Genomic DNA, 239,530 nt, shown 5'->3' with positions numbered 1-239,530 from the left:
GACCTCTGACTCCTCCTGTGACCCCCTTGTGACCCCCGGTGACCCCAGGAGCCCCCTTGACCCCTCCATGACCCATGACCCTTCATGACCCCTCTTACTCTCTGTGACCCCCATGACTCATCCAGGATCCCTTAGTGACCCCGATGACCCCTCCATGACCCTCCTTTTCCCCCTGTGACCCCATGACCCCTCCATGACCCCATGACCTTTCTGTGACCCCTCATGACCCCCCCACGCCTCCTGTGACCCCACACATCCCCTATGACCCCCCCTTGCCCCTGTGACCCCTCTTTGCCCTATGACCCTATGTGACCCCATGACCTCTCCCTGACCCTGTGACCCCCTCCGTGACCCCACCGTGACCCCATGACCCTTCAATCACCGCACATGATCCCTCTGTGACCCCTCCTTATTGTGTGACGCCCTCATAACCCCCCATTGCCCCATGACCCTACATGACCCCACGACCTCCCCTTGATCCCGTGACCCTGCCATGACCCCGTAACCTCCCAGGGACCCCTCCATGACCTCTCTGTGAGCCCTCATGACCTCCTTTTGCCCCTTTCACTCCTCCTTGCCCCATGGCCTTACGTGACCCCACGACCTCCCCCTGACCCTGTGACCTCCCTGTGACCCCGCCGTGACCCCGTGACCCCCCGTTTACCCCGTGACCCCGTGGTGACCCCCTGACCCCTCTAGCTGCCCCGTGCTTTTGGTGGTCGGTGAGAACTCCCCCGACGAGGACGCCGTGGTGAGTTTTGGGTGGGGTTGGGGGGTGGGGGGCGTGGCCACACGCTGTGACCCCTCCATTACCCCGTTAAGCCCCGCTGTCTCCCCTTTGCCCCTCCCCCCCCAGGTGGAGTGTATTGTCAGGCTCGACCCGACCCAAACCTCCTTCCTCAAGGTGACCTTTGACCTCTGACCCCAGGCACTCCCAGTGCCTCCCAGTGAACCCCAAACCTGTCCCAGTGACTCCCAGTAACCCCCAAACCCCCTCCCAGTAACTCCCAGTTACCCAAAATCCATTCCAAGTGACTCCCAGTAACTCCCAGTGACCCCCAAACCCCCTCCCAGTATCTCTCAGTGAGTCCCAGTGACTCCCAGTTACCCCCAACCCCCTCCAGTGTCTCCCAGTGACTCCCAGTAACTCCCAGTAGCTCCCAGTCACCCCCAGCTCCCCTCCCAGCTCCTCCCAGTGACCCACAAAACCTCTCCCACCTCCTCCCAGTCCCTCCCAGTGAGCCCGAACCCTCTCCCAGTCCCTCCCAGCCCGTCCCAGTATATCCCAAACCCCCTCCCAGCTCCTCCCAGTCCTTCCCAGTAACCCCAAACCCCCTCCCAGCTCCTCCCAGTCCTTCCCAGTAACCCCCAAACCTCCTCCCAGCTCCTCCCAGTCACCCCCAACCCCCCCTTCCCAGTCCCTCCCAGTAACTCCCAGTGCCCCCTTTGCCCCCCCCAGATGGCAGACGGGGGCGGCCAACCCCAACTCACCCAGGTAAAGGGGGGGGAATGTGGGGGGGTGGCTTACGGCGTGGGCGTGGCCTGACAGAAGGGGGAGTGGCCACGCCCAAGCCGCGCCCCTCTGTGACGTTACGTGGCCACCACCCCACCCCACCCCCCCCCCCCCCCCGCAGCCAGCCAAGCTGACCGAGGCCTTCAAGTACTTTGTGCAGGGGATGGGCTACAGTGACTGGCTAATGAGCTAATTAGCGGCCTTAATTAGCGTGATTAACGAAGGGCTCGTTAAGGAGGGGGTGTGGGCAATTAGAGAGGAGCTTAATTAGTTGGTTTGAGGTTAATTGCAGGGTTAACGTATGATTAGATGGCCTTAGAACCACTTTGGGGGGGGTAACTAACCTCATTAAGGCACTGTAGGGTGCTAATTAACATCGTTAATGATGGGGATGGGGGTCTAATTAATGAAGAGGCAGGCTCAGCTAATCAATAAGGGTCTAATTAATTAGGTAGGAGCTTAATTAATTGCTCCTAAGTGGTTCATTAGGTGTTAAATGGATTTAGGGCTGCTTTGGATTGCTAATTAACATCGTTAATGATGGGGGTGGGGGTCTAATTAATTAAGAGACAGGCTCAGCTAATTAATAAGGGTCTAATTAATCGGGTAGGAGCTTAACTAATTGCTCCTGGTGCTAACTAAATGGTTCATTATGTGTTAAGTGGACTTAGGGCTGCTTTGGGTTGCTAATTAACATCGTTAATGACATTGGTTGGGGAGTAATTAATTAATAGAAACACTTCGCTAATTAATAAGGGTCTGGTTAATTAGGGAAGGAGCTTAATTAGTAGCTTCAGGGGTTAATTAAAGCCTTAGTTAATGAGTAAGGCCGCTGTGGTGTGCTAATTAACGCCACTAATAATGTGGGGGGGGTCTAATTAACTGAGGGGCTTGGCTAATTAATAAGGGTCTAATTAATTAGGAGAGGAGCTTAATTAGTTGTTTCAGGGGCTAATTAATACGTTAATTAGTGATTAAAGGGGAATTAACACGCCAGCGGTGTGTTAATGGGGAGGACTTGTGGTTAATTGTGTTGGGGGTGGTTCTAATTAATTAGGAGGGCGCTTAATTAACCACCTCGCGGCTTAATAAAGCTCTTAATTAACCCATTAACCCTCGGAGCCTTACTGGGACTAATTAAGGGGGGGGCACTTCATTCACCAGAATCACCGCGGAGCTAATTAACGGTGGGGGGGAGTTTTCGGAGCCTAACGACCTTCCCCCGCGCCTTAATTAACCCTTTAATTAGCGATTAATTAAGTCGCACCCCCCCCCCCCGGGTTGAATGGAACGGTGCAGCGGCTGGGCGGGGCCAAGCTCCGCGGCGCCTCGCCATCTGATTGGCTGAGGCGCGGACAGACGCGCGCCGATTGGCCGAGGCGGGGCGGTGGGCGGGGTTAAAGCGCGGTGTCTCCCCTCCCGGCAGTGGCCGCGTCCACCATGACTCGCTTGTCCCGGTCCCGAACCGCTTCGGTCGCCAGTTCCGGCTCGGCCGAAGGCGAACGGGGCCGGAGCCGAACCCTGTCCCGCGGCAGCGTCGGGGGAGGACCCGGGAGCCCTTGATCCGCCCCTGCCCCGGTAACGGAGGGACCGCCCGAACCGCACCCGGCGGCGCTTCGGCTCCTTCCGTCCCCCCCCTCGGGTGTTTCCGTCCCCCCCTCGGGTGTTTCCGTCACCTCTCGGGTGTTTCCGTCACCTCTCGGATCCTTCCGCCGCCGCTTAGGCAATCGGATCCTTCCGCCTAACGTCCGGATCTAGACGGGAGGGGCGCTGGGAGTTACTGGGAGGGGGGTTGAGGGTTAGTGGGAGGGACTGGGAGCGACTGGGAGGGGGTTTGGGGTTACTGGGAGCGACTGGGAGGGAGTTGGGGGTTACTGGGAGTCATTGATAGGGGGTTTGGGGGTTACTGGGAGGGACTGGGAGCGACTGGGAGGGTGTTTGGGGGTTACTGGGAGCGACTCGGAGGGTGTTTGAGGGTTACTGGGAGCGACTGGGAGGGGGTTTGAGGTTACTGGGAGGGACTGGGAGCGACTGGGAGGGGGTTTGGGGTTACTGGGAGCGACTGGGAGGGGGTTTGAGGTTACTGGGAGCTACTGGGAGCGACTGGGAGGGGGTTTGGGGGTTACTGGGAGTCACTGGAGGGTATTTAGGGGTTACTGGGAGAGACTGAGAGGGGGTTGGGGGATACTGGGAGTTACTGGGAGTCACTGGAGGGTGTTTGGGGGTTACTGGGAGTTACTGGAAGTCACTGGGAGGGACTTGGAGGGATTTGGGGGTTACTGGGAGTCACTGGAGGGTGTTTGGGGGTTACTAGGAGGGGGTTTGGGGGTAACTGAGAGTTACTGGGAGGTACTGGGAATTAGTGGGAAGGGGTCTGGAGCTTACTGGGAGCTACTGGGAAGAGGTTTGAGGTTACTGGGATTTACTGGGAGGGGTTTGGGGTCACTGGGAGTTACTGGGAGGGGGTTTGGGGTAACTGGGAGCTACTGGGAGGGGCTTTGGGGGCTACTGGGAGTTACTTGGAGGGGGTTTGGGGTAACAGGGGGCTACTGGGAGGGAGTTTGGGGTAACTGGGAGTTACTGGGAGGGGGTTTGGGGGTTACTGGTAGTTACTGGGAGGGGGTTTGGGGGTTACTGAGAGCTACTGGGAGGGGCTTTGGAGGATCCTTCTCCCCCAGAGCCGGATCTAGATGTGCCCCAATGGGATCCCTCCGCCAATGAGGTTTGGCCCCTTTCCCCGCGGATCCTTCCGCCGCTCAATAAAAGCCGCCGCTCCAGTGTGTCAACTGGGTTGAACTGGGGAGACTCTTGCATCCAAACCCCACCAAACTGGAACTCTTACACACCAAGTTGCACCAAAACCTCACTTTTTCCTCTCGGAAATGCCTCAAAACCCCACTTTTCATCTCAAAACTCCACCAAACCCTACTTTTCCCCTCAGAATTGCCCCAAATCCTCATTTTATCCCCCAAAATTGCCCCAAAACCTCACTTTTTCCCGCAAAACCCCACATTTCCTCTCAGAATTGCCCCAAAACCTCATTTTATCCCTCAGAAATAGCCCAAAACCTCACTTTAACTCCCAAAACTTCACCCAAATCACACTTTTCCCCTCAGAATTGTCCCAAACCCTCATTTTATCCCCTCAAATTGCCCCAAAACCTCATTTTATCCCTCAGAAATAGCCCAAAACCTCACTTTTCCACTCAAAACTTCACTCAAATCACACTTTTCCCCTCAGAAATACCCCAAAACCCCACTTTTCCCCTCAGAAATACCCCAAATCCTCACTTTTCACCTCAAAACTCCACCAAAACCCCACTTTTCCCCTCAGAATTGCCACAAACCCTCATTGTATCCCTCAGAAATACCCCAAAACCTCATTTTATCCCCCCAAATTGCCCCAAAACCTCACATTTCCCCTCAAAACCCCACTTCCTCTCAGAAACACCCCAAACCCCCACTTTTCCCCTCAAAACTCCTCCAAAACCCCACTTTTCCCCTCAGAATTGCCACAAAAGCTCATTTTATCCCCCCAAATTGCCCCAAACCCCCACTTTTCCCCTCAGAATGGATGTGCGGCCTACCCAGACTCTGACCTTTGGCACTGGGAGGCAACTGGGAGGCAACTGGGAGCGGCTCCTGCTCCTGAGCGCGGCTGCGGGCGCTGATTGAGCGAGGAGGCGCCGAGCGCTGATTGGTTGCTACGTGGGTGGAGTCAGCCCGGCAACGGGACTAAAGAGAGATGATTGGCTGAGAGGCGGAGCGGCGTCTGGGGGGCGGGGGGGGGGGAATGGGAGGGAACTGGGATGAACTGGGAGCAACTGGGATGAACTGGGGAGGGAACTGGGGAGGGACGGGGATGAGCTGGGAGGGACTGGGAGGGAACTGGGACGAACTGGGAGGGCACTGAGAGGGAACTGGGAGCAACTGGGATGAGCTGAGAGGGCACTGGGAGCAACTGGCAGGGAACTGGGAGCAACTGGGATGAGCTGGGAGGGCACTGAGAGGGCACTGGGAGCAACTGGGAGGGAACAGGGAGCAACTGGGATGAGCTGGGGGGGACTGAGGGGGCTGGGAGCAACTGGGAAGGAACTGGGATGAACTGGGGAGGAACTGGGAGGGAACTGGGAGCAACTGGAATGAGCTGAGAGGGCACTGGGAGGGAACTGGGAGCAACTGGGAGGGGACTGGGATGAACTGGGAGGGAACTGGAGGGAACTGGGAGCAACTGGGATGAACTGGGAGGGAACTGAGGGGAACTGGAGGGAACTGGGAGCAACTGGGATGAACTGGGAGGGAACTGGGAGGGGACTGGGATCAACTGGGAGGGGACTGGGACAAATTGAAGGGAACTGGGAGGGACTGGGAAGGGGTTTTGGTTTTTTATCCCACTTTCAGCCAGTTTTGACCCATTTTTGACCCCATTTATTCCATTATCCCCTAATTTTATCCCACTTTCAGCCATTTTTAACCCATTTTGACCCATTTTGACCCCATTTATTCCATTATCCCCCAATTTTATCCCACTTTCAGCCATTTTTGACCCATTTTGACCCATTTTTGACCCATTTGGACCCATTTTTGACCCATTTATTGCATTATCCTCCAATTTTATCCCACTTTCAACCATTTTTGACCCATTTTGACCCATTCCCCCCATTTTTGACCTATTTTTGACCCCATTTATTCCATTTTCCCCCATTTTGACCCATTTTTGACCCATTTATTCCATTATCCTCCAATTTTATCCCACTTTCAGCCATTTTTGACCCATTTCCCCCCATTTTCAGCCATTTTTGAGCCATTTCCCCCCATTTTGCCCCATTTCTGCCCCATTTCCACCCCATTTTGCCCCATTTCTGCCCCATTTCCCCCCATTTCCCTCCATTTTGACCCATTTGTGCCCCATTCCCGCCCCATTTTTGCCCCTCAGCCTGCCCCCTCCAGCGCCAGGTAGATCCCCACGGGACAGTGGTCGCTGCCCTGGGCCCGCTGCTCGATCCTGCTGTCGCACAGATCCTTCCTGCCCCTCTGGGACCACAGGCAGTAATCCAGCCTCCAGCCCACGTTCCTGGCCCTGGCCCCGCTCAGGTAGGTCCAGAAGGTGAAGGCGTTGGGCAGCGAGGGGTTAAACACCCGGAAGCTGTCGAGGAAGCCGGCCCCCAGCAGCTCCCCGAACGCCTCCCTCTCCTCCCGCGTGAACCAGGGGCTCCTCTTGTTCCCCGACGGGTTCCTCAGGTCCAAGGGCTGGTGGGCGACGTTGAGGTCGCTGCAGATGGCGACCGGTTTGGACCGGTCCAGCTGGGACACGAAGGAGCGGAAGCGCTCGTCCCAGGCCTGCCGGAAGCTCAGGCGACCCAGGCCTCGCCCGGAGTTGGGCACGTAGACGCAGACGACGCGCAGGGCGGGGAACTCGGCCGTCAGCACGCGGCCCTCGGCATCCAGCTCGGGGTCACCTGGCAAGGGGACACACAGACGGGGATAAAAAGGGGCTTTAGGGGCCCAAAAAGGGGCTCTAGAGGCCCAAAAAGTCACTTTAGTCCTCAAAAATCAACTTTAATGGCCTAAAAAGGCACTTTAGTGGCTCAAAAAGTCACTTTAGAGGCCTAAAAAGGGTCTTTAGAGGCCAAAAAAGTCACTTTAGAGGTCAAGAAGGGGATTTATTGGCTCAAAAAGGGGCTTGAGTGGCCCAAAAAGGGACTTTAGAGGCCTAAAAAGTCACTTTTGTACCTAAAAAGGGACTCTAGTAGCTCAAAAAGGGGCTTTAGTGGCCCAAAAAGTCACTTTAGTGGCCAAAAAGGGGCTTTAGAGGCCTAAAAAGTCACTTTAGAGGCTCAAAAAGTCACTTTAGAGGTCAAAAATGGGGTCCAGTGGCCTAAAAATACACTTTAGTGGCTCAAAAAGTCACTTTAGTAGCCAAAAAGGTCCTTTAGTGGCCAAAAAAGTCACTTTAGGGGCCCAAAAAGGGGCTTTAGAGGTCAAAAAGGGGGTTTAGAGGTCTAAAAAGTCACTTTCGTAGCCAAAAGGGACTTTAATGGCCTAAAAAGACATTTAGAGGCCTAAAAAGGGGCTTTAGAGACCCAAAAAGTCACTTTAGAGGTCAAAAAGGGGCTTGAGAGGCCCAAAAAGTCACTTTAGTGGCCAAAAAGTCACTTTAGAGGCCCAAAAAGTCCCTTTAGAGGCCCAAAAAGTCACTTTAGAGGCCTAAAAAGTCACTTTAGAGGTCAAAAAGGGGCTTTAGAGGCCTAAAAAGTCACTTTACTGGCCAAAAAGTCAATTTAGAGGCCCAAAAAGTCACTTTTTGGCCCAAAAAGTAATTTTACTGGCCTAAAGAGTCACTTTAGAGGCCTAAAAATAGGCTTTAGAGGCCTAAAACGTCACTTTCGTGGCTTTAATGGCTCCTGAGGGCCCCAAATGGCCACTTAAGGCCTCAAAATGGCCACTTAAGGCCTAAAAATGGCTCCTAAAGGGCCCCAAATGGCCACTGAAGGGCCCCAAATGGCCACTTAAGGCCTCAAAATGGCTCCTGAGAGCTTCTGGTGGCCATTAAGAGCCCCAAATGGCCACTTAAGGCCTCAAAATGGCTCCTGAGAGCCCCAAATGGCCACTTAAGGCCTGAAAATGGCCACTGAAGGCCCCAAATGGCCACTTAAGGCCTCAAAATGGCTCCTGAGACCCCCAAATGGCCACTTAAGGCCTCAAAATGGCTCCTGAGACCCCCAAATGGCCACTTAAGGCCCCAAATGGCCACTTAAGGCCTCAAAATGGCTCCTGAAGGCCCCAAATGGCCACCGAAGGCCTCAAAATGTCTCCCGCGAGCCTGTGGCAGCCACCCAGGGCCTGGAAATGGCCAGCAGCGCCCCAGCTTTGGCTACTCACCCATGCCATAGGTGACAGCCAGGGGTTTGGTCCTGCTGAGCAGCCCCACGCCGCTGTAGCTGGGCCGGTCGCTGGGGCTGTGCTGGTGAGGGAAGGCCCCGAGGCTCCGCAGCTCCTCTGGCACCGACTCGGCCCCACATTTGGTCTCCTGGAGGCAAAGGACGTCGGGGGCATCGGCCTGGACCCGCTGGGGGGGGGGGAAAGGGAAGTTTTGGGGCAGTTTGAGGTGGTTTCGGGGCCGTTTTGAGCCCGTTTCAGGCGTCATGTTGAGTCTCTTGGCGGGCGCCATTTCGTGGGGGGGTTTTGAGGCATTTTTGGGTCGTTCTGAGGCACTTTTGGGTCATTTTCTGAGTCATTTTGCTGCCCGTTCCCGAAGGAAAACACAAAACAACCGAGGTCGTTTTATGCGGTGCTTTATTGAGGGCCCTAGGGACCTGAGGACTAGTGTCCAAAGTCAGAGCCCCCCCTTCCAGGAAATTTTACAGGGTTTATATACTTTTCAGAAGATGATTACTTCATTGTACCTACGTGCTGTTTGCTAGTTTTCATAAGGTTTATTATTACATTGTACTCTTTCATGTAATTTCTTTTAAGTACAAATCTTTCATTTTGTCTAGACACATGGTCACAAATTAACAAATATTCATCCAGCATAACAGTCCTAGGAACAGCAGATTATGTTCTACATGCTTCAACTGTCTAAAACACAGTAGATAACAACTGATAATCAGTAACAATTTAATAATTGATCAGTAACAATTTCCTAAGACATTCTTTGCTTGATTACACAGAATGTTCAACATGCTTCACTAATCCTTTTGATTCTCTAAACACAAATGTACATGGTCTATATTTCCAACTAGGCCTTTATTTAGACCTTAACTTATTTTATGCTGCCAACAATTTCTTTGGATCTGTGTTTAAGAGGTTTTTTGGGGGTCATTTTGGGTCTTTTTGAGTGATTTTGAGTCACTTTATGTGGTTTTTTAGGGCCTTTTTGCATTCATTTCTGGCGCTATTTTGTGTCTCTTTGTGGGGAGGTTCTGAGACATTTTTGGGTCATTCTGAGGCACTTTTGGGTCATTTTTTGAGTCATTTCTTTGGATCTGTGTTTAAGAGGTTTTTTCTGGGTCATTTTGAGTGATTTTGAGTCACTTTTAAGTGGTTTTTTAACGCCTTTTTGCATCCATTTCAGGCGCCATTTTGTGTCTCTTTGTGGGGGGTCATTCTGAGGCATTTTTGGGTCGTTCTGAGGCACTTTTGGGTCATTTTTTGAGTCATTTATTTGGACCTATGTTTAAGAGGTTTTTTGGTGTCATTTTGAGTGATTTTGAGTGATTTTGAGTCACTTTTAAGTGGTTTTTTTAAGGCGCCATTTTGTGTCTCTTTGTGGGGGGTCATTCTGAGGCATTTTTGGGTCATTCTGAGGCACTTTTGGGTAATTTTATGAGTCATTTCTTTGGATCTGTGTTTAAGAGGGTTTTTTTGGGTCATTTTGAGTGATTTTGAGTCACTTTTAAGTGGTTTTTTAAGGCCTTTTTGCATCCATTTCTGGCGCCATTTTCTGTCGGGTTTTTGAGGCATTTTTGGGTCATTCTGAGGCACTTTTGGGTCATTTTTTAGGTCATTTCTTTGGATCTGTGTTTAAGAGGATTTTTTGGGTCATTTTGGGTCATTTTGAGTGATTTTGAGTCACTTTTAAGTGGTTTTTAAAGCCTTTTTTGCATCCATTTCTGGCACCATTTTTTGTCTCTTTGTGGGTCATTCTGAGGCATTTTTGGGTCGTTCTGAGGCACTTTTGGGTCATTTTTTGAGTAATTTCTTTGAATCTGTGTTTAAGAGATTTTTTTGGGTCATTTTGGGTCATTTTGAGTGATTTTGAGTCACTTTTAAGTGTTTTTTTAAGGCTTTTTGCATCCATTTCAGGCACCATTTTTAGGCCTTTGTTGGAGCCATTTTGAGGCATTTTGGGGTTATTTTGGGCCATTTTTGGCTCATTTTAAGTTCCATTCTTTAACCAATTTTTTAATCATTTTCAGTTTCATTTTCAGCTCCGTTTTGGGCTCATTTTGACCCATTTTAGCCTCATTTTGCCCAATTTTACCTCATTTCAGGCCGATTTTGGGCCCATTTTGAGCCTTTTTCACCCCATTTTTGGGTCAAAATCCCTCATTTTTGGCCCATTTTCATTCCCTTCCTTTGAACCAACTTCTCAACCACTTCAAGACCCATTTTCAGCTCCATTTTGGGCTCATTTTGACCCATTTTGGCCTCATTTTGCCCAATTTTACCTCATTTCAGGCCCATTTCAGCCGCCATTTTGAGCCTTTTTCACCCCATTTTTGGGTCAAAATCCCTCATTTTTGGCCCATTTTCATTCCCTTCCTTTGAACCAACTTCTCAACCACTTCAAGACCCATTTTCAGCTCCATTTTGGGCTCATTTTGACCCATTTTGGCCTCATTTTGCCCAATTTTACCTCATTTCAGGCCCATTTCAGCCGCCATTTTGAGCCTTTTTCACCCCATTTTTGGGTCAAAATCCCTCATTTTTGGCCCATTTTCATTCCCTTCCTTTGAACCAACTTCTCAACCACTTCAAGACCCATTTTTAGCTTCATTTTGAGCTCATTTTTACCCATTTTGGGCTCATTTTGGCCCATTTTGGCCTCATTTTGGCTCCATTTTGCCCCATTTTCCCTCATTTCAGCCGCCATTTTGAACCTTTTTCACCCCATTTTTGGGTCAAAATCCCCCCTTTTTGGGTCCTTTCCAGCCCCATTTCTCTGGGGCGCCCCAGTCTGGCCCAGTTTCAGCCCAGTTTAACCCACCTCCAGGCCTCCTTTCTTCACCCACGCCCTGAGACCGTCCACGTTCCACGACGTCACCTTGAAGTTGAACCTTCGCCCGTCTTCCGTCGTGTCCCGGGGCCGGGGGGGAGGGACGTACAGGTCACTGGGAGAAACTGGGAGGCCACTGGAACTTACTGGGAGGGACTGGGAAGGGGGGTTGGGGTGGGTTTGGGGTGGTTTGGGGAGGTTTGGGGTGGTTTTGGGGTGGTTTAAGGGGGATTTGGGGTGGTTTTGGGGCACTTGATGGTATGGTTTATACTGGGAGGGCACTGGGAGTTACTGGGAGGGACTGGGAAGAGGGTTGGGGTGGTTTTGGGGGGTTTGGGGTCACTGGGAGTTACTGGGAGCTACTGGGAGTTACTGGGAGGGGGATTGGGGTCACTGAGAGTCACTGGGAGGGGGTTTGTGGGTCACTGGGAGTTACTGGGAGCAACTGGGAGGGACTGGGAGTGGGTTTGTGGGTCACTGGGAGTTACTGGGAGCAACTGGGAGGGGGTTTGTGGGTCACTGGGAGCTACTGGGAGGGACTGGGAGGGGGTTTGGCGTCACTGGGAGAAACTGGAAGCTACTGGGAGGGACTGAGAGGGGGTTTGGGGGTCACTGGGAGTCACTGGGAGCAACTGGGAGTCACTGGGAGGAGGTTTGGGGTTACTGGGGGTCACTGGGAGCTACTGGGAGTCACTGAGAGGGGGTTTGAGGTCACTGGGAGTTACTGGGAGCTACTGGGAGGGGGTTTGTGGGTCACTGGGTGTTATTGGGAGTCACTGGGAGCTACTGGGAAAAACTGGGAGTTACTGGGAGAGGGGTTGTGGGTCACTAGGTGTTACTGGGAGCTACTGGGAGTCACTGGGAGTTACTGGGAGGGGGTTTTGGGTTGACTGGGAGCTACTGGGATGGGCTTTGGGGTTACTGGAAGCTACTGAGAGGGGGTTCTGGGTTACTGGGAGTGACTGGGAGCTACTGGAAGGGACTGGGAGGTGGTTTGGGGGTAACTGGGAGTTACTGGGAGCTCCACCAGGCCCGTACTGGTCCGTACTGGTTTATACTGGCGCCTCTCACCCTCTATAAGTCTATAACTTAACCGACAACATGTGTCTTTTCAATGGGAGATGAGGAGAAAAAGAGTGTGGGATTGAAGATAGCTCCCACAGGAAAGCAGCTGCAAATGTGACAACGTGCTGGCTGATAGACTGCATGGGGACCTACTGACTACTGTAGCTGGGGTCTGCCTTCCTGCTTTCTTGTAGCTCCCATACTCAGTGGTATAACATAAAAGACACATGTATTTTTTCAATGGGAGCTAAGGGAAAAAAGAGTTTGGTATTGAAGATAGCTCCCACACGGAAGCAGCTGCAAATGTGACACCGTGCTGGCTGATAGACTGCATGGCGACCTACTTACTACTGTAGCTGGGGTCTGCCGTCTTGCTTTCTTGTAGCTCCCATACTCAGTGGTATAACTTCTACCGACAGCATATATTTTTTAATATGAGCTGAGCAGTCAAGGGGAGTTAGATTGGAGATACCTGCCACAGGAAAGCAGCTGCAAATGTGACACAGTGCTGGCTGATAGACTACATATGGACCTACTTACCACTGTAGTGTGGGTCTGTGTACCTGCTTTCTTGTAGTGCCTAGACGCAGTGGCGTAACTTCTTCTCAAATCATATATTTTCAAAGGGAGCTGACGAGGCCAAGAGTGTGGGATATTTGATAACTCCCACAGGAAAACATCTGCAAATGGGACATAGTGTTGGCTGATAGTGTACAATGGGACCTACATATGACTGTAAGTGGGGTCTGCCTTCCTGCTTTCTTTTAGCTCCAATACACAGTGGTTTCACTTCTACTGACAGCCTGTATTTTTTCAATGGGAGTTGAGCAATCCAAGTGCGTGGGATTGGAGATAGCTCTCACAGGAAAGCACCTGCAAAGGTGACACAGTGCTGGCTTATAGACTACGTAGGGACCTACTTACTACTTTAGTTTTTGTCTGTGTACCTGCTTTCTTGTAGTTCCCAGACACAGTGGCGTAACTTCTACCGGCAGCCTGTATTTTTTCAATGGGAGTCGATCAGGCCAAGTGCATGCTGTTGGAGATAACTCCCCTAGGAAAGCGATGTCAAAGGTGGTAAAGTGCTGACTGATTAGCTACAGGGGTGTTGATGGATCCGCAGCTTATCTACACAGGAATACAGATTAGCAGGCACTTCTTTTTTATGCAGTGCTGGGAAAACAGGTGGGATAGCTCCTCCATAAGTGCTTCCTTGTTTGTTATCATTTTCAGGGTTTTAAGACAGCTCAAACAAAAAAATTACATTTGCTAACACAAGCATGCATAAAATTTTCATTTTTCTAATTTAGCCCTTCACAGTGATTGGTTCCCAAGAAACACAGTTTCCCAAATCACAGTGATTGGTCAAAAAAATATCATTCCCTTTGTTTTAGTTACAACTAAGGTAACAGCCAAAGTAACCTAACAAATACATTTACCAGGGTCTTGTAGTTAAGGTAACAGCTAAGGTAACTGTTGGGACCTGGGCTGTAATGAATGGTATGCAGTCTATCAGAAACAGAGAAAGTTAGCAGTTTGTCTTTGTATTGCCTTCTACAGCAAAAAAGCACAGAAAGGAATGTCTATGTGATAGCAAGCTTGAGCAAGGGGAAAACCGAAACAGCAGATTGTAACAGAAACAAGGTCAAAGCAAGAAGATAGGACAGATGGGAATTACTGCATCAGTATTGGAAAATACTAGTGTGGTGTCGGTGCAAGGAGTTATTAAGTAAACCCGACCAGCTCTATGATCTGGGAATTTGGGATCAAATTGGTCACACATTTTGGAACTCTGTAACAAATTGGAACAAAGACAGTGTTAAACTTTCATCTACATGGAAAGTTGTGAGACGCATGATAGAAGAAATGCAGGGGGAAGCTCAGTTAAGTGCAGTTGTAGTACGTGCTATCCAATCAGCAGGGGAAGAAAAGGAGGGAGTGACTGAAAAACTGATCCCCGTCTTGCCAGAGCCCCCCTCTTCCTACCCAATCAGTAAAAGTGAAAGAGAATCCTGGGGAGGAGAGAAAATAGAGCCTGGTCCCTGGGTGCCCACTGATTTAAAGGATGCTCCTGTAACAACTCCTGAGCAGAATGCAACAAAGGTGCCAGGAGTGAGGGTGTCGCCCACCGCTCCGTTGCCACCTTATTCTACCCCAGTGGGTCCTGCACCACTAGATCATGCCCAAGTACCACTCCCCATGGATGTGGACGAGGAGGTGCAACCCGGCCCATCACAACTTTATCCATCCATAAATAACCTTGACTTACAAAAACAACTTCAAGATCAAGAAAAAACTATGAGAGAGGTATTGATACAAATGCAGCGTCTCGGTAAAGGATCCAGTAAAAAATCGGTCAGAGATGAGTATGCAAAGGCACATCAAGCTATAATAGAAGGGCTTCATACAGTGGAAAAGCATTTTTCTGATGAAAGCTCCACCTGCAGCCCAAAACTAACAACAAATACTAAAGAATCAACATCTGTAGTGCCTGCAACTAAAAGAAAAATGAGTGGGTGTTGCAATGTCTGGAAGATCAAGAATGGACTACAGAGGAGGCAGATAATTATTTACAATCTAAATTTGGTAAGGAGGGATGACTTACTCGACAAGAGCTTGATAGAGTTAAAAAACTGTGGGATCAATTAACAGAGGGTCATGTTTCCTCGTCTGCTCCACAACAGACAAATGATGAGGAGGCAACAGGTTGGACTGATTGGTTAAAAAAGAAGTTAGATACTGTGACAACGACATCATCCCAGAAAGGTAAAAACTCTATTAGCAATTCATCAGCGCCAGATGATTCCCCATCTCCACCGAGGGATCCTAATGATGATCAAGGACAGAGATGGAAAGGAGTAATGGAAAATGCTGTAATTGAAGGGATAATGCTGCCATCTAGCGTCACAGCACTGCCAGTGACGGTTATGATGGAAATCGGCAATGGCATCCCTTGGATTGGAAAACAGTTAGTCAATTACAAAGAACGATCCTGGACTATGGGTATGATAATAAACACGTCCATATGCTAGTACAGGCATTCTTCAAAAGTCAAACATTAGTGCTGGCAGATATCAAAAGTCTGATGGAGATTTTGTTAACACCTACGGCATACATGATGTTCAAAGACAAATGGAGAGAGAAATGTGACTATGTTGTTCATCAGAATTTACAGGACTGTGATTCTACAAATCCTCTGTGATATGCAACCTTGGCAATGATGATGGGTGAAGGACAATATACTGATGGTGCCACGCAAGCGGCTATGAATCACAGAATAATACAACAAAGCCAGGCACTTGCTTTAGCTGCTTTTCAAGAATTACCACCAATCGGGAAACCATCTTTACCATATACAAAAATTGTGCAAGTTCCTGAATATGCAGTTTATTGATAGGCTCAAGACAGCTTTGGAGGCAGCAACAAATTTGGAACCAGATGCAAAATCAGCAATAGGAAAAGATTTAGCATTTATAAATGCTAATATAAAATGTCAACAGAACATTGCCACATGACCTGCTGGATCTTCACTCAGTCAGATGGCAGAGGCCTGCTCCTGAATCCCGAAAATTATGGAAGAAGAAGAAAAGGCAAAGATGTATGCACAAACACAAGCACAGGCAATGGCAACAGCATTAAAATCAATAGGTATTCAAGGAAAGGGAGATTTTAAACCGATGAGATCTGGGTATTTCAACTGTGGGGATAAGGGGCACTGCAAAAAACAATGCTCGAAATGTAAAAGGGGAAGTTCTGAAGGTACATGTCGCAAATGTGATAAATATGGTCATAAAGCATCAGAATGTCTCTCGTTTTCAGAAGGATGGTACTCCGATACAGGGAAACTCGAAAGCCAGCGCCTGGACGGGGAGCGCCAAGACAGTGAAATACCCCAGAGCGAGGCTGCCTCGACGAGCTTTCCGCAGCCACTCGAGGAAGCGCAGGCGTCGATCTGGCCGTGGGTGAGTCAGTAACTCTCCTTGATACTAAAGTACACACAATTCCATCTACCTGCACTGGGCAGTCCTCTCGGCCATGGACTGTCAGTGCTCCTCCTGGGGCGCTCATCCATGTCTAAACAAGGACTATTTGTTGTTCCAGGAGTCATTGATGCAGACTATCAGGGTACCATTGGTATCATAGTGTATACTTTAACTCCTCCAGCAACCATCACTCAAGGAAGCTGTATAGCTCAATTGGTTCCATTTAAGGCTCAAGTACCTCGAGCGATTAACAAAGAGCGAGGTACTCAGGGATTCAGATCCACAGGCTTTCCTATGGTAGCCTTTGCACAATCTATGACTAAAGAAAAACCTCTTTGAGAGGTTAGCATTCACAGACCTGGTGCTCATGTTTTGCGACACTAAAAGATGTTACTTGATTCTGGATCTGATGTCACTATTGTCCCTCGTAAAGAATGGCCATCACACTGGTTTGTGAAACCCAGTTTAAAATTAACTTGGCTCACTACTCAACCAGTGTGGGTGGATCAATGGCCGTTACCTCCAGAGAAGCTTGCCCATCTGGAAACTCTTGTCGCAGAACAAGTTGCAGCAGGACATTTAGGACCATCTAACAGTCCATGGAATAGCCCTGTATTTACCATTCAGAAAAAATATGGAAAATGGCATTTGCTACAGGATTTGTGAGCAGTAAATGCAGTTATGCAGGACATGGGAAGTCTTCAACCAGGAATCCCAACTCCAACAATGCTACCCACAGAATGGGATGTTTTGATCACTGATTTGAAAGATTGTTTTTTTACTATTCAGTTACATCCTGCAGATTACGAGAGATTTGCTTTCACTGTACCATCTATTAATCAACAAACTCCTGCAAAAAGGTATCAATGGGTTGTTTTGCCACAGGGCATGAAAAATTCACCTACTATCTGTCAATGGTATGTAGACCTGGCCCTTGAACCATGGCAAAAGAGCCACCCTAATGTGATTTTGTATCACTATATGGATGATTTATTGATGTGCCAGAAAGAATCTATAACAGAGAACTTAAATAACTCTTTGATTAAACAACTGTAACTATGGGGCCTGGTGATTGCACCTGAAAAAGTTCAGCGACAAGCCCCCTGGAAATATTTGGGCATGACTATTACTAGTTCCTGCATCTATCCTCAAAAGCTTGCTCTCACAGAGACTGTAAATACCCTCAGAGACGTACAAAAATTAGTGGGAGACATTCAATGGATAAGAAACACCTGTGGAATTACCAACGAGGATATGAAACCACTTTTTGAACTGCTTCACGGAGGAATGGGACCAAATGATTCTCGATCTTTAACACCCCAGGCAAAAGTAGCACTTTCTCACATTGCTGATCAAATTGCTTGTAACGTATGTTACCGAATAGACCCGCAACTTCCAGCTAATATTTATGTCTATAACACTGACAAAGAAGTCAGTGGTATTATTACTCAGTGGGATTCTCATGCAAGGGACTCATTACGCTTTTTAGAATGGGTCTTTCTTTCACGTAACCCAAAAGTCACAGTTTTGCCCAGACATGAAGCTATAGCCTCATTACTAATGAAGGCACAAGAGTGATTGTATCTGGACAAGGGGCTGACACAATTATTTTGCCAATTAATCTTGATATCATTCAACATTGGTGTCAAATCAGTATTTCTTTTGCATTAGCCACACACGGAATGATATTAGTTAATCATTATCCGAAACATCCGTTATTTAAAGCTCGTTTGCAATTGGAACCACAACCTGTATTAACAAATACGCCAGTAGATGGCGGGACAGTCTTTACTGATGCAAGCAGCAAAACTAGGAAAGCAGGCTATGCCTGGCGAGACAATGGGGAATGGCATCACGAAACCTTTAAATTAGAAGGTTCAGTGCAAGTTCTCGAATTAAAAGGAGTTGTTATGGGCTTACAGTATTGGAATAATGAACCAATTACTTTGGTCTGTGATTCATTACATGTAGTTGGTGTCGTGCAGCGTATTCATAGATCTTTGCTGGGTCATGTTAATAACATCTTGTTGTTTCAGGTCATGCTAACATTATGGAATACCTTACAAAACCGTCTGATGCCATTGTTTGTTACTCATATACACAGTCATACTACCCTTCCAGGACCATTGGTAGAAGGAAATGCTTATATTGATCAGGTTGTATCTGCTGTAACCACGGTTTCTCCACTCACCCCCTTACAGCAAGCGCACAGGTCTCATGCATTTTTTCATCAGTCATCATCAGGCTTGCGAAAACAGTTTTCTATTACAAAATCAGAAGCTCGAGCCATAATTGCTGCGTGTCCACACTGTGCACGCATTTCTGCTCTACAAGACCAGGGAGCAAATCCCCGAGGTCTCCAACCACGACAAGGGTGGCAATCTGATGTTACTGAATTTTCACCTTTTGGAAAATTAAAATACGTTCATGTGTCTGTTGATGCCTGTTCACAAGCTGTATGGGCTACACCTTTAGCCTCTGTAACAGCAAAAGCAGTGAAACCACACTGGACTCAGGCCATTGTGGCTATGGGATCTCCTGAGTAAAACAGACAATGGATTGGCATATACCAGTAAAGCTCTAGCTCAATTTTGTGAAATGTGGAGAATTAATCACTCTACTGGTATTCTCTAGAATAGCATTGGTCAAGCTATTGTTGAGCGTACTCATCAGCTGCTCAAACGTTATTTTGCTATTTTGAAAAAAGAGGGGGAAATGTCCCCCCATGTCATTGTTCATAAAACACTTTCTATACTTAATTGGCTAAACCCGAGAACTGAGAATTCGATTCAACCCGTATTCCATCATTTTGCAACTAATTCAAAGGATTGAACAGAGAGTAGAGTAGAGGTATCTGTCTTTTCTCCCATTACGAATAATTGGGAAGGACCGATGATGTTGTTCACTTGGGGAAGGGGATATGCTTGTGTCGTTACAGGTGATGAACGACCCAAGTGGGTCCCAGCTAAATGGGTAAAACCATGAATCAATCCACTACAACCAGATCCTGAAGCACTTCAACATCTTCACTTCGGAGCCCTACAAAGACAGACATTCCGAATTGTAAACACAGTGGTTCCGTGGTTGAAGTTAATCAGCCCAGAAGCAGAGAAGGCGATCCCCCTTCTCCCTGATGTGAATGCCTTTGTAGCAACAGTTAGCAACATTGGACATTTTACAGCAGAAAAACAGCATCAATTACAGACTATTTGTCCTCATCACAACGGACTATTCCAACTGTAGATAAAAGTCTGGTGTAATAAATGTAAGAATAGTTGGTGGAGAGCAGTCAGTCACACTGATCGAGAAAAACATTGGTTGTGTGAACGTTGTGAACAAGCTTCTATGTGTTTTGATCCCAAAGCACTTTTGGAACAGTTCATTAATCTTGGCCAAAGATCAAATACCGTGCAAGGCCAAGTATCAAGAATTTTGAGATGACAACGGCTTTGGGAAAATGATTTGTGAGTAGAAGATTTAGGATCTAGATGAGCAGGCTTGTTAGTGGTTTATATTATACCAGTTGTATCACAAGCATTTAACATTAATAGTAACAGAATAATTGGAGGTGAGTGTGGTTTGGTAGTTGCAATACTTTGTAGATGGTGGGTATCAGAAGACAATTGGGAACGACAACAGAAGAGATGGCGCAAAAGGGTGAGATGCAGAAAACTGTGATAACAATCATGTTAATCAATCTGATGTTTAGCTTTGTTGTAGGCTTACTAATGGTTGTGGCTATCGTAGCTGGACAGAAGTCAAATGATCCTGCTTTTGTTTCTCTCCCTAAACAAATTGTCTGGGTCACGCTTGCAAATGTAACTGGGCAAGATACCATATGCCTGGCTACTACTGACCTAAGAAATCCGTGTTGTACTTGTTTATAGGAGTGCCAGTGGATAATTGACCTGTTCCTAAGAGATACAGAGGGATGTTTGTTCAGACAGAAATCGTTAACACTTGGGATGGTTGGACCCCTTATTTACCTACAACAGGTTTGGAAGCACAGGAGCTTGAGCTTTTAGGATCTGTAAAGATGGATTGGTGTGTCAGATTTAATTATGCCGGGAGAAATCAGTCTAAGGCCTGGGATGTTACTTCAAGGCACCCTATATGTAGAAATGCAAGCGTGTGGTGTAACTTTACTTCACAAAAGATATCAAAATCTTGCCATGTTCCTTTAAAATTACCATCAGGCATATTTTTATCTGTGGAGACAGAGCTTGGCCTGCTATTCCATCACATATTACTGGGGGCCCTTGTAGTTTAGGACAACTTACACTGTTAGCTCCAAACATGTCTGTGATTTTCCAGCACAGGCTGTTACGCCAAATTTGAGTTAAGCGTAACATACATGCATTTTCTCCTCAGTGTGACCATAAGCTTGCGTTTTGGTCTGCAGAAAAAAGATTTACTGCTGCTTTATTGGCACAAGGCGTCGCAGCAAGGAAAGCACTGGGACTTTTGGACAAACTTGGCTGCTCGCTAGCAAAACAATCTAGCTACTAGTTTACTAGCTACTAGTAAAGCTTTGTCAGAGTTGCTAATGTGATGGTGATAGTATTAGACATGCAACTTTACAAAACAGAGCACCTATAGATTCTTTCCTTTTAGCTCATGATCGTGGTTGTGAAGGTTTTCAAGGCATGTGTTGTATGAATGTGTCAGATAATTTGGAGTCAATATATCCTAGTTTCCAGTAGTTGAAAGACAGTGTTTTCAAACGTCAAAAAGACGATGGAGATTTTTTCAGAAATGGTTGAGAGATTTATTTCAAACAATCCCTAGATGGCACCAAAGACTGCTAAAGAAGGCCTAAGCATCTTAATTGTGATTGTGGTAGTTTTACTTGTTAGCTGTGTTTCACTTCAGTATATTAAGGGAAGAATAACAGCAATGATTGAAAAAGAAGGAGAGATGTCGGGGCCTTCCTTCCTGCTTTCTTGTAGCTCCCATACACAATGGTATAACTTAACCGACAACATGTATTTTTTCAAAGGGGGCTGAGCAGTTCAAATGAGTGGGATTAAAGATAGCTCCCACAGGAAAGCAGCTGCAAATGTGAAAAAGGGCTGGCTGATAGAATACATGGGAATCTACTTATCGCTGTAGTTGGTGTCTGCTTTCCTGCTTTCTTCTAGATCCCATACGCAGTGGTATAACTTAACCGCCAATATATATTTTTTCAATGGGAACTGAGCAGTCCAAATGAGTGGGATTGGACTGAGCTACCACAGGAAGCCAGGTGCATCTGTGAGACAGTGCTGGTTGATAGACTGCATGGGGACCTACTTACTACTGTAGCTGGGGTCTGCCTTCCTGCTTTCTTGTAGCTCCCATACACATTGGTATAACTTCTACCGACAGTCTATATTTTTTCAGTGGGAGTTGAGGAGTCAAAGTGATTGTGATTGGTGATAGCTCCCACAGGAAAGCAGCTGCAAATGTGAGACAGTGCTGGCTGATAGACTGCATGGTGACCTACTTACTACTGTAGCTGGGGTCTGCCTTCCTGCTTTCTTGTAGCTCCCATACTCAGTGGTATGCCTTAACTGACATCATGTATTTTTTCAATGGGAGATGAGGAGACAAAGACTGCGTGATTGCAGATAGCTCCCACAGGAAAGCAGCTACAACTGTGAAACAGTGCTGGTTGATAGACTACATGGGGATCTACTTACTACTGTAGCTGAGAAATGCCTTCCTGCTTTCTTGTAGCTCCCATACGCAGAGGTATAACTTAACAGACAACATGTATATTTTCAATGGGAGTTGAGCAGTCCAAATGGGTGGTATTGAAGATAGCTCCCACAGGAAAGCAGCTGCAAATGTGACACCGTGCTGGCTGATAGACTGCATGGGGATCTACTTACTACTTTAGCTGGGGTCTGCCTTCCTCCTTTCTTGTAGCTCCCATACTCAGTGGTATAACTTAACCCACAACATGTATTTTTTCAATGGGAGATGAGGAGAAAAAGAGTGTGGGATTGAAGATAGCTCCCACAGGAAAGCAGCTACAACTGTGAAACAGTGCTGGTTGTTAGAATGAATGGGGACCTACTTATCACTGTAGTTGTGATCTGCATTGCTTCTTTCTTGTAGCTCCCATACTCAGTGGTATAAATTAAGGGAGGGCATGTGTTATTTCAATGGGAGCTGAGCAGTCTAAATGAGTGGGATTGAAGATAGCTCCCACAGGAAAGCAGATGCAAATGTGAGAGAGTGCTGGCTGATAGACTGCATGGTGAAATACTTACTACTTTAGCTAAAGTAGGCCTTCCTGCTTTCTTGTAGCTCCCATACACAGTGGTATAACTTAACAGACACATGTATTTTTTCAATGGGAGCTGAGCACTCCAAATGGGTGGGATTGAAAGTAGCTCACACAGGAAAGCAGCTGCAAATGTAACACCGTGCTGGCTGATAGACTGCATGGGGACCTACTTACTACTGCAGCTGAAGTCTGCCTTCCTGCTTTCTTTTAGCTCCCTTACGCAGTGGTATAAGTTAAGGGAGGGCATGTGTTATTTTAAAGGGAGCTGAGCCGTCTAAATGAGTGGGATTAAAGATAGCTCCCACAGGAAAGCAGCTGCAAATGTGACACCGTGCTGGCTGATAGACTGCATGGGGACCTACTTACTACTGTAGGTGAAGTAGGCCTTCCTGCTTTTTTGTAGCTCCCATATTGTGGTAGTTTGAGCCTGGCTGGATGCCAGGTGCCCACCACACCGCTCTATCCCCCACCTCCTCAGCAAGCCAGGGAAGGGGAGAAAATAAGATGGGAGTCTCGTGGGTTGAGATAAAAGCAGTTTAATAAAGAAGCAGCAAAGCCGCGCGCGGGAAGCAAAGCAGAAGCAGATAAAGCTGTTCCTCTCCACTTCCCATCAGCAGCGATGTCCGGCCACCTCCCGAGAAGCAGGGCTGCGGTACGCGTAGCGGTTGCTTTGGGAAGGCCAGAAATGAATCTCGCCTCCCCTTCCTGCTCCTCTCCCCCAGTTTATATTCCTGAGCTGATGTCATATGGTATGGAATATCTCCTTGGTCAGCCTGGGTCAGCTGTCCTGGCCATGGCCCGTGCCAAGATCATGCCCACCCACAGCTATTGGTGAAGGTGGGGGAAGGAATGCTGGAGGGACAGCCCTGATGCTGTGCGAGCGGTAGTCATAATATTGATATCAACAGTAAGCACAGCACTGCAGGAGCTGCTGTGGAAAATCACTACCGTCCCAGACCTACTACAGCTAGTGACTTGGGGTTGCGGCTAGTGACTTAAGGGGCGAGGCTAGTGGTGTAGGGTGTGTGGCTAGTGGGTTTGGGAGCTCCACAGGGGGTTTGGGGGCGAGTAAAGGGAGGCTGGGGGCTAAAGGGGGCGGGGCTACGCGTTGGGGCGGGGCTATGCAAATGAGCGGCGCGGGCAGCCAATCAGGAGGCGCGGGCAGCGATTTGGGTCGTTTTTGGAGGCATTTTGGCACCATTTCAGACCCTTTTTAGAGCCCTTTGGGGGCTTTTTGGGTCATTTTGGTGCCATTTTGGAGTCATTTATGGGTCCATATCTGGGGGCAATCTTGGGACTCATCTTTAGAACCATTTTGGGGGCTTTTTGGGGCATTTTGGAGTCATTTGGGGGCATTTTGGGGGATTTTGAGGCCATTTTGGCACAATTTGGGGGATTTTTGGAAACCTTTTTCAGTCATTTTGTGCCATTTTGGGGGATATTTTGTGTCCATTTTGGGGCAGTTTTCAGGTTTCTTTTTAGGACCTTTTTTGGGCCTTTTTTGGCTCATTTTGTGCCATTTTTTGGCCTTTTTTCAATCCATTTTTGGGCAGTTTTGGGGGTAATTTTTAAAACAGTTTTGTGGGTTTTTTTGGGTCATTTTTGGGGCCATTTGGGTTCATTTTTGGGTTCATTTCGGTTCATTTTTGGGTTCATTTTTCGGGCCATATTGAAGCATTTCGAGAGGCATTTTGGCACATTTTTTGGCTTTTTGGGGTGTATTTTGGGGTCATTTTGTGTCATTTCAACGTCCATTTTTGTGGCAGTTTTGGGGTTCATTTTTAGGACCATTTTTGGGTCATTTTTGGGCATTTTTGGGGCTGTTTTGGGGACTCTGGGGGATCATTTGTTGCCTTTTTTGGCTCCATTTTTATGGCACTTGAGGTTCATTTTTGGGACCATTTTGGGTCATTTTGGGGCTTTTTTGAGTCATTTTTGGGGACTTTTTGGGTTCATTTGTTGCCATTTTTGGGTCCATTTTTGTGGCAGTTTTGGGGTTCATTTTTAGGACCATTTTGGGGTTTTTTTGGGGTTATTTTGGTGCCATTTTGGCACCATTTTAGACCCTTTTAAGGAAAATTTGGGGGCTTTTTCGTGTTCTTTTGTGCCATTTTGGAGTCCAATTTTTAGGGCCATTTTGAGATTAATTTTTGGTCCATTTGGGGGCATTTTGGCTTTTTTATGGTAATTTTCTGTGAAGTTTAGGTCATTTGGAGGCCATTTTGGGGCCTTTTTGTGCCATTTTATGTCAGTGTTTGGGTCTATTTTTGATCCCTTTTTTGGTCCGTTTTAGGTGCTTTTTTGGGGTCATTTGGAGACCTTTTGGGGGCTTTTTATTCCTATTTTAGGTTTTCTTTTTGACCTTTTTAAGGCTCCTTTTCTGGGACCTTTTTGGGTCCCTCATTGTGTTCTTTTTTTGTCCTTTTGGGGTCCTTTTTGCACATTTTATCCATTTTTCGTCCATTTTTGGGTCCGTTTTGCACCTTTTTGTCCCTTTTCGCACCTTTTGGGGTCCATTTGGTCCATTTTTGGTCTTTTTTGTACCTTTTTCCCACCTTTTTCAGTTTTTTTGGCCCGTTTGTGGCCTTTTGGTCCGTTTTGGGCTCTTTTAGCGTCATTTTCCGTCTTTCAAGGTGCTTTTTGCCGCTTATCGCGAACGTTTTTGCACCTTTTGACACCTTTCAGGGCTCCTTTTGCATCTTTCGGAACCTGATTTTGGTCCTTTCCGGCCCATTTTTGGGCCCTTTTTTGCCGCTTTTGGGGCTCTTCCGCGCCCCCCCCCCCCACCAGAGGCGGCACACCAACCAATCACAACGCGCTTTCCCCAGCGGGGGCGGGCTCAAGGGAGGGCGCAGCCAATGGGAGGCGCTGTCGCAGCGAAGGGGATGAGCGCGCAAGGGCGGGAAAGCGTCAGTCGGCGGCGGGACGGCGCGGGGGCTGGGTCGGTAAGGGCCGTGGCAGCGGTGGTGGGGGGAGGCTTTTGGCGCTCGATCCGCGCTTCCCAACCCCTTCTCCCGACCCGCTGTTCCCCCCGTCGCCTTCAGCCGCGGCCGAACGGGGTTTTAGCGGCGTCGCAAAGCAGCGCCCGAGCGGCTCCTTCTTCACCCTCCCGAGAGACGAACCAAACTCGGGCGGATTTTGGGGGGTCGCACACGTTTCCTGGCGGTTTTGGGGCGTTTTCGGGGTGTTTTTAAAGCGGGAGTGCGGGTGTGGAGGCACTGAAGTCCCAAAATGGCGGCGGGCGGGAAGGAGGGGGGGGGGGGGGGGGGGGCGGATTTATCCCGTTTTAACGCCCGTTTTATCGTTTCTTTCTCCTCATCGCCCGACTCATAATTAAGACAACCATTAATTAGCTGACTGTAATGAAGATATGGGTGATTTTCCCAGCGATCCGCGGCGTTTTAAGCGCCTGTTGGGGGTGTTGTGGGGCGAGTTCAGGGCGGCTTTTGCCTCCGCGCCGCGTGGCCGCGCTCCGTCCCTGTGTTAAAAACCTCCAAAATCGCCTTTTTTTACCCCAAATTGAACCGTTTTCACCCCTTTTTTAAAAAAAAAATCCCAATTTTTAATCTTTTAGGGGCTTTTTAAACCCATATTTAGTCACTTTTTCGCTCAGTTTTGCCCTTTTCCCCTCACGTTTCCGCTTTTTTCCCCTGCTACTTAAAAACATACAAAACCCCGTTTTTTGGCCACAAATTGAGCATTTTCACCCTCTTAAACCCCATTTCCCCTGGTTTTGCCCCAGACACCCCTCATCTTGTCTCAGTTCCCCTCATTTTCACCATTTTGCGGCTTTTCTAACCCTTTACTTAGTCACTTTTTACCTTGATTTTGCCCTTTCCCTCCCCCTCACGTTTCCACTTCTACTTAAAAGCCTCCAAACCCTCTTATTTTGCCCCAAATTCACCATTTCCACCCTTTGAAAAACCATTTCCCCTGATTTTGCCCAAGTTCACTTCATTTTTATCATTTTGGGGCTTTTTAAATCGTCATTTAGTCAAGTTTTTTGCTCACTTTTACCCCCCCCCCCCCTTCCCATGTCCATTTTCTGCTACTTAAAAACACCCAAAACCCCCTTTTTGGCCCCAAATTAACCATTTTTACCCTTCAAAAAAACCCCATTTCCCCTCATTTTCCCCCATTCCCACTCATTTTCCATAGTTTTGAGGCTTTTTAAACCGTTATTGAGTCACTTTTTACCTTAATTTTCCCCTTCCCCTACTAAAAACCTCCAAAATGTTTTGTTTTGGTCAATTTAACCCAAATTTGGTCATTTTTGAGCTACTTCAGGTCATTTTTAACCCTTTTCCTGCCACTTTTAACCTCAGTTTGTGCCCTTTGCACCCAATGTCCCCTCACAACCCATTTTCCCGCCATTTCCAAAAAAAACCTTCCAAAACCCATTTTTGCCCCTTTTTTTTCTTCCATATTCACCATTTTTAATGAAATTTGATCATTTTTCACCTCTTTTTTCTCTTTTAACCATTTCTGATCATTTTTAACCCCTTTCTGCCCTTTTTTCACCTCACTTTGTGCCTGTTTTACTCCAGTTTTCCCTTCACAACCCATTTTCCGCCATTTCCCAAAAACCCCCTTTTTCTCCAAAAACCCCACATTTCCCCCCCAAATTCCTTATTTTTAACCCTTTCCCCCATTTTTAACCATTTTTTACTGTCTCCATTCACTTTCAACCCTCAAAACCCCAATTTGATGAGTTTTTTTACCTCAGAGTTGTTCTTCAACCCCTTTTCAACCTCAAAACCGCTTCAAAACGACCCAAAACCGAGGGTTTTTTTACCTCTACATCCCAAAAATGTTCAAATTTAATCAATTTGTTAATAATTACTTAATTGACATAAGATTTACCCATTTTTGGGTCGTTTTTAACCCTTTTCCTCTCTCTTTTTCCCTTCAGGAGGTCGAATCCCAACGTGGAATTTCAGCCGCTTTCAGACGGTCCCAAAATTGGTTGATTTTGGGGTTTTCAGCCCCGAAAATAAAGGATTTTTTGGCAAGGTTTTGGTAGTTCTGAAAGTTTGGGGGGGGGTTATGCAAATGATATGGTAATGAGGGGGTGGGGAAGGGAAAATTGAGTCATAAAGGGGCAAAAAAAGGGGAAATTGGTTAAAAAAGGGGAAATGGGGCAAAAATGGAGCAGAGAAAAGGGGGAAATTGGTGCAAGAAAGGGGGAAAGTGGCCAAAGAAATGGATAAGAATGAGTCCAAAAGGGGGAAAAGTTACTGGGAGGCACTGGGGTATCACTGGGATGAACTGGGATGGGGTTTGGGGGCACTGGGATGGACTGGGATGAGGTTTTGGGGCACTGGGATGGGGTTTGGGGTACTGGGATGAACTGGAATGGGGTTTTGGGGCACTGGGATGAGATTTTGGGGCACTGGGATGGGGTTTTGGGGCACTGGGATGAACTGGGATGGGGTTTTGGGGCACTGGGATGAACTGGGATGGGGTTTTGAGGCACTGGGCTGTACTGGGAGGCGCTAGGGTGTTACTGGGATGAACTGGGATGGGGTTTTGAAGCACTAGAGTGTTGCTGGGATGGGGTTTGGGGGGGTTTAGGGGTGCTGGGCTGTACTAGGGTGTTACTGGGATGGGGTTTGGAGTTACTGGGAAGCGCTGGGGCGTTACTGGACTGCACTGGGAGACACTGGGAGGGCGTTTGGGGACATGGGCATTTGGTGGCAAAACCTCCCATTTCATCAGCCAAGAAAAGTCCCATTTTCTGGCAAAAATGTCCCGTTCTGCAGCCAAAAAAAGGGTCCAAAATGGTACAAAAATGACCCAAAGGGCCCCAAGGGAGGAACGTTGATGGTCAATGAGTGGGCGGGGCCTCGGCGGCTGATTTGCATATCCACGCCCCCTCAAGGGAAACAGCCAATGGGAGCGTGGGGGCCGGACCAGGGGTCCGTCGGGCTGTTTGGGACTTTTTGGGTCAATTTTTGGGTTTGTTTTGGGACCATTTTTAGGCGTTTTCTGAGCCATTTTGGCCTTGCTGTAGAACAGTTTTAGGACTCTGGGGCCATCTGGGGGCTTTTTTGGGGCCATTTGTGCCATTTTTGGGTCATTTTGGGAGTTCATTTTTAGGACCGTTTTTGGGTCATTTTTGGGACTGTTTTGGGGACTTTTGGGGGTCGTTTGTTGCCATTTTTGGGTCTTTTATGGGCCCGTTTTTGGGTTCATTTTTAGGACCATTTTTGGGGCTGTTTTGGGGACTTTTGGGGGTCATTTGTTGCCTTTTCTGGCTCCATTTTTATGGCACTTTTGGGGTTCATTTTTTTGCACCAGTTTGGGGCCATTTTTGGGGTCCTTTTTTGTCAATTTTGAAATCAGTTGTGAACTGAACAGGTTTTGGGGTGCAATGAGCAGGTTTTGGGGCACCCAGAGAGACTTTGGGGTGCAAGGAGCTGATTTTGAGGCAAAAGAACCAGGTTTTGGGGCACCCACCATCGCTTTGGGTCTGAACTTGACATATTTTGGGGTGAAATGAGCAGGATTTGGGGTGAAATGAGCAGATTTAGGGGTGCAATGAGCAGATTTGGGGCCACTCAGCATCATTTTGAGGTGAATTTGACCTATTTGGGGGTGAAATGAGCAGGATTTGGGGTGAAAGCAGGTTTTGGTGCACCCACCATCGTTTTGCGTCTGACTTATTTTGGGCTGAACTGAGCAGGTTTTGGGGTGCAATGAGCAGGTTTTGAGGCACTCAGACTTTGGGGTGCAAAGAGCTGATTTTGAGGTGAAAAGAGCAGGTTTTGGGGCACCCATCATTGTTTTGGGTCTGAATTTGACCTATTTTGGGGTGAATTGAGCAGGATTTGGGGTGAAATGAGCAGATTTGGGGGTGCAACGAGCAGGTTTTGGGGCCATTCAGCATCATTTTGGGTCTGAATTTTACCTGTTTTGGGGTGCAATGAGCAGATTTGGGGCTCTCAGCATCATTTTGGGGTGAATTTGACCTATTTGGGGGTGAACTGAGCAGGATTTGGGGGTGCAATGAGCAGGTTTTGGGGCCACTCAGCATCATTTTGGGGTGAATTTGACCTATTTGGGGGTGAACTGAGCAGGATTTGGGGTGCAATGAGCAGGTTTTGGGGCCACTCAGCATTTTGGGGTGAAATGAGCAGGTTTTGGGGCACCCACCATCATTTTGGGTCTGAATTTGACCTATTTTGGAGTAAATTGAGCAGGTTTTGGGGTGAAATGAGCAGATTTGGGGGTGCAATGAGCAGATTTGGGGCACTCAGCATCATTTTTGGGGTGAATTTGACCTATTTTGGGGTAAATTGAGCAGGATTTGGGGTGAAATGAGCAGATTTTGGGGTGCAACGAGCAGGTTTTGGGGCCACTCAGCATCATTTTGGGGTGAAATGAGCCAGTTTTGGGTTGAAATGAGCAGGTTTTTGGGCACCCGCCATCGCTTTGGGTCTGAATTTGACCTATTTTGGGCTGAGATGAGCAGGATTTGGGGTTGCAATGAGCACTTTGGTCTTTTTTTACCCCCCATTTATGACCTTTTGCCCCGTTTCAGCTGCTTCCAGCCTCATTTTTGCTCCTTCTGCCACTTTTAGACCTGTTGCCCCTTGTCAGGGTCCTCCCTCCGTCCCTCTTGCTCCCCCCTCACACCCCCCTCACCCTCCCCCCCCTTTCCCCACGTCCTCCCCGTGCCCTTGTCCCCTCCCCAGCACCTGTCCCAGTCCCAGCCTGGCCATGGGGTGCTGTGGGGGCTTGGTGCGGGCGCTGAGCCGGGGGGCAGCCGCCGTCTTGGGGTCCCCGTCCTTCCCCCGCGCCCACGCGCTGCTCCTGGCGCTCCTCGTGGCGCTGGGCCCCGTCCTCAAGGCCCGAGCGGACCCCCACAGCCTCTTGGCCTCCCCCCACAACCTGCTGGAGACGTGAGTGGGGCTGCTGGGGGGTGAGGGGTGGGGTGGGGGGCTGAGGGGGGAGGGGGACTATGGGGGTGGGGGGTCTCTGGGGTGGGGCTGGGGAGGGATGGGGGTCTCCCTGTAGGGTTTGGGTCTGGGAGGGTCTCTGAGGGGTGTCTATAGGGCTCTGGGGGTCTCTCTGTGGGGTTTGGGGCTGGGGGATCACTATGGGGCTGGGGAGGGGAATCTATGGGTCTAGGGGGTGTGGGGCTGGGAGGGTCTCTGTGGGGCTGGGGGGTGTCTATAGGGGTCTGGGGGTCTCTCTGTGGGGTTTGGGGCTGGGAGAGTCTCTGGGGGGTGTCTATATGGGTCTGGGGGTCTCTGTGGGGTTTGGGGCTGGGAGGGTCTCTGTGGGGCTGGGGGTGTCTATAGGGGTCTGGGGGTCTCTCTAGGGGGTTTGGGGCTGGGAGGGTCTGTTGGGCTGGGGGGGTGTCTGTATGGGTCTGGGGGTCTCTGTGGGGTTTGGGGCTCGGGGGGTCACTGTGGGGCTGGAGAGGGGGATCTGTATGGGTCTGGGGTCTCTCTGTGGGGTTTGGGGCTGGGAGGGTCTCTGTGGGGCTGGGGGTGTCTATAGGGGTCTGGGGGTCTCTCTGTGGGGTTTGGGGCTCGGGGGGTCACTGTGGGGCTGGGGAGGGGGATCTGTATGGGTGTGGGGTCTCTCTGTGGGGTTTGGGGCTGGGAGGGTCTCTGTGGGGCTGGGGGGGTCTCTGGCGGGGGGGATCTGTATGGGTCTGGGGGTCTCCCTGCAGCATCTGTGACTGGAGGGGTGTCACTATGGGTCTGGAGGGGGTCTCTACGGGTCTGGGGGAGAGGGTCTCTGTGGGGCTGGGGAGGGGGATCTGTGTGGGTCTGGGGGTCTCTCTGTGGGGCTGGGGAGGGGGATCTGTGTGGGTCTGGGGGTCTCTCTGTGGGGCTGGGGAGGGGGATCTGTGTGGGTCTGGGGCTGTTGGAGACACCCCTGGACCTCCGAACCCACACTGACAGCCCCAGACCCACAGAGACACCCCCAGTCTCTTGGGGTCTGGGGCTGTCTGTGGGTTCAGAGGTCCAGGGGTGTCTCTGTGGGTCCGGTTCTGTCTCTGTGGGTCTGGGGCTGTCGATGTGGGTTCAGGGGTCCAGGGCTGTCTCTGTGGGTCTGGGGCTGTCTCTGTGGGTCTGGTTCTGTCTCTGTGGGTCTGGGGTTGTCTCTAGGGGTCCAGGACTGTCCATGTGGGTCTGGACTCTCTCTCTGGGTCTGGGGTGTCTCTGTGGGTCTGGGCTGTCACTCTGGGTCCAGTTCTGTGTCTGTGGGTGTCTCTGGGGGTCTGGGGCTCTCAGTGTGGGTCCAGGGGTGTCTCTGTGGGTCTGGGGCTGTTGATGTGGGTCTGGGATGTCGCTATGGGTCTGGGGCTGTTGATGTGGGTTTGGGGTGTCTTTGTGTGTCCGGGGCTCTCACTGTGGGTCCGGGGCTGTCGCTATGGGTCTGGGCTGTCCCTATGGATCCGGGGCTGTCCCTATGGGTCTGGGCTGTCCCTATGGATCCGGGGCTGTCCCTATGGATCCAGGGCTGTCCCTATGGATCCAGGGCTGTCCCTATGGGTCTGGACTATCCCTATGGATCCAGGGCTGTCCCTATGGGTCTGGGGCTGTCCCTATGGGTCGGGGCTATCACTATGGGTCTGGGGCTGTCCCTATGGGTCTGGGGCTGTCCCTATGGGTCGGGGCTATCACTATGGGTCTGGGGCTGTCGCTATGGGTCTGGGCTGTCCCTATGGATCCGGGGCTGTCTCTATGGGTCTGACCTGTCCCTATGGATCCAGGGCTGTCCCTATGGGTCTGGGCTGTCCCTATGGGTCTGGACTATCCCTATGGGTCTGGGGCTGTCCCTATGGGTCTGGGGCTGTCCCTATGGGTCGGGGCTATCACTATGGGTCTGGGGCTGTCGCTATGGGTCTGGGCTGTCCCTATGGGTCCGGGACTGTCCCTATGGATCCGGGGCTGTCCCTATGGGTCTGACCTGTCCCTATGGGTCTGGGGATGGTGCTATGGGTCTGGGCTGTCCCTATGGGTCTGGGGCTGTCCCTATGGATCCGGGGCTGTACCTATGGGTCTGACCTGTCCCTATGGGTCTGGGCTGTCCCTATGGGTCCGGGGCTGTCCCTATGGATCCGGGGCTGTCCCTGTGGATCCGGGGCTGTCCCTATGGGTCTGGGGCTGTCCCTGTGGGTCTGACCTGTCTGTATGGGTCTGGGGATGTTGCTATGGGTCTGGGCTGTCCCTATGGGTCTGGGGCTGTCCCTATGGGTCTGAGCTCTCCCTATGGGTCTGGGCTGTCCCTATGGGTCTGGGGCTGTCCCTATGGGTCTGAGCTCTCCCTATGGGTCTGGGGCTGTCCCTATGGGTCTGGGCTCTCCCTATGGGTCTGGGGCTGTCCCTATGGGTCAGACCCGTCCCCACACATCCCCTCCTTCCCCATCTCCCCTCCGCAGGCGCCTGGTGGCCTCGGCCGGCGGCTGGAGCACGCTGCTGCTGGCGGCGCTGGCGGTGGCCACGCTGCCCCTGTCGCGGCCGCGCTGGCGGGTGCTGCTGCGCGCTCTGTGCCGCTGGCTGGTGGCCGCCGCCTTGGCCCGCGCCGCTCCCCGGCTCTGGGCCGCCCTGGAGGCCGCCAGCGGCCGCTGCCTCAGCCCCGCGCCCGGCGGCGTCCTGCTGCTGCCCCTGGACGAGCCGCGGAGCTGCCGGGCGCAGGGGCATCGCTGGGAGGGTTTCGGGGGCTCCCCGCAGGCCTTCGCTCTGGTGCACTGCGGGTTGGGCTTGGCCGAAGAGGTTGGTGCTTTGGGTCGGGGGCTTTATCCTGCTTGGAGGAGGAGGAGGAGGAGGAAGGAGCGTGAGGAAGGTGAGAAGATGGGGTGGGAAGGGGATGAGTGGAGGAGCCAGGGAGGAGCGCAGGGGAGAGAGGAGGGAGCGGTGAGGATGGGCTGGAGGCATGGGGAACGTCAGTGGGTGGGTGGGGGGAGACAGGAAGGACCTCAGAGGGTGAGATGGGGCCATGAAGAACCTCAAAAGATGAGATGGGGCCATGAAGAACCTCAAAAGATGAGATGGGGCCATGAAGAACCTCCAAGAGTGAGATGGGGCCATGAAGAACCTCCAAGAGTGAGATGGGGCCATGAAGAACCTCCAAGAGTTAGATGGAGCCATGAAGAACCTCAGAGGGTGAGATGGAGCCCTGAAGAACCTCAAAAGGTGAGATGGGGCCATGAAGAACCTCCAAGAGTTAGATGGGGCCCTGAAGGACCTCAGGAGATGAGGTGGGGCCATGAAGGACCTCAACAGATGAGATGGGGCCATGAAGAACCACAAAGGACAAGATGGGGCCATGAGGAACCTCAACATCCAGGTTGGGCCACCCCTGAAGGCCCCTGGTCTCCTGGCTGGGCCACATCTGAAGCAGGGTGGGAGGTGCCACCCTCCTCTTCCTCCAAGCCCAAGAGGACCCAGATGTTCTGGAGCTGGTTGTTCCGAGTCTTCCCATTGGCTGGCTTGGTTTTTGGGGGCACACCGGCAAGAAGGTGGTCACCTTCACCCATGGGACCACCATCACCCATGAGGCCACCATCACCCATGGGACCACCTTCACCCATGAGGCCACCATCACCCATGAGGCCACCATCACCCATGGGGCCACCATCACCTGGTGGCATTGAACCCCCACACTGGTCCCGAGGTTCTGGGTGGCAGGAGGATGATGATGACCTGGAGGAAGGCCCCAGGCATCCAGGAACCGCCCTGTGCCTCATCTTCCTCCTCAACGTGGCTTTGGTGGTGGTCTGGCTGCTCCTGTTGGCCGTCACCTTGGCCTACCGGCACGACTGGCCGCGCAACGCTGCCGGCGCCGCCTTGGGTTGGGCGGCTTGGGCTGTCACCTACCGCTTCTGGTACCGCTACCCATGTTCTCCTGGGCCACCTGGGCTGGGACTTCCATGGCCTGGGGGGACTTGGGATGGTCCCAGGTGGTCAGGAGACCCCAAGTGACCAGGACAAGCCAAGAATGAACCCAGGAGGAGCCAACTGTCCTGGAGAACCTCAAGTGTCCAAGATGGTCCCAACTGGTCAGGAGACCCCAACTGACCAGGAGGATCCAACTGTCCCTGAGAACCTCAAGTGTCCAAGATGGTCCCAACTGGTCAGGAGACCCCAAGGACCCAGGAGGATCCAACTGCCATGGAGAACCTCAAGTGTCCAAGATGGTCCCAGCTGGCCAGGAGACCCCAACTGACCAGGAGACCCCAAGGACTCAGGAGGATCCAACTGTCCTGGAGAACCACAAAACATTTTGGCCACAAAATGTTGGGGTTTGGGCCATAAAATGTGTCTTTTATTTACCATGAAATATGAGACTTTTTGCCACAAAATGTTGCCCTTTTTGGCCATGAAATATGAGTCTTTTTGCCATAAAATGTGAGCTTCTTTGGCCATAAAATGTGGATTTTTTTCCCCTAAAATGTGAGGTTTTGGCAAACAAAAAGGGGTTTTTTGGCCATAAAATCTGGGGGTTTTGGTCACATAATGTGGGTTTTCTGCCGCGAAAAATGGGTCTTTTAGGCATTAAATGTGAGTGTTTTTGCCATCAGATGTGTGGGTTTGCTGTAAAATGGGTGTTTTTGCTGTAAAAGGGATGATTTTGCTGTAAAAAAGGGTGTTTTTACTGTAAAAGGGGTGTTTTTGCTGCAAAAGGGATCTTTTTACTGTAAAAGGATTTTTTGCTGCAAAGGGGATGTTTTTGCTGTAAAAGGGGTGTTTTTACTCTAAAAAAGGTCTGATTTTGCTGCAAAAGGGATGTTTTTGCTGCAAAAGGGATGTTTTTGCTGCAAAAGGGGTGTTTTTGCTGTAAAAGGGGTGTTTTTACTGTAAAAAAGGTCTGGTTTTGCTGCAAAAGGGATTTTTTTTGCTGTAAAAGGGATGTTTTTACTGTAAAAAAGGGATGTTTTTGCTGTAAAAGGGATGTTTTTGCTGTAAAAGAGGTGTTTTTACTCTAAAAAAGGGATGTTTTTGCTGCAAAAGGGCTGTTTTTGCTGTAAAAGGGATGTTTTTACTGTAAAAAAAGGGATTTATTTGCTGCAAAAGGGATGGTTTTGCTGTAAAAGGGGTATTTTTGCTGTAAAAGGGATGTTTTTTGTTGTAAAAGGGGTGTTTTTTGCTGTAAAAGGGATGTTTTTTGCTGCAAAGGGGATGTTTTTGCTGCAAAGGGGTATTTTTACTGTAAAAAAAGTCTGGTTTTGCTGCAGAAAGTGTGTTTTTGCTGCAAAAGGGGTGTTTTTGCTCTAAAAAAGGGGTATTTTTGCTGTAAACGGGATGTCTTTGCTGTAAAATGGGTGTTTTTACTGTAAAAAAGGGGATGTTTTTGCTGCAAAAGGGATCTTTTTACTGTAAAAAAGGGCCATTTCTGCTGCAAAAGGGATGGTTTTTGCTGTAAAGGGGATGTTTGCTGTAAAAGGGGTGTTTTTGCTGTAAAAGGGGTGTTTTTGCTGTAAAAGGGGTGTTTTTGCTCTAAAATGTGTTTTTTCTGTGGTGATGAAACATGTGGCCATAAAATGCTCCATTTTTTTGGTGCCATAAACCAATTTGGGTTTATTTCTTTCTTCTCCAACATACTTCTGGGTGTCAGCAAAGGGGGTTTCTTGGCCAGAAGCTGGATGTTGGATGGGAAGGCTGTTGCCATATCTAGGTGAGGCTGGAACCTCTTTCTGTGCCAGCTTGTGCCCGTTGCCCCTCTGGGTTTCAGAGGGGAAATTTGGGGTCATGAGAGGAAAATCAGTGTTGTGAGGGGAAATTCGTGGTCATGGGGAGATGAAATTCATCATGAGAAGGGGAAATTTGGGGTCATGAGGGGAAATTTGGGGTCAAGAGGGGAAATTCATGGTCATAGATGAAATTCATCATGAGAAGGGGAAATTCATGGCCATGAGGGGAAATTTGGGGTCATGAGGTGAAAATCAGTGTTGTGAAGGGAAATTCATCATGAGAAGGGAAAATTCATGGTCATGAGGGGAAATTTGTGGTTGTGAGGGGAAATTTGGAGTCATGACGGGAAAATCGGGGTCCTGGGGTAAAATGTGTGTTCATGAGGGAAAGTATGTGGTTGTGAGGTGAAATCTGGGTTTCAGAGGGGAAATTTGGGGTCATGAAGTGAAAATCAGAGTCATGAGGGGAAATTCGTGGTCATGGGGAGATGAAATTCATCATGAGAAGGGGAAATTCATGGTCATGAGGGGAAAAACAAGGCCCTGGAGTAAAATGTGTGTTCATGAGGGGAAGTGTGTGGTTGTGAGGTAACATCAGGGCCTCAGAGGGGAAATTTGGGGTCATGAGAGGAAAATCAGGGCCATGAGGTGAAATTTGTGGTCATGGGGAGATGAAATTAATCATTAGAAGGGGAAATTCATGGTCATGAGGAGAAATTTGGGGTCATGAGGGGAAATTTGGGGTCAAGAGGGGAAATTCATGGTCATAGAAAGATGAAATTCATCCTGAGATGGGGAAATTCATGGCCATGAGGGGAAATTTGGGGTCATGAGGGGAGAATCAGTGTTGTGAGGGGAAATTCGTGGTCATGGGGAGATGAAATTCATCATGAGAAGGGGAAAATCATGGTCATGAGGAGAAATTAGTTGTTGTGACGGGAAATTTGGAGTCATGAGGGGAAATTTGGGGTCAAGAGGGGAATTTCATGGTCATAGATGAAATTCATCATGAGATGGGGAAATTCATGGCCATGAGGGGAAATTTGGGGTCATGAGGTGAACATCAGGGCCATGAGGTGAAATCTGTGGTCCTGGGGAGATGAAATTAATCATTAGAAGGGGAAATTCATGATCATGAGGTGAAATTTGTGGTTGTGAGGGGAAATTTGGGGTCATGAGGTGAAATTTGGGGTAATTAGAAATTTGGGGTTATGAGGTGAAGTTCGTCATGGGGAGATGAAATTCATAATGAGAAGGGGAAATTCATGGTCATGAGAGGAAAATCAGTGTTGTGAGGGGAAATTCGTGGTCATGGGGAGATGAAATTCATCATGAGAAGGGGAAATTCATGGTCATGGGGGGAAAAACAAGGTCCTGGGGTAAAATGTGTGTTCATGAGGGGAAGTGTGTGGTTGTGAGGTAAAATCAAGGCCTCAGAGGGGAAATTTGGAGTCATGAGAGGAAAATCAGGGCCATGAGGTGAAATTTGTGGTCATGGGGAGATGAAATTAATCATTAGAAGGGGAAATTTGGGGTCAAGAGGGGAAATTCATGGTCATAGAGAGATGAAATTCATCCTGAGATGGAGAAATTCATGGCCATGAGGGGAAATTTGGGGTCATGAGGTGAAAATCAGTGTTGTGAGAGGAAATTCATAGTCATGGGGAGATGAAATTCATCATGAGAAGGGAAAATTCATGGTCATGAGGGGAAATTTGTGGTTGTGAGGGGAAATTTGGAGTCATGAGGGGAAAATCGGGGTCCTGGGGTAAAATGTGTGTTCATGAGGGGAAGTATGTGGTTGTGAGGTGAAACCTGGGTTTCAGAGGGGAAATTTGGGCTCATGAAGTGAAAATCAGGGTCATGAGGTGAAATTTGTGGTCCTAGGGAGATGAATTTCATCATGAGAAGGGGAAAATCATGGTCATGAGGGGAAATTTGTGGTTGTGAGGGGAAATTTGGAGTCATGAGGGGAAATTTGGGGTCAAGAGGGGAATTTCATGGTCATAGAGAGATGAAATTCATCATGAGAAGGGGAAATTTGCGCCCATGATGGGAAAATCGGGGTCCTGGGGTAAAATGTGTGTTCATGAGGGGAAGTGTGTGGTTGTGAGGTGAAATCTGGGTTTCAGAGGGGAAATCTGGGGTCATGAAGTGAAAATCAGGGCCATGAGGTGAAATTTGTGTTCCTGGAAAGATGAAATTCATCATGAGAAGGGAAAAATCATGGTCATGAGGGGAAATTTGTGGTTGTGGGGGGAAATTCGGGGTCATGAGGTGAAATTCGGGGTCATGAGGAGAAATTTGGGGTCATGAGGTGAAATTCGTGGTCATGGGGAGATGAAATTCATCTGCTTCAGTTTGCAGCACTGTTATGTCAGCAGCTGAAAGCTGCTTTGACATCAGCATATGGAGAAGAAAAAACCCAAAGCTAATTACAGGGGAAGAGGGAGGAGTGGGGTGAAGTGTTTTAAGAGTCAGTTTTGTTTCTCATCTCCCTGTTCTTACAGTTTATTAACAGATCAAACCTTTTCCCCCCAAGTTGAGTCTGTTTTGCCCATGACATTAATTGCTGGGTCATCTCCCCATCCTTCTCTCGACACACAAACCCATTTGTTATGTTTCTCTCTCCCATGTCCAGTTTAGGAGGGGGAGTGATATTGGTGGGCACCTGGCACCCAGCCAGGGCTAAACCAGCACAGCCCCACGCAGAATTTACCATCCACAGTAGAGGTAAAGAGGAAAATGGGAAACTCTCAATGGGATGGTCATGTAGGGGAAATGTGACACTTGTGAGAGACACAAGAGGAAAGAGAAAGAGAAAGATGAACCCAGCTGTCACTACCTGGAGTGATGGGGTTATAAATAACCGAATCAGTTATTTATTGAGTCAGTTATTTACTGTCAGCAGTGTTCAGTTTTGTTACAATGCCAAAGAATTCAAGCATGACAAATGAAAGACCATCTGTTGCACTTCAGGTATCACTGCTGGGTTCTCTCCTTTTGACACAAGAGCTTTATGAAAGAGAACATTTGATACAGAATTGTGAATAGGGATCCATAACAGGAAAGGTTTTGCTGAGGCACGTTTGCAGCTGGAGTGGAGTGGACTTCACTCTGTAAAGTTGACTTCACAGCTCATATTTCTTCACTTTCCTGGCAGAAGCAGCTGGTGTCAGTTATCAGATACCCACAGACCTTGTGGAATCCCTCACAGTGCAGCTTTGTGAGGGCAATAAGGAGTTTCCAGTCAACGCTCCAACGTGATGAGATTGGCAGTGGCGGCTGGACATGAGCAAAGCAAAGACAAGGAGAGGAAAGAAGCTGCCAGGAAAAGCTTGCTGGGAGCTGACATGTCTGAAAAAAGACCCTGTTGAGGGGCTAAAACCTTTGCTGCTCTGCAGGAGGCTGTCAGCGAGGCTGAGGCTGTGTGGCTGAGCTGGGACCTGCACTGGAGGATGGCAAAATGGAACACACACCTAGGGGAAGAGCCAGAAGGAGGATCCTGGCAATTACAGGCTTGTCAGCCTGACCTAGGTGCAGGGAAAGCTAATGGGACAGATTATCCTGAGCACCATCCTGAGGCATGTACAGGATAACCAAGGGTTCAGGCCAACCTGATCTCCTGCTTAGTGCAAGAGGGAAGGGCTGTGGATGTGTCTTCCTGGACAAGCCTTTGAAACAGTGCCCCCAGCCTGGAGAAACCCATGACTTGGGTGGGAAACCAGGTCCTGAGAGTGGTAGGGGATGGAGTTAATTGCTGGTCAACCAGTGTGTTCCCCAGAGCTCAGGGCTGGGGTCTGTTCTGTTTAATACCTTCATCCATGACCCAGATGAGGGGATGGAGGGCACTGTCAGGGAGCACAATGATCACACCAAGCTGGGTGGGTGTATAGATCTGCCTGGGGACAAGAAGGCTCCTCAGAGGACCCTGGCCAGGCTGGAGCCATGGGTCAAGGGCAATTGCAGTATGTCACTGCAGATAAGTTCCCTATTTGAGTGGGGATGCCCCTCAGGGTTACCCTCTGGAGCTGAGTGAAGGAGAACCATCCTTGGGGGTGAGTTACATCAATCTCTATGAAACAAGTCAGCTTTGACCTGTGAATCCAATGAAGCAGTGGCTGTGTAGTAAATGTTCCTCTAACCCCTTGCCTCCTGAAACAGAATGTGTGATATGGAAACAGATATTTTTATCCTGATGGGGACTGTATCTACAAGATGTTTCCAATTCAGTCATATTGGTACTGTGCAAGAATCAGAGGATCTGTGATGTTTTGAGCCTGGCTGGATGCCAGGTGCCCACCACACCGCTCCTCAGCAAGCCAGGGGAGGGGAGAAAATAAGATGGGAGCCTCTTGGGTTGAGATAAAAGCAGTTTAACAAAGAAACAGCAAAGCCAGGTGTGTGAGAAGCAAAGCAAAGCAAGATGTGCCCCTCTCCTTCCCATCAGCAGTGATGTCTGGTCACTCCCCAAGGAGCTGGGCTGTGGGACGTGGAACAGTTGCTTTGGAAGGCAAAAGGGGCTCACAAATGCCTCCCCCTTCCTGCTCCTCTCCATAAGTTTCTGTTGGTGTCATATGATGTAGAATATCTCCTTAGTCAGCTTGGGTCAGCTGTCCTGGCCTTGGCCCCTGCCAGGACACAGCTACTGGTGAAGGAATGCTGGAGGGACAGCCTTGATGCTGTGTGAGCAGCAGCCAAAACATTGATGTGCTATAAATACATGTTCTTAGCTACCAGCAGAAGGCACAGCTCTACAAGGGCTGCTGTGCAAAATCAGCACCACCTCAGAGGCAATACAATGCCATACAAAGTTACAGGGCATCTCTGCAGCATGAAGGCAAGAGGTACCCTAGTTACCACTTCAGGAGATAAAGGTGATTGACTGCAGGAGTGTAGCAGGGCACTGTGCCCAGCAAAAGGAGATAAAAGTCAGGCTGGTTTTTAGTGCCAAAAGGCATTATCAAGGAGCTTGACTTGATCAAAGCCCAGTCTCATTTCTGTGGGACGTGGGATTCCTGCTCACTCTTCTTTGGAGTGTGTCTGGAAATGCCCCCAAGAGTGGGGACTCCCCTCAAGGGTAACCTCAGGAGCTGAGTGAATGTGTCACCTGCTGTCACTTGTATGGGTAAATAACACCATTCTCTGTGGAATAAGTCATCCCTATGAGAAGTGATGATCCATAAGTAATGATTAAGCTTGCTTTGAACTGTTGATTCCACTAATAAGCAGCAGCTACAGTACAAATCCCGTGTGGGAAGTGTTCCTCTGACACATTGCCTACTTAAACACACTCTCATGGTCCTTTTGGGATCTTACAGTGCCAGGGTGGGTGGTGGCACCAAGGAGAGATTCCCATCCCCATCCCTGGTGCCCAACGTTGGGTCACTGGGGCCACAGGTAGCACCCACGGTGTGCAAGTAGTGGGAGCTCAGGACAGAGAGTGGCACTGAAGGGGACACCCCAGAGTATCCCCAGCTGCAGCAGCCATGAGATGATGGAGGTCAGGATCCTGCAGGGGAGAAGCAGGACACCAAGAAGGACAGCAGCCTGAGACTTCAGGGGAGGTATCTTTGCCCTCTTGAAAGACCTGCTGGGTGGAATCTCATGGGTTAGGACCCTAGAAGGTCGAGGTGCCCACAGAAGCTGCTTCATTTCAAGTGCCACATCCTCCATGCCCAAGAACAGTGTCTCCCCAAGAGTAGAAGATCAGGTGAAGGAGGTAAGATGCCTGCATGGATGGCCTTTGCTTCTTGTTCCTTCTCTTTTTAAGCTGCCAAGGTGTTGGTGGGTGGCTGCTGAATGGGGCCATATCACAGGCAGCCCCCCTCTCTCCATGGGTGTTTACACCTCTTCCCTTGTCCCTGACTTTCACTTTCACTTTCTGCCTCATCCTATTCCCGGAATAGGAGGGGAACGAGCTGCCAGGGTGCAGCATAAAAGGCAGAGCAGGAGTCAGGCTGCAGCCCAGTTGGTGCAGCCCAAGGCAGGTGCCAACAAGGACAATGGTGAGTCCATTCCCCTCATCCTTCCTGATACTTTCTGGCCTCACAGAGGAACAGGGACCCCAGTGGGTGGAGGGGAAGAAGAGGCCCAGAGGTCTGCTGGGGGTCTCTGGGGTGAGGAGAATGTGGTGGCTGGGAGCCTGTGCTCATCCCCCTGGCTTCTGCTGTGTCAGGACTCACCTATGGAATCCATGGCCTGACCTATGATATGAGGAGAAACCTCTTGTCTCTCACTCTCAACCTCTTTGGTGTTCCTGGATAAGGGCAAAGCTTGGGAGGTCTTCAGAGAGGATTCAGAGCCCAGACATGGGCAGTGTCTGTGAAGGCTTTGCCAGAAGGAGTCCTGGGGTGTGTGGGAGGCTGCAGTGGGGCAGCTTCTGTGTCTGGGACTGGGATGAGCTGCTGTGGTGCCTCCACATCCACAGGCTGTTCTAGGAGTTGGCTGCTGGCTTGTTGTGGTTAAACCTCAGCAGCAGCTCAGCTTGCAATCCAACTGAAACCTCGCCAATGTCAACTATTGATCTGATTGTCTCCCATCCAATGGGTTGTCTCACTTTTGCCTGGGGTGAGCTGCAGCTGCCAGAAGGGGTTAAACCACAACAAACCACAACCCTATGGAAGGAGGAAAGCAGAAGTGGGCCATGTCCTTGGGAGAGGCACAGAGCAGGGTGGGAGGGGGTTCAAGGGGGTCAGTGATTAGTGGAGACATGCACAAGGCTCCCCTGAGCTGCTGTTTCCACTCCAAACCTCTCTTCTCCTGCATGCTGGTGACTCTCCAGTCGTTCCCTGGGCTTTGGCAAACAGAGCTGTTTCTGTTGGGAGGCAAAGGGGAAGCTCCTGTGCCTTTCTCCCATCACTGTTGTCCTCACAGCATGGTGTGAGGCAAAAGAGGAGGCGTGGGGGAAGGAATTTGGTGCCAAGTGTGATTTGTTTGGCAAAGTGATGTAGGCTGAAGACTGTCCCAGATTGGAGCTTGGAGGTCTCCTTGTTCACCAGCCCATCTCCCCCTCTCCTCACAGGCCACGTTTGCCCTGAGCCATGGCAGCTGAAACCCCTGTGTCAGAGCCCATGTGCCTCATTGAGAACAGCCAGGAGAAGGGGCTGGTGATCCATCAGGAAGCCCTGAGGGTGCTGTCAGAGATCACCCAGCCCGTGGTGGTGGTGGCCATCGCAGGGCTGTACCGCACCGGCAAGTCCTACCTGATGAACAGACTGGCTCGTGAGAGGAGAGGTGAGGAGGGTCCCAGCCCAGGTGGCCAAAGGGCCTGGGGTTTTCCTACCTTGCATTCACAGACCCTCATGTGCTCCCCACAGGTTTCTCCCTGGGCTCCAGCGTGCAGTCCCAGACCAAAGGCATCTGGATGTGGTGCCTACCTCACCCCTGCCAGCCTGGACACACGCTGGTGCTGCTGGACACTGAAGGGCTGGGAGATGTGGAGAAGGTGTGGAAGAAGGAGAAATTCCCTTGGGGGGCCTTTTCACATCTTTGCTGGAGATCTTTTGGGCCCATCACCTACTGTGGCCCTCACTCTGTGTGCTGGGAAGAGCCAGAGGTCACGGGGAAGGAGGTCAGGGTACAGGAGCTGCCAAATTCTGAGGAGCTCAGGGAGCACTTAGGTAGAGGTCTGTGGGACCCTGAGAGTGAAAAGGAGAAGCTCAGCTACAGAAAGACATGGTGATGGCTTGGGAGTGGGGATCTGCAAAAGCTGCTGGTGCTATGGCCTGTTGGCCAGGGGCATTCAAGGGCTGGGGATTTGGGGCTACACTCACCTGGTTGGTAAGAGCTATGGGCTGTTGTTCCAGGGAGACACCCAGAATGACATGTGGATCTTTGTGCTGGCTGTGCTGCTCTCCAGCACCCTGATCTACAACAGCAAAGGCACCATTGACCAGCAAGCCATGGAGCAGCTGCAGTATCCTTGGTGGGACAGCAGCTCTGGGGATGCCCAGCGTGGTGGGTGAGGGGTTGACAAATGCTGATTCATCAAACAGCTGCAGAATGCTCCAGGATTATGTTTTGAGTCCTTACAAGTCCCATGTCGTTGACTTCTGGGTCCTCAATGTCTTTCCCTCACCTTCTCTTGGTGGGTCCAGGCTGTTCCCCATCCCTGTGGGTCTCCTCGCTTCCCCATGCTGTGCTGAGTGGTTGGAGGGTGGCGATGCCCCTGCATTCAGAGCCGAGGTCCCTCTTTCCTTAGCCAGCTCCCTAGCTATGTCCTGAAGCTGACTGAGCTTGTCAAGCTGAAAGCAGCACCCCAGAGCAGTGAAGATGAACTGAAGGACTCAGATAAATTCATCCTCTTCTTCCCAACATTTGTCTGGGCTGTGAGGGATTTCACTCTGCAGCTGAGGAGGAACGGGCAGCCCATCTCTGAGGACCAATACTTGGAGAACGCCCTGAAGCTGAAGGCTGGTAAGGGAATGGTCCAGCCTCAGGCACAGCAGCACTTCAGCCTCAGTCAACAACAGCCCCAGGCCCCTGGACTTATTCAGTGTCCTCTTACCCCACAGGTACCAGCCCAGAGATCCAAAGGTACAACCAGCTCAGGGAATGCATCCGGCAGTTCTTTCCAGGTCGCAAGTGCTTTGTGTTTTGCCCCCCAGCCAACTGGAGGGAGATGGATCGCTTGCAAGAGCTTCAGGATGATGAAATTGATGCTGAATTCCAGAAGCAGGTGGAGAAATTCTGCTGCCACATCTGGGAAACGTCTCCAGTGAAGACCGTGCCTGGTGGGCACATCATAACCGGGATCCGTGAGTACTGCTGTCCAGAGGGACAGTGGCCAGCAGCTCTGGGGACTGTGTGGGGAAGCATCAGATGCAGAGGGAGATGATGCAGGTGGGGAAAGGGAGAGATTTTCTGCTGGCTGCTGTCCCTGCCTCTGCATTTGGAGCTCCCAAATGGTGCAGGTGGGGTGAGAAAGCGATAGGAAGGGAAGTCCAGGAAGAGTCCATCAGGGAGGCAGCAGGGACACAGCAGGACCCAGGGCCTGCAGGGAGCCTGTGTTTTGTTCAGGCCACAGCTCTCTCATCCTTGTTCCTCCTTGGCAGTGCTGGGGAAGCTGGCAGAGACCTACGTGGAGGCCATCCGGAGCGGGGCCGTGCCGTGCGTGGAGAGCGCGGTGCTGGCCCTGGCAGAGGCGCAGAACACGGCAGCGGTGACAGAGGCTGTGGCCTTGTACCAGGCTCTGATGGCACAGAGGGTGAAGCTGCCCACAGAGACTCTTGAGGAGCTGCTGGAGCTGCACAGCCAGTATGAGAAGGAGATGCTGGAGCTGTTCATGGCACGGGCTTTTGAGGATGACATCGGCACTTTCCAGCTACAGCTCTTAGTAGGTGGCTCTATCCCATCCCATCCCATCCCATCCCCCTCTTCCCATCCCATCCCATCCCATCCCATCCCACTCCATCCATCCCATCCCATCCCATCCCATCCCATCCCATCCCATTCCATCCCATCCCATCCCACTCCATCCATCCCATCCCCCTCACCCCATCCCATCCCATCCCATCCCATCCCCCTCATCCCATCCCATCCCATCCCACCCCATCCATCCCATCCCATCCCATCCCTGCTTATCCCAGAGATGTGTCTCTGTCCTGAACCCTGCAGCCTTCCAGCCTCCCCCTGTCCTGCTGACTAATCCTTGTCCCTGAGGTTTATGAAGTCTGTGGCCCCTGGTGTGCTCTCTGCTCCCATGTACCTTGGTCCAGAGAGGTCTGTGGGTGCAGAATGGCCTCCCCATCTACCACCCAGATGATTACCCCACACACTGGGGATCTCAAACCCCATGTTTCCCAGGCTTGATCTTTGCCCATGGTGAGAGCAGCAGCCACAGTTCTCCTGTGGCTGATGCCTTCCCTCTGCATCTTTCCCACAGCACCAGGTAGAGGGAAAGAAAGAGAAGTTCTTAAAGGACAACGAGCAAGCGTCCCGTGAAAAGTGTGAGGCTGCTCTCAGGCACCTCTCCCAAGGCATGGAGAGACAGATCAGAGCTGGTGTCTACAGAGCTCCAGGAGGTTACCAGCTCTTCAGGAAAGATCATAAGGAGTTGTTGAAGAGATACAGGGAACTGCCTGGCAAGGGGGTGAAGGTAGGAACAGGAGAGGGGGAGGCTCCTTGTCCCATCTGCTTCCCCCAGCTGCTGTTTCTCCCCTCCACTCTCCTTTTCCTTGTGGTCCCACAGGCTGATGCTGTCCTGCTGGAGTTCCTCCAGGGAAGAAAGAAGCTGGTTGAAAACATCCTCACCACAGACCTCTCCTTGACACAGGAGGAGAAGAAGATGAAAAGTAACTCCGGGGTGGGAGCAATGCCACTGCGTGTGGAGAGCCCAGTGTGATGGAGGGGGACAACAGTCCTCCCCAGGGGCTCATGGGCTCACCTCCTGTCCTTGCCACATGCTGCTTCTCTCCCACCAGGTGCTCAAGAGCAGAATGAGATAGATGAGCTGAAAAAGAAGGTCCAGAGGAAGGAGGAGGCTGCAAAGAATCAGAAGCTGCAGAACCTCTCACGCAGTTGGGACGAGTACACTAAATGTCTGAGGAAGAAGCTGCATCTTAGCAGTGAGATCCAGCTGGAGGAGAACCAGAAGATGATCAGGCTTAAAACAGAGGTAACAAGTTGGAGAGCACGGGGGCCAGCAGACAGCAATGGCAAAGGGGTCCCTCCCCTTGCTTCTGTGCCCCTGCAAGTCCAGCTTTGTCTTCACAGGAGGAGGAGGCGTTGCGCAGAGAAGGCTTTGATGAGAAGGCCAAGGACATGCAGATGGTGAAAGAGAAACTGGAGGAGGAAAGAAAGAGCAAAAGGGACAAGATCCTGAGGGTGGCTGAACTGATATTATCAGTACTTGGTACTGCATTCGGTGTCATACGGTTCCTTAGGATATGATGAAGACCTTCTTTCTAACCCCTGTGTTCACAGTGTGTCGTGGAGGGACTTGCACTCCAACAGGGCAGGTGAAAAGGAGATTTACCCCCATCCAAACGATGAAATATTCTAACAAAGCCCCCACTGCTCTGAGGAGCTCAAAAGGTGGGGCTCCACTTTACCCTGCTCAAAGCTGAATCAAACACGGTCACGTTAGTCCCCATGGGTTAAGGACCCTGAGTTCCCATGTGATCATCGTGTCCAACTTTACACCCAAGTGTGTGTGTGTGTGTTTTCCCCAAGAATGAAGTGCCACAGTGTGCTGTGTCCCCAAGTCCCACCCCTTTCAACTGGGAGAGTCCTTGCTGCAAGATGCAGAGCAGGGCAGCGACCTCCACGCTCACTTGTCTCGTGCTTCCATGCCAGAGCTCAAGCCAAAGCATTTGTGGTGCCAGGTAGTTTGAAAAGACACTATAACCTTCTGGGCTGCCTTATTTTAGCTAAACTGGGAGGATCTTGCTCAAGGAATTGTGCTCTTTTGCTGTTGTTTATAAATGCATTCAGCCTCAACAGGGGTTCTGACAACACTGAGTATTGAGCATGTTCCATAGTTGTTGTGTGCTGCTGCTCAGAAGCATTGGGGTGGGTGAAGTACTGAAATGGGGCAAAAGCTCTAATCTTGATGGCTATTCAATAAACTTTGGGCCTATTTAGAATGCATTCCCTGCTCTTAACACTTGGTACTTGCTGTGAAAGGGGCAAATCTGAAGCTTAGAAGCTAAAACAGGACCACGTTGGTGTAGCTGCAGGTTGTGTGGGTGCAGATCAGGTCCAAGGGAAGGGAAAACAGGTTGGAAAACTCTATCTCTCTCAAGAAAGCTCTTTTTAAGCCAGTCCCTATGCATGTGGATGATTTTTTGGTTCTTCCTGAAAGGTTCTTCCTTACTGGAGGTAAGGTATGAGGCCAAGTCTCCTCTTCACTCCCAAAGGTGGGATTAGAGCCCACCTGTGCTGCAGAGGCCACTATGCTTAACAAAACCCAGCCTGGCTGCACTGTCCCCTTTTCCATGCCAAGGAGAGAGATTGCAGAAAGGCAATGCCATGTTTTTATCAAGCAAAATGCAGCTTTAGCCCAGAGTTTCCTGGAGAATTCTGGCTCCTGCAAGAGAAGATGTCCTCCCAGAGCACCTGGTCTCTCACTTCATCTGAAGACATGAACAAGGTCACACTGTCTTTGGTGGTGAAGGCCTGACTCAACTGTCTCCAGGAACCCAACTTTTCTTTACCTGGAAGGGAAACACTTCTAACCACTTCCCAGGAGGACAGAAACGTTCACCTGCAGTATCATCACAGTGATAAGAGTTGTCAGACTCACACAGTCATTACAGAGTCATCATAGGCTCATAGACTCATCATAGAGTCACAGAGTCATCAGTGTCATAGAGTGCTCTGAGAGGCATCATCGAGTCATCAGAGATTCACAGTCATCAAAGAGGCATCATAGCTAAGCCATAGAGCCATCATAGAGCCATAAAGCCATCATAAAGTCACAGAGCCATCAGAGGCATCATAGCTAAGCCATAGAGCCATCATAGAGCCATAAAGCCATCATAAAGTCACAGAGCCATCAAAGAGTCATCATAGCTAAGCCATAGAGCCATCATAGAGTCATAAAGCCATCATAGAGTCATCATAGAGTCACAGAGCCATCAAAGAGTCATCATAGCTAAGCCATAGAGCCATCATAGAGCCATAAAGCCATCATAGAGTCATCATAGAGTCACAGAGCCATCAGAGTCATCATAGCTAAGCCATAGAGCCATCATAGAGTCATCACAGAGTCACAGAGCCATCAGAGTCATCATAGCTAAGCCATAGAGCCATCATAGAGCCATAAAGTCATCATAGAGTCATCATAGAGTCACAGAGCCATCAGAGGCATCATAGCTAAGCCATAGAGCAATAAAGCCATCATAGATTCACAGTCATCAAAGAGGCATCATAGCTAAGCCATGGAGCCATCATAGAGCCATAAGGTCATCATAAAGTCACAGAGCCATCAAAGAGTCATCATAGCTAAGCCATGGAGCCATCATAGAGCCATAAGGTCATCATAAAGTCAGAGTCATAAAAGAGGCATCATAGCTAAGCCACAGAGCCATAAAGCCATCATAGAGTCATCATAGAGTCACAGAGCCATCAGAGTCATCATAGCTAAGCCATAGAGCCATCATAGAGCCATAAAGCCATCATAGAGTCATCATAGAGTCACAGAGCCATCAGAGGCATCATAGCTAAGCCACAGAGCCATAAAGCCATCATAGAGTCATCATAGAGTCACAGAGCCATCAGAGTCATCATAGCTAAGCCATAGAGCCATCATAGAGCCATAAAGCCATCATAGAGTCATCATAGAGTCACAGAGCCATCAGAGTCATCATAGCTAAGCCATAGAGCCATAAAGCCATCATAGAGTCATCATAGAGTCACAGAGCCATCAGAGGCATCATAGCTAAGCCATAGAGCCATCATAGAGTCACAGAGCCATCAGAGTCATCATAGCTAAGCCATAGAGCCATCATAGAGCCATAAAGCCATCATAGAGCCATCATAGATTCACAGAGTCATCAAAGAGTCATCAATGCCCCTTTGGCACCTGGATGGGGAAGCAAGCTGTGTATTGCATCCCCCCTGGCAGTGCTGTTCAGCTGTATCATCCTCAGCTCCACTCCAACAGCTCTGAGGGTGAATTCAGGATCTGGCAGGGAATGCAGGACACCAGGGAGGGCCAGGACTGCCAGGTGATATCTGCAGCTCAGCACCAGCTAGACCTCCTCTCCTGTTTGGGGAAGACAATTGTTCCCAGCAGACAGAGGAAAGAAACAAGAGATGGGGGGAACACAAGAGTCTCCTGCAACAAGAAGCTCCCAGGAGCTGAGGCCCCCAGGGGAAGATGGGCAGCCTGGGTGAGTAAGAAAGCCCCTGAACTGCCCAGGGTCCCAGCAGTGAGTGTGCAGCAGAGCAGGTTCCTGCAGATGGGGAGGTGAGGGCTGCTCTGGGAGCTGAGCTGGAACAGCCTCTTCCCAGCACTGGCACCCCCAGGGACCCTCCCTGGGGAGATGCTGATGCTGCCTTGGGCTGAGGCAGCCACAGGGCTGGCTGCTGCAGCAGGGACAAGCCCACAGGGAGCCTCCCAGGCACAGCAACAACACAGCCCTTCTCTCCTCCCTTTGCTGCCCCAGCACAGTCGTTTCCTGCAGCTCTGGCAGCTCGGGGCTGGCAGCTGCTTTGCTCACTCTCTATCACACAGCAAACAGGCAGCTTGCTCTCGCCATGCACCTGGGAGCCCTCATCCTCACTGCCCTGCTGGGGACACTCCTGGGTAAGTCCTGCCTTTTTTGAGCTCAGCACCTACTTCTTCTTCCCCTGGGACACCCTCAGCAGCCTCCTCAGACCATGTGGGGAAATGCTCTTGAAGGCCAGGAGAGCGCTGGGCAATGTCAGCTGGCATTTGTGGCTCTGCCCTGCTGCTCTCAAGGTGCTCTTGCTGTTGGGAAGCACAAAGGAGAGATCCCTCAGAGCCCTTCTCCATCTCCTCTCTGCCTTTTCAACCCTGCCTCTCTGTGCCTGTCTCTTCTGACCCAGCTGCTCTCAGCACAGGAGCTCTCAGCTCTCTCTGCTGTCCCTCTGTTCTCCCTTTCCCATGCTCATCAGCACATCTGCTCACAGCTGCCCCGGGGCCCTTCAAGCTCCCATCCCACTGCCATGAGCAGGGCTCCCATTCTGTCTGCTGCCTGCATGTGTCTGCCATGGCCTCCCCTTTTCTCCTGCTTGCAACCCTTGCTGCCACTCAGCTCAGCCCTGCATGTGCTCAGGGAGCTGAGGAGCCCTCTGAGCTGACAGGGATGGGCAAGCAGGAGGAGTGTTGTTGCCCAGAGCCTTTCCCTGCACAGCTACTGACCTTCTCTTCCTTCCAGGCACCTTGGGGCAGGTCAGCATCACCCAGCCTGAAACACAAGTCAAACTCAAGCAGGGACACACCTTCCAAACTACCTGCACTTACCAGAGCTCTGTGTTTCGAGGCTTGCTCTGGTACCAGCAGAGGAAAGGCCAAGCTCCCCAGCTGCTCTCCCTTCAGGCAAGATCTGCCTCCCAGGTCAATGGGCGACTCAGGACCGTGCTGAACACCACGGGGAAATACAGCCTCCTGCAGCTGGAGGCACTCGAGGTCTCTGACAGTGCCTTGTACCTCTGTGCTGTGCAAGACACGGTGCTGCAGGGAGCTGCCTGGGCTGTGCAACAACCCAGCCCAGGGAGGGGCTGCTCTTGCTCAGCTCCAAGAGTCAGTGACTGCAAGGGCCCCACTGCCCCATGTCCCAGCTTCTCTTTGCTCTGGCACTGATCAGAACCCAGCTTGTGTCCCCACCTTGTCCCTGCCACCCAAGGCACTGCCTTTGCTCCTTGGCAACACGAGGCAATGCCCAGCAGCAAAAGGATTACTCAGAGTCCTAAGCTGGGATGCAGAAAACTTGCATGGCTCTGAGGTGGGAAGCTTGTAGAGGAGGCAGCCAGAGCAGGGAGAGCAGCAGCAGCAGCTGCAGAAGGTCTGTGCCCATCACCCACAGGGGAGATGCCACAGGGCATCCATCTCCCTGCCCCACGCAGGGCCAGCGGCCAGCACATGCCCCAGCTTGGCTCAGGGACTCCTACAGCCCAGCACAACAGGAGATGGGAGAGAGAATAAGGCAGGGGAGGGAGATGTTGGCCATGATTGCAGAGCCCCCTGTGCCCTGCTGTGCAAGGGCAGCCCTGGCTGCTCAGCCTCTGCCAAAGCGATGCCGTGAGCTGTGTCCTCAGCACAGAATCTCAGGCTGGACTCCTGGGGTTCCTCCTCTGGGCTGGCCACAGTTACTTTAGCAGGGGGAGAGGGGAAGAGAAGGGGCTCCAGACTCACTTGTTCCTGAGGAGGAGGCAGGAGAGGTGGATGAGAGAGCAGGGACTTGGGTTGCCTTTTCTAGCTGCCCTTCATGGCTGCAGGACCTGAGGCAGCCTCAGCAGAGGTAACAATTGCCTGAGGCATTTCCAACACTGCTGCCTTTGCATTTCCAGCTCTGGGCCATGCCCATTGCCCAGTGAAGGCTGCTTCTGAGCTCTGGGATGAAAGGTCCCAGCGTTTCCAAGGCAGGAATGCAGCAGTGCAGGCAGCAGACTCAGCTCAGGTGCTGGAGGGGATAACACAGGCAACTGGAGTCAGCCTGGGCCACTCTGGTGGGGCTGTTGGAAGTGTCATTGTCAGGGAGAAGATCCAGCCATCCTCAGCTGGATGTCCCAGAGCAGCCAGGCATGAGGATGTGCCATGTGCAGCTCTTTCCCTCCTCCATCAGCTCAGCCTGAGGGTCTCTTGTTGTTGCCTCTCCAGCTGTGTGGGGTTTTCCCCATCTCTCTGGAGCTGCTTCTGCTGGGGAGCCAGTGCAGCCAAAGCCTCTGCTGAGAGCATTGCCAGGGAGCTCTGCTGGGACAGGGCTGAGTCCCCTCTCTCTGGAGCTGCTTCTGCTGGGGACCAAGTGTAAGCCAAAGCCTCTGCTGAGAGCATGGCCAGGGAGCTCTGCTGGGACAGGGCTGAGTCCCCTCTCTCTGGAGCTGATGCTGGGCTCGAGCTACTCCAGAGCTGATGGTGACAGAGTGAAGCTTTTACCTTGTTACTTCAGAGATATAAGTAAAGATGTGACAGTGCAAAGACACTCGTCAGTAAATGGTTTGGGGATTGCAGTGAGTCCATAGCTGAAGTCAGAGTGCTGTGCTGTCACAGGGAAGGGAGGATATGAGAGCTTAGTCCTTCCATGTCTGAGCTCTGGAGAGCTGTCAGATGAACATCTGCATTCATTTCTGGGCACTGAGTGGCAATGAAAACGTGAATCAGCTGGAGAGGGTGCAAAGGATTGGACTAGGAGTGAGTGATGAGAGGTGTGCAGCACATGGGCTCTGAGGCAACCTGGAGAGAGGTGCACCTTCCCACACTCGGCTCTGTGCCAGCAATTAACGGCCACTTCCCTTCCCCTCATCATCTGAGATATCTGGAAGGAACAGCATCACCCTTTGAGATATTTGGGTCTTTCTGTGCTGGCCACTAAGCACAAGCACATTGCACTGGAGCAGATGCTGGGCTTGAGCTTCTCCAGAGCTGATGGTGACAGAGTGAAGCTTTTACCTTGTTACTTCAGAGATATAAGTAAAGATGTGACAGTGCAAAGACACTGGTCAGTAAATGGTTTGGGGATTGCAGTGGGTCCATAGCTGAAGAGAAGTCAGAGTGCTGTGCTGTCACAGGGAAGGGAGGATATGAGAGCTTAGTCCTTCCATGTCTGAGCTCTGGAGAGCCAGATGAACATCTGCATTCATTTCTGGGCACTGAGTGGCAATGAAAACGTGAATCAGCTGGAGAGGGTGCAAAGGATTGGACTAGGAGTGAGTGATGAGAGGTGTGCAGCACATGGCCTCTGAGGCAACCTGGAGAGAGGTGCACCTTCCCACGCTCGGCTCTGTGCCAGCAATTAACGGCCACTTCCCTCTGCACCAGCAATTAACGGGGCGCGTTGCTGCAGGGGGGCAGCAGCAGTCGGGGCTGGGCACGGAGCAGCTTGTGAGCGCTTTTCCCTTCTTTTCCCTCGGCAGTGGCTGCGGGCAGAGCTCAGGTGCAGCAGGAGCCGTGGGCAGAGACCACCGAAGGCATCGCCATCACCATCAACTGCTCCCACCCCAACATCAAGTTAACCGAGTTCATCCACTGGTACCGTCAATTGCCGGGCCGGGCTCCCCAATGGCTCGTGAGCTCTCTCCGAGGGTCCCAGGAGCTGCGGTCGCCGTCGGGGCGGCTGTGGGTGTCTGCAGACCGGCGTTCCAGCGGGCTGTGGCTCTCCAAGCCCCGGCACGGGGATGCTGCCGTGTACTGGTGCGCGTTGTTAGACACGGCGAGACGAGCCGGGGCTGCGGTCGGACACGAACCGGCGCGGGTGGCACGGAGGGGCCGATAGAGGGCGCTGCCGCCCGCCGCTTGGGTGGCATCCTGCTGCCATCGGTCCCGAGCGCTCCTCGGGTCCGGTCGCATCCTGCTGCCAGCGGTCCCGAGCGCTCCTCGGGTCCGGTCACATCCTGCTGCGATCGCTCCTGAGCGCTCCTCAGGTCCAGTCGCATCCTGCTGCCATCAGTCCCGTGCGCTCCTCGGGTCCGGTCGCATCCTGCTGCCATCGGTCCCGAGCGCTCCTCGGGTCCGGTCGCATCCTGCTGCCATCGGTCCTGAGCGCTCCTCGGGTCCGGTCGCATCCTGCTGCCATCGGTCCCCAGCTCTCCTCTGGTCCAGTCGCATCCTGCTGCCATCGGTCCCCAGCTCTCCTCGGGTCCGGTCGCATCCTGCTGCCATCGGTCCCGTGCTCTCCTCGGGTCCGGTCGCATCCTGCTGCCATCGATCCCGAGCGCTCCTCTGGTCCTGTCGCATCCTGCTGCCATCGGTCCCCAGCTCTCCTCGGGTCCAGTCTCCTCGGGTCCGGTCGCATCCTGCTGCCATCGGTCCCCAGCTCTCCTCGGGTCGTTACTGGTGCAAAACGCATCGGCGTCGGGGGGGGAGGGGGGGTGACTCTGCTCATGCTCTGGAGGAGTTCGCTGAATTATATCAGCCTGGGGCACGCTTTTGGGTGTCTGTCTGTGTCCCACTTGGCAATTGGTCTGTCTGTCCTGGCTTGGACCCAATGGCACTGGGAAGGGCTCTGAGAAACAATGTGCTGGCCTCTTTCTGCCTCCTCGTGTTTTAGAGCAGGGAGGGAGGTGTTGGAAGAGAAGTGATGTGGTAGACCACAGAAATGTCTGGGTTTAAGATCTAGATCGTTGAAGTTGCCAATCAGAGCAGGCAGCAACACTGAGCCCTGGGGAATCATGGAATGGTGGGGTTGGGAGGGATCTTTAGAGATCATCCAGTGCAACCCCCTGCAGAAGCAGGGTCACCTAGATCAGGTCACACAGGGATGTGTCCATGGGGGTCTTGAAGAGCTCCAAGGAAGGAGCATCCACACCCTCCCTGGGCAGCCTGTGCCAGGGCTCCCTCACTCAAACACTGACACAGTTCCTCCTTATGTTTAAATGGAACTGTTTGTGTTCCAGCTTTATCTCACCATCCCTTGTCCTGTTGCTAGATACTATAGAAAAGAGGGATGTCCCAACCACCCACCATTCACATAGTTGTAACTATTAATGAGATCCCCCTCAGTCTCCTCTGCTCCGTACTAAACAGCCCCAGGTCCTGCAGCCTTTCCTTGTGTGAAAGATGCTCCAGTCCCCTGATCATCCTGGTGTCCCTGCACTGGCCTCTCTCCAGCACTTCCCTGTCCCTCTGGAGCTGAGGAGCCCAGAACTGGCCACAGGACTCCAGATGAGGCCTCACAGGGGCAGAGCAGAGGGGGAGAAGAACCTCCCTTGATCTGCTGCCCACACTCTTCCTCATGCCCCAAGAATGCCATTGGCTTCTTGCTCACGAGGGCACGTTGCTGGCTCATGGTCAGTTTATTTTCAGCCAGCACTCCCAGGTACTTCTCCTGGAGCTGCTCTCCAGCAGGTCACCCCCAGCCTGGCCTGGTGCAGGGGGTTGTTCTTTCCCAGCTGCAGGACTCTGCCCTTGTCCTTGTTGAACCTCAGCAGGTTCCTCTCTGCCCAACTCTCCAGCTGGACGAGATCCCGCTGAATGGCAGCACAGCCTCTGGGGAATCAGCCAGTGCTCCCAGTTTGGTGCCAGCAGGGAACTTGCTGAGGGTCCCTCTGTCTCCTCACCCAGGTGGTTGATGAAGATGTTGAACAAGAACCCATCCCTGTGCAACTCCACTGGCCACTGGCCTCCAACTCAGTTCTGTGCCATTGATCCCCATCCTCTGGCCTCTGTCATTCATCCAGCTCTCAGGAACACCACAGGTGACCAGCATCCAGCTGAACCTCACTCCATTTCCCACCACTCTCTGGGCCTGGTCATCCAGACAGTTCTCTCTCTATTTCTCCACTTAGAGGCTCCAAACACCACGATTTTGCTTGTCACAGACTCAGTCCCTTTCCTCACCACCGTGCCAGCAGCATGTGGGGGAGCCCCAAGCCCTGTCTTTATGCCTTGCACAGGTGTAGAGCTGCACTGGGGATGGGGCTGCAGGTCCCTCCATTCCTGCTCTGCCCCAGCCAGCACTGAGCCAACCCCTTACACATTAAAATATCTTTCTTTCCCTTTTATTAGCTTCCTCCCCATCTCCAAGTCATTATGAACAGTCAAATACTGAGCAGCTGCTTCCAAAACCAAGGGCTAAAAGACACCTGAAACCTACATCTGTGTTTCCCAGAGCCCTGAACGTTATGAGAAGCTGTTGTGCTTTCAAAAGCCCTCCCAGCAACAAAGAGCACACAGGAGCAGATGCACTCTACAGCAAGGGAGAGATGTTCCCTTACACAGAAGAGCTTACAAAGGGAGAGGAAAGGCATGACAACGTGCAGAAAGCCACAGAGACTGTTGCTCTGCTGTGAAGACAAGCAAAGGCAATGGGTGAATGGCCTTTGTTCTTGCCCTCCTCACCCCAGAGGTGTGACTGACATGCTCTGGAACCCTGTGCTGCTGAGAGTCTGGTTCTACAGTGTGCTGAGGGATTCTCAGGGAACAGGGATATGGGAGGCAGGAAAAATCATCTTCACCATGTGTGTGTCCTGCTAATCCAGTCAGGTGGATGTGTGTGTGCTTTTCCTTTTGTGTCTCACAGGTTCTAGTAGGCTACACAGAGGTCTGTGCTGACAAGATGGAGAAGGGACAAGGGAGAAATGCAGAGGGGTGATGGAAGTAGATACTTTCCTTTGGAAAGACAGCCAGGTTTGGGGCAAACACAAAAGACAGAGCAAGTGAGAGAAGGAAGCAAGCTGCTCTACAGGTGTATTTCTGCCTGTGTTGCAGGTCTGCTTGGAGGTGATCCCCCAGAGCAATTCTTCTCTGAGGTGTCAGCCACAGTTGGGAAACGAGTGCTTCTGCCCTGCCAGTCCCCCAGTGAGGACAGGGACTGGAATCTCTTCTGGTACTGGCAGCTCCTGGGGCAAACACTGACATTCCTCCTGCAGGCATTCAGATCTCCAGGGAATGCCAAGTTCCACAAGGGCCAGTTCTCTGTGGTGGCCTATGAAAATGAAGCAGCTCCCTTAGAAGGGCTGATTCTGTCCTTCCAGGATCACTGTGCTCTGAAACACCACGTTAACATGAGCCCCATGTCCACTCGTGCAAAATCAGCCTTGCCAAGGAACATCACAGGAGGGGTGAGGAACAGGAAAGCAAAGATGATGATGATGATGGAGTTACCCTGTGGTTGCACTTACTGTTTGCCAGCACTGAGAACCCAAAGGTGATTTGGACAACCCAAGGACTCAGCTTGGCCTGTTCTATGAAGAGAACAAGGAGCCTCCTGCAGCTGCATCACGTCTACTACAAGAGGTTTTTACCCAGTAGCACGAAAGATGAAGTACACAGAGCATCATCAGACTGGATCTGAAGGACACCTGCTTGTGTCATGGCAGGAATGACAGGCAAAGACACCCAAAGGGTACCCTGGCAATTGAAACAACTTTCTCTTTACCCACCTAAGCTGGAGGGTGGCACAGGGCAAGGAGCAACAGCGGTGTATGGGATCATTTAAGCCTCGATCCCTGCAGACAGGGGATGGGAGAAGGGTCAGGTTGGGATGGGGGGGCGGGGTACAGGGAGAGACCCGCGAGTTGCCGCTGGCAGCCAGTAGGATGGGAGGAGAGGGAGAGGGAGAGGAGGGAGAGGGAGAGGGAGGGGGAGATGGAGAGGGAGGGGGAGGGGGAGAGGGAGAGGGAGAGGGAGAGGGAGAGGGAGAGGGAGAGGGAGGGGAAGGGGGAGGGGGAGAGGGAGAGGGAGAGGGAGAGGGAGAGGGAGAGGGAGAGGGAGAGGGAGAGGGAGAGGGAGAGGGAGGGGTAGAGAGCGCAGGATGCCACTGGCTGCTTTTGCCTCCGACGCCCGTTGCTGGATCGCGGCCAATTTGTTGTGCACCACAACCCTGCAGTGTTTCCCTGCAGAACGTCCCGCCCCTTGCGGTGCGGCGGCCGTGTGGGTGCTCGGAGGGGCGTTTGGTGCGGGGGGCCGGGCCGGGCCGGGGCGGCCGTGCGGGCTTCGGGCAGAGGCGCGGGCGCTGTGGCGGCGAGGGGCCGAGGCGACGGGGCGGGCAGCGGCGGGCCCGAGCTCGGCTCCGCTCGGCTCGTGTGCGGCCCCGCCGGGCCCTTGTTCCGCCGATGGCGGCCGGGCTGGGGCCGTGGCTGCTGGGCTTGGGCTTGGCCTTGGGGCCGGCAGGTGAGAGGCGGCGGGCGGGGAGGGCGGCGAGCCCGGGGCTGGGGCGGCGGGAGATGGAGAGAGAGGAGGAGGAGAGGGAGAGAGAGAAGGCGGGAGAGGGCGAGGGCGAGTGAGGAGGAGAGAGGGAGGAGGAGAGCGAGGGAAGCGCTGTGTGTCCGGCTTGCCCCAGTGCGGGAGCAGCCGCGGCTGAGCCCCGACGAGGGCCGGCGGGGCATTGTCCCGGGCGCGGGGCTTTGGCGGCCAGAGCGGGGTGGCGGCTGTGTCCGGGCCGGGCGGGGGGCGCTGGGGCGGCGGGTGCCCGTCCTCGGGCCGTGGGCGCGCCGTGCCCGGTGCCCGCGCTCTCCGTCCGTCCGTCCGTCCGTCCACAGGCGTGTGGGCGCAGCTGAGGCTGGTGGAGGCCGGCGGAGGGCAGCGAGCGCCCGGGGACTCCGTGCTCCTCTCCTGCCGCGGACACGGCTTCAACTTCGGGAGTTACGGAATGTTCTGGTACCGTCAGGCACCCGGCGGCAGCCTGGAGTGGGTGTCCCTTATCTACCCTGATTCATCAGTGATTCGATACGGACGGGCAGTGGATGGTCGAGCCACGGTGTCCCGGGACGATTCCCGGTCTGAGACATCTCTGTCTCTAAGTGCCCTGAGCCCACAGGACTCTGCCCGCTACTTCTGTGCAACGCCCACGGAGACAGGAATTGCATCTGAGCTGTAACAGAAACCTCCTGGCAGCGTCCCAGCACAGGCTGCAGGTGGCTTGGAGACAGTGAATGCTGAGGTTTCTCGGTACCTTTCTAAATGAGGCGGGTAGAGAGGAGCCATCGCTGCACAGCATAGATGATTCTGGCGTTTCTCTAAGAGCTCCTTTCCTGGCAGTGCCAATTTCCCGACAGGCACCAACCTGCCACTCATCTGGTGCTGTGCACTGGGGCTGGACACTGCTCATGGGGCACTGCAGCCCATCTTGAAAGAGCAGGATTTAGGAGGGCAGCGTAGGGGACAAGCTGTCCCTTGCCTGTGAGACGTCCTTGTCCCTGCTGTGCTCATTCAGAGCTGTTCAAGGGTCAGCAGAGTGAATTCCTCACCATCCCAATTTGGGAAAGACAAAAGGCCTCTAGATGGAAAAGCTTCTCTTTCTGAATGGGAAAATCAGGACAAGCTCCTTGTCTGACTGAGAAATGAGAGACACATGGTGTCTCCTTTCATGTGAATCGAGATGTCCTGTTGCCATCTCTATTTCTCAGCCCTTCTTTGTGAGCTGGGATTTAAGGGATCAGTGCTGAGCTGTGAGAACAGATGCACCTTGCAGACCCAGTCAGCAAAGCGATGGGATGGAGCAGTGTATTACTGTGCTGCTAGTGTTGCCCTGGAGTAGCCCTGCAGCAGCATACAGCAAAACCTGACTGCCACAGAAGACACAGTGCTCAACGTTCCTTTCCAGCAGCTGCCAAGCAGAGGCTGGTGTCCCACAATGGCAGATGCAGGAAGCAGAGCTTTGGCTTGCTTGTGCTGAGCAGAGATGTGGATGAAGGGCAGGAGGATGTACTCTGGGAAGTTGAGAGGCTGTAGGGTGAGGTGCAGATGAGTGCACTGTGGCTTTGCCCTGACCCATATCTGTTGCCTACAAAACCTGGCAGTTTGTGTACATTGTCTCTTGTTCTGTGCCTGAGCTCCACTTAAAAACCTTCACCCTGTTTCCCTGCACCCTCCCTTGACATGTTTCTAGATATTGATGAAATTCCCCCCTGAGACTTTTCTTGTCCAGGGGAGTGAGTCCCAGCTCCCTCAGCCTTGCTTCATGTCAGAGGTGTTCCAGCCCCGTTATCAGCTCCTTGCCCTTCACTGGCCTCTCTCCTCTGTGCCCGAGATTGTCCTGTGTGGGGAGCTGTGAAGTGCACCAGGGAGTCCAGGGGCGACCTGACCAGGGCTGAGCTCACACAGAATCTCTGAATCCTAGAATGATGGGGGTTGCAAGGGCCCTCTAGAGCTTATAGAACCCAGCCCCCTCTTAAAGCTCTTTCCCCTTGATTGGGACACACAGGAAGAGGTGTAGGAGGGTTTGGAAAGCTTTTGAGAAGGGGCTCCACACCCTCCCTGGGCAGCTTCAGCCTGGGCTGCATCACTTAAACAATAAAGGAGTTTCTTCTCCTGTCCCAGTGTAAGTAGCTGCGTTCCAGCCTGTGCCCGTTACCCCTTGTCCTGGCACTGGCCACGTTGGAGCAGGACTTTGGTGCCGCCCTCGTTGAGCTGCAGCAGGTTCCGTCAGCCCGTTTGTGCAGGCGGTCCCCGCCGTGCCCCTGGCTGCGGCACAAGCTGCTGCGTGCCTCGGTCCCCGCGGGGAGGGGATGGGAGCGAGGCAAGGGCGGGCTGGGGATGCGGGGCACGGGGAAAGACCCGCGCGGGGCCGCTGGCGGCTGCCAGCCCGTCCCTTGCGCGGGGCGGTTCGGGGCGAGCAGGCGGGCAGCGGGCACCGCGCCGGGAGCCGGGACCCCAGCCGGGTCCCTGGGAAAAGCTGTCTCACATCTGGGTTTGCCTTTGCCAGAGGCAAGACTGACCCAGACTGGCTTCCTTAACCTATTCTTCATATGCCCTCCAGGGACTTTATCCCTTTGTGCAGGACGAGGAACTTTAGATTGGGCAGGGCCAGCTTGATCAGCATCTGCCAGTGCTGCCTCACCAGGTGGCTTTTGCTAAAGGTGTATGCCAGTGTTTGAAGATCCCACCCCACGTTGCTCTCAGTGTGGTCTTTTACAGCATTGTTTCGTTTTCCTGGATGCTGGTGCATGACAGGGGATGTGACAGACCCACTCAGCACTGTGCTCTTTGGCCCGAGGATCCCTGAGGTTGTTGCAGGATTTAGCCCCACTGTTTGATTCAGTCTTTCCTGGGTTAGAAGAGCCCCGTGGCAGCCTGGACTGGATTTACAAGGAGGGTGATGCCTATGGAGAAGGTTTCCAGAGTGGCTTTAAGGGATCAGTGTTGAGCTCTGAGAACAGATGCACCCTGCAGATCCAGGCAGCAAAGCAAGGGGATGGAGCAGTGTATTACTGTGCTGCCAGTGTCACCCTGGAGTAGCCCTGCAGCAGCATAGACCAAAAATCGACTGCCAGAGGAGACAGAGTGCTCAGCATTTGTCTGCAGCAGCTGCCAAGCAGAGAGTGGTGTCCCACAATGGCAGGTGCAGGAAGCAGAGCTTTGGCTTGCTTGTAGTACAAAGTTGGTGTGCAGAGATGTGTGTGAAGGGCTGGGAGCATTTATGATGCAGGAGGATGGATTGAGAAGCTGAGAGGCTGTATGGTGAAGTGCAGGTTGGAGTGCACTCTGCCTTTGCCCTGACTCATATCTATTGGCTACAAAACCTGTTGCCAAATAACACTGAGCTATTCCTAAATCCTTGTGGGAATACAGTCCTGCACAACTGAGTGTTTTGTGCTGCAGTCTGGCTGCCCCAGGCAAAGGTGACGATGATCTGATTCTGCTCTTCCAGCAGGAGACAGAGGAAAAGGCACCTTTCTGGTCTAGAACAGTAAAATACACACATTTTTCATGGGTAGAGGAAAACAATGTCTCAGGGTTTGGCATCACGGGCTGGACATAACTGTCAGGGCGTTGATTTCCCTCAGGCCCTGAGCTGGTCGATGTTCTTGAGCATGAGGCTTTCAGAGCAGTGCAGTAGGAGTGTGAAGTTGTGCTTGACATTCCCTCCATGGTCCTTATTAAAAGAAGAAGAGAATGAACAAGTGTTTCCTGATGTTTCCTGGCTTCCAGTTTGACGGGATATTGATTTGATTTCTTACCGTTTGTGCTTTGGGCTTCGAGTCAATTTTATCGGGGAAACCTTTGCACCTCCCGGTTTTCCCGGTGCCCAAAGCAGGGGTGTTACTGCCTTGGAGCCTCCGCAGTGTCTGCATCCCCTTTCCCTTTCTGGAGTAACAGACACATCTGGGCTATCTGGGCATTCTCTGCAGGAACATGGAGCTGCAGCAGGTTATCAGAGAAAGCTGTTGTTTGTGCCTAGCAAAGCTCACCCGGCAGAGGGAAGGGACACTGGCACAGAGAGCAAGGAATGAACAGCATTTGCATGGAGACACTCCATTGCCTGTCAAAATTGTCTGCAAGTTCTTTTCCCAGTGGCACCAGTTCCATTGGTTTTAAGATTACACGAAGGACCTTTTCCAGTCTGTAAGTACTGAACCACTTGCTCCACAAGGGACAAAGAAATCTGTTGTTTCATTGCGCAGCTTTGCTGGAACCAGAGGATGGTGTGGGGAGGCTTAAGGAAATTCCTCTTGTCCCCTTCAGCATGAGCCTCCTCTGCCTGTTTCTGGGGGAGGTTTTCTTCCTTTCCTCATTGATTCAATGAACAGCAGCAATCTTTTTTCCCAGTGCATTTCTCCTCAGCGATGGTTTTCTCCTAGAGGAGAGTTACAATGGCTGCTGCTGACATCTTTGCAACCTCCTTCTCTGCCTCTCAATGCATCTGATGAGCTCAGAACTTCTAGCACACGTTCGTTTCTGTACTTTATAGAGGATCTCACAGAGAATACTTTTAACACAATGCTTTTCTTTCTGTGGTAAAGTAAGAACCAGAGTATTTCTTGTACTGTCATCAGTCAGAGAGCTGAGCAAGGACACAGCAGTCTCGTCCATCTTCCTGGGCTGCTTCCAGGCTGTCCCTCTGCTCAGCTCTCGCCGTGACACAGGAGCAACACTCTGCTCAGGCCACTGAGACAACCATGTAAGAGTTACCCAGACCGTGGAGCTGTACAGAGATAAGAAGATGCAGAGTGCTGAGACCGCAGTTGTGAGGGAAGGATGATGTGGCTTGGCATGCTGGCAGCGCCGTGTCTAACACAGCCCAGGATGCCACGGCCCTTGTCCCGCCCCTTGCGGTGCGGCGGCCGTGTGGGTGCTCGGAGGGGCGTTTGGTGCGGGGGGCCGGGCCGGGCCGGGGCGGCCGTGCGGGCTTCGGGCAGAGGCGCGGGCGCTGTGGCGGCGAGGGGCCGAGGCGACGGGGCGGGCAGCGGCGGGCCCGAGCTCGGCTCCGCTCGGCTCGTGTGCGGCCCCGCCGGGCCCTTGTTCCGCCGATGGCGGCCGGGCTGGGGCCGTGGCTGCTGGGCTTGGGCTTGGCCTTGGGGCCGGCAGGTGAGAGGCGGCGGGCGGGGAGGGCGGCGAGCCCGGGGCTGGGGCGGCGGGAGCTGGAGAGAGAGGAGGAGGAGAGGGAGAGAGAGAAGGCGGGAGAGGGCGAGGGCGAGTGAGGAGGAGAGAGGGAGGAGGAGAGCGAGGGAAGCGCTGTGTGTCCGGCTTGCCCCAGTGCGGGAGCAGCCGCGGCTGAGCCCCGACGAGGGCCGGCGGGGCATTGTCCCGGGCGCGGGGCTTTGGCGGCCAGAGCGGGGTGGCGGCTGTGTCCGGGCCGGGCGGGGGGCGCTGGGGCGGCGGGTGCCCGTCCTCGGGCCGTGGGCGCGCCGTGCCCGGTGCCCGCGCTCTCCGTCCGTCCGTCCGTCCGTCCGCAGGCGTGTGGGCGCAGCTGAGGCTGGTGGAGGCCGGCGGAGGGCAGCGAGCGCCCGGGGACTCCGTGCTCCTCTCCTGCCGCGGACACGGCTTCAACTTCGGGAGTTACGGAATGTTCTGGTACCGTCAGGCACCCGGCGGCAGCCTGGAGTGGGTGTCCCTTATCTACCCTGATTCATCAGTGATTCGATACGGACGGGCAGTGGATGGTCGAGCCACGGTGTCCCGGGACGATTCCCGGTCTGAGACATCTCTGTCTCTAAGTGCCCTGAGCCCACAGGACTCTGCCCGCTACTTCTGTGCAACGCCCACGGAGACAGGAATTGCATCTGAGCTGTAACAGAAACCTCCTGGCAGCGTCCCAGCACAGGCTGCAGGTGGCTTGGAGACAGTGAATGCTGAGGTTTCTCGGTACCTTTCTAAATGAGGCGGGTAGAGAGGAGCCATCGCTGCACAGCATAGATGATTCTGGCGTTTCTCTAAGAGCTCCTTTCCTGGCAGTGCCAATTTCCCGACAGGCACCAACCTGCCACTCATCTGGTGCTGTGCACTGGGGCTGGACACTGCTCATGGGGCACTGCAGCCCATCTTGAAAGAGCAGGATTTAGGAGGGCAGCGTAGGGGACAAGCTGTCCCTTGCCTGTGAGACGTCCTTGTCCCTGCTGTGCTCATTCAGAGCTGTTCAAAGGGACAGGACTGTCAAGGAGTGGTTAAGGGAGAATGGACATGGACCCCGGGGTATAATGTTAGGCCCGATGGGGCAAGGCAATCTGAGTTCCAGTTATATGAATTTAATGCACAATCAAGACCAGAGTCAGAGCCATGGTTAAAGCAGTTGCTGTCACGCAGACAGCAGGCCGCTTTCTCTTCCTTCAAGGTCGGGCTGTTTTCAGCTAACGAGCTAACAGCCCAAGGTGGAAAACAACTACAGGGAAAAAAGAAGATGGGAAAATGTGAGGGAGCTTGCTTATCGCAGAAACCGCAAGTAGGATGAACATGAAAATGTAATCTATTAGCTGCTGTTGCTGAGCTAGCTTTGAAGCTGCTGTGTATATAAGTTAGAGCCTGCTCTCAATAAAGAAGATTTCTGCTATCACTCACATTGAATAGGACTGATTTCTTCCCACCCAGCTGAGAATCGGACCCTGGGTTGATCGCCGCATGAAGTAGGCTTCGTGCCTGGGTTTTTCAGGCTTTTGTGCCTGGGTTTCAGGCTTCGTGCCTGGGTTTTTCAGGCTTTTGTGCCTGGGTTTCAGGCCTTCGTGCCTGGGTTTCAGGCTTCGTGCCTGGGTTTTTCAGGCCTTCGTGCCTGGGTTTCAGGCCTTCGTGCCTGGGTTTTTCAGGCTTCGTGCCTGGGTTTCAGGCCTTCGTGCCTGGGTGTTTCAGGCTTCGTGCCTGGGTTTTTCAGGCTTCGTGCCTGGGTTTCAGGCTTCGTGCCTGGGTTTTTCAGGCTTCGTGCCTGGGTTTCAGGCCTTGTGCCTTTGTTTCAGGCTTCGTGCCTGGGTTTCAGGCTTCGTGCCTGGGTTTCAGGCCTTGTGCCTGGGTTTCAGGCCTTGTGCCTGGGTTTCAGGCTTCGTGCCTGGGTTTCAGGTTTCGTGCCTGGGTTTCAGGCCTTGTGCCTGGGTTTTTCAGGCTTCGAGCCTGGGTTTCAGGCCTTGTGCCTGGGTTTCAGGCCTTGTGCCTTTGTTTCAGGCTTCGTGCCTGGGTTTCAGGCTTCGTGCCTTGGTTTTTCAGGCCTTGTGCCTGGGTTTCAGGCCTTGTGCCTGGGTTTCAGGCCTTGTGCCTGGGTTTCAGGCTTCGTGCCTGGGTTTCAGGTTTCGTGCCTGGGTTTCAGGCCTTGTGCCTGGGTTTTTCAGGCTTCGAGCCTGGGTTTCAGGCTATTGTGCCTGGGTTTCAGGTTTCGTGCCTGGGTTTCAGGCCTTGTGCCTGGGTTTTTCAGGCTTTGAGCCTGGTTTTTTCAGGCCAAGAGCCGAAAACTTCGCGGCACAGGACAGTCAATTCCTCACCATTCCAGCTTTTGAAATACAACGGGGTTTTATCCTCCAGATGGAAACCCTTCCCTCTCTGAATGAGAAAAGCTGGAAAAGCTCCTTGTCTGACTGAGAGATAGGGAGAGGCACATGTCGGCTCCTTCCATGTGAGCCCTGATGTCCTGGTGCTAGTTCCATTTTTCAGCCATTCTTCGTGAGCTGGGCTCAAAGAGAGGATTTGTTCCTGCCCCCGGTCCAGTGCCAGCGCAGTGTCCCCCCAGCATCGCTCTGACCTTTGCTGAACGCTGCAGTGACCATGGTTTGAGTTTCTCTCTGCAGCACAAGGAGACAAGAAATAATCATAACAGTTACAATAACAAAATAATATCTGGAGGAATGCACAATGCAATTTCTCACCACACCAGTCTGCAGTTTTCCCGTTGGGATTTCTAAACACACACACACACATTTCTCATTGCCTTAGTCTATGGACTCTCCCTCTAATGTGTGTATCAAGTTTATTTAACTCATGACTTTTGGGCTCCAAAGCAAGGAACTTCATACAGTTCAGGTTATAGGCTATTCTCACCCACAATCTAATCCCCAGGAGGGACTGAAGTGCCTCATCTTTCCACATCCCCCAGGTGCAGCCGTGTCTTTGGGAAAAGCCGTCTCATATCTGTATTTGCCTTTGCCAGAGGCAAGACTGACCCAGACTGGCTTCCTTAACCTATTCTTCATATGCCCTCCAGGGACTTTATCCCCTTGTACGGGAAGAGGAACTTTAGATTGGGCAGGGCCAGCTTGATCAGCATCTTCCAGTGTTGCCTCACCAGATGACTTTGGCTAAAGGTGTATCCCAGTGTTTGAAGATCCCACCCCATGTTGCTCTCAGTGAGGTCTTTAACAGCGTTGTTTGGTTTTCCTGGATGCTGGTGCATGACAGGGGATGTGACAGACCCACTCAGCACTGTGCTCTTTGGCCCAAGGATCCCTGAGGTTGTTGCAGGATTTGGCCCCACTGTTTGACTCAGTCTTTCCTGGGTGCCATGTGTCCATAAGACTTGTGTTCCAAGGCCCAGGATCGTGTTCAGGGCAGTGGACAAAGCATGGGGAAATCTTTCCAGCCATTGGGGTGTTACCTCAACCGTTATTAGACATAGAATCACAGAATGCTTTTGGTTAGAAAAGACCTTTAGGATCTAAGCCAACCACCAACCTGACAGTCAGGAGTTTAGGAGCACTAAAGCATGTCCCTCAGCACCTCATCCACACATCGTTAAAGACTCGCAGGGATGCTGATTCTACCACATCCTTGTGCAGCCTGTTCAAAAGCTTCACAGTCCCTTCAATGCAGAGATTGGTCCCGCTATTTAATCCAAACCTCCGTTGGTGCAACCTGTGGCCATTTCCCCTCTTCTGTCACTTAGCTGGGAGAAGAGAGCATCTCCCACCCGGGTACAAGTTGCCGTCCAGTTCTAGCAGAGGATGAGGAGGTTCCTTCTGAGCCTTGTTCAGGCTGAAAGGAGCAGCCGTTTGTCACGTCGGGTGAGCTGCGGCAGCAGCGTCCCGTGTGGTTGGGTGCAGCTGCTTGTGTGGGCAGCATCGCTGGGCAGGGGCTTGTGGTGCGCGCAGGAGCGCTGTGGGCGAGCAGGGGCCATCCCGCGCCGGTGCTGCGTGCGGGGCCGTGGCCCTTGTGTGCGGCTCGTGTGCGGCCCCGCCGGGCCCTTGTTCCGCCGATGGCGGCCGGGCTGGGGCCGTGGCTGCTGGGCTTGGGCTTGGCCTTGGGGCCGGCAGGTGAGAGGCGGCGGGCGGGGAGGGCGGCGAGCCCGGGGCTGGGGCGGCGGGAGATGGAGAGAGAGGAGGAGGAGAGGGAGAGAGGGAAGGCGGGAGAGGGCGAGGGCGAGTGAGGAGGAGAGAGGGAGGAGGAGAGCGAGGGAAGCGCTGTGTGTCCGGCTTGCCCCAGTGCGGGAGCAGCCGCGGCTGAGCCCCGACGAGGGCCGGCGGGGCATTGTCCCGGGCGCGGGGCTTTGGCGGCCAGAGCGGGGTGGCGGCTGTGTCCGGGCCGGGCGGGGGGCGCTGGGGCGGCGGGTGCCCGTCCTCGGGCCGTGGGCGCGCCGTGCCCGGTGCCCGCGCTCTCCGTCCGTCCGTCCGTCCGTCCGCAGGCGTGTGGGCGAAGCTGAGGCTGGTGGAGGCCGGCGGAGGGCAGCGAGCGCCCGGGGACTCCGTGCTCCTCTCCTGCCGCGGACACGGCTTCGACTTCGGGACGTACTCTATGTGGTGGTACCGTCAGGCACCCGGCGGCAGGCTGGAGTGGGTGTCCGTCATCTCTCCTGATTCATCAGTGACTCGATACGGACGGGCAGTGGATGGTCGAGCCACGGTGGCCCGGGACAATTCCCGGTCTGAGACATCTCTGTCTCTAAGTGCCCTGAGCCCACAGGACTCTGCCCGCTACTTCTGTGCTGCACCACGGGGATAAAAACTGCATCTGAGCTGTAACAGAAACCTCCTGGCAGCGTCCCAGCACAGGCTGCAGGTGGCTTGGAGACAGTGATTGCTGAGGGGGCTCAGTACCCTTCTGAAGGAAAGGGATAGAGGAGCCATCACTGCACACTACAGGTTTTTCTGACCTTTCTGCAAGAACTCCATTCCTGGCACTGCCTGTTTCCAACCTGCCACTCATCTGGTGCTGTGCACTGGGGCTGGACACTGCTCATGGGGCTCTGCAGCCCATCTTGAAAGAACAGGATTCAGGAGGGCAGCGTAGGGGACAAGCCCCACTTGCCTGTTCAAGGGGCAGCAGAGTGCATTCCTCACTATCCCATCCTGGGAAAGCCAAGGGGTTTATCCTCCAGATGTAAAACCTTGCCTCTCTGAATGGGAAAATCAGGAAAAGCTCATTGACTGAAAAAAGAGGGAGGGGCACATGTCGACTCCTTCCATGTGAGCCCTGATGTCCTGGTGCTAGTTCCATTTTTCAGCCATTCTTTGTGAGCTGGGCTCAAGGAGAGGATTTGTTCCTGCCTCTGGTCCAGTGCCAGCGCAGTGTCCCCCCAGCATCGCTCTGACCTTTGCTGAATGTTGCAGTGACCATGGTTTGAGTTTCTCTCTGCAGCACAAGGAGACAAGAAATAATCATAACAGTTACAATAACAAAATAATATCTGGAGGAATGCACAATGCAATTTCTCACCACACCAGTCTGCAGCTTTCCCGTGGGTGTTTCTATACACACACACACACATTTCTCATTGCCTTAGTCTATGGGCTCTCCCTCTAATGTGTGTGTCAAGTGCATTGAATTCATTAGTTTTGGGCTCCAAAGCAAGGAACTTCATACAGTTCAGGTTATAGGCTATTCTCACCCACAATCTAATCCCGAGGGGGGACTGAAGTGCCTCATCTTTCCACAACCCCCAGGTGCAGGTTGGTCCTTGAGTTCTTGAAAGGACAGGGATCCTGGGGCAGTAGGAGATGGAGAGAGAGTGGTAGAGAGAGATACCAGGAGAGGTGGTATTCTACATATGCCCTCCAGGGACTTTATCCCCTTGTACGGGAAGAGGAACTTTAGATTGGGCAGGACCAGTTTGATCAGCATCTTCCAGTGTTGCCTCACCAGGTGGCTTTTGCTAAAGGTGTATCCCAGTGTTTGAAGATCCCACCCCACGTTGCTCTCAGTGTGGTCTTTAACAGCGTTGTTTGGTTTTCCTGGATGCTGGTGCATGACAGGGGATGTCACAGACCCACTCAGCACTGTGCTCTTTGGCCCGAGGCTCCCTGAGGTTGTTGCAGGATTTAGCCCCATTGTTTGACTCAGTCTTTCCTGGGTGCCATGTGTCCATAAGACTTGTGTTCCAAGGCCCAGGACCGTGCTCAGGGCAGTGGACAGGGCATGGGGAAATCTTTCCAGCCATTGGGGTGTTACCTCAACCGTTATTAGACATAGAATCACAGAATGCTTTTGGTTAGAAAAGACCTTTAGGATCTAAGCCAACCACCAACCTGACAGTCAGGAGTTTAGGAGCACTAAAGCGTGTCCCTCAGCACTTCATCCACACAGCGTTAAATACTCCCAGGGATGCTGATTCTACCACATCCTTGTGCAGCCTGTTCAAAAGCTTCACAGTCCCTTCAATGCAGAGATTGGTCCCGCTATTTAATCTAAACCTCCGTTGGTGCAACCTGTGGCCATTTCCCCTCTGCTGTCACTTAGCTGGGAGAAGAGAGCATCTCCCACCCGGGTACAAGTTGCCGTCCAGTTCTAGCAGAGGATGAGGAGGTTCCTTCTGAGCCTTGTTCAGGCTGAAGGGAGCAGCCGTTTGTCCCGTCGGGTGAGCTGCGGCAGCAGCGTCCCGTGTGGTTGGGTGCAGCTGCTTGTGTGGGCAGCATCGCTGGGCAGGGGCTTGTGGTGCGCGCAGGAGCGCTGTGGGCGAGCAGGGGCCATCCCGCGCCGGTGCTGCGTGCGGGGCCGTGGCCCTTGTCCCGCCCCTTGCGGTGTGGTGTCCGTGAATTCGCTACTCATCTGGTGCTGTGCTCATCTGGTGCTGTGCACTGGGGCTGGACACTGCTCATGGGGCTCTGCAGCCCATCTTGAAAGAACAGGACTCAGGAGGGCAGCGTAGGGGACAAGCACCACTTGCCTGTTCAAGGGACAGCAGAGTGCATTCCTCACTATCCCATCCTGGGAAAGCCAAGGGGTTTATCCTCCAGATGTAAAACCTTGCCTCTCTGAATGGGAAAATCAGGAAAAGCTCCTTGTCTGACTGAGAAATAGGGAGAGACACATGGTGTCTCCTTCCATGTGAGCCCTGATGTGCTGGTGCCAGCTCTATTTCTCAGACCTTCTGTGTGAGCTGGGCTCAAAGAGAGGATTTGTTCCAGCCCCTGGTCCAGTGCCAGCGCAGTGTCTCCCCAGCATCGCTCTGACCTTTGCTGAACGCTGCAGTGACCATGGCTTGTTGTTTCTCACTGCAGCTCTCACTGGCCAGGTGGTCTTGAAGCAACACGTGAGGAACGTGGCTGTGCAAGAGGGAGAAGCTGCCACCTTGAGCTGCAGCATGAGTGGGGACAGCATGAGCAGCTACGTCATGTTCTGGTACCGACAGGGGCCCCGTGGCAGCCTGGACTGGATTTACAAGGAGGCTGATGCCTATGGAGAAGGTTTCCAGAGTGGCTTTAAGGGATCAGTGTTGAGCTCTGAGAACAGATGCACCCTGCAGATCCAGGCAGCAAAGCAAGGGGATGGAGCAGTGTATTACTGTGCTGCCAGTGTCACCCTGGAGTAGCTCTGCAGCAGCATGGACCAAAAACTGACTGCCAGAGGAGACAGAGTGCTCAGCATGTGTCTCCAGCAGCTGCCAAGCAGAGGGTGCTGTCCCACAATGGCAGGTGCAGGAAGCAGAGCTTTGACTTGCTTGTAGCAAAAGTTGGTGTGCAGAGATGTGTGTGAGGGGCTGAGAGCATTTATGATGCAGGGGGTTGTATCATGTGAAGTTGAGAGGCTGTAGGTTAGAAGTTCAGGTTAGAGTGCACTCTGCCTTTGCCTTCACCCATATACATCACCTACAAACCTGTCAGTTTGTGTTCAATGTCTCTTGTCCTCTGCCTGAGCTCCACCTGAAAGACCTTGAACCTGTTTCCCTGCACCCTCTCTTCACATGTTTCTATATATTGATGAAATTCCCCCCTGAGCCTTTTCTTGTCCAGGGGAGTGAGTCCCAGCTCTCTCAGCCTTTGCCTCATGTCAGAGGTGTTCCAGCCTCATTATCAGCTCCTTGGCCTTCACTGGCCTCTCTCCTGTATGCCCCAGTGTCTCCTGTCCTGTGGAGCATGAAGAGGACCAGGGAGCCCAGGGGTGACCTGACCAGTGCTGAGCTCACACAGGATCTCTGAATCCCAGAATGGTGCAGATTGGAAGGACCTTCTAGAGTTCACCCAACTCAATCCCCTGCTAAAGCAGGTTCCCCTTGATCAGGTCACATGGGAACACATCTAGACAGGTTTGGAAACCTGAGAAGGGACTGTACACCCTCCCTGGGCAGCCTGGGCCAGGGCTCCCTCACCTCAGCACCAAAGGAGTTTCTCTCTCATGCCAGTGGAACTTCCCATGTTCCAACCTGTGCCTGTTACCCCTTGTCCTGGCACTGGCCACCACACAACCAACACTGGCCCCATCCTCTCAGCACCCAACCTTTGGGTATGTATAAGTGCTGGTGAGGCTGATGGGAAGCATCATATCCCTGAGCTGCAGGCAATGCTTTGCCTCCTGCAGCCCCAGACACCATCAGCCTTCCTGGCTGCAAGGACACGTTTGTGGTGCCGTTGCTGTGCAGCAGAAGCCTCGGGTCCTCTCCTGAGCATGAGCTTTCCAGGCGAGCAGCCCCAGCCTGAGGTAACTCTGGCTCTCAGTGCCTTGCACATCCAGGACTCTGCCAGGTACTTGTGTGCTGTTTGCACAGAGACCAAAAATCCATCTGAGTTTCAACACAAAGCTGCTGTGGCCCGGCACAGGAGGCAGGGGCTGCTGGGCAGGAGATTGCTGGGGGCCTCAGGGCTGTTCCCAGCCAGTGAGTCACCTTCAGTGTGCACCACAGGTGTTCCTTTAGCTGGGCACATGTAAATCTATAGAGCCCCTGAGATTGGTCCCAGAGCACTGAGAGAGCTGTGAGTGTTAGCACAGGACCTCTCTCTGCTATTTTCCATTGTCTTGGGAGTCTGTAAAGGTACCAGGTGAGTGGAAGCTGGTAAATGTCATCCCAGCTTTCAAGGAAAGGAAAGAGGAAGAGTGTGGTACTTACAGGAGCCTGTTGGTCTCCCTTGTGCCTGGTAAAAAGGAGACAGTTATTCTGGGAGTTACTGAAAGACATTTGAGGGACATTGCAGTTGCTGGTTCTAACCAGCACGGGTTCTGGAGGGGAAAGTCCTGCTTAAGCAGCTTCCTGTCCTTTTGGGACAAGGTTTTCCATCCAGTTGACTAAAGGAAGCCAGTCTATGTGGGCTTCTGCACATTTCAGCAAAGCTTCTGACAGCGTCTCTCAGAGGATCTCACTGGTCAAAATGTCCAGCACACAGCCAGAGAAGTCCACAATGTTTGGGGCGAGCAGCTGGTTGATGGCACAAGTTCAGGGTCACAGTAGCACAGGTACCTCAGACTGGTGACCAGTCACCATTTGGGTTCCCCGGGGCTCAATTTTAGCGCTGCTGCTCTTCAGTGTTTTTCTAAGTGATCTGGGTGCAGGAATGGAATGCACACGAAGCAGGTTTGACAATGATGGAGTGAGGTCCTAAGGTTTGGCTTGATTGGAGTTAGAAGATGGATCCATTTTCCTTCCAGTGTGACCTGCAGTGTATTATTGCAACTAGTTTGGTTTTCAGTCTTTGATGTATTTGGTTAGGCAGCTGAGGCAAGCAAGAGTCACACAGAACTTGGAGATAAGAAGCTGGATGAGGGCTGAAGAGAAGGATGATGTGGCTTGACATGCTGGCAGCGCCGTGTGTAACACAGCCCAGGATGCCACGGCCCTTGTCCCGCCCCTTGCGGGGCGGCGGCCATGTGGGTGCTCGGAGGGGCGTTTGGTGCGGGGGGCCGGGCCGGGCCGGGGCGGCCGTGCGGGCTTCGGGCAGAGGCGCGGGCGCTGTGGCGGCGAGGGGCCGAGGCGACGGGGCGGGCAGCGGCGGGCCCGAGCTCGGCTCCGCTCGGCTCGTGTGCGGCCCCGCCGGGCCCTTGTTCCGCCGATGGCGGCCGGGCTGGGGCCGTGGCTGCTGGGCTTGGGCTTGGCCTTGGGGCCGGCAGGTGAGAGGCGGCGGGCGGGGAGGGCGGCGAGCCCGGGGCTGGGGCGGCGGGAGCTGGAGAGAGAGGAGGAGGAGAGGGAGAGAGAGAAGGCGGGAGAGGGCGAGGGCGAGGGAGGAGGAGAGAGGGAGGAGGAGAGCGAGGGAAGCGCTGTGTGTCCGGCTTGCCCCAGTGCGGGAGCAGCCGCGGCTGAGCCCCGACGAGGGCCGGCGGGGCATTGTCCCGGGCGCGGGGCTTTGGCGGCCAGAGCGGGGTGGCGGCTGTGTCCGGGCCGGGTGGGGGGCGTTGGGGCGGCGGGTGCCCGTCCTCGGGCCGTGGGCGCGCCGTGCCCGGTGCCCGCGCTCTCCGTCCGTCCGTCCGTCCGTCCGTCCGCAGGCGTGTGGGCGCAGCTGAGGCTGGTGGAGGCCGGCGGAGGGCAGCGAGCGCCCGGGGACTCCGTGCTCCTCTCCTGCCGCGGACACGGCTTCGACTTCGGAACGTACATTATGTGGTGGTACCGTCAGGCACTCGGCGGCAGGCTGGAGTGGGTGTCCCTTATCACCTCTGGTTCATCAACTATTCGATACGGACGGGCAGTGGATGGTCGAGCCACGGTGTCCCGGGACAATTCCCGGTCTGAGACATCTCTGTCTCTAAGTACCCTGAGCCCACAGGACTCTGCCCGCTACTTCTGTGCAACACACACGGAGACAGGAATTGTATGTGAGCTGTAACAGAAACCTCCTGGCAGCGTCCCAGCACAGGCTGCAGGTGGCTTGGAGACAGTGAATGCTGAGGGGGCTCAGTACCCTTCTGAAGGAAAGGGATAGAGGAGCCATCTCTGCACACCACAGATTTTTCTGACCTTTCTGCAAGAGCTCTTTCCTGGCACTGCCAGTTTCCAGACAGGCACCAACCTGTCACTCATCTGGTGCTGTGCACTGGGGCTGGACACTGCTCATGGGGCACTGCAGCCCATCTTGAAAGAGCAGGATTTAGGAGGGCAGCGTAGGGGACAAGCTGTCCCTTGTCTGTGAGACGTCCTTGTCCCTGCTGTGCTCATTCAGAGCTGTTCAAAGGGACAGGACTGTTGAGGAGTGGTTAAGGGAGAATGGACATGGACCCCAGGGTATAATGTTAGGCCCGACAGGGCAAGGCAATCTGAGTTCTAGTTATATGAATTTAATGCACAATGAAGACCAGAGTCAGAGCCATGGTTAAAGCAGTTGCTGTCACACAGACAGCAGGCCGCTTTCTCTTCCTTCAAGGTCGGGCTGTTTTCAGCTAACGAGCTAACAGCTCAAGGTGGAAAACAACTACGGGGAAAAAACAAGATGGGAAAATGTGAGGGAGCTTGCTTATCGCAGAAACCGCAAGTAGGATGAGCATAAGAATGTAATCTATTAGCTGCTGTTGCTGAGCTAGCTTTGAAGCTGCTGTGTATATAAGTTAGAGCCTGCTCTCAATGAAGAAGATTTCTGCTATCACTCACATTGAGTAGGACTGATTTCTTCCCACCCAGCTGAGAATCGGACCCTGGGTTGATCGCCGCATGAAGTAGGCGTCGTGCCTGGGTTTTTCAGGCTTCGTGCCTGGGTTTTTCAGGCTTCGTGCCTGGGTTTCAAGCTTTGTGCCTGGGTTTCAGGCTTCGTGCCTGGGTTTTTCAGGCCTTCGTGCCTGGGTTTCAAGCTTTGTGCCTGGGTTTCAGGCTTCGTGCCTGGGTTTTTCAGGCTTTTGTGCCTGGGTTTCAGGCTTCGTGCCTGGGTTTCAGGCTTCGTGCCTTGGATTTTCAGGCTTCGTACATGGGTTTTTCAGGCTTCGTGCCTGGGTTTTTCAGGCTTCGTGCCTGGGTTTCAGGCTTTGTGCCTGGGTTTCAGGCTTTGTGCCTGGGTTTTTTAGGCCTTCGTGCCTGGGTTTCAGGCTTCGTGCCTGGGTTTTTCAGGTCTTTTGCCTGGGTTTCAGGCTTCGTGCCTGGGTTTCAGGCTTCGTGCCTGGGTTTTCAGGCTTTTGTGCCTGGGTTTCAGGCTTCGTGCCTGGGTTTCAGGCTTCGTGCCTGGGTTTCAGGGTTTGTGCCTGGGTTTCAGGCCTTCGTGCCTGGGTTTTTCAGACCTTCATGCCTGGGTTTCAAGGTTTGTGCCTGGGTTTTTCAGGCTTTTGTGCCTGGGTTTCAGGCCTTTGTGCCTGGTTTTTTCAGGCTTCGTGCCTGGGTTTTTCAGGCCTTCGTGCCTGGGTTTCAGGCTTCGTGCCTGGGTTGTCAGGCTTTTGTGCCTGGGTTTCAGGCCTTCGTGCCTGGGTTTTTCAGGCCTTCGTGCCTGGGTTTCAGGCTTTTGTGCCTGGGTTTCAGGCCTTTGTGCCCGGGTTTTTCAACCTTCGTGCCGGAGTTTTTCAGGCCTTCGTGCCTGGGTTTCAGGCCTTGTGCCTGGGTTTCAGGCTTCGTGCCTGGGTTTTTCAGGCCTTCGTGCCTGGGTTTCAGGCCTTCGTGCCTGGGTTTCAGGCTTCGTGCCTGGGTTTCAGGCCTTCGTGCCTGGGATTTTCAGGCTTCGTACATGGGTTTTTCAGGCTTCGTGCCTGGGTTTTTCAGGCTTCGTGCCTGGGTTTCAGGCCTTCGTGCCTGGGTTTCAGGCTTCGTGCCTGGGTTTTCAGGCTTTGTGCCTGTGTTTTTCAGGCTTTTGTGCCTGGGTTTCAGGCCTTTGTGCCTGGGTTTTTCAGGCTTCGTGCCTGGGTTTCAGGCTTTGTGCCTGGGTTTCAGGCTTCGTGCCTGGGTTTTCAGGCCTTCGTGCCTGGGTTTTTCAGGCTTTTGTGCCTGGGTTTCAGGCTTCGTGCCTGGGTTTTTCAGGCTTTTGTGCCTGGGTTTCAGGCCTTCGTGCCTGGGTTTTTCAGGCCTTCGTGCCTGGGTTTCAGGCCTTCGTGCCTGGGTTTTTTAGGCCTTCGTGCCTGGGTTTCAGGCTTCGTGCCTGCGTTTTTCAGGCTTTTGTGCCTGGGTTTCAAGCTTCGTGCCTGGGTTTTCAGGCTTTTGTGCCTGGGTTTCAGGCCTTCGTGCCTGGGTTTCAGGCTTCGTGCCTGCGTTTTCAGGCTTTTGTGCCTGGGTTTCAGGCCTTCGTGCCTGGGTTTTTCAGGCCTTCGTGCCTGGGTTTCAGGCTTCGTGCCTGGGTTTCAGGCCTTCGTGCCTGGGTTTTTTAGGCCTTCGTGCCTGGGTTTCAGGCTTCGTGCCTGCGTTTTTCAGGCTTTTGTGCCTGGGTTTCAGGCTTCGTGCCTGGGTTTTTCAGACCTTCGTGCCTGGGTTTCAGGCCTTCGTGCCTGGGTTTCAGGCTTCGTGCCTGGGTTTCAGGCCTTCGTGCCTGGGATTTTCAGGCTTCGTACATAGGTTTTTCAGGCTTCGTGCCTGGGTTTTTCAGGCTTCGTGCCTGGGTTTCAGGCTTTGTGCCTGGGTTTCAGGCTTCGTGCCTGGTTTTCTCAGGCCTTCGTGCCTGGGTTTTTCAGGCTTCGTGCCTGGGTTTCAGGCTTTGTGCCTGGGTTTTTCAGGCCTTCGTGCCTGGGTTTCTCAGGCCTTCGTGCCTGGGTTTTTCAGGCTTTTGTGCCTGGGTTTCAGGCTTCGTGCCTGGGTTTTTCAGGCTTTTGTGCCTGGGTTTCAGGCCTTCGTGCCTGGGTTTTTCAGGCCTTCGTGCCTGGGTTTCAGGCCTTCGTGCCTGGGTTTTTTAGGCCTTCGTGCCTGGGTTTCAGGCTTCGTGCCTGCGTTTTCAGGCTTTTGTGCCTGGGTTTCAGGCCTTCGTGCCTGGGTTTTTCAGGCCTTCGTGCCTGGGTTTCAGGCTTTGTGCCTGGGTTTCAAGCTTTGTGCCTGGGTTTTTCAGGCTTTTGTGCCTGGGTTTCAGGCCTTTGTGCCTGGTTTTTTCAGGCTTCGTGCCTGGGTTTTTCAGGCCTTCGTGCCTGGGTTTCAGGCTTCGTGCCTGGGTTGTCAGGCTTTTGTGCCTGGGTTTCAGGCCTTCGTGCCTGGGTTTTTCAGGCCTTCGTGCCTGGGTTTCAGGCTTTTGTGCCTGGGTTTCAGGCCTTTGTGCCCGGGTTTTTCAACCTTCGTGCCGGAGTTTTTCAGGCCTTCGTGCCTGGGTTTCAGGCTTCGTGCCTGGGATTTTCAGGCTTCGTACATGGGTTTTTCAGGCTTCGTGCCTGGGTTTTTCAGGCTTCGTGCCTGGGTTTCAGGCTTCGTGCCTGGGTTTCAGGCTTCGTGCCTGGGTTTTCAGGCTTTGTGCCTGTGTTTTTCAGGCTTTTGTGCCTGGGTTTCAGGCCTTTGTGCCTGGGTTTTTCAGGCTTCGTGCCTGGGTTTCAGGCTTTGTGCCTGGGTTTCAGGCTTCGTGCCTGGGTTTCTCAGGCCTTCGTGCCTGGGTTTTTCAGGCTTTTGTGCCTGGGTTTCAGGCTTCGTGCCTGGGTTTTTCAGGCTTTTGTGCCTGGGTTTCAGGCCTTCGTGCCTGGGTTTTTCAGGCCTTCGTGCCTGGGTTTCAGGCCTTCGTGCCTGGGTTTTTTAGGCCTTCGTGCCTGGGTTTCAGGCTTCGTGCCTGCGTTTTTCAGGCTTTTGTGCCTGGGTTTCAAGCTTCGTGCCTGGGTTTTCAGGCTTTTGTGCCTGGGTTTCAGGCCTTCGTGCCTGGGTTTCAGGCTTCGTGCCTGCGTTTTCAGGCTTTTGTGCCTGGGTTTCAGGCCTTCGTGCCTGGGTTTCAGGCCTTCGTGCCTGGGTTTTTTAGGCCTTCGTGCCTGGGTTTTTCAGGCCTTCGTGCCTGGGTTTCAGGCCTTCGTGCCTGGGTTTTTTAGGCCTTCGTGCCTGGGTTTCAGGCTTCGTGCCTGCGTTTTTCAGGCTTTTGTGCCTGGGTTTCAGGCTTCGTGCCTGGGTTTTTCAGGCCTTCGTGCCTGGGTTTCAGGCCTTCGTGCCTGGGTTTCAGGCCTTCGTGCCTGGGTTTCAGGCTTCGTGCCTGGGTTTCAGGCCTTCGTGCCTGGGATTTTCAGGCTTCGTACATGGGTTTTTCAGGCTTCGTGCCTGGGTTTTTCAGGCTTCGTGCCTGGGTTTCAGGCTTTGTGCCTGGGTTTCAGGCTTCGTGCCTGGGTTTCTCAGGCCTTCGTGCCTGGGTTTTTCAGGCTTCGTGCCTGGGTTTCTCAGGCCTTCGTGCCTGGGTTTTTCAGGCTTTTGTGCCTGGGTTTCAGGCTTCGTGCCTGGGTTTTTCAGGCTTTTGTGCCTGGGTTTCAGGCCTTCGTGCCTGGGTTTTTTAGGCCTTCGTGCCTGGGTTTCAGGCTTCGTGCCTGCGTTTTTCAGGCTTTTGTGCCTGCGTTTCAGGCTTCGTGCCTGCGTTTTCAGGCTTTTGTGCCTGGGTTTCAGGCTTCGTGCCTGGGTTTTTCAGGCCTTCGTGCCTGGGTTTTTCAGGCCTTCGTGCCTGGGTTTCAGGCTTTGTGCCTGGGTTTCAAGCTTTGTGCCTGGGTTTTTCAGGCTTTTGTGCCTGGGTTTCAGGCTTCGTGCCTGGGTTTTTCAGGTCTTTTGCCTGGGTTTCAGGCCTTCGTGCCTGGGATTTTCAGGCTTCGTACATGGGTTTTTCAGGCTTCGTGCCTGGGTTTCAGGCTTCGTGCCTGGGTTTTTCAGGCTTCGTGCCTGGGTTTCAGGCTTTGTGCCTGGGTTTCAGGCTTCGTGCCTGGGTTTTTCAGACCTTCGTGCCTGGGTTTCAGGCTTCGTGCCTGGGTTTTTCAGGTCTTTTGCCTGGGTTTCAGGCTTCGTGCCTGGGTTTTCAGGCTTTTGTGCCTGGGTTTCAGGCTTCGTGCCTGGGTTTCAGGCCTTCGTGCCTGGGTTTCAGGCTTCGTGCCTGGGTTTTCAGGCTTTTGTGCCTGGGTTTCAGGACTTCGTGCCTGGGTTTCAGGCCTTCGTGCCTGCGTTTTCAGGCTTTTGTGCCTGGGTTTCAGGCCTTCGTGCCTGGGTTTTTCAGGCTTCGTTCCTGGGTTTTTCAGGCTTTTGTGCCTGGGTTTCACGCCTTTGTGCCTGGGTTTTCAGGCTTCGTGCCTGGGTTTCAGGCTTCGTGCCTGGGTTTTTCAGGCTTCGTGCCTGGGTTTCAGGCTTTGAGCCTGCGTTTTTCAGGCCAAGAGCCGAAAACTTCGCGACATATGACGCCCGAACAGGGACATCACTGGGTGTTACCGGGTAAGGAGCCTGCCTGCGGGGAGGTGAGACTTGAAAATCCGGAGGCAGAGGCAGTGGTCGGAGGAAGCCTGCCGGACCCCAAGCAGAGGTCGCTGTACCCGGGGGAGTGACTACAGGTTGTGGTGAGACGAGGAGCCGGCAACATGGATAAGGAGGCAGCACTCTCACTTTTACATCGCTTTTTAGAAAAGCAGGGGGTGGACTTAAAACTGACCGATTTGTCTGGTCTACTTGTACATGGTAATTGTAAAGGCTTTTTTAAGGACTCTGAGAAATATTTTGATGAGGAGGAGTGGAGAGCATATGGGACTTGTCTTTGGGACTTGGTTATAGACGAAGATAAGACTGCTCGGAAACTGATGAAACCATGGAGAGAAGTAATTAACTGTTTGAAAAAGTATAAGTTGGAAAAGGATTTGACCGCTGCTGTAACTCAGCGGCTTGATGTGCCTGAGACTGTAGCCGAGCCAACAGCTGGACTGTTTGGTATTGGGACTAATTATATCTCACCTCCCTTTTCTGGTGAGTGGCGAGAAATTGGAAACCTTCTCTGGGAAGCCACTATTGGTGGTGATAAGGACAACAGTAAGATCAGTAAAAATTTAGGTCTCGTTTGGAGAGACGTGGTGAATACTTTAAAAGAAATGCAAGCAGAACAGCGTGTGGCCATGGCTGCAGCCCAGGCGTTGACTGTTGCGCCGAGGCTGAAGGAGACAGACAAGGGAACGGACAGGTTCCTGCAGGAAGTATTAAAGAAACTGGAGCGACAAGAGACCATGGAAACACAGCCTGTCGCCGCTAAAAGCCAGCCCGGTGCCGCCCGGCGCTGAGCGGGGCGTGCTGAGAGGAAAAAAAAAAAGGAAAAAAAAAGTTCTTCTTTACACAAGAGTTTTTACAAAGTCAGAGAGGTGAAGGGAGAGAGCCCCCGCGGGAGAGCTGCTTCCCATTCAGAGCCCAACCCGCCGAGTTACCCCTGGGACGACTCGCAGGGCAATGCCGAGCGGGCAGAGTCGGGCGGGGATGCAGCGCAGGATGATCAGAGGAGAGTGGGGGAGCGCGACTCCGTGTTAGGCTGGGCACCATCGGGCATGTGAGGGGAGACCAAGAAAACACGGGAGAGAGTAACAGCGGCTGCGCCGCCGGCGCCGGGGCCGGCACGGAGTGAGCCAGACCCCCCTGCCCCTTCCATCTGCAGCCGCCGCTGCGCAGCCGCTTCCCGCGCCCGGTCGGTGTCTCCGGAGCCCCCCCACACACATCGCGCTGACATCAGCCCTCACGGACCGCTGGGCTCGTCCTTTCCATCCTCAATCCCTTGCCTCAACGAGTGTAAAAACTGCTGGTCGTGATGTTATGCATTTTGCTGTAAATGTGATGATGAATACTGGTTTTCTTACAGTGGAAACTTTCTAAGGTGTTTTAGGTGTCAGGAACAGAACATTTTGACATTGAGAAGTTAAAAGGTGGTTTGTGTTTTAGACTCATTGGTGAAGGATTTTTTTTGTCAGGAGTAAAAAAAAAAAAAAAAAAAAAAAAGGATTTTGTCATACTGTTGATGCTTCAAATGATTGTGGTAAATGGTTTTGGGCAATTTCAACAACCCAAACAAAACATGTGGCTTACACTGGCCAAAGCAATCAATCAGTCTACAATATGTTTATCAATGGCCACTCCAGATTATCCTTTTTCTACCTGTTTGATGGGGGTTCCATCAGATGTGGCACAATGGCCTACACCAAATGCATTAAAACCAAATCCCTTAGTTAAGGGTAATGGCAAAGTTGACAGCTGGGATTTGATCATTTCATGGTTGCCAATAATGACAACAGAGCCACAGGAGTTAGAATTATTGGGATCTATAAAGATGGATTTTTGTGTTATGTTTAATTTTACCAGCAATACCAAAACATTTGGGACAGAATGTGGATCCCATCCTGGGCGTGTATAAGAACACAACATCTCGGTGCAATTATACTTCACCAAAAAGACCCAGGTCTAGTCTTGTGCCTGTACAGTTACCAAAGGGAATTTTTCTGATCTGTGGGGACCAGGCATGGCCTGGAATACCCTCGAGATTACAAAGGGGACCACGCAGTTTGGGACAACTGACGCTCTTGATGCCTAATCACACAATGATTTAGAAACATCATTGTCCAAAACAATTTGTGCATGCATTTACTGGCGAATGTGATGACCATGTTACCTTTGGTCTCCCTCAACAATAATAGCAACTAGTATATTTGCTCCAGGTGTAGGAGTATCTGCTTTATTGACTCAGCTATGCAAATTAGGATGCTGGCTTAGCAAAGAAAGTAACCAAACCTCAATGACATTAGAAGGCTTGATTAGTGATGTAAGTAGTATTAGACATGCACTTGTGTATCATTGTATGCATGATATCCTCATTGCTCAGGAGGAGGCATTTACTGTAGATCAAGAGAGAGATCTAGAAACCATGTTATTTAGGGAAACTAACTTTGTTTGCTCCTCGACAGCAGGACTGGTTAAAAATTACCAAGTTACAGAAAACAAGAAACACCCACAACCTAAAAGGAGATTGTGATGGTAAAGTACAATTGTGGTCCATTACGGCGAATGTATTTGCTTCAGCATTTGTACCTGGGTTGGCTGCAGCCCAGGCCTTAAGGCAGTTAGAAAAATTAGTGTGTTGGTCGGAGCAGCAAGCTAATGTTACTACTGATGTTATTGGAAAATTGCTAGCAGACCAGAAAAGCCTTAGACATGCCTTATTGCAAGATCGTGCTGCTATTGATTTTTTGCTATTGGCACAAGGGCACGGATGCCAAGACTTTGAAGGCATGTGTTGTTTTAATCTTTCTGATCATAGTGAATCTATTCACAAAGCTTTGACATATTTAAAGGTTCATGCTAAGAATATTATGGTGGGTTATAACCCTTTTGATGACTGGCTTCAATCAGCTTTGGGGGGGTTGTCACCTTGGTTGACTATGTTAATCAAAGAAGGGTTAAGATGGATTTTGGTTATTTTGCTTTTGCTTGTAATGTTTAGAATAGTATATAGTTGTATTATGAAGGCAGTGCCTAAATTGACTGACTCAGTCTTGATCGTGCAAAAACAAAACGGGGGATTTGTGGAGGAGTGGTTAAGGGAGAATGGACACAGATCCCAGGGTATAATGTTAGGCCTGATGGGGCAAGGCAATCTGAGTTCTAGTTATATGAATTTAATGCACAATCAAGACCAGAGTCAGAGCCATGGTTAAAGCAGTTGCTGTCACGCAGACAGCAGGCCGCTTTCTCTTCCTTCAAGGTCGGGCTGTTTTCAGCTAACGAGGTAACAGCTCAAGGTGGAAAACAACTACAGGGAAAAAACAAGATGGGAAAATGCGAGGGAGCTTGCTTATCGCAGAAACCGCAAGTAGAATGAGCATAAGAATGTAATCTATTAGCTGCTGTTGCTGAGCTAGCTTTGAAGCTGCTGTGTATATAAGTTAGAGCCTGCTCTCAATAAAGAAGATTTCTGCTATCACTCACATTGAGTAGGACTGATTTCCTCCCACCCAGCTGAGAATCGGACCCTGGGTTGATCGCCGCATGAAGTAGGCTTCGTGCCTGGGTTTTCCAGGCTTTTGTGCCTGGGTTTCAGGCTTCGTGCCTGGGTTTCAGGCTTCTTGCCTGGGTTTTTCAGGCCTTCATGCCTGGGTTTCAGGCTTCGTGCCTGGGTTTTTCAGGCCTTCCTGCCTGGGTTTCAGGCTTCGTGCCTGGGTTTTTCAGGCTTTTGTGCCTGGGTTTCAGGCCTTGTGCCTGCGTTTCAGGCTTCGTGCCTGGGTTTTTCAGGCCTTCGTGCCTGGGTTTCAGGCTTCGTGCCTGGGTTTCAGGCCTTCGTGCCTGGGTGTTTCAGGCCTTCGTGCCTGGGTTTTTCAGGCTTCGTGCCTGGGTTTTTCAGGCTTCGTGCCTGGGTTTCAGGCTTCGTGCCTGGGTTTTTCAGGCTTTTGTGCCTGGGTTTTTCAGGCTTCGTGCCTGGGTGTTTCAGGCTTCGTGCCTGGGTTTCAGGCCTTTGTGCCTGGGTGTTTCAGGCTTCGTGCCTGGGTTTTTCAGGCTTCGTGCCTGGGTTTCAGGCTTTTGTGCCTGGGTTTCAGGCTTTGTGCCTGGGTTTCAGGCTTCGTGCCTGGGTTTTGCAGGCTTTTGTGCCTGGGTTTCAGGCTTTTGTGCCTGGGTTTTTCAGGCCTTCGTCCCTGGGTTTCAGGCCTTCGTGCCTGGGTTTTTCAGACTTCGTGCCTGGGTTTTTCAGGCTTCGTGCCTGGGTGTCAGGCCTTTGTGCCTGGGTGTTTCAGGCTTTGTGCCTGGGTTTCAGGCTTCGTGCCTGGGTTTTCAGGCTTTTCTGCCTGGGTTTCAGGCTTCGTGCCTGGGTTTCAGGCCTTCGTGCCTGGGTTTCAGGCTTCCTGCCTGGGTTTCAGGCTTCGTGCCTGGGTTTCAGGCCTTGTGCCTGGGTGTTTCAGGCTTTGTGCCTGGGTTTCAGGCTTTGTGCCTGGGTTTCAGGCCTTAGAGCCTGGGTTTTTCAGGCCAAGAGCCGAAAACTTCGTGGCACAGGACAGTCAATTCCTCACCTTTCCAGCTTTTGAAATACAAAGGGCTTTATCCTCCAGATGGAAACCCTTCCCTCTCTGAATGAGAAAAGCTGGAAAAGCTCCTTGTCTGACTGAGAGATAGGGAGGGGCACATGTCGGCTCCTTCCATGTGAGCCCTGATGTCCTGGTGCTAGTTCCATTTTTCAGCCATTCTTTGTGAGCTGGGCTCAAAGAGAGGATTTGTTCCTGCCCCTGGTCCAGTCCCAGCGCAGTGTCCCCCCAGCATCGCTCTGACCTTTGCTGAACGTTGCAGTGACCATGGTTTGAGTTTCTCTCTGCAGCACAAGGAGACAAGAAATAATCATAACAGTTACAATAACAAAATAATATCTGGAGGAATGCACAATGCAATTTCTCACCACACCAGTCTGCAGTTTTCCCGTGGGTGTTTCTATACACACACACACATTTCTCATTGACTTAGTCTATGGGCTCTTCCTCTAATGTGTGTGTCAAGTTCATTTAACTCATGACTTTTGGGCTCCAAAGCAAGAAACTTCATACAGTTCAGGTTATAGGCTATTCTCACCCAAAATCTAATCCCCAGGAGGGACTGAAGTGCCTCATCTTTCCACATCCCCCAGGTGCAGCCGGGTCCTTGGGAAAAGCTGTCTCACATCTGGGTTTGCCTTTGCCAGAGGCAAGACTGACTCAGTCTGGCTTCCTTAACCTATTCTTCATATGCCCTCCAGGGACTTTATCCCCTTGTGCAGGACGAGGAACTTTAGATTGGGCAGGGCCAGCTTGATCAGCATCTTCCAGTGTTGCCTCACCAGGTGGCTTTTGCTAAAGGTGTATCCCAGTGTTTGAAGATCCCACCCCACGTTGCTCTCAGTGTGGTCTTTAACAGCGTTGTTTGGTTTTCTCTGGATGCTGGTGCATGACAGGGGATGTGACAGACCCACTCAGCACTGTGCTCTTTGGCCCAAGGCTCCCTGAGGTTGTTGCAGGATTTGGCCCCACTGTTTGACTCAGTCTTTCCTGGGTGCCATGTGTCCATAAGACTTCGTTCCAAGGCCCAGGATCGTGTTCAGGGCAGTGGACAGGGCATGGGGAAATCTTTCCAGCCATTGGGATGTTACCTCAACCGTTATTAGACATAGAATCACAGAATGCTTTTGGTTAGAAAAGACCTTTAGGATCTAAGCCAACCACCAACCTGACAGTCAGGAGTTTAGGAGCACTAAAGCATGTCCCTCAGCACCTCATCCACACATCGTTAAATACTCGCAGGGATGCTGATTCTACCACATCCTTGTGCAGCCTGTTCAAAAGCTTCACAGTCCCTTCAATGCAGAGATTGGTCCCGCTATTTCATCTAAACCTCCGTTGGTGCAACCTGTGGCCATTTCCCCTCTTCTGTCACTTAGTTGGGAGAAGAGAGCATCTCCCACCCGGGTACAAGTTGCCGTCCAGTTCTAGCAGAGGATGAGGAGGCTCCTCCTCAGCCTTGTTGAGGCTGAAGGGAGCAGCCGTTTGTCAGGTCGGCTGAGCTGCGGCAGCAGCGTCCCGTGTGGTTGGGTGCAGCTGCTTGTGTGGGCAGCATCGCTGGGCAGGGGCTTGTGGTGCGCGCAGGAGCGCTGTGGGCGAGCAGGGGCCATCCCGCGCCGGTGCTGCGTGCGGGGCCGTGGCCCTTGTGTGCGGCTCGTGTGCGGCCCCGCCGGGCCCTTGTTCCGCCGATGGCGGCCGGGCTGGGGCCGTGGCTGCTGGGCTTGGGCTTGGCCTTGGGGCCGGCAGGTGAGAGGCGGCGGGCGGGGAGGGCGGCGAGCCCGGGGCTGGGGCGGCGGGAGATGGAGAGAGAGGAGGAGGAGAGGGAGAGAGAGAAGGCGGGAGAGGGCGAGGGCGAGTGAGGAGGAGAGAGGGAGGAGGAGAGCGAGGGAAGCGCTGTGTGTCCGGCTGTGAATTCGCTACTCATCTGGTGCTGTGCGCATCTGGTGCTGTGCACTGGGGCTGGACACTGCTCATGGGGCTCTGCAGCCCATCTTGAGAGAAAAGGATTCAGGAGGGCAGCGTAGGGGACAAGCTGTCCCTTGCCTGTGAGATGTCCTTGTCCCTGCTGTGTCCGTCCGTCCGTCCGTCCGCAGGCGTGTGGGCGCAGCTGAGGCTGGTGGAGGCCGGCGGAGGGCAGCGAGCGCCCGGGGACTCCGTGCTCCTCTCCTGCCGCGGACACGACTTCGACTTCGGGAGATACGGAATGTTCTGGTACCGTCAGGCACCCGGCGGCAGGCTGGAGTGGGTGTCCCGTATCTCCTCTGCTTCATCAGTGATTCGATACGGACGGGCAGTGGATGGTCGAGCCACGGTGTCCCGGGACATTTCCTGGTCTGAGGCATATCTGTCTCTAAGTGCCCTGAGCCCACAGGACTCTGCCCGCTACTTCTGTGCAACCAACACGGAGAGAGGAATTGCAACACAAACACACGGAGAGAGGAAACGACCCTGAGCTGTAACAGAAACCTCCTGGCAGCGTCCCAGCACAGGCTGCAGGTGGCTTGGAGACAGTGAATGCTGAGGTTTCTCGGTACCCTTCTAAAGGAGGCAGGGAGAGAGGAGCCATCACTGCACAGCATAGATGATTCTGGCGTTTCTCTAAGAGCTCCTTTCCTGGCACTGCCAGTTTCCAGACAGGCACCAACCTGCCAGTCATCTGGTGCTGTGCACTGGGGCTGGACACTGCTCATGGGGCTCTGCACACCGTCTTGAAACAAAAGGTTTCAGGAGGGCAGCGTAGGGGACACGCTCCACTTGCCTGTGAGACGTCCTTGTCCCTGCTGTGCTCATTCAGAGCTGTTCAGAGATCCTGGGGTAGTGACAGCGACAGAGAGGGAGGAGATTGAGAGAGAGGGGTAGAGAGAGAAGCCAGGAGAGGTCGAGAGAAAGTGAGAAGGAGAGAGGGAAGAGGAGAACGAGGGAGAGTTTGTGTGCCCGGCTTGCCGCAGTGTCTGAGCAGCCGCGGGTGAGCCACGACGGTTTCAGGAGGGCAGCGTAGGGGACAAGCCCCACTTGCCTGTTCAAGAGACAGGAGAGTGAATTCCTCACCGTCCCAACTTGTGAAAGCCAAGGGGTTTATCCTCCAGATGCAAAAGCTTCCCTTTCAGAATGAGAAAATCTGGAAAAGTTCATTGTCTGACTGAGAGATAGGGAGGGGCACATGGTGTCTCCTTCCATGTGAGCCCTGATGTGCTGGTGCCCTTCTGTGTGAGCTGGGCTCAAAGAGAGGATTTGTTCCTGCCCCTGGTGCAGTGCCAGCGCAGTGTCCCCCCAGCATCGCTCTGACCTTTGCTGAACGCTGCAGTGACCATGGCTTGTTGTTTCTCACTGCAGCTGTCACTGGCCAGGTGGTCTTGAAGCATCACATGAGGAATGTGGCTGTGCAAGAGGGAGAAGCTGCCACCTTGAGCTGCAGCATGAGTGGGGACAGCATGAGCAGCTACGTCATGTTCTGGTACCGACAGGGGCCCCGTGGCAGCCTGGACTGGATTTACAAGGAGGATGATGTCTATGGAGAAGGTTTCCAGGCTGGCTTTAAGGGATCAGTGATGAGCTCTGAGAACAGATGCACCCTGCAGATCCAGGCAGCAAAGCAAGGGGATGGAGCAGTGTATTACTGTGTTGCCAGAGTCACCCTGGAGTAGCTCTGCAGCAGCATAGACCAAAAACTGACTGCCAGAGGAGACAGAGTACTCAGCATTTGTATCCAGCAACTGCCAAGCAGAGAGTGGTGTCCCACAATGGCAGGTGCAGGAAGCAGAGCTTTGGCTTGCTTGTAGTACAAAGTTGGTGAGCAGAGATGTGTGTGAAGGGCTGAGAGCATTTATGATGCAGGAGGATGGATTGAGAAGCTGAGAGGCTGTATGGTGAAGTGCAGGTTGGAGTGCACTCTGCCTTTGCCAAATAACACTGAGCTATTCCTAAATCCTTGTGGGAACACAGTCCTGCACAACTGAGTGTTTTGTGCTGCAGTCTGGCTGCCCCAGGCAAAGGTAACGATGATCTGATTCTGCTCTTCCAGCAGGAGACAGAGGAAAAGGCACCTTTCTAGTCTAGAACAGTAAAATACACACATTTTTCATGGGTAGAGGAAAACAATGTCTGAGGGTTTGGCATCACGGGCTGGACATAACTGTCAGGGCGTTGATTTTCCTCAGGTCCTGAGCTGGTCGATGTTCTTGAGCATGAGGCTTTCAGAGCAGTGCAGTAGGAGTGTGAAGTTGTGCTTGACATTCCCTCCATGGTCCTTATTAAAAGAAGAAGAGAATGAACAAGTGTTTCCTGATGTTTCCTGGCTTCCAGTTTGACGGGATATTGATTTGATTTCTTACCGTTTGTGCTTTGGGCTTCGAGTCAATTTTATCGGGGAAACCTTTGCACCTCCCGGTTTTCCCGGTGCCCAAAGCAGGGGTGTTACTGCCTTGGAGCCTCTGCAGTGTCTGCATCCCCTTTCCCTTTCTGGAGTAACAGACACATCTGGGCTATCTGGGCATTCTCTGCAGGAACATGGAGCTGCAGCAGGTCATCAGAGAAAGCTGTTATGTGTGCCTAGCAAAGCTCACCCGGCAGAGGGAAGGGACACTGGCACACAGAGCAAGGAATGAACAGCATTTGCATGGAGACACTCCATTGCCTGTCAAAATTGTCTGCAAGTTCTTTTCCCAGTGGCACCAGTTCCATTGGTTTTAAGTTTACACGAAGGACCTTTTCCAATCTGTAAGTACTGAACCACTTGCTCCACAAGGGACAAAGAAATCTGCTGTTTCATTGCCCAGCTTTGCTGGAGCCAGAGGATGGTGTGGGGAGGCTTAAGGAAATTCCTCTTGTCCCCTTCAGCATGAGCCTCCTCTGCCTGTTTCTGGGGGAGGTTTTCTTCCTTTCCTCATTGATTCAATGAACAGCAGCAATCTTTTTTCCCAGTGCATTTCTCCTCAGCGATGGTTTTCTCCTAGAGGAGAGTTACAATGGCTGCTGCTGACATCTTTGCAACCTCCTTCTCTGCCTCTCAATCCTTCTGATGAGCTCAGAACTTCTAGCACACGTTCGTTTCAGTACTTTATAGAGGATCTCACAGAGAATACTTTTAACACAATGCTTTACTTTCTGTGGTAAAGTAAGAACCAGAGTATTTCTTGTAGTGTCATCAGTCAGAGAGCTGAGCAAGGACACAGCAGTCTCGTCCATCTTCCTGGGCTGCTTCCAGGCTGTCCCTCTGCTCAGCTCTCGCCGTGACACAGGAGCAACACTCTGCTCAGGCAGCTGAGACAACCATGTAAGAGTTACCCAGACCGTGGAGCTGAACAGAGATAAGAAGATGCAGAGTGCTGAGGCCGCAGTTGTGAGGGAAGGATGATGTGGCTTGACATGCTGGCAGCGCCGTGTCTAACACAGCCCAGGATGCCACGGGCCCTTGTCCCGCCCCTTGCGGTGCGGCGGCCGTGTGGGTGCTCGGAGGGGCGTTTGGTGCGGGGGGCCGGGCCGGGCCGGGGCGGCCGTGCGGGCTTCGGGCAGAGGCGCGGGCGCTGTGGCGGCGAGGGGCCGAGGCGACGGGGCGGGCAGCGGCGGGCCCGAGCTCGGCTCCGCTCGGCTCGTGTGCGGCCCCGCCGGGCCCTTGTTCCGCCGATGGCGGCCGGGCTGGGGCCGTGGCTGCTGGGCTTGGGCTTGGCCTTGGGGCCGGCAGGTGAGAGGCGGCGGGCGGGGAGGGCGGCGAGCCCGGGGCTGGGGCGGCGGGAGATGGAGAGAGAGGAGGAGGAGAGGGAGAGAGAGAAGGCGGGAGAGGGCGAGGGCGAGTGAGGAGGAGAGAGGGAGGAGGAGAGCGAGGGAAGCGCTGTGTGTCCGGCTTGCCCCAGTGCGGGAGCAGCCGCGGCTGAGCCCCGACGAGGGCCGGCGGGGCATTGTCCCGGGCGCGGGGCTTTGGCGGCCAGAGCGGGGTGGCGGCTGTGTCCGGGCCGGGCGGGGGGCGTTGGGGCGGCGGGTGCCCGTCCTCGGGCCGTGGGCGCGCCGTGCCCGGTGCCCGCGCTCTCCGTCCGTCCGTCCGTCCGTCCGCAGGCGTGTGGGCGCAGCTGAGGCTGGTGGAGGCCGGCGGAGGGCAGCGAGCGCCCGGGGACTCCGTGCTCCTCTCCTGCCGCGGATACCGCTCCGACTTCGGGAGATACCGAATCTGGTAGTACCGTCAGGCACCCGGCGGCAGGCTGGAGTGGGTGTCCTTTATCTACTTTGATTCATCAGAGATTCGATACGGACGGGCAGTGGATGGTCGAGCCACGGTGTCCCGGGACAATTCCCGGTCAGAGACATCTCTGTCTCTAAGTGCCCTGAGCCCACCGGACTCTGCCCGCTACTTCTGTGCTGCTCGTGTACACAGAGAGAGGAAACGATGCTGAGCTGTAACAGAAACCTCCTGGCTGAGCTCCAACTCTGGGTCTCGAGTCTGGGCACTATTCCCACACTCTTTCAGTGCTGCTCCCAGAGAGATGTTTAGTTACAGCATCAGCGTTTGAAAAGGACATTTTAATTGGTTTTGTCCCTTTCTGCCCTCCCCCTGCTGATTGCCATCTCCCCTGTGCTCTGCAGGGCTCTGTGGAGCTGTGCTGGCTGCTGCAGCCCAACCAGCCCCTGGCTCCCCTCCTGCCATCCCTGCAGGGCTCAGTGGCATTGGGCATCTGACCAGCTCTGCAGAGGGGGGATGGGGGATGCACCAATCTGCTGCTCACTCATCCTGTGTTGCTGGTGCTGTGCACTGGGGCTGGACACTGCTCATGGGGCACTGCAGCCCATCTTGAAAGAACAGGTTTCAGGAAGGGCAGAGTAGGGGACAAGCCCCATGTGCCTGAGAGAGGTCCTTGTCCCTGCTGTGCTCATTCAGAGCTGTTCCAGGGCCAGGAGAGTGGATTCCTCACCATCCCAGCTTGGGGAAAGACAAAGGGCTTTGTCCTTCAGGTGTACCCACTCTTTTGAGTGGATAAATCAGAAAAAGCTCCTTGTCTGACACAGAAAAGGAGAGAGGGGAAGGTGTTGCCTCCTTCCTTGTGTGGCCTGATTCCTGGTGCCAGCTCTGTTTCTCTGCCAAACTCTTTCAGCTGAGTTCACAGAGAACCATTTATCCTCCCACCAGTCCAGTGTCAAGTGCTGCAGCAGCATCACTCCAATCTTTGCCCCTTAGGGTGATCATGGCTGGTTTCTCCTCATTGAAGCAGACAGACACTGGCCAGGTGGCTTTTGAGCAACACACCAAGGAATTGGTTGTGTGAGAGGCTGATGGAGTCATCAGCAAACAGCACCTTGGAGAAAGAGACACCATGGTTTCTGGTGCCCCATGGAAACAGGGTATCACCTCACCCCCCTATTTCTGCAGCAGCAGAGGGCTGGCAAAGGGCACAGTGCTTGCAACACAGGCAGGGCCAGGGCAGACCTGGAAAGAGGGGGGTTAAATCCATCCCAGGCAGTTGTTGTTGGCCTCAAGGCAAAGCACTTGCTGCACCTCTCTGAGCTGACTTTCCTGGCAAGGGGCACAGAGGTACTGCAGCAGAGTGTGGCTTGTGGGAGGCTGTGATGGCAGCTGTGTTTCTGTGGCCACCCAAAGGGAAAAGGCTGTTCAACTGCATCTGAGATCCCAGTGACAAACTGTGTGTGTTCTCACTGCCCTGGGAAGATTTGGCAGCAGGCAAAGAGTGTGAGAGAGAGAGAGCTGTAAGTACCCAGGTCTGTCACAGGAGGCATTTAGAGCTTAAAGCATGTCCCTCAGCACCTCATCCACACATCGTTAAACACTCCCAAGGATGCTGATTCTACCACATCCTTGTGCAGCCTGTTCAAAAGCTTCACAGTCCCTTCAATGCAGAGATTGGTCCCGCTATTTCATCTAAACCTCCGTTGGTGCAACCTGTGGCCATTTCCCCGCTTCTGTCACTTAGCTGGGAGAAGAGAGCATCTCCCACCCGGGTACAAGTTGCCGTCCAGTTCTAGCAGAGGATGAGGAGGTTCCTTCTCAGCCTTGTTCAGGCTGAAGGGAGCAGCCGTTTGTCAGGTCGGGTGAGCTGCGGCAGCAGCGTCCCGTGTGGTTGGGTGCAGCTGCTTGTGTGGGCAGCATCGCTGGGCAGGGGCTTGTGGTGCGCGCAGGAGCGCTGTGGGCGAGCAGGGGCCATCCCGCGCCGGTGCTGCGTGCGGGGCCGTGGCCCTTGTGTGCGGCTCGTGTGCGGCCCCGCCGGGCCCTTGTTCCGCCGATGGCGGCCGGGCTGGGGCCGTGGCTGCTGGGCTTGGGCTTGGCCTTGGGGCCGGCAGGTGAGAGGCGGCGGGCGGGGAGGGCGGCGAGCCCGGGGCTGGGGCGGCGGGAGATGGAGAGAGAGGAGGAGGAGAGGGAGAGAGAGAAGGCGGGAGAGGGCGAGGGCGAGTGAGGAGGAGAGAGGGAGGAGGAGAGCGAGGGAAGCGCTGTGTGTCCGGCTTGCCCCAGTGCGGGAGCAGCCGCGGCTGAGCCCCGACGAGGGCCGGCGGGGCATTGTCCCGGGCGCGGGGCTTTGGCGGCCAGAGCGGGGTGGCGGCTGTGTCCGGGCCGGGCGGGGGGCGCTGGGGCGGCGGGTGCCCGTCCTCGGGCCGTGGGCGCGCCGTGCCCGGTGCCCACGCTCTCCGTCCGTCCGTCCGTCCGTCCGCAGGCGTGTGGGCGCAGCTGAGGCTGGTGGAGGCCGGCGGAGGGCAGCGAGCGCCCGGGGACTCCGTGCTCCTCTCCTGCCGCGGACACGGCTTCGACTTCGGGAGTTACGGAATGTGGTGGTACCGTCAGGCACCCGACGGCAGGCTGGAGTATGTGTCAAGTATCTCCCCTGATTCATCAGTGATTCGATACGGACGGGCAGTGGATGGTCGAGCCACGATGTCCCGGGACAATTCCCGGTCTGAGACATCTCTGTCTCTAAGTGCCCTGAGCCCACAGGACTCTGCCCGCTACTTCTGTGCAGCACCACGGGGATAAAAACTGCATCTGAGCTGTAACAGAAACCTCCTGGCAGCGTCCCAGCACAGGCTGCAGGTGGCTTGGAGACAGTGAATGCTGAGGGGGCTCAGTACCCTTCTGAAGGAAAGGGATAGAGGAGCCATCACTGCACACTACAGGTGTTTCTGACCTTTCTGCAAGAGCTCTTTCCTGGCAGTGCCAGTTTCCAGACAGGCACCAACCTGCCACTTATCTGGTGCTGTGCACTGGGGCTGGACACTGCTCATGGGGCTCTGCAGCCCATCTTGAAAGAACAGGATTCACGAGGGCAACGTACGGGACATGTTGCACTTGTCTGTGACACGTCCTTGTCCCTGCTGTGCTCATTCAGAGCTGTTCAAGGGACAGCAGAGTGGATTTCTCACCATTCCAGCTTGTGAAATACAAAGGGCTTTATCCTCCAGATGTAAAACCTTCCCTCTCTGAATGAGAAAATCCGGAAAAGCTCCTTGTGTGACTGAGAGATAGGGAGGGGCACATGTCGGCTCCTTCCCTGATGTGCTGGTGCCAGCTCCATTTCTCAGCCCTTCTGTGTGAGCTGGGATCAAAGAGCGGATTTAGTCTTTCCTTGGTCCAGTGCCAGGGCAGTGTCCCCCCAGCATCGCTCTGACCTTTGCTGAACGGTGCAGTGACCATGGTTTGAGTTTCTCTCTGCAGCACAAGGAGACAAGAAATAATCATAACAGTTACAATAACAAACTAATATCTGGAGGAATGCACAATGCAATTTCTCACCACACCAGTCTGCAGCTTTCCCATGGGTGTTTCTAAACACACACACACACATTTCTCATTGCCTTAGTCTATGGGCTCTCCCTCTAATGTGTGTGTCAAGTTCATTTAACTCATGACTTTTGGGCTCCAAAGCAAGGAACTTCATACAGTTCAGGTTATAGGCTATTCTCACCCACAATCTAATCCCCAGGAGGGACTGAAGTGCCTCATCTTTCCACATCCCCCAGGTGCAGCCGGGTCCTTGGGAAAAGCTGTCTCACATCTGGGTTTGCCTTTGTCAGACGCAAGACTGACACAGACTGGCTTCCTTAACGTATTCTTCATATGCCCTCCAGGGACTTTATCCCCTTGTACGGGAAGAGGAACTTTAGATTGGGCAGGGCCAGCTTGATCGGCATCTTCCAGTGTTGCCTCACCAGGTGGCTTTGGCTAAAGGTGTATCCCAGTGTTTGAAGATCCCGCCCCACGTTGCTCTCAGTGTGGTCTTTAACAGCGTTGTTTGTTTTCCCTGGATGCTGGTGCATGACAGGGGATGTGACAGACCCACTCAGCACTGTGCTCTTTGGCCCGAGGCTCCCTGAGGCTGTTGCAGGATTTAGCCCCACTGTTTGACTCAGTCTTTCCTGGGTGCCATGTGTCCATAAGACTTGTGTTCCAAGGCCCAGGACCGTGTTCAGGGCAGTGGACAGGGCATGGGGAAATCTTTCCAGCCATTGGGGTGTTACCTCAACCGTTATTAGACATAGAATCACAGAATGCTTTTGGTTAGAAAAGACGTTTAGGATCGAAGCCAACCACCAACCTGACAGTCAGGAGTTTAGGAGCACTAAAGCCTGTCCCTCAGCACCTCATCCACACATCGTTAAACACTCCCAGGGATGCTGATTCTACCACATCCTTGTGCAGCCTGTTCAAAAGCTTCACAGTCCCTTCAATGCAGAGATTGGTCCCGCTATTTCATCTAAACCTCCGTTGGTGCAACCTGTGGCCATTTCCCCTCTTCTTTCACTTAGTTGGGAGAAGAGAGCATCTCCCACCCGGGTACAAGTTGCCGTCCAGTTCTAGCAGAGGATGAGGAGGTTCCTTCTCAGCCTTGTTGAGGCTGAAGGGAGCAGCCGTTTGTCACGTCGGGTGAGCTGCGGCAGCAGCGTCCCGTGTGGTTGGGTGCAGCTGCTTGTGTGGGCAGCATCGCTGGGCAGGGGCTTGTGGTGCGCGCAGGAGCGCTGTGGGCGAGCAGGGGCCATCCCGCGCCGGTGCTGCGTGCGGGGCCGTGGCCCTTGTGTGCGGCTCGTGTGCGGCCCCGCCGGGCCCTTGTTCCGCCGATGGCGGCCGGGCTGGGGCCGTGGCTGCTGGGCTTGGGCTTGGCCTTGGGGCCGGCAGGTGAGAGGTGGCGGGCGGGGAGGGCGGCGAGCCCGGGGCTGGGGCGGCGGGAGATGGAGAGAGAGGAGGAGGAGAGGGAGAGAGAGAAGGCGGGAGAGGGCGAGGGCGAGTGAGGAGGAGAGAGGGAGGAGGAGAGCGAGGGAAGCGCTGTGTGGCCGGCTTGCCCCAGTGCGGGAGCAGCCGCGGCTGAGCCCCGACGAGGGCCGGCGGGGCATTGTCCCGGGCGCGGGGCTTTGGCGGCCAGAGCGGGGTGGCGGCTGTGTCCGGGCCGGGCGGGGGACGCTGGGGCGGCGGGTGCCCGTCCTCGGGCCGTGGGCGCGCCGTGCCCGGTGCCCGCGCTCTCCGTCCGTCCGTCCGTCCGTCCGCAGGCGTGTGGGCGCAGCTGAGGCTGGTGGAGGCCGGCGGAGGGCAGCGAGCGCCCGGGGACTCCGTGCTCCTCTCCTGCCGCGGAACCGGCTTCAGCTTCGAGAGATCCTATATGTGGTGGTACCGTCAGGCACCCGGCGGCAGGCTGGAGTGGATGTCCTTTATCACCACTGGTTCATCAGTGATTGAATATGGACCAACAATTGATGGTCGAGCCACGATGTCCCGGGACAATTCCCGGTCTGAGACATCTCTGTCTCTAAGTGCCCTGAGCCCACAGGACTCTGCCCGCTACTTCTGTGCAACGCCCACGGAGACAGGAATTGCATCTGAGCTGTAACAGAAACCTCCTGGCAGCGTCCCAGCACAGGCTGCAGGTGGCTTGGAGACAGTGAATGCTGAGGGGGCTCAGTACCCTTCTGAAAAAATAGATAGAGGAGCCATCACTGCACACTACAGGTAGTTCTAGCCCTTCTGCAAGAGCTCCATTCCTGGCACTGCCAGTTTCCAGACATTCACCAACGTACCACTCATCTGGTGCTGTGCACTGGGGCTGGACACTGCTCATGGGGGTCTGCAGCCCATCTTGAAAGAACAGGATTCAGGAGGGCAGTGTAGGGGACAAGCACCACTTGCCTGTTCAAGGGACAGCAGAGTGGATTCCTCACTATCCCATCTTGGGAAAGCCAAGGGGTTTATCCTCCAGATGTAAAACCTTGCCTCTCTGAATGGGAAAATCCAGAAAAGCTCCTTGTCTGACTGAGAGATAGGGAGGGACACATGGTGTCTCCTTCCATGTGAGCCCTGAGGTGCTGGTGCCAGCTCTATTTCTCAGCCCTTCTGTGTGAGCTGGGCTCAAAGACAGGATTTGTTCCAGCCCGTGGCCCAGTGCCAGCGCAGTGTCCCCCCAGCATCGCTCTGACCTTTGCTGAACGCTGCATTGACCGTGGCTTGTTGTTTCTCACTGCAGCTGTCACTGGCCAGGTGGTCTTGAAGCAACACATGAGGAATGTGGCTGTGCCAGAGGGAGAAGCTGCCACCTTGAGCTGCAGCATGAGTGGGGACAGCATGAGCAGCTACTTCATGTTCTGGTACCGACAGGGGCCCCGTGGCAGCCTGGACTGGATTTACAGCGAGGGTGATGTCTATGGAGAAGGTTTCCAGGCTGGCTTTAAGGGATCAGTGTTGAGCTCTGAGAACAGATGCACCCTGCAGATCCAGGCAGCAAAGCAAGGGGATGGAGCAGTGTATTACTGTGCTGCCAGTGTCACCCTGGAGTAGCCCTGCAGCAGCATGGACCAAAAACTGACTGCCAGAGGAGACAGAGTGCTCAACATTTGTCTCCAGCAGCTGCCAAGCAGAGAGTGGTGTCCCACAATGGCAGGTGCAGGAAGCACAGCTTTGGCTTCATTTGCTGGTAGGAAGAGTTGGTGAGCAGAGATGTGTGTGAGGGGCTGAGAGCATTTCTGATGCAGGGGCTTGTATCGTGTGAAGTTGAGAGGCTGTAGGTTAGAAGTTCAGCTTAGAGTGCACTCTGCCTTTGCCTTCACCCATATACATCACCTACAAAACCTGGCAGTTTGTGTTCAGTGTCTCCTGTCCTCTGCCTGAGCTCCACCTGAAAGAGCTTGAACCTGTTTCCCTGCACCCTCTCTTCACATGTTTCTGTATATTGATGTAATTCCCATCTGAACTTTTTCTTGTCCAGGGGAGTGAGTCCCAGCTCTCTCAGCCTTGCTTCATGTCAGAGGTGTTCCAGCCCTGTTATCAGCTCCTTGCCCTTCACTGGCCTCTCTCCTGTATGCCCCAGTGTCTCCTGTCCTGTGGAGCACGAAGAGGACCAGGGAGCCCAGGGGTGACCTGACCAGTGCTGAGCTCACATAGGATCTCTGAATCCCAGAATGGTGCAGATTGGAAGGACCTTCTAGAGTTCACCCAACTCAGCCCCCTGCTAAAGCAGGTTCCCCTTGATCAGGTCACATGGGAACACATCTAGACAGGTTTGGAAACCTGAGAAGGGACTGTACACCCTCCCTGGTCAGCCTGGGCCAGGGCTCCCTCACCTCAGCACCAAAGGAGTTTCTCCCCCATGCCAGTGGAACTTCCCATGTTCCAACCTGTGCCTGTTACCCGTTGTCCTGGCACTGGGCACCACACAACCAACACTGGCCCCATCCTCTCAGCACCCAACCTTTGGGTATGTATAAGTGCTGGTGAGGCTGATGGGAAGCATCATGTCCCTGAGCTGCAGGCAATGCTTTGCCTCCTGCAGCCCCAGACACCATCAGCCTTCCTGGCTGCAAGGCCACGTTTGTGGTGCCGTTGCTGTGCAGCAGAAGCCTCGGGTCCTCTCCTGAGCACGAGCTTTCCAGGCGAGCAGCCCCAGCCTGAGTTAACTCTGGCTCTCAGTGCCTTGCACCTCCAGGACTCTGCCAGGTACTTGTGTGCTGTTTGCACAGAGACCAAAAATCCATCTGAGTTTCAACACAAAGCTGCTGTGGCCCGGCACAGGAGGCAGGGGCTGCTGGGCAGGAGATTTTGGGGGCCTCAGGGCTGTTCCCAGCCAGTGAGTCACCTTCAGTGTGCACCACAGATGTTCCTTTAGCTGGGCACATGTAAATCTATAGAGCCACTGAGATTGGTCCCAGAGCACTGAGAGAGCTGTGAGTGTTAGCACAGGACCTGTCTCTGCTATTTTCCATTGTCTTGGGAGTCTGTAAAGGTACCAGGTGAGTGGAAGCTGGTAAATGTTATCCCAGCTTTTAAGGAAAGGAAAGAGGAAGAGTGTGGTACTTACAGGAGCCTGTTGGTCTCCCTTGTGCCTGGTAAAAAGGAGACAGTTATTCTGGGAGTTACTGAAAGACATTTGAGGGACATTGCAGTTGCTGGTTCTAACCAGCACGGGTTCTGGAGGGGAAAGTCCTGCTTAACCAGCTTCCTGTCCTTTTGGGACAAGGTTGTCCATCCAGTTGACCAAAGGAAGCCAGTCTATGTGGGCTTCTGCACACTTCAGCAAAGCTTCTGACAGCGTCTCTCAGAGGATCTCAGTGGTCAAAATGTCCAGCACACAGCCAGAGAAGTCCACAATGTTTGGGGCGAGCAGCTGGTTGATGGCACAAGTTCAGGGCCACAGTAGCACAGGTACCTCAGACTGGTGACCATTTGGGTTCCCCGGGGCTCAATTTTAGTGCTGCTGCTCTTCAGTGTTTTTCTAAGTGATCTGGGTGCAGGAATGGAATGCACACGAAGCAGGTTTGGCAATGATGGAGTGAGGTCCTAGGGTTTGGCTTGATGGGAGTTAGAAGATGGATCCATTTTCCTTCCAGTGTGACCTGCAGTGTATTATTGCAACTAGTTTGGTTTTCAGTCTTTGATGTATTTGGTTAGGCAGCTGAGGCAACCAAGAGTCACACAGAACTTGGAGATAAGAAGCTGTATGAGGGCTGAAGAGAAGGATGATGTGGCTTGACATGCTGGCAGCGCCGTGTCTAACACAGCCCAGGATGCCGCGGGCCCTTGTCCCGCCCCTTGCGGTGCGGCGGCCGTGTGGGTGCTCGGAGGGGCGTTTGGTGCGGGGGGCCGGGCCGGGCCGGGGCGGCCGTGCGGGCTTCGGGCAGAGGCGCGGGCGCTGTGGCGGCGAGGGGCCGAGGCGACGGGGCGGGCAGCGGCGGGCCCGAGCTCGGCTCCGCTCGGCTCGTGTGCGGCCCCGCCGGGCCCTTGTTCCGCCGATGGCGGCCGGGCTGGGGCCGTGGCTGCTGGGCTTGGGCTTGGCCTTGGGGCCGGCAGGTGAGAGGCGGCGGGCGGGGAGGGCGGCGAGCCCGGGGCTGGGGCGGCGGGAGATGGAGAGAGAGGAGGAGGAGAGGGAGAGAGAGAAGGCGGGAGAGGGCGAGGGCGAGTGAGGAGGAGAGAGGGAGGAGGAGAGCGAGGGAAGCGCTGTGTGTCCGGCTTGCCCCAGTGCGGGAGCAGCCGCGGCTGAGCCCCGACGAGGGCCGGCGGGGCATTGTCCCGGGCGCGGGGCTTTGGCGGCCAGAGCGGGGTGGCGGCTGTGTCCGGGCCGGGCGGGGGGCGCTGGGGCGGCGGGTGCCCGTCCTCGGGCCGTGGGCGCGCCGTGCCCGGTGCCCGCGCTCTCCGTCCGTCCGTCCGTCCGTCCGTCCGTCCGCAGGCGTGTGGGCGCAGCTGAGGCTGGTGGAGGCCGGCGGAGGGCAGCGAGCGCCCGGGGACTCCGTGCTCCTCTCCTGCCGCGGACACGGCTTCGACTTCGGAAAGTACTCAATGTGGTGGTACCGTCAAGCACCCGGAGGTAGACTGGAGTGGGTTTCCCGTATCAACTTTGATTCAGCAGTGATTCGATATGGACGGGCAGTGGATGGTCGAGCCACGGTGTCCTGGGACAATTCCCGATCTGAGACATCTCTGTCTCTAAGTGCCCTGAGCCCACAGGACTCTGCCCGCTACTTCTGTGCAGCACCACGGGGATAAAAACTGCATCTGAGCTGTAATAAAACCTCCTGGCAGCGTCCCAGCACAGGCTGCAGGTGGCTTGGGGACAGTGAATGCTGAGGGGGCTCAGTACCCTTCTGAAGGAAAGGGATAGAGGAGCCATCACTGCACACTACAGATGTTTCTGACCTTTCTGCAAGAGCTCCTTTCCTGGCAGTGCCAGTTTCCAGACAGGCACCAACCTGCCTCTCATCTGGTGCTGTGCACTGGGGCTGGACACTGCTCATGGGGCTCTGCAGCCCATCTTGAAAGAACAGGATTCAGGAGGGCAGCGTAGGGGACAAGCTGTCCTTTGCCTGTGAGACATCCTTGTCCCTGCTGTGCTCATTCAGAGCTGTTCAACGGTCAGCAGAGTGAATTCCTCACCATCCCAATTTGGGAAAGACAAAAGGCCTCTAGATGGAAAACCTTCTCCTTCTGAATGGGAAAATCAGGACAAGCTCCTTGTGTGACTTAGAAATGAGAGACACATGGTGTCTCCTTTCATGTGAATCGAGATGTCCTGTTGCCATCTCTATTTCTCAGCCCTTCTTTGTGAGCTGGGATTGAAGGGATCAGTGCTGAGCTGTGAGAACAGATGCACCTTGCAGACCCAGGCAGCAAAGGGATGGGATGGAGCAGTGTATTACTGTGCTGCTAGTGTTGCCCTGGAGTAGCCCTGCAGCAGCACGGACCAAAACCTGAGTGCCAGAGAGCCCGGGGTGGGGCAGCAGCAGCGGGAGCGGGAGATGGAGAGAGAGGGGGAGGAGAAGTAGGTAAGAGAGGGATAGACAGAAAAGGGGAATGCGGGAAAAGCGGAGGGCGAGTGAGGAGGAGAGAGGGAGGAGGAGAGCGAGGGAAGCGCTGTGTGTCCGGCTTGCCCCAGTGCGGGAGCAGCCGCGGCTGAGCCCCGACGAGGGCCGGCGGGGCATTGTCCCGGGCGCGGGGCTTTGGCGGCCAGAGCGGGGTGGCGGCTTCGACTTCGACACGGCTTCGACTTCGGGGGATACAGAATGTGGTGGTACCGTCAGGCACCCGACGACAGGCTGGAGTGGGTGTTCCTTATCACCTTTGATTCATGGGTGATTCGATACGGACGGGCAGTGGATGGTCGAGCCACGGTGTCCCGGGACAATTCCCGGTCTGAGACATCTCTGTCTCTAAGTGCCCTGAGCCCACAGGACTCTGCCCGCTACTTCTGTGTAACGCCCACGGAGACAGGAATTGCATGTGAGCTGTAACAGAAACCTCCTGGCAGCGTCCCAGCACAGGCTGCAGGTGGCTTTGAGACAGTGAATGCTGAGGGGGCTCAGTACCCTTCTGAAGGAAAGAGAGGAGCCAGCACTCCACACTGCAGGTGTTTCTGACCTTTCTGCAAGAGCTCCATTCCTGGCACTGCCTGTTTCCAACCTGCCACTCATCTGGTGCTGTGCACTGGGGCTGGACACTGCTCATGGGGCTCTGCAGCCCATCTTTAAAGAACAGGATTCAGGAGGGCAGCGTAGGGGACAAGCCCCACTTGCCTGTTCAAGGGACAGCAGAGTGCATTCCTCACTATCCCATCTTGGGAAAGCCAAGGGGTTTATCCTCCAGATGTAAAACCTTGCTTCTCGCAATGGGAAAATCTGGAAAAGCTCATTGTCTGACCGAGAAATAGGGAGAGACACATGGTTTCTCCTTCCATGTGAGCCCTGATGTGCTGGTGCCAGTTCCATTTCTCAGCCATTCTTTGTGAGCTGGGCTCAAAGAGAGGATTTGTTCCTGCCCCTGGTGCAGTGCCAGCGCAGTGTCCCCCCAGCATCGCTCTGACCTTTGCTGAACGCTGCAGTGACCATGGCTTGTTGTTTCTCACTGCAGCTGTCACTGGCCAGGTGGTCTTGAAGCAACACATGAGGAATGTGGCTGTGCAAGAGGGAGAAGCTGCCACCTTGAGCTGCAGCATGAGTGGGGACAGCATGAGCAGCTATGTCATGTTCTGGTAGCGACAGGGGCCCCGTGGCAGCCTGGACTGGATTTACAGCGAGGGTGATGTCTATGGAGAAGGTTTCCAGGCTGACTTTAAGGGATCAGTGTTGAGCTTTGAGAACAGATGCACCCTGCAGATCCAGGCAGCAAAGCAAGGGGATGGAGCAGTGTATTACTGTGCTGCCAGTGTCACCCTGGTGTAGCCCTGCAGCAGCATAGACCAAAAACTGACTGCCAGAGGAGACAGAGTGCTCAGCATTTGTCTCCAGCAGTTGCCAAGCAGAGAGTGGCGTCCCACAATGGCAGGTGCAGGAAGCAGAGCTTTGGCTTGCTTGTAGTACAAAGTTGCTGTGCAGAGATGTGTGTGAAGGACTGGGAGCATTTATGATGCAGGAGGATGGATTGAGAAGCTGAGAGGCTGTATGGTGAAGTGCAGGTTGGAGTGCACTCTGCCTTTGCCCTGACTCATATCTGTTGGCTACAAAACCTGTTGCCAAATAACACGGAGCTATTCCTAAATCCTTGTGGGAATACAGTCCTGCACAACTGAGTGTTTTGTGCTGCAGTCTGGCTGCCCCAGGCAAAGGTAACGATGATCTGACTCTGCTCTTCCAGCAGGAGACAGAGGAAAAGGAACCTTTCTAGTCTAGAACAGTAAAATACACACATTTTTCATGGGTAGAGGAAAACAATGTCTCAGGGTTTGGCATCACGGGCTGGACATAACTGTCAGGGCGTCGATTTTCCTCAGGTCCTGAGCTGGTCGATGTTCTTGAGCATGAGGCTTTCAGAGCAGTGCAGTAGGAGTGTGAAGTTGTGCTTGACATTCCCTCCATGGTCCTTATTAAAAGAAGAAGAGAATGAACAAGTGTTTCCTGATGTTTCCTGGCTTCCAGTTTGATGGGATATTGATTTGATTTCTTACCGTTTGTGCTTTGGGCTTCGAGTCAATTTTATCGGGGAAACCTTTGCACCTCCCGGTTTTCCCGGTGCCCAAAGCAGGGGTGTTACTGCCTTGGAGCCTCTGCAGTGTCTGCATCCCCTTTCCCTTTCTGGAGTAACAGACACATCTGGGCTATCTGGGCATTCTCTGCAGGAACATGGAGCTGCAGCAGGTCATCAGAGAAAGCTGTTGTTTGTGCCTAGCAAAGCTCACCCGGCAGAGGGAAGGGACACTGGCACAGAGAGCAAGGAATGAACAGCATTTGCATGGAGACACTCCATTGCCTGTCAAAATTGTCTGCAAGTTCTTTTCCCAGTGGCACCAGTTCCATTGGTTTTAAGTTTACACAAAGGACCTTTTCCAGTCTGTAAGTACTGAACCACTTGCTCCACAAGGGACAAAGAAATCTGTTGTTTCATTGTCCAGCTTTGCTGGAGCCAGAGGATGGTGTGGGGAGGCTTAAGGAAATTCCTCTTGTCCCCTTCAGCATGAGCCTCCTCTGCCTGTTTCTGGGGGAGGTTTTCTTCCTTTCCTCATTGATTCAATGAACAGGAGCAATCTTTTTTCCCAGTGCATTTCTCCTCAGCGATGGTTTTCTCCTGGAGGAGAGTTACAATGGCTGCTGCTGACATCTTTGCAACCTCCTTCTCTGCCTCTCAATCCATCTAATGAGCTCAGAACTTCTAGCACACGTTCGTTTCAGTACTTTATAGAGGATCTCACAGAGAATACTTTTAACACAATGCTTTACTTTCTGTGGTAAAGTAAGAACCAGAGTATTTCTTGTACTGTCATCAGTCAGAGAGCTGAGCAAGGACACAGCAGTCTCGTCCATCTTCCTGGGCTGCTTCCAGGCTGTCCCTCTGCTCAGCTCTCGCCGTGACACAGGAGCAACACTCTGCTCAGGCAGCTGAGACAACCATGTAAGAGTTACCCAGACCGTGGAGCTGTACAGAGATAAGAAGATGCAGAGTGCTGAGGCCGCAGTTGTGAGGGAAGGATGATGTGGCTTGGCATGCTGGCAGCGCCGTGTCTAACACAGCCCAGGATGCCACGGGCCCTTGTCCCGCCCCTTGCGGTGCGGCGGCCGTGCGGGTGCTCGGAGGGGCGTTTGGTGCGGGGGGCCGGGCCGGGCCGGGGCGGCCGTGCGGGCTTCGGGCAGAGGCGCGGGCGCTGTGGCGGCGAGGGGCCGAGGCGACGGGGCGGGCAGCGGCGGGCCCGAGCTCGGCTCCGCTCGGCTCGTGTGCGGCCCCGCCGGGCCCTTGTTCCGCCGATGGCGGCCGGGCTGGGGCCGTGGCTGCTGGGCTTGGGCTTGGCCTTGGGGCCGGCAGGTGAGAGGCGGCGGGCGGGGAGGGCGGCGAGCCCGGGGCTGGGGCGGCGGGAGATGGAGAGAGAGGAGGAGGAGAGGGAGAGAGAGAAGGCGGGAGAGGGCGAGGGCGAGTGAGGAGGAGAGAGGGAGGAGGAGAGCGAGGGAAGCGCTGTGTGTCCGGCTTGCCCCAGTGCGGGAGCAGCCGCGGCTGAGCCCCGACGAGGGCCGGCGGGGCATTGTCCCGGGCGCGGGGCTTTGGCGGCCAGAGCGGGGTGGCGGCTGTGTCCGGGCCGGGCGGGGGGCGTTGGGGCGGCGGGTGCCCGTCCTCGGGCCGTGGGCGCGCCGTGCCCGGTGCCCGCGCTCTCCGTCCGTCCGTCCGTCCGTCCGCAGGCGTGTGGGCGCAGCTGAGGCTGGTGGAGGCCGGCGGAGGGCAGCGAGCGCCCGGGGACTCCGTGCTCCTCTCCTGCCGCGGACACGGCTCCGACTTCGGGAGATACCGAATCTGGTGGTACCGTCAGGCACCCGGTGGCAGGCTGCAGTGGGTGTCCTTTATCTACTTTGATTCATCAGAGATTCGATACGGACGGGCAGTGGATGGTCGAGCCACGGTGTCCCGGGACAATTCCCGGTCTGAGACATCTCTGTCTCTAAGTGCCCTGAGCCCACAGGACTCTGCCCGTTACTTCTGTGCTGCTCGTGTACACAGAGAGAGGAAACGACGCTGAGCTGTAATAGAAACCTCCTGGCTGAGCTCCAACTCTGATCTCGAGTCTGGGCACTATTCCCACACTCTTTCAGTGCTGCTCCCACAGAGATGTGTAGTTACAGCATCAGTGTTCCAGTGTTTGATTCCAAAAGGGTCATTTTAATTGGTTTTGTCCCTCTCTGCCCTGCCCCTGCTGATTGCCATCTCCCCATGTCTTGGGCTGATCCTTACCCCTGACACACTCCAAAACCTTTTGTGCTTTGGAAACAGTTGTTGCTGTTTGCTTTGGTTCCCAGCAGGACAGGTACCCAGCCACAGCCCAGCTGGTGGGGTCTGTGAATAGCCCTGCTCTGCTTTTGGGCATAGGTCAGGTCCACTCAGTCCAGCTCAGCTGCCTGAGGACTGGGCAGAGGAAATGAGGGAGGTAAAGTGTCATTTCGGAGCTTTTCAGCACAATGAGGAATTCTGTGCTTGTTTTTCCCCCCAGATGTGAGACTGCAACAGGAGCAAGAGACAACCTGCCAGCCCTGGGGGCATCTCCAGTGTCCCAGCAGCACCAGCCTGCAGTGCAGCTCCAGTGGAAGGTTGGAGTGGCCCTACAGCACATCTCCTTTTGCCCAGCAGAGGTTTTGCTGCCAAGTGAGCTGTGATGGTTTAGTCTGATATCCACCCAGTCATAAAGTCACTGCCTCTCCTAAACTGGACAGGAGAGACAGAGAAATACACCAAATGGCTTGTGAGCTGAGATAAGGATGGAGAGGCCACTCAGCAATGAGCATCACAGGCAAAACAGACTCAACTTGGGGAGAAAAAGGTTTGATTTATTAAAGGAACAGTAAGAGCAGGGAGATGAGAAATAAAACTGAATCTTAACAACACTTCTCCCCACCCCTCCTCTGCCCAGGACTCCCCTTCCTTCCCCCCAGCAGCACAGGGGATGGGGGTTGTGGTCAGTTCATCACAGATGGACTTTGCTGCTGCTGCTGCTCAGGGAGAAGCCTCCTCACACTTCCCACTGCTGCACCTTGGGGTCCTTCCCATGGGAGACAGTCCCTCACCAACTGCTCCAGTGTGGCTCCTTCCCATGGGCTGCAGCTCCTCACCAACTGCTCCAGCCTGGAGCCTGTCACAGGGCAGCTCCTCACACCCTGCCCCAGTGTGGGTCACCCATGGGAGAACAGTCCCATAGGGACAGACTGCTGTAGCCTGGGATCCTCACAGGGTCACAAGTCCTGACAGCAAAGCTGCTCTGCATGGACACCTCCCCCAAGGGCTCCCAGGTCCTGCCAGGAGCTCGCTCCAGGATGAGCTTCCATCAGTCACAGCCTCCTTCAGGCATCCACCCGCTGCAGCCTGGGCTCCTCCAGTGGCTCTCTGCTCCCTGTGGCCTCCATGGGCTGCAGGGACACAGCTGCCTCAGCATGGGCTGCACCATAGGGGAGCCTTTTCAGTGCCTAAGCACCCTCCTCTCCCTCCTTCTCCACTGACCTTGGTGTCTGTGCAGATGTTTCCACATTCTCCCTCCCTGATGCTGCTGCAGTTCAGCAACTGCTCAGCAACTTCTCCAATCTGTTATTCACAGAGGTGTGACCTCCATCAGTAACTGGCCAGGTCTGGGGCAGGGGCAGGGTCCAAGCCCTAACCCTGTGAGCTACATGGGATGCCTCTGGCAGCTCTTTGTTTAAAGAAGCCACCCCTGGAGCCCCTCTGCCACCAAAAACCTGGCCCACGCAAAACCACTACAGCCTTCTTCAGGCTCAACAGCCCCATCTGCTCCTCATCAGCCTTGTGCTCCAGCCCCTTCCCCAGCTCCACTGCCCAGCTCTGGCCACACTCAGTGTGTCTCTGGCAGTGAGGGGCCCAGCACTAAACACAATCCTTGAGCTGCAGCCTCCCCAGGGAGGCACAAGGGATAATCCCTGCCCTGGTTCTGCTGGCCAACACTCTTTCTGATACAAGCCTGGATGCTATTGGTGGTTTTGGCTGCCTGGGCACGCTGCTGCCTCATGTTCAGCTGCTGACAATAAACACTCATGTCTTTTCTCTCTGGGCAGCTTTCCAGCCTCTGTGCCCCAGTCTGTAGCATTGCTTGGGGTGAGTGTGGTGATCAAGGGTGAGGGAGGGAAGATGTGGGCAGAGCTGGTCTGCAGGCAGAGAGAAGCTGCAGAGAGGCAGAGTGAGTGGCTCTGGCCATGTGTGCTGCTGTGTGTGTGGTGGTGTTCCCCATCACAAGGGGTGATGCCTCCTGGGAACTGAGCTCTCCCCTGTGCTCTGCAGGGCTCTGTGGAGCTGTGCTGGCTGCTGCAGCCCAACCAGCCCCTGGCTCCCCTCCTGCCATCCCTGCAGGGCTCAGTGGCATTGGGCATCTGACCAGCTCTGCAGAGGGGGGATGGGGGATGCACCAATCTGCTGCTCACTCATCCTGTGTTGCTGGTGCTGTGCACTGGGGCTGGACACTGCTCATGGGGCACTGCAGCCCATCTTGAAAGAACAGGTTTCAGGAAGGGCAGAGCAGGGGACAAGCCCCATGTGCCTGAGAGAGGTCCTTGTCCCTGCTGTGCTCATTCAGAGCTGTTCCAGGGACAGGAGAGTGGATTCCTCACCATCCCAGCTTGGGGAAAGACAAAGGGCTTTGTCCTTCAGGTGTACCCACTCTTTTGAGTGGATAAATCAGAAATAGCTCATTGTCTGACACAGAAAAGGAGAGAGGGGAAGGTGTTGCCTCCTTCCTTGTGTGGCCTGATTCCTGGTGCCAGCTCTGTTTCTCTGCCAAACTCTTTCAGCTGAGTTCACAGAGAACCATTTAGTCCTCCTACCAGTCCAGTGTCAAGTGCTGCAGCAGCATCACTCCAATCTTTGCCCTTTAGGGTGATCATGGTTGGTTGCTCCTCATTGAAGCAGACAGACACTGGCCAGGTGGCTTTTGAGCAACAGACCAAGGAATTGGTTGTGTGAGAGGCTGATGGAGTCATCAGCAAACAGCACCTTGGAGAAAGAGACACCATGGTTTCTGGTGCCCCATGGAAACAGGGTATCACCTCACCCCCCTATTTCTGCAGCAGCAGAGGGCTGGCAAAGGGCACAGTGCTTGCAACACAGGCAGGGCCAGGGCAGACCTGGAAAGAGGGGGGTTAAATCCATCCCAGGCAGTTGTTGTTGGCCTCGAGGCAAAGCACTTGCTGCACCTCTCTGAGCTGACTTTCCTGCCAAGGGGCACAGAGGTACTGCAGCAGAGTGTGGCTTGTGGGAGGCTGTGATGGCAGCTGTGTTTCTGTGGAAGGGCTGTGTGTCCGGCTGTGAATTCGGTACTAATCTGGTGCTGTGCTCATCTGGTGCTGTGCACTGGGGCTGGACACTGCTCATGGGGCTCTGCAGCCCATCTTGAGAGAACAGGATTCAGGAGGGCAGCGTAGGGGACAAGCTGTCCCTTGCCTGTGAGACGTCCTTGTCCCTGCTGTGTCCGTCCGTCCGTCCGTCCGCAGGCGTGTGGGCGCAGCTGAGGCTGGTGGAGGCCGGCGGAGGGCAGCGAGCGCCCGGGGACTCCGTGCTCCTCTCCTGCCGCGGACACGACTTCGACTTCGGGAGATACGGAATGTTCTGGTACCGTCAGGCACCCGGCGGCAGGCTGGAGTGGGTGTCCCTTATCTACCCTGATTCATCAGCTATTCGATACGGACGGGCAGTGGATGGTCGAGCCACGGTGTCCCGGGACGATTCCCGGTCTGAGACATCTCTGTCTCTAAGTGCCCTGAGCCCACAGGACTCTGCCCGCTACTTCTGTGCGACGCCCACGGAGACAGGAATTGCATCTGAGCTGTAACAGAAACCTCCTGGCAGCGTCCCAGCACAGGCTGCAGGTGGCTTGGAGACAGTGAATGCTGAGGTTTCTCGGTACCTTTCTAAATGAGGCGGGTAGAGAGGAGCCATCACTGCACAGCATAGATGATTTTGGCCTTTTTGTAAGAGCTCCTTTCCTGGTACTGCCAGTTTCCAGACAGGCACCAACCTGTCACTCATCTGGTGCTGTGCGTTGGGGCTGGACACTGCTCATGGGACACTGCAGCCCATCTTGAAAGAGCAGGATTTAGGAGGGCAGCGTAGGGGACAAGCTGTCCCTTGTCTGTGAGACGTCCTTGTCCCTGCTGTGCTCATTCAGAGCTGTTCAAAGGGACAGGACTGTCGAGGAGTGGTTAAGGGAGAATGGACATGGATCCCAGGGTATAATGTTAGGCCCGACGGGGCAAGGCAATCTGATTTCTAGTTATATGAATTTAATGCACAATCAAGACCAGAGTCAGAGCCATGGTTAAAGCAGTTGCTGTCACGTAGTCAGTGCAGACAGCAGGCCGCTTTCTGCTCCTTCAAGGTCGGGCTGTTTTCAGCTAACGAGCTAACAGCCCAAGGTGGAAAACAACTTTGGAGAGAAACAAGATGGGAAAATGTGAGGGAGCTTGCTTATCGCAGAAACCGCAAGTAGGATGAACATGAAAATGTAATCTATTAGCTGCTGTTGCTGAGCTAGCTTTGAAGCTGCTGTGTATATAAGTTAGAGCCTGCTCTCAATAAAGAAGAAGATTTCTGCTATCACTCACATTGAGTAGGACTGATTTCTTCCCACCCAGCTGAGAATCGGACCCTGGGTTGATCGCCGCATGAAGTAGGCTTCGTGCCTGGGTTTTTCAGGCTTTTGTGCCTGGGTTTCAGGCTTCGTGCCTGGGTTTCAGGCTTCGTGCCTGGGTTTCAGGCCTTTGTGCCTGGGTTTCAGGCTTCGTGCCTGGGTTTCAGGCTTTGTGCCTGGGTTTCAGGCTTTGAGCCTGGGTTTTTCAGGCCAAGAGCCGAGAACTTCGCGGCATATGGCGCCCGAACAGGACCATCACTGGGTGTTACCGGGTAAGGAGCCTGCCTGCGGGGAGCTGAGACTTGAAAATCCGGAGGCAGAGGCAGTGGTCGGAGGAAGCCTGCCGGACCCCAAGCAGAGGTTGCTGTACCCGGGGGAGTGACTACAGGTTGCGGTGAGACGAGGATCCGACAACATGGATAAGGAGGCAGCACTCTCACTTTTACATCGCTTTTTAGAAAAGCGTGGGGTGGACTTAAAACTGACCGATTTGTCTGGTCTACTTGTACATGGTAATTGTAAAGGCTTTTTTAAGGACTCTGAGAAATATTTTCATGAGAAGGAGTGGAGAGCATATGGGACTTGTCTTTGGGACTTGGTTATAGACGAAGATAAGACTGCTCGGAAACTGATGAAACCATGGAGAGAAGTAATTAACTGTTTGAAAAAGTATAAGTTGGAAAAGGATTTGGCCGCTGCTGTAACTCAGCGGCTTGATATGCCTGAGACTGTAGCTGAGCCAACAGCTGGACTGTTTGGTATCGGGACTAATTATGTCTCACCTCCCTTTTTTGGTGAGTGGCGAGAAATTGGAAACCTTCTCTGGGAAGCCACTATTAGTGGTGATAAGGACAATAGTAAGATCGGTAAAGATTTAGGTCTCGTTTGGAGAGACGTGGTGAATACTTTAAAAGAAATGCAAGCAGAACAGCGTGTGGCCATGGCTGCAGCCCAGGCGTTGACTGTTGCGCCGAGGCTGAAGGAGACAGACAAGGGAACGGACAGGTTCCTGCAGGAAGTATTAAAGAAACTGGAGCGACAAGAGACCATGGAAACACAGCCTGTCGCCGCTAAAAGCCAGCCCGGTGCCGCCCGGCGCTGAGCGGGGCGTGCTGAGAGGAAAAAAAAAGGAAAAAAAAGTTCTTCTTTACACAAGAGTTTTTACAAAGTCAGAGAGGTGAAGGGAGAGAGCGCCCGCGGGAGAGCTGCTTCCCATTCGAGCCGAACCCGCCGAGTTACCCCTGGGACGACTCGCAGGGCAATGCCGAGCGGGCAGAGTCGGGCGGGGATGCAGCGCAGGATGATCAGAGGAGAGTGGGGGAGCGCGACCCCGTGTTAGACTGGGCAGCATCGGGCATGTGAGGGGAGACAAAGAAAACACGGGAGAGAGTAACAGCGGCTGCGCCGCCGGCGCCGGGGACGGCACGGAGTGAGCCAGACCCCCCCCGCCCCTTCCATCCGCAGCCGCCGCCGCGCAGCCGCTTCCCGCGCCCGGTCGGTGTCTCCGGAGCCCCCCCACACACATCGCGCTGACATCAGCCCTCACGGACCGCTGGGCTCGTCCTTTCCATCCTCAGTCCCTTGCCTCAACGAGTGTAAAAACTGTTGGTCGTGATGTTATGCATTTTGCTGTAAATGTGATGATGAATAGTGGTTTTCTTACAGTGGAAACTTTCTAAGGCGTTTTAGATGTCAGGAACAGAACATTTTGACATTGAGAAGCTAAAAGGTGGTTTGTGTTTTAGACTCATTGGTGAAGGATTTTTTTTATCAGGAGTAAAAAAAAAAAAAAGGATTTTGTCATACTGTTGATGCTTCAAATGATTGTGGTAAATGGTTTTAGGCAATTTCAACAACCCAAGCAAAACATGTGGCTTACACTGGCCAAAGCAATCAGTCAGTCTACAATATGTTTATCAATGGCCACTCCAGATAATCCTTTTTCTACCTGTTTGGTGGGAGTTCCATCAGATGTGGCACAATGGCCTATACCAAATGCATTAAAACCAAATCCCTTAGTTAAGGGTAATGGCAAAGTTGACAGCTGGGATTTGATGGTTTCATAGCTACCAATAATGACAACAGAGCCACAGGAGTTAGAATTATTGGGATCTATAAAGATGGATTTTTGTGTTGTGTTTAATTTTACCAGCAATACCAAAACATTTGGGACAGAATGTGGATCCCATCCTGGGCGTGTATAAGAACACAACATCTTGGTGCAATTGTACTTCACCAAAAAGATCCAGGTCTAGTCTTGTGCCTGTACAGTTACCAAAGGGAATTTTTCTGATCTGTGGGGACCAGGCATGGCCTGGAATACCCTTGAGATTACAAAGGGGACCACGCAGTTTGAGACAACTGACGCTCTTGATGCCTAATCACACAATGATTTAGAAACATCATTGTCCAAAACAATTTGTGCATGCATTTACTGGCGAATGTGATGACCATGTTACCTTTGGTCTCCCTCAACAACAATAGCAACTAGTATATTTGCTCCAGGTGTAGGAGTATCTGCTTTATTGACTCAGCTATGCAAATTAGGATGCTGGCTTAGCAAACAAAGTAACCAAACCTCAATGACATTAGAAGGCTTGATTAGTGATGTAAGTAGTATTAGACATGCACTTGTGTATCATTGTATGCATGATATCCTCATTGCTCAGGAGGAGGCATTTACTGTAGATCAAGAGAGAGATCTAGAAACCATGTTATTTAGGGAAACTAACTTTGTTTGCTCTTTGTCAGCAGGAATGGTTAAAAATTACCAAGGTACGGAAAACAAGAAACACCCACAACTTAAAAGGAGATTGTGATGGTAAAGTACAATTGTGGTCCATTACGACGAATGTATTTGCTTCAGCATTTGTACCTGGGTTGGCTGCAGCCCAGGCCTTAAGGCAGTTAGAAAAATTAGTGTGTTTGTCGGAGCAGCAAGCTAATGTTACTACTGATGTTATTGGAAAATTGTTAGCAGACCAGAAAAGCCTTAGACATGCCTTATTGCAAGATCGTGCAGCTATAGATTTTTTGCTATTGGCACAAGGGCACAGATGCCAAGACTTTGCAGGCATGTGTTGTTTCAATCTTTCTGATCATAGTGAATCTATTCACAAAGCTTTGACATATTTAAAGGTTCATGCTAAGAATATTATGGTGGGTTATAACCCTTTTGATGATTGGCTTCAATCAGCTTTTGGGGGGTGGTCACCTTGGTTGACTATGTTAATCAAAGAAGGGTTAAGATGGATTTTGGTTATTTTGCTTTTGCTTGTAATGTTTAGAATAGTATATATTTGTATTATGAAGGCAGTGCCTAAATTGACTGACTCAGTCTTGATTGTGCAAAAACAAAACGGGGGATTTGTGGAGGAATGGTTAAGGGAGAACGGACATGGATCCCAGGGTATAATGTTAGGCCTGATGGGGCAAGGCAATCTGAGTTCTAGTTATATGAATTTAATGCACAATCAAGACCAGAGTCAGAGCCATGGTTAAAGCAGTTGCTGTCACGCAGACAGCAGGCCGCTTTCTGCTCCTTCAAGGTCGGGCTGTTTTCAGCTAACGAGCTAACAGCTCAAGGTGGAAAACAACTACGGGGGAAAAACAAGATGGGAAAATGTGAGGGAGCTTGCTTATCGCAGAAACCGCAAGTAGGATGAACATGAGAATGTAATCTATTAGCTGCTGTTGCTGAGCTAGCTTTGAAGCTGCTGTGTATATAAGTTAGAGCCTGCTCTCAATGAAGAAGAAGATTTCTGCTATCACTCACATTGAGTAGGACTGATTTCTTCCCACCCAGCTGAGAATCGAACCCTGGGATGATCGCCGCATGAAGTAGGCTTCGTGCCTGGGTTTTTCAGGCCTTCGTGCCTGGGTTTCAGGCTTCGTGCCTGGGTTTTTCAGGCTTCGTGCCTGGGTTTTTCAGGCCTTCGTGCCTGGGTTTTTCAGGCTTCGTGCCTGCGTTTTTCAGGCCTTCATGCCTGGGTTTTCAGGCTTTTGTGCCTGGGTTTCAGGCTTTGTGCCTGGGTTTCAGGCTTCGTGCCTGGGTTTCAGGCTTTTGTGCCTGGGTTTCAGGCCTTCGTGCCTGGGTTTTTCAGGCCTTCGTGCCTGGGTTTTTCAGGCTTCGTGCCTGGGTTTCAGGCTTTGTGCCTGGGTTTCAGGCTTCGTGCCTGGGTTTCAGGCTTCGTGCCTGGGTTTTTCAGGCCTTCGTGCCTGGGTTTCAGGCCTTTGTGCCTGGGTGTTTCAGGCTTCGTGCCTGGGTTTCAGGCTTCGTGCCTGGGTTTCAGGGCTTCGTGCCTGGGTTTTCAGGCTTTTGTGCCTGGATTTCAGGCTTCGTGCCTGGATTTCAGGCCTTCGTGCCTGGGTTTCAGGCTTCGTGCCTGGGTTTCAGGCTTCGTGCCTGGGTTTCAGGCCTTTGTGCCTGGGTTTCAGGCTTCGTGCCTGGGTTTCAGGCTTCGTGCCTGGGTTTCAGGCTTTGTGCCTGGGTTTCAGGCTTCGTGCCTGGGTTTCAGGCTTCGTGCCTGGGTTTCAGGCTTTGTGCCTGGGTTTCAGGCTTCGTGCCTGGGTTTCAGGCCTTCGTGCCTGGGTTTCAGGCTTTGTGCCTGGGTTTTTCAGGCCAAGAGCTGAAAACTTCGCGGCAGTGCAGAGCTTTGACTTGCTTGTAATAAAAAGTTGGTGTGCAGAGTTGGTGTGTGAAGGGCTGGGAGCATTTATGATGCAGGAGGATGGATTGAGAAGCTGAGAGGCTGTATGGTGAAGTGCAGGTTGGAGTGCACTCTGCCTTTGCCCTGACTCATATCTGTTGGCTACAAAACCTGTTGCCAAATAACACTGAGCTATTCCTAAATCCTTGTGGGAATACAGTCCTCAGCACAACTGAGTGTTTTGTGCTGCAGTCTGGCTGCCCCAGGCAAAGGTAACGATGATCTGACTCTGCTCTTCCAGCAGGAGACAGAGAAAAAGTCTCCTTTCTAGTCTAGAACAGTAAAATACACACATTTTTCATGGGTAGAGGAAAACAATGTCTCAGGGTTTGGCATCACGGGCTGGACATAACTGTCAGGGCGTTGATTTTCCTCAGGTCCTGAGCTGGTCGATGTTCTTGAGCATGAGGCTTTCAGAGCAGTGCAGTAGGAGTGTGAAGTTGTGCTTGACATTCCCTCCATGGTCCTTATTAACAGAAGAAGAGAATGAACAAGTGTTTCCTGATGTTTCCTGGCTTCCAGTTTGACGGGATATTGATTTGATTTCTTACCGTTTGTGCTTTGGGCTTCGAGTCAATTTTATCGGGGAAACCTTTGCACCTCCCGGTTTTCCCGGTGCCCAAAGCAGGGGTGTTACTGCCTTGGAGCCTCTGCAGTGTCTGCATCCCCTTTCCCTTTCTGGAGTAACAGACACATCTGGGCTATCTGGGCATTCTCTGCAGGAACATGGAGCTGCAGCAGGTCATCAGAGAAAGCTGTTGTTTGTGCCTAGCAAAGCTCACCCGGCAGAGGGAAGGGACACTGGCACAGAGAGCAAGGAATGAACAGCATTTGCATGGAGACACTGCATTGCCTGTCAAAATTGTCTGCAAGTTCTTTTCCCAGTGGCACCAGTTCCATTGGTTTTAAGTTTCAACGAAGGACCTTTTCCAATCTGTAAATACTGAACCACTTGCTCCACAAGGGACAAAGAAATCTGTTGTTTCATTGCCCAGCTTTGCTGGAACCAGGGGATGGTGTGGGGAGGCTTAAGGAAATTCCTCTTGTCCCCTTCAGCATGAGCCTCCTCTGCCTGTTTCTGGGGGAGGTTTTTCTTCCTTTCCTCATTGATTCAATGAACAGGAGCAATCTTTTTTCCCAGTGCATTTCTCCTCAGCGATGGTTTTCTCCTAGAGGAGAGTTACAATGGCTGCTGCTGACATCTTTGCAACCTCCTTCTCTGCCTCTCAATCCATCTAATGAGCTCAGAACTTCTAGCACACGTTCGTTTCTGTACTTTATAGAGGATCTCACAGAGAATACTTTTAACACAATGCTTTACTTTCTGTGGTAAAGTTAGAACCAGAGTATTTCTTGTAGTGTCATCAGACAGAGAGCTGAGCAAGGACACAGCAGTCTCGTCCATCTTCCTGGGCTGCTTCCAGGCTGTCCCTCTGCTCAGCTCTCGCCGTGACACAGGAGCAACACTGTGCTCAGGCAGCTGAGACAACCATGTAAGAGTTACCCAGACCGTGGAGCTGTACAGAGATAAGAAGATGCAGAGTGCTGAGGCCGCAGTTGTGAGGGAAGGATGATGTGGCTTGACATGCTGTCAGCGCCGTGTCTAACACAGCCCAGGATGCCGCGGGCCCTTGTCCCGCCCCTTGCGGTGCGGCGGCCGTGTGGGTGCTCGGAGGGGCGTTTGGTGCGGGGGGCCGGGCCGGGGCGGCCGTGCGGGCTTCGGGCAGAGGCGCGGGCGCTGTGGCGGCGAGGGGCCGAGGCGACGGGGCGGGCAGCGGCGGGCCCGAGCTCGTCTCCGCTCGGCTCGTGTGCGGCCCCGCCGGGCCCTTGTTCCGCCGATGGCGGCCGGGCTGGGGCCGTGGCTGCTGGGCTTGGGCTTGGCCTTGGGGCCGGCAGGTGAGAGGCGGCGGGCGGGGAGGGCGGCGAGCCCGGGGCTGGGGCGGCGGGAGATGGAGAGAGAGGAGGAGGAGAGGGAGAGAGAGAAGGCGGGAGAGGGCGAGGGCGAGTGAGGAGGAGAGAGGGAGGAGGAGAGCGAGGGAAGCGCTGTGTGTCCGGCTTGCCCCAGTGCGGGAGCAGCCGCGGCTGAGCCCCGACGAGGGCCGGCGGGGCATTGTCCCGGGCGCGGGGCTTTGGGGGCCAGAGCGGGGTGGCGGCTGTGTCCGGGCCGGGCGGGGGGCGCTGGGGCGGCGGGTGCCCGTCCTCGGGCCGTGGGCGCGCCGTGCCCGGTGCCCGCGCTCTCCGTCCGTCCGTCCGCAGGCGTGTGGGCGCAGCTGAGGCTGGTGGAGGCCGGCGGAGGGCAGCGAGCGCCCGGGGACTCCGTGCTCCTCTCCTGCCGCGGACACGGCTCCGACTTCGGGAGGTACACTATGTACTGGTACCGTCAGGCACCCGGCGGCAGGCTGGAGTGGGTGTCCCGTATCTACCCTGAGTCATCACTGCCTCGATACGGACGGGCAGTGGATGGTCGAGCCACGGTGTCCCGGGACGATTCCCGGTCTGAGACATCTCTGTCTCTAAGTGCCCTGAGCCCACAGGACTCTGCCCGCTACTTCTGCAGTGCAACCTACACGGAGACAGGAATTGCATCTGAGCTGTAACAGAAACCTCCTGGCAGCGTCCCAGCACAGGCTGCAGGTGGCTTGGAGACAGTGAATACTGAGGGGACTCAGTACCCTTCTGAAGGAAAGGGATAGAGGAGCCATATCTGCAAACTACAGGTGTTTCTGACCTTTCTGCAAGAGCTCTTTCCTGGCAGTGCCAGTTTCCAGACAGACACCAACCTGCCACTCATCTGGTGCTGTGCACTGGGGCTGGACACTGCTCATGGGGCTCTGCAGCCCATCTTGAAAGAACAGGATTCAGGAGGGCAGCGTAGGGGACAAGCCCCACTTGCATGTTCAAGGGGCAGCAGAGTGCATTCCTCACTATCCCATCCTGGGAAAGCCAAGGGGTTTATCCTCCAGATGTAAAACCTTGCCTCTCTGAATGGGAAACTCTGGAAACGCTCATTCTCTGACTGAGAGATAGGGAGGGACACATGGTGTCTCCTTCCATGTGAGCCCTGATGTGCTGGTGCCAGCTCTATTTCTCAGCCCTTCTGTGTGAGCTGGGCTCAAAGAGAGGATTTGTTCCTGCCCCTGGTCCAGTGCCAGCGCAGTGTCCCCCCAGCATCGCTCTGACCTTTGCTGAACGCTGCAGTGACCATGGCTTGTTGTTTCTCACTGCAGCTCTCACTGGCCAGGTGGTCTTGAAGCAACACATGAGGAATGTGGCTGTGCAAGAGGGAGAAGCTGCCACCTTGAGCTGCAGCATGAGTGGGGACAGCATGAGCAGCTACGTCATGTTCTGGTACCGACAGGGGCCCCGTGGCAGCCTGGACTGGATTTACAAGGAGGGTGGTGCCTATGGAGAAGGTTTCCAGAGTGGCTTTAAGGGATCAGTGATGAGCTCTGAGAACAGATGCACCCTGCAGATCCAGGCAGCAAAGCAAGGGGATGGAGCAGTGTATTACTGTGCTGCTACTGTCACCCTGGTGTAGCTCTGCAGCAGCATAGACCAAAAACTGACTGCCAGAGGAGACAGAGTGCTCAGCATTTGTCTCCAGCAGCTGCCAAGCAGAGAGTGGTGTCCCACAATGGCAGGTGCAGGAAGCACAGCTTTGGCTTCATTTGCTGGTAGGAAGAGCTGGTGAGCAGAGATGCGTTTGAGGGGCTGAGAGCATTTATGATGCAGGGGGCTGTATCGTGTGAAGCTGAGAGGCTGTAGGTTAGAAGTTCAGGTTAGAGTGCACTCTGCCTTTGCCTTCACCCATATACATCACCTACAAACCTGGCAGTTTGTGTTCAGTGTCTCTTGTCCTCTGCCTGAGCTCCACCTGAAAGAGCTTGATCCTGTTTCCCTGGCGCTCCCGTCACATGTTTCCAGATATTGATGAAATTCCCCCCTGAGCCTTTTCTTGTCCAGGGGAGTGAGTCCCAGCTCTCTCAGCCTTGCTTCATGTCAGAGGTGTTCCAGCTTCATTATCAGCTCCTTGCCCTTCACTGGCCTCTCTCCTGTATGCCCCAGTGTCTCCTGTCCTGTGGAGCATGAAGAGGACCAGGGAGCCCAGGGGTGACCTGACCAGTGCTGAGCACACACAGAATCTCTGAATCCCAGAATGGTGCAGATTGGAAGGACCTTCTAGAGTTCACCCAACTCAGCCCCCTGCTAAAGCAGGTTCCCCTTGATCAGGTCACATGGGAACACATCTAGACATTTGGAAACCTGAGAAGGGACTGTACACCCTCCCTGGGCAGCCTGGGCCAGGGCTCCCTCACCTCAGCACCAAAGGAGTTTCTCCCCCATGCCAGTGGAACTTCCCATGTTCCAGCCTGGGCCTGTTACCCCTTGTCCTGGCACTGGCCACCACACAACCAACACTGGCCTCATCCTCTCAGCACCCAACCTTTGGGTATGTATAAGTGCTGGTGAGGCTGATGGGAAGCATCATGTCCCTGAGCTGCAGGCAATGCTTTGCCTCCTGCAGCCCCAGACACCATCAGCCTTCCTGGCTGCAAGGACACGTTTGTGGTGCCATTGCTGTGCAGCAGAAGCCTCGGGTCCTCTCCTGAGCACGAGCTTTCCAGGCGAGCAGCCCCAGCCTGAGGTAACTCTGGCTCTCGGTGCCTTGCACCTCCAGGACTCTGCCAGGTACTTGTGTGCTGTTTGCACAGAGACCAAAAATCCATCTGAGTTTCAACACAAAGCTGCTGTGGCCCGGCACAGGAGGCAGGGACTGCTGGGCAGGAGATTTTGGGGGCCTCAGGGCAGTTCCCAGCCAGTGAGTCACCTTCAGTGTGCACCACAGGTGTTCCTTCAGCTGGGCACATGTAAATCTATAGATCCCCTGAGATTCGTCCCAGAGCACTGAGAGAGCTGTGAGTGTCAGCACAGGACCTGTCTCTGCTATTTTCCATTGTCTTGGGAGTCTGTAAAGGTACCAGGTGAGTGGAAGCTGGTAAATGTTATCCCAGCTTTCAAGGAAAGGAAAGAGGAAGAGTGTGGTACTTACAGGAGCCTGTTGGTCTCCCTTGTGCCTGGTAAAAAGGAGACAGTTATTCTGGGAGTTACTGAAAGACATTTGAGGGACATTGCAGTTGCTGGTTCTAACCAGCACGGGTTCTGGAGGGGAAAGTCCTGCTTAACCAGCTTCCTGTCCTTTTGGGACAAGGTTGTCCATCCAGTTGACCAAAGGAAGCCAGTCTATGTGGGCTTCTGCACATTTCAGCAAAGCTTCTGACAGCGTCTCTCAGAGGATCTCACTGGTCAAAATGTCCAGCACACAGCCAGAGAAGTCCACAATGTTTGGGGCGAGCAGCTGGTTGATGGCACAAGTTCAGAGTGACAGTAGCACAGGTACCTCAGACTGGTGACCAGTCACCATTTGGGTTCCCCGGGGCTCAGTTTTAGTGCTGCTGCTCTTCAGTGTTTTTCTAAGTGATCTGGGTGCAGGAATGGAATGCACACGAAGCAGGTTTGGCAATGATGGAGTGAGGTCCTAGGATTTGGCTTGATGGGAGTTAGAAGATGGATCCATTTTCCTTCCAGTATGACCTGCAGTGTATTATTGCAACTAGTTTGGTGTTCAATCTTTGATGTATTTGGTTAGGCAGCTGAGGCAACCAAGAGTCACACAGAACTTGGAGATAAGAAGCTGGATGAGGGCTGAAGGGAAGGATGATGTGGCTTGCCATGCTGGCAGCGCCGTGTGTAACACAGCCACAGGCTGCAGGTGGCTTGGAGACAGTGAATGCTGAGGGGGCTCAGTACCCTTCTGAAGGAAAGGGATAGAGGAGCCAGCACTGCACACCAGAGGTAGTTCTAGCCCTTTTGCAAGAACTCCTTTCCTGGCACTGCCACTTTCCAGGCAGACACCAACCTGCCACTCATCTGGTGCTGTGCACTGGGGCTGGACACTGCTCATGGGACTCTGCAGCCCAGCTTGAAAGAACAGGACTCAGGAGGGCAGCGTAGGGGACAAGCACCACTTGCCTGTTCAAGGGACAGCAGGGTGAATTTCTCACCGTGCCAACTTTGGAAAGACAAAGGGCTTTGTCCTCCAGATGCAAAAGCTTCCCTTTCTGAATGGGAAAATCTGGAGAAGTTCATTGTCTGACTGAGAAATAGGGAGAGACACATGGTGTCTCCTTACATGTGAGCCGTGGTGTCCTGTTGCCATCTCTATTTCTCAGCCCTTCTGTGTCAGCTGGGATTTAAGGGATCAGTGCTGAGCTGTGAGAACAAGTTTTAGGAAGGCAACGTAGGGGACAAGCTGTCCCTTGCCTGTGAGACGTCCTTGTCCCTGCTGTGCTCATTCAGAGCTGTTCAAAGGGACAGGAGAGTGAATTCCTCACCATTCCAGCTTTTGAAATACAAAGGGCTTTATCCTCCAGGAGGAAACCCTTCCCTCTCTGAATGAGAAAAGCTGGATAAAGCTCCTTGTCTGACTGAGAGATAGGGAGGGGCACATGTCGGCTCCTTCCATGTGAGCCCTGATGTGCTGGTGCCAGTTCCATTTTTCAGCCATTCTTTGTGAGCCGGGCTCAAGGAGAGGATTTGTTCCTGCCCCTGGTCCAGTCCCAGCGCAGTGTCCCCCCAGCATCGCTCTGACCTTTGCTGAACGCTGCAGTGACCATGGTTTGAGTTTCTCTCTGCAGCACAAGGAGACAAGAAATAATCATAACAGTTACAATAACAAAATAATGTCTGGAGGAATGCACAATGCAATTTCTCACCACACCAGTCTGCAGTTTTCCCGTGGGTGTTTTTATACACACACACACACATTTCTCATTGCCTTAGTCTATGGGCTCTCCCTCTAATGTGTGTGTCAAGTTCATTTAACTCATGATTTTGGGCTCCAAAGCAAGGAAATTCATACAGTTCAGGTTATAGGCTATTCTCACCCACAATCTAATCCCCAGGAGGGACTGAAGTGCCTCATCTTTCCACATCCCCCAGGTGCAGCCGGGTCCCTGGGAAAAGCTGTCTCACATCTGGGTTTGCCTTTGCCAGAGGCAAGACTGACCCAGACTGGCTTCCTTAACCTATTCTTCATATGCCCTCCAGGGACTTTATCCTCTTGTACGGGAAGAGGAACTTTAGATTGGGCAGGGCCAGCTTGATCAGCATCTTCCAGTGTTGCCTCACCAGGTGGCTTTGGCTAAAGGTGTATCCCAGTGTTTGAAGATCCCACCCCACATTGCTCTCAGTGTGGTCTTTAACAGCGTTGTTTGGTTTTCCTGGATGCTGGTGCATGACAGGGGATGTGACAGACCCACTCAGCACTGTGCTCTTTGGCCCGAGGATCCCTGAGGTTGTTGCAGGATTTGGCCCCAATGTTTGACTCAGTCTTTCCTGGGTGCCATGTGTCCATAAGACTTGTCTTCCAAGGCCCAGGATCGTGTTCAGGGCAGTGGACAGGGCATGGGGAAATCTTTCCAGCCATTGGGGTGTTACCTCAACCGTTATTAGACATAGAATCACAGAATGCTTTTGGTTAGAAAAGACCTTTAGGATCTAAGCCAACCACCAACCTGACAGTCAGGAGTTTAGGAGCACTAAAGCGTGTCCCTCAGCACCTCATCCACACATCGTTAAACACTCCCAGGGATGCTGATTCTACCGCATCCTTGTGCAGCCTGTTCAAAAGCTTCACAGTCCCTTCAATGCAGAGATTGGTCCCGCTATTTCATCTAAACCTCCGTTGGTGCAACCTGTGGCCATTTCCCTCTTCTGTCACTTAGTTGGGAGAAGAGAGCATCTCCCACCCGGGTACAAGTTGCCGTCAAGTTCCAGAAGAGGATGAGGAGGTTCCTTCTGAGCCTTGTTGAGGCTGAAGGGAGCAGCCGTTTGTCAGGTCGGGTGAGCTGCGGCAGCAGCGTCCCGTGTGGTTGGGTGCAGCTGCTTGTGTGGGCAGCATCGCTGGGCAGGGGCTTGTGGTGCGCGCAGGAGCGCTGTGGGCGAGCAGGGGCCATCCCGCGCCGGTGCTGCGTGCGGGGCCGTGGCCCTTGTGTGCGGCTCGTGTGCGGCCCCGCCGGGCCCTTGTTCCGCCGATGGCGGCCGGGCTGGGGCCGTGGCTGCTGGGCTTGGGCTTGGCCTTGGGGCCGGCAGGTGAGAGGCGGCGGGCGGGGAGGGCGGCGAGCCCGGGGCTGGGGCGGCGGGAGATGGAGAGAGAGGAGGAGGAGAGGGAGAGAGAGAAGGCGGGAGAGGGCGAGGGCGAGTGAGGAGGAGAGAGGGAGGAGGAGAGCGAGGGAAGCGCTGTGTGTCCGGCTTGCCCCAGTGCGGGAGCAGCCGCGGCTGAGCCCCGACGAGGGCCGGCGGGGCATTGTCCCGGGCGCGGGGCTTTGGCGGCCAGAGCGGGGTGGCGGCTGTGTCCGGGCCGGGCGGGGGGCGCTGGGGCGGCGGGTGCCCGTCCTCGGGCCGTGGGCGCGCCGTGCCCGGTGCCCGCGCTCTCCGTCCGTCCGTCCGTCCGTCCGTCCGCAGGCGTGTGGGCGCAGCTGAGGCTGGTGGAGGCCGGCGGAGGGCAGCGAGCGCCCGGGGACTCCGTGCTCTTCTCCTGTCGTCGACCCGGCTCTGACTTCGTGATATACTATGTGCATTGGTACCGTCAAGCACCCGGAGGTAGACTCGAGTTGGTGTCCTATATGAACATTGCTTCATCAGTGATTCGATACGGACGGGCAGTGGATGGTCGAGCCACGGTGTCCTGGGACAATTCCTGGTCAGAGGCATATCTGTCTCTAAGTGCCCTGAGCCCACAGGACTCTGCCCGCTACTTCTGTGCTGCAGAGACACACGGGGATAAGAACTGCATCTGAGCTGTAAGAGAAACCTCCTGGCAGCGTCCCAGCACAGGCTGCAGGTGGCTTCGAGACAGTGAATGATGAATTGTTTTGGTGCTGTTCTGAAGGAGGGGGATAGAGGAGCCACCACAGCACACCATAGATGATTCTGGAAGAGCTTTCTGCAAGAGCTCTTTCCTGGCCCTGCCAGTTTCCAGACAGGCACCAACCTGCCACTCATCTGGTGCTGTGCACTGGGGCTCGACACTGCTCATGGGGCTCTGCAGCCCATCTTGAAAGAACGGGATTCAGGAGGGCAGCGTAGGGGACAAGCCCCATTTCCCTGTTCAAGGGACAGCAGAGTGGATTTCTTACTATCCCATCTTGGGAAAGCCAAGGGATTTATCCTCCAGATGTAAAACCTTGCCTCTCTGATGAGAAAATCTGGAAAAGCTCATTGTCTGACTGAGAGACAGGGAGAGACACGTGGTGTCTCCTTCCATGTGAGCCCTGATGTGCTGGTGCGAGCTCTATTTCTCAGCCATTCTTTGTGAGCTGCGCTCAAAGAGAGGATTTGTTCCTGTCCCTGGTCCAGTGCCAGCGCAGTGTCCCCCCAGCATCGCTCTGACCTTTGCTGAACGCTGCAGTGACCATGGTTTGAGTTTCTTCTGCAGCACAAGGAGACAAGAAATAATCATAACAGTTACAATAACAAAATAATATCTGGAGGAATGCACAATGCAATTTCTCACCACACCAGTCTGCAGTTTTCCCGTGGGTGTTTCTATACACACACACACACATTTCTCATTGCCTTAGTCTATGGGCTCTCCCTCTAATGTGTGTGTCAAGTTCATTTAACTCATGACTTTTGGGCTCCAAAGCAAGAAACTTCATACAGTTCAGGTTATAGGCTATTCTCACCCACAATCTAATCCCCAGGAGGGACTGAAGTGCCTCATCTTTCCACAACCCCCAGGTGCAGCCGGGTCCTTGGGAAAAGCTGTCTCACGTTTGGGTTTGCCTTTGCCAGAGGCAAGACTGACCCAGACTGGCTTCCTTAACCTATTCTTCATATGCCCTCCAGGGACTTTATCCTCTTGTACGGGAAGAGGAACTTTAGATTGGGCAGGGCCAGCTTGATCAGCATCTTCCAGTGTTGCCTCACCAGGTGGCTTTGGCTAAAGCTGTATCCCAGTGTTTGAAGATCCCACCCCACGTTGCTCTCAGTGTGGTCTTTAACAGCGTTGTTTGGTTTTCCTGGATGCTGGTGCATGACAGGGGATGTGACAGACCCACTCAGCACTGTGCTCTTTGGCCCGAGGATCCCTGAGGTTGTTGCAGGATTTGGCCCCATTGTTTGACTCAGTCTTTCCTGGGTGCCATGTGTCCATAAGACTTGTGTTCCAAGGCCCAGGATCGTGTTCAGGGCAGTGGACAGGGCATGGGGAAATCTTTCCAGCCATTGGGGTGTTACCTCAACCGTTATTAGACATAGAATCACAGAATGCTTTTGGTTAGAAAAGACCTTTAGGATCTAAGCCAACCACCAACCTGACAGTCAGGAGTTTAGGAGCACTAAAGCGTGTCCCTCAGCACCTCATCCACACATCGTTAAACACTCCCAGGGATGCTGATTCTACCACATCCTTGTGCAGCCTGTTCAAAAGCTTCACAGTCCCTTCAATGCAGAGATTGGTCCCGCTATTTCATCTAAACCTCCGTTGGTGCAACCTGTGGCCATTTCCCCTCTTCTGTCACTTAGTTGGGAGAAGAGAGCATCTCCCACCCGGGTACAAGTTGCCGTCCAGTTCTAGCAGAGGATGAGGAGGCTCCTTCTGAGCCTTGTTCAGGCTGAAGGGAGCAGCCGTTTGTCAGGTCGGGTGAGCTGCGGCAGCAGCATCCCGTGTGGTTGGGTGCAGCTGCTTGTGTGGGCAGCATCGCTGGGCAGGGGCTTGTGGTGCGCGCAGGAGCGCTGTGGGCGAGCAGGGGCCATCCCGCGCCGGTGCTGCGTGCGGGGCCGTGGCCCTTGTGTGCGGCTCGTGTGCGGCCCCGCCGGGCCCTTGTTCCGCCGATGGCGGCCGGGCTGGGGCCGTGGCTGCTGGGCTTGGGCTTGGCCTTGGGGCCGGCAGGTGAGAGGCGGCGGGCGGGGAGGGCGGCGAGCCCGGGGCTGGGGCGGCGGGAGATGGAGAGAGAGGAGGAGGAGAGGGAGAGAGAGAAGGCGGGAGAGGGCGAGGGCGAGTGAGGAGGAGAGAGGGAGGAGGAGAGCGAGGGAAGCGCTGTGTGTCCGGCTTGCCCCAGTGCGGGAGCAGCCGCGGCTGAGCCCCGACGAGGGCCGGCGGGGCATTGTCCCGGGCGCGGGGCTTTGGCGGCCAGAGCGGGGTGGCGGCTGTGTCCGGGCCGGGCGGGGGGCGCTGGGGCGGCGGGTGCCCGTCCTCGGGCCGTGGGCGCGCCGTGCCCGGTGCCCGCGCTCTCCGTCCGTCCGTCCGTCCGTCCGTCCGTCCGCAGGCGTGTGGGCGCAGCTGAGGCTGGTGGAGGCCGGCGGAGGGCAGCGAGCGCCCGGGGACTCCGTGCTCCTCTCCTGCCGCGGACACGGCTCCGACTTCGGGAGATACCGAATCTGGTGGTACCGTCAGGCACCCGACGGCAGGCTGCAGTGGGTGTCCCGTATCTACCATGATTCATCAGTGATTGAATATGGACGGGCAGTGGATGGTCGAGCCACGGTGTCCCGGGACAATTCCCGGTCTGAGACATCTCTGTCTCTAAGTGCCCTGAGCCCACAGGACTCTGCCCGCTATTTCTGTGCAACACACACGGAGAGAGGAATTGCATCTGAGCTGTAACAGAAACCTCCTGGCAGCGTCCCAGCACAGGCTGCAGGTGGCTTGGAGACAGTGAATGCTGAGGTTGCTCGGTACCATTTGGAAGTAAAGGGAGAGAGAAAACATCACTGCACACCACAGGTAGTTCTAGCTTTTCTGCAAGAGCTCCTTTCGTGGCACTGCAAGTTTCCAGACAGACACCAACCTGTCACTCATCTGGTGCTGTGCACAGGGGCTGGACACTGCTCATGGGGCACTGCAGCCTCTCTTGAAGGAAAAGGTTTCAGGAGGGAAATGTAGGGGACAAGCCCCACTTGCCTGTGAGACGTCCTTGTCCCTGCTGTGCTCATTCAGAGCTGTTCAAAGGGACAGGAGAGTGAATTCCTCACCATTCCAGCTTTTGAAATACAAAGTGGTTTATCCTCCAGATGTAAAACCTTCCCTCTCTGAATGAGAAAATCCGGAATAGCTCCTTGTCTGACTGAGAAATAGGGAGGGGCACATGGTGTCTCCTTCCATGTGAGCCCTGATGTCCTGGTGCCAGCTCTGTTTCTCAACCCTTCTGTGTGAACTGGGCTCAAAGAGAGGATTTGTTCCTGCCCCTGGTCCAGTGCCAGCGCAGTGTCCCCCCAGCATCGCTCTGACCTTTGCTGAACGCTGCAGTGACCATGGCTTGTTGTTTCTCACTGCAGCTGTCACTGGCCAGGTGGTCTTGAAGCAACACATGAAAAACGTGGCTGTGCAAGAGGGAGAAGCTGCCACCTTGAGCTGCAGCATGAGTGGGGACAGCATGAGCAGCTACGTCATGTTTTGGTACCGACAGGGGCCCCGTGGCAGCCTGGACTGGATTTACACGGAGGGTGATGCCTATGGAGAAGGTTTCCAGAGTGGCTTTAAGGGATCAGTGTTGAGCTCTGAGAACAGATGCACCCTGCAGGTCCAGGCAGCAAAGCAAGGGGATGGAGCAGTGTATTACTGTGCTGCTAGAGTCACCCTGGTGTAGTTCTGCAGCAGCATGGACCAAAAACTGACTGCCAGAGGAGACAGAGTGCTCAGCATTTCTCTCCAGCAGCTGCCAAGCAGAGAGTGGTGTCCCACAATGGCAGGTGCAGGAAGCAGAGCTTTGACTTGCTTGTAATAAAAAGTTGCTGTGCAGAGATGTGTGTGAAGGGCTGGGAGCATTTATGATGCAGGAGGATGGATTGAGAAGCTGAGAGGCTGTATGGTGAAGTGCAGGTTGGAGTGCACTCTGCCTTTGCCCTGACTCATATCTGTTGGCTACAAAACCTGTTGGCAAATAACACTGAGCTATTCCTAAATCCTTGTGGGAATACAGTCCTTCACAACTGAGTGTTTTGTGCTGCAGTCTGGCTGCCCCAGGCAAAGGTAACGATGATCTGACTCTGCTCTTCCAGCAGGAGACAGAGAAAGAGGCACCTTTCTAGTCTAGAACAGTAAAATACACACATTTTTCATGGGTAGAGGAAAACAATGTCTCAGGGTTTGGCATCACGGGCTGGACATAACTGTCAGGGCGTTGATTTTCCTCAGGTCCTGAGCTGGTCGATGTTCTTGAGCATGAGGCTTTCAGAGCAGAGCAGTAGGAGTGTGAAGTTGTGCTTGACATTCCCTCCATGGTCCTTATTAAAAGAAGAAGAGAATGAACAAGTGTTTCCTGATGTTTCCTGGCTTCCAGTTTGACGGGATATTGATTTGATTTCTTACCGTTTGTGCTTTGGGCTTCGAGTCAATTTTATCGGGGAAACCTTTGCACCTCCCGGTTTTCCCGGTGCCCAAAGCAGGGGTGTTACTGCCTTGGAGCCTCCGCAGTGTCTGCATCCCCTTTCCCTTTCTGGAGTAACAGACACATCTGGGCTATCTGGGCATTCTCTGCAGGAACATGGAGCTGCAGCAGGTCATCAGAGAAAGCTGTTGTTTGTGCCTAGCAAAGCTCACCCGGCAGAGGGAAGGGACACTGGCACACAGAGCAAGGAATGAACAGCATTTGCATGGAGACACTCCATTGCCTGTCAAAATTGTCTGCAAGTTCTTTTCCCAGTGGCACCAGTTCCATTGGTTTTAAGTTTACACGAAGGACCTTTTCCAATCTGTAAGTACTGAACCACTTGCTCCACAACGGACAAAGAAATCTGTTGTGTCATTGCCCAGCTTTGCTGGAACCAGAGGATGGTGTGGGGAGGCTTAAGGAAATTCCTCTTGTCCCCTTCAGCATGAGCCTCCTCTGCCTGTTTCTGGGGGAGGTTTTCTTCCTTTCCTCATTGATTCAATGAACAGGAGCAATCTTTTTTCCCAGTGCATTTCTCCTCAGCGATGGTTTTCTCCTAGAGGAGAGTTACAATGGCTGCTGCTGACATCTTTGAAACCTCCTTCTCTGCCTCTCAATCCTTCTAATGAGCTCAGAACTTCTAGAACACGTTCGTTTCAGTACTTTATAGAGGATCTCACAGAGAATACTTTTAACACAATGCTTTACTTTCTGTGGTAAAGTAAGAACCAGAGTATTTCTTGTAGTGTCATCAGTCAGAGAGCTGAGCAAGGACACAGCAGTCTCGTCCATCTTCCTGGGCTGCTTCCAGGCTGTCCCTCTGCTCAGCTCTCGCCGTGACACAGGAGCAACACTGTGCTCAGGCAGCTGAGACAACCATGTAAGAGTTACCCAGACCGTGGAGCTGTACAGAGATAAGAAGATGCAGAGTGCTGAGACCGCAGTTGTGAGGGAAGGATGATGTGGCTTGGCATGCTGGCAGCGCCGTGTCTAACACAGCCCAGGATGCCGCGGGCCCTTGTCCCGCCCCTTGCGGTGCGGCGGCCGTGTGGGTGCTCGGAGGGGCGTTTGGTGCGGGGGGCCGGGCCGGGCCGGGGCGGCCGTGCGGGCTTCGGGCAGAGGCGCGGGCGCTGTGGCGGCGAGGGGCCGAGGCGACGGGGCGGGCAGCGGCGGGCCCGAGCTCGGCTCCGCTCGGCTCGTGTGCGGCCCCGCCGGGCCCTTGTTCCGCCGATGGCGGCCGGGCTGGGGCCGTGGCTGCTGGGCTTGGGCTTGGCCTTGGGGCCGGCAGGTGAGAGGCGGCGGGCGGGGAGGGCGGCGAGCCCGGGGCTGGGGCGGCGGGAGATGGAGAGAGAGGAGGAGGAGAGGGAGAGAGAGAAGGCGGGAGAGGGCGAGGGCGAGTGAGGAGGAGAGAGGGAGGAGGAGAGCGAGGGAAGCGCTGTGTGTCCGGCTGTGAATTCGGTACTCATCTGGTGCTGTGCACTGGGGCTGGACACTGCTCATGGGGCTCTGCAGCCCATCTTTAGAGAAAAGGATTCAGGAGGGCAGCGTAGGGGACAAGCTGTCCCTTGCCTGTGAGATGTCCTTGTCCCTGCTGTGTCCGTCCGTCCGTCCGTCCGTCCGCAGGCGTGTGGGCGCAGCTGAGGCTGGTGGAGGCCGGCGGAGGGCAGCGAGCGCCCGGGGACTCCGTGCTCCTCTCCTGCCGCGGACACGGCTTCGACTTCGGAAAGTACTCAATGTGGTGGTACCGTCAAGCACCAGGAGGTAGACTGGAGTGGGTTTCCCGTATCAACTTTGATTCATCAGTGATTCGATACGGACGGGCAGTGGATGGTCGAGCCACGGTGTCCTGGGACAATTCCCGGTCTGAGACATCTCTGTCTCTAAGTGCCCTGAGCCCACAGGACTCTGCCCGCTACTTCTGTGCAGCACCACGGGGATAAAAACTGCATCTGAGCTGTAACAGAAACCTCCTGGCAGCGTCCCAGCACAGGCTGCAGGTGGCTTGGAGACAGTGAATGCTGAGGGGGCTCAGTACCCTTCTGGGGGAAAGGGATAGAGGAGCCAGCACTGCACACTACAGATGTTTCTGACCTTTCTGCAAGAGCACTTTCCTGGCACTGCCAGTTTCCAGGCAGACACCAACCTGCCTCTCATCTGGTGCTGTGCACTGGGGCTGGACACTGCTCATGGGGCACTGCAGCCCATCTTGAAAGAACAGGATTCAGGAAGGCAACGTAGGGGACAAGCCCCACTTGCCTGTTCAAGGGACAGCAGAGTGGATTTCTTACTATCCCATCCTGGGAAAGCCAAGGGGTTTATCTTCCAGATGTAAAACCTTGCCTCTCTGAATGAGAAAATCTGGAAAAGCTCATTGTCTGACTTAGAAATAGGGAGAGGCACATGGTGTCTCCTTCCATGTGAGCCCTGATGTGCTGGTGCCAGCTCTATTTCTCAGCCCTTCTGTGTGAGCTGGGCTCAAAGACAGGATTTGTTCCTGCCCCTGGTCCAGTGCCAGCGCAGTGTCCCCCCAGCATCGCTCTGACCTTTGCTGAACGCTGCAGTGACCATGGCTTGTTGTTTCTCACTGCAGCTGTCACTGGCCAGGTGGTCTTGAAGCAACACATGAGGAACGTGGCTGTGCAAGAGGGAGAAGCTGCCACCTTGAGCTGCAGCATGAGTGGAGACAGCATGAACAGTTACTTCATGTTCTGGTACCGACAGGGGCCCCGTGGCAGCCTGGATTGGATTTACAAGGAGGGTGATGCCTATGGAGAAGGTTTCCAGGCTGGCTTTGGGATCAGTGTTGAGCTCTGAGAACAGATGCACCCTGCAGATCCAGACAGCAAAGCAAGGGGATGGAGCAGTGTATTACTGTGCTGCTAGAGTCACCCTGGAGTAGCCCTGCACGAGCATAGACCAAAAACTGACTGCCAGAGGAGACAGAGTGCTCAGCATTTTTCTCCAGCAGCTGCCAAGCAGAGAGTGGTGTCCCACAACGGCAGGTGCAGGAAGCAGAGCTTTGGCTTGCTTGTAGTAAGAAGTTGGTGTGCAGATATATGGGTGAAGGGCTGGGAGCATTTATGATGCAGGAGGATGGATTGAGAAGCTGAGAGGCTGTATGGTGAAGTGCAGGTTGGAGTGCACTCTGCCTTTGCCCTGACTCATATCTATTGGCTACAAAACCTGTTGCCACATAACACTGAGCTATTCCTAAATCCTTGTGGGAATACAGTCCTGCACAACTGAGTGTTTTGTGCTGCAGTCTGGCTGCCCCAGGCAAAGGTAACGATGATCTGACTCTGCTCTTCAACAGGAGACAGAGGAAAAGGCACCTTTTTAGTCTAGAACAGTAAAATACACAGAGTTTTCATGGGTAGAGGAAAGCAATGTCTCAGGGTTTGGCATCACAGGCTGGACATAACTGTCAGGGCGTTGATTTTCCTCAGGTCCTGAGCTGGTCGATGTTCTTGAGCATGAGGCTTTCAGAGCAGTGCAGTGGGAGTGTGAAGTTGTACTTGACATTCCCTCCTTGGTCCTTATTAAAAGAAGAAGAGAATGAACAAGTGTTTCCTGATGTTTCCTGGCTTCCAGTTTGACGGGATATTGATTTGATTTCTTACCGTTTGTGCTTTGGGCTTCGAGTCAATTTTATCGGGGAAACCTTTGCACCTCCCGGTTTTCCCGGTGCCCAAAGCAGGGGTGTTACTGCCTTGGAGCCTCCGCAGTATCTGCATCCCCTTTCCCTTTCTGGAGTAACAGACACATCTGGGCTATCTGGGCATTCTCTGCAGGAACATGGAGCTGCAGCAGGTCATCAGAGAAAGCTGTTGTTTGTGCCTAGCAAAGCTCACCCGGCAGAGGGAAGGGACACTGGCACACAGAGCCAGGAATGAACAGCATTTGCATGGAGACACTCCATTGCCTGTCAAAATTGTCTGCAAGTTCTTTTCCCAGTGGCACCAGTTCCATTGGTTTTAAGTTTACACGAAGGACCTTTTCCAATCTGTAAGTACTGAACCACTTGCTCCACAACGGACAAAGAAATCTGTTGATTCATTGCCCAGCTTTGCTGGAACCAGAGGATGGTGTGGGGAGGCTTAAGGAAATTCCTCTTGTCCCCTTCAGCATGAGCCTCCTCTGCCTGTTTCTGGGGGAGGTTTTCTTCCTTTCCTCATTGATTCAATGCACAGGAGCAATCTTTTTTCCCAGTGCATTTCTCCTCAGCGATGGTTTTCTCCTAGAGGAGAGTTACAATGGCTGCTGCTGACATCTTTGCAACCTCCTTCTCTGGCTCTCAATCCTTCTGATGAGCTCCGAACTTCTAGCACACGTTCGTTTCAGTACTTTATAGAGGATCTCACAGAGAATACTTTTAACACAATGCTTTACTTTCTGTGGTAAAGTAAGAACCAGAGTATTTCTTGTACTGTCATCAGTCAGAGAGCTGAGCAAGGACACAACAGTCTCGTCCATCTTCCTGGGCTGCTTCCAGGCTGTCCCTCTGCTCAGCTCTCGCCGTGACACAGGAGCAACACTCTGCTCAGGCAGCTGAGACAACCATGTAAGAGTTCCCCAGACCGTGGAGCTGTACAGAGATAAGAAGATGCAGAGTGCTGAGGCCGCAGTTGTGAGGGAAGGATGATGTGGCTTGGCATGCTGGCAGCGCCGTGTCTAACACAGCCCAGGATGCCGCGGGCCCTTGTCCCGCCCCTTGCGGTGCGGCGGCCGTGTGGGTGCTCGGAGGGGCGTTTGGTGCGGGGGGCCGGGCCGGGCCGGGGCGGCCGTGCGGGCTTCGGGCAGAGGCGCGGGCGCTGTGGCGGCGAGGGGCCGAGGCGACGGGGCGGGCAGCGGCGGGCCCGAGCTCGGCTCCGCTCGGCTCGTGTGCGGCCCCGCCGGGCCCTTGTTCCGCCGATGGCGGCCGGGCTGGGGCCGTGGCTGCTGGGCTTGGGCTTGGCCTTGGGGCCGGCAGGTGAGAGGCGGCGGGCGGGGAGGGCGGCGAGCCCGGGGCTGGGGCGGCGGGAGATGGAGAGAGAGGAGGAGGAGAGGGAGAGAGAGAAGGCGGGAGAGGGCGAGGGCGAGTGAGGAGGAGAGAGGGAGGAGGAGAGCGAGGGAAGCGCTGTGTGTCCGGCTGTGAATTCGGTACTCATCTGGTGCTGTGCTCATCTGGTGCTGTGCACTGGGGCTGGACACTGCTCATGGGGCTCTGCAGCCCATCTTAAGAGAAAAGGATTCAGGAGGGCAGCGTAGGGGACAAGCTGTCCCTTGTCTGTGAGATGTCCTTGTCCCTGCTGTGTCCGTCCGTCCGTCCGTCCGTCCGCAGGCGTGTGGGCGCAGCTGAGGCTGGTGGAGGCCGGCGGAGGGCAGCGAGCGCCCGGGGACTCCGTGCTCCTCTCCTGCCGTGGACACGGCTTCGACTTCGGTATATTTGCAATGTGGTGGTACCGTCAGGCACCCGGCGACAGGCTGGAGTGGGTGTCCGTTATCTACCATGATTCATCAGTGATTCGATACGGACTGGCAGTGGATGGTCGAGCCACGGTGTCCCGGGACAATTCCCGGTCTGAGACATCTCTGTCTCTAAGTGCCCTGAGCCCACAGGACTCTGCCCGCTACTTCTGTGTAACACACACAGGGACAGGAATTGCATCTGAACTGTAACAGAAACCTCCTGGCAGCGTCCCAGCACAGGCTGCAGGTGGCTTGGAGAGAGTGAATGCTGAGGTTGCTCGGTACTGTTGTGAAGGACAGGGATATAGCAACTGCAAACCACGGGTGATTTCAGCATAGAGGATAAGCCCCACTTGCCTGTGAGACATCCTTGTCCCTGCTGTGCTCTTTCAGAGCTATTCAGGGATTAGCAGAGTGAATTCCTCTGGGATGGAGCAGTGTATTACTGTGCTGCCCTTGTCACCCTGGAGTAGCCCTGCATCAGCATAGACCAAAACCTGACTGCCAGAGAAGACACAGTGCTCAGCGTTCCTTTCCAGCAGCTGCCAAGCACAGGCTGGTGTCCCACAATGGCAGATGCAGGAAGCAGAGCTTTGACTTGCTTGTGCTGAGCAGAGATGTGGATGAACGGCAGGAGGATGTACTCTGGGAAGTTGAGAGGCTGTAGGGTGAGGTGCAGATGAGTGCACTGTGGCTTTGCCCTGACCCATATCTATTGCCTACAAAACCTGGCAGTTTGTGTACATTGTCTCTTGTTCTGTGCCTGAGCTCCACTTAAAAACCTTCACCCAGTTTCCCTGCACCCTCCCTTGACATGTTTCTAGATATTGATGAAATTCCCCCCTGAGCCTTTTCTTCTCCAGGGGAGCGAGTCCCAGCTCTCTCAGCCTTGCTTCATGTCAGAGGTGTTCCAGCCCCGTTATCAGCTCCTTGCCCTTCACTGGCCTCTCTCCTCTGTGCCCGAGATTGTCCTGTGTGGGGAGCTGTGAAGTGGACCGTGGAGTCCAGGGGCGACCTGACCAGGGCTGAACCCACACCGAATCTCTGAATCCTAGAATGATGGGGGTTGCAAGGGCCCTCTAGAGCTTATAGAACCCAGCCCCCTGTTAAAGCAGTTTCCCCTTGGTTGGGACACACAGGAAGAAGTCTGGGAGGGTTTGGAAAGCTTTTGAGAAGGGGCTCCACACGCTCCCCGGGCAGCTTCAGCCTGGGCTGCATCACTTCAACAATAAAGGAGTTTCTTCTCCTGTGCCAGTGTAAGTAGCTGCGTTCCAGCCTGTGCCCGTTACCCCTTGTCCTGGCACTGGCCACGTTGGTGCAGGACTTTGCCGCTGCCCTAGCTGAGCTGCAGCAGGTTCCGTCAGCCCGTTTGTGCAGGCGGTCCCCGCCGTGCCCCTGGCTGCGGCACAAGCTGCTGCGTGCCTCGGTCCCCGCGGGGAGGGGATGGGAGCGAGGCAAGGGCGGGCTGGGGATGCGGGGCACGGGGAAAGACCCGCGAGGGGCCGCTGGCGACTGCCAGCCCGTCCCTTGCGCGGGGCGGTTCGGGGCGAGCAGGCGGGCAGCGGGCACCGCGCCGGGAGCCGGGACCCAGCCGGGTCCTTGGGAAAAGCTGTCTCACATCTGGGTTTGCCTTTGCCAGAGGCAAGACTGGGCCCCCGACGAAGGCCGGCGGGGCATTGTCTCGGGCGCGGGGCTTTGGCGGCCAGAGCGGGGTGGCGGCTGTGTCCGGGCCGGGCGGGGGGCGCTGGGGCAGCGGGTGCCCGTCCTCGGGCCGTGGGCGCGCCATGCCCGGTGCCCGCGCTCTCCGTCCGTCCGTCCGTCCGTCCGCAGGCGTGTGGGCGCAGCTGAGGCTGGTGGAGGCCGGCGGAGGGCAGCGAGCGCCCGGGGACTCCGTGCTCCTCTCCTGCCGCGGACACGGCTTCGACTTCGGGAGACACGGAATGTTCTGGTACCGTCAGGCACCCGGCGGCAGGCTGGAGTGGGTGTCCCGTATCTCCTCTGCTTCATCAGTGATTCGATACGGACGGGCAGTGGATGGTCGAGCCACGGTGTCCCGGGACATTTCCCGGTCTGAGGCATCTCTGTCTCTAAGTGCCCTGAGCCCACAGGACTCTGCCCGCTACTTCTGTGCAACCAACACGGAGAGAGGAATTGCAACACAAACACACGGAGAGAGGAAACGACCCTGAGCTGTAACAGAAACCTCCTGGCAGCGTCCCAGCACAGGCTGCAGGTGGTTTGGAGACAGTGAATGCTCAGGTTTCTCGGTACCCTACTAAAGGAGGCAGGGAGAGAGGAGCCATCACTGCACAGCATAGATGATTCTGGCGTTTCTCTAAGAGCTCCTTTCCTGGCAGTGCCAGTTTCCAGACAGGCACCAACCTGCCACTCATCTGGTGCTGTGCACTGGGGCTGGACACTGCTCATGGGGCTCTGCAGACCGTCTTGAAACAAAAGGTTTCAGGAGGGCAGCGTAGGGGACACGCTCCACTTGCCTGTGATATGTCCTTGTCCCTGCTGTGCTCATTCAGAGCTGTTCAGAGATCCTGGGGTAGTGACAGCGACAGGGGGATATAGAGAGAGGGAGGAGATTGAGAGAGAGGGGTAGAGAGAGAAGCCAGGAGAGGTCGAGAGAAAGTGAGAAGGAGAGAGGGAAGAGGAGAACGAGGGAGAGTTTGTGTGCCCGGCTTGCCGCAGTGTCTGAGCAGCCGCGGGTGAGCCACGACGGTTTCAGGAGGGCAGCGTAGGGCACAAGCCCCTCTTGGCTGTTCAAGAGACAGGAGAGTGAATTCCTCACCGTCACAACTTGTGAAAGCCAAGGGGTTTATCCTCCAGATGCAAAAGCTTCCCTCTCTGAATGAGAAAATCTGGAAAAGTTCATTGTCTGACTGAGAAATAGGGAGAGGCACATGGTGTCTCCTTCCATGTGAGCCCTGATGTGCTGGTGCCAGCTCTATTTCTCAGCCCTTCTGTGTGAGCTGGGCTCAAAGAGAGGATTTGTTCCAGCCCCTGGTCCAGTGCCAGCGCAGTGTCCCCCCAGAATCGCTCTGACCTTTGCTGAACGCTGCAGTGACCATGGCTTGTTGTTTCTCACTGCAGCTGTCACTGGCCAGGTGGTCTTGAAGCATCACATGAGGAATGTGGCTGTGCAAGAGGGAGAAGCTGCCACCTTGAGCTGCAGCATGAGTGGGGACAGCATGAGCAGTTACTTCATGTTCTGGTACCGACAGGGGCCCCGTGGCAGCCTGGACTGGATTTACAAGGAGGGTGGTGCCTATGGAGAAGGTTTCCAGGCTGGCTTTAAGGGATCGGTGTTGAGCTCTGAGAACAGATGCACCCTGCAGATCCAGGCAGCAAAGCAAGGGGATGGAGCAGTGTATTACTGTGCTGCCAGAGTCACCCTGGAGTAGCCCTGCAGCAGCATGGACCAAAAACTGACTGCCAGAGGAGACAGAGTGCTCAGCATTTGTCTCCAGCAGCTGCCAAGCAGAGAGTGGTGTCCCACAATGGCAGGTGCAGGAAGCAGAGCTTTGGCTTCATTTGCTGGTAGTAAAAGTTGGTGAGCAGAGATGTGTGTGAAGGGCTGGGAGCATTTATGATGCAGGAGGATGGATTGAGAAGCTGAGAGGCTGTATGGTGAAGTGCAGGTTGGAGTGCACTCTGCCTTTGCCCTGACTCATATCTATTGGCTACAAAACCTGTTGCCAAATAACACGGAGCTATTCCTAAATCCTTGTCGGAATACAGTCCTGCACAACTGAGTGTTTTGTGCTGCAGTCTGGTCGCCCCAGGCAAAGGTAACGATGATCTGACTCTGCTCTTCCAGCAGGAGACAGAGGAAAAGGCACCTTTCTAGTCTAGAACAGTAAAATACACACATTTTTCATGGGTAGAGGAAAACAATGTCTCAGGGTTTGGCATCACGGGCTGGACATAACTGTCAGGGCGTTGATTTTCCTCAGGTCCTGAGCTGGTCGATGTTCTTGAGCATGAGGCTTTCAGAGCAGTGCAGTAGGAGTGTGAAGTTGTACTTGACATTCCCTCCATGGTCCTTATTAAAAGAAGAAGAGAGTGAACAAGTGTTTCCTGATGTTTCCTGGCTTCCAGTTTGACGGGATATTGATTTGATTTCTTACCGTTTGTGCTTTGGGCTTCGAGTCAATTTTATCGGGGAAACCTTTGCACCTCCCGGTTTTCCCGGTGCCCAAAGCAGGGGTGTTACTGCCTTGGAGCTGCAGCAGGTTATCAGAGAAAGCTGTTATTTGTGCCTAGCAAACCTCACCCGGCAGAGGGAAGGGACACTGGCACACAGAGCAAGGAATGAACAGCATTTGCATGGAGACACTCCATTGCCTGTCAAAATTGTCTGCAAGTTCTTTTCCCAGTGGCACCAGTTCCATTGGTTTTAAGTTTACACGAAGGACCTTTTCCAATCTGTAAGTACTGAACCACTTGCTCCACAAGGGACAAAGAAATCTGTTGTTTCATTGCCCAGCTTTGCTGGAGCCAGAGGATGGTGTGGGGAGGCTTAAGGAAATTCCTCTTGTCCCCTTCAGCATGAGCCTCCTCTGCCTGTTTCTGGGGGAGGTTTTCTTCCTTTCCTCATTGATTCAATGAACAGGAGCAATCTTTTTTCCCAGTGCATTTCTCCTCAGCGATGGTTTTCTCCTAGAGGACAGTTACAATGGCTGCTGCTGACATCTTTGCAACCTCCTTCTCTGCCTCTCAATCCTTCTGATGAGCTCAGAACTTCTAGCACACGTTCGTTTCAGTACTTTATAGAGGATCTCACAGAGAATACTTTTAACACAATGCTTTACTTTCTGTGGTAAAGTAAGAACCAGAGTATTTCTTGTAGTGTCATCAGTCAGAGAGCTGAGCAAGGACACAGCAGTCTCGTCCATCTTCCTGGGCTGCTTCCAGGCTGTCCCTCTGCTCAGCTCTCGCCGTGACACAGGAGCAACACTCTGCTCAGGCAGCTGAGACAACCATGTAAGAGTTACCCAGACCGTGGAGCTGTACAGAGATAAGAAGATGCAGAGTGCTGAGGCCGCAGTTGTGAGGGAAGGATGATGTGGCTTGGCATGCTGGCAGCGCCGTGTCTAACACAGCCCAGGATGCCGCGGGCCCTTGTCCCGCCCCTTGCGGTGCGGCGGCCTTGTGGGTGCTCGGAGGGGCGTTTGGTGCGGGGGGCCGGGCCGGGCCGGGGCGGCCGTGCGGGCTTCGGGCAGAGGCGCGGGCGCTGTGGCGGCGAGGGGCCGAGGCGACGGGGCGGGCAGCGGCGGGCCCGAGCTCGGCTCCGCTCGGCTCGTGTGCGGCCCCGCCGGGCCCTTGTTCCGCCGATGGCGGCCGGGCTGGGGCCGTGGCTGCTGGGCTTGGGCTTGGCCTTGGGGCCGGCAGGTGAGAGGCGGCGGGCGGGGAGGGCGGCGAGCCCGGGGCTGGGGCGGCGGGAGATGGAGAGAGAGGAGGAGGAGAGGGAGAGAGAGAAGGCGGGAGAGGGCGAGGGCGAGTGAGGAGGAGAGAGGGAGGAGGAGAGCGAGGGAAGCGCTGTGTGTCCGGCTGTGAATTCGGTGCTCATCTGGTGCTGTGCACTGGGGCTGGACACTGCTCATGGGGCTCTGCAGCCCGTCTTGAGAGAACAGGATTCAGGAGGGCAGCGTAGGGGACAAGCTGTCCCTTGCCTGTGAGATGTCCTTGTCCCTTCTGTGTCCGTCCGTCCATCCGTCCGCAGGCGTGTGGGCGCAGCTGAGGCTGGTGGAGGCCGGCGGAGGGCAGCGAGCGCCCGGGGACTCCGTGCTCCTCTCCTGCCGCGGACACGGCTTCGACTTCGGGAGTTACGGAATGTTCTGGTACCGTCAGGCACCCGGCGGCAGGCTGCAGTGGGTGTCCCTTATCTACCCTGATTCATCAGCTATTCGATACGGACGGGCAGTGGATGGTCGAGCCACGGTGTCCCGGGACGATTCCCGGTCTGAGACATCTCTGTCTCTAAGTGCCCTGAGCCCACAGGACTCTGCCCGCTACTTCTGTGCGACGCCCACGGAGACAGGAATTGCATCTGAGGTGTAACAGAAACCTCCTGGCAGCGTCCCAGCACAGGCTGCAGGTGGCTTGGAGACAGTGAATGCTGAGGTTTCTCGGTACCTTTCTAAATGAGGCGGGTAGAGAGGAGCCATCGCTGCACAGCATAGATGATTCTGGCCTTTTTGTAAGAGCTCCTTTCCTGGCAGTGCCAGTTTCCAGACAGGCACCAACCTGTCACTCATCTGGTGCTGTGCATTGGGGCTGGACACTGCTCATGGGGCACTACAGCCCATCTTGAAAGAGTAGGATTTAGGAGGGCAGCGTAGGGGACAAGCTGTCCCTTGTCTGTGAGACGTCCTTGTCCCTGCTGTGCTCATTCAGAGCTGTTCAAAGGGACAGGACTGTCGAGGAGTGGTTAAGGGAGAATGGACATGGACCCCAGGGTATAATGTTAGGCCCGACGGGGCAAGGCAATCTGAGTTCTAGTTATATGAATTTAATGCACAATCAAGACCAGAGTCAGAGCCATGGTTAAAGCAGTTGCTGTCACGCAGACAGCAGGCCGCTTTCTCTTCCTTCAAGGTCGGGCTGTTTTCAGCTAACGAGCTAACAGCTCAAGGTGGAAAACAACTACGGGGAAAAAACAAGATGGGAAAATGTGAGGGAGCTTGCTTATCGCAGAAACCGCAAGTAGGATGAGCATAAGAATGTAATCTATTAGCTGCTGTTGCTGAGCTAGCTTTGAGGCTGCTGTGTATATAAGTTAGAGCCTGCTCTCAATAAAGAAGATTTCTGCTATCACTCACATTGAGTAGGACTGATTTCTTCCCACCCAGCTGAGAATCGGACCCTGGGTTGATCGCCGCATGAAGTAGGCTTCGTGCCTGGGTTTTTCAGGCTTTTGTGCCTGCGTTTTTCAGGCCTTCGTGCCTGCGTTTTTCAGGCCTTCGTGCCTGGGTTTTTCAGGCTTTTGTGCCTGGGTTTCAGGCTTCGTGCCTGGGTTTTTCAGGCCTTCGTGCCTGGGTTTCAGGCTTCGTGCCTGGGTGTTTCAGGCCTTCGTGCCTGGGTTTCAGGCTTCGTGCCTGGGTTTCAGGCCTTGTGCCTGGGTTTCAGGCTTTCGTGCCTGGGTTTCAGGCTTCGTGCCTGCGTTTTTCAGGCCTTCGTGCCTGGGTTTCAGGCTTCGTGCCTGGGTTTTCAGGCTTTTGTGCCTGGGTTTCAGGCCTTCGTGCCTGGGTTTCAGGCTTTGTGCCTGGGTTTCAGGCTTCGTGCCTGGGTTTCAGGCTTCGTGCCTGGGTTTCAGGCCTTGTGCCTGGGTTTCAGGCTTTGTGCCTGGGTTTCAGGCTTCGTGCCTGGGTTTCAGGCTTCGTGCCTGGGTTTCAGGCTTTTGTGCCTGGGTTTTCAGGCTTTTGTGCCTGGGTTTCAGGCTTCGTGCCTGGGTTTTCAGGCTTTTGTGCCTGGGTTTCAGGCTTCGTGCCTGGGTTTCAGGCTTCGTGCCTGGGTTTCAGGCCTTGTGCCTGGGTTTCAGGCTTTGTGCCTGGGTTTCAGGCTTCGTGCCTGGGTTTCAGGCTTCGTGCCTGGGTTTCAGGCCTTGTGCCTGGGTTTCAGGCTTCGTGCCTGGGTTTCAGGCTTCGTGCCTGGGTTTCAGGCTTTGTACCTGGGTTTCAGGCTTCGTGCCTGGGTTTCAGGCTTCGTGCCTGGGTTTCAGGCTTCGTGCCTGGGTTTTCAGGCTTTTGTGCCTGGGTTTCAGGCTTCGTGCCTGGGTTTCAGGCTTCGTGCCTGGGTTTTCAGGCTTTGTGCCTGAGTTTCAGGCTTCGTGCCTGGGTTTCAGGCTTCGTGCCTGGGTTTCAGGCCTTGTGCCTGGGTTTCAGGCTTTGTGCCTGGGTTTCAGGCTTCGTGCCTGGGTTTCAGGCTTCGTGCCTGGGTTTCAGGCCTTGTGCCTGGGTTTCAGGCTTTGTGCCTGGGTTTCAGGCTTCGTGCCTGGGTTTCAGGCTTCGTGCCTGGGTTTCAGGCCTTGTGCCTGGGTTTTTCAGGCTTCGTGCCTGGGTTTCAGGCCTTAGAGCCTGGGTTTTTCAGGCCAAGAGCCGAAAACTTCGCGGCACAAGACAGTCAATTCCTCACCATTCCAGCTTTTGAAATACAAAGGGGGTTCATCCTCCAGATGGAAACCCTTCCCTCTCTGAATGAGAAAAGGTGGAAAAGCTCCTTGTCTGACTGAGAGATAGGGAGGGGCACATGTCGGCTCCTTCCATGTGAGCCCTGATGTCCTGGTGCTAGTTCCATTTCTCAGCCATTCTTTGTGAGCTGCGCTCAAAGAGAGGATTTGTTCCTGCCCCTGGTCTAGTCCCAGCGCAGTGTCCCCCCAGCATCGCTCTGACCTTTGCTGAACGGTGCAGTGACCATGGTTTGAGTTTCTCTCTGCAGCACAAGGAGACAAGAAATAATCATAACAGTTACAATAACAAAATAATATCTGGAGGAATGCACAATGCAATTTCTCACCACACCAGTCTGCAGTTTTCCCGTGGGTGTTTCTAAACACACACACACACATTTCTCATTGCCTTAGTCTATGGACTCTCCCTCTAATGTGTGTGTCAAGTTCATTTAACTCATGACTTTTGGGCTCCAAAGCAAGGAACTTCATACAGTTCAGGTTATAGGCTATTCTCACCCACAATCTAATCCCCAGGAGGGACTGAAGTGCCTCATCTTTCCACATCCCCCAGGTGCAGCCGTGTCTTTGGGAAAAGCCGTCTCACATCTGGGTTTGCCTTTGAGAGGGAAGACTGACCCAGACTGGCTTCCTTAACCTATTCTTCATATGCCCTCCAGGGACTTTATCCCCTTGTACGGGAAGAGGAACTTTAGATTGGGCAGGGCCAGCTTGATCAGCATCTTCCAGTGTTGCCTCACCAGGTGGCTTTGGCTAAAGGTGTATCCCAGTGTTTGAAGATCCCACCCCACGTTGCTCTCAGTGTGGTCTTTAACAGCGTTGTCTGGTTTTCCTGGATGCTGGTGCATGCCAGGGGATGTGACAGACCCACTCAGCACTGTGCTCTTTGGCCCGAGGATCCCTGAGGTTGTTGCAGGATTTGGCCCCACTGTTTGACTCAGTCTTTCCTGGGTGCCATGTGTCCATAAGACTTGTGTTCCAAGGCCCAGGACCGTGTTCAGGGCAGTGGACAGGGCATGGGGAAATCTTTCCAGCCATTGGGGTGTTACCTCAACCGTTATTAGACATAGAATCACAGAATCGTTTTGGTTAGAAAAGACCTTTAGGATCTAAGCCAACCACCAACCTGACAGTCAGGAGTTTAGGAGCACTAAAGCGTGTCCCTCAGCACCTCACCCACACATCGTTAAACACTCCCAAGGATGCTGATTCTACCACATCCTTGTGCAGGCTGTTTAAAAATGAAGTACACAGAGCATCATCAGACTGGATCTGAAGGACACCTGCTTGTGTCATGGCAGGAATGACAGGCAAAGACACCCAAAGGGTACCCTGGCAATTGAAACAACTTTCTCTTTACCCACCTCAGCTGGAGGGGTGGCACAGGGCAAGGAGCAACAGCGGTGTATGGGATCATTTAAGCCTCCATCCCTGCAGACAGGGGATGGGAGAAGGGCCAGGATGGGATGGGGGTGTGGGGTACATGGAGAGATCCGTGAGTTGCTGCTGACAGCCAGTAGGATGGGAGGAGAGGGAGAGGGAGAAGGAGAGGGAGAGGGAGAGGGAGAGGGAGAGGGAGAGGGAGGGGTAGAGAGCGCAGGATGCCACTGGCTGCCTTTGCCTCCGACGCGCGTTGCTGGATCGCGGCCAATTTGTTGTGCACCACAACCCTGCGGTGTTTCCCTGCAGAACGTCCCGCCCCGCTCCGCCCGTGTGGGTGCTCGGAGGGGCGTTTGGTGCGGGGGGCCGGGCCGGGCCGGGGCGGCCGTGCGGGCTTCGGGCAGAGGCGCGGGCGCTGTGGCGGCGAGGGGCCGAGGCGACGGGGCGGGCAGCGGCGGGCCCGAGCTCGGCTCCGCTCGGCTCGTGTGCGGCCCCGCCGGGCCCTTGTTCCGCCGATGGCGGCCGGGCTGGGGCCGTGGCTGCTGGGCTTGGGCTTGGCCTTGGGGCCGGCAGGTGAGAGGCGGCGGGCGGGGAGGGCGGCGAGCCCGGGGCTGGGGCGGCGGGAGATGGAGAGAGAGGAGGAGGAGAGGGAGAGAGAGAAGGCGGGAGAGGGCGAGGGCGAGTGAGGAGGAGAGAGGGAGGAGGAGAGCGAGGGAAGCGCTGTGTGTCCGGCTTGCCCCAGTGCGGGAGCAGCCGCGGCTGAGCCCCGACGAGGGCCGGCGGGGCATTGTCCCGGGCGCGGGGCTTTGGCGGCCAGAGCGGGGTGGCGGCTGTGTCCGGGCCGGGCGGGGGGCGCTGGGGCGGCGGGTGCCCGTCCTCGGGCCGTGGGCGCGCCGTGCCCGGTGCCCGCGCTCTCCGTCCGTCCGTCCGTCCGTCCGCAGGCGTGTGGGCGCAGCAGAGGCTGGTGGAGGCCGGCGGAGGGCAGCGAGCGCCCGGGGACTCCGTGCTCCTCTCCTGCCGCGGACACGGCTTCGACTTCGGGAGGTACATTATGTACTGGTACCGTCAGGCACCCGGCGGCAGGCTGGAGTATGTGTCCCGTATCTACCCTGATTTATCACTGAGTCGATACGGACGGGCAGTGGATGGTCGAGCCACGGTGTCCCGGGACGATTCCCGGTCTGAGACATCTCTGTCTCTAAGTGCCCTGAGCCCACAGGACTCTGCCCGCTACTTCTGTGCTGCAGAGACACACGGGGACAGGAATTGCATCTGAGCTGTAACAGAAACCTCCTGGCAGCGTCCCAGCACAGGCTGCAGGTGGCTTGGGGACAGTGAATGCTGAGGTTTCTCGGTACCTTTCTAAATGAGGCGGGTAGAGAGGAGCCATCACTGCACAGCATAGATGATTTTGGCCTTTTTGTAAGAGCTCCTTTCCTGGCAGTGCCAGTTTCCAGACAGGCACGAACCTGTCACTCATCTGGTGCTGTGCACTGGGGCTGGACACTGCTCATGGGGCTCTGCAGCCCATCTTGAAAGAGCAGGATTTAGGAGGGCAGCGTAGGGGACAAGCTGTCCCTTGTCTGTGAGACGTCCTTGTCCCTGCTGTGCTCATTCAGAGCTGTTCAAAGGGACAGGACTGTTGAGGAGTGGTTAAGGGAGAATGGACATGGATCCCAGGGTATAATGTTAGGCCCGACAGGGCAAGGCAATCTGAGTTCTAGTTATATGAATTTAATGCACAATCAAGACCAGAGTCAGAGCCATGGTTAAAGCAGTTGCTGTCACACAGACAGCAGGCCGCTTTCTCTTCCTTCAAGGTCGGGCTGTTTTCAGCTAACGAGCTAACAGCTCAAGGTGGAAAACAACTACGGGGAAAAAACAAGATGGGAAAATGTGAGGGAGCTTGCTTATGGCAGAAACCGCAAGTAGGATGAGCATAAGAATGTAATCTATTAGCTGCTGTTGCTGAGCTAGCTTTGAAGCTGCTGTGTATATAAGTTAGAGCCTGCTCTCAATGAAGAAGAAGATTTCTGCTATCACTCACATTGAGTAGGACTGATTTCTTCCCACCCAGCTGAGAATCGCACCCTGGGTTGATCACCGCATGAAGTAGGCTTCGCGCCTGGGTTTTTCAGGCTTTTGTGCCTGGGTTTCAGGCCTTCGTGCCTGGGTTTTTCAGGCCTTCGTGCCTGGGTTTTTCAGGCCTTTGTGCCTGGGTTTTTCAGGCCTTCGTGCCTGGGTTTTTCAGGCCTTTGTGCCTGGGTTTCAGGCTTTGTGCCTGGGTTTCAGGCTTCGTGCCTGGGTTTTCAGGCTTTGTGCCTGGGTTTCAGGCTTCGTGCCTAGGTTTTTCAGGCTTCGTGCCTGGGTTTTTCAGGCCTTCGTGCCTGGGTTTTTCAGGCCTTCGTGCCTGGGTTTCAGGCCTTTGTGCCTGGGTTTCACGCCTTTGTGCCTGGGTTTCAGGCCTTCGTGCCTGGGTTTTTCAGGCTTCGTGCCTGGGTTTCAGGCTTCGTGCCTGGGTTTCAGGCTTTGTGCCTCGGTTTTTCAGGCCAAGAGCCGAAAACTTCGCGGCATATGGCGCCCGAACAGGGACATCACTGGGTGTTACCGGGTAAGGAGCCTGCCTGCGGGGAGCTGAGACTTGAAAATCCGGAGGCAGAGGCAGTCGTCGGAGGAAGCCTGCCTGACCCCAAGCAGAGGTTGCTGTACCCGGGGGAGTGACTACAGGTTGCAGTGAGACGAGGATCCGACAACATGGAAAAGGAGGCAGCACTCTCACTTTTACATCGCTTTTTAGAAAAGCAGGGGGTGGACTTTAAACTGACCGATTTGTCTGGTCTACTTGTACATAGTAATTGTAAAGGCTTTTTTAAAGACTCTGAGAAATATTTTGATGAGAAGGAGTGGAGAGCATATGGGACTTGTCTTTGGGACTTGGTTATAGACGAAGATAAGACTGCTCGGAAACTGATGAAACCATGGAGAGAAGTAATTAACTGTTTGAAAAAGTATAAGTTGGAAAAGGATTTGGCCGCTGCTGTAACTCAGCGGCTTGATATGCCTGAGACTGCAGCCGAGCCAACAGCTGGACTGTTTGGTATCGGGACTAATTATATCTCACCTCCCTTTTCTGGTGAGTGGCGAGAAATTGGAAACCTTCTCTGGGAAGCCACTATTGGTGGTGATAAGGACAATAGTAAGATCGGTAAAGATTTAGGTCTCGTTTGGAGAGACGTGGTGAATACTTTAAGAGAAATGCAAGCAGAACAGCGTGTGGCCATGGCTGCAGCCCTGGCGTTGACTGTTGCGCCGAGGCTGAAGGAGACAGACAAGGGAACGGACAGGTTCCTGCAGGAAGTATTAAAGAAACTGGAGCGACAAGAGACCATGGAAACACAGCCTGTCGCCACTGAAAGCCAGCCCGGTGCCGCCCGGCGCTGAGCGGGGCGTGCTGAGAGAAAAAAAAAAGGAAAAAAAAGTTCTTCTTTACACAAGAGTTTTTACAAAGTCAGAGAGGTGAAGGGAGAGAGCGCCCGCGGGAGAGCTGCTTCCCATTCGAGCCCAGCCCGCCAAGTTACCCCTGGGACGACTCGCAGGGGAATGCCGAGCGGGCGGAGTCGGGCGGGGATGCAGCGCAGGACGATCAGAGGAGAGTGGGGGAGCGCGACCCCGTGTTAGACTGGGCACCATCGGGTACGCGAGGGGAGACAAAGAAAACACGGGAGAGAGTAACAGCGGCTGCGCCGCCGGCGCCGGGGACGGCACGGAGTGAGCCAGACCCCCCCCGCCCCTTCCATCCGCAGCCGCCGCCGCGCAGCCGCTTCCCGCGCCCGGTCGGTGTCTCCGGAGCCCCCCCACACACATCGCGCTGACATCAGCCCTCACGGACCGCTGGGCTCGTCCTTTCCATCCTCAGTCCCTTGCCTCAACGAGTGTAAAAACTGTTGGTCGTGATGTTATGCATTTTGCTGTAAATGTGATAATGAATACTGGTTTTCTTACAGTGGAAACTCTCTAAGTCGTTTTAGGTGTCAGGAATGGAACTTGGAAGAACAGAACATTTTGGCATTGAGAAGCTAAAAGGTGGTTTATGTTGATGCTTCAAATGATTGTAGTAAATAGTTTTAGGCAATTTCAACAACCCAAGCAAAACATGTGGCCAAAGCAATCAGTCAGTCTACAATATGTTTATCAATGGCCACTCCAGATAATCCTTTTTCTACCTGTTTGGTGGGAGTTCCATCAGATGTGGCACAATGGCCTGTACCAAATGCATTAAAAACAAATCCCTTAGTTAAGGGTAATGGCAAAGTTGACAGCTGGGATTTGATCATTTCACGGTTGCCAATAATGACAACAGAGCCACAGGAGTTAGAATTATTGGGATCTATAAAGATGGATTTTTGTGTTGTGTTTAATTTTACCAGCAATACCAAAACATTTGGGACAGAATGTGGATCCCATCCTGGGCGTGTATAAGAACACAACATCTCGGTGCAATTATACTTCACCAAAAAGATCCAGGTCTTGTGCCTGTACAGTTACCAAAGGGAATTTTTCTGATCTGTGGGGACCAGGCATGGCCTGGAATACCCTCGAGATTACAAAGGGAACCACGCAGTTTGGGACAACTGACGCTCTTGATGCCTAATCACACAATGATTTAGAAACATCATTGTCCAAAACAATTTGTGCGTGCATTTACTGGCGAATGTGATGACCATGTTACCTTTGGTCTCCCTCAACAATAATAGCAACTAGTATATTTGCTCCAGGTGTAGGAGTATCTGCTTTATTGACTCAGCTATGCAAATTAGGATGCTGGCTTAGCAAACAAAGTAACCAAACCTCAATGACATTAGAAGACTTGATTAGTGATGTAAGTAGTATTAGACATGCACTTGTGTATCATTGTATGCATGATATCCTCATTGCTCAGGAGGAGGCATTTACTGTAGATCAAGAGAGAGATCTAGAAACCATGTTATTTAGGGAAACTAACTTTGTTTGCTCCTCGACAGCAGGACTGGTTAAAAATTACCAAGTTACGGAAAACAAGAAACACCCACAACTTAAAAGGAGATTGTGATGGTAAAGTACAATTGTGGTCCATTACGGCGAATGTATTTGCTTCAGCATTTGTACCTGGGTTGGCTGCAGCCCAGGCCTTAAGGCAGTTAGAAAAATTAGTGTGTTGGTCGGAGCAGCAAGCTAATGTTACTACTGATGTTATTGGAAAATTGTTAGCAGACCAGAAAAGCCTTAGACATGCCTTATTGCAAGATCGTGCTGCTATACATTTTTTGCTATTGGTACAAGGGCACAGATGCCAAGACTTTGAAGGCATGTGTTGTTTAATCTTTCTGATCATAGTGAATCAATTCACAAAGCTTTGACATATTTAAAGGTTCATGCTAAGAATATTATGGTGGGTTATAACCCTTTTGATGATTGGCTTCAATCAGCTTTTGGGGGGTTGTCACCTTGGCTGACTATGTTAATCAAAGAAGGGTTAAGATGGATTTTGGTTATTTTGCTTTTGCTTGTAATGTTTAGAATAGTATATAGTTGTATTATGAAGGCAGTGCCTAAATTGACTGACTCAGTCTTGATCGTGCAAAAACAAAACGGGGGATTTGTGGAGGAGTGGTTAAGGGAGAATGGACATGGACCCCAGGGTATAATGTTAGGCCTGATGGGGCAAGGCAATCTGAGTTCTAGTTATATGAATTTAATGCACAATCAAGACCAGAGTCAGAGCCATGGTTAAAGCAGTTTCTGTCATGTAGACAGCAGGCCGCTTTCTGCTCCTTCAAGGTCGGGCTGTTTTCAGCTAACGAGCTAACAGCCGAAGATGGAAAACAACTACGGGGAAAAAACAAGATGGGAAAATGTGAGGGAGCTTGCTTATCGCAGAAACCGCAAGTAGGATGAACATGAGAATGTAATCTATTAGCGGCTGTTGCTGAGCTAGCTTTGAAGCTGCTGTGTATATAAGTTAGAGCCTGCTCTCAATGAAGAAGAAGATTTCTGCTATCACTCACATTGAGTAGGACTGATTTCTTCCCACCCAGCTGAGAATCGAACCCTGGGTTGATCGCCACATGAAGTAGGCTTCGTGCCTGGGTTTTTCAGGCCTTCGTGCCTGGGTTTCAGGCTTCGTGCCTGGGTTTTTCAGGCTTCGTGCCTGGGTTTTTCAGGCCTTTGTGCCTGGGTTTCAGGCTTCGTGCCTGGGTTTCAGGATTTGAGCCTGGGTTTTTCAGACTTAGAGTCTGGGTTGCAGACTTCGAGTCTGGTTTTTCAGGCCAAGAGCCGAAAACTTCGCGGCATATGGCGCCCGAACAGGGACATCACTGGGTGTTACCGGGTAAGGAGCCTGCCTGCGGGGAGCTGAGACTTGAAAATCTGGAGGCAGAGGCAGTGGTCGGAGGAAGCCTGCCGGACCCCAAGCAGAGGTTGCTGTACCCGGGGGAGTGACTACAGGTTGCGGTGAGACGAGGATCCGACAACATGGATAAGGAGGCAGCACTCTCACTTTTACATCGCTTTTTAGAAAAGCAGGGGGTGGACTTAAAACTGACCGATTTGTCTGGTCTACTTGTACATAGTAATTGTAAAGGCTTTTTTAAGGACTCTGAGAAATATTTTGATGAGGAGTGGAGAGCATATGGGACTTGTCTTTGGGACTTGGTTATAGACGAAGATAAGACTGCTCGGAAACTGATGAAACCATGGAGAAAAGTAATTAACTGTTTGAAAAAGTATAAGTTGGAAAAGGATTTGACCGCTGCTGTAACTCAGCGGCTTGATATGCCTGAGACTGTAGCCGAATCAACAGCTGGACTGTTTGGTATCGGGACTAATTATATCTCACCTCCCTTTTCTGGTGAGTGGCGAGAAATTGGAAACCTTCTCTGGGAAGCCACTATTAGTGGTGATAAGGACAATAGTAAGATCAGTAAAAATTTAGGTCTCGTTTGGAGAGACGTGGTGAATACTTTAAAAGAAATGCAAGCAGAACAGCGTGTGGCCATGGCTGCAGCCCAGGCGTTGACTGTTGCGCCGAGGCTGAAGGAGACAGACAAGGGAACGGACAGGTTCCTGCAGGAAGTATTAAAGAAACTGGAGCGACAAGAGACCATGGAAACACAGCCTGTCGCCACTGAAAGCCAGCCCGGTGCTGCCCGGCGCTGAGCGGGGCGTGCTGAGAGAAAAAAAAAAGGAAAAAAAAAGTTCTTCTTTACACAAGAGTTTTTACAAAGTCAGAGAGGTGAAGGGAGAGAGCCCCCGCGGGAGAGCTGCTTCCCATTCGAGCCCAGCCCGCCGAGTTACCCCTGGGACGACTCGCAGGGGAATGCCGAGCGGGCGGAGTCGGGCGGGGATGCAGCGCAGGACGATCAGAGGAGAGTGGGGGAGCGCGACCCCGTGTTAGACTGGGCACCATCGGGTACGCGAGGGGAGACAAAGAAAACACGGGAGAGAGTAACAGCGGCTGCGCCGCCGGCGCCGGGGACGGCACGGAGTGAGCCAGACCCCCCCCGCCCCTTCCATCCGCAGCCGCCGCCGCGCAGCCGCTTCCCGCGCCCGGTCGGTGTCTCCGGAGCCCCCCACACACACACCGCGACGACACCGCCGGCCCCGGCCCTCACGGACCGCTGGGCTCGTCCTTTCCATCCTCAGTCCCTTGTCTCAACGAGTGTAAAAACTGTTGGTCGTGATGTTATGCCTTTTGCTGTAAATGTGATGATGAATATTGGTTTTCTTACAGTGGAAACTTTCTAAGGCGTTTTAGATGTCAGGAACAGAACATTTTGACATTGAGAAGCTAAAAGGTGGTTTGTGTTTTAGACTCATTGGTGAAGGATTTTTTTTGTCAGGAGTAAAAAAAAAAAAAAAAAAAAAGGATTTTGTCATACTGTTGATGCTTCAAATGATTGTGGTAAATGGTTTTGGACAATTTCAACAACCCAAGCAAAACATGTGGCTTACACTGGCCAAAGCAATCAATCAGTCTACAATATGTTTATCAATGGCCACTCCAGATAATCCTTTTTCTACCTGTTTGGTGGGAGTTCCATCAGATGTGGCACAATGGCCTGTACCAAATGCATTAAAAACAAATCCCTTAGTTAAGGGTAATGGCAAAGTTGACAGCTGGGATTTGATCATTTCACGGTTGCCAATAATGACAACAGAGCCACAGGAGTTAGAATTATTGGGATCTATAAAGATGGATTTTTGTGTTGTGTTTAATTTTACCAGCAATACCAAAACATTTGGGACAGAATGTGGATCCCATCCTGGGCGTGTATAAGAAAACAACCTCTTGGTGCAATTATACTTCACCAAAAAGATCCAGGTCTTGTGCCTGTACAGTTACCAAAGGGAATTTTTCTGATCTGTGGGGACCAGGCATGGCCTGGAATACCCTCGAGATTACAAAGGGAACCACGCAGTTTGGGACAACTGATGCTCTTGATGCCTAATCACACAATGATTTAGAAACATCATTGTCCAAAACAATTTGTGCATGCATTTACTGGCAAATGTGATGACCATGTTACCTTTGGTCTCCCTCAACAATAATAGCAACTAGTATATTTGCTCCAGGTGTAGGAGTATCTGCTTTATTGACTCAGCTATGCAAATTAGGATGCTGGCTTAGCAAACAAAGTAACCAAACCTCAATGACATTAGAAGGCTTGATTAGTAATGTAAGTAGTATTAGACATGCACTTGTGTATCATTGTATGCATGATATCCTCATTGCTCAGGAGGAGGCATTTACTGTAGATCAAGAGAGAGATCTAGAAACCATGTTATTTAGGGAAACTAACTTTGTTTGCTCCTCGACAGCAGGACTGGTTAAAAATTACCAAGTTACGGAAAACAAGAAACACCCACAACCTAAAAGGAGATTGTGATGGTAAAGTACAATTGTGGTCCATTACGGCGAATGTATTTGCTTCAGCATTTGTACCTGGGTTGGCTGCAGCCCAGGCCTTAAGGCAGTTAGAAAAATTAGTGTGTTGGTCGGAGCAGCAAGCTAATGTTGCTACTGATGTTATTGAAAAATTGTTAGCAGACCAGAAAAGCCTTAGACATGCCTTATTGCAAGATCGTGCAGCTATACATTTTTTGCTATTGGCACAAGGGCACGGATGCCAAGACTTTGCAGGCATGTGTTGTTTTAATCTTTCTGATCATAGTGAATCTATTCACAAAACTTTGACATATTTAAAGGTTCATGCTAAGAATATTATGGTGGGTTATAACCCTTTTGATGATTGGCTTCAATCAGCTTTTGGGGGGTTGTCACCTTGGTTGACTATGTTAATCAAAGAAGGGTTAAGATGGATTTTGGTTATTTTGTTTTTGCTTGTAATGTTTAGAATAGTATATAGTTGTATTATAAAGGCAGTGGCTAAATTGACTGACTCAGTCTTGATTGTGCAAAAACAAAACGGGGGATTTGTGGAAGAATGGTTAAGGGAGAATGGACATGGACCCCAGGATATAATGTTAGGCCTGATGGGGCAAGGCAATCTGAGTTCCAGTTATATGAATTTAATGCACAATCAAGACCAGAGTCAGAGCCATGGTTAAAGCAGTTGCTGTCATGTAGACAGCAGGCCGCTTTCTCTTCCTTCAAGGTCGGGCTGTTTTCAGCTAACGAGGTAACAGCCCAAGGTGGAAAACAACTTTGGAGAAAAACAAGATGGGGAAATGTGAGGGAGCTTGCTTATCGCAGAAACCGCAAGTAGGATGAGCATAAGAATGTAATCTATTAGCTGCTGTTGCTGAGCTAGCTTTGAAGCTGCTGTGTATATAAGTTAGAGCCTGCTCTCAATAAAGAAGATTTCTGCTATCACTCACATTGAGTAGGACTGATTTCCTCCCACCCAGCTGAGAATCGGACCCTGGGTTGATCGCCGCATGAAGTAGGCTTCGTGCCTGGGTTTTTCAGGCTTCGTGCCTGGGTTTTTCAGGCTTCGTGCCTGGGTTTTTCAGGCTTTTGTGCCTGGGTTTCAGGCTTCGTGCCTGGGTTTTCAGGCTTTTGTGCCTGGATTTTTCAGGCCTTCGTGCCTGGGTTTTTCAGGCTTCGTGCCTGGGTTTCAGGCCTTCGTGCCTGGGTTTTTCAGGCCTTTGTGCCTGGGTTTTTCAGGCTTTTGTGCCTGGGTTTCAGGCCTTCGTGCCAGGGTTTTTCAGGCCTTCGTGCCTGGGTTTCAGGCTTTTGTGCCTAGGTTTCAGGCCTTCGTGCCTGGGTTTTTCAGGACTTCATGCCTGGTTTTTTCAGGCTTTTGTGCCTGGGTTTTTCAGCCTTCGTGCCTGGGTTTCAGGCTTCGTGCCTGGGTATTTGAGGCCTTCGTGCCTGGGTTTCAGGGTTCGTGCCTGGGTGTTTCAGGCTTCATGCCTGGGTTTTTCAGGCCTTCGTGCCTGGGTTTTTCAGGCTTCGTGCCTGGGTTTTTCAGGCCTTCGTGCCTGGGTTTTTCAGGCTTCGTGCCTGGGTTTTTCAGGCTTCATGCCTGGGTTTCAGGCTTCGTGCCTGCGTTTTCAGGCTTTTGTGCCTGGGTTTCAGGCTTCGTGCCTGGGTTTCAGGCCTTCGTGCCGGGGTTTTTCAGGCCTTCGTGCCTGGGTTTCAGGCCTTCGTGCCTGGATTTCAGGCTTCGTGCCTGCATTTTCAGGCTTTTGTGCCTGGATTTCAGGCTTTGTGCCTGGGTTTCAGGCCTTCGTGCCAGGGTTTTTCAGGCCTTCGTGCCTGGGTTTCAGGCTTTTGTGCCTAGGTTTCAGGCCTTCGTGCCTGGGTTTTTCAGGACTTCATGCCTGGTTTTTTCAGGCTTTTGTGCCTGGGTTTTTCAGCCTTCGTGCCTGGGTTTCAGGCTTCGTGCCTGGGTATTTGAGGCCTTCGTGCCTGGGTTTCAGGGTTCGTGCCTGGGTGTTTCAGGCTTCATGCCTGGGTTTTTCAGGCCTTCGTGCCTGGGTTTTTCAGGCTTCGTGCCTGGGTTTTTCAGGCCTTCGTGCCTGGGTTTTTCAGGCTTCGTGCCTGGGTTTTTCAGGCTTCATGCCTGGGTTTCAGGCTTCGTGCCTGCGTTTTCAGGCTTTTGTGCCTGGGTTTCAGGCTTCGTGCCTGGGTTTCAGGCCTTCGTGCCGGGGTTTTTCAGGCCTTCGTGCCTGGGTTTCAGGCCTTCGTGCCTGGATTTCAGGCTTCGTGCCTGCATTTTCAGGCTTTTGTGCCTGGATTTCAGGCTTTGTGCCTGGGTTTCAGGCTTCGTGCCTGGGTTTTTCAGGCCCTTCGTGCCTGGGTTTTTCAGGCTTTTGTGCCTGGGTTTCAGGCTTCATGCCTGGGTGTTTCAGGCTTCGTGCCTGGGTTTTTCAGGCTTTTGTGCCTGGGTTTCAGGCCTTCGTGCCTGGGTTTCAGGCCTTGTGCCTGGGTTTCAGGCTTCGTGCCTGGGTTTTTCAGGCCAAGAGCCGAAAACTTCGTGGCACAGGACAGTCAATTCCTCACCATTCCAGCTTTTCAAATACAAAGGGGGTTCATCCTCCAGATGGAAACCCTTCCCTCTCTGAATGAGAAAAGCTGGAAAAGCTCCTTGTGTGACTGAGAGATAGGGAGGGGCACATGTCGGCTCCTTCCATGTGAGCCCTGATGTCCTGGTGCTAGTTCCATTTTTCAGCCATTCTTTGTGAGCTGGGCTCAAAGAGAGGATTTGTTCCTGCCCCCGGTCCAGTCCCAGCGCAGTGTCCCCCCAGCATCACTCTGACCTTTGCTGAACGCTGCAGTGACCATGGTTTGAGTTTCTCTCTGCAGCACAAGGAGACAAGAAATAATCATAACAGTAACAATAACAAACTAATATCTGGAGGAATGCACAATGCAATTTCTCACCACACCAGTCTGCAGTTTTCCCATTGGGATTTCTAAACACACACACACACATTTCTCATTGCCTTAGTCTATGGACTCTCCCTCTAATGTGTGTATCAAGTTTATTTAACTCATGACTTTTGGGCTCCAAAGCAAGGAACTTCATACAGTTCAGGTTATAGGCTATTCTCACCCAAAATCTAATCCCCAGGAGGGACTGAAGTGCCTCATCTTTCCACATCCCCCAGGTGCAGCCGTGTCTTTGGGAAAAGCTGTCTCATATCTGTATTTGCCTTTGCCAGAGGCAAGACTGACCCGGACTGGCTTCCTTAACGTATTCTTCATATGCCCTCCAGGGACTTTATCCCCTTGTACGGGAAGAGGAACTTTAGATTGGGCAGGGCCAGCTTGATCAGCATCTTCCAGTGCTGCCTCACCAGGTGGCTTTGGCTAAAGGTGTATCCCAGTGTTTGAAGATCCCACCCCACGTTGCTCTCAGTGTGGTCTTTAACAGCGTTGTTTGTTTTCCCTGGATGCTGGTGCATGACAGGGTATGTGACAGACCCACTCAGCACTGTGCTCTTTGGCCCACGGATCCCTGAGGTTGTTGCAGGATTTGGCCCCATTGTTTGACTCAGTCTTTCCTGGGTGCCATGTGTCCATAAGACTTGTGTTCCAAGGCCGAGGACCGTGTTCAGGGCAGTGGACAGGGCATGGGGAAATCTTTCCAGCCATTGGGGTGTTACCTCAACCGTTATTAGACATAGAATCACAGAATGCTTTTGGTTAGAAAAGACCTTTAGGATCTAAGCCAACCACCAACCTGACAGTCAGGAGTTTAGGAGCACTAAAGCATGTCCCTCAGCACCTCATCCACACATCGTTAAACACTCCCAGGGATGCTGATTCTACCACATCCTTGTGCAGCCTGTTCAAAAGCTTCACAGTCCCTTCAATGCAGAGATTGGTCCCGCTATTTAATCTAAACCTCCGTTGGTGCAACCTGTGGCCATTTCCCCTCTGCTGTCACTTAGTTGGGAGAAGAGAGCATCTCCCACCCGGGTACAAGTTGCCGTCCAGTTCCAGCAGAGGATGAGGAGGTTCCTTCTGAGCCTTGTTCAGGCTGAAGGGAGCAGCCGTTTGTCACGTCGGGTGAGCTGTGGCAGCAGCGTCCCGTGTGGTTGGGTGCAGCTGCTTGTGTGGGCAGCATCGCTGGGCAGGGGCTTGTGGTGCGCGCAGGAGCGCTGTGGGCGAGCAGGGGCCATCCCGCGCCGGTGCTGCGTGCGGGGCCGTGGCCCTTGTGTGCGGCTCGTGTGCGGCCCCGCCGGGCCCTTGTTCCGCCGATGGCGGCCGGGCTGGGGCCGTGGCTGCTGGGCTTGGGCTTGGCCTTGGGGCCGGCAGGTGAGAGGCGGCGGGCGGGGAGGGCGGCGAGCCCGGGGCTGGGGCGGCGGGAGATGGAGAGAGAGGAGGAGGAGAGGGAGAGAGAGAAGGCGGGAGAGGGCGAGGGCGAGTGAGGAGGAGAGAGGGAGGAGGAGAGCGAGGGAAGCGCTGTGTGTCCGGTTTGCCCCAGTGCGGGAGCAGCCGCGGCTGAGCCCCGACGAGGGCCGGCGGGGCATTGTCCCGGGCGCGGGGCTTTGGCGGCCAGAGCGGGGTGGCGGCTGTGTCCGGGCCGGGCGGGGGGCGCTGGGGCGGCGGGTGCCCGTCCTCGGGCCGTGGGCGCGCCGTGCCCGGTGCCCGCGCTCTCCGTCCGTCCGTCCGTCCGTCCGTCCGCAGGCGTGTGGGCTCCGTGGACGCTGGTGGAGTCCGGCGGAGGGCAGCGAGCGCCCGGGGACTCCGTGCTCCTCTCCTGCCGAGGACACGGCTTCGAATTCGGGAGATACGAAGTGAGGTGGTACCGTCAGGCACTCGGCGGCAGGCTGGAGTGGGTGTCCCTTATCTACCCTGAGTCATCAGAGATTCGATACGGACGGGCAGTGGATGGTCGAGCCACGGTGTCCCAGGACGATTCCCGGTCTGAGACATCTCTGTCTCTAAGTGCCCTGAGCCCACAGGACTCTGCCCGCTACTTCTGTGCTGCTCGTGTGCACAGAGAGAGGAAACGACGCTGAGCTGTAACAGAAACCTCCTGGCTGAGCTCCAACTCTGGGTCTCGAGTCTGGGCACTATTCCCACACTCTTTCAGTGCTGCTCCCACAGAGATGTGTAGTTACAGCATCAGTGTTCCAGTGTTTGATTCCAAAAGGGACATTTTAGTTGGTTTTGTCCCTCTCTGCCCTGCCCCTGCTGATTGCCATCTCCCCATGTCTTGGGCTGATCCTTACCCCTGACACACTCCAAAACCTTTTGTGCTTTGGAAACAGTTGTTGCTGTTTGCTTTGGTTCCCAGCAGGACAGGTACCCAGCCACAGCCCAGCTGGTGGGGTCTGTGAATAGCCCTGCTCTGCTTTTGGGCATAGGTCAGGTCCACTCAGTCCAGCTCAGCTGCCTGAGGACTGGGCAGAAGAAATGAGGGAGGTAAAGTGTCATTTGGGAGCTTTTCAGCACAATGAGGAATTCTGTGCTTGTTTTTCCCCCCAGATGTGAGACTGTAACAGGAGCAAGAGACAACCTGCCAGCCCTGGGGGCATCTCCAGTGTCCCAGCAGCACCAGCCTGCAGTGCAGCTCCAGTGGAAGGTTGGGGTGGCCCTACAGCACATCTCCTTTTGCCCAGCAGAGGTTTTGCTGCCAAGTGAGCTGTGGTGGTTTAGCCTGATGTGCACCCAGTCATAAAGTCACTGCCTCTCCTAAATTGGACAGGAGAGAGAGAGAAATATAATGAACAGCTTGTGAGCTGAGCTAAGGATGGAGAGGTCACTCAGCAATGAGCATCACAGGCAAAACAGACTCAACTTGGGGAGAAAAAGGTGTGATTTATTAAAGGACCAGTAAGAGCAGGGAGATGAGAAATAAAACTGAATCTTAACAACACTTCTCCCCACCCCTCCTCTGCCCAGGACTCCCCTTCCTTCCCCCCAGCAGCACAGGGGATGGGGGTTGTGGTCAGTTCATCACAGATGGACTTTGCTGCTGCTGCTGCTCAGGGAGAGGCCTCCTCACGCTTCCCACTGCTGCACCTTGGGGTCCTTCCCATTGGACACAGTCCCTCACCAACTGCTCCAGCGTGGCTCCTTCCCATGGGCTGCAGCTCCTCACCAACTGCTCCAGCCTGGAGCCTGTCACAGGGCAGCTCCTCACACCCTGCCCCAGCGTGGGTCACCCATGGGAGAACAGTCCCATAGGGACAGACTGCTGCAGCCTGGGGTCCTCATAGGGTCACAAGTCCTGACAGCAAAGCTGCTCTGCATGGACACCTCCCCCAAGGGCTCCCAGGTCCTACCAGGAGCTCGCTCCAGGATGAGCTTCCATCAGTCACAGCCTCCTTCAGGCATCCACCCGCTGCAGCCTGGGCTCCTCCAGTGGCTCTCTGCTCCCTGTGGCCTCCATGGGCTGCAGGGACACAGCTGCCTCAGCATGGGCTGCACCATAGGGGAGCCTTTTCAGTGCCTAAGCACCCTCCTCTGCTCCTTCTCCACTGACCTTGGTGTCTGTGCAGATGTTTCCACATTCTCCCTCCCTGATGCTGCTGCAGTTCAGCAACTGCTCAGCAACTTCTCCAATCTGTTATTCACAGAGGTGTGACCTCCATCAGTAAGTGGCCAGGTCTGGGGCAGGGGCAGGGTCCAAGCCCTAACCCTGTGAGCTACATGGGATGCCTCTGGCAGCTCTTTGTTTAAAGAAGCCACCCCTGGAGCCCCTCTGCTACCAAAAACCTGACCCAGGCAAAACCACTACAGCCTTCTTCAGGCTCAACAGCCCCATCTGCTCCTCATCAGCCTTGTGCTCCAGCCCCTTCCCCAGCTCCACTGCCCAGCTCTGGCCACACTCAGTGTGTCTCTGGCAGTGAGGGGCCCAGCACTAAACACAATCCTTGAGCTGCAGCCTCCCCAGGGAGGCACAAGGGATAATCCCTGCCCTGGTTCTGCTGGCCAACACTCTTTCTGATACAAGCCTGGATGCTATTGGTGTTTTTGGCTGCCTGGGCACGCTGCTGCCTCATGTTCAGCTGCTGACAATAAACACTCATGTCTTTTCTCTCTGGGCAGCTTTCCAGCCTCTGTGCCCCAGTCTGTAGCATTGCTTGGGGTGAGTGTGGTGATCAAGGGTGAGGGAGGGAAGATGTGGGCAGAGCTGGTCTGCAGGCAGAGAGAAGCTGCAGAGAGGCAGAGTGAGTGGCTCTGGCCATGTGTGCTGCTGTGTGTGTGGTGGTGTTCCCCATCACAAGGGGTGATGCCCCCTGGGAACTGAGCTCTCCCCTGTGCTCTGCAGGGCTCTGTGGAGCTGTGCTGGCTGCTGCAGCCCAACCAGTCCCTGGCTCCCCTCCTGCCATCCCTGCAGGGCTCAGTGGCATTGGGCATCTGACCAGCTCTGCAGAGGGGGGATGGGGGATGCACCAATCTGCTGCTCACTCATCCTGTGTTGCTGGTGCTGTACACTGGGGCTGGACACTGCTCATGGGGCACTGCAGCCCATCTTGAAAGAACAGGTTTCAGGAAGGGCAGAGTAGGGGACAAGCCCCATGTGCCTGTGAGAGGTCCTTGTCCCTGCTGTGCTCCTTCAGAGCTGTTCCAGGGACAGGAGAGTGGATTCCTCACCATCCCAGCTTGGGGAAAGACAAAGGGCTTTGTCCTTCAGGTGTACCCACTCTTTTGAGTGGATAAATCAGAAAAAGCTCCTTGTCTGACACAGAAAAGGAGAGAGGGGAAGGTGTTGCCTCCTTCCTTGTGTGGCCTGATTCCTGGTGCCAGCTCTGTTTCTCTGCCAAACTCTTTCAGCTGAGTTCACAGAGAACCATTTATCCTCCTACCAGTCCAGTGTCAAGTGCTGCAGCAGCATCACTCCAATCTTTGCCCCTTAGGGTGATCATGGCTGGTTTCTCCTCATTGAAGCAGACAGACACTGGCCAGGTGGCTTTTGAGCAACAGACCAAGGAATTGATTGTGTGAGAGGCTGATGGAGTCATCAGCAAACAGCACCTTGGAGAAAGAGACACCATGGTTTCTGGTGCCCCATGGAAACAGGGTATCACCTCACCCCCCTATTTCTGCAGCAGCAGAGGGCTGGCAAAGGGCACAGTGCTTGCAACACAGGCAGGGCCAGGGCAGACCTGGAAAGAGGGGGGTTAAATCCATCCCAGGCAGTTGTTGTTGGCCTCAAGGCAAAGCACTTGCTGCACCTCTCTGAGCTGACTTTCCTGGCAAGGGGCACAGAGGTACTGCAGCAGAGTGTGGCTTGTGGGAGGCTGTGATGGCAGCTGTGTTTCTGTGGCCACCCAAAGGGAAAAGGCTGTTCAACTGCATCTGAGATGCCAGTGACAAACTGTGCGTGTTCTCACTGCCCTGGGAAGATTTGGCAGCAGGCAAAGAGTGTGAGAGAGAGAGAGCTGTAAGTACCCAGGTCTGTCACAGGAGGCATTTAGGGCTTGTTCTGTTTCTCCTGCCAACATTTCAAGAGACTGACACTGTCCCATCAGATAGCTCAACATCTTTCTGGGAGGAATGAGGGAATGAGGAGGAGAAAACACTTTGCCACAGGAAAGGGAACAGCAGATGAACATGGCAATGTTCCCAATGGAAAATACAGCAGCACTGGCACTAAAGATAGGGACTGGAAATGAGAAACAGAGCTTGGTGCTTGGTAACAAGAGTGATGCAAAGAGACACGTGGAGTAATAGAGTGTGGAACCACACAGGGCTGTGATAGGATGAGTTCATGCTGTTTCCTTGTGTGTCTTTGAGGATGCAGAAACTGCTCCACAATCAAATGAAAAAGGCAGCTTTAGTCAGGCATGACTAGATATTCCCCACCTTCAAACCCAGCCAGAGGCTTCTGGCAATCAATCAAGAGCCCAAAGCATGGCCAGCACTGTGGTCAAGAGCAAAGAGGCTGAGAAAACAATGGTGTGTGTCATCAGGAAAAGTCTTCCAAGACCCTCATGAGAATAACTCAGACAAGACACAGTAAAATCAAACAGGTGAGAACATCAGCACCTTCAGCACATGAAGCAGAGTCCATTAAACCTCCATCAGCTCATCCAAGAGATCTCGTCCAGCTGGAGAGTTGGGCAGAGAGGAACCTGCTGAGGTTCAACAAGGACAAGGGCAGAGTCCTGCAGCTGGGAAGGAACAACCCCCTGCACCAGGCCAGGCTGGGGGTGACCTGCTGGAGAGCAGCTCTGCAGAGACAGACCTGGGAGTGCTGGTTAATAAACTGAACATGAGCCAGCAACGTGCCCTCGTGGGCAAGAAGCCAATGGCAGCCTGGGGGCATCAAGCAGAGTGTGGGCAGCAGGTCAAGGGAGGTTCTGCTGCCCCTCTGCTCTGCCCTGGTGAGGAATCATCTGGAGTCCTGTGTCCAGTTCTGGGCTCCTCAGCTCCAGAGGGACAGGGAAGTGATGGAGAGAGGCCAGTGCAGGGACACCAGGATGATCAGGGGACTGGAGCATCTTTCATATGAGGAAAGGCTGCAGGAGCTGTGGCTGTTTGGTCTGGACCAGAGGAGACTGAGGGGGGATCTTATTAACAAACTATCTCAATGGTGGGTGTCAGGAAGTTTGGGACATCCCTTTTTTCTATGGTATTTATCAACAGGACAAGGGGTGATGGGATGAAGCTGCAACACAACCAGTTCCATTTAAACATAAGAAGGAACTGTGTCAGTGTTTGAGTGAGGGAGCCCTGGCACAGGCTGCCCAGAGAGGGTGTGGATGCTCCTTCCTTGGAGCTCTTCAAGACCCCCATGGACACATCCCTGTGTGACCTGATCTAGGTGACCCTGCTTCTGCAGGGGGTTGCACTGGATGAGCTCTAAAGATCCCTCCCAACCCCACCATTCCATGATGGAAATTGGTAAGATTGGGGCAGCTGGCCCATAGATGTTCTTCAAAGTATCTCACCCTAACTCTCTGGGAGTTTGCTCTACAGCTCTGACCACTCTAAAGGAACAAGACTGTGTTTGTATGGGCAGTACTTCAGGGAGAGTTTAACACTCCCATGCTTGCCAAAAAGAAGCTATGCTGCTGATGTTTTAGTGTACAGCAACCTCTCTGGAACAGCACCAGAGTATCAGAAGTAGAGTAAATGCAGAGGAAGGCAAAAAACAACATGCAGCTCTTCAAAGGACAGGAAAGAGGAGCCACCAGCTGGCACTGACACAAGTGTTTGTGTAGAACTGCCTGTCACTGTGTGACCTACGGACCACAGTGACTGGGGGCAGCTGGGACTCTGCACACAAACTCTCTCCCTCACTGACTTCTCCTCAAGGCAGAAGCATGCTGCCCTCTCTCGTCTCTTTGGCTTGTGTGCATACACAAGTTTGCTTCCCAGAGTGGCTCCAACAGCAGGGAGATCTTTCAATGCCAGAGCAGGTTCCTCATTGTATCTTGGATCTCACAAGTTTGAGATACCTGTTGAGCAGCTCAAGTTGAGCAAGGGGGGGTTATTCTACTGTATTGCACTGTTTCCATTGAAGCTTAGAACTATGTTCTTCTCTGTCTCAAAGCACAGAGGAGGTAAGATACAGTCACTCCTTTATTGGACAAGGATAAAGATGCTTTTAACTTGGTATCCAATAGTGGCCAAAAGCAGATGTATGAAGAACAAGAGCAGGAGGCTGCAAAGGACACTTGCTACCAGTAATCTCCCAGTTACTAGGCATCAGAAAGAGGATTCTGAGTCACATTTGGTTCCCTTTGTACTTCCCATTTATGAGTTCATTCAGGGACATCTTGTTCACCACTTTTGCTTTCTGCCACCTTTTCCTCACTTGCTGCATTGTCAAGATGAAACATTCTTCAGCTTGGAGGAGTTAACCTCTGAAAATCAAACAGCCCTCTTCCTTCCAAGGCCATAACTCCTGGGATTCTTCCAAGCAGGAGAGCCCAAACTCTGCTCTCCTGAAGTCCAGGGCTTCAGTCCTGCTCCTTGCATTGTCCTCTCTGGATCCTGAACACAAACACTGCACTATCACTCTGTGTGTGTGAACAACAATACAGATTGACCCAATGGGTGCTGATGGGATTCATCCTGGAGTGCTGAGGGAGCTGCTGGTGTGGTTGCTGAGCCTCTCTCCATCATTTTCAACCAACCATGGAGGACAGGAGAGGTGCCTGAGGGATGGAGAAAGGCCAATGTCACTGCAGGCTGCAACAAGGGCAGGAAGGATGAGCCAGGAAACTCCAGGCTGGTCAGCATCACCTCCATCCCTGGAAAGGTGATGGAACAACTCATCCTGAATGTCATCACTGAACATATGAAGGAAAAGGTGGTTATCAGGGGGAGTCAACATGGATTCACCAAGGGGAAATGCTGTTTGCCCAACCTGATGCCTTCTATGAGTGCAGAACTGGCTGGCTGGGTGAGGGGAGAGCAGCAGATGTCATCTACCTTGACTTCAGCAAGGCTTCTGACACTGTCTCCCACAACATCCTCATCAGAAAGCTCAGGCAGTGTGGCTGGATGAGAGGACAGTGAGGTGGATGGAGAGCTGCTGAATGACAGAGCCCAGAGGGGAGTGATCAATGGCACAGAATGGAGTTGGAGACTGTGGGCAGTGATGTTCCACAGGGATGGGTTCTGGGGCCAGTCTGGTTCAACATCTTCATCAACCACCTGGGTGAGGGGACAGAGGGACCCTCAGCAAGTTCCCTGCTGGCACCAAACTGGGAGCACTGGCTGATTGCCCAGAGGCTGAGCTGCCAGGCAGCGGGATCTCGTCCAGCTGGAGAGTTGGGCAGAGAGGAACCTGCTGAGGTTCAACAAGGACAAGGGCAGAGTCCTGCAGCTGGGAAGGAACAACCCCCTGCACCAGGCCAGGCTGGGGGTGACCTGCTGGAGAGCAGCTCTGCAGAGACAGACCTGGCAGTGCTGGTTAATAAACTGACCATGAGCAGCAACGTGGCCTCGTGGGCAAGAAGCCAAAGGCAGCCTGGGGGCATCAAGAGTGTGGGCAGCAGGTCAAGGGAGGTTCTTCTCTCCCTCTGCTCTGCCCCTGTGAGGTCTCATCTGGAGTCCTGTGTCCAGTTCTGGGCTCCTCAGCTCCAGAGGGACAGGGAAGTGCTGGAGAGAGGCCAGTGCAGGGACACCAGGATGATCAGGGGACTGGAGCATCTTTCATATGAGGAAAGGCTGCAGGACCTGGGGCTGTTTGGTCTGGAGAAGAGGAGCCTGAGCTCAAGGGGATCTTATTAACACTTAGAAATATCTAAAGAGTGGGTGTCAGGAGGTTGGGACATCCCTCTTTTCTATAGTAGATAGTAACAGGACAAGGGGTGATGGGATGAAGCTGGAACACAAACAGTGTTGGGAGCCCTGGCACAGACTGCCCAGGGAGGGTGTGGAGGCTCCTTCCTTGGAGCTCTTCAAGACCCCCATGGACACATCCCTGTGTGACCTGATCTAGGTGACCCTGCTTCTGCAGGGGGATTGCACTGGATGATCTCTAAAGGTCCCTCCCAACCCCACCATTGTATGATTCTATGATTTTGCTACCTCCTCATCTTGAAACAGCATCAAGACTTTCTAAGGCACTAAATGACCCTCAGACACCAACTTCCAGAGCCCAGATAAGGCACATTCCTCAGGCTCCTGAGCACTGAAACCAGATTCAAGGGGAAGGAGATGGTCAGAACTGAAACCAGATTGAAGGGGAAGGAGATGGTCAGAACTGAAACCAGATTCAAGGGGAAGGAGATGGTCAGAACTGAAACCAGATCCAAGGGGAAGGAGATGGTCAGAACTGAAACCAGATTGAAGGGGAAGGAGATGGTCAGCACTGAAACCAGATTGAAGGGGAAGGAGATGGTCAGAAATGCTTTGAGATAGCACTAAAAGTCCTGATTTTTCATGTTCCTTCCCTATTTACAGACATCACCTTTCTCTGTGTGGTAGGTTGGGTCAGAAACCACTCCAGAAGCCACGTGGCTGTATAATCCAAACTGTGTGTAGTCAAGGAGCAGGAAGAGACAGTTTTTGCAGTGAAACACATCACTGTGAGGGCTGGGGGTACCACAGTGATAGAAGCAGCATAGGGACCTGTACAAAAACCTAGAGGAGGAAAACAGGCAACATATTTTGGGGGAAAAAAGGAGCTGGGTGGCTGAAATGATTAAGGAGACAAATGCAGCATTGTTCTGATACTTCTGTTTATCCTGGGGGTGCAGAGCTCAAAGGGTTTGCAAAAGGTGGAAGAAAAGGAGACCTTGGGATTCCTGCCCTCACTTTGAAATCATTGAACTGGTTACTTAGTGTTTTCTCCTTCCCAGTTTTGGAAGGAAAGGTGGCCTCCTGGGGATGATTAGGACAAAGATCTGGCTTTCCAACTCCTGTTCTTACACCATTTGTGAGTGCACAAGGAGGGTGAGTTATTGCCACACGTGCCAGCAGCGTGCTGACAGATAAGCTCGTCTTTGGCAGCGGGACGACTCTCACCGTTGAACCAAGTAAGTATCCTGCTCCTTGCAAAGATGTTGTCAATGTGGGGTGGGGGATGAAGGGATTTCATGGTTTGGGTTCATTGTAAGAACTTTCTGCTGCTTTCATCTTTCTGTCTGGAGTTTCCAGCTTGAGTCTGCTTAGGAAGGCTTCACAGCAACAACTGGGTGGCTTTTAGCCATTGCTATTGCTCCATCATCCCCAAGCAGCTGGTGTGCAATACTTAATGTGGTTGTGTCTTATTCCCAGTCTGGACAGCACTCTGGCCCAAATTCACTGTGAAGTGTCTTATCCTCCAGTGGATTTGCACTGCCTCATTTTGAGCAGGAATGCACAGCTCAGTAATGAGCTGACAGTGGAGAGATGGTTTGAGATGGGTCTTTAGCTCTCTGGTATGAGAAGTTTTTGACCCTAACACCACATTTGTAGTGTCAGCAGGTAAATCATTCCACTAGCATGCAAACAGAGGAGAACCAGAGAATGGTAGGGGTTGGAAGGGACCTTTAGAGATCATCTAGTCCAACCCCTCCTTGTAGAAGCAGGTCAACCAAAGGTGGTTAAATATCCTTGGGCTTAAACTTTCACAGCTGCCTCATATCCAAGGCTGCTTAGAATGAAAGAAAATTGGCTATGAGGGTGCCCAGGCTTTGAAAAGGCAGCTGTGGTGAGTAGGGATTACAACAAGCCTTAGTCCTTCCCAGCTCTATTTGGTGCCACCCCAAGATTCCCTGTGGGAGTGTGACTAATGGGACAGGAGATGAATTTGTTAGGTAGATCTTTGTTATCCAGGTGCATACCTTGAGACTTGCTGTGATGCTTCTAGAGGTCTGCAAGTCCTTAAAGTGCTGCAAGAATGGCCCATGTAAAACATATCTAAACTGCTCTTCCAGAAAGCCATGGGACTCCCCTAGTCCCAATATCTATCCCAATAGCTATCCAGGGCTGTTGAGTGTCTTGCATGGGAATAAATGTCTGTTTTGGAGCCATTTAAGTCCATTTCTAATTCCAAAGGGCTAAAGGCATACAAAGTTATCATTCTGGAGGAAGATCTGTTCTTCCCAACCAGCAAATCCTCAGTTGGAAGTGTAGGGCCAGTAGAAACTGCCAGATTCCATTGTTTTAACACCAATCTGCATTGACTGGAAGCTGATATTTGCTTGTTTGTTTGTCAAAAGTAGTAAAAGATGCCACAGAGAATAGTGGAATGATGCAAGAAGCAACACTCAACAAAGGACAGGGAGGGAGAATCATAGAATTGCCATTTCATTCCCAGAAATGCTGGCATGCCACTCTTTATTTCTCACATAAAGGGTCCTGTATGTACATAAATCCATCCCCAAAGCAAGCAACTGTAGGGATTTGTGTGTGTGTTTTCAGACAATGCAAAATAGTGGGGCTCAGCTGATGCTTCTGGAGCCTGATAAAGAAATCATTCTCTTTATCAGCTGCAATTGCACTGTGTAGATTTGCTCCTGCTGAAGATCTTGCTCAGTGCACTGTGCCAGAGAAGCAGCTTGCTACTCTACTGACTGCTTAAAAATGCTGGAGGTCAGAGAACACAAAAAGCCTCTTGTCAGATAACAAAGAAGCCACAGGACTAGCAGGCTCTGGCAGAACCATGTTGCAGCACCTGGCAAGGAAATGTGTGTGGGGGGAATAGCAAAATGAGCCTTTGATGTGTTTAACTATATGTTAAGGCTGGGCTTGTTTTTGGGAGCAGGACTCAACTGACTGGGGAGCTGCATCCTTTGTGTATGAACCTTGGCTGAGTTGTTCTTGTCTGGATTCTTACTTTTATTCCTTTCCCTCCTCCTTCAGCTCAGCCAGTGACTCCCTGATGCTTTAAAGTAGCTCCTTAGACTTTAGGCTTTCTGTGTATTACTTGCTCAAATGCAATTAGATGCTTTAAGTATTAAAGTCATGCTTTGGCAGTCTGAAGGGAAATGAAGTTGCTGTGCAGGCTGACACTGAAATTCATATGAATTCCTATTATGTCAGGACTAGCAAGACAGCACTGAGATGAGGATGATGTACAAAAGCATTGAATGAAGTCTCCTGGATGTTTCTGTACTAGTTTAATCTTGCTAAATGATTCAGAGCTGGGGTCCAACTGAATGTCTGATTCCTCTTTGCTATCTGTTTGCTGTAGGTGAGGCTTTGTCAGGGTACTACTTGGCTTGCACCTCAGTCCCTCAGTATTGGGGTATGGCATGCAAAGGGAGTAAAATCAGAGCCCCTTGATCAAGCCTTGAAACAGCACCCTGTAGAGAGCAAAATGTTCCACCTGAAGGATCTCTTGACCAGGCTGCAAGGCAGATGCTGTGAAAACTCAAAGCTTAATGCATCTCTTGAGCAAAGAGATCCATCAGCAAGCTCCTGACAAAGTGGACATGGAAATCTTTTCTTGTGTGTCTAACAAGCCTTCACCAGCTGAGCTCTTTCTGGCAAGGAAAGGTGCTGGATGACTCCCTTCAGTTTCTTGAGTTCACATTGCTACTCTTGTCCTGCCATTTGTATGTGGAGCCAGCCTGGTTTCTCCATCTTATCATCAGAGGGCAAAGATGGTTTATTTTCCAATAAATCACAATGATTTGTTGGCTACTGAGTGATTTTGAGACCAATTGTCTCCTTCAAAGACATCCCCTTCCAGTTCATTACTTGTATGTCCAACGAAGCTGCTGCTGTGTAGTTGAAATTAAGCCTCTTGCAGTTGTGAAACTGAACTCTAAAACCCTTTTGAAGGTAAAAAATCCCCCAAATGTATGCAGAAGTTTCAGAGTAACTCTTTGGGAAGATGAGAGAGCAGGGATTTCAAATCCTCTGGAAGCTTGTCAGCATCTTGCAGGCTCTTTCAGAACTCCAGTGCCAGGGCATGATTGTCATGCCTTGAGCTTTGTTGCTATCTTAACACTAAAGCATCACCTCTGAAGGTTATTGTGATGATCCAAGGAAGCTTGTCAGAAGATTTGTCCATGGACATCCCAAGTTCTTCCCTTCAGATCAGTTTATGATACACATTCTGCATTATACCTCTACCTGCCCCTGGGGCTGTGGAACAAACAATATGTTGCAGCAGATCATAGAAGCACACAACGGTGGGGTTGGGAGGGATCTTTAGAGCTCATCCAGTGCAACCCCCTGCAGAAGCAGGGTCACCTAGGTCAGGTCACACAGGGATGTGTCCATGGGGGTCTTGAAGAGCTCCAAGGAAGGAGCATCCACACCCTCCCTGGGCAGCCTGTGCCAGGGCTCCCTCACTCACACACTGAAAGGGTTTTCTCTTTCTATTTAAATGGAACTGTTTGTGTTGCAGCTTCATCCCATCACCCCTTGTCCTGTTGCTAGATACCCATGGGATATCCCAACCTCTTGACACCCACCATTGAGATAATTGTAACTAAGATCCCCCTTCAGTCTCCTCTTCTCCAGACCAAACAGCCCCAGGTCCTGCAGCCTTTCCTCATATGAAAGATGCTCCAGTCCCCTGATCATCTTGTTGTCCCTGCACTGGCCTCTCTCCATCACTTCCCTGTCTCTCTTGAACTGAGGAGCCCAGAACTGACCACAGGACTCCAGATGATTCCTCACCAGAGCAGAGGGGGAGCAGAACCTCCCTTGACCTGCTGCCCACACTCTGCTTGATGCCCCCAGGCTGCCATTGGCTTCTTGGCCACGAGGGCATGTTGCTGCTCATGGGCAGTTTATCATCAGCCAGCACTCCCAGGTCTGTCTCTGCAGAGCTGCTCTCCAGCAGCTCACCCCCAGCCAGATGGATGAGAAAGGTCACAGAAGAGTTTTTGTTGAACCAGGCACCACTATTACTCTTTTTCATTGTCTCCTGAATGTGCTGGAATAGCTCCCAGCACCTGCAATGCCCAGTGAGGAAAACTTTCCCCCCAGCTGAAAGTTCTTGACCTTGTCAGAAACTCCTGCAGAAGTGGAGATGCACAATGCACAGACCTCTGATGGCTTCTCTCCTACTCCCCTCAGAGACAAAAGTCCTTCTTGCATCTGAGCATCTGTTATTGAAAAGATCAACCTTGTCCCCCATTGCAGCAGCAGCACTTCATTTCTGCAAGTGATGTCAGTCATTGGAGGAAGAAGCAACAAACTGACTTCTCTTTGTCCTGTTACTCTCTCTCTGGTTAAACCTTTTAGAAGATTTGGGGGAGGGAGAGTTAAGGACAACCAGTTATTCTCTCCTGTCTCATGAATAGGCCAGACAGTCCTTGAAGTGTTATTTTTAGGGGTTAAGTTGTTGAGAAAGCAGTTATGAGTTGACTCTTGGAGTGGAAGGCATCAAAGTTCTCATTTACTTATCAAAGAAAGAGTTCACACATAGGGATGAGCTTTGGATAAAGGAGGCTTAGAATCCTGTGAGTTAAAGCCCCCATGGAAAGCCTTACCCTCTGTCCTTTAGAAGCAGCAGGAAGAAATAATGAGGGGAAAAAAGGGCAGGTAGTCATTGGTGATGCCAGGAATTAGTCACTACACATGAACTTCAAGTGACAGCACTCAGGCAAGTTGGCAATCAAACCCAATCATGCCCTGTCTCTTCACAGGCAATAGAAACCACTCTGAGCCTCAAGTGGTTGTGCTGAAGTCAAAGCAACTGGAAGGAGATGGCAACAGTGGGAAAGCAGCTTGTTTGGCAAGGAAGTTCCACACCAAGAACATCACCTTGGAGGTGTCCTCTAGTGAAGTCATATACCAGCCAACTACACCCATCCTGTCACCAGAAGGGTTGTATGACACTGTTAAGGTGGTCAATGTGACAAAAGGCACAGAGGTGTCCTGCACAGCCAAATATGATGGCAGAGATGTTACAGCCAATGAGACACCACCAGGTACAGTTTTGTGCTACTGATGTGACTTATTTCTTGGGGCAGCATCTTCTGCTGCTGTTTCTCCTGCTAGTGAGGGCTGTGCTGGGTAACCAGCAGAAATGGGGAGGACACCTGGTACTTAAGCAAGTGGGGATGAAAGATAGTTGAAAGCATAAGTGTTCTGAGCTGTTTAACAACTTGGAGTTACTTTTTAGGGAGCAAAGTAAGGCACAATCTTGTTAAAGGTTTAATTATGACTAAATACTTGGCCCCATGGCAGCAAACATCTTGGCACAGCCTGAAACAGCCTTTCTAACCACAGCAAACAGTTACAGTGGTGTCTTGAACAAGGGGATTGTTTCTTTCCTCATGAAGCTCATTCAAATACCAATCCCCAAGCAAGTCAACAGCTCTTTTGGCTTCTGCAGATGCATGGAGAGATGTTCTCTTCTCCATTAAGGTCAGAGTTAGTGAGTGGTTGGCTGAGCCTCAGGCTGTACTGCCCATGTGTTCCCATGGGAAGGCTCATGTGAACATTTTGTTTGGCCCTTTAAAAAGTGTGACCATGGCTTTGTAACACTTTTTCATTATCATGCTGCAGAAAAGGAGGCTGGAGAATCAGCACCAGAGGACGTGTGTGACACCACAGACACCTCTGCACAAGGTCAGTTAGCTCAATAGGTGGTGAAGCCACATGTTGGTGGTAAATGCATGCAAATCTGTTCTCTCAGGGGTATCAAAACACAACATATTCATCAAACAGAACCTGCTTTTCCAAGGTTTAGCAGCAAAGCAACACAGAGCAACACAGCCAGACATCCCCCTCCCATGTTGTTGCCTTGTATCTCCAGCATCTTTCCTTTTGCTGTTGTGTCTTTCCCTGAATTCATAACCTGTGGGTTTGGGGGTTTTTCCCCCACTTTCTGACAGTGTCACAATGTCAAAATCTTGGCCATGATCTCTCTCAACTTTTCTCTGTCACTGAGCAGATGCTGAAGGGGAGAAAACCAACATGTTGTCTGTGGCTGTGTTGGGCTTGAGAGTCCTGCTGGCAAAAAGTATTGCCTTCAATGCACTCATGAGCATCAAGCTGCTTCTCTTCTGAGGTAAGGAAGCACATAGCTTGAGCTGTAGAAGCACTGGAAGCTCATGCCAGGAATGAGCCCTTGTCTTTTTGTGCTTCTCTATCATTACACCTCTTCTCCTCCTCCCTTGAAATAACTCTTTGTTAGGTTTGTGGGGAAAAGAACAACAATGCTTAACTAAACCTCACCCCCAACAACCACCCAAAGACCCACCCGAAAATGCTCCCAAACCACAAAGAAAACAGCCCCTTTCATAGCCAAAGCTCAGTTTGGATATGAAAGTTCTCACTCAGTTCTCACTTTGGCACAACAACTCAGGTATTGCCTGAGAGAGATCTCATGGACTGTTTCCAGTGGTAGAGAAATGAAGATTAAAGGGTTAAAAGCAAGGCTCTGAAAACACTTCACATGTGAAGTAGTGGGAGCAAAGAGAGGATGGATTCTTAAAGTACACAGAGAAGCACAAAAGATAGTCCAGGCTGAGTTTTGTGTGTGTCTTGGTCTCACAGCTATCAGACAAATGTAGCCCCAGCTGCATTAAATGTAGTATAAATGTCACTTTTCCAGCTGGTGGAAGCAAGGCAGCAGCACCCTGAGGAGCAGCTGGAGAGAGCTTGTCCCAACGGGTCAAACAGCCAAATCTGCTGACAACAACCATCCAGAAGGCAACACAGCACCCTCCCCTCCAGACATTCCATACTGCTGAGTCCTGCCTGCCTAGCTGGTTGGATTTTAAGCTGCTTTTGCTGTTTCTTTTCCTCTGTCAACTGAGGAGACTGTGTTTGTCCTCATTGCCCTGCTAAGTGCAAGTTGATCCCCTCCACTGCTCTTGCCTCTGCATAGAAGCATCCAGCCTGCTTCAATAGCTTTGCAAAGCCCAGTCCTCATGGACATATGACCCTTTTAAACCAGCATTTACAGGCATGTTACTGCTGTATTACTGCTGGGAGAATCCAGGCAGAGCAGATGCTCTTTATAGCTTTAATGTTTCTTAGCTATATGAACACCAACAGTTTCCTAGTGTGGATGAGAAGACCTGTGCTGGATGTGAAGTGATTCAGCCAGTGTTGAGCCATGGAAGTGTTTATTAAACCTGCCATCTCTTCTGCCCAATGGACACAGCATTTTAGTTTAGTGACCAAAATAAAGCTTTGCTAAGCCTTAATGCTGTGGTTTGTTCTGTGCTTTCTCTTATGACTTTGAGATAGAGATTGCTGGAAAACAACAGATCTAATGACCAGCCAGAATAGAGATACAGATGAGGTCAGGGCTTTCAGATGCATCTTTTGCATGGGAACACAGACACTTGCAATCAGTTAAAGACAGTTTGATAGGAGGGTGAGGAAGGAAAATGCATGCTGGTTATTTTCCACTCAGTGATAGCAGCAACAGGCCATGAGGAATTGATGTAAGGGGGTGTGATGGGATGATAGTTCCCATAGCAACTTGGTTATTAGTGGAAAAGCCCCCAACACACACCCCTCCCACATCCTCTTTCTCTCCCAAACAACAGACAGGATGCTGTGGTCAACCTTCTGACTAAGTTACACCAGGCAAGACTAAACCCCCCTTGGCTTGAAAAACAAGTTAACCACATCCTGAAGGGGGAAAGAAGGTTTGTCATATATTGACTCTTCTACTGGTGGCTTTCAGACAGCTTCTGTGGAGTGTAAAGCAAGGTCAGTTTGAGTAAGCTTTGTCAGGTTAGTCAGCCCCTGGTTGTGTGGAGAGGGCAAAGCTGGAAAGACACTACCAAGAAGTTGGACTGGAGAGTGCACTCTGGGATGTTTAATACTCCAAAGCCAGGTATTGAACTACTCAAACCCACCCCCAGGTATATGGAGAACTCCTGGAGGAGACACACAAGGGAATTAAATCCCTTGGTTGAAAGACCAACTGCCTGTCACAGTTTTGCACAATGGTTCCTCCCATGGTTAGGGGTAAGTGAATCAGAGAAGGCTATAAACAATATATCAGCTAGCACAGAGGCATTTCAAAGTGGTACCAGGGATGCTCTTCCAAGGATACAGATGGAAGTCTCTTCCTTAAGCAGTGTGGTCTGACACCACAGCATGGCATTAGACCTAATACTGGCTAAAGGAGGAGTGTGTATGGTAATAAACCAGAGCTGCTGTGCATGTATTAATCAAGCAAAAGAAACTGAGGCAGATTGAGAAGATATGTGGAAGCAAACAAGAATTGCTCACCAGGTAACTCAAGATCATGGGGATTTCAAGAGTTATGGAATGAATTAACCTCATGGTTACCCAACTTTGCCTGCTTGAAACAACTTCTTGTGGCAACAGTTCTGCTAATAATTATGATTTTGCCATTCAGCATCAGTATCAAATGTTTCCTCTGGTGCTGTCAGAGCACTGGGGATGCTGACTCAAGCTGGGAGAAACACCAGCTGAGACATAAGCTTGAGCAAGTACTTTGACAGAGTGCTCCATAAGGAAGCTCTGTGCTAATAGTGAAAGGATTTACTACTTTTATAGAGAAAGGGGGGATTGATGGAGAGCTTTACACTAACATGCACTAATAAACCTCATACCACCTTATCCCAAGAGTATAAAGCTTATTTCTCAGGCAAAATTCACACACAAGCTGTAAAAAGGTCGTGCTTATCTCCTCACACAATACCCCTGGGTCCTGCAGCTTCCTAGAAGGCAGAAACTGGCTCTGAGAGGGGCCAAGTGAGATCTGAAGCTGTGTAAAGATCAGGGGTGAGGAAGCCTCAGGACTTTGCACAATGGTTCCTCCCATGGTTAGGGGTAAGTGAATTAGAGAAGGCTATAAACAATATATCAGCTAGCACAGAGGCATTTCAAAGTGGTACCAGGGATGCTCTTCCAAGGATACAGATGGAAGTCTCTTCCTTAAGCAGTGTGGTCTGACACAACAGCATGGCATTAGATCTCAGTGTCTCACCATGAGCTGCACCACAGGCTGCAAGGGGACCCCAGCTCTCAGCCTAGAGCACCCCATTCTCTCCTCCTTCACTGGCTTTGATGCCTATAAGGGTGTTTCTCTCCCATAGTCTCACTCCTGTGGCTGCTGCAGGTGTTGTGCAGGATGGGACCATGTTATTCCAGAGGCTGTAGCACCAGCACTGATGGGCTCAGCCTCAGCCAGGGTGAGTCTGTTCTAGAACCAGCTGCCATTGGCTCTGTTGGATTAGGGGAAGCTCCTGGCAGCTCCTTACAGAAGCCAAATCTATCACATCTCTGCTACCAAAGCCTTGCCACACAAACCAAACCACACTACTCATAGAAATGAGCTCTTCTGCCTTCACTGAGCCTCATGAATGAACAGGACATTACAGAAGTGTTTCTCTGGGCTATTCACAAACAGTGACTGTGTATAAATAACAACCTGGAGCCAATCTCTGTTTCATTTGACAGTTCTGGTCTGACCTGAGCTGAAGTTACTGTAGTAATGTGATTCTTTTCCCTTTTGTAGGCTGGCATCTTGGCTTGATAAGTCTTTACTTGGTATGGCTCACAAGCAGTTTGCATTTCCATGTCCAATTCTGCACTTCAAAGCTGACAGTAGCAGTGTGTGAGTGAAGACAGCAACACCACAGTACAATGAGCAGCTGCTCTCACTCTGAATCATGCTGAGAACCACAGCAGGCAGATGCAATATGAAGAGAGATGGAAACCAACATTCAAAGTGCTTTTACTGTAATATCAGTGACATTTCTGAGACCAAATTGAAAGTGAACTCCAAACTCATCCAAAGAACACTCCTAAACCAGAGATGGGGCAAAGTGGCAGAGAAAAGGGAGCTGTTAGTGCCAACTGACACCTTTTCAGGTTGGCCAAAGGCATTTCCCACAGGAGCAGCAAAAGGGTGAGAAGTGAGTTCTGGAGTAGGTTTGATGCAGAGCTTTACACTGACATGTGCTAATGAACCTTGTGCTGACTTATCACAGTAGCATGAAGCTTATTTTTCAGGCTAAAGTCACACAAGCTGTTATCTCCTCACACAATACCTCTGGGCTCCTCCAAGTTCCTTGAGGGTAGAAACCCATTCTGCAAGGTGCCAAGTGAGATCTGAAGCTGTGCAAAGATCAGGGGTGAGAAAGCCTCAGGACTTTGCACAATGGTTCCTCCCATGGTTAGGGGTAAGTGAATCAGAGAAGGCTATAATCAATATATCAGCCAGCACAGAGGCATTTCAAAGTGGTACCAGGGATGCTCTTCCAAGGATACAGATGGAAGTCTCTTCCTTAAGCAGTTGGTCTGACACAACAGCATGGCATTAGATCTCAGTGTCTCACCATGAGCTGCACCACAGGCTGCAAGGGGACCCCTGCTCTCAGCCTAGAGCACCCCATTCTCTCCTCCTTCACTGACTTTGATGCCTATAAGGGTGTTTCTCTCCCATAGTCTCACTCCTCTCCTGTGGCTGCTGCAGGTGTTGTGCAGGATGGGACCATGTTATTCCAGAGGCTGTAGCACCAGCACTGATGGGCTCAGCCTCAGCCAGGGTGAGTCTGTTCTAGAACCAGCTCTATTGGCTCTGTTGGATTAGGGGAAGCTCCTGGCAGCTCCTTACAGAAGCCAAATCTATCACATCTCTGCTACCAAAGCCTTGCCACACAAACCAAACCACACTACTCATAGAAATGAGCTCTTCTGCCTTCACTGAGCCTCATGAATGAACAGGACGTTACAGAAGTGTTTCTCTGGGCTATTCACAAACAGTGACTGTGTATAAATAACAACCTGGAGCCAATTTCTGTTTCATTTGACAGTTCTGGTCTGATCTGAGCTGAAGTTACTGTAGTAATGTGATTCTTTTCCCTTTTGTAGGCTGGCATCTTGGCTTGATAAGTCTTTACTTGGTATGGCTCACAAGCAGTTTGCATTTCCATGTCCAATTCTGCACTTCAAAGCTGACAGTAGCAGTGTGTGAGTGAAGACAGCAACACCACAGTACAATGAGCAGCTGCTCTCACTCTGAACCATGCTGAGAACCACAGCAGGCAGATGCAATATGAAGAGAGATGAAAAGCAACATTCAAAGTGCTTTTACTGTAATATCAGTGGCATTTCTGAGACCAAATTGAAAGTGAACTCCAAACTCATCCAAAGAACACTCCTAAACCAGAGATGGGGCAAAGTGGCAGAGAGAAGGGAGCTGTTAGTGCCAACATCATCTCCTTTCATTCACACATTGCTGGCACTGGATTTGCTAAAGCCTGTACATTGCATAGCCAGGGTTTCCCTCTGCACCAGCTGCCAAGGCAAGAAGGCAAAGCAAGTGCCAGGTTTAATCTGTGGCAAGTGCAGAGACACTTATTCTGGGGTTTCAGGGGTTGGGTTTTCATTGGGGTGTTTTTTCCTCCCTTTGACCTAATGGATTTCATCAAACTCTGAGAACAACAAACACTTTGACCAGTAGGCAGCAGGAGAGAGCAAGAAACTCCCTTTCCATCAATGCACCTGATTTTCCCAGGAGCTCTCTCAGTGCTCTGTGGAAACACAACAGGCAGCTCATAGCACACCCATATTACCCCTTTTGGTAAAGGTCTTTGTCACACTGAAGATAAGAGGGACTTGTAGCTTTACAAGGGACAAGGCTGTCTGTTCATCCAGGTGAGTGCCAGGGATGAATGACTTGAGGAAACACACTCTATAACCCAAAGAGTTATAAGAGAAGCTCTGTTCATTCAGCACTGGGCTCCACCACAAAGGTCTTTCCTTCCTTTCACTTGTGGTGTCTCCCAAGGATGGTCTTTGGGCCCTTGGGAGACAATCCTCAGGTCTTTGGTACTTGGGTTTATTCCCCAAGTAGCCTGCTCTGTTTTGTCCTGGACCTTCAGAGGTAACTGAGCTCTCCCTGCCCTTTAGCAACCCTCAGGTCTTTGGTACTTGAGTCTCATCCTGGTCTTTTGTCCCTTGATGGACCTAAAGCAGGACAAGCAGAGAAATGACCATGATGCCATTTAGACAACACCCAGTGTGATAAAAACACCTGAAATGTCAGGGGGGGAGGGAAGTTGTTTTGTAAAGGGCTGAGCTGCTGTGAGCATCAAGCAAGTTGATATCTGTGGGGGGAATACACCTAAGAGTGCATTCAGGGCAGATGCTGGAGATATATGAGGAAGGTGTCTCCAAGTGCCTTGCTCCCACTGAAAACACCCAGGGCTCCAAACACCAGACAGGAGCACAAATTGCTTCCCTGCCAACTACAGCAGCCAGTTTTGGGAAGCAAAAGGAAGATCATCAGTAGAACCCTGCTTGCAGTAGGTTCTTTGAAAGCTCTTGTGTAATGTAGTGATGAGGCAACTTCCCAGAGGTGGCATTCAGAACCAGGTAAGAAAGATGGGGGGGGTGTGGAGGTGAAGCACTGCATTAATGTGTCACTCTTCAGGGGATGGGCACCATTAAAAGAAACCCAAACCACCCCAAAAACTAACCAAGAAACCCCAGGTGAAGAGATAGCATCGTTGTGTTTAGGCTGGATGATGCTTTAGGCAGCTCTGATGTGAGGAGCCTCAGTGTTGCAGGCTGGGATAACATAAGCAGTAACTGAGGTGGATGGAGGAAGTGCTACAGTAAAATTGCCACTCCTGTCTTGCTTTTTTCTCGTCTTTCTGGTTACATTTAACTATTCTGACTCCTCTCCTTGCTGCCACTGTGACTACAGCCCCTCCTGTGATTGTCCTGAGCTGTGCTGCTGATGTAGGGACCCAGCACAGCAAAACGAAAGGAGGGTTTTGATTCAGAGCTTTTTGATCTAAGGAGCCTGAGGAGAAACATCCTGGGAGACCCATGAAAGTGGCACTCAGAGGGTTAAAAAACTTCTCTACCAAAAGCAAAGCAGTGACAGTTTAGAGAAGTTCAAAGTTCAGCTCTTTGGAGTCAAAGCTGCTGCACTGTTGGTAAAGGTCTTTGTCCCACTGAAGCTACGTTGGGGACTATGGAAAGCTGACTTCTTTACAAGGGACAAGGCTGTCTGTTCATCCAGGTGAGTGCCAGGGATGAATGACTTGAGGAAACACACTCTATAACCCAAAGAGTTATAAGAGAAGCTCTGTTCATTCAGCACTGGGCTCCACCACAAAGGTCTTTCCTTCCTTTCACTTGTGGTGTCTCCCAAGGATGGTCTTTGGAGCCTTGGGAGACAATCCTCAGGTCTTTGGTACTTGGGTTTATTCCCCAAGTAGCCTGCTCTGTTTTGTCCTGGACCTTCAGAGGCAACTGAGCTCTCCCTGCCCTTTAGCAACCCTCAGGTCTTTGGTACTTGAGTCTCATCCTGGTCTTTTGTCCCTTGATGGACCTAAAGCAGGACAAGCAGAGAAATGACCATGATGCCATTTAGACAACACCCAGTGTCTTTCAGACACAACAGAAACTAAACCCCAAGCCTATACAACTATTTGAAGCCTGCAAGAGAATGACTTGAGCCTGCAGAAAGCTGTCAGCTCATAATTGGACTAAGGATTGTAACTATTGCCATCTTGTGTAGCTAAAAGTGCTGATGGTGGGATGGGTTCCTTAAACTCCCTCTTCCAAATGCAATTGTATTGCAGGAGATCTACTAAGACACAGAAATCCTCAGGAAAACTAAAGCACCAAAGCTTTGTGGTGCTAAAAATAGCCATATCTTCTCCCACACACTTGGTAGGGAAAGGTGTAGCATGTGCTCTCCCCACCAGGAACAACCTGGGAGACACTGGGATGCTTGAAAGAGGTGAATTACTCCACATGTTGGGCCAAGTAGTCTCAAAAGCTTTTGCATTGCTGCTGATGCTGAACTCCCTGAGGATGCCAGGATCTGGAACTTAGAAGCTACCAAGAGCTTCATCTGCCACATTACAACAGACTTCTGGGCATTTGAAGCTTGTCTCTCCTCTTCATGGCTTCTAGCTGAATATCAGGATCACCAAGGTACACAGAAGGATCAGGTGAGTCCTTTTCCAAGATGCCCAACAAGATTTAGGACCTACATCTCTTGTTTGTCTCTTGACATCCATGGCAGTCCTGCAGCAGCAGCTGCAATGCTACAAGCCCACAGTCTCCCAGAGGTGCTGTGACTCCCCTGCTGTGTCATCTCTTTGCATCTCACTGGGGCTCCTGGGAGCTACCCAGGGAAATGGCATTCCATGGTTTGCAGAGAGGCACAGAAATGGTGCTCTGAGCCTTGCCTGAGAGATTGCAAAGTGGGGAGTGCAAGGGGTGGCATCAGAAAATCAGGATCAAGATGAAGTGCCACCAAATGCCAGGGCAGAGGCCAAAATCCCTCACAATGGGTGGTGCAGCAGCACTCTTGGGGGCTCCAGCATGCAGCTGGCTGTGAGTGACAATGAGCAATGTCTGGTCAGGGTTTGGGTGCCCAGCTTTGCCAATACTCTGCAGAGGTGTTTGCTAAGGGAGGCAATGCTGTGTGAGCACAGGAGCTGCTGCATATGCACTTGTCTTTGGCTCTGGAGCAACACTCACTGTCAGCCCATGTAAGTCCAACCCACTCCTGTGCTTTCTGCTTGCTTTGGGGCATCTCCTGGGGTGGCTGAGAGCAGCAGCATGGCTGGGTGTTTGCCATCTCTGTGTGACCAGATGTGCTGATGGGCTTTGCTTGCAGGGAATGTGCCAGCTTGATGCACAGCAGCCTTCCTTGCTTGGATTTTAGCTGGGATGCACAGTAAGACCACTTACAGTCTTACCACTTACCACTTAATGTAAGCCCACAGCACTCTGGGACTGTGTCCTGCAAAGCCTCAGTGCCAGGGAATGGCTGGTATTGTCCAAGCAGCCTGAGAAAGCCCCTGAGGTTCTGCCTTTGCTCCCCTGAGCGTTGCAGTTGCCAAGGGAAAGGACATCTCTGCTCCAAAGGGCTCCCCCTTGTCCTCTCTCAAGGAGCCCACAGGAGGTACCAGAGCAGGCTGAGCCTGGAGTTCTTGGCAGGGTGTGTAGCACTGTGTGAATGCCATCACAGATGTGCCCCAGTTTGGGCCAGGCACAAAGCTCCACGTCCTGCCAAGTATGTTTTCTCCTCCTCTTCATGCTGTCTCATCCCTCCATTTAGCCAGATTAAGACCACAGAGAGAAGTCAGAGGCTCAGGACAAAGACACAGAGGATTTGTGTCTGCTGAGCCTTGTGCTGGCTGGGCAGAGGCTTGGGGAGAGCTGCTGCTGCTGAAGGGGCTTGCAGAGCTTGTTGTTATGGAAGGAGATGCTGTGTGAAAACAACTACAAGGTGACATTTGGCTCTGGGAGCAGCCTGATCATCCAGCCCAGTGAGTGTGCAGGTTGCCTTTGGTCTCCCATGGCTCTGTCTTGCAACAGGAGTGGGGTTGTTTTCCCATTTAGCCTTTTATTTTGCCTTGGCAGAGCTGAAATGCCTTCTCTCCCATCACAAGCCTTCACTGCTGGTCTTTAGTCAGGCTGTGGATGGACAGAGTGAATCTCAGCTTGAGTAAATCTCAATCTCTGCATGATTTTGGGAACAGTGTCCCCTGTGCCTTGCTGGGAAGGGCCAGTTTTTAGGGCTGAGTGAGGAGCTGTGGTCATAACCCTGCTTCTTTTGCCCATGTGAAACAAGGAGGCACTCAGGGGTCACCTCTGTCAGACTAAAAGGGATGAGCAGATGCAGCTCCTGTAAATGAAGTGCCAGCCAGCAGTGCTCAGCTCTGGGAGGAAGAAGCTAGTGCAAGGGAGATGTGGCTGGCAGGGTTTTTTGTAGTGAAGGCAAACACTGTGTGGCTGATGATGCCAACCAAGTCATTTTTGGAGGTGGAACTCAGCTCAGGATACATCCCAGTAAGTTTGAAAGCCTTCTTCTGCTGCATTGGTGGGACAGGTTTGTGGCCATGAGGAGCATGTCTGGAGTGGGACTGGCTCTGTCTGTGGGGCTCTGTGCTCTCCTTGCTCTGGTAGCAGCAGTGCTCTTGATTCAACGAGGCTGTGAGTTTGTCTCTTCCACTTGCTCCAGCCAGCTCCTGCTCTCTGCCTGTCACATAAGCAGCACAGGCTTGTGAACCCTGTTGCTCAGGAGCAGATCCTTTGTGCCATGGCCATCCATGGTGCCTGTGAACACTGGGGTGAGCTGCTGTTGGCTGTATCCAGCAGAGCCCTGGGGGGCTGCTCTTTGCTCTGCTGAAGAAAGACCAGGTTAATAATGGTCCTGTTTGCACTGGAATCCTGGCTGTCATCTCTCCTGGAGATGAGATGCCCAAATTCCTTACCAAGGCTGCAGTCATTCCTGCTTCAGCTGCCTGGTGGTGATGGGGAGGAGCAGATCTGCTGGAGATGACTGGTGGTGTAACTGGGATGAGGCTGATGCTTTTTGACAGGGTGTGTAGGACTGTGTGAACACATGCACAAAGCTCCTGCTTGGGGGAGAAGCTGGACCTGGAACAGTTGCAGGGACACATCTCCCCGTGTTCTGGGTGGCAGCACTGCCTTTGAGCCTGTTGTGGCAGAGAGCTTGGTGGCACAAGGTCCCTGGCAGGGCTGAGGGGGCATCTTTGTCATTACACGTGTCAGCACGTGTCTGAGGCACAGAGGGTCACTTTTGGAAGGGGAACTGTGCCTTCAGCTGCAGCCTCTGAGGAGCAAATACACACTGGAACTGCTTCACTTGCCTTCCTCACTGTTGAGCTGGGAAAGGTTTAGGAGTGAACAGCCAAGCACTTGCTTTGGGGCATCTCCTGGGGTGGCTGAGAGCAGCAGCATGGCTGGGTGTTTGCCATCTCTGTGTGACCAGATGTGCTGATGGGCTTTGCTTGCAGGGAATGTGCCAGCTTGATGCAGAGCAGCCTTCCTTGCTTGGATTTTGGCTGGGATGCACAGAGTGGCCCCACACAGCCAGCCCCAAAAGTGCCAGGTGCCCTGTGTGAGGCTGTGCTGTGGCAGGGCATCCCAGCAGGGCTTGTTCTGCACTGGGAAGCAGTGTCAGTGTTGTGCTGTCCCTCCAAGGCAGGACAGGGCTGGGCAGAGGTTTGGGGAGAGCTGCTGCTCCTGCAGGGGCTTGCTGGGGCTTTGTGCTAGGGAAGGCAATGCTGTGTGACACTGGTGCTGGCTACAAGCAGCTGCTGTTTGGCTCTGGGACCACACTGTCCATCCAGCCCAGGGAGTGTGCAGCTCTCCTGTGTGTCCCTTGCCTTGCAGTGCCCACAAGACTGCTCCCTACACATCCTTCTTTGATGCAGGTCACCTTTCACAGGGGAAGGAGAATGTAGGCACTGTGGCATTCAAGGCAGATGATGAAGGGGAGGCTCTGAGATGAAGTGCCACGACATGCCAGGGCAGAGGCTAAAGTCCCTCACAATGGCTGGTGCAGCAGCACTCTTGGGGGCTCCAGCATGCAGCTGGCTGTGAGTGACAATGAGCAATGTCTGGTCAGGGTTTGGGTGCCCAGCTTTGCCAATACTCTGCAAAGGTGTTTGCTAAGGGAGGCAATGCTGTGTGAGCACAGGAGCTGCTGCATATGCACTTGTCTTTGGCTCTGGAGCAACACTCACTGTCAGCCCATGTAAGTCCAGCCCATGTAAGTCCTGTGCTTTCTGCTTGCTTTGGGGCATCTCCTGGGGTGGCTGAGAGCAGCAGCATGGCTGGGTGTTTGCCATCTCTGTGTACCAGATGTGCTGATGGGCTTTGCTTGCAGGGAATGTGCCAGCTTGATGCACAGCAGCCTTCCTTGCTTGGATTTTGGCTGGGATGCACAGAGTGGCCCCACACAGCCAGCCCCAAAAGTGCCAGGTGCCCTGTGTGAGGCTGTGCTGTGGCAGGGCATCCCAGCAGGGCTTGTTCTGCACTGGGAAGCAGTGTCAGTGCTGTGCTGTCCCTGCAAGGCAGGACAGGGCTGGGCAGAGGTTTGGGGAGAGCTGCTGCTCCTGCAGGGGCTTGCTGGGGCTTTGTGCTAGGGAAGGCAACGCTGTGTGACACTGGTGCTGGCTACAAGCAGCTGCTGTTTGGCTCTGGGACCACACTGTCCATCCAGCCCAGGGAGTGTGCAGCTCTCCTGTGTGTCCTTTGTCTGAAGTCTCAAAAGACTAAAGCCACATCCAGCTGAGGAGGTGGGTTAATGCCTGTGTGTTGTAATCTCACACAGCAGTAGAGTCCTGGAGGCTGTGCTGTGGCTTGACAAGAAAAGGAATTGGCTAGTTGGGATGCAGAGCAAGCATTTTAACCCCTCAGCTGTGAAAATACCCACTCTAGATGGAAATCTGGGCTGCAAGTGGAGTTCCTTAGCTACCAGCTACCCCAGACTGGGTTCATGTTGCTATTCCAATCCCTTTTTGCCATTGCATTGCAGAGATGCTTTGCAGCAGGGACCATAAAGTGTTCCCTGCTAACTAAGGGGTAGGATCTTCCTAGCTCTGGAATTGGAGGTGGCTGGAATCCAATCTAGTTATTCCCATGCACTGAAACATGAAGGAGCCCATTTTGTAAAGAGCTGTCACACAGTGATGGGGAAAACTCACAATGGGGAGTGGAACCAAGCTTCTTGTTATCCCAGGTGAGCTGCCTCTTCTCTGACTCAAGGTGCACAGTGTGGACAGATTTGTGCTGTAGCTTCAGAATTAATCATGTGGTGGCAATTTGGGATGATTCTAATGTCCCTTGGGAAGATGTTTGGGCTTCAAGAGTGTGGGCAGCAGGGTGAGGGAGGTTCTGCTGCACCTCTGCTGTGCCCTGGTGGGGAATCATCTGGAGTCCTGTGGCCAGTTCTGGGCTCCTCAGCTCAAGAGGGACTGGGAAGTGATGGAGAGAGGCCAGTGCAGGGACACCAAGATGATCAGGGGGCTGGAGCATCCTCCTTATGAGGAAAGGCTGCAGGACCTGGGGCTGTTTAGTCTGGAGAAGAGGAGACTGAGGGGGCATCACATTAATAGTTACAAATATCTCAATGGTGGGTGTCAGGGGGTTGGGACATCCCTCTTAGTAACAGGACAAGGGGTGATGGGATGAAGCTGCAACACAATTCCATTTAAACATAAGGCAAAACCCTTTTAGTGTGTGAGGGAGCCCTGGCACAGGCTGCCCAGGGAGGGTGTGGAGGCTCCTTCCTTGGAGCTCTTCAAGACCCCCATGGACACATCCCTGTGTGACCTGATCTAGGTGACCCTGCTTCTGCAGGGGGGTTGCACTGGATGAGCTCTAAAGGTCCCTCCCAACCCCAACCATTCCATGATTCCTGTTTAATCAGTGTGCACCAGCAAAGTGTCCATCCTATGGAAAGGAAGAAAAAGTCCAAACAAGTGAGGGAGCTGGGAGAGATGTGACAAAACTCTGATGGTCCTTAGTGAGTGCTGCAGGTCTGGATTTGCCAGAGATGCTGGTGGGAAGGGAATTGCCCTGTGGCTCTTCTTTCTGGTGCAGGGAGGAAGGAGCAGCAGCAGTGGACATGGGGGTGGGATGTCACTGCAAGTGTGTGCATGGGCAAGGGTGGGATCCCCTGAGCAGTGGCATTCAGGGGCATTGGGGATGCACAGGAGTGCACAGAGCTTTTTGCTATGGCAAACACCACTGTGTCTATAAATACTTACCAGCTGACATTTGGAGCTGGAACCAGGCTGGTGGTCAATCCAAGTAAGTTTTCTGAGGTCTGGGGCACTGAGTTCATTGGTGGAAAGATTCAACCCCCCCAAAACCAAGGTGAATGTTTGCTGAGAGAGTGGTGAAAGGCAGATGAGAAGCAGCTCCTGCCCAAAAGCAATGGGTGCTCTCTGGGTTGCTGTAGTGTCTGCTGGGTGCTGTAGATGGTCCACAGAGCAATGATGTGATTTTACAAGCTGTGGAGCTTTTCTGTGGGGCAACACAAGTGTTGAAAAACTGTGAAGCAAGAAGGTGGGGTGGCACTTAATAGAAAGTCATCAGAAGGATGGAAGAGCTTGGAGAAGGATGGAGTTGACTTGGAGAAGGCTCTGGGGAGACCTTATTGCAGCTTTGCAGCACTTAAAGGCAGCTTATGAGAAAGATGTGGACTGATTTAGCAGTGATAGCACAAGGGGTGATGGTTTTAAACTGAAATGGATCATAACCAGACTAGATGCAAGCATTTTGCAAAGAGGATGGTGAGGTGCCCACTGGTTGCCCACAGAGGTTGTGGATGCCCCATCCCTGGGTGCATTCAAGGCCAAGGCTGGACAGGGCTCTGAGAAACCTGACCTGGTTGAAGATGTCCCTGCTTACTGCTGAGGAGCTGGACTAGATGGCCTTTAAAAGTCTGTCCCAACCCAAAGCATTCTGTGCTCCCCTGACTTAGAAAAGAGGCACTTGTGGTGGTTGGCACCATTTGTAGCTGGTCTGTGCCTGGAGCAGAACCCCACCAAGGAGCAGCCTATGTGTAACCTCTATAATCCTGGTGTTGGAATGGGAATCTGAGTGCCTTTCAGTTGGTTTGATGCACAGATGCTGCATCATCCACAGCTATTGCAAGTGGAAGCTGCTCACAGCTGGGACTCACATGCAGCTACAAGGCTTTGCTTAATGCCTAGTGCTGCTGCTGCATAGCTAAGGGAGAGTAAGGAATCCTGAAGGAATGGAGCTGGAATAGAGCTGGATTCTCTTTGCAACTGCCTGGGAAGCTTTAAGATCCACACAGAGCCACCTTTTTGTAGAGGCTGACACCAGTGTGACCATCAGGGATATGGGGAGCTCACATTTGGAGCTGGGACTCAATTTCTTGTTATCCCAAGTGAGTTTGAGCTTTCTGTTCCATATTAACCCTGGGTCTGACAACTGATTTGTTCATGGGGTAGATGAAGCATCTTCCAACATCACTTTGGCTTCCCTCAACCAAATCTCAGCTGAAGCAGAGATGCTGCCCTGGAATCCAGGGAATGCTTGTCTATGGGTGGTAGATGGTGAAACATTCAGGGCTGGCCCCAGCTGCATGGCACAGTGAACAGCTTGGTGTCACAGATGGAAGACCAGACTGTCCCTAGTGCTGCCCCCAAAGGTGTAAAACAGGACTGTAAACACTGAATGGATGAACATGGCAAAGTTTGGTCTCCCTGATGGTTTTCCAGCAGATTTCTTGGGCACTTTGTGCCTCCAATCAATGTGGCATCATTGCTCCCTTGCTTCATGGCTCTGCTCTGGCACGTCTGTTATCTGGCTGTGAGTGTGCACTGGGACACCCTGTTGTGCCTTTTTGTAGAGGCTGACACCAGTGTCACCATCAGGGATATGGGGAGCTCACATTTGGAGCTGGGACTCCTTGTTATCCCAAGTGAGTTTGAGCTTTCTGTTCCATATTAACCCTGGGTCTGATTATTCATGGGGTAGATGGACCAGGGACTTTAGTGGAAGCATCTTCCAACATCACTTGGGCTTCCCTCAACCAAATCTCAGCTGAAGCAGAGATGCTGCCCTGGAATCCAGGGAATGCTTGTCTATGGTGTGGCAGCAAGAATGGCCAGAGAAGATGGCAACATCCACACAGGTTCAATAGTCATGGCATGGTGCAGTCACACAAACACTGCTAAAAGCAGCTCCCACACAGCTGAAGGTGAGATAAAAAGTGGAGCAGGTTGATAGTTTCTGGCTGTGAAAGGTTTCAGACTTGGGGTTTGCAGCCTCAGAATGATATCTGGGGGTTATTGTGACTAATGGCTTAGAGATCAGCATCCCTAACTCAGCCTAGAGGAGTGTGTCATGATTTTGGGGGTTTAAAATCCAAAGCTGAAGTTGTTGCTCCATAGCTGTCAGGAACTAGGAAAAAACCCCTGTTGGGGAGGAATTGTATCTGTTTTGGTACTGGACAAGTCTTTAGTCCATTGAACACTTGATTTCTCCTCACATACTGGGAATCTTCCTTTGTGAGAAGGAAGGAGTTTTGGTTCAGCTGATAATCTTCCCCTTTACATCATCTTGGAATGGTTTTGGTAGTTTGAGTTCCCCAAGTGGCAATGACAAACACTTTTGGGATGGTGCCCAGGATTATGCCTGAAGCAGCATACTCATGTTTGCAAACACTGAGTCTCTGCACAGAAACGTTGTGCTTTGCATAACTTGGCTGATGCTGGAGTAGAACCTGGCTTCTTTTATCTGAGTGCCTCCAGACAGGAGCACTGGAGGTCTGCTTCAGGTACCAAACGTGCTGTAGACACCCTGGCATCTGTACAGGGCTGGCACATCTCACAAGGGACCTGTGGTAAGCCTTTTGGAACTTCCATTGGAGGACAGCAATCAGCACCAAAGCTCTTGTTAAGTCAGCAGAGCTGCTCCCCTGGGGTCAGGATGAGCCTGTGTGAGTGTGTAAGGGGCTGTGCATCTCCCCTGAGTTGGCCACTAGCTCCAGGCTGGCTCAAGCTGTGGAATGTGGTTTGGGGATATGGTTTAGTTCAGTGATGGGTCTGGCAGTGTGAGGTTAGTGGTTGGACTCAATCTTAAAGGTCTTTTCCAACCATTATGATGCCATGGCAATATAATGCCCCAGGCTGAGGAATGGCAAGAGGATTGAAGACCTCTATTACACCAGTCCCAGTCTGGCCAGGGGTTCACATGGTTTGCTTTGGACAGGATGGAGAATGAGATAAAGCTCTATAATATGAACTGTGTGTTTAAAGCAGTTCTGGCTTTGTACTGCAAGTTGTCTGGAGGAGGTTTGGGGAAGGCACAGGTCCCACTTGGAACAGGCTTCTGCTGTACCCTCCCTGCCATGAAGCTCTGCAGATGGCTTTCTCTGTAGGCTGGTCAGCATCCAACAGCTCCTGTTCTTCCACCTGGAAGATAACCCTTCAGGAGAGATGAAACTGAGCAGGATGGACAGCAGGATGATTTTAGCTCTCAATCCCTCCTGCAAACACACATGCTGAATGTCAGTACAGCATCTCCAACCCATCCACCAGCTCCCTGAGCCAGAACAACAGCAACCATAGGTCACAGTGCTGTGGTTATCATAGCTGGTGCTTTACCTGCAGGCTTTCATAGCAGTGTGCAAATGTGCAATGGGACTTAGCAGGAAAGACTGCAGAACCTGACCACAACCCTGAGCAGGAGTGAGAAATGAGTGCTGTGCAAAACAGCTGCTGCTGAAGCTGCCTGCAAAACAACCCCAGGCTTAACTTGTGTCTGCTCAAGATAAAAGCATTGCACAGATTGGAAGGGAGAAAAACACCCTAATTGGGACAGAGGTGGGTCTGTAGCTCTTCAGAAAGCACAGTGTTCATGGTGAGAAGCAGAAGAGCTCAAGTCCTCCTCTTCTCTTCCATGTCCATGTACTCCATGACTACCCTGGTTCATCTGTTCCTTACACAGGGATCTACCATCAAGCTTTTTATCTGCTCCCATCTTCCTCTCTCTGAATAGGGAGTGGGGTCAAGGGAGCCAGAACACACATCAGACCATATTCTCCATAGTTGGGAGACTCTGAGCAGGTTTTGCAAAGCCAGGGCAAAGCTGGAGGAGAAGAGCTGATATCCAGAAGGGCCAGAGGATGAATCACTGGGCTTTGTGGGTCAGTGTTTTGCTGGGACCATGCTAATAAACAAGAACCATTTCCCCAAGGTGCTGACAGCTGGCAGTTGAGCAGCTTATCTCAGTGACAGAAATACAGCTCTGCATTTGCATCAGCTTGTGGGACAGTTTCTACAAGGCAACATTTAGCCCAGACTTTCCCCTTCTGAAGAAAATGTGGGAGCTAAGTTGTCTCCAGTGTTTCTACAGCATTGGTCAGTGTGGTGTGTGAATAAGGATGAAGCATTACTCTAACCTCTTAATCCTGCACAATAACACTTCACCAGTTTAGAGATGTGACCTGAAGCTCCAGTTCAAACCAGTGATTGTGGAACCCAGTGGGAAAAAGCAGCCAGAGAGCCCCAGATGTGCCTCTGGGCTACAGTGCATCTCTAATGATGCTTCATCTGCTCATTATGAGAGCACTGCAGTGCCCAGAACAGCTCACTGTTACCCAAAGAATCAGACCTCAAGAGCTGGAAAAGATGAAATGTGTGCTTAGAGCACAAGCTTACACAGATAACAAAACAGTTTAACCACAGGTGTTGGGTTTGTGGGTGGAAAATCCCAGCCTGGCTGCCCTGCTAGCAGAATCTGAAGCAAGGAGACAGAAACAAAGCCCAGGTAGCTTCTATCTGCAGCCTTTAGTTCTCCAAACCCTTCTCCTGTGGGGCAAAGCTGGGTTTAAAGACTCTTGAGCTGCACTGGGAGGTGGTGGAACAGAATGGAACATCATGTGTTTCATCTTTCCTTGAATGCAATGCCGTGTTCCCACTTTGCAGTGGGTTTTCCAGCCTTTCTCCTATGGGAACACAACTACCTGCACTGGTGGTGAGTGCAGACACCATTTGACTTGGCAGTTTTATTTGTTGCCACAGAACCTTTAAGGGTTGGAAGGGACCTTGAGGTCATGCAGTCCAACCCCTGTGCCAGAGCAGGACCAGCTAGAGCAGGTCACACAGGTCCAGGTGGGTTTTGAGTGTCTCCAGAGAAGGAGATTCACCAACCCAACCTGGGCACAGCCCCCAGGACAGGAGGAGCTGGGGTTTTGGGTGGCAGTGGTGGATTTGATGACACGAGTTGCAGCAAGGGCTGAGTGCTCAGTTCTCTCCAGACAAGGGGGTGAAGCAAGAAGAGAATCCTCCCCAGCCTGTTGGGCACAATCCTGAGCACCCAGGCCAAGGTCCAAAAGGAAGCCCAGGCTGACAGGCTGAGCTCAATGAGTGCTTACAGAATGGCTGGCTTAGGGGTGGGTATCTAAGGTGGGGATGCATCACTTAAGATGCTCCAGGGATCCTGCCTGACCACTCTCTGTGTCTCCATAAGTCAACATAAGTGTCATGTAGCTCCTGCATCACCTGCATTGGATGCCTTAAAGTTGTCCTAGTGCAAGATCCTTGTGGTGAGGCATCTTCCTGCTGGGATAATGGGAAGACTCCCATACCTAAGCACCTGCATGTTAAGGCTGAAGCAACTATGACTGTGCTCCCTTATCTAATGCCTCTTCTTTATTCCCAGCTACAGCTCCATCTCCTTCAGTCTACAGGCTGCTCTCTAAAGATGCTGAGGATTTGGAAATGTGCCTTCTCACAGATTATGCCCCTGAAAACATGACCTTTGGCTGGGGTGACAAGCAGACAAATGCTGTGGTGGAGGTGACAACACCCACCAATGAGCAGGAAGCCAGTTGCCTGTCAAGCTGCTGGGCCAAGAGAGATGAAATGCAATGTACAGCAAATCACAGGGGCTTTGGACAGCTGCAGCCTGAGGATCCTGAAAGTGGTAATGGCATTGTTGGATGTGTGTAGAGGGCTACAGGTCCCCTGGTCTCTGTGCTGTTAGATTTGGTCACATCTCCCAAGCCTGCAAGAAGTGATGGATTATGCTCCCAGGCTCCAGAGTAACGTTGCCTTGTTGCCTCCTGTTCTCTTTTGCCTTCCTACCAAGCAACATCAAGGGTCAGTGGGCTGGTGCAGTCACAGCAGAGAGCCCTGAAGATCACACTGTGGGGGACAGAGACCTTGACACTTCTTTTTCCAGTGGGGCACTGAAGGTTTATGAGTTAACAAGTTGCTGCTTGTCCTGTAAACAGCAGAGATGAGTATTTATGGGAGGGTTTCCTGGCCAGAAACTCTAATCCAGCCTTTCTAAGTAGAGATCTTGATGAAGTTCTGAAGTACATCCCTGTTAATGACATTTATTGTTGCTCTCTGCAGGTGCCAGCCCTGTCTGTGTTACAGGGGTGTCTCTACACTTCAGGACAGGTATGTCCATGGCATTTTGGGAATGCTAAAGTTCCAACAGCAGGATTCCTGCTGCAGCAAGAAGCTCAGGCTGGAAGTTACCAGAAGGGCCCAGAGGGTTTAAACATCAGGGCTGGAAGTCATTGGGTTGATGCAGCCTTCCATAGCTCAGCTGGTACTTCTATGTGAGCAGTGCAGCCAGTGCCTGCATGCTCTTGCTTGGACCAGTGAAACAACTGCTCTTCATCACATAATGACTTCAGGTGCTGCTATGAGTCACCCTTCCTGGATGTCTGTCCACATTTCAGACTTCTAAAAGCTTGTTTTCTCCATGTGTGTGTGCACAAACACCTAATGAGCCAAGAGATAAGCTGGTGGTTTGTGCAACACGTGCTCAGAAGCAGGGTTGCACTGAAGACACCGTGCATCTGAGCAAGCTTTGCTGCAGCTCAGGGCTGGTGGGACTACAGCAGCCAGTGCTGGAGCCCAAGCACTTGCAGCTCCTGCTCACTCAAAGGAGCTGAGCTCAGCTTTGCACTTGCCCTGTTTGCAGAGTGTGGGTACCTTTGCAAAGGTGCAGGGAGAAAACAGACAGACAAATGCTTCCAAAACACCACCTGAGAAAAACTGTCTTGAGGAAACTCATTTGCTCAGGCATTGGAGAGACAGGTTTACAGAGTTAAGCAGAAGATGCCTGATGACATAGAAGATGACTGATGACAGCTCCCTGATTCCCCAGTGCAGATGGATGTTTGCAAGTGCAAATGGTTTGTAACTGAAGATGACAAGAAAATCCAAACAGGCTTTGTGTTCTTTCCATAAAATGCAACTTGCTTTCTCCCTGCCCCTATGAAAGGAGTCCAGGGAGAGTCTGGCTGCATGGTGCACTGTGTTTAAAAGCAGCTGGATGACTGTCAGACTTGCAGATTGGGTGATTGTTATTAAATGCAAACTCAGCCCTTGAGCACCAACTGCAAGAAATGAGTGTCTCAGTGCAAGTCCTGCTCACCCTCTCCTTAGCTGCCCCTGCCTGCTCAACCCCAATAACTTCATCAACAAGTGGTTTTGGGTCTGTTTGGAAGTGAGCCTCAGTGCCCTTGTGATTGGTGTCCTGTGTTACAGATGAGAGCCTGAACATGCTGTCTTTATCTCAGCTGTGCCTCAAGGCAGTTCTAATGAAAGGGATGATTTTCAACGTGGTGATGACGATGCTGATGTGGAAAAAGAGGTGAGTGTGTGCATGGGAAGGGATAAAGCCTCAGCCAGAGATCTGCATCAGTCACTAGCAGTGTCTGTTCATTCTGTTTGTTCAGTCTGTCCATGTCACATTTGGCTACTGACAGTAAAACCCCCTCTGCTCCTCTGGCCACCCCTCAAATCTATTTACCATTCCTCATCTACATACAAATTACACTTTGCTATTCTTTCTAGACATCTCTCCCATTTCTCCATCCATCCTTCCCTTGTCTGGGTGTTTGCCCATCAAGTTCCTCCCCTGACCAGTCTTGGTTTGGTGCTTATTAAGACTCCAGACTCCATCTATTCGTTTTGCCCCAGCATCACCTCTCTCTCCTCCTCCTGTTGCCTGGACACTTCAGGTCTACAACTGAGCAGCAGTGACCAGATTCCAAGCAATGATTCAACATCCCTTTATCTTTCTTTTTTGTATAGAAATGAAAGTCACCAGATGGTTCAGTCCTGAAGTACCAAAGCATCTGCTGAGGACTCTTCAACAGAGCATCGTGTGCAAGAGGAGCACAGGCATGTCTGCTGCAAGGGATGCCACTTACACATGCATGCCTGCTGCAAGGGATGCCACTTACACATGCATCCCTGCTGCAAGGGATGCCACTTACACATGCATGCCTGCTGCAAGGGATGCCACTTACACATCCATGCCTGCTGCAAGGGATGCCACTTACACATGCATGCCTGCTGCAAGGGATACCACTTACACATGCATGCCTGCTGCAAGGGATACAACTTACACATGCATGCCTGCTGCAAGGGATACCACTTACACATGCATGCCTGCTGCAAGGGATGCCACTTACACATGCATGCCTGCTGCAAGGGATGCCACTTACACATGCATGCCTGCTGCAAGGGATACCACTTACACATGCATGCCTGCTGCAAGGGATGCCACTTACACATGCATGCCTGCTGCAAGGGATACCACTTACACATGCATGCCTGCTGCAAGGGATGCCACTTACACATGCATGCCTGCTGCAAGGGATGCCACTTACACATGCATGCCTGCTGCAAGGGATGCCACTTACACATGCATGCCTGTTGCAAGGGACACCACTTACACATGCATGCCTGCTGCAAGGGATGCCACTTGCACATGCATGCCTGCTGCAAGGGATGCCACTTGCTCTTTCTGTGTACCATGTTGCAGCCTGAATTGCTTTGCTTGCATTGTCACACAGCTACTCAACAACATGCTTAAAACTCTCATCATCCCTCCACCCCAGCTGCCTGATGGGTTTGGCATGACAGTGCCTGGGTTCATGCACCAGCATCCCTTGCTATAAATTGCCAGCCATCACTGTTCCTTGCATTAGTGACACATGATTTCTGCTTGAGACACTGCTGGTTGTTGAAACCTGCAAGTGAGGCATCACTTGAGTGGGATTTGGTCCCATTTTTGGTAGCTTTCAGGTATGCACATCTCAGGGGGTGTGTGTGGGAGTGTGTTCTGTTTCCCTGAGGAGCTCAGAGTGCTGAGCACCATGCCTTGCTAGCTTTTGCTAGATCAGAGCAGGCTCCTTTTCCTTTCCACCCCCCACTAAGTTGAAGCCCTGCACTCAGGGACATTCCCACTTTAACACACAACAAGAGAACCTCAGCCAGTGGTTGAAAGCCAGTCTTAACGTGCTGAGTCTAAACCAGCTTAAGGCTTGGCTTTGCATTGAGTCAAAACACAAAGCACCTCCTTTTGCTCAGCTCTCCCCACGTCAGATCTCCCCCTTCCTCTATAAAATCAGTGCATGAAATCACACTGAAGTGTTGCCCCATCCCTGTGTGTGCTGCTTGCAGCTGCCAGCTCGTGCAGGGCACTGGCAGCCACACTGATGGCTTGGCATTTCTTTGGGCCTTTGGCTGCTATTAAACAATGCTCAAAAAAATCAGAGACTTGTTTGTCTTTCTGTAAAACAGCCAAATATGTCTGGCTCAGGGTGAGAAGAGCAGTAAGTGTCCAGTTCTGGGCTCCTCAGCTCATGATGGAGAGGGAAGTGATGGAGAGAGGCCAGTGCAGGGCCACCAAGATGATCAGGGGACTGGAGCATCTTTCATATGAGGAAAGGCTGTGGGACATGGGGCTGTTTGGTCTGGAGAAGAGGAGACTGAGGGAGCATCACATTAATAGTTACAAATATCTCAACTGGGTGTCAGGAGGTTGGGACATCCCTCTTTTCTATAGTAGCCAGCAACAGGACAAGGGGTGATGGGATGAAGCTGCAACACAAACAGTTCCATATAAACATAAGGAGGAACTGTGTCAGTGTTTGAGTGAGGGAGCCCTGGCACAGGCTGCCCAGGGAGGGTGTGGAGGCTCCTTCCTTGGAGCTCTTCAAGACCCCCATGGACACATCCCTGTGTGACCTGATCTAGGTGACCCTGCTTCTGCAGGGGGTTGCACTGGATGATGTCTAAAGATCCGTCCCAGCCCCCACCATTCTGTGATTCTATGAATGTGGAAACATCTGCACAGACACCAAGGTCAGTGCAGAGGGAGGAGGCTGCTTAGGCACTGAAAAGGCTCCCCTGTGCCCTGTGGTGCAGCCCATGCTGAGGCAGCTGTGCCCCTGCAGCCCATGGATTACTTCCACTCCATGACTCCACTGCTGTATTGGTTGCTTTATCTTCTATTACAAGGTAGGAAGGTTGGAAGGAAGGTTGAAGGACTTGGGGGCAGCAAGAAGAGTGTGGGCAGCAGGTCAAGGGAGGTTCTTCTCCCCCTCTACTCTGCCCTGGTGAGGCCTCATCTGGAGTCCTGTGTCCAGTTCTGGGCTCCTCAGCTCCAGAGGGACAGGGAAGTGCTGGAGAGAGGCCAGTGCAGGGACACCAGGATGATCAGGGGACTGGAGCATCTTTCATATGAGGAAAGGCTGCAGGACCTGGGGCTGTTTAGTCTGGAGAAGAGGAGACTGAGGGAGCATCACATTAATAGTTACAAATATCTCAATTGGGTGTCAGGAGGTTGGGACATCCCTCTTTTCTATTGTAGCCAGCAACAGGACAAGGGGTGATGGGATGAAGCTGGAACACAACCAGTTCCATTTAAACATAAGGAGGAACTGTGTCAGTGTGTGAGTGAGGGAGCCCTGGCACAAGCTGCCCAGGGAGGGTGTGGATGTTCCTTCCTTGGAGCTCTTCAAGACCCCCATGGACACATCCCTGTGTGACCTGATCTAGGTGACCCTGCTTCTGCAGGGGGGTTGCACTGGATGAGCTCTAAAGGTCCCTCCCAACCCCACCATGCTGTGATTCTATGAAGTGTCTGGGCTCCTGAAGATGGATGCCTACTGCTATGGGGAGCAGAGGCACCTGAAGGGTCCTGCCTCTCAATATCCCAAGTGTCCCTGGAGAACAAGGTCCCTGCTGTGTGTTATGTGAGGGTGACAGCACTGGCACAGGCTGCCCAGGGAGGGTGTGGAGGCTCCTTCCTTGGAGCTCTTCAAGACCCACCTGCATGTGTTCCTGTGTGATCTAGGTTGACCTGCTCCTGCAGGGGGGTTGCACTGGATGAGCTCTGAAGGTCCCTCCCAGCCCCCACCATGATGACACCAGCCAACTGGCCTGTGCCTCCAGGTTGAGCCTATCAACAAGGCTGGAAAGGAAGTTTTCTCCTTCTGTGACAAACATTTCTCCATCTCCTTGAAGCACCAGAAACTCCCCTTGAGGGAGAAGTGAGCAGGGTGCTCTGAAAGGCACCTCCCTGCAAAGCTTGCACCTCGCTGGGGACCTTGCACTGGTGCCCCAGGTGCCAGGGAAAGCCCCACCAGACTGGATGCCTTCTACTTCCAGCTTATTTCTCACCCTGATGGATTCACAGCCATTGCAAGAACTCCTGAGCTGGGAAAGGCTAAAGTCTGAAGTGCTTTTAGGCAAAAGCCTTGGTGCCTGGTGTGGGAGAGGGCTCCTGTGTGCAGCCCATGCCAGCATCCCTGCCACAGGCTCTGACCCCACAGTGCTGAGCAGCAACACAACAGCCATCCCCTAGTCTGCCATGGTGCTGCCAGGAGGGACAGTGTCACTGACCTCTCCTGCCAAGGAGCAGCTTGAAACAGGTCTGTTCACCTCATTGGTTTATAGCACAGATGTCCAGGGACTCATTCTCTTGCCTTGACACAGAAGTCACTCTCGTTTGCCCCCAGCTGCAGACAGCCTGTGCAAGGCTCCAGGCAGCTCCTGGGGAGCTGAGATCTGCCATGGCACAGGGAGGCAGCTCAATGAAGCTGCCTAAACCAGATTTGGGTTACAAAGCAAGTCACTTGAGGGATGTGGAGGAAAAGTTGCCACACTCCCTGACCTGCAGCACCTCCTTGGCTTCATGCCCATCTTGGCTTTACTTCTGCTGCACTTCACACCCACTCCCAGCTCTATGGGCAGGGAGGCAGGACACTGTGCTGCCTCTGTTCCCACATCTCAATTTCTTCTCTTCCAGGTGAAGCAACCCCAGTGCTGAGATTTGCTGAGCTGAGGGGATGAGTGCACAGATAAATGTTGGGATTAAGGTGATATGTTTGCATGTGACATTCAAAACACTGAAGCTGTGGGTCTAGATCAAAGATCCACAAAGATATTGGGCTTTCAGTCTCCCATCACTTTGTGCCCTCACTCCCATCACTCTGTGCCCTGACTCCCATCACTTTGTGCCCTCACTCCCATCACCACTTTGTGCCCTCACTCCCATCACTTTGTGCCCTGACTCCCATCACTTTGTGCCCTCACTCCCATCACCACTTTGTGCCCTCACTCCCATCACTTTGTGCCCTCACTCCCATCACTTTGTGTCCTGACTCCCATCACTTTGTGCCCCTGACTCCCATCACTTTGTGCCCTCACTCCCATCACTCTGTGCCCTGACTCCCATCACTTTGTGCCCTCACTCCCATCACTCTGTGTCCTGACTCCCATCACTTTGTGCCCTCACTCCCATCACTCTGTGCCCTGACTCCCATCACTTTGTGCCCTCACTCCCATCACAATGTGCCCTGACTCCCATCACTTTGTGCCCTCACTCCCATCACTTTGTGCCCTGACTCCCATCACTTTGTGCCCTGACTCCCATCACTTTGTGCCCTCACTCCCATCACAATGTGCCCTGACTCCCATCACTTTGTGCCCTCACTCCCATCACTTTGTGCCCTGACTCCCATCACTTTGTGCCCTGACTCCCATCACTTTGTGCCCTCACTCCCATCACTTTGTGCCCTCACTCCCATCACAATGTGCCCTGACTCCCATCACTTTGTGCCCTCACTCCCACCACTTTATGCCCTCACTCCCATCACTTTGTGCCCTGACTCCCATCACTTTGTGCCCTGACTCCCATCACTTTGTGCCCTCACTCCCATCACTTTGTGTCCTGACTCCCATCACTTTGTGCCCCTGACTCCCATCACTTTGTGCCCTCACTCCCATCACTCTGTGCCCTGACTCCCATCACTTTGTGCCCTCACTCCCATCACTCTGTGTCCTGACTCCCATCACTTTGTGCCCTCACTCCCATCACTCTGTGCCCTGACTCCCATCACTTTGTGCCCTCACTCCCATCACAATGTGCCCTGACTCCCATCACTTTGTGCCCTCACTCCCATCACTTTGTGCCCTGACTCCCATCACTTTGTGCCCTGACTCCCATCACTTTGTGCCCTCACTCCCATCACTTTGTGCCCTGACTCCCATCACTTTGTGCCCTGACTCCCATCACTTTGTGCCCTCACTCCCATCACTTTGTGCCCTGACTCCCATCACTTTATGCCCTGACTCCCATCACTTTGTGCCCTGACTCCCATCACTTTGTGCCCTCACTCCCACCACTTTATGCCCTCACTCCCATCACTTTGTGCCCTCACTCCCATCACAATGTGCCCTCACTCCCATCACTTTGTGCCCTGACTCCCATCACAATGTGCCCTGACTCCCATCACTTTGTGCCCTCACTCCCATCACTTTGTGCCCTCACTCCCATCACTTTGTGCCGTGACTCCCATCACTTTGTGCCCTGACTCCCATCAGTTTGTGCCCTCACTCCCATCACTTTGTGCCCTCACTCCCATCACCACTTTGTGCCCTGACTCCCATCACTTTGTGCCCTGACTCCCATCAGTTTGTGCCCTCACTCCCATCACTTTGTGCCCTCACTCCCATCACCACTTTGTGCCCTGACTCCCATCACTTTATGCCCTGACTCCCATCACTTTGTGCCCTCACTCCCACCACTTTATGCCCTCACTCCCACCACTTTATGCCCTCACTCCCATCACTTTGTGCCCTCACTCCCATCACTTTGTGCCCTGACTCCCATCACAATGTGCCCTGACTCCCATCACTTTGTGCCCTCACTCCCACCACTTTATGCCCTGACTCCCATCACTTTGTGCCCTGACTCCCATCACTTTGTGCCCTCACTCCCATCACTTTGTGCCCTGACTCCCATCACTTTGTGCCCTGACTCCCATCACTTTATGCCCTCACTCCCATCACTTTGTGCCCTGACTCCCATCACTTTGTGCCCTCACTCCCACCACTTTATGCCCTCACTCCCATCACTTTGTGCCCTGACTCCCATCACAATGTGCCCTCACTCCCATCACTTTGTGCCCTGACTCCCATCACAATGTGCCCTGACTCCCATCACTTTGTGCCCTGACTCCCATCACTTTGTGCCCTCACTCCCATCACTTTGTGCCCTGACTCCCATCACTTTGTGCCCTCACTCCCATCACCTTGTGCCCTCACTCCCACCACTTTATGCCCTCACTCCCATCACTTTGTGCCCTCACTCCCATCACTTTGTGCCCTGACTCCCATCACAATGTGCCCTGACTCCCATCACTTTGTGTCCTGACTCCCATCACTTTGTGCCCTGACTCTCATCACCACTTTGTGCCCTGACTCCCATCACTTTGTGCCCTCACTCCCATCACCACTTTGTGCCCTCACTCCCATCACTTTGTGCCCTCACTCCCATCACTTTATGCCCTGACTCCCATCACTTTGTGCCCTGACTCCCATCACTTTGTGCCCTCACTCCCATCTCTTTGTGCCCTGACTGCCACCACTTTGTGCCCTGACTCCCATCACAATGTGCCCTGACTCCCATCACTTTGTGCCCTCACTCCCATCACCACTTTGTGCCCTCACTCCCATCACTTTGTGCCCTCACTCCCATCACCACTTTGTGCCCTGACTCCCATCACTTTGTGCCCTGACTCCCATCACTTTGTGCCCTCACTCCCATCACCACTTTGTGCCCCTCACTCCCATCACTTTGTGCCCCTCACTCCCATCACTTTATGCCCTCACTCCCATCACTTTGTGCCCTGACTCCCATCACTTTGTGCCCTCACTCCCATCACTTTGTGCCCTCACTCCCATCACTTTGTGCCCTCACTCCCATCACTTTATGCCCTCACTCCCATCACTTTGTGCCCTCACTCCCATCACTTTGTGCCCTCACTCCCATCTCTTTGTGCCCTGACTGCCACCACTTTGTGCCCTGACTCCCATCACAATGTGCCCTGACTCCCATCACCACTTTGTGCCCTCACTCCCATCACTTTGTGCCCTGACTCTCATCACCACTTTGTGCCCTCACTCCCATCACTTTGTGCCCTCACTCCCATCACTTTGTGCCCTCACTCCCATCACCTTGTACCCTCACTCCCATCACTTTGTGCCCTCACTCCCATCACTTTGTGCCCTCACTCCCACCACCACTTTGTGCCCTGACTCCCATCACTTTGTGCCCTGACTCCCATCACTTTGTGCCCTCACTCCCATCACCACTTTGTGCCCTCACTCCCATCACTTTATGCCCTGACTCCCATCACTTTGTGCCCTGACTCCCATCACTTTGTGCCCTCACTCCCATCACCACTTTGTGCCCTGACTGCCACCACTTTGTGCCCTCACTCCCATCACTTTGTGCCCTGACTCCCATCACTTTGTGCCCTCACTCCCATCACTTTGTGCCCTGACTCCCATCACTTTGTGCCCTGACTCCCATCACAATGTGCCCTCACTCCCATCACTTTGTGCCCTGACTCCCATCACTTTGTGCCCTCACTCCCATCACTTTGTGCCCTGACTCCCATCACTTTGTGCCCTGACTCCCACCACTTTGTGCCCTGACTCCCATCACTTTGTGCCCTCACTCCCATCACTTTGTGCCCTGACTCCCATCACTTTGTGCCCTGACTCCCATCACAATGTGCCCTGACTCCCATCACTTTGTGCCCTCACTCCCATCACTTTGTGCCCTCACTCCCATCACTTTATGCCCTCACTCCCATCACTTTGTGCCCTGACTCCCATCACAATGTGCCCTGACTCCCATCACTTTGTGCCCTCACTCCCATCACTTTGTGCCCTGACTCCCATCACTTTGTGCCCTCACTCCCATCACTTTGTGCCCTCACTCCCATCACCACTTTGTGCTTTCTTGTTTACTTCAAGGAAGGAAAACCACAGTGCAAAGCACAGGCAGCAAATAACAGAGTCAGGGCAGGGTGTGGAAGGGGCCTCATGGCCCAGGTGGGGCAGGAAGGGGCTGCACCACTTGTTCCATGATGCCACCAGTGAGATCTGGGTCAGCTTTTGATGCTCCCCCACAGCTCACCACAGAACCCACTTCCTCTGGAAAGTGGAGCAGCAAACAAGGGCATGTGGCAGGAGGAGGAGGAGGAGGAGGTGTGTGGGTTGAGACACCTTCCCATCCTGCCCCCCTCAGCACAACCAGCCCTTGGGTCTGGGGGAGCTGGCTGGGGAAGGATGGAGCTATGGATAGTGTGGGCAGGGGAAAGGAGGGGAGGGAACACACTGTATGAGTGGTGGGGAGAGAGCACACAAGTGAGTGAGCTTTGTGAGTGCTGACAGGTCTCTGTGCAGCTACACAGGTACTGAATCCATGCAGAAACATCTCAGAAGACAAGGGAGGAAAGTGGGGTGGCACAGAGTCTCCTCACAGTGGCAGGGAAGATGCTGCCATGGTCCATGGCCTCTGCTCTGTGCCAGCTCAAGCGCCCAACACCTACCTATGGATAGGAGATGAATTTGCCTGTTTTCTAGGGGTTTGAGGGGCTTTGCTGCAGAAAGCACCCTGCCCAGTGCTTGCCATCTCCCATCAAACATGACCCTGTGCACAGAACAGCCTCTCTGCTGCCCTCTTCAGTGTGGACTCAAGCAGCCTCCTACAAGCCTCCTGCAGCTCATTCAGATCATAGAATCACAGAATCATTTGGTTGGAAAAGAGCTTTATGCTCCTGGAATCCCTGCCCTGTCCTCAGGGGCACTGACCCCTGGCCCTCAGCACCTCAGCCCAGGGCTTTGGGGTCCCTCCAGGGCTGGGCACTGCCCCAGCTCCCTGGGCAGCCTGGCACAGGGCTCACACCCCTCTCAGGGAATGGCCTCAGCTCCAGCCTCGACCTCCCCTGGGGCAACTTGAGGCTGTTTGTGTCCTTCCCTCTGTGCTGTCCTGTCCTTCAGGTACCACTGTAGCCCAGCTTAATGCCTGAGGCTGGTGGTGTCAGAGCTGGCAGCAGCTCTGTTCCTACCTCAGAGCCAGGCAGCATCCTATGAGACAGGACAGAGCCTGCTCCCTCATACCTGACCCTTCAGGGGCTCAGTCAGCAAGAGGCTGAGGAGCAGCAGGTTTCACACTTTCATGGGTTTCATGGCTGCAGCACAGCTGGAAATGCAAAAGGAGGAAGGTGGCAAAGAGGATCCATAACCCAAAGCCATCAGACTCAAGCACCAGCAGACAAGTGTTACACAGCCCCAACACACCTTTCACCTCTCCACAACAAACTGGACAAGTGTGGAGCAGCATCAGCACAAGGATGGAGCCTCATGCCTGAAGGTAAATGCTGCAGCCAAAGGTGTGGGGGAGGCTGGCTGGGGTTAGGATCTCATCCTGTGCCCATCATCACATCACCACAGGGCTCTGACTTTACATCAGGACAAAGCAGCATTGGGACACAATGCAGGAGCACATCAGGCTGAAGGAAAGCCAACACTGTGGGCAAGTGGCTGCACCAGAGCCCAGCCTTAGTGAGCCTGAGTGCAGCTGGGACATGCAGCTGAACCCCATGGGCCTGTGGGGAGACAGGTACACTTGGGGATGTACTTCTGCTCATGAGTGCTAACCACAGCCCAACCCAAACCTTCCACAGCCTGGAAGCCTGGGGGTACACTGGCAATGCAATCCCAGAAGATAAAGGTGCAGGGAACAGGGGGATGGGAAGGGGAGGTGGCAGCTGGGTCTCCATCATTCCTTGTCTCCTGCTTCCTTCTGAAAGTGGGGCACAGAAACAAAACCTGCTGGGGAGGAGGGTAAAAGCAGGGAGTTTTGCCTCAGAGGGAACCTGAGTGTCAGAAGAACCTCTGTGCTTGCCACCAACAGGGAAAAGACTGCAGTATCACAAAGGGTTTTATTGACAGGCAGGATTACAGCACTGAGGCAATGTGAGGGGGCAGCAGAGCCCTCCACAGGGCAGTTTGTGGGGAAAACCCTTGAGCATTGCCCTGCCAAGGAGGCAGGTTCAGGAGTCTGCTGCTGAAACACACGTCCTGGTGCCAGGCTTTGGCAGCAGAGCTCAGGAGCAATTCCAGACCTGGAAAGAGAGGAAGGCAACAGAAGCAATGTCTCTGCTAAAGGGAGAGGAAACATCCCACAGGCTCCAATGATCCTGTAGCCTCTGGCAACAGAAACAATAAGGCCTGTGCTCCACCTTCCTGCACCAAACTCTGTGTGTCCTAAACTCCCACCTCTGTCCTCCACCTTCCTGCACCAAACTCTGTGTGTGTGTCCTAAACTCCCACCTCTGTCCTTCACCTCCCTGCACCAAACTCTGTGTGTCCTAAACTCCCAACTCTGTCCTTCACCTTCCTGCACCAAACTCTGTGTGTGTGTCCTAAACTCCCACCTCTGTCCTTCACCTTCCTGCACCAAACTCTGTGTGTCCTAAACTCCCACCTCTGTCCTTCACCTTCCTGCACCAAACTCTGTGTGTCCTAAACTCCCACCTCTGTCCTTCACCTTCCTGCACCAAACTCTGTGTGTCCTAAACTCCCACCTCTGTCCTTCACCTTCCTGCACCAAACTCTGTGTGTGTGTCCTAAACTCCCACCTCTGTCCTTCACCTTCCTGCACCAAACTCTGTGTGTGTGTCCTAAAGTCCCACCTCTGTCCTTCACCTTCCTGCACCAAACTCTGTGTGTGTGTCCTAAACTCCCACCTCTGTCCTCCACCTTTCTGCACCAAACTCTGTGTGTGTCCCCTAAACTCCCACCTCTGTCCTCAACCTTCCTGCACCAAACACTGTGTGTGTGTCCTAAACTCCCACCTCTGTCCTTCACCTTCCTGCACCAAACTGTGTGTGTGTGTCCTAAACTCCCACCTCTGTCCTTCACCTTCCTGCACCAAACTGTGTGTGTCCTAAACTCCCACCTCTGTCCTTCACCTTCCTGCACCAAACTCTGTGTGTCCTAAACTCCCACCTCTGTCCTCCACCTTCCTGCACCAAACTCTGTGTGTCCTAAACTCCAATCTCTGTCCTTCACCTTCCTGCACCAAACTCTGTGTGTGTGTCCTAAACTCCCACCTCTGTCCTTCACCTTCCTGCACCAAACTCTGTGTGTGTGTCCTAAACTCCCACCTCTGTCCTCCACCTTCCTGCACCAAACTCTGTGTGTCCTAAACTCCCACCTCTGTCCTTCACCTTCCTGCACCAAACTCTGTGTGTGTGTCCTAAACTCCCACCTCTGTCCTCCACCTTCCTGCACCAAACTCTGTGTGTGTGTCCTAAACTCCCACCTCTGTCCTCCACCTTCCTGCACCAAACTCTGTGTGTCCTAAACTCCCCCCTCTGTCCTCCACCTTCCTGCACCAAACTCTGTGTGTGTCCTAAACTCCCACCTCTGTCCTTCACCTTCCTGCACCAAACTCTCTCTGTCCTAAACTCCCACCTCTGTCCTCCACCTTCCTGCACCAAACTCTGTGTGTGTGTCCTAAACTCCCACCTTTGTCCTAAACCTTCCTGCACCAAACTCTGTGTGTGTGTCCTAAACTCCCACCTCTGTCCTTCACCTTCCTGCACCAAACTCTGTGTGTGTGTCCTAAACTCCCACCTCTGTTCTTCACCTTCCTGCACCAAACTCTGTGTGTCCTAAACTCCCACCTCTGTCCTTCACCTTCCTGCACCAAACTCTGTGTGTCCTAAACTCCCACCTCTGTCCTTCACCTTCCTGCACCAAACTCTGTGTGTCCTAAACTCCCACCTCTGTCCTTCACCTTCCTGCACCAAACTCTGTGTGTGTGTCCTAAACTCCCACCTCTGTCCTTCACCTTCCTGCACCAAACTCTGTGTGTGTGTCCTAAACTCCCACCTCTGTCCTTCACCTTCCTGCACCAAACTCTGTGTGTCCTAAACTCCCACCTCTGTCCTCCACCTTCCTGCACCAAACTCTGTGTGTGTGTCCTAAACTCCCACCTCTGTCCTTCACCTTCCTGCACCAAACTCTGTGTGTCCTAAACTCCCACCTCTGTCCTTCACCTTCCTGCACCAAACTCTGTGTGTCCTAAACTCCCACCTCTGTCCTTCACCTTCCTGCACCAAACTCTGTGTGTCCTAAACTCCCACCTCTGTCCTCCACCTTCCTGCACCAAACTCTGTGTGTCCTAAACTCCCACCTCTGTCCTCCACCTTCCTGCACCAAACTCTGTGTGTCCTAAACTCCCACCTCTGTCCTTCACCTTCCTGCACCAAACTCTGTGTGTGTGTCCTAAACTCCCACCTCTGTCCTTCACCTTCCTGCACCAAACTCTGTGTGTGTGTCCTAAACTCCCACCTCTGTCCTCCACCTTCCTGCACCAAACTCTGTGTGTGTGTCCTAAACTCCCACCTCTGTCCTTCACCTTCCTGCACCAAACTCTGTGTGTGTGTCCTAAACTCCCATCTCTGTCCTTCACCTTCCTGCACCAAACTCTGTGTGTGTGTCCTAAACTCCCACCTCTGTCCTTCACCTTCCTGCACCAAACTCTGTGTGTGTGTCCTAAACTCCCACCTCTGTCCTCCACCTTCCTGCACCAAACTCTGTGTGTCTCTCCTAAACTCCCACCTCTGTCCTTCACCTTCTGCACCAAACTCTGTGTGTGTGTCCTAAACTCCCACCTCTGTCCTCCACCTTCTGCACCAAACTCTGTGTGTCCTAAACTCCCACCTCTGTCCTTCACCTTCCTGCACCAAACTCTGTGTGTCCTAAACTCCCACCTCTGTCCTTCACCTTCCTGCACCAAACTCTGTGTGTCCTAAACTCCCACCTCTGTCCTCCACCTTCCTGCACCAAACTCTGTGTGTCCTAAACTCCCACCTCTGTCCTTCACCTTCTGCACCAAACTCTGTGTGTCCTAAACTCCCACCTCTGTCCTCCACCTTCCTGCACCAAACTCTGTGTGTGTGTCCTAAACTCCCACCTCTGTCCTTCACCTTCTGCACCAAACTCTGTGTGTGTGTCCTAAACTCCCACCTCTGTCCTCCACCTTCCTGCACCAAACTCTGTGTGTGTGTCCTAAACTCCCATCTCTGTCCTCCACCTTCCTGCACCAAACTCTGTGTGTGTGTCCTAAACTCCCATCTCTGTCCTCCACCTTCCTGCACCAAACTCTGTGTGTCCTAAACTCCCACCTCTGTCCACCACCTTCCTGCACCAAACTCTGTGTGTCCTAAACTCCCACCTCTGTCCTTCACCTTCTGCACCAAACTCTGTGTGTCCTAAACTCCCACCTCTGTCCTTCACCTTCCTGCACCAAACTCTGTGTGTCCTAAACTCCCACCTCTGTCCTCCACCTTCCTGCACCAAACTCTGTGTGTGTGTCCTAAACTCCCACCTCTGTCCTTCACCTTCCTGCACCAAACTCTGTGTGTCCTAAACTCCCACCTCTGTCCTTCACCTTCTGCACCAAACTCTGTGTGTCCTAAACTCCCACCTCTGTCCTTCACCTTCCTGCACCAAACTCTGTGTGTCCTAAACTCCCACCTCTGTCCTTCACCTTCCTGCACCAAACTCTGTGTGTGTGTCCTAAACTCCCACCTCTGTCCTTCACCTTCCTGCACCAAACTCTGTGTGTGTGTCCTAAACTCCCACCTCTGTCCACCTTCCTGCACCAAACTCTGTGTGTGTGTCCTAAACTCCCACCTCTGTCCTCCACCTTCCTGCACCAAACTCTGTGTGTCCTAAACTCCCACCTCTGTCCTTCACCTTCTGCACCAAACTCTGTGTGTCCTAAACTCCCACCTCTGTCCTCCACCTTCCTGCACCAAACTCTGTGTGTCCTAAACTCCCACCTCTGTCCTTCACCTTCCTGCACCAAACTCTGTGTGTCCTAAACTCCCACCTCTGTCCTCCACCTTCCTGCACCAAACTCTGTGTGTCCTAAACTCCCACCTCTGTCCTTCACCTTCCTGCACCAAACTCTGTGTGTCCTAAACTCCCACCTCTGTCCTTCACCTTCCTGCACCAAACTCTGTGTGTCCTAAACTCCCATCTCTGTCCTTCACCTTCCTGCACCAAACTCTGTGTGTCCTAAACTCCCATCTCTGTCCTCCACCTTCCTGCACCAAACTCTGTGTGTGTGTCCTAAACTCCCATCTCTGTCCTCCACCTTCCTGCACCAAACTCTGTGTGTGTGTCCTAAACTCCCATCTCTGTCCTTCACCTTCCTGCACCAAACTCTGTGTGTGTGTCCTAAACTCCCACCTCTGTCCTTCACCTTCCTGCACCAAACTCTGTGTGTGTGTCCTAAACTCCCACCTCTGTCCTTCACCTTCCTGCACCAAACTCTGTGTGTCCTAAACTCCCACCTCTGTCCTTCACCTTCCTGCACCAAACTCTGTGTGTGTGTCCTAAACTCCCACCTCTGTCCTCCACCTTCCTGCACCAAACTCTGTGTGTCCTAAACTCCCACCTCTGTCCTTCACCTTCCTGCACCAAACTCTGTGTGTGTGTCCTAAACTCCCACCTCTGTCCTCCACCTTCCTGCACCAAACTGTGTGTGTGTGTCCTAAACTCCCACCTCTGTCCTTCACCTTCCTGCACCAAACTCTGTGTGTGTGTGTCCTAAACTCCCACCTCTGTCCTTCACCTTCCTGCACCAAACTCTGTGTCCTAAACTCCCACCTCTGTCCTTCACCTTCCTGCAACAAACTCTGTGTGTCCTAAACTCCCACCTCTGTCCTTCACCTTCCTGCACCAAACTCTGTGTGTGTGTCCTAAACTCCCACCTCTGTCATTCACCTTCCTGCACCAAACTCTGTGTGTCCTAAACTCCCACCTCTGTCCTTCACCTTCCTGCACCAAACTCTCTCTGTCCTAAACTCCCACCTCTGTCCTCCACCTTCCTGCACCAAACTCTGTGTGTGTGTCCTAAACTCCCACCTCTGTCCTCCACCTTCCTGCACCAAACTGTGTGTGTGTGTCCTAAACTCCCACCTCTGTCCTTCACCTTCCTGCACCAAACTCTGTGTGTGTGTGTCCTAAACTCCCACCTCTGTCCTTCACCTTCCTGCACCAAACTCTGTGTCCTAAACTCCCACCTCTGTCCTTCACCTTCCTGCAACAAACTCTGTGTGTCCTAAACTCCCACCTCTGTCCTTCACCTTCCTGCACCAAACTCTGTGTGTGTGTCCTAAACTCCCACCTCTGTCATTCACCTTCCTGCACCAAACTCTGTGTGTCCTAAACTCCCACCTCTGTCCTTCACCTTCCTGCACCAAACTCTCTCTGTCCTAAACTCCCACCTCTGTCCTCCACCTTCCTGCACCAAACTCTGTGTGTGTGTCCTAAACTCCCACCTCTGTCCTTCACCTTCCTGCACCATACTGTGTGTGTGTGTCCTAAACTCCCACCTCTGTCCTTCACCTTCCTGCACCAAACTCTGTGTGTCCTAAACTCCCACCTCTGTCCTAAACCTTCCTGCACCAAACTCTGTGTGTGTGTCCTAAACTCCCACCTCTGTCCTAAACCTTCCTGCACCAAACTCTGTGTGTGTGTCCTAAACTCCCACCTCTGTCCTAAACCTTCCTGCACCAAACTCTGTGTGTCCTAAACTCCCACCTCTGTCCTTCACCTTCCTGCACCAAACTCTGTGTGTGTGTCCTAAACTCCCACCTCTGTCCTTCACCTTCCTGCACCAAACTCTGTGTGTCCTAAACTCCCACCTCTGTCCTTCACCTTCCTGCACCAAACTCTGTGTGTCCTAAACTCCCACCTCTGTCCTCCACCTTCCTGCACCAAACTCTGTGTGTGTGTGTCCTAAACTCCCACCTCTGTCCTTCACCTTCCTGCACCAAACTCTGTGTGTCCTAAACTCCCACCTCTGTCCTCCACCTTCCTGCACCAAACTCTGTGTGTCCTAAACTCCCACCTCTGTCCTTCACCTTCCTGCACCAAACTCTGTGTGTCCTAAACTCCCACCTCTGTCCTTCACCTTCCTGCACCAAACTCTGTGTGTCCTAAAGTCCCACCTCTGTCCTTCACCTTCCTGCACCAAACTCTGTGTGTCCTAAACTCCCACCTCTGTCCTCCACCTTCCTGCACCAAACTCTGTGTGTCCTAAACTCCCACCTCTGTCCTTCACCTTCCTGCACCAAACTCTGTGTGTCCTAAACTCCCACCTCTGTCCTTCACCTTCCTGCACCAAACTCTGTGTCTCCTAAACTCCCACCTCTGTCCTCCACCTTCCTGCACCAAACTCTGTGTGTGTGTCCTAAACTCCCACCTCTGTCCTTCACATTCCTGCACCAAACTCTGTGTGTCCTAAACTCCCACCTCTGTCCTTCACCTTCCTGCACCAAACTCTGTGTGTGTGTCCTAAACTCCCACCTCTGTCCTCCACCTTCCTGCACCAAACTCTGTGTGTCCTAAACTCCCACCTCTGTCCTTCACCTTCTGCACCAAACTCTGTGTGTCCTAAACTCCCACCTCTGTCCTCCACCTTCCTGCACCAAACTCTGTGTGTGTGTCCTAAACTCCCACCTCTGTCCTCCACCTTCTGCACCAAACTCTGTGTGTCCTAAACTCCCACCTCTGTCCTTCACCTTCCTGCACCAAACTCTGTGTGTGTGTCCTAAACTCCCACCTCTGTCCTTCACCTTCCTGCACCAAACTCTGTGTGTCCTAAACTCCCACCTCTGTCCTTCACCTTCCTGCACCAAACTCTGTGTGTCCTAAAGTCCCACCTCTGTCCTTCACCTTCCTGCACCAAACTCTGTGTGTCCTAAACTCCCACCTCTGTCCTCCATCTTCCTGCACCAAACTCTGTGTGTCCTAAACTCCCACCTCTGTCCTTCACCTTCCTGCACCAAACTCTGTGTGTCCTAAACTCCCACCTCTGTCCTTCACCTTCCTGCACCAAACTCTGTGTCTCCTAAACTCCCACCTCTGTCCTCCACCTTCCTGCACCAAACTCTGTGTGTGTGTCCTAAACTCCCACCTCTGTCCTTCACATTCCTGCACCAAACTCTGTGTGTCCTAAACTCCCACCTCTGTCCTTCACCTTCCTGCACCAAACTCTGTGTGTGTGTCCTAAACTCCCACCTCTGTCCTCCACCTTCCTGCACCAAACTCTGTGTGTCCTAAACTCCCACCTCTGTCCTTCACCTTCCTGCACCAAACTCTGTGTGTGTGTCCTAAACTCCCACCTCTGTCCTTCACCTTCCTGCACCAAACTCTGTGTGTCCTAAACTCCCACCTCTGTCCTCCACCTTCCTGCACCAAACTGTGTGTGTGTGTCCTAAACTCCCACCTCTGTCCTTCACCATCCTGCACCAAACTCTGTGTGTGTGTCCTAAACTCCCACCTCTGTCCTTCACCTTCCTGCACCAAACTCTGTGTGTGTGTCCTAAACTCCCACCTCTGTCCTCCACCTTCCTGCACCAAACTCTGTGTGTGTGTCCTAAACTCCCACCTCTGTCCTCCACCTTCCTGCACCAAACTCTGTGTGTGTGTCCTAAACTCCCACCTCTGTCCTAAACCTTCCTGCACCAAACTCTGTGTGTGTGTCCTAAACTCCCACCTCTGTCCTTCACCTTCCTGCACCAAACTCTGTGTGTGTGTCCTAAACTCCCACCTCTGTCCTCCACCTTCCTGCACCAAACTCTGTGTGTCCTAAACTCCCACCTCTGTCCTCCACCTTCCTGCACCAAACTCTGTGTGTGTGTCCTAAACTCCCACCTCTGTCCTTCACCTTCCTGCACCAAGCTGTGTGTGTCCTAAACTCCCACCTCTGTCCTTCACCTTCCTGCACCAAACTCTGTGTGTGTGTCCTAAACTCCCACCTCTGTCCTCCACCTTCCTGCACCAAACTCTGTGTGTCCTAAACTCCCACCTCTGTCCTTCACCTTCCTGCACCAAACTCTGTGTGTCCTAAACTCCCACCTCTGTCCTCCACCTTCCTGCACCAAACTCTGTGTGTCCTAAACTCCCACCTCTGTCCTTCACCTTCCTGCACCAAACTCTGTGTGTGTGTCCTAAACTCCCACCTCTGTCCTTCACCTTCCTGCACCAAACTCTGTGTGTGTGTCCTAAACTCCCACCTCTGTCCTTCACCTTCCTGCACCAAACTCTGTGTGTGTGTCCTAAACTCCCACCTCTGTCCTTCACCTTCCTGCACCAAACTCTGTGTGTGTGTCCTAAACTCCCACCTCTGTCCTCCACCTTCCTGCACCAAACTCTGTGTGTCCTAAACTCCCACCTCTGTCCTTCACCTTCCTGCACCAAACTCTGTGTGTCCTAAACTCCCACCTCTGTCCTTCACCTTCCTGCACCAAACTCTGTGTGTGTGTCCTAAACTCCCACCTCTGTCCTTCACCTTCCTGCACCAAACTCTGTGTGTGTGTCCTAAACTCCCACCTCTGTCCTTCACCTTCCTGCACCAAACTCTGTGTCCTAAACTCCCACCTCTGTCCTCCACCTTCCTGCACCAAACTCTGTGTGTGTGTCCTAAACTCCCGCCTCTGTCCTTCACCTTCTGCACCAAACTCTGTGTGTGTGTCCTAAACTCCCACCTCTGTCTTTCACCTTCCTGCACCAAACTGTGTGTGTCCTAAACTCCCACCTCTGTCCTTCACCTTCCTGCACCAAACTCTGTGTGTCCTAAACTCCCACCTCTGTCCTTCACCTTCCTGCACCAAACTCTGTGTGTCCTAAACTCCCACCTCTGTCCTTCACCTTCCTGCACCAAACTGTGTGTGTGTGTCCTCAACTCCCACCTCTGTCCTCCACCTTCCTGCACCAAACTCTGTGTGTCCTAAACTCCCACCTCTGTCCTTCACCTTCCTGCACCAAACTCTGTGTGTGTGTCCTAAACTCCCACCTCTGTCCTCCACCTTCCTGCACCAAACTCTGTGTGTCCTAAACTCCCACCTCTGTCCTTCACCTTCCTGCACCAAACTGTGTGTGTGTGTCCTAAACTCCCACCTCTGTCCTCCACCTTCCTGCACCAAACTCTGTGTGTGTGTCCTAAACTCCCACCTCTGTCCTCCACCTTCCTGCACCAAACTCTGTGTGTGTGTCCTAAACTCCCACCTCTGTCCTTCACCTTCCTGCACCAAACTCTGTGTGTGTGTCCTAAACTCCCACCTCTGTCCTCCACCTTCCTGCACCAAACTCTGTGTGTGTGTCCTAAACTCCCACCTCTGTCCTTCACCTTCCTGCACCAAACTCTGTGTGTGTGTCCTAAACTCCCACCTCTGTCCTCCACCTTCCTGCACCAAACTGTGTGTGTCCTAAACTCCCACCTCTGTCCTTCACCTTCCTGCACCAAACTCTGTGTGTCCTAAACTCCCACCTCTGTCCTTCACCTTCCTGCACCAAACTCTGTGTGTCCTAAACTCCCACCTCTGTCCTTCACCTTCCTGCACCAAACTCTGTGTGTCCTAAACTCCCACCTCTGTCCTTCACCTTCCTGCACCAAACTCTGTGTGTGTGTCCTAAACTCCCACCTCTGTCCTCCACCTTCCTGCACCAAACTCTGTGTGTTCTAAACTCCCACCTCTGTCCTCCACCTTCCTGCACCAAACTCTGTGTGTGTGTCCTAAACTCCCACCTCTGTCCTCCACCTTCCTGCACCAAACTCTGTGTGTCCTAAACTCCCACCTCTGTCCTCCACCTTCCTGCACCAAACTGTGTGTGTGTGTCCTAAACTCCCACCTCTGTCCTTCACCATCCTGCACCAAACTCTGTGTGTGTGTCCTAAACTCCCACCTCTGTCCTTCACCTTCCTGCACCAAACTCTGTGTGTGTGTCCTAAACTCCCACCTCTGTCCTCCACCTTCCTGCACCAAACTCTGTGTGTGTGTCCTAAACTCCCACCTCTGTCCTCCACCTTCCTGCACCAAACTCTGTGTGTGTGTCCTAAACTCCCACCTCTGTCCTAAACCTTCCTGCACCAAACTCTGTGTGTGTGTCCTAAACTCCCACCTCTGTCCTTCACCTTCCTGCACCAAACTCTGTGTGTGTGTCCTAAACTCCCACCTCTGTCCTCCACCTTCCTGCACCAAACTCTGTGTGTCCTAAACTCCCACCTCTGTCCTCCACCTTCCTGCACCAAACTCTGTGTGTGTGTCCTAAACTCCCACCTCTGTCCTTCACCTTCCTGCACCAAGCTGTGTGTGTCCTAAACTCCCACCTCTGTCCTCCACCTTCCTGCACCAAACTGTGTGTGTGTGTCCTAAACTCCCACCTCTGTCCTTCACCTTCCTGCACCAAACTCTGTGTGTGTGTCCTAAACTCCCACCTCTGTCCTTCACCTTCCTGCACCAAACTCTGTGTGTCCTAAACTCCCACCTCTGTCCTAAACCTTCCTGCACCAAACTCTGTGTGTGTGTCCTAAACTCCCACCTCTGTCCTTCACCTTCCTGCACCAAACTCTGTGTGTGTGTCCTAAACTCCCACCTCTGTCCTTCACCTTCCTGCACCAAACTCTGTGTGTGTGTCCTAAACTCCCACCTCTGTCCTTCACCTTCCTGCACCAAACTCTGTGTGTCCTAAACTCCCACCTCTGTCCTCCACCTTCCTGCACCAAACTCTGTGTGTCCTAAACTCCCACCTCTGTCCTCCACCTTCCTGCACCAAACTCTGTGTGTCCTAAACTCCCACCTCTGTCCTCCACCTTCCTGCACCAAACTCTGTGTGTCCTAAACTCCCACCTCTGTCCTCCACCTTCCTGCACCAAACTCTGTGTGTCCTAAACTCCCACCTCTGTCCTCCACCTTCTTGCACCAAACTCTGTGTGTGTGTCCTAAACTCCCACCTCTGTCCTCCACCTTCCTGCACCAAACTCTGTGTGTCCTAAACTCCCACCTCTGTCCTCCACTTTCCTGCACCAAACTCTGTGTGTCCTAAACTCCCACCTCTGTCCTTCACCTTCCTGCACCAAACTCTGTGTGTGTGTCCTAAACTCCAACCTCTGTCCTTCACCTTCTGCACCAAACTCTGTGTGTGTGTCCTAAACTCCCACCTCTGTCCTTCACCTTCCTGCACCAAACTCTGTGTGTCCTAAACTCCCACCTCTGTCCTTCACCTTCCTGCACCAAACTCTGTGTGTCCTAAACTCCCACCTCTGTCCTTCACCTTCCTGCACCAAACTGTGTGTGTGTGTCCTAAACTCCCACCTCTGTCCTCCACCTTCCTGCACCAAACTCTGTGTGTCCTAAACTCCCACCTCTGTCCTCCACCTTCCTGCACCAAACTCTGTGTGTCCTAAACTCCCACCTCTGTCCTCCATCTTCCTGCACCAATCTCTGTGTGTCCTAAACTCCCACCTCTGTCCTTCACCTTCCTGCACCAAACTGTGTGTGTGTGTCCTAAACTCCCACCTCTGTCCTTCACCTTCTGCACCAAACTCTGTGTGTGTGTCCTAAACTCCCACCTCTGTCCTTCACCTTCCTGCACCAAATTCTGTGTGTGTGTCCTAAACTCCCACCTCTGTCCTTCACCTTCTGCACCAAACTCTGTGTGTGTGTCCTAAACTCCCACCTCTGTCCTTCACCTTCCTGCACCAAATTCTGTGTGTGTGTCCTAAACTCCCACCTCTGTCCTTCACCTTCCTGCACCAAACTCTGTGTGTCCTAAACTCCCACCTCTGTCCTCCACCTTCCTGCACCAAACTCTGTGTGTGTGTCCTAAACTCCCACCTCTGTCCACCACCTTCCTGCACCAAACTCTGTGTGTGTGTCCTAAACTCCCACCTCTGTCCTTCACCTTCCTGCACCAAACTCTGTGTGTGTGTCCTAAACTCCCACCTCTGTCCTCCACCTTCTGCACCAAACTCTGTGTGTGTGTCCTAAACTCCCACCTCTGTCCTCCACCTTCCTGCACCAAACTGTGTGTGTCCTAAACTCCCACCTCTGTCCTTCACCTTCCTGCACCAAACTCTGTGTGTGTGTCCTAAACTCCCACCTCTGTCCTCCACCTTCCTGCACCAAACTCTGTGTGTCCTAAACTCCCACCTCTGTCCTCCACCTTCCTGCACCAAACTCTGTGTGTCCTAAACTCCCACCTCTGTCCTTCACCTTCCTGCACCAAACTCTGTGTGTCCTAAACTCCCACCTCTGTCCTCCACCTTCCTGCACCAAACTCTGTGTGTGTGTCCTAAACTCCCACCTCTGTCCTTCAGCTTCCTGCACCAAACTCTGTGTGTCCTAAACTCCCACCTCTGTCCTTCACCATCCTGCACCAAACTCTGTGTGTGTGTCCTAAACTCCCACCTCTGTCCTTCACCTTCCTGCACCAAACTCTGTGTGTGTGTCCTAAACTCCCACCTCTGTCCTCCACCTTCCTGCACCAAACTCTGTGTGTGTGTCCTAAACTCCCACCTCTGTCCTCCACCTTCCTGCACCAAACTCTGTGTGTGTGTCCTAAACTCCCACCTCTGTCCTAAACCTTCCTGCACCAAACTCTGTGTGTGTGTCCTAAACTCCCACCTCTGTCCTTCACCTTCCTGCACCAAACTCTGTGTGTGTGTCCTAAACTCCCACCTCTGTCCTCCACCTTCCTGCACCAAACTCTGTGTGTCCTAAACTCCCACCTCTGTCCTCCACCTTCCTGCACCAAACTCTGTGTGTGTGTCCTAAACTCCCACCTCTGTCCTTCACCTTCCTGCACCAAGCTGTGTGTGTCCTAAACTCCCACCTCTGTCCTCCACCTTCCTGCACCAAACTGTGTGTGTGTGTCCTAAACTCCCACCTCTGTCCTTCACCTTCCTGCACCAAACTCTGTGTGTGTGTCCTAAACTCCCACCTCTGTCCTTCACCTTCCTGCACCAAACTCTGTGTGTCCTAAACTCCCACCTCTGTCCTAAACCTTCCTGCACCAAACTCTGTGTGTGTGTCCTAAACTCCCACCTCTGTCCTTCACCTTCCTGCACCAAACTCTGTGTGTGTGTCCTAAACTCCCACCTCTGTCCTTCACCTTCCTGCACCAAACTCTGTGTGTCCTAAACTCCCACCTCTGTCCTCCACCTTCCTGCACCAAACTCTGTGTGTCCTAAACTCCCACCTCTGTCCTCCACCTTCCTGCACCAAACTCTGTGTGTCCTAAACTCCCACCTCTGTCCTCCACCTTCCTGCACCAAACTCTGTGTGTCCTAAACTCCCACCTCTGTCCTCCACCTTCCTGCACCAAACTCTGTGTGTCCTAAACTCCCACCTCTGTCCTCCACCTTCTTGCACCAAACTCTGTGTGTGTGTCCTAAACTCCCACCTCTGTCCTCCACCTTCCTGCACCAAACTCTGTGTGTCCTAAACTCCCACCTCTGTCCTCCACTTTCCTGCACCAAACTCTGTGTGTCCTAAACTCCCACCTCTGTCCTTCACCTTCCTGCACCAAACTCTGTGTGTGTGTCCTAAACTCCAACCTCTGTCCTTCACCTTCTGCACCAAACTCTGTGTGTGTGTCCTAAACTCCCACCTCTGTCCTTCACCTTCCTGCACCAAACTCTGTGTGTCCTAAACTCCCACCTCTGTCCTTCACCTTCCTGCACCAAACTCTGTGTGTCCTAAACTCCCACCTCTGTCCTTCACCTTCCTGCACCAAACTGTGTGTGTGTGTCCTAAACTCCCACCTCTGTCCTCCACCTTCCTGCACCAAACTCTGTGTGTCCTAAACTCCCACCTCTGTCCTCCACCTTCCTGCACCAAACTCTGTGTGTCCTAAACTCCCACCTCTGTCCTCCATCTTCCTGCACCAATCTCTGTGTGTCCTAAACTCCCACCTCTGTCCTTCACCTTCCTGCACCAAACTGTGTGTGTGTGTCCTAAACTCCCACCTCTGTCCTTCACCTTCTGCACCAAACTCTGTGTGTGTGTCCTAAACTCCCACCTCTGTCCTTCACCTTCCTGCACCAAATTCTGTGTGTGTGTCCTAAACTCCCACCTCTGTCCTTCACCTTCCTGCACCAAACTCTGTGTGTCCTAAACTCCCACCTCTGTCCTCCACCTTCCTGCACCAAACTCTGTGTGTGTGTCCTAAACTCCCACCTCTGTCCACCACCTTCCTGCACCAAACTCTGTGTGTGTGTCCTAAACTCCCACCTCTGTCCTTCACCTTCCTGCACCAAACTCTGTGTGTGTGTCCTAAACTCCCACCTCTGTCCTCCACCTTCTGCACCAAACTCTGTGTGTGTGTCCTAAACTCCCACCTCTGTCCTCCACCTTCCTGCACCAAACTGTGTGTGTCCTAAACTCCCACCTCTGTCCTTCACCTTCCTGCACCAAACTGTGTGTGTGTGTCCTAAACTCCCACCTCTGTCCTTCACCTTCCTGCACCAAACTCTGTGTGTCCTAAACTCCCACCTCTGTCCTCCACCTTCCTGCACCAAACTCTCTGTGTCCTAAACTCCCACCTCTGTCCTTCACCTTCCTGCACCAAACTCTGTGTGTGTGTCCTAAACTCCCACCTCTGTCCTTCACCTTCCTGCACCAAACTCTGTGTGTCCTAAACTCCCACCTCTGTCCTTCACCTTCCTGCACCAAACTCTGTGTGTGTGTCCTAAACTCCCACCTCTGTCCTTCACCTTCCTGCACCAAACTCTGTGTGTCCTAAACTCCCACCTCTGTCCTTCACCTTCCTGCACCAAACTCTGTGTGTGTGTCCTAAACTCCCACCTCTGTCCTAAACCTTCCTGCACCAAACTCTGTGTGTGTGTCCTAAACTCCCACCTCTGTCCTAAACCTTCCTGCACCAAACTCTGTGTGTGTGTCCTAAACTCCCACCTCTGTCCTAAACCTTCCTGCACCAAACTCTGTGTGTCCTAAACTCACTCCTCTGTCCTCCACCTTCCTGCACCAAACTCTGTGTGTCCTAAACTCTCACCTCTGTCCTTCACCTTCCTGCACCAAACTCTGTGTGTGTGTCCTAAACTCCCACCTCTGTCCTTCACCTTCCTGCACCAAACTCTGTGTGTGTGTCCTAAACTCCCACCTCTGTCCTCCACCTTTCTGCACCAAACTCTGTGTGTGTCCCCTAAACTCCCACCTCTGTCCTCAACCTTCCTGCACCAAACACTGTGTGTGTGTCCTAAACTCCCACCTCTGTCCTTCACCTTCCTGCACCAAACTGTGTGTGTGTGTCCTAAACTCCCACCTCTGTCCTTCACCTTCCTGCACCAAACTCTGTGTGTGTGTCCTAAACTCCCACCTCTGTCCTCCACCTTTCTGCACCAAACTCTGTGTGTGTCCCCTAAACTCCCACCTCTGTCCTCAACCTTCCTGCACCAAACACTGTGTGTGTGTCCTAAACTCCCACCTCTGTCCTTCACCTTCCTGCACCAAACTGTGTGTGTGTGTCCTAAACTCCCACCTCTGTCCTCCACCTTCCTGCACCAAACTCTGTGTGTCCTAAACTCCCACCTCTGTCCTTCACCTTCCTGCACCAAACTCTGTGTGTCCTAAACTCCCACCTCTGTCCTCCACCTTCCTGCACCAAACTCTGTGTGTCCTAAACTCCAATCTCTGTCCTCCACCTTCCTGCACCAAACTCTGTGTGTCCTAAACTCCCACCTCTGTCCTCCACCTTCCAGCACCAAACTCTGTGTGTCCTAAACTCCAATCTCTGTCCTTCACCTTCCTGCACCAAACTCTGTGTGTGTGTCCTAAACTCCCACCTCTGTCCTTCACCTTCCTGCACCAAACTCTGTGTGTGTGTCCTAAACTCCCACCTCTGTCCTCCACCTTCCTGCACCAAACTCTGTGTGTCCTAAACTCCCACCTCTGTCCTTCACCTTCCTGCACCAAACTCTGTGTGTGTGTCCTAAACTCCCACCTCTGTCCTCCACCTTCCTGCACCAAACTCTGTGTGTGTGTCCTAAACTCCCACCTCTGTCCTCCACCTTCCTGCACCAAACTCTGTGTGTCCTAAACTCCCCCCTCTGTCCTCCACCTTCCTGCACCAAACTCTGTGTGTGTCCTAAACTCCCACCTCTGTCCTTCACCTTCCTGCACCAAACTCTCTCTGTCCTAAACTCCCACCTCTGTCCTCCACCTTCCTGCACCAAACTCTGTGTGTGTGTCCTAAACTCCCACCTTTGTCCTAAACCTTCCTGCACCAAACTCTGTGTGTGTGTCCTAAACTCCCACCTCTGTCCTAAACCTTCCTGCACCAAACTCTGTGTGTCCTAAACTCCCTCCTCTGTCCTCCACCTTCCTGCACCAAACTCTGTGTGTCCTAAACTCCCACCTCTGTCCTCCACCTTCCTGCACCAAACTCTGTGTGTGTGTCCTAAACTCCCACCTCTGTCCTAAACCTTCCTGCACCAAACTCTGTGTGTTTGTCCTAAACTCCCACCTCTGTCCTAAACCTTCCTGCACCAAACTCTGTGTGTCCTAAACTCCCACCTCTGTCCTCCACCTTCCTGCACCAAACTCTGTGTGTGTGTCCTAAACTCCCTCCTCTGTCCTTCACCTTCCTGCACCAAACTCTGTGTGTGTGTCCTAAACTCCCACCTCTGTCCTCCACCTTTCTGCACCAAACTCTGTGTGTGTCCCCTAAACTCCCACCTCTGTCCTCAACCTTCCTGCACCAAACACTGTGTGTGTGTCCTAAACTCCCACCTCTGTCCTTCACCTTCCTGCACCAAACTGTGTGTGTGTGTCCTAAACTCCCACCTCTGTCCTTCACCTTCCTGCACCAAACTGTGTGTGTCCTAAACTCCCACCTCTGTCCTTCACCTTCCTGCACCAAACTCTGTGTGTCCTAAACTCCCACCTCTGTCCTCCACCTTCCTGCACCAAACTCTGTGTGTCCTAAACTCCAATCTCTGTCCTTCACCTTCCTGCACCAAACTCTGTGTGTGTGTCCTAAACTCCCACCTCTGTCCTCCACCTTCCTGCACCAAACTCTGTGTGTCCTAAACTCCCACCTCTGTCCTTCACCTTCCTGCACCAAACTCTGTGTGTGTGTCCTAAACTCCCACCTCTGTCCTCCACCTTCCTGCACCAAACTCTGTGTGTGTGTCCTAAACTCCCACCTCTGTCCTCCACCTTCCTGCACCAAACTCTGTGTGTCCTAAACTCCCCCCTCTGTCCTCCACCTTCCTGCACCAAACTCTGTGTGTGTCCTAAACTCCCACCTCTGTCCTTCACCTTCCTGCACCAAACTCTCTCTGTCCTAAACTCCCACCTCTGTCCTCCACCTTCCTGCACCAAACTCTGTGTGTGTGTCCTAAACTCCCACCTTTGTCCTAAACCTTCCTGCACCAAACTCTGTGTGTGTGTCCTAAACTCCCACCTCTGTCCTAAACCTTCCTGCACCAAACTCTGTGTGTCCTAAACTCCCTCCTCTGTCCTCCACCTTCCTGCACCAAACTCTGTGTGTGTGTCCTAAACTCCCACCTCTGTCCTCCACCTTCCTGCACCAAACTCTGTGTGTGTGTCCTAAACTCCCACCTCTGTCCTTCACCTTCCTGCACCAAACTCTGTGTGTGTGTCCTAAACTCCCACCTCTGTCCTCCACCTTCCTGCACCAAACTCTGTGTGTGTGTCCTAAACTCCCACCTCTGTCCTAAACCTTCCTGCACCAAACTCTGTGTGTGTGTCCTAAACTCCCACCTCTGTCCTTCACCTTCCTGCACCAAACTCTGTGTGTGTGTCCTAAACTCCCACCTCTGTCCTCCACCTTCCTGCACCAAACTCTGTGTGTCCTAAACTCCCACCTCTGTCCTCCACCTTCCTGCACCAAACTCTGTGTGTGTGTCCTAAACTCCCACCTCTGTCCTTCACCTTCCTGCACCAAGCTGTGTGTGTCCTAAACTCCCACCTCTGTCCTCCACCTTCCTGCACCAAACTGTGTGTGTGTGTCCTAAACTCCCACCTCTGTCCTTCACCTTCCTGCACCAAACTCTGTGTGTGTGTCCTAAACTCCCACCTCTGTCCTTCACCTTCCTGCACCAAACTCTGTGTGTCCTAAACTCCCACCTCTGTCCTAAACCTTCCTGCACCAAACTCTGTGTGTGTGTCCTAAACTCCCACCTCTGTCCTTCACCTTCCTGCACCAAACTCTGTGTGTGTGTCCTAAACTCCCACCTCTGTCCTTCACCTTCCTGCACCAAACTCTGTGTGTCCTAAACTCCCACCTCTGTCCTCCACCTTCCTGCACCAAACTCTGTGTGTCCTAAACTCCCACCTCTGTCCTCCACCTTCCTGCACCAAACTCTGTGTGTCCTAAACTCCCACCTCTGTCCTCCACCTTCCTGCACCAAACTCTGTGTGTCCTAAACTCCCACCTCTGTCCTCCACCTTCCTGCACCAAACTCTGTGTGTCCTAAACTCCCACCTCTGTCCTCCACCTTCTTGCACCAAACTCTGTGTGTGTGTCCTAAACTCCCACCTCTGTCCTCCACCTTCCTGCACCAAACTCTGTGTGTCCTAAACTCCCACCTCTGTCCTCCACTTTCCTGCACCAAACTCTGTGTGTCCTAAACTCCCACCTCTGTCCTTCACCTTCCTGCACCAAACTCTGTGTGTGTGTCCTAAACTCCAACCTCTGTCCTTCACCTTCTGCACCAAACTCTGTGTGTGTGTCCTAAACTCCCACCTCTGTCCTTCACCTTCCTGCACCAAACTCTGTGTGTCCTAAACTCCCACCTCTGTCCTTCACCTTCCTGCACCAAACTCTGTGTGTCCTAAACTCCCACCTCTGTCCTTCACCTTCCTGCACCAAACTGTGTGTGTGTGTCCTAAACTCCCACCTCTGTCCTCCACCTTCCTGCACCAAACTCTGTGTGTCCTAAACTCCCACCTCTGTCCTCCACCTTCCTGCACCAAACTCTGTGTGTCCTAAACTCCCACCTCTGTCCTCCATCTTCCTGCACCAATCTCTGTGTGTCCTAAACTCCCACCTCTGTCCTTCACCTTCCTGCACCAAACTGTGTGTGTGTGTCCTAAACTCCCACCTCTGTCCTTCACCTTCTGCACCAAACTCTGTGTGTGTGTCCTAAACTCCCACCTCTGTCCTTCACCTTCCTGCACCAAATTCTGTGTGTGTGTCCTAAACTCCCACCTCTGTCCTTCACCTTCCTGCACCAAACTCTGTGTGTCCTAAACTCCCACCTCTGTCCTCCACCTTCCTGCACCAAACTCTGTGTGTGTGTCCTAAACTCCCACCTCTGTCCACCACCTTCCTGCACCAAACTCTGTGTGTGTGTCCTAAACTCCCACCTCTGTCCTTCACCTTCCTGCACCAAACTCTGTGTGTGTGTCCTAAACTCCCACCTCTGTCCTCCACCTTCTGCACCAAACTCTGTGTGTGTGTCCTAAACTCCCACCTCTGTCCTCCACCTTCCTGCACCAAACTGTGTGTGTCCTAAACTCCCACCTCTGTCCTTCACCTTCCTGCACCAAACTGTGTGTGTGTGTCCTAAACTCCCACCTCTGTCCTTCACCTTCCTGCACCAAACTCTGTGTGTCCTAAACTCCCACCTCTGTCCTCCACCTTCCTGCACCAAACTCTCTGTGTCCTAAACTCCCACCTCTGTCCTTCACCTTCCTGCACCAAACTCTGTGTGTGTGTCCTAAACTCCCACCTCTGTCCTTCACCTTCCTGCACCAAACTCTGTGTGTCCTAAACTCCCACCTCTGTCCTTCACCTTCCTGCACCAAACTCTGTGTGTGTGTCCTAAACTCCCACCTCTGTCCTTCACCTTCCTGCACCAAACTCTGTGTGTCCTAAACTCCCACCTCTGTCCTTCACCTTCCTGCACCAAACTCTGTGTGTGTGTCCTAAACTCCCACCTCTGTCCTAAACCTTCCTGCACCAAACTCTGTGTGTGTGTCCTAAACTCCCACCTCTGTCCTAAACCTTCCTGCACCAAACTCTGTGTGTGTGTCCTAAACTCCCACCTCTGTCCTAAACCTTCCTGCACCAAACTCTGTGTGTCCTAAACTCACTCCTCTGTCCTCCACCTTCCTGCACCAAACTCTGTGTGTCCTAAACTCTCACCTCTGTCCTTCACCTTCCTGCACCAAACTCTGTGTGTGTGTCCTAAACTCCCACCTCTGTCCTTCACCTTCCTGCACCAAACTCTGTGTGTGTGTCCTAAACTCCCACCTCTGTCCTCCACCTTTCTGCACCAAACTCTGTGTGTGTCCCCTAAACTCCCACCTCTGTCCTCAACCTTCCTGCACCAAACACTGTGTGTGTGTCCTAAACTCCCACCTCTGTCCTTCACCTTCCTGCACCAAACTGTGTGTGTGTGTCCTAAACTCCCACCTCTGTCCTTCACCTTCCTGCACCAAACTCTGTGTGTGTGTCCTAAACTCCCACCTCTGTCCTCCACCTTTCTGCACCAAACTCTGTGTGTGTCCCCTAAACTCCCACCTCTGTCCTCAACCTTCCTGCACCAAACACTGTGTGTGTGTCCTAAACTCCCACCTCTGTCCTTCACCTTCCTGCACCAAACTGTGTGTGTGTGTCCTAAACTCCCACCTCTGTCCTCCACCTTCCTGCACCAAACTCTGTGTGTCCTAAACTCCCACCTCTGTCCTTCACCTTCCTGCACCAAACTCTGTGTGTCCTAAACTCCCACCTCTGTCCTCCACCTTCCTGCACCAAACTCTGTGTGTCCTAAACTCCAATCTCTGTCCTCCACCTTCCTGCACCAAACTCTGTGTGTCCTAAACTCCCACCTCTGTCCTCCACCTTCCAGCACCAAACTCTGTGTGTCCTAAACTCCAATCTCTGTCCTTCACCTTCCTGCACCAAACTCTGTGTGTGTGTCCTAAACTCCCACCTCTGTCCTTCACCTTCCTGCACCAAACTCTGTGTGTGTGTCCTAAACTCCCACCTCTGTCCTCCACCTTCCTGCACCAAACTCTGTGTGTCCTAAACTCCCACCTCTGTCCTTCACCTTCCTGCACCAAACTCTGTGTGTGTGTCCTAAACTCCCACCTCTGTCCTCCACCTTCCTGCACCAAACTCTGTGTGTGTGTCCTAAACTCCCACCTCTGTCCTCCACCTTCCTGCACCAAACTCTGTGTGTCCTAAACTCCCCCCTCTGTCCTCCACCTTCCTGCACCAAACTCTGTGTGTGTCCTAAACTCCCACCTCTGTCCTTCACCTTCCTGCACCAAACTCTCTCTGTCCTAAACTCCCACCTCTGTCCTCCACCTTCCTGCACCAAACTCTGTGTGTGTGTCCTAAACTCCCACCTTTGTCCTAAACCTTCCTGCACCAAACTCTGTGTGTGTGTCCTAAACTCCCACCTCTGTCCTAAACCTTCCTGCACCAAACTCTGTGTGTCCTAAACTCCCTCCTCTGTCCTCCACCTTCCTGCACCAAACTCTGTGTGTCCTAAACTCCCACCTCTGTCCTCCACCTTCCTGCACCAAACTCTGTGTGTGTGTCCTAAACTCCCACCTCTGTCCTAAACCTTCCTGCACCAAACTCTGTGTGTTTGTCCTAAACTCCCACCTCTGTCCTAAACCTTCCTGCACCAAACTCTGTGTGTCCTAAACTCCCACCTCTGTCCTCCACCTTCCTGCACCAAACTCTGTGTGTGTGTCCTAAACTCCCTCCTCTGTCCTTCACCTTCCTGCACCAAACTCTGTGTGTGTGTCCTAAACTCCCACCTCTGTCCTCCACCTTTCTGCACCAAACTCTGTGTGTGTCCCCTAAACTCCCACCTCTGTCCTCAACCTTCCTGCACCAAACACTGTGTGTGTGTCCTAAACTCCCACCTCTGTCCTTCACCTTCCTGCACCAAACTGTGTGTGTGTGTCCTAAACTCCCACCTCTGTCCTTCACCTTCCTGCACCAAACTGTGTGTGTCCTAAACTCCCACCTCTGTCCTTCACCTTCCTGCACCAAACTCTGTGTGTCCTAAACTCCCACCTCTGTCCTCCACCTTCCTGCACCAAACTCTGTGTGTCCTAAACTCCAATCTCTGTCCTTCACCTTCCTGCACCAAACTCTGTGTGTGTGTCCTAAACTCCCACCTCTGTCCTCCACCTTCCTGCACCAAACTCTGTGTGTCCTAAACTCCCACCTCTGTCCTTCACCTTCCTGCACCAAACTCTGTGTGTGTGTCCTAAACTCCCACCTCTGTCCTCCACCTTCCTGCACCAAACTCTGTGTGTGTGTCCTAAACTCCCACCTCTGTCCTCCACCTTCCTGCACCAAACTCTGTGTGTCCTAAACTCCCCCCTCTGTCCTCCACCTTCCTGCACCAAACTCTGTGTGTGTCCTAAACTCCCACCTCTGTCCTTCACCTTCCTGCACCAAACTCTCTCTGTCCTAAACTCCCACCTCTGTCCTCCACCTTCCTGCACCAAACTCTGTGTGTGTGTCCTAAACTCCCACCTTTGTCCTAAACCTTCCTGCACCAAACTCTGTGTGTGTGTCCTAAACTCCCACCTCTGTCCTAAACCTTCCTGCACCAAACTCTGTGTGTCCTAAACTCCCTCCTCTGTCCTCCACCTTCCTGCACCAAACTCTGTGTGTCCTAAACTCCCACCTCTGTCCTCCACCTTCCTGCACCAAACTCTGTGTGTCCTAAACTCCCACCTCTGTCCTTCACCTTCCTGCACCAAACTCTGTGTGTGTGTCCTAAACTCCCACCTCTGTCCTCCACCTTCCTGCACCAAACTCTGTGTGTGTGTCCTAAACTCCCACCTCTGTCCTTCACCTTCCTGCACCAAACTCTGTGTGTGTGTCCTAAACTCCCACCTCTGTCCTCCACCTTCCTGCACCAAACTCTGTGTGTGTGTCCTAAACTCCCACCTCTGTCCTTCACCTTCCTGCACCAAACTCTGTGTGTCCTAAACTCCCACCTCTGTCCTTCACCTTCCTGCACCAAACTCTGTGTGTCCTAAACTCCCACCTCTGTCCTTCACCTTCCTGCACCAAACTCTGTGTCTCCTAAACTCCCACCTCTGTCCTCCACCTTCCTGCACCAAACTCTGTGTGTGTGTCCTAAACTCCCACCTCTGTCCTTCACCTTCCTGCACCAAACTCTGTGTGTCCTAAACTCCCACCTCTGTCCTTCACCTTCCTGCACCAAACTCTGTGTGTCCTAAACTCCCACCTCTGTCCTCCACCTTCCTGCACCAAACTCTGTGTGTGTGTCCTAAACTCCCACCTCTGTCCTCCACCTTCCTGCACCAAACTCTGTGTGTGTGTGTCCTAAACTCCCACCTCTGTCCTCCACCTTCCTGCACCAAACTCTGTGTGTGTGTCCTAAACTCCCACCTCTGTCCTCCACCTTCCTGCACCAAACTCTGTGTGTGTGTCCTAAACTCCCACCTCTGTCCTTCACCTTCTGCACCAAACTCTGTGTGTCCTAAACTCCCACCTCTGTCCTTCACCTTCCTGCACCAAACTCTGTGTGTCCTAAACTCCCACCTCTGTCCTCCACCTTCCTGCACCAAACTCTGTGTGTCCTAAACTCCCACCTCTGTCCTTCACCTTCTGCACCAAACTCTGTGTGTCCTAAACTCCCATCTCTGTCCTCCACCTTCCTGCACCAAACTCTGTGTGTGTGTCCTAAACTCCCACCTCTGTCCTTCACCTTCCTGCACCAAACTCTGTGTGTCCTAAACTCCCACCTCTGTCCTCCACCTTCCTGCACCAAACTCTGTGTGTGTGTCCTAAACTCCCACCTCTGTCCTTCACCTTCCTGCACCAAACTCTGTGTGTGTGTCCTAAACTCCCACCTCTGTCCTCCACCTTCCTGCACCAAACTCTGTGTGTCCTAAACTCCCACCTCTGTCCTCCACCTTCCTGCACCAAACTCTGTGTGTCCTAAACTCCCACCTCTGTCCTCCACCTTCTGCACCAAACTCTGTGTGTCCTAAACTCCCACCTCTGTCCTCCACCTTCCTGCACCAAACTCTGTGTGTCCTAAACTCCCACCTCTGTCCTTCACCTTCCTGCACCAAACTGTGTGTGTCCTAAACTCCCACCTCTGTCCTTCACCTTCCTGCACCAAACTCTGTGTGTCCTAAACTCCCACCTCTGTCCTCCACCTTCCTGCACCAAACTCTGTGTGTGTGTCCTAAACTCCCACCTCTGTCCTCCACCTTCCTGCACCAAACTCTTTGTGTGTGTCCTAAACTCCCACCTCTGTCCTCCACCTTCCTGCACCAAACTCTGTGTGTGTGTCCTAAACTCCCACCTCTGTCCTCCACCTTCCTGCACCAAACTCTGTGTGTCCTAAACTCCCACCTCTGTCCTTCACCTTCCTGCACCAAACTCTCTGTGTCCTAAACTCCCACCTCTGTCCTTCACCTTCCTGCACCAAACTCTGTGTGTGTGTCCTAAACTCCCACCTCTGTCCTCCACCTTCCTGCACCAAACTCTCTCTGTCCTAAACTCCCACCTCTGTCCTCCACCTTCCTGCACCAAACTCTGTGTGTGTCCTAAACTCCCACCTCTGTCCTTCACCTTCCTGCACCAAACTCTGTGTGTCCTAAACTCCCACCTCTGTCCTTCACCTTCCTGCACCAAACTCTGTGTGTCCTAAACTCCCACCTCTGTCCTTCACCTTCCTGCACCAAACTGTGTGTGTCCTAAACTCCCACCTCTGTCCTTCACCTTCCTGCACCAAACTCTGTGTGTGTGTCCTAAACTCCCACCTCTGTCCTTCACCTTCCTGCACCAAACTCTGTGTGTCCTAAACTCCCACCTCTGTCCTTCACCTTCCTGCACCAAACTCTGTGTGTCCTAAACTCCCACCTCTGTCCTTCACCTTCCTGCACCAAACTCTGTGTGTCCTAAACTCCCACCTCTGTCCTTCACCTTCCTGCACCAAACTGTGTGTGTCCTAAACTCCCACCTCTGTCCTCCACCTTCCTGCACCAAACTCTGTGTGTCCTAAACTCCCACCTCTGTCCTCCACCTTCCTGCACCAAACTCTGTGTGTCCTAAACTCCCACCTCTGTCCTTCACCTTCCTGCACCAAACTCTGTGTGTCCTAAACTCCCACCTCTGTCCTTCACCTTCCTGCACCAAACTCTGTGTGTCCTAAACTCCCACCTCTGTCCTCCAGCTTCCTGCACCAAACTCTGTGTGTGTGTCCTAAACTCCCACCTCTCTCCTTCACCTTCCTGCACCAAACTCTGTGTGTGTGTCCTAAACTCCCACCTCTGTCCTCCACCTTCCTGCACCAAACTCTGTGTGTCCTAAACTCCCACCTCTGTCCTTCACCTTCCTGCACCCAACTCTGTGTGTGTGTCCTAAACTCCCACCTCTGTCCTCCACCTTCCTGCACCAAACTCTGTGTGTGTGTCCTAAACTCCCACCTCTGTCCTCCACCTTCCTGCACCAAACTCTGTGTGTCCTAAACTCCCACCTCTGTCCTTCACCTTCTGCACCAAACTCTGTGTGTGTGTCCTAAACTCCCACCTCTGTCCTCCACCTTCCTGCGCCAAACTCTGTGTGTGTGTCCTAAACTCCCACCTCTGTCCTCCACCTTCCTGCACCAAACTCTGTGTGTGTGTCCTAAACTCCCACCTCTGTCCTCCACCTTCCTGCACCAAACTCTGTGTGTCCTAAACTCCCACCTCTGTCCTTCACCTTCCTGCACCAAACTCTGTGTGTCCTAAACTCCCACCTCTGTCCTTCACCTTCCTGCACCAAACTCTGTGTGTCCTAAACTCCCACCTCTGTCCTTCACCTTCCTGCACCAAACTCTTTGTGTGTGTCCTAAACTCCCACCTCTGTCCTCCACCTTCCTGCACCAAACTCTGTGTGTGTGTCCTAAACTCCCACCTCTGTCCTCCACCTTCCTGCACCAAACTCTGTGTGTGTCCTAAACTCCCACCTCTGTCCTCCACCTTCCTGCACCAAACTCTGTGTGTGTGTCCTAAACTCCCACCTCTGTCCTCCACCTTCCTGCACCAAACTCTGTGTGTCCTAAACTCCCACCTCTGTCCTTCACCTTCCTGCACCAAACTGTGTGTGTCCTAAACTCCCACCTCTGTCCTTCACCTTCCTGCACCAAACTCTGTGTGTCCTAAACTCCCACCTCTGTCCTCCACCTTCCTGCACCAAACTCTGTGTGTGTGTCCTAAACTCCCACCTCTGTCCTCCACCTTCCTGCACCAAACTCTGTGTGTGTGTCCCAAACTCCCACCTCTGTCCTCCACCTTCCTGCACCAAACTCTTTGTGTGTGTCCTAAACTCCCACCTCTGTCCTCCACCTTCCTGCACCAAACTCTGTGTGTGTGTCCTAAACTCCCACCTCTGTCCTCCACCTTCCTGCACCAAACTCTGTGTGTCCTAAACTCCCACCTCTGTCCTTCACCTTCCTGCACCAAACTCTCTGTGTCCTAAACTCCCACCTCTGTCCTTCACCTTCCTGCACCAAACTCTGTGTGTGTGTCCTAAACTCCCACCTCTGTCCTCCACCTTCCTGCACCAAACTCTCTCTGTCCTAAACTCCCACCTCTGTCCTCCACCTTCCTGCACCAAACTCTGTGTGTGTCCTAAACTCCCACCTCTGTCCTTCACCTTCCTGCACCAAACTCTGTGTGTCCTAAACTCCCACCTCTGTCCTTCACCTTCCTGCACCAAACTCTGTGTTTCCTAAACTCCCACCTCTGTCCTTCACCTTCCTGCACCAAACTCTGTGTGTCCTAAACTCCCACCTCTGTCCTTCACCTTCCTGCACCAAACTGTGTGTGTCCTAAACTCCCACCTCTGTCCTTCACCTTCCTGCACCAAACTCTGTGTGTGTGTCCTAAACTCCCACCTCTGTCCTTCACCTTCCTGCACCAAACTCTGTGTGTCCTAAACTCCCACCTCTGTCCTTCACCTTCCTGCACCAAACTCTGTGTGTCCTAAACTCCCACCTCTGTCCTTCACCTTCCTGCACCAAACTCTGTGTGTCCTAAACTCCCACCTCTGTCCTTCACCTTCCTGCACCAAACTGTGTGTGTCCTAAACTCCCACCTCTGTCCTCCACCTTCCTGCACCAAACTCTGTGTGTCCTAAACTCCCACCTCTGTCCTTCACCTTCCTGCACCAAACTCTGTGTGTCCTAAACTCCCACCTCTGTCCTTCACCTTCCTGCACCAAACTCTGTGTGTCCTAAACTCCCACCTCTGTCCTTCACCTTCCTGCACCAAACTCTGTGTGTGTGTCCTAAACTCCCACCTCTGTCCTCCACCTTCCTGCACCAAACTCTGTGTGTGTGTCCTAAACTCCCACCTCTGTCCTTCACCTTCCTGCACCAAACTCTGTGTGTCCTAAACTCCCACCTCTGTCCTTCACCTTCCTGCACCAAACTGTGTGTGTGTGTCCTAAACTCCCACCTCTGTCCTTCACCTTCCTGCACCAAACTCTGTGTGTGTGTCCTAAACTCCCACCTCTGTCCTTCACCTTCCTGCACCAAACTCTGTGTGTCCTAAACTCCCATCTCTGTCCTTCACCTTCCTGCACCAAACTCTGTGTGTCCTAAACTCCCACCTCTGTCCTTCACCTTCCTGCACCAAACTCTGTGTGTGTGTCCTAAACTCCCACCTCTGTCCTTCACCTTCCTGCACCAAACTCTGTGTGTGTGTCCTAAACTCCCACCTCTGTCCTTCACCTTCCTGCACCAAACTCTGTGTGTGTGTCCTAAACTCCCACCTCTGTCCTTCACCTTCCTGCACCAAACTCTGTGTGTCCTAAACTCCCACCTCTGTCCTTCACCTTCCTGCACCAAACTCTGTGTGTCCTAAACTCCCACCTCTGTCCTTCACCTTCCTGCACCAAACTCTGTGTGTGTGTTCTAAACTCCCACCTCTGTCCTTCACCTTCCTGCACCAAACTCTGTGTGTGTGTCCTAAACTCCCACCTCTGTCCTTCACCTTCCTGCACCAAACTCTGTGTGTCCTAAACTCCCACCTCTGTCCTCCACCTTCCTGCACCAAACTCTGTGTGTCCTAAACTCCCACCTCTGTCCTTCACCTTCCTGCACCAAACTCTGTGTGTCCTAAACTCCCACCTCTGTCCTTCACCTTCCTGCACCAAACTCTGTGTGTCCTAAACTCCCACCTCTGTCCTTCACCTTCCTGCACCAAACTCTGTGTGTGTGTCCTAAACTCACACCTCTGTCCTTCACCTTCCTGCACCAAACTCTGTGTGTGTGTCCTAAACTCCCACCTCTGTCCTCCACCTTATGCACCAAACTCTGTGTGTCCTAAACTCCCACCTCTGTCCTCCACCTTCCTGCACCAAACTTTGTGTGTGTGTCCTAAACTCCCACCTCTGTCCTCCACCTTCCTGCACCAAACTCTGTGTGTGTGTCCTAAACTCCCACCTCTGTCCTCCACCTTCCTGCACCAAACTCTGTGTGTCCTAAACTCCCACCTCTGTCCTCCACCTTCCTGCACCAAACTCTGTGTGTGTCCTAAACTCCCACCTCTGTCCTCCACCTTCCTGCACCAAACTCTTTGTGTCCTAAACTCCCACCTCTGTCCTTCACCTTCCTGCACCAAACTGTGTGTGTCCTAAACTCCCACCTCTGTCCTTCACCTTCCTGCACCAAACTCTGTGTCCCCTAAACTCCCACCTCTGTCCTTCACCTTCCTGCACCAAACTCTGTGTGTGTCCTAAACTCCCACCTCTGTCCTTCACCTTCCTGCACCAAACTCTGTGTCCTAAACTCCCACCTCTGTCCTTCACCTTCCTGCACCAAACTCTGTGTGTGTGTCCTAAACTCCCACCTCTGTCCTTCACCTTCCTGCACCAAACTCTGTGTGTGTGTCCTAAACTCCCACCTCTGTCCTTCACCTTCCTGCACCAAACTCTGTGTGTCCTAAACTCCCACCTCTGTCCTTCACCTTCCTGCACCAAACTCTGTGTGTGTGTCCTAAACTCCCACCTCTGTCCTTCACCTTCCTGCACCAAACTCTGTGTGTCCTAAACTCCCACCTCTGTCCTTCACCTTCCTGCACCAAACTCTGTGTGTCCTAAACTCCCACCTCTGTCCTTCACCTTCCTGCACCAAACTCTGTGTGTGTGTCCTAAACTCCCACCTCTGTCCTTCACCTTCCTGCACCAAACTCTGTGTGTCCTAAAGTCCCACCTCTGTCCTCCACCTTCCTGCACCAAACTCTGTGTGTCCTAAACTCCCACCTCTGTCCTCCACCTTCCTGCACCAAACTCTGTGTGTCCTAAACTCCCCCCTCTGTCCTCCACCTTCCTGCACCAAACTCTGTGTGTGTCCTAAACTCCCACCTCTGTCCTTCACCTTCCTGCACCAAACTCTCTCTGTCCTAAACTCCCCCCTCTGTCCTCCACCTTCCTGCACCAAACTCTGTGTGTGTGTCCTAAACTCCCACCTCTGTCCTTCACCTTCCTGCACCAAACTCTGTGTGTGTGTCCTAAACTCCCACCTCTGTCCTAAACCTTCCTGCACCAAACTCTGTGTGTGTGTCCTAAACTCCCACCTCTGTCCTTCACCTTCCTGCACCAAACTCTGTGTGTCCTAAACTCCCACCTCTGTCCTCCACCTTCCTGCACCAAACTCTGTGTGTCCTAAACTCCCACCTCTGTCCTTCACCTTCCTGCACCAAACTCTGTGTGTCCTAAACTCCCACCTCTGTCCTTCACCTTCCTGCACCAAACTCTGTGTGTCCTAAACTCCCACCTCTGTCCTTCACCTTCCTGCACCAAACTCTGTGTGTGTGTCCTAAACTCACACCTCTGTCCTTCACCTTCCTGCACCAAACTCTGTGTGTGTGTCCTAAACTCCCACCTCTGTCCTCCACCTTATGCACCAAACTCTGTGTGTCCTAAACTCCCACCTCTGTCCTCCACCTTCCTGCACCAAACTTTGTGTGTGTGTCCTAAACTCCCACCTCTGTCCTCCACCTTCCTGCACCAAACTCTGTGTGTGTGTCCTAAACTCCCACCTCTGTCCTTCACCTTCCTGCACCAAACTCTGTGTGTGTGTCCTAAACTCCCACCTCTGTCCTAAACCTTCCTGCACCAAACTCTGTGTGTGTGTCCTAAACTCCCACCTCTGTCCTTCACCTTCCTGCACCAAACTCTGTGTGTCCTAAACTCCCACCTCTGTCCTTCACCTTCCTGCACCAAACTCTGTGTGTCCTAAACTCCCACCTCTGTCCTTCACCTTCCTGCACCAAACTCTGTGTGTGTGTCCTAAACTCACACCTCTGTCCTTCACCTTCCTGCACCAAACTCTGTGTGTGTGTCCTAAACTCCCACCTCTGTCCTCCACCTTATGCACCAAACTCTGTGTGTCCTAAACTCCCACCTCTGTCCTCCACCTTCCTGCACCAAACTTTGTGTGTGTGTCCTAAACTCCCACCTCTGTCCTCCACCTTCCTGCACCAAACTCTGTGTGTGTGTCCTAAACTCCCACCTCTGTCCTTCACCTTCCTGCACCAAACTCTGTGTGTGTGTCCTAAACTCCCACCTCTGTCCTTCACCTTCCTGCACCAAACTCTGTGTGTCCTAAACTCCCTCCTCTGTCCTTCACCTTCCTGCACCAAACTCTGTGTGTCCTAAACTCCCTCCTCTCATCTGCTGAGAAACACCAGCCATGGCCTCAAACAGCACATCTCTGGGAGCTCCAGCTGCCAAAAGCCCTTTGAGTGAGGCATTTCTCTCAGGAGAGAGAAACACAGGTGGGTTTCTGTAACAGCTTGTCCTTGGCCAAGGTGAAGTTGGGAGCGCTGCCTCTCTTACTTCTCTCCCAACTCTACAACAGCACTGAAGCTGTGTGAAGTGTGCTTGCCCCTTTGTGACCCCAGGGATCAGTACCTCCCAGTGTGTTCCAGAGCTCAGCCAACAAAGTTGATGACCACGAGATGCAGGATGGTGCTGGCGAAGAGGAAATCAGCGAACGCCCGCTCGGGTGAGATGCCCTGGAACTGCCCCTTGTTCTGGGGGTTGATCTGGATCCGGAGGCAAACTGCATGGCAAAGAATGACACAGCACAGAAGGAAGCCACAAGGCTTCCTGGGGCAGTTCAGCCCTGTCTGGGTCACTGTTCCACCAGGGCATAGGAACTCTTGTCTTTAAGGTGAGCACAAGGGGCTTTATGCAATCAGCTCTGCCACTGAGAGAGCTGAGCCCTGAGAGGAACAGGCTTATAGCTGGATGGGACTTGCACAGCAATCCACATTTCTATGGCCTCCACCCTGCGTGCTGGGGAGGGCTTTGGGTGCTGTTGTAGGAGAGCAGCACCCCAAAGCAGCCACTGCTTGGCTTTTGGTTTCATCACGGGGCAGCTGCTGAAGGAGCCCAGTACAAGGGGAAGCTGGGAGCCCTGGGCTGGCAGGGTGGCCAGGATGCTGCAGCGGGCTTGGAAGTGCGCTGCAGAGCTCCCCCAGCCCCATCCCCTGCTTCCCCTCCATCACGCCCCAGCGGGGAAGGTGCTGGGGCTGCCCTGGGGGCTCCGGAACGATCGCTGCAAGGGCTCGGGGGCGGCGCCGAACGCCTCGGGGAGCTGCTGCGGGACGGGGTGTCGGGCGGGGACACCGCGCGGGCACTGACCGCCGAGGATGAAGCTGCCGACGGCGGAGATGAAGCCGCTGAGGAAGGAGTTGAAGGGGAAGGTGCCGACGCCGAGGCAGTAGCCGAACTGCAGCGCGCCGCTCAGCAGCACGTACAGCAGGTAGGCGTCCAGCACCTTTAGGCGGCTGGGCGTGCCGCTGCCGTACTCGGACAGGCAGCGCCTCAGCACCGAGCCCAGCGAAGTCCCGGCCCCGGCTCCGGCCGCTCCCGACATTGCGATCGCTGCCGCCCGCACCGCGGAGCCCGGCGCGCCACGGCGCACGCGCCCTCCCGCCACCGCGCACGCGCCCTCCCGCCACCGCCGCCGCGCGCATGCGCAACACACGTGGCAACACGGCCGGTACTCGCTTCCCCCTACCACCCCGACAGGCGCATGCGCAGGGCGATCCGCCGAGGCCACGCCCACGAGGTTCGGCAGCAGCCAATGGGAGCGCGGCGGCCGCTGTTGCCGGGCAGATTAAGGAGCGGCTCGCGCAGCCCGCGCTTTTCCGCTCCTCCCTCAGCCTTCAGTCGACGGCGCGTCCCGCCGCGGCCCAGCCGTGAGGCCCCGGCCCGGCCGTGAGGCCCTGCCCTGGGGACAGAGCTGGTATGGAGGCGCTGCGAAGCCCGTAGGCACGCTGGCGGGACGTGAGCAGCGCACAGAACCCGGGGGGGAGGTGGGATCCCTCAGCCCCGTGTGAGGGGATGTGCCGGGAGTCGGAGCCAGGCCCATGGGAGCGTGTTGTGAGGGGCCAGGGGCTGTGATCGGGGTGTGAGCGGGGAAATCACCCCCCTGGGCACAAGGGAAGGGCAGTGAAAAGGGGGAGGCAGGGGGACAGCCCTGCTTGGGCATGCAGCCCTGCTTGGGCATGCCACAGCCCTGCTTGGGCATGACACAGCCCTGCTTGGGCATGCAGCTCTGCTTGGGCATGCCACAGCCCTGCTTGGACGTGTATCCGTGCTGGCCTCGAGAGGAGGCCGCCACCAGCCGTGTCCAGCCTTGTTTAAGCGAGGGATCACACCTCCACAGTCTCCTCCAGGGCTTGCTCTGTTCTTGCTGTCACCACGTGCAAGCAGAAGGGGTGTCCTGGCTGAACAGGGAGCTTCAGCTGCAGCTCGGGAGGAAAAAGAGACTTGGAGGCCTTTGGAAGAAAGGGCAAGCAGCACAAGAGGACAACAGAGGATGCTGTGAGTCTTGATTGATAATAAGCTAACTATGAGGCAGCAATGTGCCCTCGTGGGTAAGAAGCCAGTGGTGTCCTGGGATGCATCAAGAAGAGTGTGGGCAGCAGGTCAAGGGAGGTTCTGCGCCCCCTCTGCTCAGTCCTGTGGCCAGTTCTGGGCTCCTCAGCTCCAGAGGGACAGGGAAGTGCTGGAGAGAGGCCAGTGCAGGGACACCAAGATGATCAGGGGGCTGGCGCATCTTTCATATGAGGAAAGGCTGCAGGAGCTGGGGCTGTTTAGTCTGGAGCAGAGGAGACTGAGGGGGATCTCAGTTACAAATATCTCAGTGGTAGGTGTCAGGAGGTTGGGACATCCCTTTTTTCTTCTGTAGCAACAGGACAAGGGATGATAAGATAAAGCTGGAACACAAACAGTTCCATTTCAATATAAGAAGGAACTGTTTGAGTGAGGGAGCCCTGGCCCAGGCTGCCCAGGGAGGGTGTGGATGCTCCTTCCTTGGAGCTCTTCAAGACCCCCATGGACACATCCCTGTGTGACCTGATCTAGGTGACCCTGCTTCTGCAGGGGGTTGCACTGGATGATCTCTAAAGGTCCCTCCCAACCCCACTATTCTTTGGTACAGAAGAATATTAGAAGGGCCAAGGCACAATTGGAGTTTAGGCTGGACACTGCTGTAAATGACAATAGGAAAAGTTTCTATAAATACACCAGCAACAAAACCAGGCCTGAGGGGAATCTTCATCCTCTCATGGACTTAAGGGATGCAGAGAGAAGTTTTGTGACAAGGGGTGGAAAACAGGCTGAGGTACTTCATGCTTTCATTACCTCAGGCTTCAATGGGAAAACCATCTGTCCTCCCACAACATCACCCTGGAGAGACTGGCTGCCCATGGCTTGGAGGGACCCCCTCTGTGTTGGGTGGTGAAGTGTCTGTGTGGACAAGCCCAGAGAGTGCTGGGAAGTGGGGGTAAATTCAGTTGTTGGTCATTCACCAGTGGTGTTCCCCAGGGCTCAGTGCTGGAGCCTGTTCTGTTTAGTGTCTTTATCAGTGATTTGAATGAGGGGATTGAGGGCACTGGCAGTCTGTTTGCTGATGACATGAAGCTGGGCAGGATCTGTCTGAGGAAAGCTCTTCAGAGGACCTTGGCCAGGCTGGAGTGATGGGCTGAGGGCAATGGGATGAGGTTTAACATGGCCAAGGGTTGGGTCCTGCTCTTGGAGCACAACAGCCCAAGGAAATGCTCCAGGCTTGGGGCAGGGGGGGCTGGAAAGCTGCTGGAGGGAAAGGACGTGGGGGGTGTTAATTGACAGCAGCTGAACATGAGCCAGCAGCGTGCCCAGGTGGCCAAGAAGGCTGGTGGCATCATGGATTGTGTTAGAAATAGAGTTGCCAGCAGGAGCAAGGTCTTGATTGTTCTCCTGCACTTGGCACTGGTGTGTTCAGTGTTGTGCCCATCATTACAAGAGGCACGTTGAGGGGCTGGAGCGTGTCCAGAGCTGGGCACAAGAGCTGGTGAAGGGTCTGGAGCACAAGTCTGATGGGGAGGGGGCTGAGGGAGGTGGAGCTGTTTAGCCTGGAGAAGAGGAGGCTGAGAGGAGACATGATCACTCTCTGAAAGGGGGTTGTGATGAGGTGGTGGTCAGTCTCTGCAGTAGTGACTAACAGGACAAGAGGAAACAGCATCAAGTTGGCCCCAGGGGAGGTTGAGGTGGGAGCTGAGGAAGAACTTTTCCCATGAGAGGGGTGTCAGCCCTTGTGCCAGGCTGCTCAGGGAGCTGGGGGAGTGCCCAGCCCTGGAGGGATCCCTGAGCTGAGTGGTGGGCTTGGCACTGTGAGGAGAGGGGTTGGACTCAGGAGCTCAAAGGTCTTTTGCAACCAAAACAGTTCTCTGAGTCTTACTGGCAACTGTTTGGACCATTTCTTAGAGTTTGAGTGTAATTGAGAGGGAAAAATTGAAGGGACAGTGGCTTGGGAAACTCAACTTTTATTCTTCAACCTAAAGTAAAAGCTTTTGGTTGTTGCTGAGGGATGTTGTTGCTCTAAGGAATCGCTTGTTCTGAGCTCCCAGATGACACCTGTCCATCTGTGGTGTTAAAAAACATGTCCAATGTTTTGTGTGCTGTGAAAGGGGAGTTATTTGGTGTCTTTTGAGAAGCAGGTATGAGATGATCCCTTCCAACCCTGCCATTCTATGGTTCTATGGTAATGGTGATGGAACCTTGCATTTTGCTGGAAAAAAAGCAATTAAAGGGAAATGATTTCATGGGAATGGTGTGATAAGAAGAGCTGTGATATCAGCATCCTGGCTTCTATGTACCCTTCTGTTGAGCATTGTGGAAGGAGGGTTTGAAGAAGGAAACCTGAGTGGCAGGTTTGCTATGGGCTGTGAGCTTAGATGTTCTTGCTTTTGCTGGAAAGTCGTTGTTCTTTAGCATCTGAAATGATTCCAAAGCCATGTTCAAAGATGCAGACACAACAAATAAAACCTGGTAGATCTGAGTGCAAAATGAGACATGGGTCTGTAGGGCAAGGAGGACTGGTGTCTGGGAGAAAAAGAGGAGGGAAGGCAGTTGAAAACCTAAAGGAGTGAGATGAAAACTCAGGTTACAAGCAGAGAGACTGTTCCATGGCACAGCACAGTAGGGAGATGAAGTGAGAAGCATTGGCCACCTTGACCTATGTTCTTCCCAAGCTCCAGCATCTCAGCTGAGGTGTGTATGTGTCCAGCACCCCAACAGCAGAGCACAGCTGTGCCTCAGCACCCATAGCTATGCTCTCTAGAGTATCAGAAGGGATAAGCAGGAGAAAGACAGCCATGAAAGGGCAGAACTAAACTACACATCTTTGTCTCTGGTTTTCACTGTAGAAAGACCCACTGGCTAAATCAGAGCACACCAGATGTGCCTCAGCCACCACAGCACCTTCCTCCAGTCATCAGCATCAAGCAGTGACCTTTCCTGTGATGTTGCCTGGGAATAAAAGCTCAGGTCTGGGTGTCCCCTGTTCTGCCCCATATTGCTCCCCTCCCTATTCTCTGTGACATCCCTTCTCTCACAGGAGGGCCAGCAGAAAGTTCAGCTCTTTCACTCTTCTGTCTTCCATCTTCAACTCAAAGGAAGGAGAACATTGCCTGACTGCTTTGCCAATCAAAAGCTCCTGCAGTTGTACCTCCAGCACGCTGCCAGCTTGTGAATCATGAGTTCTCTTGGAGGTTTTGATGGCATGGATCTGAGGTACACAAGTGCTTTGTTTCCCAACCAGTGGTTTCACGTGGCAGTCCAGGTGTGGGAGTTGCTGAGGCAGCCTTGGCCTTTTGGGGTGAACTGAAGATGTCAGCAAGTGGGGTGCAGCAGGAGTGCTCCATCAGGAGTCACTGTTCTTGTGCCTGCTGCTGCCACCTCTAAACATCTTTTCTGCTGTGTGCACAGCACTCTTGTGAACACAGAAACCATAAAATCATAGAGCCATTTAGATTGGAAAAGACCCTTAAGATCACAGCTTCAGCTGTTAACCCAACACTGCCAAGTCCACCACTAAACCATGTCTCTGTGCCAGCATCTTGGTGGAGGCCAGTAGCCCATTTTGCCAAAGCCTCATTTGGGAAGGGCAACCACTGTTGTGCTTCCTTCCCACTCCCACCTCTGCCCAAACCAAGGAGGCTCTGAGCTAGAGCTTCTCTGGCAGAGTTCAGCATGACACAGCTTCAGCCCAGCTAGTGTAAGACATAAGCAGTGAGAATGTGTCTGTACCATAAGACCCTGGCTGGTGTCCCAGCATGGCAGCTGAGTTTAGGCTACACTTTCTGGCCCATGTGAGCTCTGCAGGTGCTGCCCATCTGTAGCACAGGGCAGGTGTTGGGCTCAGAGCCTGAAGATTCTTAGGCCAGTTCTTATGGTCTAGTTGTGACCCTTGTAGCAGCCAGGACAGAATGGACTCTTGTTTAGCTTCTGAGATTCATGCCAGTTGTTATACTCATCTTTGGGTTGCCTAAAACAGCTGTACAGAGCTTGGTTCATTTGTCCAAACATTTG

At 52.8% G+C, this 239,530-nt stretch overlaps 5 protein-coding genes and 3 gene segments (V, D, J or C); 6 read left to right on the top strand and 2 right to left on the bottom strand.

Annotated features, from left to right (window-relative positions):
* Positions 1 to 2,910: 2,910 nt before the first annotated feature.
* Positions 2,911 to 25,173, bottom strand: LOC133629200 (DNA-(apurinic or apyrimidinic site) endonuclease-like). Its single transcript, XM_062019860.1, has 5 exons — positions 25,100 to 25,173; positions 11,225 to 11,348; positions 8,395 to 8,581; positions 6,454 to 6,971; positions 2,911 to 3,267 (listed from the first exon to the last, which is right to left on the bottom strand). Exons 1-5 carry the CDS (start codon positions 25,171 to 25,173, stop codon positions 2,911 to 2,913), a joined length of 1,260 nt encoding a protein of 419 aa, XP_061875844.1.
* Positions 25,174 to 42,122: 16,949 nt separating this feature from the next.
* Positions 42,123 to 47,668, top strand: LOC133629215 (guanylate-binding protein 1-like). Its single transcript, XM_062019874.1, has 11 exons — positions 42,123 to 42,217; positions 43,234 to 43,445; positions 43,529 to 43,656; positions 44,018 to 44,127; positions 44,425 to 44,627; positions 44,726 to 44,968; positions 45,266 to 45,546; positions 46,096 to 46,308; positions 46,402 to 46,504; positions 46,634 to 46,827; positions 46,926 to 47,668. Exons 2-11 carry the CDS (start codon positions 43,253 to 43,255, stop codon positions 47,100 to 47,102), a joined length of 1,845 nt encoding a protein of 614 aa, XP_061875858.1. The 5' UTR covers positions 42,123 to 42,217; positions 43,234 to 43,252; the 3' UTR covers positions 47,103 to 47,668.
* Positions 47,669 to 50,351: 2,683 nt separating this feature from the next.
* LOC133629226 (M1-specific T cell receptor alpha chain-like) lies at positions 50,352 to 192,987 on the top strand. Its single transcript, XM_062019885.1, has 8 exons — positions 50,352 to 50,463; positions 53,754 to 54,039; positions 80,318 to 80,336; positions 182,453 to 182,501; positions 190,356 to 190,613; positions 191,048 to 191,095; positions 192,197 to 192,302; positions 192,746 to 192,987. Exons 1-8 carry the CDS (start codon positions 50,415 to 50,417, stop codon positions 192,774 to 192,776), a joined length of 846 nt encoding a protein of 281 aa, XP_061875869.1. The 5' UTR covers positions 50,352 to 50,414; the 3' UTR covers positions 192,777 to 192,987.
* LOC133629228 (Ig heavy chain V region C3-like) lies at positions 58,337 to 60,590 on the top strand. The segment is given in 2 exon segments: positions 58,337 to 58,449; positions 58,818 to 60,590. Coding segments are annotated over 2 exon segments (396 nt in total).
* LOC133629227 (Ig heavy chain V region C3-like) lies at positions 63,473 to 64,759 on the top strand. The segment is given in 2 exon segments: positions 63,473 to 63,585; positions 63,954 to 64,759. Coding segments are annotated over 2 exon segments (396 nt in total).
* LOC133629229 (Ig heavy chain V region C3-like) lies at positions 104,525 to 106,143 on the top strand. The segment is given in 3 exon segments: positions 104,525 to 104,638; positions 105,007 to 105,154; positions 105,810 to 106,143. Coding segments are annotated over 3 exon segments (369 nt in total).
* LOC133629225 (Ig heavy chain Mem5-like) lies at positions 156,196 to 172,576 on the top strand. Its single transcript, XM_062019884.1, has 7 exons — positions 156,196 to 156,374; positions 156,747 to 157,056; positions 165,450 to 165,508; positions 170,063 to 170,347; positions 170,928 to 170,990; positions 171,316 to 171,432; positions 171,979 to 172,576. The coding sequence occupies exons 1-6, from the start codon at positions 156,317 to 156,319 to the stop codon at positions 171,429 to 171,431; spliced, it is 891 nt and encodes a 296-aa protein (XP_061875868.1). The 5' UTR covers positions 156,196 to 156,316; the 3' UTR covers position 171,432; positions 171,979 to 172,576.
* A 9,740-nt stretch (positions 192,988 to 202,727) lies between the features above and the next one.
* Positions 202,728 to 234,607, bottom strand: LOC133629216 (dolichyl-diphosphooligosaccharide--protein glycosyltransferase subunit DAD1-like). The gene is made up of 3 exons (XM_062019876.1): positions 234,314 to 234,607; positions 233,579 to 233,729; positions 202,728 to 202,929 (listed from the first exon to the last, which is right to left on the bottom strand). The coding sequence occupies exons 1-2, from the start codon at positions 234,546 to 234,548 to the stop codon at positions 233,599 to 233,601; spliced, it is 366 nt and encodes a 121-aa protein (XP_061875860.1). The 5' UTR covers positions 234,549 to 234,607; the 3' UTR covers positions 202,728 to 202,929; positions 233,579 to 233,598.
* Positions 234,608 to 239,530: the final 4,923 nt, after the last annotated feature.

The sequence above is a fragment of the Colius striatus genome, unplaced genomic scaffold (assembly GCF_028858725.1).
Source record: "Colius striatus isolate bColStr4 unplaced genomic scaffold, bColStr4.1.hap1 scaffold_34, whole genome shotgun sequence".
Taxonomy (NCBI): domain Eukaryota; kingdom Metazoa; phylum Chordata; class Aves; order Coliiformes; family Coliidae; genus Colius; species Colius striatus.
Note: the sequence above shows the minus strand (reverse complement) of the source record. Positions and strands in the feature narration are given on the sequence as shown.

Bases quoted from the DNA above. Each gene is read 5' to 3' on its own strand.
- LOC133629200 (XM_062019860.1), bottom strand. From the start codon at position 25,173: ATGACGCTAAAAGAGCCCAAAACGGACCAAAAGGCCACAAACGGGCCA. The intron at 11,349-25,099 runs GTACAAAAAAGA...AGTTTCTCCCAG, and splicing joins CTGAAAAAGGTGGGAAAAAG to TGACCTGTACGTCCCTCCCC. The intron at 3,268-6,453 runs GCAGGCTGAGGG...CCTCCCGTCTAG, and splicing joins TCTACCTGGCGCTGGAGGGG to ATCCGGACGTTAGGCGGAAG.
- LOC133629215 (XM_062019874.1), top strand. From the start codon at position 43,253: ATGGCAGCTGAAACCCCTGTGTCAGAGCCCATGTGCCTCATTGAGAAC. The intron at 44,969-45,265 runs GTGAGTACTGCT...CCTCCTTGGCAG, and splicing joins GCACATCATAACCGGGATCC to TGCTGGGGAAGCTGGCAGAG. The intron at 46,828-46,925 runs GTAACAAGTTGG...TTGTCTTCACAG, and splicing joins TGATCAGGCTTAAAACAGAG to GAGGAGGAGGCGTTGCGCAG.
- LOC133629226 (XM_062019885.1), top strand. From the start codon at position 50,415: ATGCACCTGGGAGCCCTCATCCTCACTGCCCTGCTGGGGACACTCCTG. The intron at 190,614-191,047 runs GTAATGGCATTG...TGCTCTCTGCAG, and splicing joins GCCTGAGGATCCTGAAAGTG to GTGCCAGCCCTGTCTGTGTT. The intron at 192,303-192,745 runs GTGAGTGTGTGC...TTTTTTGTATAG, and splicing joins ATGCTGATGTGGAAAAAGAG to AAATGAAAGTCACCAGATGG.
- LOC133629225 (XM_062019884.1), top strand. From the start codon at position 156,317: ATGGCGGCCGGGCTGGGGCCGTGGCTGCTGGGCTTGGGCTTGGCCTTG. The intron at 165,509-170,062 runs GTAAGTATCCTG...GTCTCTTCACAG, and splicing joins GACTCTCACCGTTGAACCAA to GCAATAGAAACCACTCTGAG. The intron at 170,991-171,315 runs GTCAGTTAGCTC...GTCACTGAGCAG, and splicing joins CACAGACACCTCTGCACAAG to ATGCTGAAGGGGAGAAAACC.
- LOC133629216 (XM_062019876.1), bottom strand. From the start codon at position 234,548: ATGTCGGGAGCGGCCGGAGCCGGGGCCGGGACTTCGCTGGGCTCGGTG. The intron at 233,730-234,313 runs GTCAGTGCCCGC...TTTGCCATGCAG, and splicing joins CGGCAGCTTCATCCTCGGCG to TTTGCCTCCGGATCCAGATC.